Source organism: Ascaphus truei, chromosome 3 (assembly GCF_040206685.1).
Source record: "Ascaphus truei isolate aAscTru1 chromosome 3, aAscTru1.hap1, whole genome shotgun sequence".
Classification (NCBI taxonomy): Eukaryota; Metazoa; Chordata; class Amphibia; order Anura; family Ascaphidae; genus Ascaphus; species Ascaphus truei.
In genome coordinates this window covers 63109810-63369032 of record NC_134485.1, presented here as the reverse complement: position 1 = coordinate 63369032, position 259223 = coordinate 63109810, and the positions used below count along the sequence as shown (strand labels likewise).

Here is a 259223-nt window from a genome sequence, read left to right as displayed (position 1 = left end):
GCCCCCCCCACCACCCCGTTTGCCCCCCCCCACCACCCCGTTTGCCCCCCCACCACCCCGTTTGCCCCCCACCACCCCGTTTGCTCCACCCCATTTGCCCCCCCCTCCACCCCATTTGCCCCCACCACCACCCCGTCAGCCTCCCCCCCACCAACCCGTTTGCCCCCCACCACCCCGTTTGCCCCCCTCCACCCCGTTTGCCCCCCCACCACCCCATTTGCCCCCCCTCACCACCCCGTTTGCCCCCCCACCACCCCGTTTGCCCCCCCACCACCCCGTTTGCCCCCCCACCACCCCGTTTGCCCCCCCACCACCCCGTTTGCCCCCCCACCACCCCGTTTGCCCCCCTACCACCCCGTTGGCCCCCCCACCACCACCACTTTGTTTTACCCCCCCTCACACCACCACTTCGTTTTACCCCCCTCACACCACCACTTCGTTTTACCCCCCTCACACCACCACTTCGTTTTACCCCCCTCACACCACCACTTCGTTTTACCCCCCCACCTCACACCACCACTTAGTTCCCCCCCTCACATCACCACTTCGTTTTACCCCCCCCCCCCCCCGTTCACATCTCTCCGTTTTCAGTTTTGTGTCCCCCCCGTTTTGTGTCCCCCCCGTTTTGTGTCCCCCCCCGTTTTGTGTTCCCCCCCCCCCGTTTTGTGTTCCCCCCCCTGTTTTGTGTTCCCCCCCCCGTTTTGTGTTCCCGCCCCCCGTTTTGTGTCCCCCCCCGTTTTGTGTCCCCCCCCCGTTTTGTGTCCCCCCCCCGTTTTGTGTCCCCCCCCGTTTTGTGTCCCCCCCCTTTTGTGTCGTCCCCCCGTTTTGTGTCGTCCCCCCGTTTTGTGTCGTCCCCCCGTTTTGTGTCGTCCCCCCGTTTTGTGTCGTCCCCCCGTTTTGTGTCGTCCCCCCGTTTTGTGTCGTCCCCCCGTTTTGTCGTCCCCCCGTTTTGTGTCGTCCCCCCCCGTTTTGTGTCGTCCCCCCCGTTTTGTGTCGTCCCCCCCGTTTTGTGTCGTCCCCCCCGTTTTGTGTCGTCCCCCCCCGTTTTGTGTCGTCCCCCCCCCCGTTTTGTGTGGTCCCCCCCCCGTTTTGTGTGGTCCCCCCCCCGTTTTGTGTCGTCGTCCCCCCCCCTGTTTTGTGTCGTCCCCCCCGTTTTGTGTCGTCCCCCCGTTTTGTGTCGTCCCCCCCCCGTTTTGTGTCGTCCCCCCCCCGTTTTGTGTCGTCCCCCCCCCGTTTTGTGTCGTCCCCCCCCCGTTTTGTGTCGTCCCCCCCCCCCCCGTTTTGTGTCGTCCCCCCCCCCCCCGTTTTGTGTCGTCTCCCCCGTTTTGTGTCGTCTCCCCCGTTTTGTGTCGTCTCCCCCGTTTTGTGTCGTCTCCCCCGTTTTGTGTCGTCCCCCCGTTTTGTGTCGTCCCCCCGTTTTGTGTCGTCCCCCTGTTTTGTGTCGTCCCCCTGTTTTGTGTCGTCCCCCCCGTTTTGTGTCGTCCCCCCCGTTTTGTGTCGTCCCCCCCGTTTTGTGTCGTCCCCCCCGTTTTGTGTCGTCCCCCCGTTTTGTGTCGTCCCCCCCGTTTTGTGTCGTCCCCCCCGTTTTGTGTCGTCCCCCCCGTTTTGTGTCGTCCCCCCCGTTTTGTCGTCCCCCCCGTTTTGTCGTCCCCCCCGTTTTGTCGTCCCCCCCGTTTTGTGTCGTCCCCCCCCCCCCGTTTTGTGTCGTCTCCCCCGTTTTGTGTCGTCTCCCCCGTTTTGTGTCGTCTCCCCCGTTTTGTGTCGTCTCCCCCGTTTTGTGTCGTCCCCCCCCCCAGTTTTGTGTCCTCCCCCCCGTTTTGTGTCGCCCCCCCCCCCTGTTTTGTGTCATCCCCCCCAGTTTTGTGTGTCCCCCCCCCGTTTTGTGTCGTCGTCCCCCCGTTTTGTGTCGTCTCCCCGTTTTGTGTCGTCCCCCCCGTTTTGTGTCGTCCCCCCCGTTTTGTGTCGTCCCCCCCCGTTTTGTGTCCCCCCCCCCCCCCCGTTTTGTGTCGTCCCCCCCCCCCGTTTTGTGTCGTCTCCCCCGTTTTGTGTCGTCTCCCCCGTTTTGTGTCGTCTCCCCCGTTTTGTGTCGTCTCCCCCGTTTTGTGTCGTCCCCCCGTTTTGTGTCGTCCCCCCGTTTTGTGTCGTCCCCCTGTTTTGTGTCGTCCCCCCCGTTTTGTGTCGTCCCCCCCGTTTTGTGTCGTCCCCCCCGTTTTGTGTCGTCCCCCCCGTTTTGTGTCGTCCCCCCCGTTTTGTGTCGTCCCCCCCGTTTTGTGTCGTCCCCCCCGTTTTGTGTCCCCCCCCCCGTTTTGTCGTCCCCCCCGTTTTGTCGTCCCCCCCGTTTTGTGTCGTCACCCCCCCCGTTTTGTGTCGTCCCCCCCCCGTTTTGTCCCCCCTCCACCCCGTTTGCCCCCCTCCACCCCGTTTGCCCCCCCTCCACCCCGTTTACCCCCCCCACCACCCCGTCACCACCCCGTTTGCCTCCCCCCCACCACACCGTCACCACCCCGTTTGCCCCCCACCACCCCGTTTGCCCCCCACCACCCCGTTTGCCCCCGTCACCACCCCGTTTGCCTCCCCCCCACCACATCGTCACCACCCCGTTTGTCCCCCCACCACCCCGTTTGCCCCCCACCACCCCGTTTTCCCCCCCACCACCCCGTTTTCCCCCCACCACCCCGTTTGCCCCCACCACCCCGTTTGCCCCCCACCACCCCGTTTGCCCCCCCTCCACCCCGTTTGCCCCCCCTCCACCCCGTTTGCCCCCCCTCCACCCCGTTTACCCCCCCCACCACCCCGTCACCACCCCGTTTGCCTCCCCCCCACCACACCATCACCACCCCGTTTGCCCCCCACCACCCCGTTTGCCCCCCACCACCCCGTTTGCCTCCCCCCCACCACACCGTCACCACCCCGTTTGCCCCCCCACCACCCCGTTTGCCCCCCCCACCACCCCGTTTGCCCCCCCACCACCCCGTTTGCCCCCCCACCACCCCGTTTGCCCCCCCACCACCCCGTTTGCCCCCCCACCACCCCGTTTGCCCCCCCCCACCACCCCGTTTGCCCCCTCCCACCACCCCGTTTGCCCCCCACCACCCCGTTTGCCCCCCACCACCCCGTTTGCCCCCCACCACCCCGTTTGCCCCCCACCACCCCGTTTGCCCCCCACCACCCCGTTTGCCCCCCCACCACCCCGTTTGCCCCCCCACCACCCCGTTTGCCCCCCCACCACCCCGTTTGCCCCCCCACCACCCCGTTTGCCCCCCCACCACCCCGTTTGCCCCCCCACCACCCCGTTTGCCCCCCACCACCCCGTTTGCCCCCCACCACCCGTTTGCCCGCCCTCCACCCCGTTTGCCCCCCCCACCACCCCGTCACCACCCCTTTTGCCCCCCCCCACCACCCCGTTTGGCCCCCCCACCACTCCGTTTGCCCCGTCACCACCCCGTTTGCCCCCCCACCACCTCGTCACCACCCCATTTGCCCCCCATTCACCCCGTTTGCCCACCACCCCGTTTGCCCCCCCCACCTCCCCGTTTGCCCCCCCCACCACCCCGTTTGCCCCCCCCACCACCCCGTTTGCCCCCCCACCACCCCGTTTGCCCCCCACCACCCCGTTTGCTCCACCCCATTTGCCCCCCCCTCCACCCCATTTGCCCCCACCACCACCCCGTCAGCCTCCCCCCACCACCCCGTTTGCCCCCCACCACCCCGTTTGCCCCCCTCCACCCCGTTTGCCCCCCCACCACCCCATTTGCCCCCCCTCACCACCCCGTTTGCCCCCCCACCACCCCGTTTGCCCCCCCACCACCCCGTTTGCCCCCCCACCACCCCGTTTGCCCCCCCACCACCCCGTTTGCCCCCCCACCACCCCGTTTGCCCCCCTACCACCCCGTTGGCCCCCCCACCACCACCACTTTGTTTTACCCCCCCTCACACCACCACTTCGTTTTACCCCCCTCACACCACCACTTCGTTTTACCCCCCTCACACCACCACTTCGTTTTACCCCCCTCACACCACCACTTCGTTTTACCCCCCCACCTCACACCACCACTTAGTTCCCCCCCTCACATCACCACTTCGTTTTACCCCCCCCCCCCCCGTTCACATCTCTCCGTTTTCAGTTTTGTGTCCCCCCCGTTTTGTGTCCCCCCCGTTTTGTGTCCCCCCCCGTTTTGTGTTCCCCCCCCCGTTTTGTGTTCCCCCCCCTGTTTTGTGTTCCCCCCCCCGTTTTGTGTTCCCCCCCCCGTTTTGTGTTCCCGCCCCCCGTTTTGTGTCCCCCCCCGTTTTGTGTCCCCCCCCCCGTTTTGTGTCCCCCCCCCGTTTTGTGTCCCCCCCCGTTTTGTGTCCCCCCCCTTTTGTGTCGTCCCCCCGTTTTGTGTCGTCCCCCCGTTTTGTGTCGTCCCCCCGTTTTGTGTCGTCCCCCCGTTTTGTGTCGTCCCCCCGTTTTGTGTCGTCCCCCCGTTTTGTCGTCCCCCCGTTTTGTCGTCCCCCCGTTTTGTCGTCCCCCCGTTTTGTGTCGTCCCCCCCCGTTTTGTGTCGTCCCCCCCGTTTTGTGTCGTCCCCCCCGTTTTGTGTCGTCCCCCCCGTTTTGTGTCGTCCCCCCCCGTTTTGTGTCGTCCCCCCCCCCGTTTTGTGTCGTCCCCCCCCCGTTTTGTGTCGTCGTCCCCCCCCCTGTTTTGTGTCGTCCCCCCCGTTTTGTGTCGTCCCCCCGTTTTGTGTCGTCCCCCCCCCCGTTTTGTGTCGTCGTCCCCCGTTTTGTGTCGTCCCCCCCCGTTTTGTGTCGTCCCCCCCCCGTTTTGTGTCGTCCCCCCCCCCCCCGTTTTGTGTCGTCTCCCCCGTTTTGTGTCGTCTCCCCCGTTTTGTGTCGTCTCCCCCGTTTTGTGTCGTCTCCCCCGTTTTGTGTCGTCCCCCCGTTTTGTGTCGTCCCCCTGTTTTGTGTCGTCCCCCTGTTTTGTGTCGTCCCCCTGTTTTGTGTCGTCCCCCCCGTTTTGTGTCGTCCCCCCCGTTTTGTGTCGTCCCCCCCGTTTTGTGTCGTCCCCCCGTTTTGTGTCGTCCCCCCCGTTTTGTGTCGTCCCCCCCGTTTTGTGTCGTCCCCCCCGTTTTGTGTCGTCCCCCCCGTTTTGTCGTCCCCCCCGTTTTGTGTCGTCCCCCCCCCCCGTTTTGTGTCGTCTCCCCCGTTTTGTGTCGTCTCCCCCGTTTTGTGTCGTCTCCCCCGTTTTGTGTCGTCTCCCCCGTTTTGTGTCGTCTCCCCCGTTTTGTGTCGTCTCCCCCGTTTTGTGTCGTCTCCCCCGTTTTGTGTCGTCCCCCCCCCCAGTTTTGTGTCGTCCCCCCCGTTTTGTGTCGCCCCCCCCCCTGTTTTGTGTCATCCCCCCCAGTTTTGTGTGTCCCCCCCCCGTTTTGTGTCGTCGTCCCCCCGTTTTGTGTCGTCTCCCCGTTTTGTGTCGTCCCCCCCGTTTTGTGTCGTCCCCCCCGTTTTGTGTCGTCCCCCCCCGTTTTGTGTCGTCCCCCCCCCCCGTTTTGTGTCGTCCCCCCCCCCGTTTTGTGTCGTCTCCCCCGTTTTGTGTCGTCTCCCCCGTTTTGTGTCGTCTCCCCCGTTTTGTGTCGTCTCCCCCGTTTTGTGTCGTCCCCCCGTTTTGTGTCGTCCCCCTGTTTTGTGTCGTCCCCCTGTTTTGTGTCGTCCCCCCGTTTTGTGTCGTCCCCCCCGTTTTGTGTCGTCCCCCCCGTTTTGTGTCGTCCCCCCCGTTTTGTGTCGTCCCCCCCGTTTTGTGTCGTCCCCCCCGTTTTGTGTCGTCCCCCCCGTTTTGTGTCGTCCCCCCCGTTTTGTGTCGTCCCCCCCGTTTTGTGTCGTCCCCCCCGTTTTGTGTCGTCCCCCCCGTTTTGTGTCGTCCCCCCCGTTTTGTGTCCCCCCCCCGTTTTGTCGTCCCCCCCGTTTTGTCGTCCCCCCCCCGTTTTGTGTCGTCCCCCCCCCGTTTTGTGTCGTCCCCCCCCCGTTTTGTGTCCCCCCCCCCCCCCGTTTTGTGTCGTCCCCCCCCCCGTTTTGTGTCGTCCCCCCCCCCCGTTTTGTGTCGTCTCCCCCGTTTTGTGTCGTCCCCCCCCCCTGTTTTGTGTCATCCCCCCCAGTTTTGTGTGTCCCCCCCCCCCCGTTTTGTGTCGTCGTCCCCCCGTTTTGTGTCGTCTCCCCCCCGTTTTGTGTCGTCGTCGTCCCGTTTTGTGTCGTCCCCCCCCGTTTTGTGTCGTCGTCCCCCCGTTTTGTGTCGTTCCCCCCCCCCCCCCCCCCGTTTTGTGTCGTCCGCCTGTCACGAGAGCTTGCGACAGGCTGTAATTTACTTGTAAAATTACAAGTAATCTGGGGGTGGTCTAACTTTGCCACTACCCCTGAAATCTGGGGGTGGTCTAACTTTGCCACAACCCCTGATACCTCCGGCCCATAGCAAGGCTGCAACAGTGGGGCTCTTAACTGAGAGTCCTCTTGCTGCTCCACCAAGGTAATGGGGAAATCTGGCTGGCTCACTTGCTGCCTTCCCTCCCCGGTTCCCACTGGCCCACCCAACCCTCTCCCAGGCAATCCTACCCTAGAGCTGGGTGCTAACGGGGCTAGCCCCTCTCCCTGAAGCTGTGCCCCCATTACCGGAGGTGAGCTCAGGGTGGCTGGTGCAGATGCACCCACCTTAGCTTCTGGCCGGCAGGTAATCTGGGGGTGGTCTAACTTTGCCACTACCCCTGAAATCTGGGGGTGGTCTAACTTTGCCACAACCCCTGATACCTCCGGCCCATAGCCAGGCTGCAACAGTGGGGCTCTTAACTGAGAGTCCCCTTGCTGCTCCACCAGGGTAATGGGGAATCCTGACTGCCCTACAAGCTGCCCTTCCTTCCCCTCCCCTGGTGCCCTTATCTCCTGCCAACCCCCCCGTCACCCATAGAGTGAAACAACAGGGTACAGTCATAGGGAAAAATAAGTCAGGGTCAGTCTGCGACTTGGTCTGGCTTACCTCGCTGGTCCCCGCAGAGACCGCCGCCTTCGTTGGTCCCAATTGCAGGGGGACTGGAGTGGCTGCCGCCGGCAACATCTGGGCCGGTAAGCAACGGGTCGCCGCCGCAGCAGCGTCCGGGTTTGGCACAGGGGAAACGATGCAGGACCGGGGTCCCAGGTCTTTGTGGAGAAACACAGCTCCATGTAAACCAGGTAACAAAACCCCCTCCCGGAATCCCTGTCCCTCCCCCCACTCAGAAAGGGCTCCGGCACTTTGCCGGAATCGCGGCTCTTCTGCCGCCGGGATCCGGTGGATGGCCGCTGCTCTCCGCCGCTGTTGCTGATGCAGCCCGTCCAGGTTCTCCAGGAGACGTCCCGAGGAGGGTTGTCGCCCCGGCTGGGCGGGAGCCATCAGAGGATGCCGCTAACTGGGTCATCTTTTCCGCAGCTCGTGAGCGTTGGCCCTGAGGGGCTTCTTCGCCTGACCACGCACGGTCAGGGCACTGGGCATTATTGTGGCCCATTTGTTGGCAGTGCTGCAGCAGCTGCCGGTGCTTCTCCGCCACCGGTGGACTAACCCCAGCAAGGGGCAACAGAGTCCAGAGCGGAGTTGCCTGAGCGCCGGGCTCAGGGAGGGGATAAGCGGGTCGGTGCTGTACCGACGCCAGGGACTGGGTCCACTTCGCCGGGAACCACATCTTGCCCAACGCACACATCAGTGCTAGCTCTTTCAGGGAAAATGGACGGGCCACTGCAACGGCCGTTACCTCCCCTGGTGCAAGACTTCAGTGGTTTCCAAGACCACCCGCTCCCTCCACATGTCTGATGGTTACAGCAGCTGCAGCTGTGGATCTTTGCTCAGCCTGCCGGGTTTCATGCTCACCGATTGCTGTCTCTCTCTCAGCCTTGCTGGCTGCTGCTCCCCGCGCCGACTTGATGCACTCCTCTGGTCTCAGTGCCCGGCTCCAGTCAGACGGATGGCCGGCACTTTGGTTCTGGAGGAAATGCTTCTCACAAGTAGGGGAACAGTGAGGAGGTGCCATATCTTGTGTTATATGTTGTACACTGTGTGTTCAATATCTTTAGTCCCAGGAACTTGCAATTACCATCAAGTTCCCACTGGATCACAGTACCCCGCAGAATACTGTAATCCAGGTCCCGCCAGCTGCCACCAGTTAATTACAAGCCTGTCACGAGAGCTTGCGACAGGCTGTAATTTACACCAAAACTATATATAAATATATATATATACCTGGGTTTGAACTGGGACGAGACTTAAGATATAATAAAGTGATTTTATTCCTTGATAAAGGTGAACACAGCAAATATGTACAAATAACAGGCAAAATATAGACACTTACTTAAAAGATGAAAATAATGAAAACAGTCCCAGCTGGACTGGCAGTTTCATGCAGCAATCAGCCCAAGACATTGCATGGCATTTCTTCTCAGCAATCAGGAAACCATTCAGGTGGTATCAGGTAACCATATCAGCAAACGAAGACAAAAGATATATGGGTGGACAGCAGTTTATAAACCATTCTCCTTCTATTCTTAACCTTAAGCACAGGGGATTGGTTTACAATTACCTCCAGCCACTCACTAACGTGGGAAAGCATTCTGACCCATGCCCCCCTGCTAGTTGGCACATGCGCAGTAGAACTCTGGGGGTCTCATTTCTGAAGCCCCACATTTACATCAGGAATGCCAGCCAGTCTACCATTTGGAGTTCTGGCAGGAATACCTTTGTTGAAAGGTGTTAACTGGAACACTTAAGACCTGCCCTGGTTTGGGCTTCGGATAAACAGTGAGGGTGATAAAACTCTTTGAACAGCACTAAAATCCTAGACATAGCGGCGTCCCCAGGGCCATCTGCTACCTTATGGCCCAAAAGAATTTCCTCTGGGTCTTTGTCCATACCTTAAGATACACTATTAAGCATAAAATATAAACGTATTAAAATATCCGGTTCCGTTAGGTTTAGCAGGTCCAAACTTTCCAGTTCTCCTTGCCAGAACTGGGACACCATATGGTCCAAAAAGCGACTTGCTACGACCCAAGAAACCGGAGTTACACAAATGCACATTAAATCATTTTAATACAAAAATCTCCATTGAAAAAGAAATCTCAGCTTTTCACTAAATCCCCATTGAAAACAACGGGCCGCTCCGCCATAGACTTTCAATGGTAAATCGCCGCCATTGAAGTCAATGGGGGTTTTCTGCCATTGAAGTCTATGGGAAAAGTCCCGAACTTCAAGGGGGTCCATACTCCGTCTGAGGGGGCTGGAAATGGGCATGCATTAAAGCCGGAATCTTGGCTACATGTCACCCAAATCCCATCCCTCTGGGCATTCCAGAACCGGAGATATGGACTTACACATTTCAACATTTTACACTTAGTCATTTTTCTGAGCTGTTTCTGCCGCCGCCATTGAAGCCTATGGCGCGACCCGCTCTATCTGGTTCGACCCTTATCGGGGGTCCAGGATTCGGGGACCCGGTGGTGGTCGTCGAGTGGGGGGACGCCTAGGAACTAGGGGCAAAAAGAATTTTATCCCTAGGTGCCCTAGAACTGTTTATTCCCCCGCTAATTGACGTTGAACTTGACCCAGTGATTTTAGCTCTTTTGAAGGACATTGTATCCGCTTTGCGGTTTGCGGTCTGGACGGCAGCCAACTAGGTTACCTCGAGGCATCTCCATTGAAGTCAATGAGCCCATTGACTTTCAATGGGAAACCGCCGCTCTCCCTCTCGGGCGCCACCTGCTGGTCACTACAGGAAACAGGACTAAAACAGCACAAATTCCTATTGAAATGCATTGAGCCCTAATGGCGGCCAATGGGGACCTGCAAAATGGTGCCTGAAAAGGCGGGAAAATTACACAAAGAGCTATAATCATTAAAGAACTATTAACCCTTGTGCTCCCGGATGGATTCTAGTGTGTGTGTGATGCAAACACTGAGTAACCAGACATTACAATGGAACAGGGGAACATGCATTTACATGTCATAACAAGGGTTACATCACATTTCTGGACCTCAGCCCAGTTAACCCCTTGTCTCCCGGTGCGGTCAGGGGTGGCCAAATGGGGTGTAACCCCTTTAATCCCGGGCCAAATCCCCTCCATCGTCACCCCCCCCCGTTTTGTGTCGTCCCCCCCGTTTTGTGTCGTCCCCCCCCCGTTTTGTGTCGTCCCCCCCCCCCGTTTTGTGTCGTCCCCCCCGTTTTGTGTCGTCCCCCCCGTTTTGTGTCGTCCCCCCCGTTTTGTGTCGTCCCCCCCGTTTTGTGTCGTCCCCCCGTTTTGTGTCGCCCCTTACCGTTTTGTGTCGTCCCCCCCCCCCCGTTTCGTGTCTCCCCCCCGTTTCGTGTCTCCCCCCCCCCGTTTCGTGTCTTCCCCCTATTTCGTGTCACCCCCCCCTGTTTCGTGTCTCCCCCCCCGTTTCGTGTGTCCCCCCCTATTTCGTGTCACCCCCCCCCCTGTTTCGTGTCTCCCCCCCCCGTTTCGTGTGTGTCCCCCCCCTATTTCGTGTCACCCCCCCCTGTTTCGTGTCAGAGGACAGCAAGCAATGCAATGCAATACAATACAAGCTCCCAATGCTTGTATTGCATTGGTTTTGCCTTGCTGTCCTCTGATTGGGTAAAGTAGGTCATGTGATCTGAAGTCGGAGCTGCAGATTCAAAATTTTGAAACTCTTGAAACTGAGCTCCGACTACAGCTCACGGGCACGCGCAGGAGGGAGCTCACGCACGCCACACACATTGTCTCAATGTGTCTCATCGTGGCGAGCGTGAGCGCCCTCCACCCTGGACGCAGCCTTAGACAGCCTTGGAAGTAAAAGAATTGGGTCTATGAGTTTTAATGTTGTCACAGCCCAGATATCTGCTGAGTTTGCACTGCAGTCTTGGGTGAACATTGTACATTCAAACTGCTTCTTTTGCTTGGCATTTTCATGGTTATTTTGAGATAACACATTGATTCTGTTGTCAGCACCATGTGTTAGTATAGAGGTGTACCAAAGAGGGCACAAGAAGATCCCTAATGCAGGCGCACTGCAGACCTTTATAAAATAATATGGTCTGGGGTGGAAAAATGTGTATAAAATATTTTATTAATAAATCTACTTAAAAACAATGTGTGTATTGTTTATTGGTAAACGTCTAGTAACTAATGTCACTTGGTATCGATGTATATAACATCAAAGTTCAGTAGAGGCTATAGAAGCAAAAAAAGGCTCTTAATGTAAACACGTGGTAAACTTATGAATATAATTTCAACCGTAATCTTAAAGCAGGATATTGAGGTGTAATATAACACTTAGGTGAAAAAATTCCTTCTGATGGATTTGTGAAATCAATATACTGCGTGGTAAATCTATATTTGGTAACAATGCTGAGTGAGACAACACCGTTAGTGTGTATAGATCAGTAGTGTGATAACCACTGCTGATATTGAGGCAGATCGGCTGCCTGATGCTGATGCTGTACAAATTTACAAGTAATCTGTGCAATGCGTTGTGTAATGCGCATGCTCCGCCGTTGGAGACAGATGTAATAAGGACCTAATTGCTGGAACACGGTAGGTGAAACTTGCTGAGGGGAGAAGTGCCCTCTTAAATGCAAATAGGCAAGTTAACCCCTTGTTGCTAGGGATGGTAGTGTGTCAAACAGTCACAAAGCATACAGGTTGCCGATGCATTGGGCAAACATCAGCCAATAACAGACGATCCTTATGAAGATACGTTAGAGTGAAACTAACTTTAAAATGAAAGTGCTACGTGTTGAGCTTGTTTGCGTCCGGTGGATGTGTAGGTGAAAAATCAGCAGGGTGATATCGTATGCCTATAATAGGGCTAGTTAGTCTCGAAAGATGGATACTGTAAGGTTACTAAATGTTTTATTGCGGTAGAGTATTCACTGCGCATGCTCCGTGGTAGCTGAAAATAAGATAATAATCAGTTACTATATGACAGTGAATGGAGCCTAGAGGGAGGATTGACTGTCCTCCTGTATAAGCACAGGTAAGTCTGATGTCGGTTATGGGCGTGACGGGTTATCAAGTGATTACATAAGCGTATCTCATACTGGTATATCATGTATATTTGAGGTATATTACATACGAGATCTTGAGGCCAGATCCTAAAACTGAGTGTGCCTAAAGGTAAAAGCACTGTGTAATCAGGTACAGTTTTCTATGCATGCTCCGCAGTGGAGATGCACAAAGTGAACATATTATTTATTTATTGGGATAGCACAGTGAATGCGCGCTACTCAAAAAATGTTGTATCCCGTGGCCTAGGTAAAGCAAGTATGCTGCTTAAACCGGATACCGTGATGCCTCAAAGGTCGCTATGATATCCAAATACGAGAACCAGACGTTAACACAAAGTAGTTAAAAGCCTCAGCAACGGTCTGAGACTATCTCATGAAAGGAGTGAACCAATTAAGCTAATAGATTTAAAGAACAAATATCGGCTAAGACTACTTTTTGAGTAGCGCGCATTCACTGTGCTATCCCAATAAATAAATAATATGTTCACTTTGTTCACATATGTTCAGTAGTCTTAGCCGATATTTGTTCTTTAAATCTATTAGCTTAACGAAACGCGTAGGAGTGGGCGCATTCCCTACTTATGCTCTGTATACCCATTGGGGTATTTTCTATCACACTATTTGCTGGGGAGCTGTTTTCCCTCTGTGCCTTTTCGCCGGTTTTGGCGCCATCTAACGAGAAGGAACTAAGACACTGAGACACTACCGGACGCCAGCTGATGACGTCAGACGCCACTGTGCACGTGCACGTGTCAGGAAGCGAAGGAGCTCCGCCAAGTCTGCAGTGACATTGCCAGGTACTAGGAGGGATCCCCACCAGTAAGCTGATCCAGGCGTGCCTCTGCAACAGCTGAGTGATCCAGGCGTGCCTCTGCAACAGCTGAGTGATCCAGGCGTGCCTCTGCAACAGCTGAGTGATCTGCAGCCAAGCTGAACCACGCGAACCTCTACCACCGCTGTGAGAGGAAAAGACCTGCAAGTTCTGCATTGCGAGAGTGATCGGCTGTCTACAGATGGGTAACATGTCCCAAACATGTCATGCTGTGTGATTTTATATTTGATGTACGTGCAATACTCACCCTTTAATTATAAATTGATTTTTTGAATTTAATACACTATGAGATTTTTCTTTGCGCTGTTCCCTTCTTTTTTACTGTCATATAGTAACTGATTATTATCTTATTTTCAGCTACCACGGAGCATGCGCAGTGAATACTCTACCGCAATAAAACATTTAGTAACCTTACAGTATCCATCTTTCGAGACTAACTAGCCCTATTATAGGCATACGATATCACCCTGCTGATTTTTCAGCTACACATCCACCGGACGCAAACAAGCTCAACACGTAGCACTTTCATTTTAAAGTTAGTTTCACTGTAACGTATCTTCATAAGGATCGTCTGTTATTGGCTGATGTTTGCCCAATGCATCGGCAACCTGTATTCTTTGTGACTGTTTGACACACTACCATCCCTAGCAACAAGGGGTTAACTTGCCTATCTGCATTTAAGAGGGCCTTCTCCCCTCAGCAAGTTTCACCTACCGTGTTCCAGCAATTAGGTCCTTATTACATCTGTCTCCAACGGCGGAGCATGCGCATTACACAACGCATTGCACAGATTACTTGTAAATTTGTACAGCATCAGCATCAGGCAGCCGATCTGCCTCAATATCAGCAGTGGTTATCACACTACTGATCTATACACACTAACGGTGTTGTCTCACTCAGCATTGTTACCAAATATAGATTTACCACGCAGTATATTGATTTCACAAATCCATCAGGAGAAGGAATTTTTTCACCTAAGTGTTATATTACACCTCAATATCCTGCTTTAAGATTACGGTTGAAATTATATTCATAAGTTTACCACGTGTTTACATTAAGAGACTTTTTTTGTTTCTATAGTCTCTACTGAACTTTGATGTTATATACATCGATACCAAGTGACATTAGCTACTAGACGTTTACCAATAAACACTACACACATTGTTTTTAAGTACATTTATTAATAAAATATTTTATACACATTTTTTCACCCCTGACCATATTATTTTATAAAGGTCTGCAGTGTGCCTGCATTAGGGATCTTGTTGTGCCCTCTTTGGTACACCTCTATGCTTATATTGCCACACTCCCTAGGCAGCACGCGTTCACCATCAAGGGGTTAGAGTGAGGTTCTCTCTATAGTAATCAGCACCATGTGTTACAATGAATATCTTCCTCCCTGATTTACTGACATCTGCACGACTAAAAATACTGTATTTTGCAACTTCTTAGATCACTACGCATGGGCTGTACTACACCGCCACTGATATGTAGTTGGTAAGAAAACAGTACTAACACAAGCACACCATGCATCCACATACCCTAGGCCTAGGGAGTGGGGAATGTACTGATCAGCGATGCTCTGTTTTACCCACATCATCTGCTCATTTTCTATACTTACTACAAAATCATAGATTTTACTTGAGCCAAGACTTTATTTTCTTTAAATTCAGTGCTAAGTTCCCACTACTGGTGTTCCCATGTATTGTATGTCTTTATTTATATAGCGCCATTAATGTACATAGCGCTTCACAGTAGTAATACGTGACAATCAGTGCCTATTCTTGGCATTCTTGAATTCATGTTTTTGACTCACCACTTTTTGCAGGAAGGCTGCGCTAGCGGGGACGCAGCCTTAGATGCAATGGGAACTTGGAATGAGTAAATGAGCCCTACTTGCCCAACTTTGTATTGACTTTTAAACCACATTTTGCAGCCACAAAGTACATTGCACTACAACATAATTGTAGTTTTCAAATCTATTTTTCTCGAATTTTGAGGTTGTCATAAACCCAGAGAACATATGTAGCCTGCTGGCTAATGAAAATGAGAGAACGCATTTAGATACTGTACTGTAAGTGCAGGCTTCTCTCAAGACATCTGTCATTTCCTGAAGTCATTAGCTGATGTATTGAGAAAACAATAAGTGAACTTTCTATTCTATCTTTTTGCCGGGTGAAAAGCATTCCTGTGGGTTCCAGCACATCTGTGCTTTAAAGAATCTAAGACCATTAATTGGTGTTTGTGCAGTTTAAAAGGTTGTTGTTTTTGTGTACTTTACACTATATTTTTAAATATTTAAAGTGTTATGTCTAATTATCATTTGATACTTTTCGGTTGGCAGTTATACAGATTCAAGGACTGTATTTTTAGTCCTTAATGGGCCGCAAATGTGACAAATTAAATCCAAATGTTTGTTACTATTAACCTTGTATGCTTTCTTGTTATTTTAATAATGTTTGTGCCGTTTTTCACTGTTTGGATGCTTGAGCCTTCTAAATCTAGAGTTGTTGATTCTAAATTCAAAGGTACAAGCCATAGGTGTTAACATAGAGCATGGATGTTTTTGCGCTTATAATGGTGCAGGCTGCCTCGAAAACCCAAATCAAACATGGATAGGAGCACGTGTCCAGAAACACTACTGTACTTGTAGGAATGTGATCTTTCATGCCAGATATCTCAAGACCCTAAAAGGGAACTTAATCTAATTTTGGTGAGTTTAGTTAAGTGTGTTCAGACCGTTATTTCTCTAAAAGAGTGCGTTCTTATAAGAAGCACTGTTTAGGGCTATTAAATCGATTGTCACTGAGATGTTTGAGTGAACCATAGTGACACTACACATGTAATGTCATTGTAATTGTGCCACCATGCTAAGTGACATTCCACAAAATACAGATCACTTAAAAAAAAAAAAAAAAATCATCATAATTTAAAAAAAAATGTGATTGGTTTTACTGAATGCTTCCTGATGAACGTATACCTCTGTTTTTTAAGATAAGCAAATAAATACTTAATAAGGTACCAAATATTTAATATTTCCGTTCTGCGCTTTTTTTAATTGACAAAACATTTTGTCCATTTTTAATTATGCAGTTTAAAATACCAAAGTTGCCAAACCGTGAAGTGTATCTTTGTTTTTTATTTAATACAAACAAATTATTCTATAACGGTGGGCCCACTGGTGTAATCATATTTCAGCGTAGAGATCATCAGTATAAACTGTAAAACGCTTCAATATAGTCACTTACTCAGATGCAGATCGGGCATGAATATATATATTTAACAAAAATAAAGGTCAAAGGTACTTAATCAATACATGTGACACAGTCTCTTTAGAACCATTCCTAAGGTACTGTTTTTTAATGTCACTAAGGCTGAACTCTTAAGTATCAAGTTAAAATGAATTATTATTTTACAAGAATTTCTAATATGCGTATTTTTGTAATGTGTTCACATTGAAATGCGTCATGGTTTTGGGACTGACATGCCGATTTATTCTGAGTTACAAAAAAAATTTGTTTATTCATAGTTTTCATTAGTCATTAGGGATTATTCAATAAAGTGTGATATCGTTGATTCGGTGCTACTGCACAAAATGTTCCATTCAAGTCAATGAGACAATCCGTGTGGTAACACAAAATCAGTGTTATCACACTTGATTGAATAAGCCCTATTTATTTCATAATACAGTAATGAGGTAAATAAATAGAAGATTAAACAAGTACATTCCTTGTATCTTGGACATCCTGCTTCCAGAAATGTGTTGCTCAACTGGTCTTATCTACTAAAGCCTGTCATCCTACACTTAACATCTATTTTATTTTTTTTGCAGGTGTTACCAATTCTGATTGCGATATATATGCCCAGGTGATTAAAGCTGCTTTGTCGCAAAATGATACCCATATTAGAGTTTGTCCCATGCTGTTTGGAGAGAGACATGCACCTGATAGCCTGGCTTCTGTGTCCAACATCTCAGAAGCTGACCTCTCGTTGGGTCACGTGACCCGAGCACTGTGTCGCGGGATCATTGAGAACATGCATTCCATGTTGCCTTCCGATCGGCTTGAGAAATCTGGTGTTAAGAGGATCATTGGAAGTGGGAGCGCGTTAGCCAGGAATGCCGTATTGAAGCAAGAAGTGGAGAGAACGTTCCCATTTCCCGTGATCTATGGAAGGGATGTAGATTCAGCTGTGGGTGCTGCTTTGGTAATGGTGAAACTGAGGTAGTTCAAAATATATAAAGGTATACATGCACTCAAAATGTACAGATACTTGCGGTGCTGAAACTCTCGTAAAATCCAATAGAAACAAAGCAAAAAGGATGGTGAGTGTTCACTGTTAACCTTGAGAAAGGTCTGATGTGTTATACTGAAACGTTGGCTGAATAAATACTCACCAATTCACCAGTATGTTGGAGGGAAACAGAGGTACAGTAATATCATTTCTATAAAACCAATCATTTCTTTACATTCAAATCACATTTCCATGTAAACTTGACTGTTTTGGAGGTTGCTGGGTAGAGGGCTGGAATTCCTCAATTCTCATAACATCAATGTGTATCGTAAACGCAATTCACCTTGGAACATGATCAATATATATCTATATTTTTATATCATACAGAGTACACAATTGACTATTAATAATTATAACCCTTTAATAAAAAAAATACCATGCATTTTTACTGTATTATGGACTTACTTTAAGGCAGGGTCACAATCTTCGTCCTAAACTGGCGCAACACAGCACTGCTGCTTTAATAAATAAATGTCAATATGTTTCTTATAGCCGAGTGTACATCAGCTTGATTCAAGTTATATGAACATTGCTGACATTGTTCAATATAGCAGAGAAAATAAGGATTTTTTTTTTTTTAAACCATTTGACTTACAATTATGGTTATTGTATAATAATCTTACTTTTGTTAATATAGAATCAGCTGCTTCGCATAGCACACTTTTATTAGAGAGCACTTAAAAGCTTCAATCAAATAAATATCCCTTTTAACCAAAGTTTGGTGTGTTCTTATTTTACAAATATTGCCATGATCTGTGTTTTATGTGCAGGTCAGTTTAAGTGGTGATTAATAAAGTTATTTTATATTTGTTCACATTATGACATCTGTTAACATCATCTCTCTAGTATCCATATACAACATATGTCAAGCTATCGCTCCAGAAGCCTATATGAGTTTAACTCGTATAAATAGTATCTTGGCCCATGAGCATGTTTTGCTTTTTATTTTATTTTTTGCGTTAATTTTTTTAATGATTTGCTTAATCTATAGCATCTGACGTTACCCCGGTAACCGTTAAACAGCGCTGGGCTCTGGGGAGAGTGCCGTTTAAAAACAAAAACAGCACTGGGTAAGGAGCAAGATGGGATATCTTAAAGTAAATCAATAACATGCACATTGAAATCATACCCCCCCCCCCACCCCACCCCCCCAAATGTACCTTTTATAAAACATGTGGAGAGGCACCTGTGCACTAAAAGGATCACATCTGAGATACCTGGTAAGACATTTAAACATACTTTGCATATCCAAATTTACCTATATCCCAGGTATCTTAGGTGTACTTATTTTTGTGCTCGTGTCTCTCCACGTGTGCTTTCTCTTGATGTAATTAACACCAAAGCTGCAAGGTTTTTTTTAAGTTCATTAACGCATAGTGGATTCAGGCAGAATTCCAATGGTTTCGTCAAGGTTTTTAATTAACAAATGTCGAACAAATTTTTGCAGGTTTGCAAGAAAATATAAAAGTTTGTCCAAAACTTTTACACATTCACCCATCACTATTAAAAAAAAAAAAGACATACTGCTGAATAAGAAATCATCTGTTTGTTAACGCACTACAACACAAGAGTTAGTGGTTTGCAGAAGTATTCACCCTCTACCAGTAATGTCACATGTTGTTCAATTACAAATAATGTATGCACGTTTTTTTCAAACATACTTTTTTATTCTAAGCTCCAAAGCTGCAGTGGTTAAACCGAATACTTTATATGAGGTGGTGGTTAAATGTCAGCACAGGAAATGTACAAAAGGAAATGCACTGATTACATAAGTATTCAGCCCCATACTGTAAGTCAGTACTTGGTAGAACCACCTTTTGCAGCAATTACAGCAATGAGTCTTTATGGATAAGTCTCTACTACCTTTGCACAGTAGGATGGTAAAAATGTTGTCCATTCTTCACTGCAAAATTGATCCTGTTCTTATAAGCTTTTTGGGGATTGACGATGAACTGCAATCTTCAAGTCTTTCCATAAATATTTGATTGTATTCAAGTCAGTACATTGACTGGGCTACTCGAGCATTAATTAGCTTCTTATTCAACCATTCCTGTGTTGCTTCGGGTCATTGTCCTGCTTAAATGAGAATTTCCGCCCCGTCTTGGCTGACTCAAACAAGTTTTCTTCAAGGATTCACTTGTACATTGCACCATTCATTCTCCGCTCGTGAGGATTTGTGTTTCCAACATGGATGCCTCCTTATCACAGCCTTTACCAAGATGGCCACCTATTTGGGAAGCCAAACTCAGCTTGAATGGCCGTGCCCTTTAAAAGACCATTCCCACTCAGTCCTTGCCTGGGCAAATTCCTCTTTACCTTTGCTCCTGCGCTGAATCCTGTCTGCTGTTTTGCCTGCCTTTGGACTCCCTTGCCTCTCACCACTTAATTTGAGGACTTTATTAAAAATGAGGATATTGTGATGACCTCTATTCTGATTAATAACAACTACGTATTTGGGAACACACATTTCTTTATCTATACACTTTTCTATGTAGAGTCAAATGATGAATTTGTATGCATATTTTCATTATTTGCAGATTGAATAATGTATAGAATAGATGCCTCTCCTGTACTCCGACTCCCTGGGTCCAGTCTTGATTGCCAGGAGACCTGGTTATCTCACTCTTCTCGGGTGCCTCTTTAGCAGCCAGACATGGCAGATACTTCCGGTCTGATTGTCATTGGGTGGATCTGGTGATTGGAGCAGGGGGTATATAAACTGCACAGCCGCTCAATTGTTTGTCACACTTACCTGATGAAAGGCCATGTATGGGCCTGAAACGTTGCTTGCTGTGTGGTATGTTCCTTTGAATAAAGGTAAATCTTTTGCAAGACCAATGCCATGTGTACTGCTTCATGCCTATTTGGATCTACTACTTCTGTATGAGTGATGTGCTTATCATGGGATTGTGTGCTGCCCCTTTTTTGTTTGTTCCTGTATACTGCTGAGTGCGGACACACACTATGGGGTTAAGAACCTTTCTTGCTGAAGAAAACAATTACTTGTCACTACATGTCGTGGTATTTTGGGCACACTGTTCCCTTGCTTTTAAAGGGCATGGACAGGCGCAATCCATTGCCCTTTCAAGCTGAGGCTAGCTACCTGCATAGGTGGCTGTAATAAAAATGGCAGGGGATGTTAAGTATTTTGATCAATCTGGTACTTCGGGGGTTAACATTGAATGAAAAATATGAGAAATTGTGTTTGACAGGTCAAGACCCTTCCTAGGTCTACTGATCTGCAAAGAGGACTTAATTTGGGGGACTATCCCTAATGGCCCACTAAAAGTGAAATGTGTGCAGTTTGGAAGGCTGGGGATGATAGCCAGATCCTGGGCTGTCAGCCTCAAATAAATCATTACATTCTTTCAATATCCTCAGTGCATCACAGAGAGAGGTGACAAACAGGTCACCACTTAGTTGGAGGACTTTATAAAAAATGAGGATATCATATGATGACATCCATTCTGAATAATAACAGATACATAATTTTCACAGTTGTATGAAGAAAAATAAAATTATACCACACTCTTCATGATTAAGGAGTGCCAAAGACAGATAACTGTCTCTCCTGCGAAAATAAAGGTTAGGCTGTCAAATTTTAGTTGCATGCATGTGGAGAGAACTCCAGTGACCTCTCTGGGACAGGACCCAATATATGGTAACGTACTGTATAGGGATATCTGTTTTATCCTTATATTTGAAGAAACTGGTCTGATCGGGCTCGTGTGCTGTTCGTGATAGATTGTATGTTGGAATAGATTTAGGGGAGATATTACTCATTTGAGGGACCTTTTGCGGAAGGTGAAAAGTGCATCAGCGAGGTAGCTGTGTATTAAGGCAGGTCACGTGCTCACTTGTGTGCCATATGTGACAAATTGTGGCAGTGATGGGATAACAATTTTTTATTTTTGTTAATATCAGACCTTTTTAGTAGTTTGTGGGACAAAATAAACACTAAAAAGCCACTGACCTATGTTCATATTGCGAGAGATCACAGCTCAGTACCCCAAAGCTATTGCTCAGTGCTATATTTTTATAAAACATACAGACAAACCATTTCGTACCCTTCCCCGCTTGTTTTCCTTTTGCTATCTTTTTATTTTGAGTAAGTGTAGTGATCATGGCTGCTGTATACCGATGCCAGACAAAAGGGGCGCTGATGACTCCGTGCGAAGAGCGTGATCTCCAAAGTCTGGGTAAAAATAAAGAGGAGCCGATGGAAAATGATAGAGAGCAAGACGCTACAATGGGCCAGGACAATCAAAGCAGTGGAACTGAGGCTTGCTTAGCCCTGGAGATTGCCCACGGGTCACTGTCATATCTTGAGGAACGCCTTACCCCGTTTCAGCAAGAAGAGAGGCAAGCAGCAAGATATGCTGCAGAATGTGCAGCAGAAAGAAAGACAAGCTTCAGAACGCGAAGCAGCAAGATATGCTGCAGATTGTGCAGCAGAAAAAAAAGACAAGCTTCAGAACGCGAAGCAGCAAGATATGCTGCAGAACTGCATTTTTGCTGCCACACTTTTTGTTGTGCGTCAATAAATCTATTTTTTAACCATCAAGTTACCTTTTGGACCCTGTTTTTTCTTCGAGGCGCTGTGCTTTCTTCTTACCTGCGGTGCAGTTGGATTCTCTTCGCTTACTTGATCAGAGAAGCATGCTCACAGAGTTCTGACGGGACGGGTGTTGTGAGTAATATCTACTCTACTATCGCAGGAACTACTTTTTCAGGACATTCTACATTTTGGATATCCTTGGATATATTTGTATACATATTACTTGAAGAATCGATTACGGGAGGGCTTACAGAGGAGTTAGGTGGTGTTTGTTCCATCTCGGTTCCCGCGTGAGAGTACCCTAACCCCCCACCCCCCCCTTGATTTCATTTGAATCATTTGAACTGTTATAACTCTTTTGCACATACGTTCAGCTTGGGGCATTTATGCATATGTCATCATTCATCTAAAGAGAAGGATATCCAATATATACGTGAATTACTTATTCATATCCCACTCAAGTCCCATACATTAGTACTCCATGTGAATACAGCTTTATATACAAGAACAAAGTACTTTGTTGGGGATACATTCCACTGTCTCCCGTTTAAACTTTGCAGCACTGATTAGGAACGGGTTGTTCTACCTTACAAATTTCCCTGTTATAGAAGTAATCGACCCGTTACTAGAGGGAATGATCCGAATAATGAAAATGATAGTTTATGTGGATTGGAGAGAGCTGAAATATAAGATTTTTCGTAGGGCTTGCTACGCCTTCGGTATCAACTATTGAGATATAGAAATCTAAAAACAAGGGTCTGAAGTGTTCCCAAGAAGGGGCTGACTTAAAACACTGTCTGTGAGACTGTTCGGATATCTCTGAGTTTTGAATCTAGCCATGCAATACATTAACAAAATCACTGGGGCAAGTACAGTAAAAGAGCCCTTTTCCCTATTATTTGGAAATATGGAAAGGTAGGAGATAAATGTGGAAAAAAGCATGCCAAGGTTAGCAGAGATTATTCTGCTTGCAGCGAGAAAATCGGTGGTGGTAAAGTGGATTAAACCTGTCTCCATCACTGGCCACTTTAAAAGACTATTTGGCCTAATTAATGATGTTAGACAAATTGGAAGCGAAGACAAATAAAGAACTTTAAAAAGTGGGAAAAGTGTATTCATTCAATGCCACAACAATATAGAGATTCAATTAAACAGGCATTTGAGCGCACATCCTCGAGCCTCCTGAGACAAATCTCAGAAGGTCATAGATAGCGGTACCTGTGGAAACATAATGGAATTTAGAGATTAAAATAAGTGTGTGAAGCAGTAAGATAGGGAAACTATTAAAATGGGATATGGAACTAGAGAATTCTGAATATATTAGTAGGGCCGGTGGAGATTTAAGGTTAGGATGAGCCGCCTGTAAATGTAATTTGAAGAAATACTGTAATATGTATTTGGTTTAATATTATTTATGTAAAAGTGGTATGATTTTTAATCTTTAAAGTTTGATACTTGGCTTTAATGCTTATATTTTTGTATAGTATGTCTGTATCTTTTTTTTGTAAAAAAATGAAATGAACCTGCACTCACCCGGTCATGCATTATGTAGCTAGAGGTGCTAGGATCTTGCATCCATACTGCTGGATGCATACTACAAAAAAACATATTGAATCAGCAATATAAAAATGTAAATAAGAAAATGATAAACTCGTGTTCCTTTTCGTCTCGCCAAATTTCTTCTTTAATGTATCAAACATCTGGCCCCTTCGTCAGGCTTGAAGGCCTTGAATCGTTGCTCTAGTTTGCACATTTAACAGTGCGTGTGTGGTGACTTACCTTCCCTTGTGTGTTCTTATATATTTTTTATATTGCTGCTGATTTTTGATATTAAAGAACAAATATTTTTTTTCGGTGCTTATCCAATTTGATTTTTTGTCTATTTTTTGTACTGTTTTAATATAAAAAGTATGGAAACCCCAATTAAAAAGACCAATGAAAAAAGTAATGTATTTGTGTTCTGCTGTTCTGTTATTCCCACTTTGAGAGCTCAAACAACAATGACAGAAATATTTTACGAGTTTAGAGATTCTCTGACTTGTATTTGAGAAGCGTTTAAGGAGCAGAATCATTAATATCCCTTTCGGGATGCGGATGAATGAATAAGTAATCTAATTATGTTTTCACTGGTCTGGGACATGCTTGGATCACGGTTAAAAGTGTTTTGGAAAAAATGTGAAGCCCAATAATAAGATGTTTATACTACATTCACTGTTTTAAAGTTATAATTTATGTGGCAGGGGGTAATCTATAATGTACATACTAAAGCTATGGGGATAATTAATGTAGTGTTCAAAAAGAGAATGGGATCTTTATATATGAAGAGTAACTAGCAAAACAATTTATGGGAATGTAACCCTTATTCTTCCCCCCCCCCCCCCCCCATCTTACATAGGGTCTCCTAGGGAATATACTGCTCTGGCTACATGTCTTAGAGTGGTGCAATAGGGGGCCCTGAGTCTCCCACGATGGCATGTGGGATAATAGGACAGGCTTCTGGGGTTGTGCCCCAATCTTACTTACTGGTGCAGCGCCTCCGTCTCGTGCATCCCCCAGCTGTATGTGGTGAAGTATCTGCAAGAGAACTCGTTCCCCTCCTCCCAATATACTTCAATCTCAGGCAGGAGGTATCGGTAATAGAGAAAGTCCCATAGAGAAGAAACCGGAGCACAGCTTCCCAAATGAACGGGTAGAGACAGGACTTAAAGAACAACATTTATTGGTTTAAAAACAAGTACATGGGTAGTCCTGGCAGGTACTCTATTCAGCAGCACAGGTCACACAGCAGGCTGTCTCCTTTAGCATGTCCCTGAACTCACTCCCAGCCAAGTGCACCGAGAGGGGTTCCAGCTCTTCCCCTATCCTCTGGTAGGATAGGAGATATTGGTATACCCACAATGTAGGGAGGCCTCAAGCCTGCCAGCTTGCTCTGGGTAACCTTGCCCCTCTCACGGTGGGGACAGACTGACTAAATAGGAAGTGCTATGCAGTAAGTAACTCCAGCAGGCACCACCCCTGTGTCTCTAATTTAACACATAGCCTGATGACACTGCCTTCACTGACTCCCTGCACTGCATGAAGTGGGGAAAACCCATGATTGCTCCTGGCAAACCTATAGCCCAAACCACACAGGGCTACAGGAATAATCTCTTGGAATGTAAAAGGGTTAAATAACAGAAAAAGGTATTATGCTAGTTGAAAAAAATGAAAACTGATATTGCTTATTTGAAAGAAACACCCCTAGATTCTAAAAAATATATATAAAATTATGAAGAGACTGGGCCAGAAGGAAAAAAGTCTGGAGTTGCAATACTAATCAACAAACACTTACCTGGAAAGATTATCTAATCTTCAGGGGATGATTCATTAAGGCTGAAATAAAAATATTAGATAAATAATAGATATGGGTTGAATGATCATAATACAGGATTTTTCCAGAACTTGGTAACAAAAACACTGAACAGCAAGGGCTGAAATTTGATAATGGGAGGTGACGAATTCAATACAAGACAAGACTTTTTTTTTTTTTAAAGACTGAATAGGAGTCAAAATCACTTTCAAGTCTGATGTATAAATGCAAAATAGGCAGCTTATAAAAGAGACAATAGACGTAATAGATTGCTGAAGAAATCTGAATCCAACCAAGAGTACACACTTTATTTCAATGTCCATAACACTTTCTCTAGAATAGTTTGCATACTAGTGAGCACACAATTATTTGGGAAAATAGCTGATGTACAAATAGGAGATAGTATATTATCAGGCCATACATTGGTAAGGTTAGGGTGTTGCACCATGGACATTTATTAAAGAACACATTATCTGCCTGGCAAAAAGATTTTCCGGAAATCCAACACATTGGTGATTTATTAAATGGATTTGCAAAGGTCCATAAAATAATACTGACAGAAACATGGAGAGAAATGCAATATAAAATAATGCATAAGCTTATGTCGCCTTTAACAGACAATTTCAAAGTAGAGATGGGAATACTAATAAATGTCCCAAATGTCAGGGACCTAAAGCGAACCTTAAGCATTGTCTTTGGTTGTGCAAATATATTTCCGAATTTTGGGATAAATTAATGGAATAAATAACAAAAACGACTAAATTAGCAAAACCCCAAGATCCATTGGTTTTATTGTATGCTAATCTAGATGCCGTGACACTTACAGAAGAAAACAAAAACAAAAAAATGGCACAGAGGCAATTGAGTTAATATTATTGGCAGCTAGAAAACCAGTCATGTTAAACTGGCTATCGCCTGCCTCACCACCAATTGGTTTAATAAAGTCTTACGTGTTTTGGTTAATGAATATAGACAAACTTGAAGCTAGTGTAGCCCCCTTTCCCTATGCCTAAGGGAACTACGCATGCTGCTGTACCTGTTTGCTCACAGAAGGCCTAAGCCTCCGCCTCTGGGAGCCTGGGGTGAGCTCTATCTCCTTGTGTGCAGCGCCTCCACCTATGAGGGATCCCTGCGTTGGCGGGATAACCACTCACAGGAACCAATACAAAGTAAAGAATAATACACCACACAAAGTATATAACTAAGGTTTACTATATACACCTACTAAACATATAACATATCACAACGGTACCCACAGTATAACCCCAGTGACCCAACAGTTGGTGGTTCCCCCAAAGTACTGAGGGTGCAGTGGCACCAATACCCCTTGTGTCCTGTCCCAGCAAGTCCCACCCAAATGTCAGGTAGCGCTAACCCCTGTGGATGAAGGTGCACGTTGGGTACCTGCCTCGAGTACCCAGGTGCTGCTTGGCATGATGAGTCAGAGCGGATCCCACATAGCAGGGCCTACAACACAAATCCCCTCCTAAGTGTCCTGATCCGCCTCATGGAGTGAGCTCCAGCCGGAGGGTCTCACACACAGTCTCTCAACCCTGCAGTCTATAACATAAGGGGTGATCCCTGTAGTATGGCAGTCCTTGCAATATTCAACTAGAGAGACAGGGGCTATCTGGGGCCTAAGGGGCAAGATCTGGCCTAGTCCCGGAAGCTACTGCTCCCTGGACACAACCTTCTCTTCCTCCAGCTCCCTCGCGACTAACCGTCGCCTCTCTGGTCCCGCGGAGGAGTCCTCAGTCCAAAATGGCCGCTCACGCCTTTTCCCCGCAATGCCTTATGGGGCTTGCAGTTCCTAATGCCTTTTTGAGACATTCAAAAATGGCCGTCGCTATGTCCGCAGCAGCCGCCGCTACCCCCTCCCCCCCCCACTCGCGCGGAGCTCCGGCATATCCGGATCAGCCAGGCAGTTCCCCCTCACCAGAGGTAAGGAGGGGGACTCGGCTACACTAGTTTTAACAAAGAAAAAGAAAAACATCCTTTAAAAAATGGAATAACAAAGACCGAATAGGAACGAACAAGAACAATGGACAGTGTATAATAAAGTAAAAAAAAAATAATAGATGACACAGGAGAAAGGGTCAATATAAATCTCCTAATTCTTTCCCTGCAGCCCTGAGGCGATGATATTCTCACCAAGAGCATCGTGAAAAAGAACATCGTGCCGAGCACAAAAGAAAAATCCCTATGGAGCAAAAAGAAAGATTAACATAGTGCATTCTGTTGAAAATAAATGTGTTCCACTCAAAATCAAGCGTGATTGCACTCATTCAAGTTTGAAGAAAAAAATTATAGTTCTTTAATATTAAATGAGGCGTATAAAAAAAACAAGAAAGATAAAGGGGCCCCTTCAATAAAAAGAATGAGAAGAAGAATATCCAATCACGTTAATAACACAATACAGGCATACCCCGGTTTAAGTACACTCACTTTAAGTACACTCGCGAGTAAGTACATATCGCCCAATAGGCAAACTGCATCTCACGCATGCGCCTGTCAGCACGTCCTGAACAGCAATGCCGGCTCCCTACCTGTACCGAAGCTGTGCGCAAGCAGGGAGACTATAGAGCCTGTTACACATGCGTTATTTACATCAGTTATGCACGTATATGACGATTGCAGTACAGTACATGCACCGATAAGTGGGGAAAATGTAGTGCTTCACTTTAAGTACATTTTCGCTTTACATACATGCTCCGGTCCCATTGCGTACGTTAGTGCGGGGTATGCCTGTATAGCAATCAAGCACAAAAATGAGAGAGATCTTTAATAGACATTGGAATATTTTATTCAAAAATCCAATATTGAAAGAAATGTTGCCAGATAATCCCCATTATTATCTTTTAAAAAGTTACATTTCCAACAAGAAGAAAAATGTTTGATGGCTGGAAAATAGACCGAAAATATAAATATTTAAATACAAATGTTGTAGACATAATGGGATCAAACTAAATGGTATCAAGGAATTCAGATCAAATGTAGATAACAACAAGTATAACATAAAACATTTCATATCTCATGATTCAGATCATGTTATTTATTTGTTATCATGTCCCTGCAAGCAGTGACGGATTTAGCATTTTGACGCCCGTAGGTTATAAACTTATTACACCCCCTTATAATTAAAAAATCAGCATTGCGAAACTACAAAAAAAATCACATTTACATTATTTGTTTATTAAATTATGAACTTACTTTGAAATTTGTAAAACACAACGCCTCGCCTTTCTTTCGTCAAACGTCTAAGGATGTCGTAAGATATTGATGACAGTATCTCGGATTCAACTAACAGAATTGCCAAGGCGCACCCACGGGAAATGTACAAATGCGTGCATACAAATGCCAGCAGAGTGGTGGCTGGGGAGATATGCCCTGCGGCTGAGTTGTGGCCGGTAGCTGGAGAGATCCTCCCAAGTCTAAGGTCTAAGGACATTTAAAAATGGCGGAAGGCAGGTAGGCGAATGGAGGTGAGTTGTTCTGGTGGCGGAGTGCCGGTGGTGATTTGGTCGCAGCCAAATATCCTAAACCACTGCACAAGTTCCTAGTACATTTAATACCTGGGCAGCACATGGAACATATTCAGCCAGAGGATTTAGTTGTTTGATTCGTGCCTGAAGCCCTGAAGAGGCACCAGGCATATTACTTACCTACGGCCCGAAACGCGTAGGTGAGCGTTTTCTGGGTGATCCAGGGGTGATGTTTGATCCCTTCATTTAATAAAAGGATTTTTTTGCTACCAATAGCCTCCTCCACCATTTGTAGGCAGTGCACTGCCTTTGTTCACCCATTTTCTACTTGTCCTGCTTGGTGGATTGCTGTGACAACTCAGGAGATTCCTTCCTCTCCTTGTCCCTCTCTCCCATCTCCTGTTACCCTTTCTACTCCTTCCCACTCCTCTCCTTCACCTTCTACTTCTCTCCCCTTGCCGCAGCACGTTCCCCACAGGTCCCGCATACCCACGCGCTCCCTTAGCCCCTGCTTTGATCCTCCCCGCTCCCTCTCCCCCGCGGTAGCTTCTTTACCTTCCCCTGGTGTGCCATCCGTCCCGTTGCCTCCTCCTCGCGTTCCGTGCGTCTGGTGCCGCGTCCGGTGCGTGCACCCCCTCAGCCCACGGAGGACGCGCGTGCATGCTCCTCGCTGCCTTTGCTGGCCATTGCACGGGCACAGGCCTCGCGCACGTTCCCCTCCTCTTGGCTCCGTCCCCCTCCTGCGGTCTTCCCCTGCTCCGTGCGGGCCGCACCTGTGTTGCAACCTGTGCGTGCGCATCCCCAGCTTACAGGGGGCGTGCGCACAGACTCTTCTTATCTGGTGCCCCCTGTCTCCGCCTCCCAAACTGTACAGGCCATTCCCCTGACTGCCCCTCCTGTCTCCTCCTCTTCTTCCCCTGACCTATCTCTGGCTTCTCCCACTTCTATCTCTACTCCTCCCCTCTCTGTCATTGGTGCACCTTCCTTTATAATCCCTGTCTGTCCACCTCTTCCCCGCTCTGCATAGTTCCTGTTTCCCTATGTATACCTGACCTATGCTGTGCTCCCTCTGTGCTCCTGTGATTACCTGCTCCTGTGTTACTTTGGATTTCCCTGGCTTTGACCCCTGCTTACCCTGGACTACTCTGCTCTCTGGTATCCCTTTGAACCCTGCTACGCATACGACTCAGCTGACCTCTGGCTCCCTAGGACCTGGCTTGCCCTCTGACGACTCTACCCTCTGGATCCCTGGACATTGGCAAACGGACACGACTATTCTCACGGACATTCCCCAAGCGTTGCAAGTATATAATAACAACTCTTCCAACAGGCCCAGCAACGCTATACCACACTCCGGGCTTGCTCCCACTGCTGTGGGTGTGTGGTATCATACCGTTCCCACCTCAGTACTGGGGTCTAGCTTGGTCTGCGGGCATACAGGCGTGACAATTGCACGCTGCTCAGGATACCTGATGGGACTGCTCCTCTGACGGAATTGGAACCAAAAGTGAGTTTTCTCTTACATACTATAATTATGTTATTATGGTTGGGACAATTTCTGTACTGTTCATTGTGCTAGCTAGCACTAGGTACTAGACCCTTGCCCTATTAGGGTATGTTATTATTGCTCACCATCATATTGGAGTGTTCCCAACGGAAGAATTATTATTTAGTATTGGGACTCATATATTCTGATGCACCGGTTACCCACATTTTATCTTAGGACTGGCCTCGACAATTAGATATGTAAATTCCCAAAGAAATGTATCTTAGTGACGGCTTCTGCCAGCTCCTGTGATTTGTGTCCTGTATTCGGAATGAACATGATAAACTGATCTACTGGTGAACCAATTTCTTGAACATATTGTATAACAAAAGTTAATTGATCTACATGTGATAGATAGGACTTTGAATTGACTGTGATAGAATAATATTTAGCTTTTTTTTTTATTTTGGAAACAATTGTATGTCTTGAGTCTTGTTGCCCATTAACTATACAAATTCTTCATAAATTGTTGAAGTTAAGTAATTTGTGCATCCACTACTGGATTGCCATGTCTTTTAATGTGTTCACCCAAAAAAGGGTCCAATTGTGAAATTAATTCCAATGCCATGAGATAGTTTCCATTCCTGGATAGTCCAAACTTTTCTTCATGACCTCTCGGTGGAAATACATTGGACATAAGTGACTTCACAACATCTGCCACACGATTTAAGATGATCTGCCAATAAGAAATATCTTCATCTAACTGCGCTTTAACAAGTCCTACTTTATTTCCTCTTACTATTCAAGTTAATACAGTATAGATGATTTATGAGCACTGGAATTTTCGTGTGTGTATACGCTTCTTTAAGTTTTTCCAGTCGTTAAAACCGTAATTTCCTAAATGGGTGTATGTACAGTATTGAATAATTGACATGCCCCCAAAACACACTAGAGCCGTGTCGCAGAAAGAAATTCTTTGAATACACCGACTTAAGAGTCTATAACTCTTAGGACTTAATATATATTTTTATTGATCTGGCTTCCTTTTTACATTAGAAATGTTGTTAATCTATTTCCAGCACATGCCTACCATCCAACATTGATCTTCATTAATATATATAACTATGTAGCTTCTTATAAGTTTTAAGATGTTCCACTGTCTTGATATATACAGTATTTTTTATGAGTCATTACTGACAGTAGTGAACTCTCGTCCCATAAGCGCTAAAGGCCATGTCTGTACATACTGTGCTATATGTATGCACACACAGCTGTCTCTCACACATACTAATACTCCTTGTTTTTCCATCCCTATACACCAATAGGGACCACTAAGTATCCACACACACTTTTAGTTGTGCTACTAACTCTCACATTTCCACACCCACCCACACCATTTATATCCACTCCCACTCCACACACACCTTGTGTAAAGCACTGTATATACTGTGGGCTCTCCATTCATTTTTATTCACACTGATACACATACACACTCTTTCTTCACTTGCTTTCAGTAACCATTTAACACCTCTAGCCATAAAACACATCCACATCGGGGGAAGGACCAGCACAGATAACATTCCAAGAGACACTGTTTTTAAGTTTACCTTTTGCTTCATTCATTGTAACATCGCCGGAAGAAGAGATCAGTGTATCTCGAAAGCTCGCACAAATAAAAGCATTTCGTTAGCCACAGAACGGTATAATCTATTTTTTTTTTTTTTTTTGATTATTGAAGCTCCGCTAACACGGTACTGATACCTCTACATGTATATATATAGATAGATAGATATGTAACCATGTTTCCACCCCCTTTCCCTGCAGGGATGGCACCCCGTAAGCAGAGCCCTGCTCACTAGTTTGGATAGACTACACCTCTATCACGGTAGAGGCACAACTGGCTAAATAGAGGAAGTGCAGCTCCTTAAGTCAGTTTCAGTAAGAACCATCCCCTTGTCCCTGATTGGACAACAGGCCTAATTGCACTACCTTATCTGACTCACTGAGCTGCAAGGTGTGGTGAAAACCCATGATTACTCCTGGCAACCTACCCTTACTAGGGATTACTGCCAGGAGGAGGGCAGACACAGCCTAAAACCAACCAGGGCTACAGAGCGATAGATAGATAGTAAACAAAGTCAGTCGGCACTCCATTAGCAGAGATATGTAGGTAGGTGCATGTCCCATAAAAAAATTGTAAGTTAACGATACCATGTTGGTTCCACGAAATCAGGAGACAGCATTCAACATTGAAGCAGGTAAACAAAATATTAGTAACAAATATCCAACGTTTCGGTCCCCAAAAATGGAACCTTCCCCAGGGTGTTGCTCAGCATTACCCTGAGGCAGGTCCCGTTTTTGGGGACAGAAACATTGGATAGTTGTGCCTTGTTACTAATATATTTTTTACCTGCTTCAAGATTGAGTGCTCTCTCCTGATTTCGTGGAACCAACACGGTATCGTTAATATATAAATATATATATATCCCTTTGGGATTACCATATGGGTTAAAGGGTTTGAAGGAGTTGGATATTGAGCACCTGACCACTTAGTATGTTGCAATGTGAAGAGACAGGGGCCTGGTCACACCCTGCTTCTGGAATATGCTGGATGGGTCATCTGATCCACGGTGACTCAGCAGATGCCTAGCTCCACCCCTTTTCTGTCTAAAGATTGGGAGTGGAAGAGAAGTTATAAATAAGAGGGGGAGAAGGACTGCATCCTCATATCCCTGGAGGAGAGAGTGAAGCAGGGCTTGCCTGTATATAGCAAATGTAAATAAGTAGCATAGGGTAGGCATTCCCTTCTTTGTTTTACAGATAGGGAAGTGCCCTATGAATTAAGGCTCCCTAGAATGAGAGAAGTAGAGATGTACAGGCTCCCAGATCAGAGGCCTGTCTCCCCCAGTGGTTACCCAAATAGTAGCCCTGGGAACAATCTTGAGAAGTAGTAACTTGCAGTGCTAAGAGCATCCCCAGGGAATAATTAGTATGGCACACTTAAAAGGATCTACAATTGCCACCACCACTGAAGCATGCATATGGGATGTGAAGGGCACAGAGCAGAGATAAAGTCCTTCTAAATAAAGAGAGGAGAGAATACTAACTTGTGCCCGTAGACTCCCTCCCGATGTGAGCTTCCCAGGGGAATATAAGGTAGGGTCCAAGAGAAAGTGACCCCCTCTGCCTTCCTAGCACTGAAGCGCTACTTCCAGAATGGCCAGAGTAAGTTATAGAACGAAGGTCTTGTTGACCAAAGAGTTACAGGGGTTGCCCAAGCAGGGACCCAATATCCGGATGTATTACCACGGGGGAAAGTAGAGTAGTGCACAGCTGAAGAAAGAGGATGGAGGCTGGATCACATGAAAAAAGTTTTATTCCATCATAACAGCACAATTAAAAGGCATCATCCTCAGGGCGGGGTAGAGGATACTCTAACATGTTTCGCGCTGTCGGCGCTTTGTCAAAGGTCTCTTTAACAAAGATCCGGATAATGCTTCTACTTTGCTGTGTGAATGCTGACGCCGGAGACTAACTGCAGGACAAATCATGTGGAGGTCGTGAGTACTTAATGCTTCATTTATACCTTATACAATTTTTACTGCAGTGTACTCCAGGTGACACCGGCCCCTAGTCTGATGGGTATCTGTCCTTGTGTCACGGCCGTGACCACATCGACAGCCCCCAAAGGCAACATCGTGGGACCTGTGTTATTTACCTAATTGGAGTCATCTACACTGTAGGTTTTTTGCTGACCATACTACAAGTCTCTGGTATTTTATTTTACTATTTCATGCAGTCATGTCTGCCTGGGTTTAACTGCCAATCTATCTGTGAACCCATTATTGTTGAAGATTTCTTCTGATGCACTGACACAGGACTCTGTTCTGGGGATTCCCCAAGCAGGGACCCAGAAGGTATCATGAGGAGAAGTACCAAGATAAAGAAGCCATCTTGTATGTCTAGGTCAATAGTTTAAATGTTCAAGGAATGTGCCTCTCCAGGAATGCAGTAATGCATCTGGAGAAGAAATTGTACTACTATGTGATGTAAATAAAGACCACCTTTTTCATAACTATAAAGTTCCTGGTGCCCATCTTTTCTCCATCACCACACAGCAGCACGGACCCAGCACCCTGATATGGTAACCCTGAGGAAGCCAAACATATAGACTATTTGATAAAAACTTCCTATTGAGCCAGACAGGGAAGGTTACATATGCTCAAATAATTGGGGGCCTCATTCTCTGCCCCATCTGCTTTCTCATATGGAAATTACAGGTGTGGCAGAGGCAGAAGTATCACCTGTAAACATCTTAATTTAGGGAATCATTTTTGCTCATTTGTGAATAAAGATACCTTAAAGGTCAAGGGTAGAATCAATTGTCTCAGTACCCACCCATGGCCCTCAGTATGTGAGACGTCCTATAAGCACCTTAGGTACAAGATTTTTAGAATACAGGTGAAATGTTATCAAGGGTCTTAGTACACATAGTGCATCAAGACACTTTGCCTATAAACACAACAAGGACAGACAACATGGGTCACTTAAAGTGATGGGTCTAGAACACATTTAAATCCTTGTGTAGAAATGAATCCTACTGGATCTATCGTTTAGTCAGTCTAGTTCCAGGAGGATTCAACGAGTGCCTCCATGCCAGCACCTTGGTTTAATATCTTGCTACTGGTTTGCTCTTTGCCTCCATTTAGTTTGATGTTGATTCCCGCATTTTCATGATTCATTATTAATTGTTACAATTTTGTATCATCTATTATTCATTACTTGTTGTTTTCTGTACATTTGTTGTCTTCATTTTTTTCTGTCTGTGTCTTCTTTATGGCCCCTTTTTATTTATAATGTTTTCGTTTAACCTTTAATATGCATAATTGACTTACACGTATAGGTTCATTAGTCTATTTTTTGGTTTTGTTCTTTGACATCATTATAGTTTCACTAATCATATACATGATACATTGATTCGGTTAGGGATCTTGGATGTCCACTCCCGCACTTCGGGTATTAGCTTGTACCCTCTCTGAGCATCTTCCTCCGGCGTGCTTTCCAAGGAGAAAAGGTGATCAGCTTCGTCCCGGTCGGGATAGCAACACCAGCCTGCCATACGCTGCACTCCCGCTGAGGAATTTCGGTCAGTCCGGGGCGCCGGTTAAAGAGGTCCCCGTGATGATCTAAGGCAGAGAATTTACAGCATTTGTCTAGCAAGAGGGGATGGAGGTTGAGGCTACTCTAAGGCAGTTCTCCAACTTCTTGCAGGAAGGCCCGGATCAGAGTTCATACTAGATCCGTATTAGTTCCCAAGATGATCGGATACTTAGGCTGCTCTTGCGGCTCAGGACACACTAAGGCCTCCACATCCATAGGGTGTGACTTACCTGTATTCAACTGAATAATTTCCAGACGGACCTTCACAATCCCGTCAATGGGGTAGTCCTCATTAATCAGCCACCTCAACTTCATATGCTCCGCCGACTGCAAAGGATGCTGCTGGAGGTGTTGATTATAGAACCCCCGGTATATGATGGTCACTTGAGACCCCATGTCCAGCAGGGTTGATGAATAGACACCATCCACAACAACACGTTTAATGGAGACGGGCCCTACCCTGCTACAAGAGTCCAATGGGGGTTTTCCATCGTCAGGGCTTGACTCGGAAGGTTCGTCTGAGGGTGGGAAAGTGTGTTCTTCCGATGGATCCGTCTGTTCAGCTTCAGCAGTGCAAACCCCGCAGACCATTGCGTTAGGGTTAAAGTTCTTAGTGGAGGGTTTGTCTTCTGTGCTTTCCTCCTCTGGGCAATCATAGGAGAGATGACCCTTCTGACCACACTTATAGCAGATGACTTCCCCGGGTTTGGTGCGGGAGCGGTGTGTAGGAGATACCCTCCCAAGGGGTTTAGGCTTGATCACCGTTGGCTTAGCGGCCGAGTCCCCCTTCTTATTATAGGAGTCTTTACTTTTTGGGGCAGATGTTCCCTTGGGTTTCTGGGGAAAGTGTAACAGATTATGTGCTTAGTGCACTTTCACTTGCCGCAATAATCCCGTAAACGTGGGAGGACTCCCTTGCATGAGACTGCAGCGAATCATATTGGCGATGGGGTGATTCGCGCTGGACTCCCGCAAATACTGCTTACAGCGTGCTTTGTCCATCTCGGAGGCGGGAATCAACTTGCGGTTGAGTAGTGTCCCTAGGACCAACTGTATACGGTGAATGAACGCCGACAACTCTTCTCCCTCTTTCTGGTAGAGGGCGTAGTACCTAGTCCAGATCGCTCATTCATCTTCCTCAAACCCGTAGGCTTCTATCAGGAAATCCACTAACATTCGAAGCATAAGGTCTGGGTGTTGCTCCGGGTGGATGCCTACAATTGCAGAAACTGCTGGCCTAAGGCATTCCATGATGCGCTGCCTTTTTAATGCCTCAGTGCAAGTTCATTCGTCCAGGACCTTCAGCGTATGCTATTTCCAGGAGTCTATCCCTTCTTCTCCGAGGGACATGGGAAGGACCCCGGAGAAGGCTTTGAGCTTCCGGTAATTTTGTGACTGGGATGACATGGTCAGTGCCTCCACTAATTGCGACAGGGTCACACCCATTGCGGAGCCGCCACTTGATAAGCGACTGTCACTGATAGGTCTTGGACTTGGCCCAGAGATGGGGGTACGTGTAGAGGGTGGACTTTCAGTCCAGCTGTTAGCCCCTTCACGAGTACTCGGGGTAAAGGTTGCTCGGGGTAGAAGTGGGTCTACTCTGTTAGGAGTATGTGACACCGGAGCAGTAGTTTGCTAGTTACTGGCGGAAGGCTCGTCGGGGGCGGTTCGGTCTGGGGAGTGTCCACTGAGGTAAACATCTCTCAGATTTCGGGTAAGTCTATGTATATAAGGGGATAGCCTTTTGGTGGGGCCTCTGGGGATTGTAAAGTCAGAGGGGCAGTTTCCAGGCATATGTCCTGACTCACTGTCAATAGTATGGTACTCAAATGAAAGGTGGTGTCAAACTCTCGTCCCCTCACCCACACTCTGTCTAAGCCCAGGAATTTCTTTAGAGAGTCCCGGATATTCCTCTCCTCCACTAGAGCTGGGACATTCCCTACTGCTACTATGTGACTGGGCAGTTCTCTAACTTTGAAGGCCAAGGCATGGACCTCATGACTTGAGGGGGTTAACATGATTCTGGTGTACTTACAGCTATTCGGCACCTCAGGTCTGAGATCTCAGCAGCGCCTCCAAATGTAGCCCTCTTTCCCCCTAGTGTAAAGAGTCTACTGGTGCTGGTATTACCTGTTGGCTCACGGAGGTCCCAAGCCTCCGCCACGGGGAGCCCTGGGTGATATAGCAACACGATCTCAGTGCATCGCCTCCACCTGGGAGGGATCCCAACGTAGTGGGAGAAGCCCCTCACAGGAACCAGAATACTGATACACGCACACAGTATACAATAACCTTTACTTAGGAACATATATACAGTTAGGTCCGGAAATAATTGGACACTGACACAATTTTCATAATTTTGGCTCTCTATGCCACCACAATGGATTTGAAATGAAACAACCGAGATGCAATAGAAGTGCAGACCTTCAGCTTTAATTCAAGGTGTTGAACAAAAATATCGTATGAAACGTTTAGGAATTGCAACCATTTTCCTACACAGTCCACTTATTTCAGTGGCTCAAATGTAATTGGACAAATTAACACAATCATAAATAAAATGTTCATTTTTAATACTTTGTCGAGAATCCTTTGCAGGCAATGACTGCTTGAAGTCTGGAACGCATGGACATCACCAAACGCTGTGTTTCCTCCTTTGTGATGCTTTGCCAGGCCTTGACTGCAGTTGTCTTCAGTTGTTGTTTGTTCGTGGGTTTTTCTGCCTTAAGTTTTGTTTTCAGCAAGTGAAATGCATGCTCGATTGGGTTGAGATCAGGTGATTGATTTGGCCATTGCAGAATATTTCACTTCTTTGCCTTAAAAAACTCCTGGGTTGCTTTCGCAGTATGTTTTGGGTCATTATCCTTCTGTAATGTGAAGCGCCGTCCAAACAACTTCGCTGAATTTGGCTGAATCTGAGCAGACAATATATCCCTATTGTAAATTTGTCCTCTACTTCAGCATAAGTAGGAACCGTCCCCTTCAACTCGGAAGACCCTCTCGAGAGGCCTTTACCACTCCTAAGGTGCTGTACTGGAAAAGAATACGAGCGCTCGGAGGAGAAAGTAATTGAGTCAGACAACACGAGTGTTCATTGTCAAAAACCTCTCCTAGTTTATTCTTGGTTACATCAGGGGTTATATAGCTAAGCAAGCGAGCGAGTATACGTGCAGAAAACTTACTTCCCATATTCTGACATTAAGTCCTTATCTAAAAGTCACAACAGTCTGTCTTTGAATGAAGTCATAAATTGTGGCTTGAGACTTGAGAAACTGAATGCTGAGATAGTACAATGTGAAATTGCGTATGTGTCCAGACTTCCTGCTTTTACAGGAACTGCCATCTGAACACTTACTTGGCATACATCCAACATAGATGGGGCATATATGGGGCAAAGGTGAACAACAGAAAAACAACTTAACTTTATAAATCGATATGGAGTAACCCCTATAAAATACACATTATCACCTAAACACTTCAGAATTAATTCGGCTGCTTCTGTCTTCTGTCACATCATCAATAAACACTAGTGACCCAGTGCCATTGTAAGCCATGCATGCCATCACACTGCCTCCACCGTGTTTTACAGATGATGTGGTATGCTTCGGATCATGAGCCATTCCAAGCCTTCTCCATACTTTTTTCTTCCCATCATTCTGGTACAGGTTGGTCTTAGTTTCATCTGTCCAAAGAATGCTGTTCCAGAACTGGGCTGGCTTTTTTAGATATTGTTTGGCAAAGTCTAATCTGGCCTTTCTATTCTTGAGGCTTATGAATGGTTGTACCTTGTGGTGAACCCTCTGTATTTGCTCTCGTGAAGCCTTCTCTTCATGGTAGACATGGATAATGATATGCCAATCTCCTGGAGAGTGTTCTTCACTTGGCTGGATGTTGTGAAGGGTTTTTTCTTTACCATGGAAAGGATCCTATGATCATCCACCACTATTGTCTTCTGTGGACGTCCAGGCCTTTTTGTGTTGCAGAGCTCACCAGTGCGTTCTTTTTTTCTCAGAATGTACCAAACTGTTGATTTGGCCACTCATAATGTTCCTGCTATCTCTCTGATGGATTTTCTTTTTTTTTGCAGCCTAAGGAGGCCCTGCTTCACTTGCATTGAGAACTCCTTTGACCGCATGTTGTTGGTTTACAGCAACAGCATTCCAAATGCGAATGCCACACCTGGAATCAACTCCAGACCTTTTACCTGCTTAATTGATGATGAAATAACAAAGGAATCGCCCACACCTGTCCATGAAACAGCTTTTGAGTCAATTGTCCAATTACTTTTGGTCCCTTGAAAGAGGGGACTACATATTAAAGAGATGTAATTCCTAAACCCTTCCTCCAATTTGGATGTGAATACCCTCAAATTAAAGCTCATAGACTGCACTTTAAGCCCATATGAATTATTTAACTGTAACTTGAATTTATTTTGGTACACAGCCGAAATAACAAAATTGTATCAGTGTCCAATTATTTCCGGACCTAACTGTATATACAATGATAATGAGGATAGTAATGCTACTGGTTACAGCTACCCCCCCCCCCCCCAGCCTCATGCGGCCTTACCCACCACCAGGTTACCCTACATCGTGCGCACAGTACATGAAGGGGCCCTCGGGCACCCGACCACCAGTGTCCACAAAAGTCTAACCCCCACCCCTATATGTGGTCAGCGCTGCCACTATGTTGTGTGTACTTGGTTGGTGCACTTAACGATGTAGGTACCGACTGATAGCTGTACAGGATCCGCTGATCCAGCGATGGTGTCTGCCTCTGTGATGGGTGCTCCTCCGCGTGGGTGGTATCCAGATGGAGGGTCCCACATACAGATAGTCTCTATATATCTTGCAGAGAGATCTGGTCCCAGATCACAATCTTTAGGGTTGCGCAGCATTGCAACTGTGTCCCTAATCTCAAACAGCTAATGGGGCAGTGTCCTTACCTAAGGGCCTGCCCCTGTAGCAGCCACAATCTAAGTTGCGACATGTGATGTCCTGCCCCTATGCATTATGGGGCTTGTAGTCCCTGCGGAGCCTATTCCTATCAGCCGCCGCGTGCGCCTAGTGTACTGCGCTTGTGCAAACTGTCAGGGACACCGCAACTTATTCTGTGTGTGTGCGAACTTCCGAGCGTGCGTGCACGCAACAAACATGGCGGCGCCCTGCACAGGGAGCCTCCGGCAAGCCCACAGCCACCTGCAACATCCCCCTACTCCACAGAGGTAGAAGGGGGGGGGGGAAACAACAAACCGGGGGACCGGTTATATATAGCGGCTTGGATTGCCTCTTACAATACTCTATGGTAAACGGCAACATGGAGAAACAAGTTGTAATAGGGTCTGCCTCAAATTTTAGCCTAGTTACAGAAAGCATATTTTAAAAAGCAGTGGCACATAACACAATAATTCATAACAATGACTACCAATCAAACATACAAAATAGATAAATGCAAGAATGACCAAACTCTAATGCTTAGATAAGTAGAAAATAACTAATTACAGTACCAAATTAAAAAAATTACAGGGACTGTTTCCCCTATATAGGAATTAAATCTATATTATACATAGCACCTCATCAGTAGTTCGAATCGGGACCAAAAACAACAAAATATTGATGGAAAACATCTTTATTATTGATATGTGGAATAAATATATGTAATAAAAAAATAAATAAAATGACAACATAATAATAATTGGACCTTGTAACAGGGCCATAACTTCTGTCTAAATGAGGCTTCAATAGAAAGCCTGTATTGGTCTGACGAATCCAGCAGGCAGCTGGTTAATTGCAGCTAGAGACAATTAGCCAGTCTCCATCTGGCTCATCAGACAGGTAGAAAAGCCTTCTGCTAGAACTGCAGGAGATCTCTTAAGCACAGGGAACTTTGTTGAAAGAAAGATACTTTGTCCTGAGCGCAGGACATCCCCTGACGAAGTGTAGTGAACTCGAAATGCGTAGAAGTGATACTGGTTACTTTGGTGCCACATGGGACTCTGTGATGTCAGACGCCAGTTCCCTGCTTTGCCTGTTTGTGTTTGGAGGTTGTTTGGAGCTCGGCTGCCACCATACCTATACTCTGCACAGCAGTTCCTTCTGTGGTCTCAGCGTGCCGGGACATTTATCATCCAGCGGGACTGCATGTTTTTTCATCAGACGGGTTGCGGGCAGGGATATCGTGGACAGCGTGGTACCATCTTATTATTTGTAATGTAAGTGAATGTATTGTTCGTAATTTACATAATGTGGTATTTTAAAAATGACAACCCCCCTTTTTCTGCGCTCTCTTTTATGTATGTATGTCTGTTCTGCTAGCAAGACACCAGGACCCTGGAACCCACCAGAGGCTGGCCCCTCAATGGACACCAACCCAGACCAGGGACTGGCATAAAGGATCCCCTACTTATAGTACCTCTTTGGACTTTGGAGTTATAGGTTGGAAAGAGGCTTATCCTCCCAGCCATGCAGATAGGGACTGGGAGAGTGAGTTAGCCCTTACGCAGGGATAGGATGTTTATTTATTTTGTGTTTCCTGCATTGTTTAAAATGACGGGCTGAATAAAAGTCATGGTTTAATTTCCCCAATTCATGGTTGTACCTCTGTACATGTCCCTTACAGACCTGTTGATGATACAAAAAGAAAGAAAAACATTTATAAAGACACAAGTGACCATCAGGAGAGAGAGAATAAATGGATCACATCAGACTGTAGATTACATAGATTTTAGTACACATATTTCATCCCACATATCAATAATATTGATGTTTTCCATCAATAGTTTTGTTGTTTTTGGTCATGACTACTTATCAATTGGTCTATGGGGTGCTAGAGACTTGATTTGTTTTTTTTTTTTACGAAAAGGGACTTAAGCAAATCCCCCAATTGCTTTCATCTTTAATTACTCTGGCAAATAGCCATTATGTGTAAATGGATAAATACATCTCTCATGTTGATTTCAGAGGAGAAAGGGAATCTGTGTTTTTAAATAATATATAAACAAATAGACAGCACTCTAAATAAAGAAAAAAACTCATAAAGTACAGGGTGCGAGCGGAAGAAGTGGGCCCAAACAACCCCACTGAAGATCATAGAAAACCCAAAAAAGCTCCAGCACACACTGATTGATAGAGAAAACGAAAAGAGTCTCGGAATAAGTCAAAGTTTAATAGCGATAATAATAGAACAATAGGTATATTGGAAGAGAGGAAGAGAGAACAGCAGCCTGATAATCATATAGAAAAAGGACGGTTTGAGTTTGACATATACTCTTGCTTATACTACAGATGTTTGATCAGGACTTTATTCTAAGCTTATTCTGAGTTGGCTATTTTGTGTCTTGTAGGGGGGTTAAGGGTTAAGGGAAGTACCTTGTGGTTCAGTTGGACCCAAGGGAACGGGCCCGAGGAAAGGGTCGTTACCCTGAAACGTTGCCCCTCTTACCCTCCCCCATTGTCTTTATCTGTTTATTTGTTGGCAGTTTCCCCCCCCCCCTTTTTTTTTCCCCTTCCCTGTTTTTTCTCCCCCCCTACTCTTGTGCTTTTTTAGTACCATTTTTCTGCTATTATAGTCGTTAAGCATTCCCATTTGTAATAACAAAGAATCGATATCTATGGCGCCAAGCATTAATTAACAAGAAAAAAGGATATATATAACCCGGACTGGTAGATGAGCAGATCTCAGGATATCTCCAAATGGTGAAATAGGTGCTTAAAGAAAACAAATGAAATACATAGCATAATACTGTAAGGTGAACATGACACACAAAACATATAACAAACAGCTGATACCTATTGTTCTATTATTATCGCTATTAAACTTTGGCTTATTCCGAGACTCTTTTCGTTTTCTCTATCAATTAGTGTGTGCTGGAGATTTTTTTGGGGTTTCTGTGTTTTTAAATGTTTTAGACAAAAGATGGATTGGAACCTAATGGGTAAACAAGCCAACGCTGATCATTTTCTATTACAATGCGATAGTTTTCTTAAATACCCAGAAACATCGCTTAAAGTTTTTTCATTTGTCAGATGGATATAAGTGGTCCTTGGGTAATCCACATTTTACTATTCATAAAGTCTGATGCCATATTTTTTGACTGTTGATTTGTATGTAACCCCTCCTTACTTGGCTCTAAATGAGTGCCACATCAAAGTGTCTGATTTATATACAGGTGGTGCTCAGGGTCTTTCGTTACCTTTCCCAGGGTGTTGGCATCCGTGCAGGCTTGTATTGGAAGCTGTGATGAAAATGAAGGGCGCCAGGAACTTTTCTTTATTTAAGTAATAATCTCTGAAGAGCAGGGCATTACTGGCCAATAAGGAACTTTTCTTTATTTAAGTAATAATCTCTGAAGGACAGGGCATTACTGGCCAATAATGCCCTGGCTGGAAGAGTTGAAGGCCCGAGGCGAAGCCGAGGGACTTTAACCCAGCCAGGGCATTATTGGCCAGTAATGCCCTGTTCTGAGGGGATTATTACTATTATAGGCTAAATGTAGGCTTATTTCCTAAATAATAGACACTTTTGTATAGTTAAATAGATTTTTTTATTCAAATAAAATGGTAAATACATTAAACCACCTCTATATACTCTTTCACTGCAGATATCTATATCCAAACACTGCCGCCCCCTCTGTGTGTACACACACACACACACTGGAGCTCTAGACATACAACACAGCACCTCCTCTACACTCACTACACAGCACCTCTACACACACAGCAGCAGCTCTACACACACAGCAGCAGCTCTACACACACACAAACTCTGCTGCTACACACACATGCTACACCCATAAACACTGCTACTGACACACACACACAAACACACACTGGAGCTCTATATACACACACACACACACACATATCAGCTCTACACTCACACAAACTGCTGCTACACATACAACAGCACAACACACACACACACACTGCAGCCACAATCAAAAATGCAGCCACTTACTAAACTTTGCACTCTCCCCCCCAGCTCTACACACAACACAGCACAACACAACACAGCACCTCTACATCCCTCCCTCCCCCCCCCACACACACACAACACTGCACCTCTATACACAACACACTTACTTCTTTGCAGTCTCCCCCCCCCCCCAAATTCAACTGAATCTGCTCAGAAAATCTCAGTCAGCTCGGGAGGGGGAGGAGTCAAACCGTGGCTGATACTTTTTGACCAATCCCCTGCCATGTCTCAGAGCTTTTACTTAATTCAAACCAATCCCCTGCCCTGTCTCAGCTGTTCTGAAAGCTGATTTTCCGGAAATAAACAGATTGAAAACTGCATTTTGCAAGCTGCTGAAATTCCGGGCATGACTGTGGATAATGCCCGGAATTTTAACCAATCAGAGAGCAGGGTTTTCAATAATGCCCTGAATTTTACTGCTTTAGCCTATAATCATATATAACAGCATACACACTTCATCGCTGGGTGCTCATGCAGCTGCCATGGATGCTCACTACAACATGGACCCTGACAGCAGCATCCTAGCGAAGCTCATGGCTTGTCACCTTTTAACATCATGGATATCGGTAATCCCTTGCATTACAATTGGGGCTTTCCTACATCCTACATTTCTGTAAAACACTTTATTCCCTGTGTAGCAATTCCCCCAGTTTAGAGAACCAGCATTGTTATGTGCTGAGATTAAAATGTCAGCCCTGCAAAATGTAAATTATGTTATGTGACTGTCAGTATCATTTCTATGGAAGGAGACTCAGCAATTCACATAGCTGAAGCTGTTCCATGGAAAGGATGTGATAAGGACAAAGGTGGGAAATGGCTGGGGTGTCAGGGCGTGTGGTGAAAGGCAGCCGATCACATCAGGGAATAGGCCTCTCAGCGGAGTAGAGCCCATTGTATTCCCCCAGACTCTGAAGCGCCTACGCAGAGGGAGGTAGATGGCTGGCTAACAGAACCAGTTACCGGGTCTGAGCCCCGCAGGCGCTGTGTCTGTGTGCCAAATTGAATTTGCCTCTCTCCAGGCAGCCTTGTACCTTAAGCCAGCCCCCCTACTCTGATAGGCTCAGCCGGACGAGCCTCCAGTGAGCCCTCTACCAGTTGGCGCTGTGATTGGCTGGCGCTCCTGCTCAGTGTTAAAGATAGCTCAGGGGAGCTATGTAAGGAGCCAGCACTCACAGCAAAACTAGTTCAGAGTTCCGATCGGAGCTGTGTGTTAGTGGGTTTCTGAGAGTGATCCCACGGAGCTGACAGAGTGAAGCTGGCGGCAGATTCAAAGTTGCTATTGCGCAAATAGCACTTTGGATTCCTGGAGAAGAACCGGACAGGGTAAACCTACTGAAGCAGGTCTCTGCACCTAGTCGAGGCTAGAGACTTCCCCCAGGTCCCCAGTGTGGTGAGTGTGACGATAGCTTATGACAGGCTGTAAGTTACACCAAAATATATATAATATATAATAATATAATATATATATATAACTGGGTTGAACTGGGACGAGACTTAGATATGATAAAATATAATTTTTCCTTGATAAAGGTGAACACAACAGATTATACAAATAACAGGCAAAATATAGACACTTACTTAAGGATGGAAATGATGAAACAGTCACATCTGGACTGGCAGTTCATACAGAAATCTTCATCATCTCAAGACATTGCATAGCATGTCTCTCAGCAATCAAGATGGTATAGAAGAACGAACGACTAACCCAGGACAAAGGGTTGACCACAGGGTATATACCTTTTGTAACCCTATCCTTAACATTAAGTACAGGTGATTGGTTTTCAATTACCTGTAGCCACTCACTAAAATGGGAACACATTTTGATACTCGCCCCCCTGCTAGTTGGCACATGCTCATTAGCACTCTGGGGTCTCATTCCTGTAATCCCACATTTGCATCAGGAATGCCAGATAGTCTACCAAACGGAATATCTGGCAGGAAACCCTTTGTTGTAAGGTGTGAAATGGGACACTTATAGCCTGCTCTGGTTTGAGTCATCTCCGCCCTCCTGTAAACAGTGTAGGTGATAAACTCCTTTGAACAGCACTTACATTCTAGACATTGGGACGCTTCTCTGACCATCTGCTACCTGATCGCCAAGGGAATTTCCTCTGGTTTTTATCCATACCTTGGGACACAGTATTAAAGATAAAATACAAACATAATAAAATATCCGGTTCCGTTGGGTCCAGCGGGTCCAAACTTCCCAGTTCTCAATGCCGGAACTGGGACATCCTATGGTCCAATTTGCGACTTGCTACGACCTTCGGAACCGGAGTTACACAAATACACCTTAAACCGTTTCCTATTTTAATACTGCTGTGTGTATTATATAGTATATGCAAGTGATCCAATGCTAGGTAAAATCCATCTCTAAATCCTCTGCTGTGTGTATTATATAGTATATGCAAGTGATCCAATGCTAGGTAAAATCCATCTCTAAATCCTCTGCTGTGTGTATTATATAGTATATGCAAGTGATCCAATGCTAGGTAAAATCCATCTCTAAATCCTCTGCTGTGTGTATTATATAGTATATGCAAGTGATCCAATGCTAGGTAAAATCCATATTTGAATGCTGTTTTCTGTCTACCCCTAATCAAATTAAGTGTTGCCACCTAGGCAGGGAACACCCTGTGTAGAAAACCATTTGTTTGAATGTGCCTCAGATGTGCTAATTAAGCAGACAGAACAACATTGTCAGGTGACTTTTTAGGCCTATATAAACCCAGTCAGAACAGCTAGTCTGCTTGCAGCCCATATCCAAGTAGCCCATTATAAGTGGCATGACTATTGAACAACTGAAGTTTAAAAGGAAGTTCAAAAGAAGTGAGAAAGAAGTGGACACCCCCATCTGCCCCTGATTCCTGCATTTGAACTGCGCTGGAAAGGAGGATATCATCAATACCAGACTGCATCATTACTGCTGTGATGCTGCGTTTACCATTTATATTTGCTGTGACTTCACTTCTTCTCAAATTATGCATTTCTTTTTACCAGCCTCAGTATGTCTCAAACTCTATTCATATATCTCCATCTCTCCTTTCTTCACCACTTCTCAGTTCACATGAACTCCTTTCTTACCTGCGTCCTCTGACACCACACAGCTATATCCCCTGCACTAAAAAACACCCCTACAAATCCTCCTCACACATCCTCTTTCTATCCATGCTTCTCCTCCTTGCTTCTGGGGATATCTCTCCCAATCCTGGTCCCTGTCTTATTTCAACTTGCTCTTGTCCTCGCCTCCCACATACAACTTCTACTCCTTCTGGTGTCAACCCCTCTAACCTCATACCCATCCCCTGCCACCCTCCCTCCTCTCTCCCTTTCTCCTGTGCCCTTTGGAATGCTCGCTCCCTCTCTAACAAGTTCCTCTCTGTACATGACTTCTTTCTCTCTCACTCCCTGCTTCTCTTTGCTATAACTGAGACCTGGCTCACTCAGTCTGACTCTGCTCTGGAAGCTGCCCTCTCCTATGGTGGCCTTTCCTTTTCCCACACTCCGCGCCCTGATGGCAGGGGTGGAGGCGCGGGGCTCCTGCTCTCCTCTGTCTGCCGTTACCGAACCCTTCCTATTCCCCCCTCTCTTGCTTTTCCCTCCTTTGAGGCTCACACTGTCCAGATCTTCTCTCCTCTCCCTGTTCATGTGGCGGTCATCTATCGCCCACCTACCTCTACTCATCCCCCTTCTGCCTTTCTCTCTCACTTTGAATCCTGGCTCTCTTTCTTTCTCTCCTCAGACTCCCCTGTTCTTCTCCTTGGGGACTTCAATTGCCACATTGATGACCCCTCTCTCTCTTGGGCTTCCCGCTTTCTTTCTCTTACCTCTTCTTTTGGCCTTCAACAGTGGACTGCAGCCAGCACCCACAAGGATGGCCACTACTTAGACCTGGTTTTCACTAAAAACTTCTCTCTCTCTGATTTCTCCATTTCCCCTTTTCCTCTCTCTGACCATCATCTCATCTCATTCTCTTTATCTCACTTCTCCCCTTCTCCACCTCCATCTACACCCCGGTTCTGCAGAAACCTGCGCTCTATTCACTTACCTGACTTTGAGTCCACTTTACACTCCTCCCTCTCCTCTCTCAGCTCTGCTACAGACCCTGACAACCTGGTCAGAAAGTACAACTCTGTCTTGTCCTCGTCTCTTGATCTACATGCCCCACTTTCTCTCTGCCGCCCTCGCCCTTCTAACCCTAGACCCTGGCTAAATTCCCACACGCGCATGCTGCGTTCCTCCACTCGTTCCTCTGAACGCCTCTGGAGGAAGTCTCACACTCTCGCAGACTTCCTTCACTACAAATTTATGCTATCCTGTTTCAACTCTGCCCTCTCGCAAGCTAAACAAGCCTACTTTTCTGCACTAATCAACATGCACAAGTCTAACCCACGCCGACTGTTCTCTGTCTTTGATACTCTACTCAAACCACCCTCAGCTGCCTCTCCTTCCTCCATCTCCACTCAGGACTTTGCTGACTATTTTAAGGAAAAGGTGGAATCCATACGGCAGAACATCCCCTCTGTTTCTTCCCCCCATCCTACACCTCTTCCTAACTCTCCTCCTGCCTTCCTTGAGTCTTTTTCCACTGTCTCAGAGGAGGATGTGTCGCTGTTGATCTCCTCTTCTCCCTCTACCACTTGCCCTCTTGACCCCATTCCCTCCCATCTCCTAAAACCTCTAGCTCCTACTATAATCCCTACGCTTACACACATTTTTAACTCCTCCCTCTGCTCTGGAACCTTTCCATCCTCCTTCAAACATGCAACAGTCATACCATTACTCAAAAACAGCAAGCTTGACCCTACCTGTCTTTCTAACTATCGACCTGTCTCCCTCCTGCCTTTTGCCTCTAAACTACTTGAACGTCTTGTATTCTCTCGCTTGCTCCATTTTCTCAACACCTATTCTCTCCTAGACCCTCTACAATCTGGCTTCCGCACTGCTCACTCCACCGAAACAGCCCTCACCAAAATAACTGACGACCTCCATGCTGCCAAAGACAGAGGTCATTACACTCTGCTCATATTACTCGACCTCTCTGCAGCATTTGACACCGTGGACCACCCTCTTTTCCTCCACATTCTCCATACTCTAGGTATTCGGAACAAAGCTCTATCCTGGATCTCATCCTACCTCTCCCATCGTACTTTTAGTGTCTCTTCTGCTAACACCTCCTCCTCCTCTATTGATCTCTCTGTGGGGGTACCCCAGGGCTCTGTCCTGGGACCTCTTCTCTTATCTCTGTACACACTCTCTCTAGGTGACCTAATAACATCTTTTGGGTTTAATTATCACCTCTATGCCGACGACACACAAATATACTTTTCAACACCTGACCTTATACCTGCTGTACAAACCAAAGTTTCTGAATGTCTCTCTGCTATATCATCCTGGATGGCCCTCCGACGCCTTAAACTCAACATGGCTAAAACAGAGCTCCTCATACTTCCTCCCAAACCTGGCCCTACTACCTCCTTCCACATTACTGTTGGAACTACAATCATTAACCCAGTAGCCCAAGCACGCTGCCTAGGGATCACGTTCGACTCCTCTCTCACATTCGACCCTCACATTCAAAACATTTCTAAAACTTGTCGCTTTTTCCTCCGCAATATAACTAAGATACGCCCTTTCCTCTGTTGTTCGACTGCTAAAACTCTGACTCAGGCCCTCATTCTCTCCCGTCTTGATTACTGTAACCTCCTGCTGTCCGGCCTTCCTACCTCTCACCTGTCTCCCCTACAATCTATCCTAAATGCTGCTGCCAGAATCACTCTACACTTTCCTAGATCTGTCTCAGCATCTCCCCTCATTAAATCCCTCTCCTGGCTTCCGATCAAATCCCGCATCTCACACTCCATTCTTCTCCTCACTTTTAAAGCTTTACATTCTTCTGCCCCTCCTTACATCTCATCCCTAATTTCTCGGTATGCACCATCCAGACTCTTGCGTTCTTCTCAAGGATGTCTTCTTTCTACCCCCTTTGTATCTAAAGCCCTCTCCCGCCTTAAACCTTTTTCACTGACTGCCCCACACCTCTGGAATGCCCTTCCCCTCAGTACCCGACTAGCACCCTCTCTATCCACCTTTAAGAACCACCTTAAGACACACTTGCTTAAAGAAGCATATGAATAGCACTGTGGATATTCTGAACACGATACATAATGCTTGGCCCCCTGCAGACGCACTTACCAGAACTCCCTCCTCCTGTCTCTGTACGTTCTCCCTACCTACCAATTAGACTGTAAGCTCCTCGGGGCAGGGACTCCTCTTCCGAAATGTTACTTTTATGTCTAAAGCACTTATTCCCATGATCTGTTATTTATATTATCTGTTATTTATTTGATTACCACATGTATTACTACTGTGAAGCGCTATGTACACTAATGGCGCTATATAAATAAAGACATACATACATACATACATACAAAAAACTCCGCTGTAAATTAAATCACGGTTTTTCACTAAATCCCCATTGAAAACAACGGGCTCCGCTGCCATAGACTTTCAATGGCAAACCGCCGCCGTTGGCGGCTATGGGAATCCGCCGCCATAGACTTTCAACGGGGCGACGCCGCCGTTGAAGTCAATGGGGGTTTTCCGCCATAGCCGGTCAATGGAGATTGGCCGCCATTGGAGTCTATGGGAAAAGTCCCGAACTTTCAAGGGGGTCCATACTCCGTCAGGTTGGTCCAAGAGGGTCAAGAATGGTTCTGCAGCGATGCCGGAGCAGTGACTACAGGTACCCCAAACCCTGATCCTCTGGACCCTCCGGAACCGGAGCTATGGATTCCTAAATTTCAGCTTTTCACACTTAGCCGTTTTCTTGAGCTGTTTCTGCCGCCGCCATTGGAACCTATGGCGCGACCCGCTCTTCTCGGTTCGACCCTTATCAGGGGTCCAGGATTCAGGGACCCGGTTGTGGTCGAGTGGGGGAGGTCTAGGAACTAGGGGCAAAAAGAATTTTATTTCTATGTGCTCTAGAACTGTTTATTCCCACGCCACTTGTCGTTGAACTTGAGTGCTAAGTGATCAAAGCTCTCTTATTGTGGTTTTGCGATTTGGACAGCAGCCAACTCGTTCCTGGAAAGCTCCTTCGAGGATTCTCCATTGAAGTCAATGGGCCCATTGACTTACAATGGGAAACCGCCGCTCCTCCTCTCGGACGCTATCTGCTGGTCTTCACAGGAAACAGGACCCAAACAGCAAGATTCGCCATTGAAACACATGGAGCCCCAATGGCGGCCTATGGGACCCTGCAAAATGGTGCCTGAAAGGGCGGGAAAATTACACAAAGGGCTATAATCATTAAAGAACTATTAACCCTTGTACTCCCGGATGAATCCTAGTGTGTGTGATGCAGACACTGATATAACAATAAAACATGGGAACAGGGGAATACACATTTTCAGGTTATAACAAGGGTTAAATCACATTTCTGGACCTCAGCCCAGTTAACCCCTTGTCTCCCAGGTGAGGTCAGGGGCTGGCCAAATGGGGTGTAACCCCTTTAATCCCGGGCCAAATCCTCCCCATCGTCACAGTGAGTGTATGTGATATTGTGTATTTTGTGTAGTTGCTGGTTATGCCAGAATAAACCCCCGTTTATTCAATTACTTTGTCCTGTGCTTGGTGATCATGTTCCCTGAAGGTTTTGGTGTTAAAAGTACTGGTCTCCCGTGACATATATGATCTGTGTGTGGTTGTGTATACATACAGTATGTGTGTTTATATGATATGTGTGTATGTACAGGTGTACAGTATATATGGTGTGTGTGTTTGTACACACACATACCGTACACAGTATGAATGGTGTGTATATATGTATAGAGTACATAGTTTGTGGCACGCACAGTCAGAATAGCTTGCCTGAGTGCACCTGAACGGCTTATATGTTTTTTTGAGAAAGGCTTATCTTGAAGCCGAAAAGTTGATTCAATAGATTACTATTTAAAAAAATGTTTAAGTTTTGTGTGACTGTATCTTTACTATACACACACACACACACACACACACACACACACACACCGTGTGTGTGTGTATATATGTGTATGTATTGTAGAAAGACCCGAGTGCAGATAGGGAAATCAAATGCCGGTAGTATAAAGTGTAATCTGTCAAAGTGATAGAAAACAGTAATGTTCTAAAGAGATGGTTGATATACAAACATATCCTTCTGTATATACATATACTCTGATGGAGAGTGGGGGGTGAGCTTGTGAATCGTGCCTTAAATCACTGAATCTTCCGATGAAAACAGTTCTGAAAAATTAATTCAGAGACAGAACATAGTGATGTACTGTTTAAAGCTGTACTCCGCAAATAATAAAAAGCCACTTACAATTTGGCAGTTAATAAAGGCATATTGGGACACACCTCGGTACAGAGGTATAGAGAGAGATGGTAAACACCACATTGCTTCCGTAATGTGCTCTCTACCGCATGTGTATCTTTTCCTCCTCGTCTCCATTTGATGATGTCAGGGGGTAAGACGACGCTCGCACACTGACACGGCTGTAGCAATGTTCTCAGCTGTTTGTTCAATGCTTCCAGCGATCCGTGGGAAGTTTAACCCTACGCGTTTCACTTTGCATAGCTTCTTCAGGGGTGATATTCAGTGTCCCTACCTCTACCTACCTATATATAGTCCATCAATATCATTTGATTAGTTAATTAAGTGGGAGGATAATTAGGATTGTAGCTACACTATATTCTAGAAATCCATGTTTACATATATATTTATTACATATAATATAAAGCATGAAAGCAGTTGCTTGCATAATACACTATAAATATGAACAGTGAACAGCAAATATAATACAAAATCAACATGGTAATTGTAATGCAAGTGTAACAGTGTTTCCCCCACCTGGTGGGAGATTTGGCCATTACCATGGTCTATGGTGTATATACCTGCTGGTAACAGGAGGGCTGAGTTGTCCGCCGATGGTAGTGGGGACACAGGAACAGGCTTCTGGAGTTCATAACCTACATATCTCTTTAGCTGTGCAGCGCCTCCATATGCCGTAGGCTCCAGGAACTAAAGGTAATCTCCCACAGTAGAACAATTACCTCTCCCCCCCCAGTAAGGTCACACATCAGGCAGGAGATATAACAACAGGAACGGTTTATTATCTCTTCTGTACAGCACAGTAACAAGGCAGGGTTCTGCCCAATGCAGTCTCTCTCAGCTACCCAGGAAGGATGGTCTCTGGACAGTCACTACAGGTCAAGGGCACCTGCAGCCGTCCTAGCTCTTCCCTACCTCCCTAGCAGAGGCAGAGTTATGGTCCACACTCACTCTCCCCCGGAGGGAAGAGGACCAGAGAAGGCCCAATAGTCAGGCTCTTGGCTGTGTGACCTGCCCCTCTCAAGTGGGTAGAGGCACTGCTAAATTTGGGCAGTACATGCCCTTAAGTACATCCAGGAGGAGGGCACCAGGTCTAACTCATGATTGGTCATGCCCAGGCCTGATGTCACCGCCTCCTGCTGACACACCTGTGCAGTACCAAGGAGGGGGAAAACCCCATATCAACTACTGGCAGCTTGATTGTACCAGGGCTTACTGCCAGGAGGGAAGCAGACTAGTAGCCACAGATGGCATGGCTACACGAGAATAAACATATATTCTCAGTGTGTGTTGTATATAGAAAATAATCATTCATATTACTTGGGGATTAGATATGTATGTAATTCAAAAATATTATTCGCTCTGAGATACCATTGTCAAAATAGAGTTTGCGACTATACATTACTGTATCAAATATGAATGGACTATAATGTAATATATAGAACATAGTTCTTATTTGGTATTTGATTTTGATCGATTCAGAGCGAGAAATAGAACCCACATATGAATGTATCATAATCATACATATGAATGTATGTATTTATCTCTCTGAATCTATCAAAATCAAATAACAAATAAGAAAGAACTATCTAAAACCCCAGTAATATGTTCTATAAATTACATTATAGTCATTTGGATTTCTCTCACTATAAAGACTGGGTCCGTTTGGACCACATGTATGCCATTCCTTGATGAAGGCTGCCTAGACGGCCAAAACATTGGATTATCTTTTGGCTAATAAATTCATTTTTGCAAACACTGTAGAGCCTCAACACTTCTTTACTTTTGGATGTGTGTGTGATTGAGACATATATAGTGTTTGTTCATGCTGCATGCATCTGGTGTGTGTATCTGGTCTATGCATGTGTGGTATGTGTGTACATATGATATGGTGTGCGTGTTTATTGTGTGCTTGCATGAGTATGGGGCGTGGATCTGGTGTGTGTATGGGGGGTGTATCTGGTATGTCTGTGTTAGGGAGATTGGTTTCATTTTTTTTGTGGATAGAGTTTTTCTGCACCTTGGCAACCACCATCAAAATGTTTTATTTACAAGAGTAATGGTTTGCCAATTTCTTACCATGTGGCCGTCACCGACGAAATACATTTTGTTACTTTTTCCAAAGATACAGGGTTTCTTTCCTTCTGCGCTGTAGAATTCTGTAACAGTGTGTGTTGTCTGCACTGAATTAAATGTTCACTTTACATTTTTATAGTAATTAATTTGTACTAAATTGCTAGATGCTGCACCTCTAAAATTACCTCTCTATAAACGTAAATGTCTTGGTATTGATTACAGGTGCATTTACTTTAAGGGTTATATTCAATATGTGTGTGTGTGTGTGTGTCTGTGTCTGTGTCTGTGTGTGTGTGTGTCCTGTTTCCTTAATCTGGGGGTTCCCTGGAGCCGATCCACGGTTCCCCCGACCTACATATTTTCGTTGTCACCAATATAAAGACCCTCCCTTTTTTAATGTTTCAGTTCCTTATTGACATGGATTTCAGCTGCACCAAAACCATTTGCTTCAAAGACCCTTGTTGGATAAACATTATTGTGTTTCAGAGGGAGGAAAACATTACCATTCAATCTCCCCCACATTGATTACAAGAACTTAAAAGGCACTTAGCAACCACAATGACTTTGTGGTCACATGATTTGATGCTAAGTATTAGATGGTTTTTGCTGTGGCCAACAATGTTGTCAGCTTTCTCATATTTGTTATTTTTTATCAGCAGAAATATTGTGGGCCTGTTTGAAAATCAGCTATAGTTGATTGGATCAATAATGTGGCATACGTTATAAAACACTTTTGGCTATATTCACTATCTGGGCCAACTTCTTTCAAAGTAAATGTGCTTGCATCAGATAGCGTACATTCCTGTGGCTAAATTCACGATCTTATTTCACAGGAGCAGAACCGTAGTATTTGGAGCCCTGGGATCCCATTATGACAAAACAAGAACCAAGTAGGTTCCACAGAGGCCAATCAGTAGAAAGCAACAAAGTTATGGTCCCAATGACACTGTGGATTTCTATTTGCTCGTCAGAACAATGCTGACTAGACAGCTATATTGTTCTTCTGGACATATATCCCCTTAGTTACTATAAAGGACATCAACACATTGTAATGCGTTCCTGGCCCCTCTGATTGTGAATGAGTTAATAACACATGTAAAGAAACCTTTACGTTTCTTGAGAACCTGGGGGATTGGGATTGTAGAATCCACAATAGTGGGACTCAGCTGTGGGGGACTAGCAGGGAACACTAGTTCACATTGTGGTCTAAAAGTGTGTTGCTTTGACGTTAATACTGTATTTGTAGTATTTTGTCACCATTTTAGTTTATGCAACTTGCTGTTCTATTGCAGGAGACGAGTCCAATAATATTTTATTTTTCTTTCATTTCATGACTCAGTTGTGAACCCCAGTGGGCATACTATTTTCCTAATTTGCGTGAAATCAGCAGAGATATTCCCATGCTTTCAACAGCATAGCTCTTTGTTGTCATCATCTAAATGGACATTGGTCATAAAGTCTTAACAGAGGCATCTGTTATTAAATGTAGTCTTTGCATGTGCAGAGCTCCTGGTTAAAAGCTTTGATAGCTCCTGGGAATAGCAGCCTCTCTACAGGATCTTCCTCAATGGTTATATTATTAGTTTACTGAGCATATCTGATTTTCCAAACATCAAAATGCTAAGAAGTCCTATAGAGAAGACTTGACCCTGCCTCTCTTAGCTTTCTGTGTACTAGAAGTCCATTTACTACAGCTGTAACCCTATCACAGAAACCTTAGTAAACCACAGAAAATGTAGGGAATTGTTCTGGAGAAGAATCATATCTGAGGAAGAGACTTGTGGTTTGAGAAGCTGTATCGATAATATCTTCAAGTAATTTTCATATTGATCAAATAGAAGATTTTACTATCTGCAAAGGAATTTACAGGAGGATCAAACACTATACAAGGTAATAGCCTTCTTTTGTAATTCTTGTAATTACGAAGTGTTTAATGCTTGGGTATCTTTCTAATGTTGTCTCGTCATTGTATGTAAACTAATTATGTTAATCACTGAATTTCAATGCATATATATTGCATATTTAACGCAGTACAATGTCCCATAAATTATACTTTCAATGAGCGATGATAAAGTCAATGTGATATTAGGTGTGGGATGTGAATCTGAATGCATCTTACAGCCATATATATTTTATATCTTGCGATAAAGCTGAAATCACACAAGTACAAGAAGGAAAAAAGGTCCAGTTTTGAATTTGAACAGTTGTATTTCTCTTTTTATTCTCAACGTTGCTAATACTGTTTTGACATAAAAGTTAATAATATAGTTTGCAATATATCATTGTATACTGTATATCACGATGCATCATCCTATTTATCATTACGAAATGCTTGCATACAGTATGATTGTGCAAACCAACCCATAATTCTAGAATTACACGAGCATCCTGTTCATATTTCTTTTAATAGTTAGTTAAGGTGCTTCCTTCTTAGATTTCAGTGCCACATGCACTATAACTGTAATTGAATGTTAAAAAAAAGCTGAAAAACACATTGCAAATAATATTAATAATACAATAAAACATATATTAAGACGCACTAATTTCACAGTATATATAGCTTGACATAGGCTCCACTGGGAAACTGAAATCTTTCGGTTAGTAAAGACACACATATTGTACAATTTGGTGCCTGCTTTTTTTTTTTTTTTTACCATTCTATGTACACACACATAGAGTAAAAAAAAAAATAGTGCCTAATGTTTATAGCAGCTCGAAAAATTTCTGGGATCTTGAATTGATACATTAACAGTACATTTTACTAAATAAATAGCTAGATGAAAGTCAGGTGGAATCCATATCTGTAGGGGAAGTCGTGATGGGTGGTTGGAGAATATTATGTTTTGTTCATTACAAAGAATTGGCCCGAGGAAGGAAAGATTAAGCATCCTAAATACATTTTATCTCAATTTACTTCAATAAAAAGCTCACATACAGTGTGAATAATTATGTATATTGATATGTTTTTCATTATTTGTTTAAACGTTTTCCCTTTTTCAGACTAAAATCCCATATTTATCAATGCTGTGCGATAATTAGATAGAACTCTTTTTTTTTTTTTAAACAAATAATAGAGCATAGATAAAAAGTTAAAATATTGAACATCTTCAAATTTGCTTCAGCTTTGTCATAAAGCTCGGGAAAAAGACAGCAGGATTGACAAAAATACACATATTTTCAACGGGGTAAACCAATACAAAAGAGTTTCTTTACATTTTTAGAAAATGCACTTAAATGTTCAATAAATGACATTTAGATGAGATAACGTTTCAAAGAATATATTGTACAGGTATTTCCTATGTGATACTAAAAGGCAATGCAAGCATGTTAAAATATGTTTCCCATTTTTGTGAACCTACTGTGGTAACCTATAACATTAAACAAATGCAGTAATTTGCAATAATGAGCATTTAAGTTCTTCTTGTCACTTGAAGCTCGGGAACATGTCTCATATTAAAGGTTTAAGTGTTTGATTCACTAAAGGTTGTTAAACTAAAACATTGGCATTATCAGTATTTTATTTATTGTTCTATTCACTAAAGCTATATCACAAGCATTAAAGCAGCTACAAGCAGCTTTTTACCGTGAATAATTACTTATTTACATGCTATTTACTAAACTCCTATACCTGCAAACTATCACCCAAAAATAGTGCCTTTTTATCACCTGTATGTCAGGCTGACATTAGGACTACCTTGTCTATGTGTATATGATAGTCACTACTGTATATACATAGACAAATAAAGACTAGCCAACCTAAAATAGATGATACAAATGCATACTGTAATATTAACAATGTTGAACTTATTAATACAGCATATTAACTTTTTTAGTGGCCAGCTTGTCAAGTTCCACTTATGGCTTGCTGGCTCGTAAAGGCTCAATTGTTACACATATGGATGTTCTGCTTTTTGTGTTTTATTTGTAGGGTGTTTATGGTGTATGCTGTTAAACCCTCTGGTGACCAAACGCATTTCTTTGCAATGTGTTGGTAGCCTCCGATATCAAAGGCATTAAATCATTTTCTGACATAGAAACCCTATTACATAGCCCTATGGTAGAAAAGTGGGATATCCCCTCTCCCCAATTGCATGGCTAGTCCGGATTAACAAAGGTTTAACACCTTTTTGTATATCTAGCGTTATTTAACACGGTTAACACAATTTTCAGGCATGCACATGAGACGGAATATCAGATCCCATTTCTGAATAAAGAATTCTTAGTGAATACTGAGGTCATTCTAAAAGTTATCGCTGCAATTCCTTTCTATTTTAAAAACACATTTTAACGTAGTAATATTGACTTTTGGGGAATCTAGCCCGTAATATTTTAAAGCAGCAATAAACGCTGGTCAATATGTTTTGAGGGAAGAAGGGTTCTTACATGAACCAGTGGGTCCTCAGGAACTGTAATGGGGTCAAGAAATATATTCTTACATCAGATATGGACTGTTAGCCAGAAAGTATGATGTCGCTGGCTGTTTTTATGTAGCAGTCAAAAAAGGCGGACAAAGGATGCACGAGGCACGGAATTCGATATGTCCCATTACAATGTGGGCACCCAGTAGCTCATCTTCCTGTTGACTGTCCTGGAAACGGAAACCGGGACAAGGTATATTAATACATTGTCCACATATGGACTATGGGAAGTACTTAAGTGTTCTCCGGGAAAGCTTGACCTCAGAGTTGGCGAGCCACTCCCCCCCAAACCCCATAAATAAAACTCACACACACAACAGTCTGGAGATTAAACGGCCACAGCTTTTATTAAATGTCAATACCAGACAACAGTAAGTTCTAACCGTGCCAGAATGCTCACCAAACCCAATACAGGCGAATAGCAGCCATGGCTCGCAAACCCCCAAGCCAAGACCTGCATAGCCCCGGCCACCCACATGGCTCATCAACAGCGAGAATGAGCCCCAGGTACCCAAAGCACAATGAGCCCCCTGCCCACTTGTCACTAATTGCTGCCACTAAGCATTATAGTCCCATAAAGCCATGTCTGTCAAGGTTACCCAGCACTTGCCTCCCCCCCCACACCCCAATCAGCCACCAACAATGGGGCTATTTAACGCCCTTAAACTTCAATACTTGCCAGGACCTGTTATAACCCACCCAGGATGGTGTAACTTTCCCTGCCCAGCTCCTAGGGAGTTTACATCAGTGTCTCCATTATTGGTATCAGAAGGCATTATCTTATTCAGGGTGCTGGATTCGTCTGGCTTGGAGATGAGGTTGCAAAGTTGGAAATGATGGGTACCAGGAACTTTGTAGTACAAACAACACTTTATTTGTGCCCCCCTTTAACTAGGGCTCTTCTCACTTACCCAGAACTAATAAAGTTTGTCCATTTCATTTTGCTTGCCTATACTTTTAACAGGTGCATCCCTAGTTTCCCTCACATAACACACTGGGGAGGTGCAGATACTTGACTGGATTCTCCTTAATAGACCTGTCCTCGTTTTGCATAACGTCCATTACGCTCTTTCACTATCGGCCCCTTCTTGGGCCCTGGTCAACTCACTACAGATAGGGGATATACACTCCATTGCTGTCTCTGAACTGCCACTTCTAGACAGACTAGGATTGAGGCATGTGGGGATTTACCTATAGAGCTGATCCAGTGGCACCCAGGGCCCTTCCTCATGGGGACCTCTGTGACGTGCCTACCTACTCTTCTGTACTCTTCTGAATTAAGTCCATCAATGGACTGCCACAAGGTCCCATATGTTGAAAGGGCAGCTCTGCCCATCTCGATCTGCTTCCGGGGCCCATTTTCTGAACTGCGCCAGCTGCATATAGAACAAAGAATCAGCGACCCGGTTAGCAACCCCCAGAAAATGCTTCACCCTGAATGCAATGTTCACTCTTAAGCATGACAAAACAAAATAACGCAACAGTGCTAAAACCAGAGGGGACCACCCCCCAAAAATATTTACGGCCTCAACAATCACCATGTTGTCAGTACAGAAACTTAAACTCCCTATTGGAGAGCCAATCGTCCCATAACCTTAAAGCGACAACTAGGGGAAAAAACTCCCAAAAAGTCAGACTTCTAACTAAGGGAGACCCCACCAAATCCTCCGCCAAAACTCAGTGCACCAGGCCCCTTCAAAGTAGGCTTTGAAACTTAACAGCCCGGCTGGATCCGTAAAAAGGTGTAGCTCTTTAGTGGATGTCAGCCAACCTCTCCAGAAGGTCTTCCCATTGTAATCCCACCAGAACCATAGCCACACTTCCAGGTCATCTCAAATGCCGGCCATTATCCGGACAAAATGGTGCAGGCACCTCACATCCGCCGTAGGAGCCACTAGGCGTTTTGAGAATACCCTACCCATAGGCATAATTCTAGCCGCGAAAGCCAGATGGCCCAACAACAATTGAAACTGCCACGAAGAAGCCTTCTTACTTGACAGCAAAACTTCTAGGGACCCTACAAGGGCTCAAAGCATGTCCTCGGGGAGCCTGTACTCCATCTTGAAAGTATCAATCTCGATCCGCAGAAAACTGAGTACCATTGCTGGGTCCTCCATCTTCCAGGCCACCACCCGGACCCCAAATTCCCTTGCGATTGCTGAAAATTCACCAAGCCACCTTGCACAAAGGTCAGCCCCACATGGACCCATGAACAAGAAGTCATAGAGGTAGTGAATTATGTTGGCAACGTGCACTCTCTTTCGAACCACCCAATCGAAGAAGGTGCTGAATGTTTTAAAATAAAAACATGATAGCGCACAACCCATAGGAAGGCAATTATTGATAAAATAATGTTCCTTTAATGTACACCCCAGCAGGTGAAACCCCCCATGGTGCACTGGGGGAAACAGGAACACGTACTGGATGTCAGCCTTTGCTAACAGTGCACCGTCGCCGAAATGTCCCACAAAAGCCACTGCCTGGTCGAAAGAAGCTTCCTGTCGATACCCTCATTCACTGACAATCCCTCAGGAAGTGACAAGTGCTGGATATTCTGGAAAGCCCCTTTTTCATTCTTAGGAACAATGCCCAACAGAGATACTCGAAGGACAGGTAACGGATGGGATGGGAACTGCCCCACCATCCTCCCCAATGCAAACTCCTTAATATTTTCTCCCTAGCAATGTCCCCATGCTCCCCTACAGACTTCAAATTCCTAGCCTCCAGATACCCTGTTTTTTCGACAAAAGGAATCCAGAAACCCACCTGAGATTATTCCACAGTTGTCTACTAAAACGTGGGAGTGGGTCCTAAAGTGGCAGAATGGATGAGATAGTGAGGGAGAGGATACAGAGAGTTGCTGCACATGAAATTTTGAGGATGACCATTAGATTTCCTCTGGCATCAGTACTGTGGCAGGTCAACTTTTATATCAGTGATGTTAGTGGAACAGCAAGTTTGCCTTTTTACTATGCCGGAGCACTATACAAATGATTAATAATTTAGTTAAACTAGAGCAGTGGTCAAAGTGCCTTATACTGCAGGTAGTGGTACTGTCCTTGACTTCAAGAAATGATAGATCTTATTTTAGGAAGATTTATACCAAATGAATGCCCTTGAGACGGAAAGGGGGAGAGTTTTTCTTTAAAAAAAATGAACTTCTTAATTTAAACAAGCACAGAACAGTAGTTGTACTCCAAACATCTTGTACAACAGCACCTCTACTGTATAAACAAACTAGAGAAATGGCCAAGTATGGTAAACTTAAAGCTAGAATACATGAAGCTAGAAAACTTAAAGCTAGAATACAGTACTGTCAACCAAAACAGAGGAAAGAACGTGGACCTCATAATGTATGATTCCTTTAAATAAGGCAAACAAAGTACGAGATCTGCAGGGTGCTTGGTTGTAAGATCTCAACATAAACCCCCTGACGCAATGAGGGATACAGGAGATATAAGAAACACTTTCAAATACTTCACGACTATAAAAAATGTGTGGGATGGAAGCATTTTTCCAAACAGGAATAAGAGGCTATGATCTGAAGGTAATGGGCTTAATAGAAATGCAAGGAATAATGTATCCACTGAGATGGTGCATTAATAATGATAATCAAAGCGGTTTCCAGCACTCAAAAATAGAAAGGTACAGTGTACACGGGCCTATGCATGGGTCCCCAAGAAGACAGATATCCAAAACAAACATCACATTTAATAGAACAAGCCGTATACAATATCACAGTGGATCAGACGAGAAAGAAAAACAAGGAACAGGACAAGATAAATCTGAAAAAACTGCAGTATATGAGACAAAAAGAAACAAGAAAAAAATACTTATCCAAACAATCTTATAACCATGAAGCAAGGGCCAATGCGCAGAAAAAAATGGGACATGGAACCCCTAAAAATGGAAAAAGTTAAGTACCAAAAAGAGGCTTTATACTAACACTCACTGGGGGAACAAGGGTAAGGCCGAGTCCATAGAAGGACAGGCCGTGCTGAGCCGTGCGGACGCTCAGCGCTGAGCCCCTGCATCCTCAATGAGGATGCCTTGAGAGGGGCTCACGCGAGCGTCCGTAAGCGTGCAGAGGCTTTGGAGTTTTCAGCCGAGCGCCAAGCTGTTTTTCAGCGCTCTGTCGGCTGAAAACATCCAATCAGCCTGAAGCAGCGTCAATGTCACGGCGCTGTGACGTCAGCGCCGTGACGTTGACGTCAGTGCGTCGCGGGCGATTTGCCCAGCGACGTCACTGCCCCGCCTCCAACCACCTCCCCCCCGGCTCCCTTCGCGCACGCTGGCTCACCTGCAAGTCCGTGGAATTGCGTTGACTTAAGCAGGCGAGCCTCAGCGTTAGCGCGCCTCCGCTCTCCTTAAGCCTCTATGGCCCCGGCCTTAGTCAAAAACAAGGGTAACTAAGCAAATGCTATACAAAGGAAAAATAAGGGGGGCCACGCTTCAGAAAATCTGTTTAATTAGCCGTTCCCACCAATCCCAAATGGTACTTCCCTTAAAAGTCCTTCAGAGAAAGAAAGCTGCTGCACAGATCCGTCACACCTCCCACCGGTCAATAAGAGCCAGTCTGGGTCTCCAGCAGATTGTTTCCTCTGAAGGACTTTCTCCAGGGAACATGGTCGGCCAAGCGGTCCTTATCTGCCGACAATGTCCGTGCTTTTGCCGTATATATCTAACCAGGTAATTTCATTTGTTTTCATGTACTATTGTAATATTTCCTATGCCTGCCGATGAAGCTTCCTGAAGAAATTAAATCAATTAGGAGTACAGTAAGTGCCGGCAAATGATCAATATACTCTAGAAACAAATATAGGATTAGTATATTTTGTCTGCATTTAACATAGGTTGAACTCGATGGATATGTCTTTTTTCAACCTCATCTACTATGTAACTATATATCTGTACATGAACTGTCAATACATATTGCATTGTCTTCTATTAATAACACATGGATTGGCTTTCCCTCTTTCCTATTTTCCAATAGCACATGAAAGGGTATAATTAGATTGTAAGCTCTCCGGAGCAGTAATTTCCTTTCCAATTGTCTGATCTTTTGTTACACTTATTGTACTATAATCCTCTGTACTGTATTTGTTTCTCTGGTAAAGCATTAAGTACAGCAGCGGGCGCTATATAAATAAAGATATGCAGTACTGTACATACATGCATATGTCACAGGAAGTACCTTTTAGACCAAAAATCATATGTTACTAAGTACAGTAAGTAAGGCATATTTAATTACCCACACGAATACTATTTCACATTTTGCCCTCTTCAAAATAGAAATAATTAACAATTAATTATGAAATTTCAAGGAAAATAGAAAAGTGTTTCGAATATACCCAAACATATGAAATTGGAAAAGGTATTGCGATATATTAAAACTCAAATTATATATAAATATAAAATAAGAGAGTACCTGCAGCACTCATAAACAGCTGTGACACTAATAGTGGCCAAACACAACGCAATTTAATGTAAAGAGAGCAAACAAGCCTCATAAGCAAAGCATATTGCACAGTGCCGTATCAAGATGCAGCTACCCAAACAAATACTCCCCCCGAGAGGGGTAAACCCAGGAGAAAGGGGGGCAAGGAAGACACACACACTGATCTACACACTACAAATATCGCAATAAAGTTCAAAAAAGGTGCTACACACTGCCAAAAAGGCAACAACACAAAAAAGAAAAAAGGAACACAATACAAAAGTCAAGGGGGGCGGCTACGTCTCGGGCACTTAGCCCTTCTTGGCCCGTTCCCACACAAGAGTGGTACTTCTCTTCAAGAGGAAAAAAGGAGTCCCGTAGCTACAATGTAACCTGGGAATACTGAGTTTGTAGGAAGGTGATGTAGAAAAGATCTAAAGATCATCTTATCTGCTGCTCTGCAACTCATCACCCCACCATCCAGCATGCAAGAGGAGTGTGTCAAATTATATATCTTTTTACACATTTTGGAGTAGCGTCTTATGTTTATGTCAAAGGTACTGTATGAGTGTATACAAGTGTAACAGTGTTCCCCCCCAATCGCATATCGGGCCCATTACTGGGTGTTTGTGGTGCATACCTGCTGGTAACAAGAGGGCTGAGCCGTCCGCGGTAACTTTGGGACACAGGAACAGGCTTCTGGGGTCCATACCCCACATAATACTTAGCAGTGCAACGCCTCCATCTGCCGTAGGTTCCAGGGATATGTAGGTGATCTCCCACGGTAGAACTGTAGCTCTCCCCTCAATTAGATCACACACCAGGCAGGCAGTATACTGCAAAACAGGAACTGGTTTATTACTACTCTTATTGCAGTAATACAGGTACTCAGCAGTCACCTGCCGGATCACAGTCTCTTCACTCAGATATCATCGGAGATAGTCCCTGGACAGTCACTAAGGGCCTAGGGCACCCCTAGCCATCCTAGCTCTTTCCCACCTCCCTAGCAGAGGCAGAGGTATAGTCACACTACTCCTCCCCGGAGGGAAGAGCACATGGGAAGGCCCCAATCTCAGGCTCCTAGTCGTGACCTGCCTTCCTCATGGGGAAGGACAACCCCTAACTTTAGGGCGGTCCTGCCCTTAAGTACAGCCAGAGGGCGGGCATCCCTTCGGCCCAGCCACAACAGGATGTGCCACCCCCTGCTGTCACTCAAGCACAGCACCAAGGGATGAAGGGGGAAAACCCCATGATAACTACTGGCAGACCTGTGAATACCAGGGTTTACTGCCAGCCCATTGGGTAGATTTAGTAACCAGGGGGTACCCCGCTACACTAGCTAGCTGTGATGAGAAGCTGACTGGTACAGAAAGGCATGATATCTGATCTGTGCCTAAAATCACAATTCCAAATGCTTACATCATCATACATCATTGCAAAAGCTGCTTTCCTATCAACTCTTTCTTTCAAATGGTTTATACTAGTAATTGTAACTATTGCAATTAGAGTCACATGAAGGCAAATATTGTACAGAATCGGACATTTGGTTGCGGCCGTCGCACCGCAATGAAGTCTCTGCGCCTTCGCGTTGGGCCACAGAGGGACCCTACGCTGCAGATGCCCCACCGCTGGACGCTCAGCCACCGGCCGCTTCCCCAATAAGGTAAGTTACCTTAAGAGGTTTCAGCAGTTAGGGTAGGGGGTTGAAGATAGGGGTTTAGTTTTTAGGGTAGGGGGTTAGGGTAGGGATTTGGTTATTAGGGTAGGGGGTTAGGGTAGGGGTTTGGTTATTAGGGTAGGGGGTTAGGGTAGGGGTTTGATTATTAGGGTAGGGGGTGAGGGTAGGGGTTTGGTTATTAGGGTAGGGGGTTAGGGTAGGGGTTTGGTTTTTAGGGTAAGGGGTTAGGGTAGGGATTTGGTAATTAGGTTAGCGGTTAGGGTAGGGATTTGGTTATTAGGGTAGGGCGTTACAGTAGGGGTTTGTTTTTTTGGGGGAAGGGGATTAAGGTAAGGGGTTTGGATTTTTGGGGTAGGGGTTAGGTTAGGAATTTGGTTATTAGGATGGGGGATTAAGATAAGGGGTTTGGGTTTTAGGGTAGAATTTTGGTTTTTAGGGTAGGGGATTAAAGTAAGGGGTTTGGGTTTTAGAGTAGGGGGTTAGGGTAGGGGTTTGGTTTTTAGGGTAGGGGATTAAGGTAAGGGGTTTGGTTATTAGGGAAGGGGGTTAAGGTAAGGGGTTTGGTTTTTAGGGTTGGGGGTTAAGGATAGGGGTTTGGTTTTTAGGGTAGAGATTAAGGTAAGGGATTTAGGATGACAGGTAAAGGTAAAGGGCTTAAGGGTTGGGGCTTAAGGTTTTAGGGTAGGGGGCAGCGTTAGTATTAGGCGTTAAGATTAGTGTTTTTTTAGGGTAAGGGGTAAAGTTAAGGAATTACCTTTGCGGCAAAGTGGTCGGCACAGAAATGTCTCGGGGGCAAGGTAAGTGGCAGCTAAACGTCAGCGTCGATTTGATGGCAGCAAAATGGCCAATACTAAATGTCCTAGACCGCGTATTGTGTTCACAATTTATGGTAGAACCTGGAGGCATCATTGGCCTTATGGGTTAACATTGCAACATAAGAACCAGTAGCCATTTCTTGACCACGTAAATTCAGGTTTCACTGTCTGTATTTGGTTTGCATCCATTTTGTTTTTTGTTTCCCAGTTCAGAGACCATGAAGAAAATGGGAAGCTCCTCTGAAATTGATGAATCTGAGCATACGGACGAGGCAAACGCTACTGCGGAAACAGATGAATCCCACAGTGATGAGACCAATCCATGTGCGCCAGAAGTCAGCTCTGCCTCAAAGCTACGGCATGCCAAATATGCTATATTCAACTCACCAAAACTCAAGTGCCGCCGCTTTGGCAAAGGAGATACAGAACGCGATATGGCTCCTATGGATTCAGTGTACCAGATAGAAAGCAAAGTAATGTCTCCCGCCATTAAGTTCCATCAAAATTGTGATAAAGGAAAATATTGCAATTCGTTAGTCAGGTATGTATTGAGTAAATACTTGGCAATTAATATGGAGGTATATTTGTGTTCCTTTGTTGGAAAGGACCAAAATGTTTTTTTTGTAAGAATAAAGATTACTATGTGTAAAATGTAACTATATAAAGATATCCATAAAAACTTCTCAGGTTGGACTTAATTCAAGTGACTAGCGTGATATTGAACAATACCCTTACCACAGATAAGAATGGCATATCCTGAATGCTGAGATCCATTCCCACGTCCCTCCTTTTCTCCCTCTCTTTTACTTTCTTTTTCCTAACATTGGACATATAGATTTATCTTTCAGTTAACATTTGGTGTAAGCATTGTTAGCATCAATGGACTTCACATTTTTTCTATGCGCAGGCTATATGACTTTATATATCTATACATTATCTATCTATTGTAGATTGTAAGTTCCTCGGAGCAGGGACTCCTCTTCCTTAATGTTACTTTTATGTCTGAAGCACTTATTCCCATGACCAGCTATTTATATTATCTGTTATTTATTTGATTACCCCGTGTATTACTACTGTGAAGCGCTGTGTACATTAATGGCGCTATATAAATAAAGACATACAATACACTCTATCTATCTATCTATCTATCTATCTATCTATCTATCTATCTATCTATCTATCTATCTATCTATCTATCTATCTATCTATCTATCGTAGATATATATATATATATATATACAGTATATATATATATATATATATATATATATATATATATATATATATATATATATAGGGCCTCATGCAGTAAGCGACGATTATGTGAAATCGGCAAGCTTATCGATTAGTCATGTTATTGGCGTTTTTCCCTCTCCGTATGCAGTAAGTGCCGAATACATTCAAAATCAACCAGAAAACAAATCCGCCCACTCTCACGATGATGAGCCGATCACACACAGGTGTATCGGCGTGCGTGGCGGGGTGCTGTTAGGTTGCACAATCACAAATCTTGCTGAATCAGGCGAAACAAGCATGTTTTTGATTGCGCGCCATATTTAAAGGCAACGTGTACTGCTAATCATTCTCTGTGTTGTTGGGAGTGAGAGAGAGAGAGAGACGCACAGAGCTGGACGATTGAAGATTTGCATATTGACTGAGAGACTTGTTGTGTATTGGGTGAGCTTTGTCCTTTGTTGTTTTGTTTACATCTTTGTCTTGTTTTATATGTGGAAGTGGGTCGTGTGATTGCCTGTACATTTCTTGTCTGTTTTTTGTGAGTGCTGGAAGTATGCCCGCAAAGCGTGGGAAGAGTGATGCTGGTGGGAGTGGGAGTGCTACTCGTGGGAGTACGCGTCGGAGTGAACGTACTGTTCAAGGGAGTGATGTTGCTGGTGCACCGAGTGGTGTTGCTGGGAGTGGGAGTGCTGTTGCTGGGAGTGGGAGTGCTGTTGCTGGGAGTGGGAGTGCTGTTGCTGGGAGTGGGAGTGCTGTTGCTGGGAGTGGGAGTGCTGTTGCTGGGAGTGTGAGTGCTGGTGCTAGGAGTGGGAGTGCTGGTGCTAGGAGTGGGAGTGCTGGTGCTGGGAGTGCTGCTGGTGGCGCAGTTGCTGATGGGGTGTCTGGTGGTGGCGTGCTTGCTGGTGGCCAGCTTTTGGAGGCTCTTCCATTGGAAGAAGGAGAGTCCAGTCAGCACCAGCCAAGCTCTGACCCTAAACCTGCTCGGAAAAAACGTGTGGAGAAGCCACGTAATCCTCGCTTCAATGACCAGGAAAATAGGGCTCTTGTCACTGGCATTCTGGAGCACTATGACAGTCTCTATGGACATTTAGTAGGTAAGTGTAACTTTACATTTATTATTCAAATACATGTGATCCTAGGTCATCTGAGTTTTGTTCATATGCAAATATGGGTTCAGAATATCTTTCTATGTTAATTAGTCTGGAAACACAGCTTTTTATCATGCCTTACAAGGACAACTAAACACAGGCGGTCAATTTGCCAGAACTGCATACAATATGAATGCAACCTTGCTTACATGTATAGGTTTAGTAGTGAATGCTCATGTGCTGCACATATTACACATAAAACAGCATGTTTGCTATCTCTTGGAACAGCTAGCAGTGTAGGAAACTGGTGCTTATATTATTATTAATTTACCTCATATCTTTTATATGTTTTTCAAGGGCGGACAAGTGCAGCAAGCAAAAAAGAAATGTGGGACACAATAGTCATTGGTGTCAATGCCTGTGGGAATAGTGTCAGGGACAAGTATCATTGTCGGAAAAGATTTGATGATATTAGGTCCAAATTGAAAAAGAAAATACAAGACCAACGCGTGCATGCTACTGGCACTGGAGGTGGGCCCACACCACAACGTCTCATATTGACTCCATTGGAGGAGCTGCTTCGGCCAAAATTACTTACCGTCGTCGTGGAAGGCTTGGCTGGTGACCGTGACATTGGAATTTATCCGTCACAATTTCCAGCAGGTGATAAATATTACTGTACTAGGCGTGTCGTTGCTTACAGTTATTTTGCATATTTACACTGCTTTTTATACTGTCTTCACAATATAAGCATACCTGCATCTATATATGTATATGTCTGATTCTGTATATATATATCTCAAAATAGACATATATGTAGTAGTCCTACTAAAAGCAGTAACTAATATAGCACGTGCCATTGCGTGCTCATTTACATGTGAATTCCCAAAATGCATAGCTGCAGTGGAAGCAATTGATGGTGGGCGAAGATGGGGAACAACAGGGTAGTACACATGTGTAACACATGTTCATGAGAAATTATTAGTAGCTACAGGTACAGAACAGAAATATGTATCATATTATTGTGTATTTTATTGATTTTACTCCGACAAACATGACATTACTGCCTATTTTAAGCATGCATCAAAGAAATTGCATGTAACGGCCTACAAACATCACTGGCACTAACACATCTATAGTTGCTTATGAAAAGGTCCATTTTTGCTTTATGTCATATACAGACAGCATAATGAGGCACACGTATCATATGTTATGTCATTGTTTTCATAACTTAAACACTGCAGATGACTACTTAGCTCATCTACCATTGTGTTAAAGCAGCTGCAATTAATATCTCATCACAGCATACACTTCAACAGAGGGGGTGGGGTTCAGCACACACACTAATTACAGCCTCATTTCACGGTCAACTTAGTTCACACCATTTGCACCTGTTTCAAGTCATTGAAAGGTGTGGCTGATTAGGCTTTTTGGGGAAGGGAATACCTTTCTTACAACCTGAATAGCACAACTGAAGTTAATCACACTCATTTGAAAGCTTAACTCTAGCTACTAAATGCCCCAACAACTCATTACTTATCAAACCGTACGTCACACATTAGTTCACTCATATCTATAGTTGAACTACTATGAAAGACACATTATCACACACTGCATGTGTTGTCTTGTTGAGTCACAGCCACATTCAGGTGTGCCACATCTTCGATTAATGTACCACACATATCCTCTACCAAAAACAACACTTTTTGCAATATGACCACCTTCATGATAACCATTGTGAATGGTCATCTCATGATAGTTATGTACATTATGATACTGATATCACTACACAACATATGATTTTTATGTACTCATTTAATCTATTTATCCTCACGCATTACTGCAGAAACATAGTATGTTGTATGTTAGGGAACTCAAAAATTCTAAGTACACAGGCATGTACAGTGTTATTACAACTATTTATGTTCACTTTCACACACATTTTCGGTTAAGGAACTGATGTTGTTAGTTAATCATAAATACAGAACATACAATAAGTGTTTGTTCAATATTTACACATGTAAATGTAAAACTAATGTTATTGTTATATATAGTTGCCCCTGGAGGACATGTGTCACCTGAGATGGAACAAGTGTCTTCACCTGGGTCAGCCAGCTCAACACTACTAGAAGGTGAGTGTATCATTTGCTGGCCATATAATATGTGCTCTTCTATATGTTATGTTGTCATGTGCATTATTTGTTTTGCACATCTTCTTTAAATAGGATTACTTAGTGTCAGTGAAAATTAAGTGTAAGGCAACATGTATTGTGTTAGTGATGTTAATTATCATGTAGGACTTCTGAGTTTAGAGCAACTTTTCATTCATTCATATTTCATACTGAGTCCAAACATTATTCGTAAGTCAAGGTAGTTTTTAATGAGGTTATAAAACGTATGCTAACATGTTAGGTGTTACTTAGGACACAGTACAATTACATAGTAACACAGCATACATTAACATGCCATTTAATAATGTGTACATTTCTTTTTAGAACATCATGGTGATGAGGATGATGAGTATGATGAGGATGACGCCACAGAAGAGACTGAAATACAATCATGTGACCATGAAGAGGTGCCAATAGAAACTGTTGTACCGCCAAATCGTCCATCAACTTCCACATACGATGCAATTGTAGCTTCAGAGGGAAAAATAGTGGACGCAGAAAATCGTCGCCATTCAGACATGATGACAGTGCTGGAAAGGATGATTGGACTGCAGGAAGAAACAGTATCACAATTGGCACATCTCCACAGAGTCTTCATTGAAGTGCCTAAACAGTTGCAAAAAATCAACACCTCATTCGAAGCATTAGTTGTTCAGCAAACACAAGCTAATTACTGGAGAATGACTAATGTACCACAATTCAACACCTCCCAGCCAGGATCTGTTCATGCAGGTCAGTTTTCACCACATTCATCTGATATTCATTCACCAGGCCCAAATGTTACCGGTCAAGTAGCAGACATTGCTGTGCAGGTTCCTGATGACATCCTACCGCTGCCATCTGTACAAATTCAGCAGCAGACACCTACAAAGGAGGCGACAAAAACAAAACAAGACACACATGAAACAGACCAACCATCACTTGTGCAGTGTCTACCAACTTGCTCACATGTGTCACTGGGCACAAGCCCTGTCCGTGAACAGTCACTACCCAAAAGCCCTGTAGGTGAATCGCTGCCCAAAAGCCCTGTAGGTGAGTCGCTGCCCAAAAGCCCTGTAGGTGAATCGCTGCCCAAAAGCCCTGTAGGTGAATCGCTGCCCAAAAGCCCTGTAGGTGAATCACTGCCCAAAAGCCCTGTAGGTGAGTCACTGGCCACAAGCCCTGTAGGTGAGTCACTGGCCACAAGCCCCGTAGGTGAACAGTCACTGGCCACAAGCCCTGCCCGTGAAGTGCCAGAGGCCACTCAAAGTGGCTCTGTTGTGCCTAAAGTTGGTGGCAAAAGAAAAAGGAAAATTCAAGAGACAACAAGCAGGCCTGTTACTCGCTCGCAAAAGGAACAAAAAAAATAAATGTTATAATTCAGAAAATATGTCTTTGGCCTTGTTTTGTTGACTTCAGATTATCTAATTACTATTGTATGTATGCTGAAGACTGTGTTGTTTCCAAACTTTCAACTATGTTCTTGTACACGTGAAGTTTTGGAAATGTTAACACTCATAATTAATTGTGTTATAAATATTTATGTTGTAATCGTCTGTTCAGTAATGGTCCACCAGGAGCCAGTTGCTAAGTTTAGAGAAGCTGCCATTGACTTTGCAGCAAAACATTGCATTTGGGTGTGTTAATTGATGTAAGAATTGCATATGCATATTAGTCACATGCAATTATTAAAACACCTAAGTAAGTGCAAACATCTTTCTTGTACGTGTACAGCAGGATTATGTGTAAATTATTACTTACCTTTGCCTTGCTTGGCCATTGTAATTTTGTCCTTTAATCAGTTGTGTGTTCGTTTCTATAACATCTCAGAATGTATAATAATATATATACACACACACACACACACACACACACACACACACACACTGAGTGAGTGTGAGTGTGAGTGTGTGAGTGTGTATATATATATATGTATATGTGTATATATATATGTATATATGTGTATATATATATGTATATATGTGTATATATATATGTATATATGTGTATATATATATGTATATATGTGTATATGTGTATATATATATGTATATATGTGTATATATATATGTATATATGTGTATATATATATGTATATATGTGTGTATATATATATGTATATATGTGTGTATATATATATATATATATATATATATATATATATATATATATATATATATATAGTACTATATAAACTGGTATACACAAACTAATACACTTCATGCTTCCTTGTGAAAGCACACTATTTTAATAATACAGGCCTAATGTTTGAGAAATATCCTAAGTATGAGACTCTAACAGTATTGTGCTTAAACAAATGTTTATTACTTCATTCAATCATGTTTCTCACCATTTAAATAGGTTTCATACAAGGTATACTTAATGCCATCAATGTTGTGTGTACTCCTGCAATATAAAAAAAAAAAAAATATTATATATAAATATATATATATTTTTATAAGAGATATATTTATATATATATATATATATATATATATATATATATATATATATATATATATATATATATACACACGTATTTAAACTCATGCAGACAGGGAGTTAACCAGACTTTCACATACACACAGAAATGTAAGCGGGGAAAAAACATTTCTTTTTGCAGGTGTGTTTTTACTGATATGCCTGGCTAAGAAATATTTTCACACACTGGTCTTTGTTAGTTTTCAAAAAAACACTATGTGAACGCATTCACAGTCTAGGGATGTTTTTCACAAACGAGATAAAAGAAGGAGAAATGTTTCTCCCACAGTCCCATATCACGAACCACAACTGTTAACCCAATTAGACAAACAAATCCAATTGGCGTTTGAAATAAGGAGTCAAAGTAGTTACTTTTGTTGACCTTGACAAGGAAAAACAGGAGTTTGTTAGCCATTCAGCACATTCATTTTGATGAGCAAATAACACAGACCTGCACACAGCTTTTGTGCTACTCAGACATGGCTGATGAATTCGTTAACAATATTAATCCCCTTTTAGGGTATAAGTACATGATCTGTGAAGCCATCTTGAACAGTCGCGGACAGAAAGCAAGCACACGCCAAATCGATGATTTCATTCGAGCAAAATATCCTTATTACCAAGACCGTAAGCATGCACGGAATTTTAATTCCTCAATAAGATTCACTTTATCAAGTAATGACTTTTTTGAACGTGACCAGGATAAGCTACAACACACCTATGGTTTCTGGAAGATTGCCCCGGAAAAACAATTTATCCTGAAAGACGGCACTTATATTGTCGTGAAAGGCATATTTATTCCTAATGGCAATAGCAATGTATCCGCTACTACTGATCCGTTTGAATCGATACGTGCTGCAATATCTGCAGCCTCCATTCCTGAAACCCACATTGTACAAGAACAAAAGTACTATGATTATGTACCAAGCCTTTCAGCTGAAATTGCATTGGAATGGGAACCGGAAGAAATGAACCTACCTCCCGACCAATTATTTGAAGAAAGCAGTGGCGATTCCTATGAGCGCATCCTGGAGGAGATATGTGCCATACTGGATTCAGCGGTTGGGTTAAGCGTGGATGAAAATGGCTTGCATTTCTGGAGCGACCAGTTGCAGCCAGGCGAAGAGTTAATTCTAGAAGAATGGTAAATATAACAATCGTTATGCGTTGACTCTGCGTTTAAATTTTTTTTTTTTTTGTAACCACCATTTTCACTTTCAATGCGTGGATACAGCGTAACATTGCAGACTGCATAACATGTAGCGATCACAAACAAATTGTTTCCTAATACAATATAGTAGGACCTGAAAGAGTAGTACACATTGCTGACGGAATAAATATACGTACTTTCCTATCCCTTTAAACATATTAGCAACATTTTACCATTACTCTAACACATACCTGTTTTGTTATCATGCAACATCTACAACATTGAAAACCGGGTCCACCACGTATGACGTGGGACCCTTGTCATGGGCCAAGGCGTCCTTAAAAAGGATTAGTGATGTAAGTCCCGCCCCCAAGCGACGTGCGCGCCTCAAAGCCTATTGGCTGTCATGTTTTGTTATAGTAACGGTAACTGCAGTGTGTGATGCGTGCGGCTCAGTGTTTGTAGGCGTACCCTGGGCGTTAGCCGAATGTTAATTGAGTGGGAGGAGTGTTAGCGTGCGTTTCACGCTGGCTTAACATGACGTCACACGTATTGCATTTGCGCATTGTGTTATCGGCCGTGCTTTCTGTTCAAACACGTCTGTTTAAAAAGAATACAGATGTACTCGTTTAGAACGAATGTAGTTTCGTCTTCATTGTATTTGAAATAAAGATGTTATGTTTACTGGTATTTTCAACATGTATTGAACGCACAACGTACGCTTTGTTTTGCGCATGCGCTAACAGTTAGTGGAGCCAAGCGTGAAGTGCGTGCGCACACAAAGATGTGCGCGCACATCTTTCAGTATACAGGCAACGTTCACTTCTTATACATAGTTATGCCTGCTACAAATTTAAAGAAACATTACATACTGATGAACAGTTTTACTTCTAACATATAAGTGAGTGACGTGTGTATCTACACAATCATATAGAGCTGCGTAACGCGTTGTCACGGATGCATATCTAGTAAGGTGCCATCTTTGACCATCATGTGTTTGCTGTATTTCAGAGATGTCGGGGAAGATACAATCGGATCAATGTATGATTTCAGAAGAGTCTACCTTTATATGAGATGATTGTGAGGAGGAGCCACCGACTACTATACTACATATGGAACTAATTTTATATTGCTTGCAGCGCTTATTAACAAACAATTAAAAATGTGATACCCTTATGCCTATATTGCATAAGCACTTAATTAACATAATGATGTTGCAAAAGAGTGCCTCATGAATTTTTATTGAGTGTTCTTTAATGACTACTAACATTTTATGACATGGTGTGTTTTATATATAACAACCATTCCCACTCTGCTAACACATTTGTGTATTCTAATATGTAATGGAACGTATGACTGTCGAAACTATGTAACAATAATAATAATAATATGAGCATGTTCATGTATAGGGCTGCTAGTTGTACGCAGCGATTTACAGACACATGTTTCAGCCTGAGGTCCCTGGCCCGTGGAACGTACAAATGTTTTTTTGCCGCATGAGGCACAGGGAGATAAAGTGACTTGGCCAAGGTCACAAGGAGCCCACACCGGGAATTGAACCAGACTCCCCTGCTTCAAACTATCAGTGCCAGTGTGTGTCTTTACTCAGTGAGCCACTCCTTCTCCCAATGTAAAGGACACTTACAACCAAGTAGCCATTTATTTTTAAAATCTCTTGTTACATGGGTATGTAGATAAAATGGTTTGGGACTGTAGCAAATAATGTTACTGGCCAGATGTTATGGTCCCCTCCAATGCATGATGTTCTGAATATGACATCACCATCATGTTATGAAGTACGTTTCTGTGTATATTTCATTAACCTAACTAACTATAGTTTACTGTGTTTATTAATCGTTTAGAAATACATAGTATAGTCAATATGATGATATAAGCTACCATAATAAAGCTGGTGTTATCATTTGTCGGTGTTATACATGGATCCTACACCAATTGATAGAGACACAAACAGTTGTCTTAAAAAGTGTGTCTATGCTAGTGATGAATGTGCTCCCGTAAGTAAACAAATAAGTACAGTTATCCCCTTTTCTCCAACCACCTCTATATTACATTAATGGAAATTATAAGGAAACATACATAAAATGTGATGAAATGTGAGTAATCATTTTGTAATACAATGCACATGAAAGCTCAAGAGTAGCTAAATGCATATACATGATACAGAAAGTACATATATGTAACATTTGTGTTTAAACCAATATGTTGGGTTTTTAGTTCCAATAATTATAGGAAGATTGAGGTAGCCACATCTTATGAGAGATGTCAGCAAATATACATACCATGATCAGTCATACTGGAGATATACCTATAATGCAAAGGAACAATATATAAATTGCAAACATTGACATGCCATCTTCAGTACCGTAAACAACACAGCAAAGTGTGTATTTGGTGTTAAATGTACAACACCATGTATATTTCATGACATTCAAAATGTAAATCAGCCTGGTGTACACATCATATGGATGTACATGTTACACTGCACCAATAACATTGTATGTAAGCATACTAGAAGCATGAATGATTATGGGCATAATATGTGTTTTGTCTTAGCATAAGGAATAACACAATGCTAAAATATTATTGCTTTGTTACCCAAGTTGTATTCACATACACACAACTAAAGTACAATTGAAGAGGGATTATATAACCTGTGCAACAATAACATACACTGGCGACACACTTTATTCGAGCTCGGCTAGTCCCACGAATTCGGGTATACCCGGGTGTATTGAGGTTTGTGACTGTTTTCTGCCCGAGTGCATTGGGTTATTTTCCATGCAGGGATTGAAGCATTTTATTCCCGCTGGCTGCAATACTGCACAGTATATATATATATACTGCATTACAATTCATGAATTTATGCCATCTGGTAGACACGCGAAGCATTGCAGCCTATTAAATCCTAATCATTATCATTTAACAGATCAGCCGCCCGTCAGCCAGGCATGAACCCAGGCTGGGAAGGCAAACGCAACGGGGCTTGTCAGAGGTGAGGAGCGGCGCATTCCAGGTATCTGCCAGGTACATACTGGGTATTTGCTCGAATAAAGTGTGTCGGTGCAGTACCGGTGCCACATCCCTTTGTGCACACAGCAGAGAAAAGAAAGGTGTGCAACCCATATTCATCTGTGTCCTAACAGAAGGTTATATAAAGAAACATTATTGTTAATATAACATAATTAAACTATAAAAGTAGTACTAGGAACATATGAGTTTGTACTTACAAGAAAAAAATGAATTGATGAGATTCTGTCGTGTCTGGCCACCACTGGCTGTTTGTTCATTTTCAGCAGCTACATGGGTGGGATGCTCGTCTACCAAAGCCTCAGCTAGGTCTGACTGTACATTGTGCCTGAGTGCAACATTGTGCAAAATGCAACAGGCAAGGATAATATCAGACACTTTTTGAGGCTTGTATAGAAGAGCCCCACCAGTTCTGTCCAGACACCTAAACCTGGTCTTGAGTAGGCCAAATGTCCTCTCTATAACAGATCTTGTAGATATATGGGCTGCATTGTACCTGTCCTCTGCTTCAGTTTGAGGGTTTAGCACCGGAGTCAAGAGCCACGGCCTAATTCCGTATCCTGAGTCACCTATAATGAATGGAGCACACATAAGCTGACATTAGTGATCAAATTGTACAATGCCAACATTCCTAAATCAACATGTGTTTTGTGTTAGAACATGTAAATATGTACTCACCCAGCAGCCAACCAGGTTCAAAATGTCCCTCTTCGAACGCATGGAAGACTGAAGAGTTCCTCAGGATAGAGGAATCGTGACTGGAACCAGGGAACTTGGGTACCACATGCATTATCCTCATCGTGGCATCACATACCACCTGTACATTGAGTGAATGGTAGTGCTTCCGATTGCGGTACACATGCTCACTCTGACTAGGTGCAATCAAAGCAACATGTGTGCAATCGATTGCACCCAGCACACATGGTATCCCTGCTATATTATAAAAGCCAGTCCTGACTTCCAGCCACTCTGTCGCCTCTGTAGGAAAATGAATATAATTCCTAGCGCGTCTATTGAGTGCATAGAGAAACTGGGTCAAGGCCCGCGAGAATGTAGATTGCGAGACCCCGCCCACTATGCCCACAGTTGTCTGGTATGACGCGGAAGCAAGATAATGTAATGAGCACAGCATTTTAACAAGCCCAGGGACTGCACGACCTCTGGCTGTGAAAAAATCTAAATCCCCCCTTATCTCCTCATAAAGAGCTAAGATTGCTGCTGAACTCAAACGATAGCGACTTACAATCTCCTCCTCACTCATCCCATCTAACAGGGTTCTCTCCCTGTACAGACGCGGACGAGGCACAAGTTGTCTCCTCTGTCTTCTCCTCTGATCTCCTGTCCCTCTACCTGTCCCTCGGCCTGTCCCTCTCCCTGTCCCTGTCGTATCCGCGTCACTGTCACTGTCCCTCGGTGTGTCCCTACCTTGCCCTATATCATTCTCTTGATCAGCAAGCATGTCATAGAAAAGAATGTTCCTGCGTCTCCTAAACATTCGCAACATTTTGAAATGAGTAGCTGTGAATGAGCAGGTAATGTGCGTCCTTTAAATAGGTATGTGATGATGTCAGGTGACATAGTAAAATGCAAGGTGTTACATTAACATAATAAAGTACTTCTGTGGCAAGCTGTGTGCACTTGTTGTTCTAAGTATTTGTTGTGTGTATTCTGCAGGGAATGATGATATTTGGCAATGATGTGACGTGAAGCTTTGTACAAAGATTGTTTGCAAATAAATAGTTGCATGTGCAATGCATGTAACACTTGTGAACGCAAGAGTCAGTCATGTAATGAGACAAAAAGGCTGAGATTGACGTGGGAAAAGTTTTGTGTAACATGTGTAATTATCCATGTTATTGTGACATGTTGGCAACAATGAATAGTCGTGTGCATATGCATGCATTTGTGTAAGGAGGATAGTTGGTATAGAATGAGTTTACAAGGTGTCCCAATGATGAATTACTGTACATGTGTGTATAAGTTAGGTTGAAGTGCTTGTAATGCAACGGTTACAATGTAAACATGCAATGTGATTGAGCGTCCAATAAGTGACGTCATGAAAATAGGGAGGACCCAAAAGTATATGTAAACATGAGAAGACAGATGTACATGAACGTTTAAAGATGCGTGTCACATTACAAGCATTGTGTAATGTAAAGGAAGATGAATATACTGTGTATGAGTGACATGTGTGACATGTGTGACATCATGTAAATAATTGTCGCTGAGTTGAGTAAAATGTGTGATATGATGTGAGGTTCTCCTTTAAGAGTGTAGTATAGTATTTTCCCTTGCCACATCATCACATGATGAGTAATGTGACCCGCAAATGCTGAAAACATGTAAAAGTCGAATGTTATGCAAATAAGACACATCAGCTGTGACACAATGCAGGGAATGCCCCCACACTGTAATGCAAATGACGTTTGTATTGTGAGCAATGAAACGTAAACAGTACTATACTGTTATACGTCCCCGCTCCATTGACTTCCATTGATGTACAGAAGATGTTTTTTTTCTAAGTGCCGTTCCGGCAGCCTTAGCGATCGTTCTCCCGTCCAAACTGCCAACTTTAGTTGGCGGGAGAAATCGGCCATAACATCTCAATTTCGTAGTGCCGATCAGCCCCGATAAGCTGTTTTTTTTTGTTGAATCCAGCCGATTTAAAAAAGTGGCGATCAGTGTCGAAAACAGGCTTATCGGCAGGCGACTGGCCATAACCAAATTATCGGCTCCGAAACCTGGCGATATGAAGCACTTATCGGCGCTTACTGAATCTCAAACCCAATTTTGGCTATAACATGGCCATATTTCCCTTATCAACGCTTACTGCATGAGGCCCATAGTCTTTTAAAGCTTTTGGTCTTGTTGAGGTTCATATGGACATTATCTTACTTGCTTTGTTTATCTCTCTGAATTTGTGCTGACATATTTCGCAGTGCAATGGACTATGAGAAAACACAATAAAATAGGACATTATCACACTGTTACAGTAGGTGCAGAGGGCCATGCAATAAGGAACTTACAATATACATTGAAGGGAAAGTGGAAACATATTTTATCTTTTTAATGTCCTTAAGTAGGATGAGCTGTAGATGAAATCTAATTATTTTTCATACAGTAGTTGCTTTTTTATTAACCTTAAACAGAGTTGTATTTGCTGCAAAATCCAATGGGGTTCCCTGCTTCAGCACAGTCAAAGGTCTGTTTGAAGCGCTAGGTCTTATTAGTCTATTTTCCCAAGAATGATAACATATACTGTATGTTCCTTTTCTGGCATAAACGAGATTATTATTTTTTGTTATTACGTAATAATCCCCTCAGAACAGGGCTTTACTGGCCAATAATGCCCTGGCTGGAAGAGTTGAAGGCCCGAGGTGAAGCCAAGGGACTTTAACCCAGCCAGGGTATTATTGGCCAGTAATGCCCTGTTCTGAGGGGATTATTACTATTATAGGCTAAATGTAGTTTTTTTTTGTTTTTTTAATTTTTCATAAAAAAGATACATTTTTGTAGTCATTGATTTTTATCAGTGTATATACCTGTGTAGGAAAAAGAAGTAAAGTCGAAGATGAGAGGGCTGAGGGGCGGGAGAGAGAGGTTTAGCGGGGGAAGAGATGTGTAGGGGGGGAGAGAGGTGAAGGAGGGGGGGGAGAGAGGTGAAGAAGGGGGGGAGAGAGAGAGGTGAAGGAGGGGGGGGAGAGAGGTGAAGGAGGGGGGGGAGAGAGGTGAAGTAGGGGGGAGAGAGGTGAAGGAGGGGGGGAGAGAGGTGAAGAAGGGGGGGAGAGAGAGAGGTGAAGGAAGGGGGAAAGAGAGAAGTGAAGGAGGGGGGGAGAGAGGTGAAGAAGGGGGGGAGAGAGAGGTGAAGGAAGGGGGAAAGAGAGAAGTGACGGAGGGGGAAGAGAGAAGTGGTGGGGGGGAGAGAGGTGAGGGGGGAAGAGGGAGGTGAGGGGGGAAGAGGGAGGTGAGGGGGGAAAGAGAGATGTGAGGGGGAGAAAGAGGGAGGTGAGGGGGGTAAGAGGGAGGTGAGGGGGGTAAGAGGGAGGTGAGGGGGGTAAGTGGGAGGTGAGGGGGGAAGAGGGAGGGTGAGGGGGGAAGAGGGGGGTGAGGGGGGGGAAGAGGGAGGTGAGGGGGGAGAAGAGGGACGTGAGGGGGGAGAGAGAGAGGTAGGGGGAGAGAGAGAGGTAGGGGGGAGAGAGAGAGCTGAGGGGGGAAGAGAGAGGTGAGGGGGGGAAGAGAGGGGATGAGGGAAGAGAGAGGTGAGGGGGGAGAGAGAGAGGTGAGGGGGGGAGAGTGGTGAGGGGGGAGAGAGGTGAGGGGAGAAAAGAGAGAGGTGAGGGGATAAGTGGGGGGAATGGAGGGGGAGAGGTGGGTGGAGGGGGGATGTGGGATAGAAGGGGGAGAGAAGTGGGGGGACTGTGATATTAAGTACAACTAAATAAAAAGAAATATAAATTACCTTACAGTAGCACAGGCAATAGATGTGGTGAGAAATATTACTTTGTTGCAAGCAACAAAGGTACCAGTTGGGACACAGCAGCTTCTGGCAGCACTAGCGGCTGTGAGAGAGGGAGAGAGGCTGCTTGTGCTGCAGTGTTCAGTGTGCTCAGTGAGGAGAGGAGCGGAGGTGCTGCAGTCAAGTTTTAAACTTGCCGGGTTTTTTTCTCAGCGCGAGTCCCTGCATCTCTGCTTTGATGTGAGTTGGCAAGTTGTCAAAAATTCTGACCAATCAGAGAGCAGGGATTTCAGTAATGCCCGGAATTTTACTGCTTTAGCCTATAATCCATCATATTGTGATGTTTATTCATTTTTCACGAAATTACCGCATATTACTTCTTTTAGATGCACACATGGAACATCCTTAGTGATTTATTACTGCTGTTCATCTGCAACTCTGCATGGCCATGATCTATAACCCATGTATTTTGAGTGCATTGTCTTTGATATTTTTGTTGACGTTTTCTCTCATAAGGGCATGGTGCCTTATGCATAAATCATTTTGCCATATTCAGGGATACTCAATTTCTAGGAAAGATAGGTCAAAGAGAGGAGGAGGGGTGTTATTTTATATTGAAGACACCTTACAATTTACGCTACTCAATTTCCTCCCAGGCCCATCACGTTTGAAATCCTAGTTGGCAAAATCTGCCTCCCCTTTTCTAAGCCTGTTCTTATTGCTGGCATCTGCTGCCCCCCTAAAGCCCCACTATAATCACTGACTGATATCACCCAGTTTCCTGACTCAATTTCCTCTCTGAACGAGAAGTGTGAGCTGGTAGTTCCTGGGGATTTCTACTACAATTGGCTTGACTCTAAAAAGAACAAAATCTAGATACAACTCAAGTCACTTAAGCTAACCCAACTAATTTCCCAACCCACAAGGACAATGCTGAAATCTCACAACCATTCCTTGCTAGAATGGACTCCCTCCTCTAGTCCCAGCAGAATCCAATCCTCTGGCATTCTTCCTGACATTTTCAGTGACCATGCAATAATGTACTGTGTAAGGAAAATCAGATCACCCCAATCAAGTCCTAAAGTTCTACTCACTAGAACATTTGGAAACTTTAACCCACAACAGTTTCTAGCCGATCTTACCAACTGCCCTTGGTACAGAATCGACTTAATACCTGACCTCGATTTTGCACTCAATTATTTCCAATCAGAGTTCTTAAAACTCTATGATACCTATGCTCGACTTCGCAGAATAAGAGTATGGGGGGCTCTCCTTCCATGGGTTACATCTGACCTTATAGCACTCTACAACTTTAGGGATGCCTTGTGGAAAAGCTACAAAGTAACTTGCACTATCAAGGATCTTAATAACTACAGATGCCTGCGAAGCATGTGCACAAGGCAAACAAGGCACGCGAAAGCCTAATATTACTCTGACAATCTTCACCAGAACACATAAAATCAGCAACTTCTGGAAAGTCATTAACAATATATTCCAGCTTTCTATCCATCAACAACCATGTAATATCATTAAGGATGAAATTACTCTGACAAATGCCACTGACATTGCAAATGCATTCAATGAATACTTTGTGGGGTGTGCTACTAACTTATTAGCAAAATGCAACCCAAACTACAAACACGAAGCCTAATCTGGATGTACACCTATAGACCCACCCTCTCCGAACACTGCCCACAATTTTCAATTTGTTCCAGTTTCTGAAGAGGAGATTACACAAGTGCTCCTCAAATTTAAACTGAGCAGCCAATGTGGACCTGACTTACTGCAATCAAAGTTCCTACGACTTGGTGCCCCAGCTATTTCCAAACCGCTTGCTTCCCTAGTCCACTCTATCCTGACTGCAGGCCGTATCCCTAAGACCTGGAAAACTGCCAGAGTTGTCCCAATCTTCAAAAATGGGGACAAAAACACTGTCTCAAACTACAGGCCAATCTCTCATCTCCCAATCCTATCCAAAGTCATGGAAAAATGTGTTCACTCCCAGTTAAGCGATTACTATACCAAGACAAATTTTCCTAGCCAATTCCAATCTGGCTTTCGCCCCAAACACTCCACAGTAACTACCCTCCTAAAAGTTTGAAATGAAATCCAGTGTGGAATGGAACTGGAACAACTTATTGGTGCAATATTCCTAGATTTTGCAAAGGCTTTTGATACTGTTGTTCACGCTATCTTGCTAAACAAACTTCAGTTCTCTAGAATAGGGAAACATGCTTTAAACTGGTTTCATTCCTACCCATCAGGCAGATCTCATGTGTCTATGTCGAGCACTAGCTCTAACCCCTCTAACCTACTGTGTCCCGCAAGGCTCTGTCCTAGGGCACGTACTCTTCTCAGTCTTCATCAATGATCTACTTACAGCTTGTAAGGCAGCTTCAATACACATGTATGCGGATGACACAATCCTATATGCACATTGCCCTAGCCTCACTGGCCTTGAACATGTACTTCAATCTGATTATTTGAGATGTCATGGCAACGAGATGCCGTGTGACATCGGTTGCGACGTCCGCGGCATCATTTAACACTTGATTTTGAAGGAGGAGCAGGGCGGCAGAATGGAGGCAGCCGGCACAGGTAAATAAGTCCCTTCCCATTAGGTCTGATAGGCCCGAGACCACGGCAAATGCAAACAGGGGCGGATATGTTTGCTGCCCCAAAATGTTGACGCCTTAGGCCCAGGACTAACAGGCCTAATGAGAAATTTGACATTGGCTGGGGGCCAATTTAGAAGCATAAATTGTAAGCAGTCTTCAATACAAAATAACACCCATCTTCCTCCTCCTCTCTTTGACCTATCTTTTCTGAGTATCCCTGAATGGCAATAGTTGAAACCAGGTTTTTAGAAGTTAGCCATCTTTCAGTGAGGCTTTAGGCTCGTGCAAAAGGCACCATGCCCTTAGTTCATCCAATTGGGGCAGCAGACTTTGAATATTTATATGAGCAAGAGAGACCCTGTGACAGGGTGAATGAACGTCACCAGCTATATGCCTGGCAGACGTATGTGTAGGTATGCAGTGCAGCAGTGACGAGGTTCATTTTCAGCTGGGAAGCTCCTGACAATTAGAGTTGTCCCAGTTGCATAATCAAGGTGTTTTAAAATCACCCCAGGCTGTACAAACATGCAGGCTAGCTGGTCAGGAGACAGGAGTGAAATGCTGAAGTCAGATTACTGCTACAAGGTCTGTTTTCAAAGTACATATTTGATGAACTGTCTGTGTTCTCAATACTAAAAAGAAGCTGTCTTGTTTTTCTATGCCGAAGAAAGCTATTTTGTTTTTGTATGCTGACAAGAAGCTGTTTTGTTTTTGTGTGCTGTAATTTTTAAGGCTCAATAAATAAGCCTTACCAAGAAAACCCATGTGTGGTTGCATGTACCCTGCAACATATGGTCTCAGAAGTGCCGGGATGTTGAGAGGCCCCTGCAGTTGAAGGGCCACACACACAAAAATGAAAAAAAAAATGGAATTTTTTTAAAAAGAGTTTCTGTGCGTGCAGGCCCAACTACAGGCAGAGAGAGATGAAAGACTATTGCAGCAACCCAGCTCCTAATCCAGCAGCAGGCAGCATAGGATGAGTGGATGGCCAGGCTGCTGACCCAATTCCAGGGTTCTGTCAATCCAGAACTTGCGAACAAACCCCCGGTCCTCCTGAGGAAAATGGCTCCGAACAAGGATCCAGAGGCTTTTCTACTGACTTTTGAAAGGGTTGCCGAAGCCCAGGGCTGGTCTGCAGACCGCTGGACAATCACTTTGACCCCACTCCTTAAAGGAGAAGCCCAGGCCGCATATCAGGGCCTCCCAGCAGACTAGGCAATGGATTACAAACAAGTAAAAGCCGCCATACTGGATCGCTTAGGTCTGACCCCAGAGACCTACCGGCAGCAGTTCCAGAACCTGAAGTACACCTCTAAGATGAGACCCTGGGTCCTAGCTCAGTGGTTATTGGACTTGTGTAACCGCTGGATACAACCTGAGCAACACACTTAGGAGACTGTTCTTGAACAAGTTGTGTTGGAACAATTCCTACAAGTAATAACCCCTTCCGCACGCTCTTGGGTAAAACACCATGCTGCTGATACCCTAGCTTTGGCGGTCCGACTCGTTGAGAACGTCCTTGGGGCTGAGGACCAGGCGAGTGTCTTGGACCCGACGGATCCGGCTTTACCGGCGCTTGCAGACACCCAAAGAGGGAGACCGGACCAACGGGGAAACTACGGCCCCTCCATATGCAACTGCCAAGTGCCACAAAAAGAGCACTCCTTCCAACAAGGGACAGGTCCAAATGCCGGGCACCGCCGAGACCCTCATCCACTTCCTGATGTTGGCTTGTCACCAAATGAGAGGAACTTCCAAGGACGTCGCCCACAGGACCCACCAGATGCCTGGTCTCCAGTATCCGGTCCAGCAGAGCACTTTCCGCGGCATCCTCCTGCAAGGGAACCCTCTCCATGTTCCACCTGCGGAGAACATGGCCAACGGCATGTGGACTGTCCACAGGTGGATTGTTCCTTCAGCAGGACCGTCGCCTCGGCCTTTACTAGAGAAAATTACAAGTCCTGGCTACTTCCAGCCCAGATTGGGGGTAAAACCGTCCAGGCCCTTGTAGATTCAGGCTCTGGGAAAACTTTGGTCTTCCAGGAACTGTTACCGCCTAACGTGTGTTCCATTGACTCCCATTGGAGTATAGAATGTATACACGGCAATGTAAAACGGTATCCGACGGTCAAAATCTGGCTACAGGTAAAAGGTCAGGAGGCCTACCTCGAAGTAGGAGTCGCTCCTTGGCTCCCTGCCCCCATTGTGCTCGGTCGGGACTGGACTTTCTTTTCAGATCTAATGGCTCCAGTCTCTCATGAGGAGCCATATTCTATGGCTCAGGAGAACCCTGGTAAACTGTTCCCCTTCTCGGCAGACCTTTTCCCCAATAGACACCGGGTTCAAAAGACTCGGAAGCAAAGACGCTCTGACAAACAGGACTGGTTGCAGAAATCTGGGTCTCAAGGTGATCATTCTAGTATCCAGAAGTCACAAGTGATGGCTGGGGATGGCCAGAGGGAGGGGGATATGGGCCCTGGAGATTTACCAGACCTATACCTCCCTGATTTTCGCCAGAGGCAAAGGGAAGACCCAGTCCTTGCTAGACAGTATGATAAAGTGGTAAAAATTGATGAGCAGATATTGAATGCACAGGGGGTGATAGTATTCCCCCATTTTGAATTATCAAATGATATCCAGTGTAGCCCTGGTAAGAATTTGGGCTATATATCTTTCTCCTAAGGGCAGGCTGCCAGTAGTTATCATGGGTTTCCCCCGCTTCAAGCCCTGCCTTGATTGGTGGAGGTGGGGCTGTCTAAATTTAGTTGCCTGATCCTGTCAGTGGTAGTAGTGATTAGAGTGAGTTCTGTCTTGGGAGTGAGAGGAGAGAGTTCTGTCCTGGGATCAGGAGGAATGAGTTCCAGGAGAGACAGGCCCTACATGTGGAGGAGCTCAGGCCAGACTGAGTAGAGTTGATAGAACAATGGTGGACCAATGCCCCTCACCCAGCCGATAGGGTGAGGGAGAGCTAGCCCCACCCTGAGTGTCTGCACCTTGGGGTGGTGGCAGGGAGAGTGAGAGCCCCAGACAGCCCATCCTGAAGGGGTACAGTCTGGGGGAGAAGGGGAAGGAGGAAGAGACCATTGTGTATGATCTGCTGCTGCTGCTGCTACTGTGAGCTGTTGTACAATAAAGAGACTTGATACTTTTTACCAAGAGACTGAGACTGAAATCTCTCGCCCTATTGCCGGGGCTTCTCTGGGAGGATTTCACCCTACCCCTATAGGGCTCGCCAGAGATGGAGGCGCTGCACCGTTGCTAGAAGATGAAGGCACTAACCCCAGAAGCCTGTCCCTGTTGTCCCCCATACCATCGCAGGAGACTCAGGCCCTCCTGTTATCAGCAGGTATGCACCACTCACAGACATGTAGCCAGCCCTCATTACACCCTAGGGGTCCGATCTGCGACCGGGGGCGTGGGGGGGGGGGGGAAGATGGGTTACACCTGTATAGGGTGAATAGGCAGACACAAACAGGGGAGGTCACCAGACAGATATTGGTCCCCAAGGCGTTTGTTAAATCTGTGTTCACTCTAGCCCATGCTGTCCCTTGGGGTGGTCACCTTGGTAGGGATAAAACATTGGACCGTATTTCGTCCCGATTCTATTGGCCAGGGATGCATAGTTATATTGCTAAGTTATGTGCGGCATGTCCGGAGTGCCAGCTAACTAGTCCGAAGGGACAAAAACCAGCCCCTTTGGTTCCTCTACCCTTGGTGTCAGTTCCCTTTGAGAGGATTGGGGTAGACTTGGTAGGACCTCTAGAACCTTCTGCGAAAGGACACAGGTTTATTCTTGTAATAGTTGACTATACAACAAGATATCCTGAGGCGTTCCCCCTAAGAACAGCAACGGCAAAGCAAGTAGCCAACAAGTTGTTGGAGCTGTTCTCACGGGTTGGACTTCCTCAGGTTAGTTGACAGACCAAGGTACAAATTTTATGGCTAAACTGATGCAGGATGTCTTAAAATTACTAGAGGTCAAGTCTGTTCGGACATCGGTCTACCATCCACAGACTGACGGATTGGTGGAAAGATTTAACCGAACTCTAAAAGGGATGCTGAGAAAATTTGTAGATTCAGAGAAGAGAGTCTGGGATGAACTTCTCCCTTTTCTGCTGTTTGCAGTGCGGGAAGTTCCCCAGGCCTCCACGGGATTCTCTCCATTTGAACTGCTGTATGGCCGCCAACCCCGGGGTATCCTAGACTCCTAAAGGAGTCCTGGGAGGAACAGCGGTCCCCTTCTAAGAATACCCTGCAATATGTATTGGACCTTAGGAAGCGCCTAGATGTGGTCGGCCATTTTGCTAGGGAGAATCTTAGATCAGCCCAGGACAGTTAGGAGAGACATTACATCAAAATGCTCGTATGAGAGTCACCCAGGAGATCAGGTGATGTTGTTGTTATTTAAAACCAGAGACATAACATAAAACACAGACAAAGCTCAGTGCACATCCAGAAAAACTTATATACGGTACAGTGCCTAAATATACATGTATAAATAACTAATAAATAAAATGGTCTTTTAGTTTAACATTTTGGCCAAATTGTTGTAAGCCCTTGAGCCAAACTTCACGGCAGACCACGTTCAAGGGTCCCTACACTAATATAAATTCTTAATAACCTGTGCATTGCCAGGAAGAATGATTTATAATAAATCTGTCAATATAAGTTGCAAAAGTTCTAAGTCTGATTGAAGCTTTTATTAACCTGTACATTACCAGGAAAAGCACTCTGTAATAGATTTGTCACAATCACACTGCATGCAGGCAAGTTCCCCTGATAGTGGGAGATGCCATGGAGTGAGCTTTAAACCATTTAAATGTGGGAGGGAGTGAGCTTCAATTGGATAGGAGGTTGCCACCCTCCAACACAGCCAAGACTAGCTGCACAAGAATTATAAAACATACAGAACACCTACAAGCTCAAATTGAACCCCCAAAATACCCACAACATATATATAAGCATATAAGTTTCACAGAGGAGTGCTACTGAGCATGGCAATTTATATTTAAAACCAGAGACATACAGTAACATAAAACACAGACAAAGCTCAGTGCACATCCAGAAAAACTTATATACGGTACAGTGCCTAAATATACATGTATAAATAACTAATAAATAAAATGGTCTTTTAGTTTAACATTTTGGCCAAATTGTTGTAAGCCCTTGAGCCAAACTTCACGGCAGACCACGTTCAAGGGTCCCTACACTAATATAAATTCTTAATAACCTGTGCATTGCCAGGAAGAATGATTTATAATAAATCTGTCAATATAAGTTGCAAAAGTTCTAAGTCTGATTGAAGCTTTTATTAACCTGTACATTACCAGGAAAAGCACTCTGTAATAGATTTGTCACAATCACACTGCATGCAGGCAAGTTCCCCTGATAGTGGGAGATGCCATGGAGTGAGCTTTAAACCATTTAAATGTGGGAGGGAGTGAGCTTCAATTGGATAGGAGGTTGCCACCCTCCAACACAGCCAAGACTAGCTGCACAAGAATTATAAAACATACAGAACACCTACAAGCTCAAATTGAACCCCCAAAATACCCACAACATATATATAAGCATATAAGTTTCACAGAGGAGTGCTACTGAGCATGGCAATTTATATTTAAAACCAGAGACATAACATAAAACACAGACAAAGCTCAGTGCACATCCAGAAAAACTTATATACGGTACAGTGCCTAAATATACATGTATAAATAACTAATAAATAAAATGGTCTTTTAGTTTAACATTTTGGCCAAATTGTTGTAAGCCCTTGAGCCAAACTTCACGGCAGACCACGTTCAAGGGTCCCTACACTAATATAAATTCTTAATAACCTGTGCATTGCCAGGAAGAATGATTTATAATAAATCTGTCAATATAAGTTGCAAAAGTTCTAAGTCTGATTGAAGCTTTTATTAACCTGTACATTACCAGGAAAAGCACTCTGTAATAGATTTGTCACAATCACACTGCATGCAGGCAAGTTCCCCTGATAGTGATAGATGCCATGGAGTGAGCTTTAAACCATTTAAATGTGGGAGGGAGTGAGCTTCAATTGGATAGGAGGTTGCCACCTCTGTGAAACTTATATGCTTATATATATGTTGTGGGTATTTTGGGGGTTCAATTTGAGCTTGTAGGTGTTCTGTATGTTTTATAATTCTTGTGCAGCTAGTCTTGGCTGTGTTGGAGGGTGGCAACCTCCTATCCAATTGAAGCTCACTCCCTCCCACATTTAAATGGTTTAAAGCTCACTCCATGGCATCTCCCACTATCAGGGGAACTTGCCTGCATGCAGTGTGATTGTGACAAATCTATTACAGAGTGCTTTTCCTGGTAATGTACAGGTTAATAAAAGCTTCAATCAGACTTAGAACTTTTGCAACTTATATTGACAGATTTATTATAAATCATTCTTCCTGGCAATGCACAGGTTATTAAGAATTTATATTAGTGTAGGGACCCTTGAACGTGGTCTGCCGTGAAGTTTGGCTCAAGGGCTTACAACAATTTGGCCAAAATGTTAAACTAAAAGACCATTTTATTTATTAGTTATTTATACATGTATATTTAGGCACTGTACCGTATATAAGTTTTTCTGGATGTGCACTGAGCTTTGTCTGTGTTTTATGTTACTGTATGTCTCTGGTTTTAAATATAAATTGCCATGCTCAGTAGCACTCCTCTGTGAAACTTATATGCTTATATATATGTTGTGGGTATTTTGGGGGTTCAATTTGAGCTTGTAGGTGTTCTGTATGTTTTATAATTCTTGTGCAGCTGATGTTGTTGTTACCCAGTTGTGAGAGCAAAATCCTAGCCAAATGACAGGGCCCATTCGAAGTCCTACACCGCACACGTGATGTGGATTACGAGATCGCTCAACCAGGGTCCAGGAAGGGTAAACAAATTTACCATGTGAACTTGCTGAAACCCTGGAAGGTGCAGCGGTCTCTATTCATCCACCCGGTGGAGGACGAAACGGACCTGGGTCCTCAGCCCCCACGGGAGAACATCGTGGGTGACGATAAAATCCCAATGGGTAGACAGTTGTCCTCTGAACAAAAAGGGGACTTCTTAGAAATGGTTACACAATTCAATGATGTTTTTTCTGATTTACCAGGGCAAACTAATTTAGTTTCCCATGTGATAGAGACAGCACCTGGGGTAAAAGTACGTTCTCGTCCTTACAGGTTTTTATTTTTTATTTTTTTTATTTATAAAAATATTTTACCAGGAAGTAATACATTGAGAGTTACCTCTCATTTTCAAGTATGTCCTGGGCACAGAGTTAAGACAAATAATACATGTTTACAAATACAGTTACATAATGAGCAGGGTATACATTATATACAAGACATTGCATGCACAGTTAAAGATAATTTGTATTATGGGCGTATGAAACAGTTACAGACCAGATTAAAATGTGTGACAAACTTAGATTTGAAAGAATTTAGACTGGTGGTGGATGTAAGAGTCTCTGGTAGGTTGTTCCAGTTTTGGGGTGCACGGTAAGAGAAGGAGGATACTTTGTTGAGCCTTGGGACCATGAACAGTCTTTTGGAGTCTGATCTCAGGTTATAGGTGCTGCATGTGGTAGGGTTGCCTGAAAGCCGCAAGGCCCTGGTAGAAAAGGAGGAACAAAAAAATGTTACATTTAGGCGTGATTGAGGAATCATACAGTGAGTGGTGTAGTCCACTAATTATGGTCCCTAAACCCGATGGGAAGGTAAGATTTTGTGTGGACCTCCGAAAGGTCAATGCGGTATCCAAGTTTGACGCATATCCGATGCCAAGGGTGGACGAGTTAATTGACGCCCTTGGTAACGCGGAATATATATCCACGCTGGACTTAACAAAAGGATACTGGCAAATACCTTTAGAGGAAAAGTCCAAGTGCAAAACAGTCTTTGCCACTCCCATGGGTTTATACCAGTTTGTGACAATGCCATTTGGACTGCATGGAGCCCCAGCCACATTTCAGAGGCTCATGGATAAAGTACTGAGACCTCATAGGGCTTATGCCGGGGCCTATCTAAATGACATTGTTATTTATAGTAAACACTGGCGGACCCATCTAAATAGGCTGAAAGCGGTCCTCAAGTCGCTAAGAGAGGCAGGGCGCACAGCCAACCCTAAGAAATGTGCCTTAGGTAAGGCGGAAACCAAATACCTGGGGTATGCAGTGGGTGGTGGAAAAGTAAGTCCACTAGCCGATAAGGTAGCTGCCCTGAAAGAAGTTCCGACCCCCTGAACAAAAACACAGGTACGCTCCGTGTTGGGTTTAGCAGGGTACTATTGGAGGTTCATCCCCAACTACTCGGAAGTTACAGCGCCACTAACAGACCTCACAAAAAAGTGTGCCCCTACACAAGAGGTATGGTCAAGGGAGTGGTATAGGTGTAGGTCATCAGGAAGCGCAAAAATACGCGGTTTCATCAGTAGGTAGGTGAAACGCGTAGAGTGACGTTTACTACACTGGCCGGAACCCTGGGAGCGGATGACGTCACTTCCGGTCTTCGGTGAGACGCATCCGTGACACGCACGCTACACCAGAGGGATACTAGAGACATCACTCATCCGGCTGCTGAGATCCACTGCGTGTGATCTGAATGCTTTTTTAAACCTTGAATCATGTGAGTGCATTGTATTTCACTTAACTTTTATAAATTTGTATACAGTCTGCACTATGTCCGGTTTTATTTACACCAAGGTCCTTTGAAGCCTGTAGCCATATGGTGAAGATTGACTTCCTGATAGCTCTGTGGCTATATAGCACCCAAAGATACCATTACGTGCTCCACATCTTCTCACGTTTGTGAGTGCTTTGCAGATAGACCTGACACTACATTTTTGTCACTGTTGTTTTACAATATTGCACCATCATTCTATTGTTCTGTTTCCACATATTTTTGCGCTTCCTGATGACCTACACCTATACCACTTACCACGAGGATTGGAAGAGCAATCCTGCACCGGGTTATAGCAGCATTTCCACATATGTGTTTGTATAAGTATCACTATTTACTATTATCACTGCATAATTAAGCATTTGTACACTTTGGTATATTTTAGAGCGCCACTCCTTGAAAAGTTTCCTTTTCACATGGTCAAGGGAGTGCCAGAGAGCCTTTGAGAATGTTAAAAGGTGTCTATCAAGGGGTCCCGCCCTTAGAAGCCCAGACTTCGATAAGCCTTTTATTGTACAAACCGATGCCTCAGAGATAGAGCTAGGGGCAGTGCTCTCGCAACAGTTTCAGGGAGTGGAACATCCGATTCTTTTTCTGAGTAGGAAATTGTTCCCAAGGGAAAAAAACTACTCAGTAATTGAGAAGGAGTGTCTCGCAGTAAACTGGGCAATCGAGGCCTTGATGCACTACCTGGCGGGAGTCCATTTTACATTTGTAACAGACCATGCTCCAATAAAATGGTTAAATACCATGAAAGACGCCAATGCTAGGCTGACCAGGTGGTATATGGCCCTCCAACCCTTCTCGTTTGAGATTCAGCACAGGCCTGGAAAAGAAAATGCCAATGCTGATTTCTTTTCTAGAGAAGGGGTGGATGGTCGGGCTTCAGCCATGCGTTGCCCCAGCCACACACTAACAGGGGAGGAATGTGACAGGGTGAATGAACGTCACCAGCTATATGCCTGGCAGACGTATGTGTAGGTATGCAGTGCAGCAGTGACGAAGTTAATTTTCAGCTGGGAAGCTCCTGACAATTAGAGTGGTCCCAGCTGCATAATCAAGGTGTTTTAAAACCCTCAGGCTGTACACACATGCAGCCTAGCTGGTCAGGAGACAGGAGTGAAATGCTGAAGTCAGATTACTTCTACAAGGTCTGTTTTCAAAGTACATATTTGATGAACTGTCTGTGTCCTGCATGCTAAAAAGAAGCTGTCTTGTTTTTCTATGCTGAAGAGAAGCTATTTTGTTTTTGTATGCTGACAAGAAGCTGTTTTGTTTTTGTGTGCTGTAATTTTGAAGGCTCAATAAATAAGCCTTATCAAGAAAACCCGCGTGTGGTTGCATGTACCCTGCAACAGACCCCTTTTTGGAATTTGAAAGGGGCATTATCCAGGGTATGGGGCAGAGATGAAGAAAGGGTTCCTGGGTTGAGTTCAATATGTAACAAATGTAACAGTGATTAAGTAAGGAAAAAGAAAAAAGGATGTGGGCAATATTTTGAGCTTTCCATCGATGTATGACATGACCAGGTAGCAAAAAGTCGGTTTAATCACCATTATTTGTACACGTGTGACAGGCAAAGTACATCAGTAGAATCCACAACCAGTTGCAAGGACAGAAATTTTAAGCTTTATGACCAGAGGAGGATCTTTGATGCTGCTGCTTATGGTGACTGTGACGAGCTGGATGATCTTCTGGTGTATCTACTCAAAACTCAGAAGCGTCTCACCAACCATGAATTCAAAGGTAATCAGCTATTTTTTTACCTTGTGAGAAAATAATGTTTCATTGTCATGTTAATTTAATTATTTCTTCAGTCATATGTAGCACTGATAGTGTTCTCATTTATTGGATACAACCGTAGTTAATACAGCGGTACTTCAAGTGTATAAAGATATAGTGCAGAAAGCATAAACGCAAACATTGCAAGAAGTTCCACCAAAACAGTGGTACAATAGTAGCACGTGCATATCAGAAAGAGAGGAAAAAGGTGTAGGAATAAGTAGAATAGGTTTGCTAATACAGAGTTGTATTGGAGTTAATGTCTGTCCCATACACAGCAATGTGACAGGCAAATGAATCCTGTCCCTCTGCCATAGAGACAGAACACGTCTAAAAAAAGTCTGAATTTCCTTAGTCTGCAGGCTCACTGCTCAGAATCAAGTGTGCTGGCTTCCCTAATAAGTGCACGCCCTGGAGCCCTACATAAAGCAGTATATCAGCATGATGTTACTGCTTTCAGACGGCTATGAAGTGACACTCGAGTACTATGCTTTGTGTTGCATGCTGAATCAAACTTGTTTAATTTGCCAGAGATTCTACCACTGCCTCTTTGCACCATAGTACACATATAGCTTGATGTTTCGCTGATACACTCAGCTTCCTCAGGAGGCCTCAGTGGTTACTACCAGATCCCCATGCATGAAGGAACAAGGAGAAGATGGCCTTCATATGCCCTTTGGTATTCTATTTGAACGTATACCTGAAGAAGTGTCAGGAGGACCTGCCACATTTCAGAGGCTGATGGAATAGGTGGGTGGGGACATGAACCTGCTGGAAGTACTACTGTATCTAGATCAGCTCATAGTCACCTAATAGTCCTCGGAAAGACATTAGAGGAACAGGAGGCGTGTCTGATGATGGTTCTGGATTGACTGAGTGAGAGTAGCTTGAAACTGTCCCTGGACAAGTGTCAATTCTGAAGAACCTCAGTTACCTATTTGGGAAATATCATCTCTAAGAATGGAGTTTCCACTGACCCGTCTAAACTGGAGGCCATTGCATTCTGACCAAGACCCAAGCAATTGTTTGTATGTATGTCTTTATTTACATAGTGCTTCTCATATGCTTCTCTAAGCAAGTGTGTCTTAAGGTGGATAGAGAGGGTGCTAGTCGGGTATTGAGGGTAGGGGCATTCCAGAGGTGTGGGGCAGTCAGTGGGAAAGGTTTAAGGCGGGAGAGGGCTTTTGATACAAAGGGGGTAGAAAGAAGACATCTTTGAGCAGAACGTAAGAGTCGGGATGGAGCATAGTGAGAAATTAAGGAGGAGCAGAAGAGTGTAAAGCTTTAAAAGTGAGGAGGAGAATTGAGTGTGAGATGCGGGATTCGATGGGAAGCCAGGAGAGTGATTTGAGCAGGGGAGACGCTTTGACAGTTTTATGAAAGAGTAGAGTGATTCTGGCAGCAGCGTTTAGGATAGATTGTAAAGGAGACAGGTGAGAGGCAGGAAGGCCAGACATCAGGAGGTTGCAGTAATCGAAACGGGAGAGAATGAAGGCCTGAGTCGAGCAACAGAGGAAAGGGCATATCTTTGTAATATTGTTGAGGAAAAAGCGACAGGTTTTACAAACGTTTTGAATGTGAGAGAGGAGTCGAGTGTGGTCCCTAGGCAGCATGCTTGGGCTATTGGGTGAATGGTAGTACTACCAACAGTAATGTGGAAGGAGATAGTAAAGCCAGGTTTGGGAGAAAGTATGCGGAGCACGGTTTTTGTAACGTTAAGTTTAAATCAGCGTAGGGCCATCCAGGATGATATTGAAGAGAGACATTCAGAAACTTTGGTCTGTACAGCAGGTGTAAGGTCATGGGTTGAAAAGTAAATGTGATTGTCGTTAGCATAGAGGGGATATTTAAACCCAAGAGTTGTGATTAGGTCACCTAGAGAGAGTGTGTACAGAAAAAGAGAAGAGGTCCCAGAACAGAGCTCTGCGGTACCCCCACAGAGAGAACAATAGAGGAGGAGGACGTGTTAGCAGAAGAGATACTGAAATTTACTGAGTTAAAATTCTTCCTGGGGTTCTGCGGGTCCTATCGACGGCTTGTGGATAATTTTGCAGCCATAGTACAGTCTGTGACCCACCTAACAAAAGGCTACCCCCAAGATAGTGGATACAGCTTTGTCCAGGGCACCAGAAGCCCGGACTATTATAAAGTCAGTGAGCAATTTGGGAGCAGGTGGACTTCCAAATGTTAAGAGGCCTTAAAAGCCATTAAGGCCCATCTCACAAATGCCTGGATGTCTGCCTAGGATTAGGAACAGTATCATATAAGGAGCATTCTGGCCAACTAAGGTTGCAAACTGCATGATTACCTCTATAGAGCATTGTTGGCGCACACCAACAACAACATGTTTATGTATATTCTTTTTCCCCCCAAGTTGGATGCCATTGGCCACCGTTGGTTAGCTGCGTTCGCCGAATTATTTGAGACCCCAGAATAGGGACTTCAGCTAACATTGAAGAAGTGGTCAACATCCTGAAGATATCCGACATCACCATACCCACAGCATATAGTTATCCAGTTGTATTAGCTATGACTGGACTGCCCAGGTTGAATCAACAAGACATTAAGGAAGCACAAAGGCTTTACCTTGGGATAGGAGAAGTGTGGGTAGCAATGAATAAGAACAAATGTGTCTCTTCCGTATGGAAGGTGAACCTTGATGTCAATCTGCTAGTTAAGCAATGGCATAACCTTGTGATAAAGAGCAGAGAATTGTTCAGGGTTGTTATGAAGCCCCAGTATTTGGTCATGAAGTAGCTAGTATGCAAATACCGCTGAGTGGTGTTGCACTCTCTCCATGATGACCATGGTCATCTGGGAGCCGATAAAACACTGGGGTTAGAACAGAACCATTTCTATTGGCCACATATGTCATGAGAGTATTGCAAGAACTGTGGCCGGTGCAGGCCAAGAAAAAAACTTCCCAGGAGAGCTGCTCCTCTGGTAAATATTACCACCAGTTGGCCACCAGATGCATGAAAAGTAGTGACCCTGAGGATGAAGGAATGTTATCGTAGGGTATTTATCCAATATTATGGACTCCAGTCTCCGTATGTAAGATGAGACCTTGAAAGACAAACACGCAACGACACACAATTGTATATGCTGTGTTATGTGAAAAGTAGATGATCCTCACTATTGAGGATCCCATAGGTTTTTCTTAGAGTATCTATAAATACACACGTCTGTTATTCCAAGACGTGTTGTGTCATTGTCTGATCTGCGCCAAGCTCTCCGCCAGCAGCCTAGAACATTGTTCACATAGTGGAGTAGGACTTGGACCCCCGCCCTAGCATATGTACAACCAGTCTGGGGGAAATAAAAGAGGGGTTACATATTGGAGACACTGCCTTAGTATACTCTACCCCTTAGTAAAAGTGGATTTAGCTTATATCAATATTAAGAATTGATAAAGTTTGTGAATAACAACACAAGTCTGAGGTTATATTTTGCAGAATAGACAAATAAGTTTATTGCTTGTGTGGTGCACACGCAGAGGAGAGTTTCAAAATAAAACCCTCCCAAAGACATGTTGCATACAGGGCTTATTTATACACAAAATACTAAACCCACGCCCCCTATACAAGGTTGCGTGTCTTCACTACGTAAGCGTAAAAGGTAAACAAATTATGCACACGAATACATTGAGTTAATGACATTATGGGATGTCTAAATGAGATGATTCAGCAATAATACTTTATTAAGCTGGTGACCTTTTCTCTACATACAGAACCTCAAAAGCCCCCACCTCTCGGACAGTGCCTATCTCGTATTTTCATAACATTGGCACTTAGCCCTCATTTTCAAGGTTTTGTCAGTTAGCTGCTTGGTTTATTCGCACTTGAAAGTTGAAAGCAAAAACCTCATTCAAAAACGTCCATCTCATAACCCGTTCACTCAGACAAAACCTAAGATGGATGCTGACTTAAAATGGTTGCATAGATCCCAGTGCTGTTATGTCAGACCCCACCCCTTACGTCATATTCTCATTTTGTCACTCCCTCCTTTTTTATTCTTAAAACATAGCTTTTGAGAATTAAGTTCATGATGATAGTCCAGGGATAACTCAGAGGACAAGGGCGCGTGCCCTTCACTGTCATAGTCTCGTAAGGCACTGCGGCCCATATGTCTTTTGATGAATTGAATAACTGTGGTCGGCATCTTCTTTCTTCAAGGGACTGCTGTTTTCTGGCATCTGTAAAGAGTGGCATCCGAATGGGGGAGGGGGTCGCACACCTGTGGATCATACCTTTGCAACATGTGACACCCACATATATGACAACAAGTAACACTCCCAAACACATCCAAGCATTCAAAAGTGTTTGCTCCAAGTGATCTAAGCCATTCAGCTAACCCCAAGGGTGATAATCTGTCACTTCCCTTTGTAAACCTCTTTTGAATCTCCTGTATTTCATCTAGTTCATGCTGCACATTGCTACACTGATCTGGAATAAAAACACAACATTGTTCCTCAATTAGGACACATACCCCTCCTTTTGAAGCTAAAACATAGTCTAAAGCAATTCTGTTTTGTAAGGCCATAAGCCTAATCTGAACCTGTTCTTGGTTTAATGATGAAATTAAAAACTGCAAAATTAAGGCCACATCCTTCCTGTAAATTGTTATCTAACTAAACATACATTTTTTTACACAGGTTTCATTGGTTGGTGGAGACACTTGACCCATAAATTGATTCTTGTTCCTAGTGTCTGATACACCCTTTAAAGAGGTTCCCTTAAAAAATTGGAAAAATACAGAAATTATACACATAATACTAAAAACTTATTTTATGCAAGCAACCATTCTTTGGATATGCAGTTGCTAGATAAAAGAAATTGCATCTATCTCTATCATCATATTTTCAGAATCATCACACCCTTCTATTACTGAGAATTGAGAAGGTTTGGTATCTGTGGGAGCTAAATGCATGATCCTCACCCTGCACGCATTGTATACATCATTCACTCAGAATATCAGAACAGACGATGTCTGCGATGGTCAACATGGCTGACTTATGATCCTTTCCTTGTGGCTGACACACGCTCCTGGGTGACCCCCTCCTTTCGGTGGAGGTGCAACACACTTCTGGATCAATGTTTTGCTGCACACGACACATACATAGAGAGTGAAGAGTACTGCCAAAACACATACAAGAGCTTTCACAAGCCACGCCTCCAGGAAACCAATCCTCCCATCAAGGCTCAATTGTACATACACCTTAAATTTCTAACTTAACACACTCTAAAGAATAAAAATATTGAGTCTCTGAAAAAATGAAATGTTCTGATAAAACCTGGCCTTAGCCTGGTGTCTTAGTTTCCTCGTTGGTTAACGGTTAGAGTTTTGACTCGGCAAGACGTTAACTTGCTGCGACTGTGCTTTAGGTGACTTTGGTCTTTGGTGGCGCTGGAACGTTTGGTGGAGCTGGAACGAGCTTTATGTGCTTTGGGTCCAGGACTCTGCCGCTTTAATTGCTGTATTGGTGATTACTTTAGGCTTTTTCACCTGGGATGAAGAGCATGCTTGCGCAGGGAATATGTGACTATTAACCCCATCTCGAGTAGGTGCACTTTCAACTTTGCCTAGAGAGACTCAAAAAATGTATTAGTTGCATACAACTTATTGTTTTATTACCACTAACATGGTCCTTAATTCTTTCCTTTGGACTGTTGATAGTCACAAGTCATCCCATATGTGTCTCATAGGGAGATAATTTATACCTAGGAATAAATTCTTATATCAATGTGTTTACTCCTGTCTTAGCCTCCGCATATAGACAGAGGTATTCCCTATTAATCAGTTTCGGGATATTGTTACCCAAACGCCACAGGAGACCGGAACAGATGTCCTCGCATGGATTTGGACACTGGTGCCTCTGGTACACAGTCCTGTTGGGGTAAGTAGGGAGCCTTTGAAAGTTCTACTCCAAGACACGGATCACACGTGTGCTGCTGTCCCATGCAGTGCTCTTGGGCAAAGCGGAGCTCCACGCCAGCTAGATTCTCTCTCTCCCCTCCGTGCAGAACACTTCCGGGTTGGTGACGTCACCGCGGGAGAAAACGCCGAGTTTGGCGCCGTTTTTGCTGGGGCTGCTCGCGTGATGGGGTAGTAGTTAGAGATAAGACTCTGCCAAGAGTCTTATCTCTAACTATTACCCCATCACGCGAGCAGCCCCAGCAAAAACGGCGCCAAACTCGGCGTTTTCTCCCGCGGTGACGTCACCAACCCGGAAGTGTTCTGCACGGAGGGGAGAGAGAGAATCTAGCTGGCGTGGAGCTCCGCTTTGCCCAAGAGCACTGCATGGGACAGCAGCACACGTGTGATCCGTGTCTTGGAGTAGAACTTTCAAAGGCTCCCTACTTACCCCAACAGGACTGTGTACCAGAGGCACCAGTGTCCAAATCCATGCGAGGACATCTGTTCCGGTCTCCTGTGGCGTTTGGGTAACAATATCCCGAAACTGATTGTTTTACACTTTATTGATGTACGCTTAATACTCACCTTTTGTTGTTTATTTCAATATATTTTTTATCACACTATGAGCGATTTGCGCTGTGTCTTTTCTGTTTTTCTCTATTAGTTCTAGGGGGTTCCTGAGCCCCCCCCTCATCGCAGCTGCATACGCTCTGTTCAAGGTCACGTAATTTAATATTATTCATCACGTCACTTTATATAACTTTGGTTGCGCACTTTTTTCTTTTTTCATTCCCTATTAATGTTCCTCAAATTAAAACTAAGTAGCCAATGTGAACCTGACTTTGATACAATCTAAGTTCCTGAAACTTTAGGGCCTCATCCCTTGCCATACCACTTGCTTCCATAATTAATTCTATCCTGACTGCAGGCCATATCCCTAAGACCTGGGAAACTACCAGAGTTTGTCCCAATCTTCAAAAGTGGGGACAAAAAAACACTGTCTCAAACTACAGGCCAATATCTCTTTTCCCAATACTATCCACTGTTATGGAAAAATATTCCCTCCCAATTAAGCCATTATTTTACCCATACAAATTTCCTAGCCAATCCCTATCTGGCTTTTACCCCAAACACTCCACTGTAATTATTCTGTTAAAAAATTGAAATGCCTTCTACATAATGCATACCTTATTCACTTATGTAACTGCTTTTGCAATTATGTATCCCCTGTATTTAACCCTATATACAAGACACACCCACAAATGAGAGGTGACTCCCAAATCACCCCTTCCTGGTAAACCCATTCTAGATTACACAGCAATCTTTTACAATAACCACTGCTTACGGACACCTTTGGAAAAAATAAATGGTTAATTCGTTATAACATACATCACATTCAGTTAATAGACAAATGATTTTGTATAAGACTTCACACTAATGTCTTGCTGTATATACTCTCTTTGCACAGTGCTGAGCACACGGTCAGCTTTATCATTTTAAAGACACTCTGCATATTCATCTGACTAAAGAAAAAATATTTTCTATAAGACTTGTTTCCGGGCAAAGAGCCATTTTGTTTCTGGGCGTTTCGCCAATTGACCCTGAAAAGATAAGATAACGGTACACCACGGCTTCTTCCTGAAAAATAATAATTATTGGATTGGAACTTTCGCTTAAAGTTTAAATACATGGAGCTTTATCCAGAGCCCTAAGAACTACATTTTTTATGGCCTCTTAAAAATGAACCCACAGGCTTTTATATAGCTAAGGTTTATATAACTTCTTAACACACAAATAACTCCACACGCTCATGCTATTTCCCTACACTCAGTTCTTTTTAATGCCTTCTGTTTTGAACTTTCATAGTTTCACTGACTTCATTCACTACAAATTTATGCTATCCTGTTGCAATTCTGTCCTTTCTCAAGCTACACAAACCTATTTCTCTCCATTAGTCAACACTCACAAGTCTAACCCTCACTAACTCTTCCTTCATCTCACCTCAGGACTTTTCTGACTATTTTAAGCAAGAGGTTGAATCCATACACCAGAATATTCCCTCTGTTTCCTCCTATCCTACTTTGCTTCCTACTCTCTTCCTGCTTTCCTTGACTCTTTTTCCACTGTCTCAAAAGAGTGTCACCATCACTGTTGATCTCTTCTTCTCCCTCTAATCTGCTACATTTCCATTCTCCTTAAAACATGTATTAGTTATACCATGACTCAAAAATAGCAAGCTTGACCCTACCTCTCTTTCTAACTACTGAACTTGTCTACTAACTCTTGCTTGCTCCATTTTCTCAACACCCATTCTCTCCTTAACCCTCTACAATCTGACTTCTGCACTGCTCCCTCCACGGAGACAATTCTCATTAAAATAACTGATGACATATATGCTGCCCCAGACAGAGGTCATTACACTCTGCTCCTATTACTCTCTGCAGCATTTGCCTCTGTGGACCACACTTTTCTCTTTTCTCTGTACACCCTCTCTCTAGGTGACCTAATAACATCTCTTAGGTTTAAATATCCCCTCTATGCTGACAACACCCTCATTTACTTTTCAACCCCTGACCTTACACCTGCCATACAAACCTAAGTTTCTGAATGTCCTTCTGTTATCTCATCCTGGAAGACCCTCTTTTGCCTTAAACTTAACATGGCAAAAACAGAGTTCCTCATTTTCAAGGTTTTGTCAGTTAGCTGCTTGGTTTATTCTCACTTGAAAGTTGAAAGCAAAAACCTCATTCAAAAACGTCCATCTCATAACCCGTTCACTCAGACAAAACCTAAGATGGATGCTGACTTAAAATGGTTGCATAGATCCCAGTGCTGTTATGTCAGACCCCACCCCTTACGTCATATTCTCATTTTGTCAGAATCATCCTCTTGGATGGAAGTCAGAAGTTTGGGATTGGATTTCTGCCAGGTGAGGTCCAGAGAGGGCTATAATAACTTACATAGTGCTACTTCATCATAAGACACATTCCAACACGGCTGAGTAAATATGGCTCTTTATGACCCATTTAAGTGAATGTGCTGTCAATTGTCTTCCAGCCTGGTAGGTGTTTTGTGGAGTAACATGGATTAGTAAAATATAGTTATTTGCGGGCCATTCACTCAAATATGGCTGTAAGGTGACTTCCAGCATATATAGGGTGACCAGATTTTGAAAATGAAAAACCGGGACACATTTTTTTTTTATATGAACAGTTTATTTATTATATTACGCTTATACTTTACTACCATTAGTCCTTGTTACATAGTTACGTGTGTGTGTGTGTGTGTGTGGGTGTGTGTGTGTGGGTGTGTGTGGGTGTGTGTCGGATGGCCTCACTAATCGAACAAAAAAAAGCCAGATATGAATGATTTCTGTACCATTAACCATTGTCGGGATGCCCCCTCTTCACAATTTCTAAAGCAGCAATCCCGCCTGGGATGTTACCTGATCCGCAGTCGCTCAAGGTACTATACTGGAGGGGAGGTGTTCCCTACCTGTCTTCCGATGTCTCCCGCGTGAAACTTGAGTCAGATCTGGAAGAAAGCAGGGTAGGTTACTTCGGTGTAGGTATACGGCAGTTAAGATGAGACAGAGAGGGAGACAGAGAGGGAGACACAGAGAGACAGGGGGAGACACAAAGAGACAGGGCGAGAGGGAGACACAGAGAGACAGGGGGAGAGGGAGACACAGAGAGACAGGGGGAGAGGGAGACAGGGGGAGAGGGAGACAGGGGGAGAGGGAGACAGGGGGAGAGGGAGACAGGGGAGAGGAAGTGGGAGTGGGAGAAAGGGAGATGGAGAGGGAGTGGGAGACAGGGAGGGAGTGGGAGAGGGAGACAGGGAGGGAGTGGGAGAGGGAGACAGGGAGGGAGTGGGAGATGGAGACAGGGAGGGAGTGGGAGAGGGAGACAGGGAAGGAGTGGGAGAGGGAGACAGGGAGGGAGTGGGTGAGGGAGACAGGGAAGGAGTGGGAGAGGGAGACAGGGAGGGAGAGGGAGACAGGGGGGGAGAGGGAGACAGGGAGGGAGTGGGAGACAGGGAGGGAGAGGGAGACAGGGAGGGAGTGGGAGACAGGGAGGGAGTGGGAGACAGGGAGGGAGTGGGAGTGGGAGACAGGGAGACGGAGAGGGAGTGGGAGACAGGGAGGGAGTGGGAGACAGGGAGGGAGAGGGAGACAGGGATGGAGTGGGAGACGGAGACAGGGAGGGAGTGGGAGAGGGAGACAGGGAAGGAGTGGGAGAGGGAGACAGGGAGGGAGTGGCTGAGGGAGACAGGGAGGGAGTGGGTGAGGGAGACAGGGAGGGAATGGGTGAGGGAGACAGGGAGGGAGTGGGAGAGGGAGACGGAGGAAGACGGAGACAGGGAAGGAGTGGGAGAGGGAGACGGAGAGAGTGGGAGACTGAGAGGGAGTGGGAGAGGGAGACGGAGAGGGAGAGAGTGGGAGACGGAGAGGGAGTGGGAGACACAGAGAGAGAGAGAGGGTGACACAGAAAGAGAGAGAGTGTGACACTGATACACACACACACTGATACACACACATACACTGATACACACTGATACACACACACTGATACACACACACTCACACCGATATATATACACACACACACACAGATACACACACACAGAAACACACACACACAAAGTGGAGCAAGAGATGCAGCGCCGGATGTAAGTGACTGGGGGCGGAGGGGGGGGGGAAAGCCGGCGATCCGACCAGCCAGCAGTGTATCATCACTACCCGCCCCTGCGCCTTTCCTCCAACACCAAGGGGTTGGGGGAAGGGAGCGCCAGGACAGGAGGCAGAGGCAGGAGGCAACCCCCTCCCCCCCTGTCGGCTGCACCCCCGCACCTACCTACTATCACCCCGGGTGGGCGGATAGCCACGGGGACCCGGGGCAGAAGGGGGGACACTGCACAGCCACCAGTAGAGGAGCGGGATGTCTGTAGCACGCGCTCACTAGCAGCAGGCACAGGAAGTGCCACGAGCGGTTGTGAGCGGGCTCGGGGGGAAGGGGGCAGGTGGGGGGGAAAGCAGGGAAGAGCCAAAGCCCCGCCCCCCGCATCCTCCACCAATCCCCAGCGGCCCGACATATTCACATAAGAAACCCAACCCCCTGGCATCTGAAAATACTCACCGGCTGGGCTGCCGTATCCTCGCGTCCTCCTCACTGCCTCCGCTGCCGCTGCCGCCCCGCGCACTGCAAACACAACTAAAAAATGGGGCCAATGAGAAAATCCGGGACAGGACTGAAAAAAATGGGACAGGACCGAAATAACTGGGACTGTCCCGCCAAAACCGGGACATATGGTCACCCTAAGCATATAAGTTGTCTTATGGAGTAGCAACTCTTTGTAAATAAGGTCCATTTTGTCTTATTATCTTTATCAATGTTAATTGTATTTAATTTAGATGAAAGGCTATGCTAAAAATGAAAGAAAGGCAAGGATCAAATAGGGTGAAGCTTTAATAGCAGATAGGAAAATGGGCAGACACTGCGAGCCAAGTGGTCCTTATTTTCAGTTGAATACTACGTTTCTACGTTATTTTATGGTTATATTAATAGGCGGAGGGGGAAAGAAATAGTTGTTGTGCTAAGAGTGTGCAGAGAGCTTTGTGCGCTGTCAACACAATATAAACATTAAGTAAATTACTATGGTGTTGTTGGGTATTGTGTGGAGAGTGTGCTTTGCTTGGTCAAGAAACCGTCTCTTTATTCAGCTGCAGCAACAGCAGCCAAACACTTCGGTACACATGTAAGGCCTTGGACATAGTAAGCGCTTTGGTGCTGCTGCTCGCTCTCGCTTGCTGCCGCTCGCTCTACCAGGAGCTTTTTGCTGTCCTTGCAGAGGAGACAGCAAGCGCTTGGGAGGCGGGTATCACTGTGTGTGTGTGTCACTTGGTAGCTGTCAGTGTGTGTGTATGTGTCACTTTGAAGTGGTCTGTGTGTTTGTGTGTCACTGGGGAACCTGTGTGTGTGTGTGTGTGTGTGTGTGTGTGTGTGTGTGTGTGTGTGTGTGTGTGTGTGTGTGTGTGTGTGTGTGTGTGTGTGTATGTGTGTGTGTGTGTGTGTGTGTGTGTGTGTGTGTGTGTGTGTGTATATATTATATAATATTTTAAAAATTAAAAAAAAGACATGTGAGAATAAATTATTTATTATCATTGTGCAACTTTGATAAATATATTCGCACACACATCGCACACCACACAGACACATACACACTGGTACACACACATACACAATTTTCTCAAACATCCAGGGGGAGCATATGGGGGGAAAAAAAACAACAAGGTACACAAATATAAGTGCAGACGTTTCTGGAATGTGGAATGATTATGTCTTGGCTCGTATAGATGTACTACTCACAAGAATTTAGAGTAAATCAGGCAGCTGGCAAATAGGGTTGCCACCCATGTAGATGGCTAAGATCTGGACCCCCCTTGTTGGAGATACTCCGTCAGCAAGATGATGTATGCAAAATAGAGAGAGAGCTACATAGTGCGATCAAAAGGTAAACTTTATATTTTAAAAAACGGGTCTGTAAAATACGCACTTACAATGTGCCAGTAAAAATCAAGCATGTATCTCACAAATGGAGAAAGTAGAAGCTCCCCGAACTGCTCACCGCCTCCCTCAGGTGTCTGGCTTTCTTCCACGGATCTGTGTGCCGATTCAGAGCCTCCGTCAAAGCGCCCGTCCATGATGATGACGTCACGGCTGCAGAGTTGGTCAGCTACGGGTCGTGTCTGAGCCCAAAATTGGTCCACTCAACGCGTTTCGCCCAGCTTGCTGTAGCTGTTGTCGGCTTCGTCACACACACATACACACGCACACATACACACGCACACATACACACGCACACACACACACACATGCACACACATACACACGCACACATACACACACACACACACACACATACACACACACACACACATACACACACACACACACGCACACATACACACACACACATACACACACACACACCACCTTGCTGCCACCCCTGCTCCGGGACACAAACCCCTCCCCATGGCCGCGCAACCCCCCTCAAACCCCCGCGCAGGCAGGGAGGCAGCTACGGTGATCGGGGCAGAAGGGGACACATCACCCGCTCCCCCCCGGCGGCGCAAGCCCCCTCCATCTCCCGCAGGCTGACAGCAATAAGGATCGGGCAGAAGGAGGCACATCACCCGCTCCCCCCCCCCCGGCAGCGCAAGCCCCCTCCATCTCCCGCAGGCTGACAGCCACAGGGATCGGGCAGAAGGAGGCACATCAACCGCTCCCCCCCCCCCCGGCAGCGCAAGCCCCCTCCATCTCCCGCAGGCTGACAGCCACAGGGATCGGGCAGAAAGTACACTCACTCACTCCGCTGGCTCCAGACCCCGTTCACATTTCCCTGCTCTCCTTCCATTGGTTGCTGAGGCGTCACGTGAGCGGAGTCAGCGCGTGAATTTAAAATTTCACTGGTAGCTGTTCAAGCGCGCCTCAGCAAGCAAGGGAAAGTATGCGCGAGCCCCTACTAAAGCCGCTTTAATTGCGGCTGTAGGGGCTCAGTGGCAAGCAGCAGCAAGCGGGAGACAGCAAGCAGTAACCATGCCCTGGGCCTAAGAGACGTGTGCAGAGGTATAACCAGGGCGACGTCGTTAACGGAAAATAAGCTTTGGCTTTTATTTAGCATGATGTTTTAAACAGTACAGCTTCCTGTCAGCATGCAAAAACAAATTAAACAGGCTTAACCCTTTGTAAGCAGAGGGCTCTTTATATCGGCGTTACAGGTTTTGGATGGTGTCCGCTGGGTGCACCCTCTGGCAGGTTCCAGGGTCTGCTGTATCCTGGAATAGAGGGTCTGGTTCCCTGGGAACTCTCTCTGGCAGCACAGTCCCTCTGTGCTAGAGATACCTCTCTGCTAGAGAACCCCTTGCAGTTTGTGCAACACACTTTTAAAGCTGTCTGATGAGCCAACGGGAGACTGGCTAATTGACTCCAGCTGAAATCAACCAGCTCTCTGCTGGACTCCTCAGCTACAGACAAGCTTTATGTACTACCCTTTTAAACTGGGGAAAGGCCCTGTCTCAACACATAACAGGAACCAACATTCAAATGCACACAGAAAAATAAACAAGGGAAAGCAAAACAGCTTCTAAGAAGACACACATTTGCTCATGAGATGGGTGCAAATAAATGTCCCATCTTTCAATATATATCAAATAGTCCACAGTCCGGTTCTTTTCTCAGTTTATTCAGACAATAGAAAACATCTTTCATAGCATTATTTCAGTCGGTTACATCATTCAGTAATATAGAATTTAGTTATAGAGTGGAGAATCTTTAGCTTAGTTGTTCTTAGCTTGGATGGTAAATGATTCTGAATTCTATATATCCAGATACACTCTCTATAGATTTCAACAATACATGTTTCTCTCACTATCAGCCCAAATATTCTTAGTCAATCATCATCCTTAGAACACTGTTTCTTTCTTTAGCAATATATACCCTGATTCAGAAACCCCTCTGTTCTGTAACTAAGTAACTATAGTTAATCCTATGTTCCTTATCTTTCAAGACCCATCTCTATTATATTGTCTTTTGACACTATTTAACCTTTGATTCCAAACTCTTGATCATATACTATTGAACTCAGCAGACAAACCTTTCTATACCTGGCTGTGTTTAGCTTAAGGGCTGGAGCACACACCGCGCTACACGACGTGAGCGCGCTTTCATGCACGCGTGTTCGTCACCGACCCCTGGCGGCCAATGGTAGTGTTCATTGTTGAAACTACCATTGGCTGCGAAGGACGGCGTCGTCGCCGCTGCTGTAGCTGGAGTCTTTCAAAACTGTGATTCCGGGCTGCAGCAGCGCGACGTCAGTTTCAGCAGCCAATCAATGTCCAGATGTTTTCATTGATTGGCTGCTGAAATTGAGACGGGGGACTCTCTGTGCGCAATATGAGCTGGGGCAGAATTCCCCCACCGGTCCCCACTGCACACACCCCCCCCCCCCCCGATCCCTGCTGCACACACCCAGCCCGGTCCCCGCTGCATCCCGCCCCCCCCCCCCGGTCCCCGCTGCGGCTATTGTAAGGCAGCTGTCAATCTTTCTCCTCCCTCCCCTCCCCCCCCCCTCTATGCACCAAGGCGAACACCTCAGTGTGAGGGAAGGAGGGGATGCGGGAGGACGTGTCACTCCCGCCATGTAACTTTATTAATCCCCGCCAGCAGAATGTGCATCGAGCTGTGCGTTATGGCTGCAGGCGCGCCTTGTGCAGTGTGCTTCTCTCTCCCGCCGGTTATCTGGATGTCGCTACTTGTAGGATCACTCCGTCTTCTGGGGATGTTCACGCGAAGCGCCATGTGTGCTCTTGCCCTAACTTTGCAGAGTCAGCTAATTATGTTCCAATATAATTTCTAACTTAATACTAAATTACTTATTTTAACCAATTACTTGCTGACTATATATGTATATATAGACAATACAGCATCATTAATATTTAGGCTTGAAATCAACCTATATTCACTCTGCATGTTACAGCTCTCTCTAATGATACACAACAGGTTATCTTGCTATTGACTGCTGTACACAAAATTATACAGGACTTTTTTTAATTCCTCAGATTCAGAAACAGGGAAAACCTGCTTGCTAAAAGCTATGTTGAATTTGAGTAATGGTAAAAATAATACCATCCCCTTGTTGCTGGACATTGCAGAGAAGACAGATGATCTGAAAGAATTTATCAATGCAGCTTATACAGACAGCTACTACAGAGGTAAGACGCTGCAATGCACCTGGAACACCAGGATATGAAACGCATGTATTTCAACTTTAATTTTTACTGGTTATTTAAATAAATGTGGGAACAGAAAATAAAAGGAGTGGAAAAGTCAGGTACGATATATTACAATCTTCTACATACTGGCGTGGCAGATTTCCCATTAGGCACGGGCCTATAGAGGCAAAATTTGGTGTCAAATTACGTCATGACGTTGCGTTACCATGTCAACGCGACGCCTTGTGACGTCACGTTGGTGACGTCCACGGCATCATTTGAAGCTGCGGTTCAGAAGGAGGAGGGCGGCAGGTAAGTAGGCGCGTGCCACATCTATGTGCCAAGGGGCGGCGGATTTTCAAAGACACCATTGCATACTGCGTTATATTACAAAGTATTTTTTGCTCCATTTTTGATCTCTTGTACTATATTGAAGGGTATGACTGAAAAAGCGCCGTAGAGGCGGGAAACGCATCAGAAGACTCTTGTCCGTTTGTATGTAGTTTGGGCTATTATGCCTAATAAATAATTGATTTTTATACCTGCCTCCAGCCCAGTTTGTTGTATAAGGGAATAAACCCAAAATATCCGGTGCTCGCAATATCCACAACAGGACTGGTATTAATGGTGAGTAAAGAGTCTCTGGTACATGTATAACAGAAAGTGAACAGCTACTGGGCAGGCTTAAAGATCCTGTGTGAAGGAGAACCACAGCCAGGCTCTGGCAGATAACGGTATGTAGTACAACCTGGGTGGGGGGCTAGTGCACAGGGGAAATCCGAGACAAGAAAAGAGGCAACCAAAGGGCCACCCCTCTCGTGTGCTCACACTGGAAAAGCCTGCTGCCCTTACCCGACCCAGTCTCTTCAATGCCTGTGCCTGGTCTCGTCTCCTCGGGTGTCGCGCTGGCGTGTGACGTCATCCCCGAGGGCCGGCAGCTATGCTGCGGATGGTGGTAGAGAGCGCCCTGGGTCTCAGCGATCCTGAATCTCTTTGAGCGGGCGTAGTAAATAATTTCTATGTACTCATCAGGAGGGGAATCATGAAGGTCAGCTCCCAGCTCTGCTTCGTAGCTTGCGTGCTCCACACCGGTAGTCGCAGTAACATGAATTGTAGTTGGTGGGTGGTCACAGCAACAGGAACTCAGCCGGATACATGAATGAATAAAAACAGCTTTATTGCACTATAGTGCTGCGCATCACAAAACGGAGAACACCTCTGACGCGTTTCGTTCCGTGAAGGAACTTTATCAAAGAGTACAAAGATCTCTCACACTGAAGTGTTATATACATAGTCCCTTGTCCTGATAGGTCAATATATAATTGCATGCAGATGATAACAATTAGCAATCAGTACTTATCATTACTGGGAGGGTCATGTGGACACTGCAGTGTATGAAATAGAACAAACATCAATACCAAATGGTAACATGTAAACATTACAAATTTAAACATATAATTTAAAATCAAGATCTGTGAATAGCAGCATATGTGATACCAAATAGTATCATCCCTGGAATTTTATTATGAAAACACAAGGATAGAACATATATATGGGGATATAGTCCAATGGACAAATGTCAAGAAGAATTAATGAAGCATATTAAACCTAATTCATAGATAGATTTATAATGACTAGTGTGCGTAGAGCAATAAATGATGCATATTGATAATGTATATCACAATTCATACCTTAGTATACAATGAGTATTGTGCATAGAACTTGTATTTCATGCCTGCAGATAATACAAATAATGCAATAGTTAAATCTAGAAAAGTGAAAGGGTAATGCGTCCCTAATGAACAGAAATTAACCCCTTAGGGTATATGTGAGGTGCATTAGTATACACACTCCCAAGACTCCCCACTTAGTCAACCCTGTAGGAAGTGTTTCAACTCCCATTCAACATTGATCCCATGGGGATGGAGAGTGTTGAGAGTGTGTATCCAATACATCTCCCTTTGGTTTAATGTATTTTCCCTGTTTCCACCTCTGGGATGGCATGGTACATGTTCTATAGCTTTAAACGAAAAATTATTAATACTACCTACAGGGCATGAAGAGAAATGTCTGGGCACAGGATGATTAACATCTCTCCATCCCCATGGGATCAATGTTGAATGGGAGTTGAAACACTTCCTACAGGGTTGACTAAGTGGGGAGTCTTGGGAGTGTGTATACTAATGCACCTCACATATACCCTAAGGGGTTAATTTCTGTTCATTAGGGACGCATTACCCTTTCACTTTTCTAGATTTAACTATTGCATTATTTGTATTATCTGCAGGCATGAAATACAAGTTCTATGCACAATACTCATTGTATACTAAGGTATGAATTGTGATATACATTATCAATATGCATCATTTGTTGCTCTACGCACATTAGTCATTATAAATCTATCTATGAATTAGGTTTAATATGCTTCATTAATTCTTCTTGACATTTGTCCATTGGACTATATCCCCATATATATGTTCTATCCTTGTGTTTTCACAATAAAATTCCAGGGATGATACTATTTGGTATCACATATGCTGCTATTCACAGATCTTGATTTTAAATTATATGTTTAAATTTGTAATGTTTACATGTTACCATTTGGTATTGATGTTTGTTCTATTTCATACACTGCAGTGTCCACATGACCCTCCCAGTAATGATAAGTACTGATTGCTAATTGTTATCATCTGTATGCAATTATATATTGACCTATCAGGACAAGGGACTATGTATATAACACTTCAGTGTGAGAGATCTTTGTACTCTTTGATAAAGTTCCTTCACGGAACGAAACGCGTCAGAGGTGTTCTCCGTTTTGTGATGCGCAGCACTATAGTGCAATAAAGCTGTTTTTATTCATTCATGTATCCGGCTGAGTTCCTGTTGCTGTGACCACCCACCAACTACAATTCATGTTACTGCCTCCAGCCCAGCCTATCTTTGCAGTGCTCAAGACTTCTTTCACATTTTGCATGCAAATAAGCGAAGCTTATAGTCCTCTTTGCCGACCCTAACTCCTGCAATTTCTTGGTTGTTGCGAATTGTCGCTGTTAGCGGTTCTGTTGTGAGGGCAAATAGTTGTGGGTAAACGCATGTGTTTAAAGAGGCAATCTAAACCATTTTTTTTAAATACAACTTTGAAGCAAGGGGTCTCTGGAACTGAACCCCCTTAATTTCAACTCAGGGGACCCCCTGCTGCCAGAGGTATTTACCTCTGAAGGGGGTGCTGGTGTCTCCTGCAGTTTTCTGCAGTTTTCAGCTTCCTCGTCACATGGGCCAATAGGAAGCCACAGCTGATGACATCACTGCTTTAAATTGGCCAACAGAACCCGGCAGCTTTGAAAAGCAGAAATATACTCTGGAGTGGCTACCGGCACCCACTGTGGAGGTACGTACCTCCGGAAGCAGGGAGTCCCTGGAGCTGAAATGAATGGGGTTCAGCTCCAGAAATCACCTGCTTCAATTATGTATTATAAAAATGAAGGGGGAAAAAATGGCTTGGATTGCGTCTTTAGTGTAAACATTATATACACATTTATAGTGGAAAAAAGAAAACAGCAGGGCATCCAAATAACCTGTACATTACATAAACCCGGGCCACCGACATGGGGGTAAGGGGACAGTCACGGTAAGACCAGGACTTTTAACACCATTTATATTTAAGGGATCAATCACAGGGCAAAACAAGACAGTGAAATCAAATGAGGTTTATTTTGGATAAATCCTCGGAAACACACAGAAATACAAAATACAAAAATATACACACTTACGGAGGTCTGGGGGAATGAGATCTACCTTTCCTAGGTGCAGGGACCCACTTCAAAAGGGTTTCCCCTGTCCGCTTCTCTGCTTCAGGATATCAGAGTGCTGCACACAGCAGCCATAATGACATGTACCTCCAGCTGGTCATAGTCCAACTTCACACTCCTTCCCAGAGTGTCTCTCCCTCTGATAGTCTCCACACTCCTTCACAGAGATGGACTTCTGATGGTCTCCACACTCCTTCCCAGAGATGGACATCAGATGAACATTGTTGATTCACTAAACTGGGGGAAGGATTGTTCCAGGGAAGACAGAATACTGTACATGCTTTGAAATACATTCTTACAGACATGGTGCATTATACATTCCTTGTTCTTCCCTAGATATTAAAGACATTTGGCTGGATGAAATATTACTAGGACAGCCAAGTTACACTTTTTTGGGGGGTAAATAGCTGGGATTTCTCTTTATTAGGTCCCCCAGCTACCCCTACCGTCACAGGGACCAGGTCAAAATTGTAGTCCTAGGCCCCGTGAAATTTGTTTGTGGCCCTGTATGGATAATACTGGAAGCATCAGTAAGGCTGAAGCAGATCTGTAAAGTCTTATAGATATTCAGAAATCGCACTGATTTTCAGTCTGATTATTATTAGCATTAGAAATGTCATTAACCTCAATGGAGTCTTACTCAACAAAGACCCCAACTACTGTACAGTATATCTCAACTTGATTGGCTTCTCCTTACAATCTTGCCAAATAAGCGGTATGATTCTCACGGTGAGTCGAGAACCTAAAAGCGCCATACAAAATGTGGTTCATACTGTATATTCACTCAATCTTTTTCATGCTCGGGTTAATAATACTTAAACCTTTTGAATAAACACAACACTACCAGATGGCAGCTTTGAGAGGGGAAAGGACACTGCAGTTGCCCTAATTGGTACTGAGACATCTCTCTCTACTCTAATTTCTACATACTGTATTTATTTGCAATATCCCTATGATGGGACAAAGTGACTGTCACAGATATATGTTCTATCGGTTGTACTGTTCTATGTTTGTTATTTTAATTATTTCATTTGCCTTTCTTCATGATACCATTATTGTTTGTTTCCTGTTATTGCTGCAAGTTTAACGAAGATGACTCCTTCTGAGATATGCTGATATCCACTGGCTTGCACTATGATGCGACAACAATCGTCTTCTCGCTCATGAGACCTAATGTGCCGGCATCATTACTATATTGTTGCTTTTCCGATCTCTGTAATTATCATTGCAGTAGAACTGTACCTTTTATCTTTAATTCTTTTATTGCATTACATGTGAAAAATCCACAATAGCAAATGGAGTTGATGAGATCAACAACTACATACTGTACATTACAAAAACAAATAATGCCTTTTGAGGCTATGAGCTCTAAGTAGAAGAAGCTTCTAAATAAATATAACCATCATTCCGTTTAGTGCAGCATGATTATTTTCAATAATTGATGCTTAAATTAGATCCCAGTGCTTTTATAGTAAGTGGATCTTGATTGGATGTGTTGGAATGTTTTCCTAAGGCCAGACTGCACTGCACATTGCCATTGAAAGGAGGAATATGGATCTGGTTGTGCTTTTGGTGCAACATGGAGCAGATGTCCATGCAAAGGCAGATGGAGAATTCTTCAGGAAGGCGAAAGGAAGACCAGGCTTTTATTTTGGTGAGAGAATTGGAGAAGCTGCCATTGGGGCCTTCATGTTAAGCGTCGCACATTATTTTTGTTTTAATGCAAAGTTGGTGCACAGAAATCTTATTTTAAATGACACTTGTGTTCACGTATGTATACTAACCGGCAATTTCTCACGTTAGCCAGCAGCTTAAAAAAATGAGTTTAACATTTTTATTTTGGTGCACAGAAATACTCTGTGCTGGGGCTACAGATGTTAATGGTATGTACTCCAAAATAATGTTCCCAAAAAGTGGAAAATGCGTAAAAATCGTTTGCTAAGTTTAACTTGGTGCAAACCCTAAATAAATCAGTTTAGAATGTTAGCACATAACTAAGCTGCTATTTACCAGACAGAAATGTATCTGAGGCAGCACAGGTGTTTTATTATATTAGGTCACCACAATATATTGTTGTCACAATATTGCTATTCTAAAAAAATGAATAATTTATATTTACTAACATTAATTATAAATATAAAATACACATAGTTCTTGTTTTAATAATTTTTCATTTAAATTGTATTAAGTAGGGGTACAACATGATGCAGTGTGTCAAGAATGATTTAAAAGAACAAATGTTGCATTATATGTATGAAGTCTTCATACATAAGACACATGGGGGTTTGAAGTACTTTTTAGCACTGGAATTATAATGGACACATTTTTTCTTTAAATACAATCTTAGAACAGAGGCCCTTTAATGTAATTACAAAAGTGGCAAAATAATAATAATACAGTAATAGCATGTTCTTGTATAGCGCTGCTAGTTTTTATGTAGTGCTTTAGAGAGATGTTAGAGATGTTTCTCAGGTCAGCGATCCTGAAAACTCCTGTTTAATGTCAAAAACAGAGGGAATAGTTTATATGCTGAAGTGGTTGATTGGAGATTTTGTTCTGCTTATGCATTTTAACATTTTCAACCCTATGTGCTTTTAATAAACCTAGAGCAGACATAATCAGCCCCCTTTTTTTTTTTTTACCTGAGGAGCCTACAACTGTAACTGCAGGCCCTCTGGCATTAAAGAGGGTAATGCCTGGGTAAAGTCATCAGTCTTTTGGTACAGTCCTTGGTACAGTCCTCAGTCATACTGTCTTTTATTGAATATGTTTGCTTATTTCCCATCACGTGTAAGGCCGCAGGAAGAAATAACACCATGGGCACCATGCAGTCTGTATTATAGGTAGATTTTAATTAGGGACCTTGACACTTATTGTGTTCACTGCCGTAGTATTTTTGTCATTCTCTAACTACCAACAGGGGAGCTGCCTTTGTCCCTAGCAGCCTGCACCAATCAGATAGAGATAGTCCGATTTCTCCTGCAGAACCAGAAGTCTCCAGCCAATATTGCTGCCCGGGACTCCATTGGAAACACACTACTACATGCTCTGGTAGACATCGCTGACAACACTCAAGAGAACACAAAGTTTGTGACCAAGATGTACAGTGAGGTGTTGGTGCTGGGAGCACACATTAACCCCTCACTGAAGCTGGAAGAGATCTTGAACAAGAAAGGCCTTACCCCTCTGACCTTGGCAGCAAAAACAGGCAAGATCGGGGTAAGCATATTCTGAGGAAAGAAATAATTACTATGAAATTGGTTGCGATGTACTAGAGCACTGGTTTCCCATCTGTTTTTTTTACATTGTTCACCCCCTGCTAGAGAATATATGTTCTGCGAACCCCTATTTAATATATCTCATCGCCTACTCAGACTATTGCTACAAAAACTGCTTGACCAATCACAGGCTATATAGTGTCCTTAGCTTGTGGGAGGAAGACATGCTTAATAAGGCCCCAAACTGCACCTCAGTGTGTGAAGACGGCATTGGTGGTATAGCTGTCAAGCACGGCGGGATCTTCCAAATTCACACCCCACAATGCCTTGCTGCTGTTGATGAAAAGCACTGTGGGGAGCGACTTTGTAAGCTCCTGCATTAATTGACAGCTATACCACCCACGCTAAGGTGCAGTTTTGGGTCTTACTAAGTGCACAGCACAGTTCCCCCACCGGCTCAGGAACCCATCATTCTGCCTGGGATCTGCAATACATTTTTGGGGGGAGAACCACTGTGAGCTACCTTACAAAACCCCAGGGGTCCCCCCCCCCCCCTGCTGGGAATCACTGCACTAAAGGACTACATATATTTTTGGACATACTTCAAGATGTCTAATTTACCATTTTGGTGCTAAATTAAATGAGGGACTTTGTCTATACTCACTCCAGTAATTTACATACATTTCACCCACCTGCTTCTGCTAATATACACAAAGTTGTTATACTGTATGTAGAAATAGAAGCGATTAAGGTAGGAGTTACTAGACACAATTCTGATAGTAATATGTGTGTTTATATATATATCACATCACCTTGATAAAGGTCCCGTTTGTGGACTGAAACGTTGGAATGATGTCTTGTTGATTCAATACAATATTATGATGACCATTTGGAGTGCTGCCTCTGATATTTCATCTTGATGCAGTATCGTATTGCATATATATATATATATATATATATATATATATATATATATATATATATATATATATATATATATATATATACAGTATATATATCAAGGTTATATAGACATGCAGATAGGATCAAAAAGTAATGGACCAATTTCTTTTTTATGAAGGATATAGTAGATATCTTTACCATGTGCCCTGTGGAATGTAAATAGTCCATCTACTGTGCAGGGGTAATTTTTGTTTTGTTATTAAAAATACTGCACAAGCTATCACGACTAAAAAAAAGAACAAAAAAAAAAAAAAGCACAAACTAATGTACAGAAAAATGAAACACTCAATATTTTATTTTTTGTACTTGGAGATTTTTGCCTATATTCTCCGGAGAGAGATCACGAATTCCGATTGCCGGCATCTCTCTCGAAAGTTTACTGAATGGGCATATGGACCGGTGCACTCCTCTCTTTATGACCTTTCTGGTGTGGACACCTATGAAAATAACTCCGTGCTTGAGATCCTCGCTTACAGCAGTGAGACACCGGTGAGTGCGAAGTCTTTATAAAGTACCACTTTCTATAACTAGGTGGCCTGGAAAGTTAATCTTCATGAAGATTGGTGGCTATGGATGGAAATTTCCCAGCTGCAAAACTGGCACAAGAAATAGAGCCAGATTTAGCAAAGTTACGATTATAATGAACACAATGGTGTTTTTTTTTCTGTAATTTACTTGATTCTAGTTTTTCTTTTAAAAAAAAAAATGAATAATTGTATAGCTGAAAGACTTTGATAAATATACATTACTGTCATGTTTATACCAACTGTATTCTTCTATTTGAAAGAAATAACTGGTTGTTTTTTTTTTTTTTGCTGCTTGCAGAGAAAAAAAAGCACTATTGGATGCATACTGTGTAACATTTCTTCTGTGTTAGGCCCCTTTACTCCAAGCGCTCCTCTTTCTATCTTAATTGCCACAATGCACTATATAACGCCCTAACTCCCCCCCACACCCATCCCATGAGCAACTTGCTAAAACCCTATATATTGATGTTAGAAGACATATGCTCCAAATTACTTTTTTAGCAACACCAAAATAATAAAACTGCCCATCTCATTGCTTGATACTTAGACCCCAAATATAATAAATAAATGCAAGCAAATAAATCTGTAGGTTTGACTTATTTAATTTAGATTGTATGCTTATTGGAACAGGCACCTCACTATCTATCTATAGTATGTGTTTATTTTGTAGTACTGTATATTGTTATTGTTTTGATAATGTCAATAGTACTGTAAAATATGTTGGCACCTGATGCATAGGCCCAGATGCACTAAGCTCTGTTCGGCAGGGCCGCCAACAGGGGGGGTCTGCAGGGGTTGGAGTCCCGGGCCCCCTGTCTCACCCGTGCCTGTGTCATTAAAAAAAACGCAGTATGGCTGCGGGGCACTTGATGGCAGGTCTCTCTGACGTCAGCATTGGAAGTCAGCTGGCTAAGCTTCCGGCGCGTGTCAGCATCAGACACCTCGTGGGACAGACTGAGCCTGCAGCGGGGGAGAGCTGTTTTTGCCCCAGCGGCAACTGCTGTGACCTGCTGCAACCCCCCCCCCCCCCACCAACATCATACAGCCACCGGTTTACGGCCCATCCCGCCCACATAGCATCCACTGGCTCCCCTGTAGCAGCCACCTGCTCTCCCGCAGCAACCCCCCCCCATAGCAAAGGTCCCCCATTCGCACCGGCCTTCCCTAAGCCACCGGCCCACCGGCCCTCCCGCAGCCACCGCCCCCCCCATACATATAAAAATATACCCCTACCCCACCCCCCCATACATATAAAAATATACCTCTACCCCCAATACATATAAAAATATACCCCCAATACATATTCTATTGTATGTCTTTATCTATATAGCTCCAAAAGTGTACTCAGCGCTTCACAAAGAATACAGTACAGGGAATTATAATAATACAATAAGTGCAGCAAAATCAGACAATAGGAAAGGAAATCCCTGCCCCGAAGAGGTTACAATCTAAGAGGTTTGATGGGGAACTTACAGAGACAGCAGATGAGGGGATAAGTGCTGTAGATGGCAGTGCTTGGCCACTATGGGTGGTAGGAATGACTGAGTGTGGGACAGTAACCATGAGTGCAGACTATTATATAAAATATACACCCCCCCAAACACATATATAAATATACCTCCCACCCCCAATACAGTATATGTATTGAGGGGGTGGAGGTGTATTTCTATATGTTTTGGGGGGGTGGGTGTATTTTTATATATATTAGTGGAGGTGGGAGTGTAATAAACAGATTGCATTGTAATTTTTTTTCCGTATTACAATAAGAAAGAAAACAGTCAAGTAAAAGTTGCGCGGTAAAACATTTTTTTTCGTAGTAGGTGCGCTATGGGTTGGGGAGGGGGGCGCTGCTCCTTTTATTTGTCCTGAGCCCCATGGTTTCTGTTGGCGGCCCTGCTGTTAGGTTAACTAGCCCAACATTAACCTAAGGCAACATTTGGTTAATCGGAACAACTATCAACTAAAGAGAATAATTTTATGTTAACCTAGTGTTACTCTGTGACAAAAAACGTACGCCTACATTTTTCTGGCCATTAGTGCTAATAATATGCAAAAGTGGCATTTCCCCTACTGTTGCCTATTCACTAAAGGTTGTTCAGGTTACCACAGGAAATTACCCTTTAGATAACTTAGGTCATACTTACAGTACGGTGGGTTATTGCCATACAGATGGGGGAAGAGAGAGAGAGTCTTATTTCCAAGTAAGATTGGTATGCAGGAACAAGTTCTGAATATCGATGCTCAGTGAATCAGGGACACACATATTGTAATTAAGTCCTTAGTAATAAACATATTGAAAAATCGGACAAACTCTGATAATTATCCAGTGAGACTCTTAGACCAAGTATATAGAATGCTCCTAGTAGGGGTTCATGAGATAACAGTTCATGTGATAATAGCAGACAATAGGTGAATATATATTGTTGTCAAAGTATGTCACTAGAACACTCACCCTAGAGCAGCACTAATATGGTGGTCACAATGTCCTTATCTTGATGAAGGAGAAGGAGAATACTCACATAATTGGCAGTTCATCCTTTTTGGTGTGCATCACGCCAGTCAAGTAGCAGAGAGAGAAATCCAAAGGATCACAGCAGAGCACGACTATTGAAAAAATGGGGGCTAAACACCAGCAATGGAGATAAAAATAGTCTTTAATCCATGGATTGCGAAGACATGCAGTCAAGCACCCTGACGCGTTTTGGGCAGAATGCCCTTTGTCAAAGAGACTCTTTGACAAAGGGCGTTCTGCCCGAAACGCGTCAGAGTGCTTGACTGCGTGTCCTCGCATACCATGGGTTAAAGACTATTTTTAACTTCATTGCTGGTGTTTAGCCCCCATTTTTTCTATAGTTGTGCTCCGCTGTGATCCTTTGGATTTCTCTCTCTGTTATTTCCAAGTGACGTATAACTCCCCAAACACATCTTTCTACTGTACGTGGAGAGATACCTATGCACAAAGAGGAACACAACTGAGATACCTGGGATATATGATAGTTTAAGTCATTTAAATAAACAAAATATCCAAATTAGCATAATTGGCCCCTATTTATTTTCCTTTAGACTAACTTCTATTCGCTAAGGTGGGGGCCCAAGTCCTGCTCCCCATTATAACAGTGTTAGCCCGTGTACTGGGCACGTGTCCTAAAGTCAGGAAATAGGAAACTACACCTGGCCTTGAATAACAAACATATTTATATATACCTCTTATTACTACAGATATGCGAATATGAATTGTGAATATGCCTTAAACTCATGGAAAATAACAGGTAACCTACTAATTAATAACAGGTAACCTACTACTTTAGGTAACCTAACTTTACTTGCCCTGATTTCACGGAGCTTAGTGTATCTGACCCACAGAGTGATTCGAACATAACATTGTAAGAGTCAGTTCAAGTTTAAGTTGTAACGTTTGCAATGCCTCTCAATCCACATAACCCATACGTTGTGAGAATGACACGTATCTTCTTGTTCTGCAGAACCGCCATGACATGCTAATGGTGGAGCCTCTAAACAGACTGTTGCAAGATAAATGGGATCGTTTTGTTAAACGTATATTCTACTTCAACTTCTTGGCTTACATCGCATATGTTATCATCTTTACTGTAGCTGCCTACTACAGACCCGTGGAAGGAAAAGTAGGTTGTTTCAACTTCCTAGAATAGCTCTGAAACCTTTGAAATGCCAGTATTTCTCTGTCGCTTGAAGTAGAAAGCATCATAGGAAGAATGTTGGAGCCTGACCAGTCCATCCATGTTTGTCTTTCATAGGAAGGATTTCAGACCCTTTTTCTGACACATGGGAATTTACAAAATATGTATTTCTTGAAACAATATAACAGCAACTGGGTAATAATAATATTATTTCATATAGCGCTTTTCTCCCAATGGGACTCAAAGCGCTTCACAATTACAGTATTAGTGCGCAGTGCAAAGCACACAGGAATTTTTACAGCCATGGTTCCTGCCCAGAGGAGTGACTCGCCCATGGTCATAAGGAGCTGACACTGGTAGTTGAACCAGGGTCGAACTGATTCAAACCTAGTGTTGTTGTTTAGAGAATCACTGAGACACTCCTTCTCCCTACACTGCATGAGTCCTACAGTATGTATTGTTTGCATGCAAAGTCCCACAGATTTGACTTTTGAGGGCGGGTAGCTATCCTATAAATATTGCTCTTGGTCTCTCAATATCCGTACACAGTTGTAAATGTGACTCAATGAAAGGGAATTCTTTGTGTACTTTTTGTTTGAACAGTAGTAAGGAGAAATAACACCTAATGAAGCATAGACACTGTCATCCGGATAAGTCCCTCGGTAATGCACTCAGTGTCTGTAGGGAGAAAGTAACCTTATTAAGTAGCTAGTGTGCAGTGAGAAACAATACGCTGGTCCTATAATTGTTTGTATTACACAGCCTCCGTTTGCCGTACTGCCCAACGCCTACCTTCGAAGCACTGGAGAGATAATCACTGCTTTTGGAGGAATCTATTTCTTTTTTAGAGGGGTAAGTGTAGCTGAAAGTACCATTTTTAACTAGCATGTTATGTATTTATGTACAGTATATCTTCATTTGTATGTACATACACCGCACCGCAGTAAGACACGTGACTAAGTAATAGGAGACATAATGTGAATAAGTGCTACAGACACTAGAGACATATAGTATGTGGGTAATTTATAGGTTCTCTGCATTTATGCCCTGTCTATTTTATCTTTCAAGGAAGACGTTCCATTTTATTAAAAAAAAATATTTGTCCAAAATATTCCGAGAGCCGCAACACATGCATGAATATTATACCCCCACAAACACATACATATACTGTACACACACTAATAGGTATATACTGTATAAGCATTAACATACGACAATTTTATTTTTTTCCTTTCCCCAATTCTGATTCGAGTATGTGGGGAATCAAATGCATCTCATAAGTCCCCTTATTTTGTTTTTTTCCCCATTGTTTTTCTGTTCAAAACAGTTTGTACAAAACACACACACACACAAACACACACACACACACAAACACACACACACACACACACACACACACACACACACACACACACACAACCACACACACACACACACACACACACACACACACACACACACACACACACACACACACACACACACACACACACACACACACACACACACACACACACACACACACACACACACACACACACACACGTTATAGCGCGATTAAACTTTTTTCTAGGAGAAGGAGCAGCTCAGTGAGTAAAGACACTGACTGTCACGGAGTTTCAACCTGGTTCAATTCCCAGTGTCAGCTCTTTGTGACCTTGGGCAAGTCACTTCATCTCCCTGTGCCTAAAAACATAGATTGAAAGCTTTACAGGGCATAGACTGTGTCTGCAAAATGTCTCTGTAAAGTTCTACATAAAACTAGCAGTGCTACTGCTGCAGCCGAGTTTATTCGAGCATTTGCCCGTTCTCGGCCGCAGCAGTTACCTGGCGCGCACCGGAGGGTGCCGGGCGCGCGCCGAAGCAGCGGAGGAGAGGCCCGCCAATCGCGGCTTCCCCCTCTCCTCTCCGGGTCCGCCGGGTCCCCCGGAACCCCCTGCCGCCGTCCCCCACATCGCGGGACACCAGGGCTCCCTCGGGGAGCCCTGGACGCGCGTGCAGGGGGCGCAGGCACCCGATGACGCATGACCGCGCATCGGAGACGCGCGGCACGCTGAGGGGCTGCCACTTGCAAGCCACTTCAGCTTCACAGCATATTAAATGGACACAATAGCCCTCATTTAAGCTCTCATGATAGTACCAGGTTCAATATTCCACAGCAACCGTACAGTAGCTAAACACGCAGATTTTTTTTTTTTTTACTTATTTGTTAAATAATCTAATACCATTTTTTTTATAGTGACTACTGTTTAAAATATTCAGTTATGTTGGGAGACCACCTTCTAGTGCTTTGAACATTAACAAATGCCAATCTGTTTTCCAGACTCAGGGCACATGTTGGTGTTAACGTGATTGTTTCTAATAGTAGGTTAGTTATCTAATAGGAACCCTTTTCTGTGACTCCTTGCCTCTCTAGATCCAGTACTTCATGCAGAGACGCCCGTCACTGACGACTCTGCTCATTGACAGCTACAGTGAGGTTCTGTTGTAAGTTCCGCATTTTACTTCATTCTTATGTTTATTTTCTAATCATTTACAGGATATATGGTCACCGCACTGCGCAGCACTAGGCATCTTAGGCTGCGCTTATAGTGCCGGCGTCAGTGACAGCGACGCGATGTCGCATCAAAACAAATGTTTTGTTGCCGGCGCTTATAGTGGACGCGACGGCGACGGCGCTACCAAAATTCTGGTAGTCAGTGGAATTTGATTTTTGGAGAGACGTCTCCACATGTGACTGGCTATAAGCCAATCAGGGAGCTTCTCCGCCCATCTGCCTTCCCCGTTGTCGCCTTGCAGCCAGCGACGTCTCCAGAATCTGATATACAACTTTCGCAATGGCGATGGCGACGGGTGAGGTCATCGCTAGCGTCGCCGTCGCCGGCTGTATAAGCGCAGCCTTGGGCATTACAATGGTATTAGCATGCAATCTAATGACAAAGTTCCAAAAGCAAAGTTTAGATAGAAGGGTTCACCGCTAAAACTTACAGTGTGGCATCATTTGAGTCTTCTGAATGTTGCATTATAACACAATGCACAAATATTGTCAGGTATATATTTTAGAAAAGAATATCTATAATGCCTTACTATCCTTATTTTCAAATAATAAGTAAATGACAGTGAAGAAAATGCTCATTCATTTAGGGTATATAAAAAAAGACATATACGCATGGTGGGGTTTCCAACGCATTTTTAATGGTGTCACCTCACTGCTTTACCCATTTGTGGTTCCTCCAGACGATGGTGACAAAAGAGATGGCTGCGTGGTTACCTGAGAAAGAGATATAGGATATCTCTTTAGATATTGGCAAGACATTTGGGAGTCTGCTTCTCAGAGCTCAACATGCATAACCAGCAAAGATAACCTGTAGAAAATGATGGTGTTTTAACCTGGTTAAGCTTCACTCTATCAATGCTGAGGTGTCTTCGACCTGTTGTCGGGATTGTAATCACTGAGGTGCCATTATGCTAGGTGTAATCTCCTAAAATGAAAACCCTCTAAAAAAAAAGTTTTTTACACTAATTAAACAACTAATGAATTTTGAAGTCCCCACTAACCTGCTTTTTCTCTCATTGGGTAGCCCATCCCTAACAAATAAATATAGAGGGAGAAAGGGGGTGGCCCGGTATTAAAGGGGTTGCACCCCATTTGGCCATCCCCTGACCTCACCAGGGAGGCAAGGGGTTGACTGGGCTGAGGTCCAGAACTGTGATTTAACCCTTGTTATAACATGTAAATGTATTTTCCCCTGTTCCCCTGTTCAATTGTAATGTCTGATTTAATTAGTGTCTGCATCACACACACTAGAATCCATCCGGGAGCACAAGGGTTAATAGTCCTTTAATGATTATAGCTCTTTGTGTAGTTTTCCCGCCATTTCAGGCAACATTTTGCAGGTCCCCATTGGCCGCCATTAGGGCTCAGTGCATTTCAATGGAGAATTGTGCTGTTTTAGTCCTGTTTCCTGTAAAGACCAGCAGGTGGAGTCCGAGAGGGAGAGCGGCAGTTTCCCATTGAAAGTCAATGGGCCCATTGACTTCAATGAAGATTCCTCGAGGTACCCTTTCGAAGAACGAGTTGGCTGCCGTCCAGACCACAAACCGCAAAGCGGATACAATGTCCTTTAAAAGAGTTAAAATCACTTGAGTCAAGTTCAACGTCAATTGGCGTGGGAATAAACAGTTCTAGGGCACCTAGAAATAAAATTATTTTTGCCCCTAGTTCCTAGGCTTCCCAACCAATCGACCACCACCGGGTCCCCGAATCCTTGACCCCCGATAAGGGTCAAACCAGATAGAGCGGGTCGCGCCATAGGCTTTGCCGGCGGCGGCAGAAACGGCTCCGAAAAATGACTAAGTGTGAAATGCTGTATTTTGGTATTCCATAGCTCCGGTTCCGGAGGGCCCAGCGGATCAGGGTTTGGGGTATCTGTAGCCACTGCTCCGGCATCGCTGCAGAACCATCCTTGACCCGCTTGGACCAACCCGACGGAGTATGGACCCCCTTGAAGGTTCGGGACTTTTCCCATAGACTTCAATGGCGGAGAAACCCCATTGACTTCAATGGCGGCGATTTACCATTGAAAATCTATGGCGGAGAAGCCCGTTGTTTTCAATGGGGATTTAGTGAAAAGCTGAGATTTCTTTTAGCGGAGATTTTTGTATTAAAATGAAAAATGATTTAAGGTGCATTTGTGTAACTCCGGTTCCGAAGGTTGTAGCACGTCGCTTTTTGGACCATATGGTGTCCCAGTTCCGGCCTTGAGAACTGGGAAGTTTGGACCTGCTGAGCCCAACGGAACTGGATATTTTAATACGTTTATGTTTTATGTTTGATACTGTGTCCCAAGGTATGGAAAAGACCCAGAGGAAATTCCTTTGCCTGCCAGGATAGCAGATGGCCCTAGAGGCGACCCAATGTCTAGGACTTAAGTGTTGTTCAAAGGGTTTTGTCACCCCCACTGTTTACCTGTGGGCGGAGAAGGCTCAGACCAGAGCAGTTTTTAAGTGTTCCATTTAACACCTGCCAACAAAGGTTTTCCTGCCAGAACTCCAAATGGGTAGACTGGCTGGCATTCCATTTGCATATGTGGGGCTACAGAAATGAGACCCCAGAGTTCTACTGCGCCTGTGCCAGCTAGCAGGGGGGCATGTGTTGAAATGTGTTCCCATGTTAAAGATTGGCTGGAGGTAATTGAAAACCAATCACAGGTACTTAATGTTACAGATAGAGGGACAAAAGGTTTATAAACTAGCTGTCCACCCTCTATCCTTTGTCTTCGTTTGCTGATATGGTTACCTGATATCACCTGAATGATTACCTGATTGCTGAGAGAAATGCTACATCATACTTCTCCTTTCCCAACCCCTAAGTAAGTGTACTTCTTGTTTGTTACTGTATTACCTCGTGTGTTCACCTATCCTAAGGAATAAAATCACTTTATTATATCTTAAGCCTCGTTCAGTTCAAACCCAGTTATTTGTGTGTAAAATTAATAAGCCTGTGGAAGCTATCTTCACAGGCGTATTAATAAAACTGGTGGCAGCGGCGGGACTGAACTGGACCTGGATTACAGTATTCTGCGGGGTACTGTGATCGAGTGGGAACTTGATGGTAAGTTCCTGGGACTAAAGATATTGAACACACAGTAGTGCAACAAGTAACGCAAGTTGTCACACCAACTCACTGCTGCGACCCAGAACCATGAGTGACGAGGAGAGCATCTATTACCTGAGAACTAGAACTCAGCTAAAAGAAAAGTGCCGTGCCTATGGACTGGAATATGCAGACCAGGAGGTTGAGGACATGGTTGCCGCAATCACAGCCTATGAAGCCGAGCATCCAGAGGTTCTGGTGACAGCTCAGCTTGCCCTTATACCACCGCCCGGAGATCAGGGACTAAACCCAGTGCCGGGCCGGCAGGATCCCGGGGAGGGACCAAGTGCACCCCCCAGGACGAGTGCGACAGGAGGGGCGCTGATGGCTGCGGCTACCAGCCCGTTTACCCCTGAGATGTTGGCACTGATTACAACGTGGGGAGACAGAGGGACAGCAGAGGAGCGGCTAAAGTTTATCTCTATGGCAGTAAACAGACCCGCTTATTGCCCCCCGGTCCGACCCCCCAAAGATGAACTCCAACTGGACAAGCACAGTCTAACCAAGTATGTGGAGGGTACTGATCGGATTGACATGTTTTTAAGGAATTTTGAAACGCAGTGCCGGCGGTACGGGGTGCTTCCCCAGCATAGGGTTGCACGCCTGGACCCGCTACTCTCCGGCTTGGCTAAACAGACTTTGATGGCCCTTACAGATGAGTTCGCTGATGACTATGACCACCTGAAAGAACTTTTGCTGTTTCAGCACGGTTTTACCCCTGAAGCTTACCGGGTAAGTTCCGGTTGGAGGAGAAGCACCCTCAGGAGACCTATGTCACTTATGTGACCCGCATGGCTTTGTACGGGTTACACTGGGTGGAGGGCTCTGAGGCCAGGACTTACCAACGCCTGCTGGACCTCATCTTTCAGGAGCAGCTCATGCAGCAGGGCCCGCCGGCGGTGAGGGCTTTTGTGTATGATAAAAGCCCAAAACCTACACCGAGGCGGCGAGGATGGCCGATGACTATGTGGTCAGCTGGTCCCAGATGACCGCTAGGTACCAGCCAAAGCGGTAACCCCACCGGTGCCGGCCAAGAAAGCTGTGAGTACCCCCCAGTGGACCCAAAAGCCGCCTGCGGGCAGCGGGTCACAGAAGGCGGGAGAGCTCCGGCATGAGCGCCGGTGCTACTGCACCGACACACTTTATTCGAGCAAATACCCAGTATGTACCTGGCAGATACCTGGAATGCGCCGCTCCTCACCTCTGACAAGCCCCGTTGCGTTTGCCTTCCCAGCCTGGGTTCATGCCTGGCTAACGGGCGGCTGATCTGTTAAATTATAATGATTAGGATTTAATAGGCTGCAATGCTTCGCGTGTCTACCAGATGGCATAAATTCATGAATTGTAATGCAGTATATATATATATACTGTGCAGTATTGCAGCCAGTGGGAATAAAATGCTTCAATCCCTGCCTCTAAAATACCTCAATGCACTCGGGCAGAAAACAGTCACAAACCTCAATACACCCGGGTATACCCGAATTCGTGGGACTAGCCGAGCTCGAATAAAGTGTGTCGCCAGTGTACAATTGCAACAGCACTGGTCACCTCAGACCAGATTGCCCGGAACCCCTGCGTTCCAACGGACCCTATCGAGGGCAACGCACCCCAGCTGCGAAGCCGGTAGCCCGCGTGCGGGTGCCTTCCACCAAAGAACCAGGACCGGTCATGGAAACAACTCCCAGCGAGACGTCCCATGTCACCCCTATCCGGTTTCATCGGTGCCTACAGCCAGGAGTGGAGGACATCTCAGCGCAGACCTGCAGCAGACGGACGGCAGTAGCAAGCATCTCACCCCGGTTACAGTCGGTGACCGGCAAGCAGTCGGCTTGCTTGATTCAGGAGCTGCAGTGACCCTGGTCCAACCTGATATGGTCCGGCCAGAGGAATTGCTCCCAGGCCCTGGGATGCAGATCACTGTGGCCGACGGAGAGCCACGTTTCCTGCAGGTGGCCTGCATCTTTTTGGATTGGGGGGTGGGCAAGGGTGTGCGTGAGGTGGGGGTTTTACCAGGTTTGGATGCTGAAATTCTTTTGGGCAACGACCTGGGACCGATGACCTGCACCTACGACCGTGGGCCCCAGCCCGCTGCAGTGGCGGCGGTTACCCAGAGCCAGACCGCGGCAATGTCGGCGGCGGCCGCTCCAGTCCCCCAGCCTTTGGGACCAATGTTAGCGGAGGGCACAGAGGAGCCTGGGGAGGTAAGCCAGGATCAGTTGCAAGCACCGACTGACTTACTGTTCCCCCTCACCTTGTCCCCTTCCCCTAACAATGACATGACTGGGGGGTGGCCAGATTTAGGAGCCCAGTTTAGGGAGGCAGTGAAAACAGACCCTACCCTGGCCGGCGTGAGACTTCGGGCGTCCAAATCTCAGGCAGGGGAGGGCACTGAGCGCTGCCTATGGTATAAGGGACTCCTGTACAGAGAAGAAGGGAACCCGGGGATAGAGAAGGGATTGACCAGTAAGCAACAGCTAGTAGTGCCCCAGGGGTACCGACAGCAACTGTTACGGGTAGCTCACTCTATTTCGTTAGCGGGACATCAGGGGATCACCAGGACGCGAGCCCGGTTATTGCAGCGTTACTACTGGCCGGGGGCATCTCGGGATGCGAGCAATTTCTGCCGCTCTTGTGATGCCTGCCAGCGAGTAGGTAAGGCGGGCGACCGTGTGAAGGCACCCCTGAAACCCCTACCGATAATAGGGGAACCCTTCCAGAAGGTAGCGATGGACCTGATAGGACCCCTCATGATTCCTAGCAGGTCAGGGAAGCGCTACATCCTCACGGTGGTGGATTTTGCCACCCGGTACCCTGAGGCGGTAGCGCTGGGCACCATAAGTGCCAAGACAGTGGCAGCAGCTTTGCTGAACATTTTTGCTAGGGTAGGTTTCCCTAGTGAGATCCTAACCGATCAGGGGTCGCAGTTCATGAGTGAACTGTTACATTGTCTCTGGGATGCCTGCGGTGTACAGCACCGGCGCACTACCCCTTACCATCCCCAAACAAACGGATTATGTGAGAGGTTTAACGGTACCCTGAAGCAGATGCTTCGGACCTTTATAGAGGCGGAGGGGAAAGACTGGGTTATTCAGCTGCAGCACTTGCTGTTTGCATACCGAGAGGTACCGCAAGAATCTACAGGCTTCTCCCCCTTCGAGCTACTATATGGCCGCAGGGTACGTGGACCTCTGGAACTCTTCCATGAGGGATGGGAAGGGGAGACTACTGCTACTGATGCTTCAGTGATCCAGTAGGTAGTAGATCTCAGAGACCAGTTAGAGATGCTTATGGGGGTGGCCCAGGACCACCTCAGGGCTGATCAGACCAAGCAGAAGCAATGGTATGACCAGCAGGCCCGTAGCAGAGAATTCATCCCAGGACAGCAGGTGCTTGTTCTCAAACCCACTCGGGAGAACAAGCTGATGGCTGCCTGGTTGGGACCGTACCCAGTTATCCGAAAGGTGAATGAGTGCAACTATGTTGTACAGGTAGCGCCTGAGAGGCACAAGACATATCACATTAATATGTTAAAGGAATACAGAGCACCGAGTATGGGAGCAGTAATGGCCATTTGTAGCCCACTGCTGGAGGATCCGGCGAGCAATGCTCTGCCTGATCTCCTAGGGGAGGCAAAGCAAGGAAACACTGTTGAGCAGGTAGAGATAGGGGCACAGTTGAGTGCTAGGCAGAAGGGAGAAGCCAGGGACATGCTAGCTCAGTATAGCGTCCTCTTCACTGACATGCCAGGGACCACACATCTCACCAAACACCCAGTACACACAGGGGACCTGCAGCCTCTGCATAAGCACGCTTATAGAGTGTCAGCAGAGGTCAAGACCAGTATGGAGAGAGAGATTGAGGAGATGCTGACCCTAGGGGTAATTACTCCATCCCAGAGCCCTTGGGCAAGTCCAGTAGTCCTGGTGCCTAAGAAGGACAAAACCACCAGGTTTTGTGTGGACTACCGGTTGCTCAACGCCGGGACGGTGTCAGATGCTTACCCCATGCCCCGCATGAGTTACTAGATGAACTCGCGGGGGCAAAGTATCTGACCACCATGGATTCGAGTAAAGGTTATTGGCAAATCCCCCTGACCCTGGAGGCTAGGGAGAAGTCAGCATTCATCACTCCAAGTGGCCTCTATGAGTTTTTGGTGATGCCATTTGGGATGAGGAATTCCCCGGCTACCTTCCAACGCCTGGTCAATAGGTTACTGGAAGGGATGCAGAGCTATGCCAGGGCTTACTTAGATGACATTGCTGTCTTTAGTAATTCCTGGGAATCCCACATAGGACATGTAGCTGCGGTGCTGGACAGGATCAGGGAGGCTGGGCTTACCTTAAAACCCACTAAGTGTATGGTAGGGATGGCAGAAGTCCTGTACTTAGGGCACAGGGTGGGTGGAGGGCATCTCAAACCAGAGCCAGCCAAGGTAGAAGCCATAGTTGAATGGCCTGTTCCAAAAACCAAGAAACAGGTCATGGCATTTTTGGGCACCGCAGGGTACTATAGTAAATTTGTCCCACAGTACAGCGCCCTGGCCAAACCCCTGACTGATCTGACCAAGAAGCAACTGCCTATGCTTATTACCTGGACTCCTGCCTGTGAAACTGCTTTCCAGGCCCTGAAAACCGCGCTTGCTGGAGCCCCTATACTGGCTGCTCCAGACTATACCAAGCATTTTCTTATACAAACTGATGCCTCAGACTTTGGTGTGGGGGCTGTGTTGAGCCAGGTGGGGGATGACGGCAAAGAGCACCCTGTGGTGTATCTAAGTCGCAAACTGCTCCCCAGGGAAGTGGCATATGCCACCATTGAGAAGGAGTGCTTGGCCATTGTGTGGGCACTCAAAAAGCTCCAGCCCTATGTCTATGGGAGGGCTTTCACGTTCATCACAGACCACAATCCCCTGAGTTGGCTACAGAGGGTATCAGGGGAAAATGCCAAACTGCTGAGATGGAGCTTGGCTTTGCAAGAGTTTGAATTCACCATTCAGCACAAAAAGAGCAGTGAAAACAGCAATGCTGATGGACTTTCACGCCAGGACTATCCCTCTGAGACTGAATTCATTAATGGTGCCAGCAGTACCCCACTCCCCGTTAGGGCCAGTGGGCCACAGGACACGCATTAAGAAGGGGAGGTGTAGAGGGAGAAAGGGGGTAGCCCGGTATTAAAGGAGTTGCACCCCATTTGGCCATCCCCTGACCTCACCAGGGAGGCAAGGGGTTAACTGGGCTGAGGTCCAGAACTGTGATTTAACCCTTGTTATAACATGTAAATGTATTTTCCCCTGTTCCCCTGTTCAATTGTAATGTCTGATTTAATTAGTGTCTACATCACACAAACACTAGAATCCCTCAGGGAGCACAAGGGTTAATAGTCCTTTAATGATTATAGCTCTTTGTGTAGTTTTCCCGCCTTTTCAGGCACCATTTTGCAGGTCCCCATTGGCCGCCATTAGGGCTCAATGCATTTCAATGGAGAATTGTGCTGTTTTAGTCCTGTTTCCTGTAAAGACCAGCAGGTGGCGTCCGAGAGGGAGAGCGGCGGTTTCCCATTGAAAGTCAATGGGCCCATTGACTTCAATGAAGATTCCTCGAGGTACCCTTTCGAAGAACGAGTTGGCTGCCGTCAAGACCGCAAACCGCAAAGTGTATACAATGTCCTTTAAAAGAGTTAAAATCACTTGAGTCAAGTTCAACGTCAATTGGCGTGGGAATAAACAGTTCTAGGGCACCTAGAAATAAAATTATTTTTGTCCCTAGTTCCTAGGCTTCCCCCCACTCGACCACACCGGGTCCCCGAATCCTGGACCCCCAATAAGGGTCGAACCAGATAGAGCGGGTCGCGGCATAGGCTTTGCCGGCGGCGGCAGAACCGGCTCCGAAAAATGACTAAGTGTGAAATGCTGTATTTTGGTATTCCATAGCTCCGGTTCCGGAGGGCCCAGCAGATCAGGGTTTGGGGTATCTGTAGCCACTGCTCCGGCATCGTTGCAGAACCATCCTTGACCCGCTTGGACCAACCCGACGGAGTATGGACCCTCTTGAAGGTTCGGGACTTTTCCCATAGACTGCAATGGCGGAGAAACCCCATTGACTTCAATGGCGGCGATTTACCATTGAAAATCTATGGCGGAGAAGCCCGTTGTTTTCAATGGGGATTTAGTGAAAAGCTGAGATTTCTTTTAGCGGAGATTTTTGTATTAAAATGAAAAAGGATTTAAGGTGCATTTGTGTAACTCCGGTTCCGAAGGTTGTAGCACGTCGCTTTTTGGACCATATGGTGTCCCAGTTCCGGCCTTGAGAACTGGGAAGTTTGAACCTGCTGAGCCCAATGGAACTGGATATTTTAATACGTTTATTTTTTATGTTTGATACTGTGTCCCAAGGTATGGAAAAGACCCAGAGGAAATTCCTTTGCCTACCAGGATAGCAGATGGCCCTAGAGGTGACCCAATGTCTAGGACTTAAGTGTTGTTCAAAGAGTTTTGTCACCCCCACTGTTTACCTGTGGGCGGAGAAGGCTCAGACCAGAGCAGTTTTTAAGTGTTCCATTTCACACCTGCCAACAAAGGTTTTCCTGCCAGAACTCCAAATGGGTAGACTGGCTGGCATTCCATTTGCATATGTGGGGCTACAGAAATGAGACCCCAGAGTTCTACTGCGCCTGTGCCAGCTAGCAGGGGGGCATGTGTTGAAATGTGTTCCCATGTTAAAGATTGGCTGGAGGTAATTGAAAACCAATCACAGGTACTTAATGTTACAGATAGAGGGACAAAAGGTTTATAAACTAGCTGTCCACCCTCTATCCTTTGTCTTCGTTTGCTGATATTAATGAGGTCGTGAATCTCACTATATCAGGGTCTCTCTCTTCAGTCACTTGCTCCGAATTCAGTCATGCATGCGCTAGCTCACTAAGAAAGACTCTGACACAAAGTTCAGCTTCAATCTCAGTACATGCGTCATCCCAGGGGTAACACAGGAACTGCCGAGTTTTTGTATTACAATCTATTTATATCAAAGTAGGCTAACACTAGCCAATCATTCAATGCCACACCTATTATGCGGCAAAGCTTATCCAATTATTACATTAGTTAGTAGAAAAAAGGCACAATGGGGGCGGGGGTCTTGTCGGCTGATGCAAGTTTCACAGGAATGCCGTGTGTCCTTGCTTTCTGAAGTTATGTTTCGTTTTCTCTGTAATCAGTCGGCTTTAGGTCACTTTGCTACTTCCTTATTGCGTGGGCGTGGGCGAGAGTCTGTGCAAGCGGAATTTCACAGTCACCTCGGATAGAAAACAGTATTAGTAAAAAAACACAGCAAACAGATATAAAAATGGAGACGAGTGGTTTCTTCAGAATATAGAGATATGACACCCATATTCTATCCTTCACAGTCCCCCCTAGAAACCACGAGACAAACATAATCTTATAAAAGTATTAAAAAACTAAACCAAAAAGGATATACTTTCCCTATGACTAATCTTAACCTTAGAAAAACTACCTGAGGGTGTTGGTCGGCTATTCATGAGCTTCTCTCATCCCCGACAACTGCTTGCTCGCTAAACTCGAAGACCTACAGAACATACACAAGGAGTCCCTTCCCTACCGAAAAACAAACTAGGGTTTGGGAACTTGATTGGTCACCCCTGTCACTCCAGAGTACTATAATGGACTGGTCTTATGTTCTCTCGTTTTTGTAATGGCATATTTTCATAACATTGGCACATTGCTCTTGTTCTCAAGGTTTTTGGCTTAGCTGAACCGCTCAATATCAATTGGAACTTCAGAAGAAAAAATGTATTTTAAACTAACATTCATTCCAACTTTCATACAGACAATAGACAATATCAGGCACCTAAGATGGATGCTGACTCAAAATGGTTGCTTAGATCCCAGTGCTCTTATGTCAGACCCCCCTCCCTTACGTCATATTCTCACTTTGTCACTCCCTCCCTTTTTATTCTTAAAACATAGCTTTTGAGAATAAAGTTCATGATGATAGTCCAGGGATAACTCAGAGGACAAGGGCGCGTGCCCTTCACTGTCATAGTCTCGTAAGGCGCTGCGGCCAATATGTCTTTTGATGAATTGAATAACTGTGGTCGGCATCTTCTTTCTTCACGGTACTGCTGTTTTCTGGCATCTGTAAAGAGTGGCATCCGAATGGGGGAGGGGGTCGCACACCTGTGGATCATACCTTTGCAACACGTGACACACACATATATGACAACAAGTAACACCCCCAAACACATCAAAACATTCAAAAAAAAATTGCTCCAAGTGATCTAAGCCATTCACCTAACCCCAAGGGTGATAATCTGTCACTTCCCTTTGTAAACCTCTTTTGAATCTCTTGTATTTAATCTAGTTCATGCTGCACATTGCTACACTGATCTGAAATATAAACACAACATTGTCTTTAATCAAACACATACCCCTCCTTTTTAAGCTAAAACATAGTCTAAAGCAATTCTGTTTTGTAAGGCCATAAGCCTAATCTGAACCTGTTCTTGGATTTTCAGAATCATCACAACATTCTATTACTGAGAATTGAGGGGGTTTGGTATCTGTGGAAGCTAATGCATGATCCTCACCCCTGCACGCATTATATACATCATTCACTCAGAATATCAGAACAGACGATGTCTGCGATGGGTCAACATGGCTGACTTATGATCCTTTCCTTGTGGCTGACACACGCCCCTGGGTGACCCCCTCCTTTCGGTGGAGGTGCAACACACTTCTGGATCAAAGTTTTGCTGCACATGACACATACATAGAGAGTGAAGAGTACTGCCAAAACACATACAAGAGCTTTCACAAGCCACGCTTCCAGGAAACCAATCCTCCCATCAAGGCTCAATTCTACATACACCTTAAATTTCTAACTTAACACACTCTAAAGAATAAAAATATTGAGTCTCTGAAAAAATGAAATGTTCTGATAAAACCTGGCCTTAGCCTGGTGTCTTATTTTCCTCGTTGGTTAACGGTTAGAGTTTTGACTCGGCAAGACGTTAACTTGCTGCGACTGTGCTTTAGGTGACTTTGGTCTTTGGTGGAGCTGGAACGAGCTTTACTGTACTTTGGGTCCAGGAAAATGACTCTGCCGCTTTGACTTTGCTGTATTGGTGGTTACTTTAGGCCTTTTCACCTGAGATGAAAAGCATGCTTGCGCAGGAAATATGTGACTATTAACCCCATCTCGAGTAGGTGCACTTTCAACGTTGCCTAGAGAGACTCAAAAAATGTATTAGTTGAATACAACTTATTGTTTTATTACCAATAACATGGTCCTTAATTCGTTCCTTTGGACTGCTGATAGTCATAAGTCATCCCATATGTGTCTCATAGGGAGATAATTTATACCTAGGACTAAATTCTTGTATCAATGTGTTTACTCCTGTCTTAGCATCCACATATAGACAGAGGTATTCCCTATTAATGTTCCTAATTCATTCCTCAAATTAAAACTAAGTAGCCAATGTGAACCTGACTTTGATACAATCTAAGTTCCTGAAACTTTAGGGCCTCATCCCTTGCTAACCACTTGTTTCCATAATTAATTCTATCCTGTCTGCAGGCCATATCCCTAAGACCTGGGAAACTGCCAGAGTTTGTCCCAATCTTAAAAAGTGGGGACAAAAAACACTGTCTCAAACTACAGGCCAATATCCCTTTTCCCAATACTATCCACTGTTATGGACAAATATTCCCTCCCAATTAAGCAATTATTTTACCCATACAAATTTCCCTAGCCACTCCCTATCTGGCTTTTACCCCAAACACTCCACTGTAACGATTCTGTTAAAAAAATTGAAATGCCTTCTACATAATGCATACCTTATTCACTTATGTAACTGCTTTTGCAATTATGTATCCCCTGTATTTAACCCTATACACAAGACACACCCACAAATGAGAGGTGACTCCCAAATTCACCCCTTTCTGGCAAACCCATTCTAGATTACACAGCAATTTTTACAATAACCACTGCTTACGGACACCTTTGGAAAAAATAAATGGTTAATTCGTTATAACATACATCACATATTCAGTTAATAGACAAATGATTTTGTATAAGACTTCACACTAATGACTTGCTTTATATAATCTCTTTGCACAGTGCTGAGCACATGGTCAGCTTTATAATTTTAAAGACACTCTGCATATTCATCTGACTAAAGAAAAAATATTTCTATAAGACTTGTTTCCGGGCAAAGAGCCATTTCGTTTCTGGGCGTTTCGCCAATTGACCCTGAAAAGATAAGATAAAGGTACACCACAGCTTCTTCCTGAAAATAATAATTATTGGATTGGAACTTTTGCTTAAAGTTTAAATACATGGAGCTTTATCCAGAGCCCTAAGAACTACATTTTTTATGACCTTTCAAAAATTAACCAACAGGCTTTTATATAGCTGAGGTTTATATAACTTCTTAACACACAAATAACGCCACACGCTCATGCTATTTCCCTCCACTCAGTTTTTTTTAATGCTTTCTGTTTGAACTTTTATAGTTTCACTGACTTCATTCACTACAAATTTATGCTATCCTGTCCTTTCTCGAGCTACACACACCTGTTTCTCTCCATTAATCAACACTCACAAGTCTAACCCTCACTAACTCTTCCTTCATCTCACCTCAGGACTTTTCTGACTATTTTGAGGATATGGCGGGGGAGGGTTAACTTTAGGGGTAGAAGGTGTAGTTTTGTCACTTTCGGGTACTTTCATATAACAGTAACTTTTCTTATCTTTCCCTCCACATTCTATTTCAGTGAAACCTTCCTTTTGAAGCTCAATAGCCACACTCAAAAATTTCTCAGCATTCTCCCACAATCCTCCATCTTTCAACATTCCTTTACATGCCTGGATTCTATCTTTCAACATTTTTGGTTGCAACCTTCCCGTAGAGGGTAAATCCAATATTTTAAACAACAATTTACATTTCTAGGAGACTCTTGTCTTCCAGCGTTCCCCGGGATTCAGTTATTATTTTAGACCATAGACTGGGTTGCAATCTCCCCGAGGACGGGACTCCAGCCAGTTTATATAGCTTAGTAGCATGTTTGGTATATTTCTTTCCTTCTCGAGTGCGGACTAAATCTAGTGCTGTCTGTGCCCCTTTGGGTAACACATGTTTTTTCTTAAATAAGTGCAACATCTCTGAATTCTCTGTTCGTCCCACCAATATATCGTGGCCGGTCCTGTGTCACCGTCTCGAGGGAACCACTATTAGGTTACCGCCCTCAGACGCTGGGTCCCGGACCCCAGACACCCGGTACCGGAGACAGAGTACTATTTCTACGTCTCGAGGGAACCACTTTTCCAGGTTACCGCCCTCAGAGCATCAGTGCCTGTCCTGTTCCCCTTTACTGGGCTGACAGCCTGCACTTCTCGGTGCCTGTCCTGTTCCCCTTTACTGGGCTGACAGCCTGCACTCTCATTCAGGGATTTTGCAATTACTTATCAGAAAATCAATCAGACAACCCGCAGTCTATTTCCCATTAATACCCACTCGGTCTCTTAAGTTCCCAACACTAATGCACTAATACACCTACATATACGAACTCCAGTCAGTCGACAAAAATCCCACTCCACTTCGGGCTCCCACTTGCGGCACTGACTAGCATATATAAGATGTAAACATTCGTACAACTTAGCAACTTATAGGTGACCACAAGCAACTGAAGAGTATGATATTTTTAACAGTTCTAAACAGAGCGCGACTCTAAAGATCACACCGTTGTATCACATCAACGTGAGTGAAAGACCTAAACAGATTATACTACCTAGGCAGCAACCCACCGACTTGTCATAGGCAAGATAACACACAAATTGTATGCAAGAGCTTACCTTGACAATGAGGGTGATCAGTCCTCGGTTCGGTGTGTCACGGTCTCTGCAGCAAAATCAGCGACAGGTCAGTCTCTCGTGGTGAGCCGGAGTCACGCTCCCCCCCTTTCACGTTGGGCGCCAAATAATGAGGTCGTGAATCTCACTATATCAGGGTCTCTCTCTTCAGTCACTTGCTCCGAATTCAGTCATGCATGCGCTAGCTCACTAAGAAAGACTCTGACACAAAGTTCAGCTTCAATCTCAGTACATGCGTCATCCCAGGGGTAACACAGGAACTGCCGAGTTTTTGTATTACAATCTATTTATATCAAAGTAGGCTAACACTAGCCAATCATTCAATGCCACACCTATTATGCGGCAAAGCTTATCCAATTATTACATTAGTTAGTAGAAAAAAGGCACAATGGGGGCGGGGGTCTTGTCGGCTGATGCAAGTTTCACAGGAATGCCGTGTGTCCTTGCTTTCTGAAGTTATGTTTCGTTTTCTCTGTAATCAGTCGGCTTTAGGTCACTTTGCTACTTCCTTATTGCGTGGGCGTGGGCGAGAGTCTGTGCAAGCGGAATTTCACAGTCACCTCGGATAGAAAACAGTATTAGTAAAAAAACACAGCAAACAGATATAAAAATGGAGACGAGTGGTTTCTTCAGAATATAGAGATATGACACCCATATTCTATCCTTCACAATATGGTTACCTGATATCACCTGAATGATTACCTGATTGCTGAGAGAAATGCTACATCATACTTCTCCTTTCCCAACCCCTAAGTAAGTGTACTTCTTGTTTGTTACTGTATTACCTCGTGTGTTCACCTATCCTAAGGAATAAAATCACTTTATTATATCTTAAGCCTCGTTCAGTTCAAACCCAGTTATTTGTGTGAAATATTAATAAGCCTGTGGAAGCTATCGTCACAATAAACACAAGTCAAAATGAATGTCATGCATCTTTAATGTTGTGTGATGATCTATAGCAAAGGCCTAAACACAGCCTTCCCATACTTCTTATTTACAGGGTTCTAATAGGATTTGGGATGTAATTTACTTGGAGAAAATTACTGTATTCTTAAATGACTCTATGAATAAGTTTGAAAGAACCTGTGAACCTTGATTATTGCTCCTTGGAAAGGGCTTACATGATTTCTAATTAAATGACCTTTTCTCCTCTTTTCATGTCACTTAGCTATGTTGAATATATAGTAATATTGTCTCTTTACAATTTTTTTTACAAGAGATTCAATTATTTAAAAAATAATTGTAATATTTTATATTGCTGTCAACTTAATCGCTCCCTTTCCCACTCCCCCTACCCTATGCCATATTCTCACTCATTGTATAATTGTTAAATGTTACCATTTAAACTTTTGCTCAATTAAAAAACAACAACCTGATAAATAAAGTGTAACAAAAAAAGGCATATTGACGAGAGAAAATAACTCAAGTGCAAAGTGATAGTGTGCCACTGATTGAGCCACCTATTCTAAAGCAGGGATCTCCATAAAACCTGGCCTGTTGGTGACCCTTGAGGACTGAGTTTGACACCCCTGCTTTAGAGTAAGAGAAGAGAGATGCAGCCCTCACCCTGCTCTTCCACTAAAGGGTCAATTCTATATTCTACTAAGGGACTAATCAGTCCATTTTTTGGATTAAATGAAATTCCCCGTAGACTGCAATAGGGAATTCCATCCGAAAATTGCCTTGTCAGCCCCTTCTGTGAATATATATAATAAGCCCCTAGGACACATAAAACATAACAGGGAATATATTTTAGAAATCCATCTACATAATTATGGTACAGTTTAGAAAAACACTTCATCATCAAGAGATCAATACCTTGCATCTATTTAGTGGGATATCCTATAGCAAGACAGATTATTTTTATTTATTTCAAAAATGTATATTTTATTGAAATTTGCAACAGTGAAATGGGAAGCGATAAGGTACAAAATCAACAAAAAAAGAAGAAGAAGAGGGGGAGGGGGGGAACAACCATATTGTTCAGAATTTTTAGAAACATCAACAATCACATTTCATATCATACAACATTATATAGATGACACATTCTACCCTCTTCACTCCGGAACCATGCTCTCCTGGAGTCGTTCCCTTGAATTATCCTTCCTGTCGCTGTGGGTGGCTACCCATCTCAGTCCCCTCCAACCTAGAGAGTTTTTAAAGAAAAACACCCCTTTGTAAGTATAGATGGGCCCATTGGTTCAGACACCTGCGAAATGCAGCTTGTAGAGCCTGGGTCCACGAAAAAAACTGAGCCAAATATTTTCATTAAGGCTTTGCCGAGAAACACTGGGAAATATCATAGCTTCCCTGTACACTGTGAAGGTCCCTCCCACACTGCATACACCAGCACAGGCAGAGAGAGGGTGGGAAGGGATTTTTTTCAAATATATTAATATGTACTGTTAATATGCATATAAAGATACAGTGTATTTAATAATTAAAGACCCTGGTGAAATGCTATGTAATTAATATTGATGTATTACTCTTTAGATTCATTTATTACACATATATATATATATATATATATATATATATATATATATATATATATATATTGTTGTATTATGTTTTTATTTATTAGATGGTAAAATTAATACAATAATAAATTGATAAAGAACCCAACACCCTAACTATTTGCGATATAGACAGTAATACATGTACATTAACAACTAATTTGTTTTGCATTACTATATATATATATATATATATATATAGTACCAGAACAAGGGCACATCTTCATTTATAATCCTATATAATGTTATTACGGATTGAAAAGAGGAAAGTTATTGTACTCAGGCTGGTCAGTCAGAGTGTATAAACTCTTCTAATCTCATTGTCAGGAGTTACCAGGGATCTCCCCTTTTTTTCCAGCTTTATCCAGTCTCTCTTCCTGCTGGTGGCTGTTGGTCTGTATTTCTTCGGCATGCATGAATATGTGGCTTTTTTGGTGATATGTTTAGCAATGAGTTGGGCCAATGTGCTGTACTACACACGTGGCTTTCAGCAGATGGGGATATATGCTGTAATGATTGAGAAGGTCAGTAATACTTTTGTCATTCTAATGTTTGCCAACGTAAGTTAAATGATTTGGATTGAGCATGCGCTCCGGTTATTCAATGTACGGTACCTCAATAAATGTGGTGCAGCAAATGCTGCCCAGGGTATTTTCCTGTGGTAGATCCCAAATGGGAAAATATCCAAAAGAGAGAGAGGCAGCGGGCACTCAAACAAATACTTGAAAATAGTTTACTTTATTGGATTATATATCCAACGCATTTCGGTCCCAGCAGGGACTGGCATCAGGGTTTGTGGGAAACAAAACCCTTTGGCGTTCCTTAAACAGCCTTAGGCAATACCCTCACCCTTATCGGCAAAAAGGCACATCAGCTGAATCCTGCGTCAACTCAATCCCATGTTAATGTCATCACATTGATGTCATGGTGCATGCAACGTCTCGACGTTGTGACGTTAATCCAGGAAGAGAAAAGAAATACAGCCATCTGTCATCGCTTGCCATGGTATCTGACAAACAAAACCAAATGACGAAAGACAAAATTAACAGATCTTTATTTTTTTTCAATGATATTAATACTGTATATTGCAAACTATTGAGGTCAAGGGGAAGGAAGGAATATATCATAAATAGTAATAAGGATGAGATTCTACTTATATACAATGGACCATATCTATGTGTATACACATGTGTATATGTGTACAGAGAGCATTTATAATGAAGAATTTCTTTTGGGCAGGTATAAGCAATCTGGTGACATCCCTGTAAAAAATGGAGAAGATATATAAAAAATAAAAGACCTTGTTTTATCCTCAGACTGACGCTAAGGTGGTGGCCCAAGTCATACTCCCCTATATTGACCCGTACTATATCTCTTACCAAGCACGTGGCCATAGGTCAAACAACATAAACACAACACAGTGAGGTTGTAAGGGACTGAAGTGGTTAACTCCCTTTGCAAGGAAAAGGAGACTACACTGGTGTCGGATTCCATACCTGAGCTGGGAGGCATGTAGAATGCAATTCTGTTTAGCCAAGAGATTTAAAAGGCAGGAAGTTACCTGCACAAGGAGAGACTGCTTTTCCCCAGAGAAGGGGGAGAGTTTTCCCAAGCCAGCAAGAGGCTGGCACAGTCCCCTAGGCTCGCTGGACGGTGGTCGCGGATCCTGTTGGGACTGTCTGTAGTGTATCCCCATGAAGCTGCGGGATACAGCCTGCTCCCCGGAACTGGCATTCCTAGTTGCTGTAGGAGCTACACAGAGACCCTGGATAGGAATCCCCTGCAATAACAGATAATAGCTAGATAAGCTTCTGCAATGTTTAAAGACTGTTTGTTTGCATAGGATAGTATATGTTTTGGGCTGATAACCAGCTTAGCTGGCGGCCCCATTAGAAAGGGCTACGGCAAAGTTTAGATAGTTTCCCTATAGGGAACAGGTGTTTATTTTATGATTTGGTTTTCTTAAAGGAACAGTGTACCTATAGTTAGTTGTCTTGTGAATAATAAACCAATGCAATTAAGCTTTACCTTCTGTCTTAGCATCTTACTGACCTAGCCTACAGGACACTTCATCACAGAGATAAATAACACAGAGGTATTTATAGCATAACTCTTAATAAACAAGATATACATATGATCGCCAAACAGGAGGATCATACATCAACATGCACAATGTATTAATCACACAAGACTCTGCGCAGGTGTATGCCAATGTCTCTCCCCACTACCACCAAACACTGTATTTAGGGACCATTGGAGCGCTAGTGTTTTAATGTAGCAGGCCTGGGTCTCCGCAAATAATTTGGTACCCCTTTACTTGTCAGTGATAAGGAGCCTCTCAGTGGTTACTCATGCCTCCCGGTATCAAGCAGACCACTGCTCAGTGCTAGCTGCCCATATGGTCGATCTTTAATCTGGTCACCCAGCATCTGCTGAGTGGTATCGCTCATGAACTGGTTCCTTCATAACCTCGAATCACCTCGAGATCCCTCAGGGTCACAGCAGCTCTCCCCACTCATGCTCTGCCAGGGATTCGTAAAACTCTCCTCTTGTAACCCCTCCTCTCCAGAGCCCAATGTCATTGGCTGAGGCCATTTCCATCAACAAATCACATCTTGAACACAGCATAGAGAAGAGCCAGGCTGTGGGCAGTGTGCATTTCAGCTGCATACACTCACATGGGGGTTTACATCATTAAAGTGAATCTAGAAAGTAATTTAAACTCAATAAATCATTTAAACCATGTGGTGTTACAGTATTATGTTTGAAGATCCATTTTGCCTCCCATCGTAATAATAAAGTAACTCTATCCATTCCTCCTGTGGATTTAACAAGTTGTTCTATTTCCATTACTCCTAATTGAGACACCGTGCGTGTTTTTAAGTGTTGAATAAATACTGTTGGTTCTGTGCCTTTTCTAATTGAACTTTTGTGTTCTATAAAGTGCGTTCTTAATTCTCTCGTAGTTTTGCCTACATAGATGAGTCTACAAGGGCATTTAATTAAGTAAACCATATATGTAGAAGTACAGATTATGAGTTGTTTGATGTTTATTTTATTGCCCTGATGCGGATGAGCGAAAAAAAACAAATTGTAATGTTACAGATATGGTCATTTCTTAGTCTTTAACAATGTAACAATTGGACAATGTTTCACTCATTTGCATCGGGGCAATAAAATAAACATCAAACATAAACAAATAATCTGTACTTCTACATATATAGTTTACTTAATTAAACACCCTTGTGGACTCATCTACAGTATGTAGGCAAAACTACTAGATAATTAGGAACTCGCTTTATAGAACACAAAAGTACCATTAGAAAAAGGTACATAACCAACACTACTTATTCAACACTAAAACACACGCACACACAGTGTCTCAATTGAGAGTAATGGGAATAGAACAAATTCTTAAATTCACCGGATGAATAGATAGAGGTACAGTACTTTATTATTAAGATGCGAGGCAAAATGGATCTTCAAATTTAATACTGTAATACAACATGATTAAAACGATTTGTGGAGTTTAAATTACTTTCTAGATTCACAATAATTTTTTCATTTCTTAATTTTTTTTTCCTTCCAATTTCTTTTTTATGTTTGACTATCTTTCATTTTTTTTCTATTTTACGCAATATTTACAGGGATGTCATCAGATTCTGAATTCTTCATTATAAATGCTCTCTGCACCAATGATATGTATACACACGTTTTTCAGAGAAAATAAAACGGGTTTTTATTAATCACAACTGTCAGAACATACATAGCTATACAGCAGCAAAGACAGGGTTAAAGGAAAAACAAAAACAGACCTAACTGGGGAGCACTGAGTAGATCAGTAAACACCCTATCTATGGGCCCTTTCTAAGAACAAAATTCACAAGTTCAAGGTGTAGGTCAGTTACCTTCGGGCCCACAGCTAGCCACGGCGGAAGCCCATTCCTCCACTCTCTCTCAAGACACAGCTGCGGCTCGACAGTAAATGGCTGGAGGGAAAGAACCCCCAGTTAAGATGGGATTGGAGCATTTTCCCCAGGCTATTTTCCCTTCTACCAATAATCTTGCTTTTCGTATTTGGGGCAGTTATCTGGTACTCAGGAGATGACGCACTGAGGCTTGCTACCTCTCCATTAGTTCATGGTCAAGACGTGGTCATGATTGAAGAAAACTTTGATGACAAAGTCCTTGTAGCCTGTGCATACAACCAGTGTCTATTCAAGTAGATGCTTGAATTCAGCAAGCTTTAGTCGCTCCTGGATGACTTTTCCAAAACACAGCTTTTCCACAGTGTGCTTGGCTTCCTCAACCCTGTGGAGGACTTCTCACTCAAGCTCATTTTTCCATTTTGCCAACAAATCTTTTTTACTCGCTTGGCAACAAGTTTTTTCATGCGTCAGGTGATCTTTTCTTTCCCCTCACTAGGGTGACTACATGAGTCTAGCAGCTTGCAGTGCATCTTCAGGGCTGGTCAAAGGATCGTCATTTATTTGTTCTGGCTCCGCTTCCCTGGTACTGCTTGTTGAGGGTTTCTCACTATCAGAACCGGATAGATACTTCTTCGGGGGACATAACTTCTCATCTTTGGGCCTCTGGAGTTTCCGTCATTCCCAGGACGAATCCGCCAGTCACTCTAGACTGCATGTCCTCTCAGCCCCCTTCTGATGTTGCAGGGTCATCTGCGGACATATCTGCAACTTTTACGGTAAGCTGCAAATCTCTTTTCTTTTTCTTCTTTCTTTTCTTTGTTTTTGTAGGCCCTAAGGCATCAACAGTACTGCGATTATACTTATTGCTTGAAACGTCTGCCATTTTGCCAATAAGGGGATACGGTATTCCCTAAGGGTATTTAAGGAACGCCAAAGGGTTTTGTTTCCTCCAGCCCTGATGACAGTCCCAGGTGGGACTGAAACGCGCTGGATATGTAATCCAATAAAGTAACCTTTTTTCAAGTATTTGTTTGCTTGCCCATTGCCTCTCTCTCTCTTGCAACATAAGTTAACATTTACTTGTGCTTTTCTTCTAACGGCTAATGGATATTGTAGGCCAAACTGTAAAATAAATTCAGGACATTATTGAAATCCCTGTTCTCTGATTAATGGTCAGTAATGCCCAGAATTTATGGTACATTGCCAAATCAGAGAGTAGGGATTCCTTAACATAACTTCCAGGAAGATCTGTCGTCAGTCTGGGGGAGCAAGTGAGAGTGGGGGGAGTGGGGTGGGTTGTGGAAAGGGAAAAAAATTATCGGGGGCTCAGGAGGGTTGCAGGGGGGCAAAGATTATCCAGGGGTGTTTTTTTTTTGGAGGGCTGATAATGATATGGGCTAGTAATGGTAGAGGCTGGTGGAAGGAAGTGCTGATGTTCTGGGGGACAGGGGGCCTGATACTCTGGGGGGTGAGTATGTTCCGGGACAGGGGCTGATGCACAAGGGGGTAGAGGGGAATGTTCTGGTACAATTAGGAGGGATATCTGATGCTCTGGGGAGTGGGCATGTTCCGAAGGGCTAGTGGGAGGGAGGTCTGATGTTCTCGTTAGTGTGTATGCTCTGAGAGGGGCAGGAATGCTCTGGGGGTGGGAATATTATGGAGGGCAGGTGGGAGGCAAGGCTGGTGCTCTGGGAGGGTTGGTATGGTCCAGGGAGGGAGTCTCGTTGGAGGAAGGTCTGATGATCTGGAGGGAGGGGAGCGGAAGCAGGCTGAAGGAGCGGAGGGGGGTGGGGGGGAGCATCCGTTAGTACTTTTTGTTCCATTTTAATAATCAAAATCTTGCCTATAACTGTAATAATCCCCTAAGGATAAATCGCCTCTGGTCTTCACCCTGGGCATTAATGGCCAGATAATGCTCTGTCCTTCAGGTATTATTACATTAATATAGCTCTAGAACAGCTTTTCATATCCGTGTCACAATTTCTCATTATCTGAAAACAAACATCTTGCAAGCTAAAGCTAAATAGAGAACACAGTTGGACAATAACTACTGATAAAATGGGCCGTATTAAAAAAAAAAACATTACCCCCCCCTCTCTTACAAAACAAGATTTGTATTTATTTATTCCCACATAGTTTTACAAAACCCTGTTGTTTTCACGGTATCCTGCATGCAAAGTGCACTTTTTGGTGTACCTCGACCAGTGTGCAGGATGCCTTTTCTAGCAAGCCACTGCTGAGGGGTTTAAAGACCATTTAATATGTCAAATGAAAGAGCGGAGGCATCCAGCGTAAGTATCAAAGGTATGTGGCAAAACATATGAGTGCAATAAAACCACTTACACATAAGACAAGCAAGTAAAGGGACCATACGAGGTTAGGGTAAGATTCGATAATTGTGCAGTCCGTCGTGCATCCAAAGTTACAAATGCTGTTTTAATGCCTTTTTGTGGTTGCTCCTGTTTTCAGCCTCTCCATTAAGATTATATTTTAAAGATGCAATCCCACTAAGGGCCCAATTAAACTATTCCCCTTCTTCTACTGCCCGCGGCATTCCTTTTAGATGTTTCTCCGATCCAATTTTTCCCTAGCTGGGATTTTCGCGAATGTATGAGTGACGTCAACCCATTTGGACTGCCATACGTCCGAGCGCCACAGCCGACCTCCACACGTGTCGCAAAATGTCTTGCTTTCTCAGGGGCTCAATTTCCCAGTGCTAGGACATCCCTTATATACTCCCTCCCATTTACCCATTGTTTTACAATGAATTAATGACCTCTTTCTGTAAGAGTAAGAGTACATTCATAGGCAACCTCACATATGCACATATCATACAGCTGTACATATGGTAATAATTTCAAGTGGTATACATACCAAAAAGATAATAGAAGAAATATGTATATACAGTATAGTGATTGTTCATTTCTGTAAATTATATATACATTGATATCTACATAAATCACTTTGTACCATAAATGGAATACCGCCTCAAAGATTGGATTTATATTGTATATGCTATTAAACAATTGAAATTATCATATTTGCATTCTTTGTTATGACCATGTACAATATACAATTTTAATAATTTGCAGTTATGCCACACCTAAACATTCAATTACTCTAGGAAAATCAGTGCAGTAAATGACCACTTGATTGTGAACATCTAACACAGAGTGCAGTGTATCAATCTCGAAACAGAAACATACATATGTGCACATATGCACGTAAAGATATTTTTAAATATTGCTCATTTCAAAATGAAATTATTTTTAATCATATTTACAATACAGCCCAATTACGGAAATATTCAGAGAAAGAAGAAATGGCCTGAAAGATTTGGTTGATCTTTTTGGGGACAATGAAGTAGATTATGAATTTGTTCATACCCCTTTTAGACCCGAATCTGTTTTTTTACCTACATGAATCAAAAGGACCACAGTGCAAATGATTTAATACATTAAATAATAATATTATTATATTACGTAACTCCCTTATCAGCACACTTAAGTACAGTATATTGATGGACATGGCCTCTGGCTAATGAGTGTGAACCAAGGAACGTACTGACATGATAGGATAACAAGAAGGATGACCTCACCGAAGGAGGGGTTAGGAGAGATACCGTAGGTAGAGAGGAGTTGTGAGCAAGGGAGAAACCCACGAAGAGAGAGAGCACCTGTCCCGAGGAGTGATACAGCGCAGTGGCACAGCCTTGCTAGTCTAGCAGAACAGCATGTACGGAGGTAGCGGGTGCTGGAGAGTGCACAATCTGAGAAAAGGGGACCTGTGCAAGCTGGGGTCATGAAGCTGTGAGTAGACCAAGTGTAACCACCTCCAGGGAATCGGCCCTACGACACTTCAGTATCCTTTGCAATGTACACAGCTACTCCCATTCTTTGCGAAGCAACATGCCTGCATATATAAACACATCCATACTTCCACATAAGCTCCAACACTGTGCTGGCACCAACAGTGACCCATTAGTGAGCACCTGGGCCACCGGGACTGAGTAAGAGACACTGTGGGACCACTGCACAGCGAAGTGCATACTATTCTGTTTTATAATAATAATAATTTTATAACAATAATAATTATTGTTCATGGTCCTCCGGGTATGTGGGCCATGATATGTAATTTCGGTGTTCATCATATATAAAGTGCTGCTACTCAAAGATATGTGTCCCGCTATGTTGTCTGATCCCAGCCTGATTCCTTTCTGGCTGAACAGTTTCTCTTGGGGTACAGGGGTGATGGACTCAGGCCCCTATCCTAGCGATGTGTGGTAAATTTGAATGATTGGTGTACCAGGGAAGGCCAAGATTGTGATAAAACCTTTTTAGTAACGGGGAATCCCTGACACAGATGGTCATTAACGAGGTACTTGAAACAGTTCAAGTGTGGGGAAGAGAACAAATAAAGGGGAAAGTGTTACACTATGATACCAAAAATGCATTTGTACTGCATGTGTGTACTGAAAATATTGATCCTGCCGGGTACCCGACAGTATAGTAGGGAAGAAAGAGAATGTTGTGTGGAATATCAATATATGGCATAGTTCCCCTGTTAGCCTTAGCGACTTTGCTAATGTCAGTACAGTAGATATGATCAAAGAGTTTCTAGCCAAAGTGCGGAAAACAATGGAAGAGTTTCAAAGTGAAATGTGCCCCAACTGTCCCCACATCCTCTATGGATAATCCCCCAACGTCTCGCGAGGCACTCATGACAGACATTGGGAAGCTAGTGGTGAAGTTCATGCAATCTCAAAAGGGGGACAATTACTATCAGCGGCTATGAACTTTCTCAGGAGTTGAGGCCCACCCCAGGCTCAGAGGATTATTTTGAGAGCTGGATAGAACAGGCCACCCAAATGGTGCAAGAATGGGGGATCAGAGCAGTTAGAGAAGGGTTAGAAGCCGTCACCCCTGTTGATTACCTGCAGGATCTAGAGAGTATGTTCAGAGTCACAGAGAGCAGGGAAGACCTCTACTTACAGTTTAAGGGAATGTATTAACAAGATGAGAGAAATTGTTGGAATTCCTATGGAGGTTAGAAGTGGTCCTCCAGAGGGTTATTCGAAAAAATGGTGTCTCAGGGGCAAGGTTGATTGCACCCAAATAGAACAGCTGATACGAGGAACCTCTACTGGCGATATGATGACTTAATACATTGCCCATTGAGATTGGATCCGACTAACCTCTATTTAGAACCCCCCCCCGAAAAAAAAGGCTGAGCGTCCATATGGGAAAGAATCTTTCATTAGAACAGAAAGTACAGGCACAAAATATGGTTTCTTAATGTGTTCTCTATTTTGCTAGGTAAAATACTTCTGATTGCACATCAAGTTGAAACTGAACCGAAGCAAAGACCTTACCGAATTCCTAAAAAATGAAAGGGAATAGTAGAAACAAAACTGGAAAACATGGTCAAATTGGGTGTCGTAGAGAGGTCATGGAGTGAATGGTGTTGCCCCATCATGTTAGTTCCGAAACCTGATGGGTCTACAAGATTTTGTATTAATTTTAGAAAAGTAAATGCAATTGCTAAATTTGACGCGTACCCCATGCCCAGAGTTAATAAATTGCTGGGGAGGCCAATTATATCACATCGTTATATCTGACTAAGGCTACGGCCCCGGTGCTGGCGCTACACATGCGCCTGCCAAGCTGGCGCCACATGCAGCTCTGTTCCCCGGTCTGTGCAGAGCTACAGGGGGAAAGGGTGTGTGATGGGGGCATGGCAGGGGGCATGGTCATGACATCACCCGGAAGGTTCGTCCTCATTGGCTGAACCACCATGGGGCATGGCCAGCGCTCCGTCGCAAGTCCTGAGCACAGTTTTCCTGTCTTCAGAAAAATCTGGCCGCACAGCGCGCCGGCCAAGGTAGGTAGCGGGCCCGGCCCCATTGAGGGTTGGTTCTTGTCCCTGCAGCGGACGCCATAGCACGAACTGTAGCAGGCAGCTGGGACCTAGCCTAGGGATATTGCCGGATAACTTTAGCAGAAAAAATGCAGGAAAAGATTACTTTGACTACTGAGTCAAGATCTTTGACTATTGAGTAATGAAGACTACTATCATTCACCCAGTAGCCCAAGCACGCTGCCTAGGGGTCACACTCAACTCCTCTCTCACATTCTCCTCTCACATTCAAAAGGTAGCAAAAACCTGTTGTTTTTTCCTCCACAGTATTACAAAGATACACCCTTTCCTCTGTTGCTCGACTGCAAAAACTCTGACACAGACCCTCATTCTCTCCCGTCTCATCTACTGTAACCTCCTGCTGTCCGGCCTTACTGCCTCTCACCTTTCTCCCCTATATTCTATCTAAATGCTGCTGCCACAATCACTCTACTCTTTCCTAAATCTGTCTCCGCGTCTCCCCTCCTGAAATCCCTCTCCTGGCTTTTGATAAAATCCCGTATCTCACACTCATTTCTCCTACTTACTTTTAATGCTTTATACTCTTCTTCTCATCCTTATATCTCAGCCCTAATTTTTCGCTATACACCATCCGACTCTTGCGTTCTGCTCAAGGATGTCTTCTCTCTACCCCTTTTGTATCTAAAGCCCACTCCCACCTTAAGCCTTTCTCATTTACTGCCCCACACCTCTAGAATGCCATTTCTCTCAATATCCGACAAGCACCCTCTATATGAACCTTTAAGACCCAACTCAAAACACACTTGCTTAATGAAGTATATATGTAGCTCTATGAGTGATAGTTTTGCACCACATACATAAACCTTGGCCCCTTGCAGACGCACTTACCAGAATGCCTTCCTACTGTCTCTGTACATCCTTCCTACCAACCAATTAGATAGTAAGCTCTTCGAAGTAAATGTTACTTTTATGTCTGAAGCACTTCTCCCCTTTATGTGTTACTTATATTATTTGTTATCTATATGATTGTCACGTGTATTACTGCTGTGAAGCGCTATGTACATTAATGGCGCTACATAAATAAAGACATAATACATACTTTTACCACTCCCTTTGGTCTGTTCCACTTTCAGACCATTCGTGTTAGATTTCCTGGTGCTGCCACTACCTTGCAGAGACTTATTGATCAGATAATGTTACCCTATAACAAATACAGCTCAACCCCGTTATAGCGCGATCTGCTACAACGCGGCCTGAGCGTGGCTCCTGTTTTTTAAAAGCATCTCCTACTATTTTTTTTAAATATCCAATGCTTTATTACACACACACACACACACATGCACACATGCACGCACGCACACACACACATACTATGACTGTAAAACCTTGAAAACCCCATAACCTTTTGACGTGACCCTAAGAATACCTTATTTGCCGCGGGAGCAGAATGACTGTCTATCTCCTTCCGGACAGAATGAGATTCTCTGCCCAGTTTTTCAAAGTCGCTGCCCTCGCCAGTCCCCTGCTCACTGCCCCCGCCAGTCGGTCCCCTGCTCACTGCCCCCACCAGTCGTCGCCTGCTCGCTGCCTTCTCCGGTCCCCTGCTCACTGCCTCCTCTGTTCTCCTGCTCACGACCCCCGCCGGTCCCCTGCTCACGGCTTCCTCTGGTCCCCTGCTCACTGCCCCTGCCAGTCGTTCCCCTGCTCGCTGCCTCCGCCGGTCCCCTGCTCACTGCTCCCGCCGGTCGGTCCCCTGCTCGCTGCCTCATGCCTCCCTCCATCTGGCCTCATCCCTGCTCGAGTTCCCGCTAAGTTACATCGCCTTCACACACGGAGACAGTCACACACACGGAGACACACACACACACAGAGACAGACATACACACGGAGACAGACATAGACACACTCCCCCTCTGTGGACACGGAACTCCTGATTGTGACGGCCATTTTTTATTTTTTCGCGAACCCGGTTATAACGTGGTCTCATTATGTGGACCCCGAGCACTGTGTTATAACGGGGTTCACCTGTACATGGCAGCCTACCTTCATGGTGTAATCATCTATTCCACAGATTAGGAAACACATTTGGCTACAGTGTCGGCAGTGTTAAGATTCCTTACAAAGTAAGGTCTAACTGCCAATCCAGCAAAATGCTCAATCGGGAGAAGTAAAAATAATTACTTAGGCTATATACATAGCAATGGACAAATAAAGCCTGGATGTACAGTAGCAAGGTGCAGGTGCTGATGGATTGTCCAGTGACAGTGACAAAAAATTAGGTGAGAGAGCATTCTTGGGCTTAGCAGGGTATTATAGGAAATGTGTACCAAACCTCAAACCACCAAGAGGAGAACAAACATTTTGAATACATTTTTTACAAACCAAAATACCAAAAGGTTTTAATGATCTTATATAATTAATTCAGTTTTTTTTGTTTCAAATATTTTTATTGTGTACGCATAAAATAACCAACATCAAGACTTTGACATCAAAGAAGAAAAATACAATATAGCAATATTTTTCAAAGAGTATAGGAAAATAGAGAAAACAGTGAATATTACTTAGTAACACCTGATCATTATCCTATATTTATTGACAGGAGGGAGGAGGGAAGGGAAATGACCCTCCATTATTCGCCAAATGCAATTACAAATCTCTTGTTAAGTCCATTCACCGACCCAACCATGGGTCCCATGTTTTATAAAATTCGTCAGTTGACTGCTTCAAGAAAGCTGTCAGTTTTTCCATCAGCACCACCTCGTTTATTCTTTTCTCTACAGTTTGTCTTGAGGTTGGAGCTATCTTCTTTCAAGAGGCTGCCACGGCACATCTAGCTGCTGTCAGAATAAATGATATCAGTCGTCTCAAAGGGCGACCAATATCCTCCACTGGCTTTGCTAACCAAAAAATCAGGGGGTCCAAAGGAATGGACACATCCGTTATCTCTAATAGTTTGAATAGTGATCCAATATTTCTGTATTGCACGACATGTCCACCAGATATGGACAATATCACCTCTTTGCCCGCAGCCCCTCCAGCACAGATCAGACACCAGAGGGTAGATTTGTCTCAATCGACTTGGAGTGAGGTACCAATAGAATAGAATTTTATATATATTTTCTTTAATGGTTGTGCATATGGAAGTTTTTCCAGCAAACTCCCATAAATCCTCCCAATCTTCCCTGTCAATTTGTATATTTAAGTCAGCCGCCCATTTGAGCATATAATCATGATCAGACAAGTCGACCGAAGCCTCCATTCCAGCATATATTCTGGTAATCAAACCTTTTTGATAACTCTCTCTCCTATATAATAGTTCAAAGCTTATAAGAGAAGCGAATTCTAATTTTGGAGTTTTTTTTGTAAGAAATTTAAACATACTCAAGTATGGTGCCTCATACCTGGTTCTAAGCTCTTGGAAACGAGAACATTTCCCATTGTATTATAGGTCAGCAATTGGTCTAATATTTTTAGCTTTAAATTGATCAAATTGTTTGTAGTCGCATCCTGGAGGGATATTTGGGTTATTGAAAAGCAGGGTGAGTTGTGAAACGGAGGACACAAGATTCAATTTACCATTTGTCTTGCTTCAGATCTCCCATGTAAATCTTATCGACCCTAGCTCAAACATTCTTGCCTGCACATCTTTCTTGTCCGGTGCCTAGAGGGACATTAGCAGTGAAGGCGTTTTAGTGTATTGGGATTCTATTGCTAACCAGCATTTTTGCGCTGGATCAGTGTTCCATACCACCACCTGCCATAGTTGGACTGCTTGGTAATTACTCAGTTTTTTTAAATTATCAATTTCTCTTTTAGTATTTGTTATAAGTATCTACATTGATAGTATCTATTTTGAGATTGTGAACATCTAAGACAAAGTATATAAATCAAGCGGTAATTAACTTTACGTGTTTCGTCTTTTACTTATGGCACGTCTGTAAATTATTATTATCTTATCCAGTACATGGTTATAACAAAGAACACAAATATGATCATTTAAATTGGTTTAATAGTATATGCAATATAAAACCAATTTTTAGGATACATTCTATTTATGGTACAAAGTAACACTGGCAAATTCAACCCCTGAAGAAGAAGAAATTTGCGAAACGCGTATAGGTCAGCTATGGTGCTTGGAGGCGTGCCAGTCAAGCGTGTTGATGTACATCAGAAGCCCAGCTAGGGCAAAATTCCATCAGTGAAACACATAGAGGTATATAAAAGAGGGGGACTAAAAGCACAACAAACGGTGGGTTTGTCGAATCGTCCCCTAACCTCGTCCAGCGCAATCACATGTTGGGCATCGGTGTATTGAATACAGCTGACAAATGCATGCCTTATATGTAAGTGTTTTTATTACACTTGTATGTGTCACAATCTACTTTTGATACTTACCTTGGATGCCTGCACTCTCTTTTGATACATTTATCCCTTAATGAAGCAAGCCCAAGTGATTGTGGGAGTCTAAGCAGTGGTGGGAATCGGAGGGAGAACGGAGACGGAGAAATAATACGGCACACTGGACCATTGGGACTATTTAAATGATGATTCTAAAATAATGTGTTTTACCAGTAGGTCCAGGTTTACTTCTTTAAGGCCCCTACTTAGAAATTATGTGAAGCTGCTTTCCAGTGCTACAGAAGAGATTAACTCCTTTCAAATGAACTCACATTTTCTCTAGCATTGGGAAGGGACTTCACAGAATGAGGCTCGGTAGATGTAAAATGCTGATGTTTTCTGTTTTACAGATGATTATAAGAGACTTGCTCCGCTTCATGTTTGTCTACATGCTATTTCTTTTTGGATTTGCAGCAGGTAAACTTCCTACTGATTTCGTTTCTTTATTCACATTTCATGCCCCTAGAAAACATTATTCCCGGGCTCGGGATAACTCTTAGCTCTCCTATGTTAGAACAGGAGTTGCCCGGCTGCAAAAATGGAGCAAAAAGCAGCACCAGATTTATCAAAGACAACGGGGTATATGTATCCAGGCAAAAGTGGGGCAATTCTGGAGCAAAAAATCTGCTCCGTATGCATCAAGGCAAAAAATCCCGGGGACCCCAGCTCGATAGGGGGGAACAAGGAATTCTCCCAAGCAGTAACAGAGGCCCAGCACTCTTCCCCACAGCAATGAAACTGATTGCTGGGGGAGAGAGCGTGACCTCTGTAACAGAGCAGCCTCCTTCATTGATGTCATGGCATCATTAGACGCTGCGTCGTCATGGCGATGCGATGGCACATGATGCCGCAACGTCATTATGCCGCGACGTTGGCCGGGGGCCCTTTACGGCATAATTATGCCACTGAGACTACACAAGGGTCCATTTATTAAAGTCTCTCAACTGCAAAACTGGGGTAAAATTAGCAAAATAAACAACACCATTATAATAAAAAAATATCCTTTTGAAAGAAATTGGAGTTCTTTTTTTGATAAATGTTCAGCAAAAGTTTTTTCATTCAGGAGACTTTAGGGCATTACCCCCATAGAGACTTATTTGATAATAAACAAAAATTCAAATGAAACTCAATACCATTTTTTAATTAACAGTAAACCTTTTTCTTTTCCGTAAGGATTTGGAAAAGAAAAACCTATTTTATCCCTGTGCAAAAAAAAATTACTTGTGAAATCTACGTCATGCTACAAAAATCTCACAGGCAGGCAATATGGCTAGCTTGACTATGTATATAATGGCCACAAAATAGAGACTATATATCCTGTACATAGAGAAGCTGAGCTTAATGCCAGCCTTAAATACATCAGCATGCATAATAACTATACTATACCTATTTAGCAGCCAAAGTGGCCAGCCAGGTGTGTCTAACAGGCCTCCAAGGTGTTAATATGGGGCATGTCCTAACATTACCATGAAACCTTTTTGGTGCCGTACGACTGGTGGCACTCTGAGTTTTGTGACCATGTGATGGCTTTGGTAGCAAACACTTGGCTGTGGCCAGCCCCCTGATGACGAATAATGAAAGTGGAGTTCCCTCCAATTTCGTTTTAATCGCAGAATGCAATCTCCAGGAGAGAACGGGCAAAATAGGCATAACATACCTGGTAGGTTGCAAGGGCCCCATGCGTGCTAGCACCCGTGACGTACAGTACCAGGTATGTCTATAGGATACTGTAAAAGTTAACTCTAAACTGCTGTACACTGACACCTCCTGTATGCCATGGGGTCCTATTGGTCATTGTCCTATTGGTTCGGGAAACATGGTTTACCGATAGACCAATAAATAAAACATAAGTTGCCTTTAATCACAAAGCTTCCCAGCTGGTATTTGATTTTAGTATTACGGAGAGGGACAGGGCAGAAGCAGCGGAGACTGGTATCTCAATCCCCGTTGGGGAACCAGGCCTGGCTGACCCCATCTCTCTGGGCGTGCTGGATTTTGCAACACACTATAAGCTAATGCGGTGCATGTCTCTTTCAAAAAGTTTGATATGCTCTAAATACTCATTCTTTATTCCTGGCCTTGTTATATTTGCATTGTTAAATATAAACATTGACTAGAATTCGAGAGTTGTACATATGTGAAATGTGATCAATTGTTTTCATCTTAGAAGACGAGGATCAGAAAATGGCATGGATTGCTACTCTGAGACTAGAATACTTTTTAAGCTTGACCTTAATAAATTATCCATATCACTCCCTCTTCTAACCCAAGCACACACACACACACACACACACACACACACACACACACACACACACACACACACACACACACACACACACACACACACACACACACACACACACACACACACACACACACACACACACACACACACACACACACAGTATTCAAGATTCGTATGCATTGCAATCTATCTTCTGATACTTCTTCATTCCTCCAAAGCTCTGGTGACTCTCATTGAAGACGGAGAAATTAAAACTGAAACTGAGAGTACGTCAAAACGCTGCTGCAAACCTGGGCCTTCTTCTTACAACAACCTGTATTACACCTGCCAAGAACTGTTCAAGTTTGCCATTGGGATGGGAGACCTGGAGTTCACAGAGAACTACAAATTTAAGCCCGTATTTGTGTTTTTGCTTGTTATATATGTCATTTTAACGTACATCCTCCTGCTTAACATGCTTATAGCATTGATGGGAGAAACCGTGAGCAAGATCGCTCAAGAAAGTAAAGGCATCTGGAAGCTGCAGGTAATGTAGAGCCTATGATACATAGATAAGGAAATTCCATATAACATATATACGTAGAATGGTTGTATATTTTTTACACACCGTAGTTCAAAGATCCTGTAGTGTTTCTGGAAAAGTACCGTATATATAAAATGTATTGTATATTATATAAACATGATATATAGTTTTATATTTCAGAAGCTTTGAATGTGATTTCCTTTTCATTGATTTATTAATATTTATTTATAAAAATGTTTACCAGGAAGTAATACATTGAGAGTTACCTCTTGTTTTCAGGTATGTCCTGGGCACAGAGTTATAACAATACATGGTTACATTAAAAGCAGAGGTTATATAGTCAATCCATAGACATTTCATGGACAGAGAGTTGGAAATGGGATGCAGGGGATAAAAGGGCTGGTGAGTTTCAGATTGAAATAGAGAAGCTTTAACATCGCAAAATATTGATAAATGTGGTCCTGCTTTTTACTCTAAGAAAATAGTTCCACATAGATCGAATGATAGTGTATAGTGCTTCAAGTATACTATGAAAGACAAGAGAGGCCAATGAGGTTTCCCTACACTGTGATTCTATGTATGGCAAGCTCTGTTTGTCCATTATAAGACATAACAGCCAGTGACAAATGTGCAAGACTTTAGAATCGGAGCAATATGATGTGTATATTCACATTATCCCACAGAGAGCCATCACCATACTGGACATAGAGAAAAGCTTTTTGAACTCCTTCAGAAACACGTTCAGATCGGGGAAATCGGTCTTAGTGGGAATAACACCAGATGGCAAGGAAGATTACAGATGGTGCTTCAGGTATAGTAAATCCACATTGTCTGCATCCTGCAGCAAACATTATCACAAACACGAGCTGAAGAAATCATGAACGCCTTTTTAATTTGGAGGGCAAAATGCCAAGAAAAGGCAAACGTAAATACATAAGGTATAGGTAATATATCCACTTCAACCAGGGGCATAGCTATTGCCTGGGCAGCCCCGGGCCATGTTCTTGGGAGGCTCGCTAAGGGGTGCTGAAAGGGGGAGAGCAGGGACATTTGGCCCAGCCGTCTAGCCAATGACCACAGAAGTCAGGGCCCCCTTCCTCTTCCGCCCCTTAATAACCGCTTGCCGGCAGGCCCACTCCTGACGGTGAGTTGGGATCACAGCACAACATCAAAGCTGGATCTGGAGCTGTGAGCGGAAAGGATGGTAGGAGTAAGGGTGGGGAGGAATTGCAGAGAGAGCAGGCAGCAGAGGCTGGGGGCAGAACTGAGTTAGAGAGCTGCAGAGCTCTGTCCGCCCCTGCTCTCCATGTCACCAGGGGGGTGAGTTACTATGTGCTGCTGTTGGAAGGTATGCGGTGTGAATTTGTGTCAGTTTGCTGTGTTTGTCAATTTGCTGTGTTTGTGTGTCAGTTTGCTGTGTGTGTGTTGTGCGTGTGTGTGTCAATTTTGCTGTGTGTGTTTCAGTCAGTCTGAGTCAGTGTGCCAGTATGCTGTGTGTGTTTGTGTGTAAATGTGTCAGTTACAGTTTGCTATGTCAGTGTGCTATTTGTGATTCAGTGTCTGTTAGTGTGTTGTGTGTCCATCAGTGTGCCGTGTGCCTCAGTGCAAGCAATAAAGGTAACAATCTTTATATTAGAGCACTTTTAAAATACAGTAGTTTGTGTCATTCTTTAAACAGTTGATTATAGTTAACTGTATTAAAAGAAGAAGTTACTGTGCAATAAACATAGGGAGACCAGATTTTCAAAATTAAAAACCGGGACACATAAAAAAAAATATTTACAGTATACATCAAATGACATCACTAAAAAATGTATATTATAATGATTGTCTAATTGCGTCACCATTGATGCTGTATTATTCACTCTCCCTTCCCTCATTCTCTCTCCCCGACACTCCCATTCTCTCACTCCCTTCTCCCCCCTCCCCAGGGGCTGGCTGGTTAATTTGTACTTGGGGGGCAGGTGCACCCTCAGTCCTGATAGGGGGCAGGTGCACCCTCAGACCACTGGCCCCCACACATACATCTGTAGCTAACATTATTACACCAGTTACCACACAGTAATGGATGCAATAGTGTCGCCTATATCTGTATGTAGGCACGATAAACACAAGCACACACACCTGATACATCCCCCATAGAAATAAACAACCCCACAATTTCCACGTACACACAATGCGTTAACTAGAACTAAAAAAACAAAGACAGAGACACACCCTGACCTGCACAACACTCTCTCACACAGCCACTGACCTGCACAGACACACAACCACTGTTCTGCATAAACACACACAGACTGACCTACACACACTGTCCCACATGAAGCAGCTCTATGAGGAGCAGCCATGCAGCGCCCCCTGTGGCTGTAACTGCAGCTGCATGTTTCTCTCTTCAGATTTCTAGCACAGCAGCTCATGTCCTGCAAATCCTGACCCCGCCCCCTGGTGATCCGGGCCCCGGCATTTGATGATCCTGGCCCCGCCCTCTGATGATCCTGGCCCCGCCCCCTGATGATCCTGGCCCCTCCTCCTCTTATGCAGCCAAAACCGGGACATTTGTAACATTTTCCAATAATTGTCAGGACACCGGGACATGTGCAGTAAATCCGGGAATGTCCGGCCACCCGATGTTGTGTGTCCTTTTGTAAAGCAATGGGTTACTGACCCCACTGGCATTTAGAGAGTTAACCTGAAACGTAGCAGTGCAAAGAAAGTATTTTATAACCGAGCGCCTTGTTTTTGTTCCAGCTGCAATGAACCTTGAACTGTGCATGTGATGTAACAGAAACAGACGATAAATACAGTTTTAGTGCCAGAGTACTTCAAGTTGGGGTTGTAGCACAGTGGTGTGGTGACTAAACATGTAAAGTGGGCAGTCACCTCATTCCATGTGTTCGATCCCATTCATCTTGTTATTTTTTTGTTTGTTTTTTTATTATTTTATTCTCTTTTATTACACCTTCTGCAGCTGCTCCGCTCATTTTAACCCATTTGCTGCCAGAGGGGGCAAACAATGCTTTGCAAAGGTGCTAAAGTTGCAGTCAGCGCTGATAGCCCTTTTGTTTATACTTCCTGGAAGATTTCTCTTCTTGCCCTTTCCGATGATATTTTATTTTGAAGTGGCAAGCTCCTCAAAAGCTGATATGAGTTTGATGTTAGTATCACGCTGTCTGAGCAATGGGTTTTTAGTGGTAAAAATCCTGTGTTTCTCAAGTTCTAGGATCTGAGGTTTAGACTGCGATAGTCTGCGGGGAGAGCTCAGTTTTAAACATCCCTGACATCTAATATTTCAAACACTAATATCTCCTGAACAGAGCTTTGGATTTAAAAAATAAAAACTGCATTGGAAAGGGTAAGACCAATATGGATTGCTGCTTTAAAATCCGATGCTCCTCTCCATATAACCGCTCCTATCACTCCATATAACCACTCTAATCGCGCCATATAACCCCTCCATATAACCGCTCCAATCACTCCATATAACCGGTCCTATCCCTCCATATAACCGCTCCCATCACTCCATATAACCGCTCCTATCCCTCCATATAACCGCTCCTATCCCTCCATATAACCGCTCCTATCCCTCCATATAACCGCTCCAATCAATCCATATAATCCCTCCATATAACCGCTCCAATCTCTCCATATAACCGATCCAATCTCTCCATATAACCGCTCCTACCGCTCCTATCCCTCCATATAACCGCTCCATATAACCGCTCCAATCACTCCATATAACCGGTCCTATCCCTCCATATAACCGCTCCCATCACTCCATATAACCGCTCCCATCACTCCATATAACTGCTCCTATCCCTCCATATAACCGCTCCTATCCCTCCATATAACCGCTCCTATCCCTCCATATAACCGCTCCTATCCCTCCATATAACCGCTCCAATCAATCCATATAATCCCTCCATATAACCGCTCCAATCTCTCCATATAACCACTCCAATCTCTCCATATAACCGCTCCTACCGCTCCTATCCCTCCATATAACCGCTCCAATCAATCCATATAACCCCTCCATATAACCGCTCCAATCAATCCATATAACCGCTCCTATCACTCCATATAACCGCTCCTATCACTCCATATAACCGCTCCTATCCCTCCATATAACCGCTCCTATCACTCCATATAACTGCTCCTATCACTCCATATAACTGCTCCTATCACTCCATATAACCGCTCCCGATAACTCCTCCTATTATTGAATATAACCTCTCCCTATAACTCCTCCATATAACCGCTCCTTATAATTGCTCCATGTAAGTGCTGAATATTATTTTTATTATTGGCTGTTGTGCTAGGGTGACCAGATGTTCAAAATTAAAAACCGGGACACATAAAAAAAATATTTCTACATCAAATGACATCACTAAAAAATGTGTATTATAATGATTGTCTAATAGCGTCACCATTGATGCTGTGATGCTGTATTATTCACTCTCCCTTCCCTCATTCTCTCTCCCCGACACTCCCATTCTCTCACTCCCTTCTCCCCCCTCCCCAGGGGCTGGCTGGTTAATTTGTACTTGGGGGGCAGGTGCACCCTCAGTCCTGATATTAAGGGACCACTGGCCCCCACACATACATCTGTAGCTAACATTATTACACCAGTTACCACACAGTAATGGATGCAATAGTGTCGCCTATATCTGTATGTAGGCACGATAAACACAAGCACACACGCCTGATACATCCACCATAGAAATAAACAACCCCACACTTTCCACGTACACACAATGCATTAACTAGAACTAAAAAAACAAACACACAGACAGAGACACACCCTGACCTGCACAACAATCTCTCACACAGCCACTGACCTGCACAGACACACAACCACTGTTCTGCATAAACACACACAGACTGACCTACACACACTGTCCCACATGAAGCAGCTCTATGAGGAGCAGCCATGCAGCGCCCCCTGTGGCTGTAACTGCAGCTGCATGTTTCTCTCTTCAGATTTCTAGCACAGCAGCTCATGTCCTGCAGATCCTGACCCCGCGCCTGGTGATCCTGGCCCCGCCCTCTGATGATCCTGGCCCCGCCCCCTGATGATCCTGGCCCCTCCTCCTCTTATGCAGCCAAAACCGGGACATTTGTAACATTTTCCAATAATTGTCAGGACACGGGACATGTGCAGTAAATCCGGGACTGTCCGGCCACCCGATGTTGTGTGTCCTTTTGTAAAGCAATGGGTTACTGACCCCACTGGCATTAAGAGAATTAACCTGAAACGTAGCAGTGCAAAGAAAGTATTTTATAACCGAGCGCCTTGTTTTTGTTCCAGCTGCAATGAACCCTGAACTGAGCATGTGATGTAACAGAAACAGACGATAAATACAGTTTTAGTGCCAGAGCACTTCAAGTTGGGGTTGTAGCACAGTGGTGTGGTGACTAAACATGTAAAGTGGGCAGTCACCTCATTCCATGTGTTCGATCCCATTCATCTTGTTATTTTTTTCTTTGTTTTTTTATTATTTTATTCTCTTTTATTACACCTTCTGCAGCTGCTCCGCTCATTTTAACCCATTTGCTGCCAGAGGGGGCAAACAATGCTTTGCAAAGGTGCTAAAGTTGCAGTCAGCGCTGATAGCCCTTTTGTTTATACTTCCTGGAAGATTTCTCTTTTTGCCCTTTCCGATGATATTTTATTTTGAAGTGGCAAGGTCCTCAAAAGCTGATATGAGTTTGATGTTAGTATCACGCTGTCTGAGCAATGGGTTTTTAGTGGTAAAAATCCTGTGTTTCTCAAGTTCTAGGATCTGAGGTTTAGACTGCGATAGTCTGCGGGGAGAGCTCAGTTTTAAACATCCCTGACATCTAATATTTCAAACACTAATATCTCCTGAACAGAGCTTTGGATTTAAAAAATAAAAACTGCATTGGAAAGGGTAAGACCAATATGGATTGCTGCTTTAAAATCCGATGCTCCTCTCCATATAACCGCTCCCATCACTCCATATAACCACTCTAATCGCGCCATATAACCCCTCCATATAACCGCTCCAATCACTCCATATAACCGGTCCTATCCCTCCATATAACCGCTCCCATCACTCCATATAACCGCTCCTATCCCTCCATATAACCGCTCCTATCCCTCCATATAACCGCTCCTATCCCTCCATATAACCGCTCCAATCAATCCATATAATCCCTCCATATAACCGCTCCAATCTCTCCATATAACCGCTCCAATCTCTCCATATAACCGCTCCTACCGCTCCTACCCCTCCATATAACCGCTCCATATAACCGCTCCAATCACTCCATATAACCGGTCCTATCCCTCCATATAACCGCTCCCATCACTCCATATAACCGCTCCTATCCCTCCATATAACCGCTCCTATCCCTCCATATAACCGCTCCTATCCCTCCATATAACCGCTCCAATCAATCCATATAATCCCTCCATATAACCGCTCCAATCTCTCCATATAACCGCTCCAATCTCTCCATATAACCGCTCCTACCGCTCCTATCCCTCCATATAACCGCTCCAATCAATCCATATAACCCCTCCATATAACCGCTCCAATCAATCCATATAACCGCTCCTATCACTCCATATAACCGCTCCTATCCCTCCATATAACCGCTCCTATCCCTCCATATAACCGCTCCTATCACTCCATATAACTGCTCCTATCACTCCATATAACTGCTCCTATCACTCCATATAACCGCTCCCGATAACTCCTCCTATTATTGAATATAACCTCTCCCTATAACTCCTCCATATAACCGCTCCTTATAATTGCTCCATGTAAGTGCTGAATATTATTTTTATTATTGGCTGTTGTGCTAGGGTGACCAGATGTTCAAAATTAAAAACCGGGACACATAAAAAAAATATTTCTACATCAAATGACATCACTAAAAAATGTATATTATAATGATTGTCTAATAGCGTCACCATTGATGCTGTGATGCTGTATTATTCACTCTCCCTTCCCTCATTCTCTCTCCCCGACACTCCCATTCTCTCACTCCCTTCTCCCCCATCCCCAGGGGCTGGCTGGTTAATTTGTACTTGGGGGGCAGGTGCACCCTCAGTCCTGATATTAAGGGACCACTGGCCCCCACACATACATCTGTAGCTAACATTATTACACCAGTTACCACACAGTAATGGATGCAATAGTGTCGCCTATATCTGTATGTAGGCACGATAAACACAAGCACACACGCCTGATACATCCACCATAGAAATAAACAACCCCACACTTTCCACGTACACACAATGCATTAACTAGAACTAAAAAAACAAACACACAGACAGAGACACACCCTGACCTGCACAACAATCTCTCACACAGCCACTGACCTGCACAGACACACAACCACTGTTCTGCATAAACACACACAGACTGACCTACACACACTGTCCCACATGAAGCAGCTCTATGAGGAGCAGCCATGCAGCGCCCCCTGTGGCTGTAACTGCAGCTGCATGTTTCTCTCTTCAGATTTCTAGCACAGCAGCTCATGTCCTGCAGATCCTGACCCCGCCCCTGGTGATCCTGGCCCCGCCCTCTGATGATCCTGGCCCCGCCCCCTGATGATCCTGGCCCCTCCTCCTCTTATGCAGCCAAAACCGGGACATTTGTAACATTTTCCAATAATTGTCAGGACACGGGACATGTGCAGTAAATCCGGGACTGTCCGGCCACCCGATGTTGTGTGTCCTTTTGTAAAGCAATGGGTTACTGACCCCTCTGGCATTAAGAGAATTAACCTGAAACGTAGCAGTGCAAAGAAAGTATTTTATAACCGAGCGCCTTGTTTTTGTTCCAGCTGCAATGAACCCTGAACTGTGCATGTGATGTAACAGAAACAGACGATAAATACAGTTTTAGTGCCAGAGCACTTCAAGTTGGGGTTGTAGCACAGTGGTGTGGTGACTAAACATGTAAAGTGGGCAGTCACCTCATTCCATGTGTTCGATCCCATTCATCTTGTTATTTTTTTCTTTGTTTTTTTATTATTTTATTCTCTTTTATTACACCTTCTGCAGCTGCTCCGCTCATTTTAACCCATTTGCTGCCAGAGGGGGCAAACAATGCTTTGCAAAGGTGCTAAAGTTGCAGTCAGCGCTGATAGCCCTTTTGTTTATACTTCCTGGAAGATTTCTCTTTTTGCCCTTTCCGATGATATTTTATTTTGAAGTGGCAAGGTCCTCAAAAGCTGATATGAGTTTGATGTTAGTATCACGCTGTCTGAGCAATGGGTTTTTAGTGGTAAAAATCCTGTGTTTCTCAAGTTCTAGGATCTGAGGTTTAGACTGCGATAGTCTGCGGGGAGAGCTCAGTTTTAAACATCCCTGACATCTAATATTTCAAACACTAATATCTCCTGAACAGAGCTTTGGATTTAAAAAATAAAAACTGCATTGGAAAGGGTAAGACCAATATGGATTGCTGCTTTAAAATCCGATGCTCCTCTCCATATAACCGCTCCCATCACTCCATATAACCACTCTAATCGCGCCATATAACCCCTCCATATAACCGCTCCAATCACTCCATATAACCGGTCCTATCCCTCCATATAACCGCTCCCATCACTCCATATAACCGCTCCTATCCCTCCATATAACCGCTCCTATCCCTCCATATAACCGCTCCTATCCCTCCATATAACCGCTCCAATCAATCCATATAATCCCTCCATATAACCGCTCCAATCTCTCCATATAACCGCTCCAATCTCTCCATATAACCGCTCCTACCGCTCCTACCCCTCCATATAACCGCTCCATATAACCGCTCCAATCACTCCATATAACCGGTCCTATCCCTCCATATAACCGCTCCCATCACTCCATATAACCGCTCCTATCCCTCCATATAACCGCTCCTATCCCTCCATATAACCGCTCCTATCCCTCCATATAACCGCTCCAATCAATCCATATAATCCCTCCATATAACCGCTCCAATCTCTCCATATAACCGCTCCAATCTCTCCATATAACCGCTCCTACCGCTCCTATCCCTCCATATAACCGCTCCAATCAATCCATATAACCCCTCCATATAACCGCTCCAATCAATCCATATAACCGCTCCTATCACTCCATATAACCGCTCCTATCCCTCCATATAACCGCTCCTATCCCTCCATATAACCGCTCCTATCACTCCATATAACTGCTCCTATCACTCCATATAACTGCTCCTATCACTCCATATAACCGCTCCCGATAACTCCTCCTATTATTGAATATAACCTCTCCCTATAACTCCTCCATATAACCGCTCCTTATAATTGCTCCATGTAAGTGCTGAATATTATTTTTATTATTGGCTGTTGTGCTAGGGTGACCAGATGTTCAAAATTAAAAACCGGGACACATAAAAAAAATATTTCTACATCAAATGACATCACTAAAAAATGTATATTATAATGATTGTCTAATAGCGTCACCATTGATGCTGTGATGCTGTATTATTCACTCTCCCTTCCCTCATTCTCTCTCCCCGACACTCCCATTCTCTCACTTCCTTCTCCCCCATCCCCAGGGGCTGGCTGGTTAATTTGTACTTGGGGGGCAGGTGCACCCTCAGTCCTGATATTAAGGGACCACTGGCCCCCACACATACATCTGTAGCTAACATTATTACACCAGTTACCACACAGTAATGGATGCAATAGTGTCGCCTATATCTGTATGTAGGCACGATAAACACAAGCACACACACCTGATACATCCCCCATAGAAATAAACAACCACAAACTTTCCACGTACACACAATGCATTAACTAGAACTAAAAAAACAAACACACAGACAGAGACACACCCTGACCTGCACAACACTCTCTCACACAGCCACTGACCTGCACAGACACACAACCACTGTTCTGCATAAACACACACAGACTGACCTACACACACTGTCCCACATGAAGCAGCTCTATGAGGAGCAGCCATGCAGCGCCCCCTGTGGCTGTAACTGCAGCTGCATGTTTCTCTCTTCAGATTTCTTGCACAGCAGCTCAGGTCCTGCAGATCCTGACCCCGCCCCTGGTGATCCTGGCCCCGCCCTCTGATGATCCTGGCCCCGCCCCCTGATGATCCTGGCCCCTCCTCCTCTTATGCAGCCAAAACCGGGACATTTGTAACATTTTCCAATAATTGTCAGGACACCGGGACATGTGCAGTAAATCCGGGACTGTCCGGCCACCCGATGTTGTGTGTCTTTTTGTAAAGCAATGGGTTACTGACCCCTCTGGCATTAAGAGAGTTAACCTGAAACGTAGCAGTGCAAAGAAAGTATTTTATAACCGAGCGCCTTGTTTTTGTTGCAGCTGCAATGAACCCTGAACTGTGCATGTGATGTAACAGAAACAGACGATAAATACAGTTTTAGTGCCAAAGTACTTCAAGTTGGGGTTGTAGCACAGTGGTGTGGTGACTAAACATGTAAAGTGGGCAGTCACCTCATTCCATGTGTTCGATCCCATTCATCTTGTTATTTTTTTCTTTGTTTTTTTATTATTTTATTCTCTTTTATTACACCTTCTGCAGCTGCTCCGCTCATTTTAACCCATTTGCTGCCAGAGGGGGCAAACAATGCTTTGCAAAGGTGCTAAAGTTGCAGTCAGCGCTGATAGCCCTTTTGTTTATACTTCCTGGAAGATTTCTCTTCTTGCCCTTTCCGATAATATTTTATTTTGAAGTGGCAAGCTCCTCAAAAGCTGATATGAGTTTGATGTTAGTATCACGCTGTCTGAGCAATGGGTTTTTAGTGGTAAAAATCCTGTGTTTCTCAAGTTCTAGGTTCTGAGGTTTAGACTGCGATAGTCTGCGGGGAGAGCTCAGTTTTAAACATCCCTGACATCTAATATTTCAAACACTAATATCTCCTGAACAGAGCTTTGGATTTAAAAAATAAAAACTGCATTGGAAAGGGTAAGACCAATATGGATTGCTGCTTTAAAATCCGATGCTCCTCTCCATATAACCGCTCCTATCACTCCATATAACCACTCTAATCGCGCCATATAACCCCTCCATATAACCGCTCCAATCACTCCATATAACCGGTACTATCCCTCCATATAACCGCTCCCATCACTCCATATAACCGCTCCTATCCCTCCATATAACCGCTCCAATCAATCCATATAATCCCTCCATATAACCGCTCCAATCTCTCCATATAACCGCTCCAATCTCTCCATATAACCGCTCCTACCGCTCCTATCCCTCCATATAACCGCTCCATATAACCGCTCCAATCACTCCATATAACCGGTCCTATCCCTCCATATAACCGCTCCCATCACTCCATATAACCGCTCCCATCACTCCATATAACTGCTCCTATCCCTCCATATAACCGCTCCTATCCCTCCATATAACCGCTCCTATCCCTCCATATAACCGCTCCTATCCCTCCATATAACCGCTCCAATCAATCCATATAATCCCTCCATATAACCGCTCCAATCTCTCCATATAACCGCTCCAATCTCTCCATATAACCGCTCCTACCGCTCCTATCCCTCCATATAACCGCTCCAATCAATCCATATAACCCCTCCATATAACCGCTCCAATCAATCCATATAACCGCTCCTATCACTCCATATAACCGCTCCTATCACTCCATATAACCGCTCCTATCCCTCCATATAACCGCTCCTATCACTCCATATAACTGCTCCTATCACTCCATATAACTGCTCCTATCACTCCATATAACCGCTCCCGATAACTCCTCCTATTATTGAATATAACCTCTCCCTATAACTCTTCCATATAACCGCTCCTTATAATTGCTCCATGTAAGTGCTGAATATTATTTTTATTATTGGCTGTTGTGCTAGGGTGACCAGATGTTCAAAATTAAAAACCGGGACACATAAAAAAAATATTTCTACATCAAATGACATCACTAAAAAATGTATATTATAATGATTGTCTAATAGCGTCACCATTGATGCTGTGATGCTGTGATGCTGTATTATTCACTCTCCCTTCCCTCATTCTCTCTCCCCGACACTCCCATTCTCTCACTCCCTTCTCCCCCCTCCCCAGGGGCTGGCTGGTTAATTTGTACTTGGGGGGCAGGTGCACCCTCAGTCCTGATATTAAGGGACCACTGGCCCCCACACATACATCTGTAGCTAACATTATTACACCAGTTACCACACAGTAATGGATGCAATAGTGTCGCCTATATCTGTATGTAGGCACGATAAACACAAGCACACACACCTGATACATCCCCCATAGAAATAAACAACCCCACACTTTCCACGTACACACAATGCATTAACTAGAACTAAAAAAACAAACACACAGACAGAGACACACCCTGACCTGCACAACACTCTCTCACACAGCCACTGACCTGCACAGACACACAACCACTGTTCTGCATAAACACACACAGACTGACCTACACACACTGTCCCACATGAAGCAGCTCTATGAGGAGCAGCCATGCAGCGCCCCCTGTGGCTGTAACTGCAGCTGCATGTTTCTCTCTTCAGATTTCTTGCACAGCAGCTCAGGTCCTGCAGATCCTGACCCCGCCCCTGGTGATCCTGGCCCCGCCCTCTGATGATCCTGGCCCCGCCCCCTGATGATCCTGGCCCCTCCTCCTCTTATGCAGCCAAAACCGGGACATTTGTAACATTTTCCAATAATTGTCAGGACACCGGGACATGTGCAGTAAATCCGGGACTGTCCGGCCACCCGATGTTGTGTGTCCTTTTGTAAAGCAATGGGTTACTGACCCCACTGGCATTAAGAGAATTAACCTGAAACGTAGCAGTGCAAAGAAAGTATTTTATAACCGAGCGCCTTGTTTTTGTTCCAGCTGCAATGAACCCTGAACTGTGCATGTGATGTAACAGAAACAGACGATAAATACAGTTTTAGTGCCAGATTACTTCAAGTTGGGGTTGTAGCACAGTGGTGTGGTGACTAAACATGTAAAGTGGGCAGTCACCTCATTCCATGTGTTCGATCCCATTCATCTTGTTATTTTTTTCTTTGTTTTTTTATTATTTTATTCTCTTTTATTACACCTTCTGCAGCTGCTCCGCTCATTTTAACCCATTTGCTGCCAGAGGGGGCAAACAATGCTTTGCAAAGGTGCTAAAGTTGCAGTCAGCGCTGATAGCCCTTTTGTTTATACTTCCTGGAAGATTTCTCTTTTTGCCCTTTCCGATGATATTTTATTTTGAAGTGGCAAGGTCCTCAAAAGCTGATATGAGTTTGATGTTAGTATCACGCTGTCTGAGCAATGGGTTTTTAGTGGTAAAAATCCTGTGTTTCTCAAGTTCTAGGATCTGAGGTTTAGACTGCGATAGTCTGCGGGGAGAGCTCAGTTTTAAACATCCCTGACACCTAATATTTCAAACACTAATATCTCCTGAACAGAGCTTTGGATTTAAAAAATAAAAACTGCATTGGAAAGGGTAAGACCAATATGGATTGCTGCTTTAAAATCCGATGCTCCTCTCCATATAACCGCTCCCATCACTCCATATAACCACTCTAATCGCGCCATATAACCCCTCCATATAACCGCTCCAATCACTCCATATAACCGGTCCTATCCCTCCATATAACCGCTCCCATCACTCCATATAACCGCTCCTATCCCTCCATATAACCGCTCCTATCCCTCCATATAACCGCTCCTATCCCTCCATATAACCGCTCCAATCAATCCATATAATCCCTCCATATAACCGCTCCAATCTCTCCATATAACCGCTCCAATCTCTCCATATAACCGCTCCTACCGCTCCTACCCCTCCATATAACCGCTCCATATAACCGCTCCAATCACTCCATATAACCGGTCCTATCCCTCCATATAACCGCTCCCATCACTCCATATAACCGCTCCTATCCCTCCATATAACCGCTCCTATCCCTCCATATAACCGCTCCTATCCCTCCATATAACCGCTCCAATCAATCCATATAATCCCTCCATATAACCGCTCCAATCTCTCCATATAACCGCTCCAATCTCTCCATATAACCGCTCCTACCGCTCCTATCCCTCCATATAACCGCTCCAATCAATCCATATAACCCCTCCATATAACCGCTCCAATCAATCCATATAACCGCTCCTATCACTCCATATAACCGCTCCTATCCCTCCATATAACCGCTCCTATCCCTCCATATAACCGCTCCTATCACTCCATATAACTGCTCCTATCACTCCATATAACTGCTCCTATCACTCCATATAACCGCTCCCGATAACTCCTCCTATTATTGAATATAACCTCTCCCTATAACTCCTCCATATAACCGCTCCTTATAATTGCTCCATGTAAGTGCTGAATATTATTTTTATTATTGGCTGTTGTGCTAGGGTGACCAGATGTTCAAAATTAAAAACCGGGACACATAAAAAAAATATTTCTACATCAAATGACATCACTAAAAAATGTATATTATAATGATTGTCTAATAGCGTCACCATTGATGCTGTGATGCTGTATTATTCACTCTCCCTTCCCTCATTCTCTCTCCCCGACACTCCCATTCTCTCACTTCCTTCTCCCCCATCCCCAGGGGCTGGCTGGTTAATTTGTACTTGGGGGGCAGGTGCACCCTCAGTCCTGATATTAAGGGACCACTGGCCCCCACACATACATCTGTAGCTAACATTATTACACCAGTTACCACACAGTAATGGATGCAATAGTGTCGCCTATATCTGTATGTAGGCACGATAAACACAAGCACACACACCTGATACATCCCCCATAGAAATAAACAACCACAAACTTTCCACGTACACACAATGCATTAACTAGAACTAAAAAAACAAACACACAGACAGAGACACACCCTGACCTGCACAACACTCTCTCACACAGCCACTGACCTGCACAGACACACAACCACTGTTCTGCATAAACACACACAGACTGACCTACACACACTGTCCCACATGAAGCAGCTCTATGAGGAGCAGCCATGCAGCGCCCCCTGTGGCTGTAACTGCAGCTGCATGTTTCTCTCTTCAGATTTCTTGCACAGCAGCTCAGGTCCTGCAGATCCTGACCCCGCCCCTGGTGATCCTGGCCCCGCCCTCTGATGATCCTGGCCCCGCCCCCTGATGATCCTGGCCCCTCCTCCTCTTATGCAGCCAAAACCGGGACATTTGTAACATTTTCCAATAATTGTCAGGACACCGGGACATGTGCAGTAAATCCGGGACTGTCCGGCCACCCGATGTTGTGTGTCTTTTTGTAAAGCAATGGGTTACTGACCCCTCTGGCATTAAGAGAGTTAACCTGAAACGTAGCAGTGCAAAGAAAGTATTTTATAACCGAGCGCCTTGTTTTTGTTGCAGCTGCAATGAACCCTGAACTGTGCATGTGATGTAACAGAAACAGACGATAAATACAGTTTTAGTGCCAAAGTACTTCAAGTTGGGGTTGTAGCACAGTGGTGTGGTGACTAAACATGTAAAGTGGGCAGTCACCTCATTCCATGTGTTCGATCCCATTCATCTTGTTATTTTTTTCTTTGTTTTTTTATTATTTTATTCTCTTTTATTACACCTTCTGCAGCTGCTCCGCTCATTTTAACCCATTTGCTGCCAGAGGGGGCAAACAATGCTTTGCAAAGGTGCTAAAGTTGCAGTCAGCGCTGATAGCCCTTTTGTTTATACTTCCTGGAAGATTTCTCTTCTTGCCCTTTCCGATAATATTTTATTTTGAAGTGGCAAGCTCCTCAAAAGCTGATATGAGTTTGATGTTAGTATCACGCTGTCTGAGCAATGGGTTTTTAGTGGTAAAAATCCTGTGTTTCTCAAGTTCTAGGTTCTGAGGTTTAGACTGCGATAGTCTGCGGGGAGAGCTCAGTTTTAAACATCCCTGACATCTAATATTTCAAACACTAATATCTCCTGAACAGAGCTTTGGATTTAAAAAATAAAAACTGCATTGGAAAGGGTAAGACCAATATGGATTGCTGCTTTAAAATCCGATGCTCCTCTCCATATAACCGCTCCTATCACTCCATATAACCACTCTAATCGCGCCATATAACCCCTCCATATAACCGCTCCAATCACTCCATATAACCGGTACTATCCCTCCATATAACCGCTCCCATCACTCCATATAACCGCTCCTATCCCTCCATATAACCGCTCCAATCAATCCATATAATCCCTCCATATAACCGCTCCAATCTCTCCATATAACCGCTCCAATCTCTCCATATAACCGCTCCTACCGCTCCTATCCCTCCATATAACCGCTCCATATAACCGCTCCAATCACTCCATATAACCGGTCCTATCCCTCCATATAACCGCTCCCATCACTCCATATAACCGCTCCCATCACTCCATATAACTGCTCCTATCCCTCCATATAACCGCTCCTATCCCTCCATATAACCGCTCCTATCCCTCCATATAACCGCTCCTATCCCTCCATATAACCGCTCCAATCAATCCATATAATCCCTCCATATAACCGCTCCAATCTCTCCATATAACCGCTCCAATCTCTCCATATAACCGCTCCTACCGCTCCTATCCCTCCATATAACCGCTCCAATCAATCCATATAACCCCTCCATATAACCGCTCCAATCAATCCATATAACCGCTCCTATCACTCCATATAACCGCTCCTATCACTCCATATAACCGCTCCTATCCCTCCATATAACCGCTCCTATCACTCCATATAACTGCTCCTATCACTCCATATAACTGCTCCTATCACTCCATATAACCGCTCCCGATAACTCCTCCTATTATTGAATATAACCTCTCCCTATAACTCTTCCATATAACCGCTCCTTATAATTGCTCCATGTAAGTGCTGAATATTATTTTTATTATTGGCTGTTGTGCTAGGGTGACCAGATGTTCAAAATTAAAAACCGGGACACATAAAAAAAATATTTCTACATCAAATGACATCACTAAAAAATGTATATTATAATGATTGTCTAATAGCGTCACCATTGATGCTGTGATGCTGTGATGCTGTATTATTCACTCTCCCTTCCCTCATTCTCTCTCCCCGACACTCCCATTCTCTCACTCCCTTCTCCCCCCTCCCCAGGGGCTGGCTGGTTAATTTGTACTTGGGGGGCAGGTGCACCCTCAGTCCTGATATTAAGGGACCACTGGCCCCCACACATACATCTGTAGCTAACATTATTACACCAGTTACCACACAGTAATGGATGCAATAGTGTCGCCTATATCTGTATGTAGGCACGATAAACACAAGCACACACACCTGATACATCCCCCATAGAAATAAACAACCCCACACTTTCCACGTACACACAATGCATTAACTAGAACTAAAAAAACAAACACACAGACAGAGACACACCCTGACCTGCACAACACTCTCTCACACAGCCACTGACCTGCACAGACACACAACCACTGTTCTGCATAAACACACACAGACTGACCTACACACACTGTCCCACATGAAGCAGCTCTATGAGGAGCAGCCATGCAGCGCCCCCTGTGGCTGTAACTGCAGCTGCATGTTTCTCTCTTCAGATTTCTTGCACAGCAGCTCAGGTCCTGCAGATCCTGACCCCGCCCCTGGTGATCCTGGCCCCGCCCTCTGATGATCCTGGCCCCGCCCCCTGATGATCCTGGCCCCTCCTCCTCTTATGCAGCCAAAACCGGGACATTTGTAACATTTTCCAATAATTGTCAGGACACCGGGACATGTGCAGTAAATCCGGGACTGTCCGGCCACCCGATGTTGTGTGTCCTTTTGTAAAGCAATGGGTTACTGACCCCACTGGCATTAAGAGAATTAACCTGAAACGTAGCAGTGCAAAGAAAGTATTTTATAACCGAGCGCCTTGTTTTTGTTCCAGCTGCAATGAACCCTGAACTGTGCATGTGATGTAACAGAAACAGACGATAAATACAGTTTTAGTGCCAGATTACTTCAAGTTGGGGTTGTAGCACAGTGGTGTGGTGACTAAACATGTAAAGTGGGCAGTCACCTCATTCCATGTGTTCGATCCCATTCATCTTGTTATTTTTTTCTTTGTTTTTTTATTATTTTATTCTCTTTTATTACACCTTCTGCAGCTGCTCCGCTCATTTTAACCCATTTGCTGCCAGAGGGGGCAAACAATGCTTTGCAAAGGTGCTAAAGTTGCAGTCAGCGCTGATAGCCCTTTTGTTTATACTTCCTGGAAGATTTCTCTTTTTGCCCTTTCCGATGATATTTTATTTTGAAGTGGCAAGGTCCTCAAAAGCTGATATGAGTTTGATGTTAGTATCACGCTGTCTGAGCAATGGGTTTTTAGTGGTAAAAATCCTGTGTTTCTCAAGTTCTAGGATCTGAGGTTTAGACTGCGATAGTCTGCGGGGAGAGCTCAGTTTTAAACATCCCTGACACCTAATATTTCAAACACTAATATCTCCTGAACAGAGCTTTGGATTTAAAAAATAAAAACTGCATTGGAAAGGGTAAGACCAATATGGATTGCTGCTTTAAAATCCGATGCTCCTCTCCATATAACCGCTCCCATCACTCCATATAACCACTCTAATCGCGCCATATAACCCCTCCATATAACCGCTCCAATCACTCCATATAACCGGTCCTATCCCTCCATATAACCGCTCCCATCACTCCATATAACCGCTCCTATCCCTCCATATAACCGCTCCTATCCCTCCATATAACCGCTCCTATCCCTCCATATAACCGCTCCAATCAATCCATATAATCCCTCCATATAACCGCTCCAATCTCTCCATATAACCGCTCCAATCTCTCCATATAACCGCTCCTACCGCTCCTACCCCTCCATATAACCGCTCCATATAACCGCTCCAATCACTCCATATAACCGGTCCTATCCCTCCATATAACCGCTCCTATCCCTCCATATAACCGCTCCTATCCCTCCATATAACCGCTCCTATCCCTCCATATAACCGCTCCAATCAATCCATATAATCCCTCCATATAACCGCTCCAATCTCTCCATATAACCGCTCCAATCTCTCCATATAACCGCTCCTACCGCTCCTATCCCTCCATATAACCGCTCCAATCAATCCATATAACCCCTCCATATAACCGCTCCAATCAATCCATATAACCGCTCCTATCACTCCATATAACCGCTCCTATCCCTCCATATAACCGCTCCTATCCCTCCATATAACCGCTCCTATCACTCCATATAACTGCTCCTATCACTCCATATAACTGCTCCTATCACTCCATATAACCGCTCCCGATAACTCCTCCTATTATTGAATATAACCTCTCCCTATAACTCCTCCATATAACCGCTCCTTATAATTGCTCCATGTAAGTGCTGAATATTATTTTTATTATTGGCTGTTGTGCTAGGGTGACCAGATGTTCAAAATTAAAAACCGGGACACATAAAAAAAATATTTCTACATCAAATGACATCACTAAAAAATGTATATTATAATGATTGTCTAATAGCGTCACCATTGATGCTGTGATGCTGTATTATTCACTCTCCCTTCCCTCATTCTCTCTCCCCGACACTCCCATTCTCTCACTCCCTTCTCCCCCATCCCCAGGGGCTGGCTGGTTAATTTGTACTTGGGGGGCAGGTGCACCCTCAGTCCTGATATTAAGGGACCACTGGCCCCCACACATACATCTGTAGCTAACATTATTACACCAGTTACCACACAGTAATGGATGCAATAGTGTCGCCTATATCTGTATGTAGGCACGATAAACACAAGCACACACACCTGATACATCCCCCATAGAAATAAACAACCACAAACTTTCCACGTACACACAATGCATTAACTAGAACTAAAAAAACAAACACACAGACAGAGACACACCCTGACCTGCACAACACTCTCTCACACAGCCACTGACCTGCACAGACACACAACCACTGTTCTGCATAAACACACACAGACTGACCTACACACACTGTCCCACATGAAGCAGCTCTATGAGGAGCAGCCATGCAGCGCCCCCTGTGGCTGTAAAAGCAGCGGCATGTTTCTCTCTTCAGATTTCTTGCACAGCAGCTCAGGTCCTGCAGATCCTGACCCCGCCCCTGGTGATCCTGGCCCCGCCCTCTGATGATCCTGGCCCCGCCCCCTGATGATCCTGGCCCCTCCTCCTCTTATGCAGCCAAAACCGGGACATTTGTAACATTTTCCAATAATTGTCAGGACACCGGGACATGTGCAGTAAATCCGGGACTGTCCGGCCACCCGATGTTGTGTGTCTTTTTGTAAAGCAATGGGTTACTGACCCCTCTGGCATTAAGAGAGTTAACCTGAAACGTAGCAGTGCAAAGAAAGTATTTTATAACCGAGCGCCTTGTTTTTGTTGCAGCTGCAATGAACCCTGAACTGTGCATGTGATGTAACAGAAACAGACGATAAATACAGTTTTAGTGCCAAAGTACTTCAAGTTGGGGTTGTAGCACAGTGGTGTGGTGACTAAACATGTAAAGTGGGCAGTCACCTCATTCCATGTGTTCGATCCCATTCATCTTGTTATTTTTTTCTTTGTTTTTTTATTATTTTATTCTCTTTTATTACACCTTCTGCAGCTGCTCCGCTCATTTTAACCCATTTGCTGCCAGAGGGGGCAAACAATGCTTTGCAAAGGTGCTAAAGTTGCAGTCAGCGCTGATAGCCCTTTTGTTTATACTTCCTGGAAGATTTCTCTTCTTGCCCTTTCCGATGATATTTTATTTTGAAGTGGCAGCTCCTCAAAAGCTGATATGAGTTTGATGTTAGTATCACGCTGTCTGAGCAATGGGTTTTTAGTGGTAAAAATCCTGTGTTTCTCAAGTTCTAGGATCTGAGGTTTAGACTGCGATAGTCTGCGGGGAGAGCTCAGTTTTAAACATCCCTGACACCTAATATTTCAAACACTAATATCTCCTGAACAGAGCTTTGGATTTAAAAAATAAAAACTGCATTGGAAAGGGTAAGACCAATATGGATTGCTGCTTTAAAATCCGATGCTCCTCTCCATATAACCGCTCCAATCACTCCATATAACCGCTCTAATCGCGCCATATAACCTCTCCATATGACCAAGGAGGCGCGAGCTTCCCCCCCCCCTCTCATAAAAACCCTCTACATAAAGACATACAAATAACAAGAGGACACATATATGGAGGTAAAAGGCCACGGCTTATTTATTAATACAAATGGGGATAGCGTACCACCTGTCCGCGCCAGAATGCTCAGGGCTGGGCAACGCAAAGGGGCACCCGGAAGTACGTCCCGGTGACCTGCCCCCTTGCTTCAAACCCCCCGATAACCAGCCCCGAGCCACTTCTGGGGAACAAGCACCTATCCCCCCCCCCCCAACTTCCGCCACCAACGGGCCTGTTTAACCCCCTTAAATCAGACCCGTACCGCCATACCCCTTATGACCTCTTCCAAACCTTCCTGTAAATCATTATTAAACATATCCACACCCACATCCAACAACTGTACCCCATCTTCCCTAAACCATCCACCCAATTTAAAACTAAACTGCGGGTGACGAATGACCCAACCCCCACATTGAACCAAGAAATTCCTCTTGTTAACTCTCCCCGGGATACGCGCACCTTTCCAAACCAACCTGCATATTATCTCGGACCAAACTAATTGCACCCTTGGCCAAAACGCTAACATGCGCGCCAAATCTTGCTTAATCTGCTGGAATAAATCAATCGACCGCAATTTTGCCACATCATTACCCCCAACATGAATAATGATGATGTCCGGTGCCCTCCTACCCCTGGCCCTAGAAATTAGCAGCGGAAAAAGACGTCCCCACCGCATCCCTCTCATCCCCCACCACGTTACCTCCACCTGCTCCATACTCAAACCTAAATTCTTTCCGTAGGGGCGCGAATTCGCCCTCTTCCCCGCCGAGTGTACCATTGAATCTCCCACGATCCAAATTACCACGAAATCTGAGGAGGCAAAAACATGGTGGGAAAACAGAAAAACAACAGCAGAGTGATTACTCTATCGCAACATTCTCCCCTACCAAATCCGGCCTGATGTATGTCCGGTAACTATCTGACTTCCAGCGCCCAATCCTCTGTATCTTTGCTACCGCGAGCCCAACGCGTGCTGCTTCCGTCGCTGCCCCAATGCGAAAAGAATGCGTTCCATACTGCCCCCCTTCTAACCCTTGCTGCTTGAGACACATCCGAAAGACCCGCAAATATTGAAACCTTGACAATGCCCCCCCGTTCTTGTGCACTAACAGTGGACCCCCTTGTTCTGGCCTAATGGCCAAATAATCTTCCAATGCTTTTACTGGGCACACCACACTTCCAGGCAAGCCCTTCAACAAGATCCACGCTCCCTTTCCTTTCTGATCCGTTTTAGACCTCCGTACCAGCAACCTCACCAAACCTTCTCCTAAACTTACGTCAGCCCGCTGCAAGCCACCCCCTCCTTTCTTGGATACACAAACCAATTCACCTGCTCGCAGAGCTGCAAAAAATGCTATGATGAATGTGACCTTAAAAAGTACTGCCTCAAAACTGGAAGAGCATACCACGTCTGTGGCCCGCAACAAACCTTCCAAAATTACCGGCGTCACTGGTCTTCTGCCATCCCTGCTAGTTATCCCTTTAACCATGCCTGCTAGCACCTTCCTTACCACAAAACACTTGGACACATCAACCCTACCATTCAGCCTAAGGAAGAACGATATACCCGCCATCTTTCTCCCTATGGATCCACCAGCTAAACCCTTGTCCTTCAAACTCATCATGTGACCCAGCAAAATGTCTACCTCCGAGATCTTTCCTCCCGCCAACCTTTCCGCCTCCCGAAATTCTCGCCAAGCAGCCACATAAGCACCCCACGTACCCGGGGCGAGTGAAGCCTTGATTAAATCAATCACACCTCCGTTACCAGATCCCACAAGACTGCTGGGCACCGTTCACACTGGGTCTCCAACCTCCGAAACAGCTCCATCTGCAAACGTGATAATGCATCAGCAATGTTGTTCTCCACCCCAGGAACATGCCTAGCCTTGAAACCTATATTAAGCTGTAAACACCGTAACACAAAATGCCTCAACAGAACCAACACTGGTGGGGACCGTGAACCAAAATTATTCACAGCCTCCACCACACCCAAGTTGTCGGACCAAAACGTCACCTCCCTGTTAGCAAACTTGTCCCCCCAAAGATGTACAGCCACTAGTAAAGGGAAAAGTTCCAAAAATGTCAGATTCCTGATAAGCTGAGTCCCTCGCCAATCCTCTGGCCATTCCTCCGCACACCAAGCTCCATTAAAATATGCACCAAACCCTACTGACCCAGCCGCATCCGTAAAAAGCTGCAGCTCATCGTTCCGCGCTGGACGCCCCCTCCACAACGTCCTTCCGTTGTAACTCTGTAAGAATTCTTGCCACACCGCCAAATCCTTCCGAATATCTGTTGTGACCCGAGTGAAGTGGTTGGGACGCCTTACCCCCGCTGTAGCTGCTGACAAGCGCCTGGAAAACACCCTTCCCACAGGCATAATGCGAGCTGCAAACATCAAATGGCCCATCAAAACCTGAAACTGTCTTAATGTACTGTAGCCTTCCTAAGAAGCATGAAATCCTTTATCATACTCTCCAAAACAACTAACTTCTCAGGAGGTAACCTATATTCCCTGTTCACTGAATCAATTACTATGCCCAGAAAACTGAGAGTGGTCGTGGGTGCCACTGTTTTTTCATTCGCCAAAGGAACCCCAAATTCGCGCGCCATGGTTGAAAAATGAAAAAACCACCTTGCGCACAAATCAGACCCCTGCGGACCAACAAAAAGGAAATCATCCAAATAATGTATGATCCCTGCTGCCTGCACCCTTTTGCGGACCACCCACTCCAAAAATGTGCTGAATGTTTCAAAATAAAAACAAGACAATGCACAACCCATAGGTAAACAAAGGTCAACAAAATAACGCCCTTCCAACATACAGCCCAATAAATGAAAACAATCTGGATGTACCGGCAAGAGTCTGAAAGCTGACTTAACGTCAGCCTTCGCCATCAATGCCCCCTGCCCCATCCTTCCCACCAAAGCCGCCGCTTGATCAAAAGTGGCGTAGCTTACGGAGCATAAGTCCCTATCTATCCCGTCATTAACTGACGACCCTTTCGGGTAAGACAGATGTTGAATTAACCTGAAAGCCACCGCCTCCTTTTTCGGAACCACTCCCAACAGTGACACCCTAAGATTTTTCAGGGGCGGGGAAAGGAAAGGACCCGCCATTCTGCCCAACTCAATCTCTTTATCAATTTTTTCTTTTGCCACATCCCCATTCAACCTGACCGACTTCAAATTCCTCTCGCCCCCCGATCCCTCCTGATACTCAAAGGGGATCCTGAATCCTTCCTTAAACCCCTCTCGTAATAAGCTAGCTGCCCGTCTAGTGGGGTATTTTTCCAGCCAAGGCGCCATTGCCTCTGCTGAAACTGGCGTTCCCGCCTTCCTGAACAGCCTGCTGTCCTGCTCCCTTGAAACCCTTACTATCTGTAACGGGTATTCCCCCCCACCCAATCGCATATATATAGTGTGGGTGAGTAGAACATGCGGTGTTACCGGTGTGGTGCGTATACCTGCAGGCTCACAGGAAGTCTGAGCCTCCGCTAGTGAGAGCCTGGGGTGAATCCTCTGGAACGAATCTTCTTTCAGCGCCTCCACCTGTGTAGGATTCTATGGAAGTGTAGAATGACCCTACATAGGAACCCAATCAGAAACCACACACACAGTGATTATATAACTAAGAACTTTACTAACGAATAATAATGATAACCTGTGTCTCTCTCACGGTGAGACACTAACAGTGACGTCTCGCAGGACGATTCCCAAACACTAGGTGATCCCACCCAGTGTCCCAAGAACCCCACCCAATGTCCCGTACTCCTACAGAGATAGTCAATGGGTGACTGCGCAGTCACTAAGAACCTCTAGGCCTGTTGGTGCACATGTGATGGTATAATACCTGCCGAGCACTCCGGTGCTCGGGTCAGCAATAAACTTCTCAAAGGGTCAGACGTGTGATGAGTCCGTCTGATCCTCCAACCGAACTCCTTGCACGTGCGGACCGCTAGGGCGGTCCCACTCTGGAATCGTCTCTGTGTACCCCAACGTGGGTCCAACCGCTTCCACAGGAACAGCAGCAGCCGCTGTGTCCCTATCTATATAAATGGTACTAACGTGACAGGAACCCTAACCTAGGGCCTGTCCGTGTAGTACAGCAACCTGTAGTGGCTTGGGGAACTCCTAGGGCCTGCAGGGGTAATGACCTGTCCCACTCCCCCAACTACCCAAGTCCCTTCGGTAAGTGATCTGGAATGGACTAGAGTACTCTTCCATGCAGTACTTGGGCGTCTACCTACTGTTGGCTAGCCTAGTGCAGATCCTCTCCAGAATTCCTGACCTCGTTAACAGGCTATCCCTTCAGGCATCCTACCCCTAGCGCTACCTCAAGGTGACTAGAACAGCTATAGCCCTTCTCCAGACCCACTACTCTCTGACTAGTCCCAGCGCCTACCGCAGCAAGCTGTAACTCACTGGAGGCTGCAGCCAACGTGCTGCGCAACAAGGTGCCTGCCTATCAGACCTCACAGCACTGCTCGCTGTGACCCTGACAATGCAGCACTCTAACAACACTAAGGGCAGCGTCCCTATCTTGGGCCTCCCTCAGTACTTAACCCACTACACTAGTGGGGGGGTTGGGGCCTACCTGGGGTGTGGGTACCTATGGGGTGCAGAAGCTGCTCTCACTCCCCGCACCCTTCTTCCCTCACAGCTCCCTAGCTCCAACTCTCTATTACCTTCCTCAACAGTTACCCACCCAACTAGTGGGGAGTTGGGGTCTACCTGGAGTGTAGGTACCTATATGGGGCAGAAGCTGCACTCGCTCCCTACACCCTACTTCCCTAACAGCTCCCTGACTCCAACTCTATAACTGCAGACTTCCTTCTCCCAGCTCCCACTAATGTAAGTGGCAGGGTCCCTAACCTGAGGGCTGCCCCTGGCAACACTCACCTTACTGGGGAGCTGAGCTATCCTGGACCAAGGGGGTGCTGGCCTAATACAGGGGAGTCCCTCTCTCCTGTACCCTACCTACTTCCTTCATAGGGTCCCTCCGCTGACTGACTAGCGTGGTGCAAGCCCGCGAAATGTATCCTTTCCTCCAGGGCAGTCCTGCAGCCTTATTGGCTCCTATGAGGCACCTGGTGCCTCCCTTGCTATGCTCCATGGGAGTTGTAGTCCCATAGAGCCTATCCTGGCATTGGGGCCGCGTGCGCGCCTTTCCTGCGCAGGCGCGAGCTATCTGGGGCTTCCTCAACCTTTCCCTACTCTGTTCTGGCCCTCGCGCGACTTTCCCTGCCTCTGGCGGCTGTACTGCGCATGCGCGACTCTGTCGGCTTACTCCTACACTCGCGCGATCACTGCGCATGCGCGAGTGGTTGCGTAATGGCGGCGCTCTCCTCGCCGGCCGCCGGGACCTTAGAGACGCGACCGCGGCCTTAGCAACGGCCCGATCGCGTCCCCGGCAACCGGCCTGCTCGCGGAGACAGCGCACCGCTCCCTGCAACGGCCCCCACCCTTGGGATGGCCGTCGGGTCTGCCGCTGGCCTCCGGCAGTACCCAGCATCGCTTGTGCCCACGGAGGCTCCCGAGGGGGTCGCAGGGGGCAAAGGGTGACCTGGCTACATATCTTTCTTAAAGCACTTTGATTTGGGATGCTGACCCCCGCACCCAGCGCAAGTATGTTGGAATCTACAATTCTCAAATTTGCATCTTGACTCGTTGTAACGCCAACATACCCCCGACTGCTTCCCACCTGCACGCCCTCTCCCTGATGTGCGCACCTGAAAATGCTCCCGCCAAACCCTTTGAGGCTATTTGACCCACGAAAGGACGACCCCCCTCCCCCTGAAATGTGCTCCAAGTACAAATCCACATCCTTACAATTCCACGTAACCACACCCTTATTAGCTTCCATACTCTGCCTAAACTCCACATCATAGGCCCACCATCCCATACCCTCGTGTTTCTGAAACGCTTTTCTAATCGTATCCTGATACTTAAAAAGCGCCGAGCATAAATGCGGATCCTTTTCCCCCGCAACGCCCGCCAAAATCCCAAATGCCTGCGACCAATTACTGAACGTGCGAGGAAAAAGACGCTTTTCCACATCCTCCTTTTTAGCCTCCCCCTTTTTTTCGGATTTAGCTACCGCTTCATTGTAACCCGGAAGCAATGACAAAATCTCAACGTAATCACCCGCCCAAATCTTTTCCTTTACTTCCTTTGACAAATGCACGCCTAAGGAACGTGATATGGTCGTACATGAGTCCCCATAGGCCGCATCCGGCAGCCTTTTTGAACCTGCCAATGGCCTTTCAAGCCCTGTCCCCTGCCCAGCACCGGAATTCACCACCGGATGCTCGCCTAACAAACTAACAACTGCTGTTAAATCAGCTCCTTGTCCCGCCACCTGCACCGGCAATGCTGTGGCCGATGCCAACGCATCTTGAATAACTTTCGGCACTGTGCTAAGGGTACAACCTGCTGTACTCTCCACACCCAAAGACACCTGAGCCAACTCTCCACCCACTGTTCCACGGTTGCTCCCCCCGTCAAGCACTGAATCTGACCCCCCCTGCCGCTCACTTGACTTGCATGCCTCCACTGCTTGCTTAATGGATAATAACGTTGTCATCGGCAATAAAGCTAACTGAACGCCCTTAACCACCGCACTAATCATTCTTGCCTCGGCATCGCCCGCTAACCCCAACTCCAACACCTGTGGCCCAGGGGAGCTAACAATGCCCGGCAAGGTAACGCCCTTATTTCCCAAACAAGCAACTCTTTTTCGCTTACCCTTCGATGCCCCAGTCCCCGGCGGTGTTTTGAACCGCCTGTCGGGACCTGCCCCAAGACCCTTGTCCTCCAAGCCTCTGACAGCAAGCTCAACCCGAGGCCCGGACCGCTTGCGAGCCGTGGACGACGTACCAGCGCCACGAAGCGAGGTCGACCGCGTCCCGGCCGTTCCAGATTTACCTGTAAATGAGGAAGCAAATATTAAACCCCCAATTAGGCTAACCTTTATTCCTGAATAAACTCTTATTTTTTTTTTTTTTTTTAAAAAGGACCAATCCTTTACCTACGTTCTCTTCTAGGCTGGGACCAAACCCCCCAACCTCTTTTTTTTTTTTTTTTTTATTACCAACCATCCTTTTCCAGCCTTCCTTTCACCAGTAACCGGCAATAGCGAGCATGTCGGCCCCCTCCCAAAATCCCCCTCTTTTTTTTTTTTTTTTTTTTTTTTTTTTTTTTTTTTTTAGGGGAGAAAGGGAACACTTAGCCACCTACTGCTCGCCTCCATCCATGCTCTTGTTTTTTTTTTTTTTTTTTTTATATAAGGTTGGGACTGTTTTTCCAGGGACCCATGTCCCACCCTTGTTTTTTTTATTCTATTTTTTTTATTTCAGGGACCCATGTCCCACCCTTGTTTTTTCCAGGGACCCATGTCCCACCCTTGCTTTTTCCAGGGACCCATGTCCCACACCTGTTTTTGTGGGGACCCATGTCCAACACTTGTTTTTGTGGGGACCCATGTCCCACACCTGTTTTTGTGGAGACCCATGTCCCACCCCTGTTTTTCCAGGGACCCAATGTCCCACACCTGTTCATGTGGGAACCCATCTCCCAGGCTCCTCCCAAAAGTCACCCAGCCTTCAACCAAATAGGCTGTGATTTCCAAAAACTCCGCCATGACATACCCTTCTGCACCACCAAAGCTTCCCGTGCTCCGTAACTAGGACCCCCTTCATCACTTGATGATGGCCACGCCTCAGCGCAGGTAGCATGGGAACCGCCCTGTCCTCTCGCGTTTTCACGACTGCCCAAACTTCCTTGCTTTCAGCACTAGTGCACACATCTGCTTCTGAAACCATCCTTCCTCATGGTTGTGCGCCTCCGCCAAAAGCTGCATGGATTTTAATTCCACCACCTAAATCCTGCCAGCAAACTACTCTTGAACTCTTGCCTGGCCGATCTTTCCACGAAAACCAGTTCACTTGAATAGACTTAGAACCGCTCTAAAGCTGTAATAACATAAAAAATCCCGCATTAATGCTTGTATCTTTATTTTTTTTTTTTTTAAGTAAGGTGTCACCCACGACACGAAAAACCTTAGAATTGGCTTCCATTAACCACAACCAAGACCAACCTCAAAAGGCGTTTTTTTTTTTTTTTTAAACCTTTTTTTTTTTTTTAATATATATTTTTATTTATTTATTTAATTATTTTTTTTTTAAATGGACAGCCCCACCTGACCGCCTCCCACTGTTTAAAAGAGTGGAAAAGAAAAAAGGGGGGGAAGGAAGAGGGCCAATATCTCCCCAAGGAGGAGGGAGGAGGGGGGGCAAAACCCCACCATTCCAGCCAAACCACCAACAGCCCCCTCCCCCAGCCGTAACAACAGCCTTGCCCCCAGCCCCCCCAAAAACCCCACACCCCCTGATCATCGTCAGGAGGCGGAACCACATGACACTCATGTTTGCAAAGACCTTCCCTTGCCATTAGCCCAACCGCACGGCTAAGCGAGCCTCTCTTCCCCCCCCCCCCCCTGCCACACAAGCGGCTACAATAGGAGGACAGGAACAGGGCTCGCAAATGGCGCCAAGCAAAACGCCAAGGAACAAGTGACAGTTGCTTGTTCCTTGGCTCTATTTAAAAACTAACCGCCCCAACTGCCTTCCCTGATCGCGCACGCGACCAACAGCCTAGCTGGGGGGTGGGGGGGCGCACCCCCCGGTCAATAGCTGTAGCCACCCATGCGGGTTAGGCCAGCTCTATAACCGCTCCAATCACTCCATATAACCGGTCCTATCCCTCCATATAACCGCTCCCATCACTCCATATAACCGCTCCTATCCCTCCATATAATCGCTCCTATCCCTCCATATAAACGCTCCTATCCCTCCATATAACCGCTCCTATCCCTCCATATAACCGCTCCTATCCCTCCATATAACCGCTCCTATCCCTCCATATAACCGCTCCAATCAATCCATATAATCCCTCCATATAACCGCTCCAATCTCTCCATATAACCACTCCAATCTCTCCATATAACCGCTCCAATCACTCCATATAACCGCTCCAATCAATCCATATAACCCCTCCATATAACCGCTCCAATCAATCCATATAACCGCTCCAATCAATCCATATAACCGCTCCTATCAATCCATATAAACGCTCCTATCCCTCCATATAACCGCTCCTATCCCTCCATATAACCGCTCCAATCAATCCATATAATCCCTCCATATAACCGCTCCAATCTCTCCATATAACCGCTCCAATCTCTCCATATAACCGCTCCTACCGCTCCTATCCCTCCATATAACCGCTCCAATCAATCCATATAACCCCTCCATATAACCGCTCCTATCCCTCCATATAACCGCTCCAATCAATCCATATAACCGCTCCTATCAATCCATATAACCGCTCCAATCAATCCATATAACCGCTCCTATCACTCCATATAACCGCTCCTATCACTCCATATAACCGCTCCTATCCCTCCATATAACCGCTCCTATCACTCCATATAACTGCTCCTATCACTCCATATAACTGCTCCTATCACTCCATATAACCGCTCCCGATAACTCCTCCTATTATTGAATATAACCTCTCCCTATAACTCCTCCATATAACCGCTCCTTATAATTGCTCCATGTAAGTGCTGAATATTATTTTTATTATTGGCTGTTGTGCTAGGGTGACCAGATGTTCAAAATTAAAAACCAGGACACATAAAAAAAATATTTCTACATCAAATGACATCACTAAAAAATGTATATTATAATGATTGTCTAATAGCGTCACCATTGATGCTGTGATGCTGTATTATTCACTCTCCCTTCTCTCCCCGACACTCCCATTCTCTCACTCCCTTCTCCCCCCTCCCCAGGGGCTGGCTGGTTAATTTGTACTTGGGGGGCAGGTGCACCCTCAGTCCTGATATTAAGGGACCACTGGCCCCCACACATACATCTGTAGCTAACATTATTACACCAGTTACCACACAGTAATGGATGCAATAGTGTCGACTGCACAACACTCTCTCACACAGCCACTGACCTGCACAGACACACAACCACTGTTCTGCATAAACACACACAGACTGACCTACACACACTGTCCCACATGAAGCAGCTCTATGAGGAGCAGCCATGCAGCGCCCCCTGTGGCTGTAACTGCAGCTGCATGTTTCTCTCTTCAGATTTCTAGCACAGCAGCTCATGTCCTGCAGATCCTGACCCCGCCCCTGGTGATCCTGGCCCCGCCCTCTGATGATCCTGGCCCCGCCCCCTGATGATCCTGGCCCCTCCTCCTCTTATGCAGCCAAAACCGGGACATTTGTAACATTTTCCAATAATTGTCAGGACACCGGGACATGTGCAGTAAATCCGGGACTGTCCGGCCACCCGATGTTGTGTGTCCTTTTGTAAAGCAATGGGTTACTGACCCCACTGGCATTAAGAGAGTTAACCTGAAACGTAGCAGTGCAAAAAAAGTATTTTATAACCGAGCGCCTTGTTTTAGTTCCAGCTGCAATGAACCCTGAACTGTGCATGTGATGTAACAGAAACAGACGATAAATACAGTTTTAGTGCCAGAGCACTTCAAGTTGGGGTTGTAGCACAGTGGTGTGGTGACTAAACATGTAAAGTGGGCAGTCACCTCATTCCATGTGTTCGATCCCATTCATCTTGTTATTTTTTTCTTTGTTTTTTTATTATTTTATTCTCTTTTATTACACCTTCTGCAGCTGCTCCGCTCATTTTAACCCATTTGCTGCCAGAGGGGGCAAACAATGCTTTGCAAAGGTGCTAAAGTTGCAGTCAGCGCTGATAGCCCTTTTGTTTATACTTCCTGGAAGATTTCTCTTCTTGCCCTTTCCGATGATATTTTATTTTGAAGTGGCAAGCTCCTCAAAAGCTGATATGAGTTTGATGTTAGTATCACGCTGTCTGAGCAATGGGTTTTAAGTGGTAAAAATCCTGTGTTTCTCAAGTTCTAGGATCTGAGGTTTAGACTGCGATAGTCTCCATATAACCGCTCCCATCACTCCATATAACCGCTCCTATCACTCCATATAACCGCTCCTATCACTCCATATAACCGCTCCTATCACTCCATATAACCGCTCCTATCCCTCCATATAACCGCTCCTATCACTCCATATAACTGCTCCTATCACTCCATATAACTGCTCCTATCACTCCATATAACCGCTCCCGATAACTCCTCCTATTATTGAATATAACCTCTCCCTATAACTCCTCCATATAACCGCTCCTTATAATTGCTCCATGTAAGTGCTGAATATTATTTTTATTATTGGCTGTTGTGCTAGGGTGACCAGATGTTCAAAATTAAAAACCGGGACACATAAAAAAAATATTTCTACATCAAATGACATCACTAAAAAATGTATATTATAATGATTGTCTAATAGCGTCACCATTGATGCTGTGATGCTGTATTATTCACTCTCCCTTCCCTCATTCTCTCTCCCCGACACTCCCATTCTCTCACTCCCTTCTCCCCCCTCCCCAGGGGCTGGCTGGTTAATTTGTACTTGGGGGGCAGGTGCACCCTCAGTCCTGATATTAAGGGACCACTGGCCCCCACACATACATCTGTAGCTAACATTATTACACCAGTTACCACACAGTAATGGATGCAATAGTGTCGCCTATATCTGTATGTAGGCACGATAAACACAAGCACACACGCCTGATACATCCACCATAGAAATAAACAACCCCACACTTTCCACGTACAAACAATGCATTAACTAGAACTAAAAAAACAAACACACAGACAGAGACACACCCTGACCTGCACAACACTCTCTCACACAGCCACTGACCTGCACAGACACACAACCACTGTTCTGCATAAACACACACAGACTGACCTACACACACTGTCCCACATGAAGCAGCTCTATGAGGAGCAGCCATGCAGCGCCCCCTGTGGCTGTAACTGCAGCTGCATGTTTCTCTCTTCAGATTTCTAGCACAGCAGCTCATATCCTGCAGATCCTGACCCCGCCCCTGGTAATCCTGGCCCCGCCCTCTGATGATCCTGGCCCCGCCCCCTGATGATCCTGGCCCCTCCTCCTCTTATGCAGCCCAAACCGGGACATTTGTAACATTTTCCAATAATTGTCAGGACACCGGGACATGTGCAGTAAATCCGGGACTGTCCGGCCACCCGATGTTGTGTGTCCTTTTGTAAAGCAATGGGTTACTGACCCCTCTGGCATTAAGAGAGTTAACCTGAAACGTAGCAGTGCAAAGAAAGTATTTTATAACCGAGCGCCTTGTTTTTGTTCCAGCTGCAATGAACCCTGAACTGTGAATGTGATGTAACAGAAACAGAAGATAAATACAGTTTTAGTGCCACACTATTTCAAGTTGTGGTTGTAGCACAGTGGTGTGGTGACTAAACATGTAAAGTGGGCAGTCACCTAACTCTACGTGTTCAATCCCATTCATCTTGTTATTTTTTTGTTTGTTTTTTTATTATTTTATTCTCTATTATTACACCTTCTGCAGCTGCTCCGCTCATTTTAACCCATTTGCTGCCAGAGGGGGCAAACAATGCTTTGCAAAGGTGCTAAAGTTGCAGTCAGCACTAATAGCCCTTTTGTTTATACTTCCTGCAAGATTTCTCTTCTTGCCCTTTCCGATGATATTTTATTTTGAAGTGGCAGCTCCTCAAAAGCTGATATGAGTTTGATGTTAGTATCACACTGTCTGAGCAATGGGTTTTTAGTGTTAAAAATCCTGTGTTTCTCAAGTTCTAGGATCTGAGGTTTAGACTGCGATAGTCTGCGGGGAGAGCTCAGTTTTAAACATGTCTGACATCTAATATTTCAAACACTAATATCTCCTGAACAGAGCTTTGGATTTAAAAAATAAAAACTGCATTGGAAAGGGTAAGACCAATATGGATTGCTGCTTTAAAATCCGTTGCTCCTCTCCATATAACCGCTCCTATCCCTCCATATAACCGCTCCAATCACTCCATATAACCCCTCCATATAACCGCTCCAATCACTCCATATAACCGCTCCTATCACGCCATATAACGCTCCTATCACTCCATATAACCGCTCCTATTCCTCCATATAACCGCTCCTATCACTCCATATAACCGCTCCTATCACTCCATATAACCGCTCCTGATAACTCCTCCTATTATTGAATATAACTTCTCCCTATAACTCCTCCATATAACCGCTCCTTATAATTGCTACATGTAAGTGCTGAATATTATTTTTATTATTGGCTGTAGTGTTAGGGTGACCAGATTTTCAAAATTAAAAACCGGGACACATAAAAAAAATATTTTTACATCAAATGACATCACTAAAAAATGTATATTATAATGATTGTCTAATAGCGTCACCATTGATGCTGTGATGCTGTATTATTCACTCTCCCTTCCCTCATTCTCTCTCCCCGACACTCCCATTCTCTCACTCCCTTCTCCGCCCTCCCCAGGGGCTGGCTGGTTAATTTGTACTTGGGGGGCAGGTGCACCCTCAGTCCTGATATTAAGGGACCACTGGCCCCCACACATACATCTGTAGCTAACATTATTACACCAGTTACCACACAGTAATGGATGCAATAGTGTCGCCTATATCTGTATGAAGGCACGATAAACACAAGCACACACACCTGATACATCCCCCATAGAAATAAACAACCACAAACTTTCCACGTACACACAATGCATTAACTAGAACTAAAAAAACAAACACACAGACAGAGACACACCCTGACCTGCACAACACTCTCTCACACAGCCACTGACCTGCACAGACACACAACCACTGTTCTGCATAAACACACACAGACTGACCTACACACACTGTCCCACATGAAGCAGCTCTATGAGGAGCAGCCATGCAGCGCCCCCTGTGGCTGTAACTGCAGCTGCATGTTTCTCTCTTCAGATTTCTAGCACAGCAGCTCATGTCCTGCAGATCCTGACCCCGCCCCTGGTGATCCTGGCCCCGCCCTCTGATGATCCTGGCCCCGCCCCCTGATGATCCTGGCCCCTCCTCCTCCTATGCAGCCAAAACCGGGACATTTGTAACATTTTCCAATAATTGTCGGGACACCGGGACATGTGCAGTAAATCCGGGACTGTCTGGTCACCCGATGTTGTGTGTCTTTTTGTAAAGCAATGGGTTACTGACCCCACTGGCATTAAGAGATTTAACCTGAAATGTAGCAGTGCAAAGAAAGTATATCCTTACTGCGCATGCGCGACAATGTAATGGCCGCTGCTAACTCCGCATGCGCAACTTCCGAGAGTCCCAGCACTAAGTGTAAAGGCCGCTGCGACTCCAAACACGTACTGGGCATGCGCGAGCACTTCCTAGATGGCGGCGCACTATCATTGCTGCCGCGGGGAGCCCCCGGCGACGCTATCGCCCCCGCAGCAGCTCCCACCAGAGTGAGGGTTAAGGGAGGGAGAAAGGGGAAACCTGGGAGCCAGGGTGGACCTGGCTACATAACATTTTCCAATAATTGTCAGGACACCGGGACATGTGCAGTAAATCCGGGACTGTCCGGCCACCCGATGTTGTGTGTCCTTTTGTAAAGCAATGGGTTACTGACCCCACTGGCATTAAGAGAGTTAACCTGAAACGTAAAAATCCTGAGTTTCTCAAGTTCTAGGATCTGAGGTTTAGACTGCGATAGTCTGCGGGGAGAGCTCAGTTTTAAACATCCCAGACACCTAATATTTCAAACACTAATATCTCCTGAACATAGGGTGATCATATTTACAAAAGTTAAAACCAGGACACATTAAAAATATATATTTATAAAACAAATGACATCACCAACTGCGCCCCTTCTCCTTTATGTCTCTCCACCCCCTCTCTCTCAGACACACACACACCATTCTTTCTCTCTCCTCTATCCCTCAATTCTTTCCCTCCCCCACATCTCTCCATTCTCTCTCTTCCCCCCATCCCTCCATTCTTTCTCTCCCCATCCATCCATTCTCTCTCCCGCCTAATCCCTCCATTCTCTCTCTCCCCATCCCTCCATTTTCTCCCTCCCCCCGTATCCCTCCATTCTCTCCCTCCCCCCTATATCCCTCCATTCCTTTCCTCCCCCATATCACTCCATTCTCTCCCCCCGTATCCCTCCATTCTCTCTCTCCACCCATATCCCTCCATTCTCTCCCTCCCCCATCCCTCCATTCTCTCTCTCCCTCCATCCCTCCATTCTCTCTCTCTCCTCATCCCTCCATTCTCTCTCCCCAAATCCCTCCTTTATCTCCCCCCCCATTCCTTCATTCTCTCCCCCCCCATCCCTCCATTCTCTCTCTCCCATTCTCTGTGTGTCTCTCTCTCCCCATGCTGTCTCTCTCTCTCACCCCATGCTGTGTGTCTCTCTCTCATCCCATGCTGTCTCTCCCTCTCTCTCTCTCCCCATGCTGTGTGTCTCTCTCTCACTCCCCCGTGCTCTCTCTTTCTCTCCCACATGCTGTCTCTCTCTCTCCCCCATGCTGTGTCTCTGTCTCCCCATGCTGTCTCTATCTTACTCTCTCTCTCTCCCTATGCTGTGTGTGTCTCTCTCTCACCCCCCGTGCTCTCTCTCCCCCGTATGCTGTCTCTCTCCCCATTCTGTGTCTCTCCCTCCCCATGCTGTCTCTCTCTCCCAATGTTGTCTCTCTCCCCTCATGCTGTCTCTCTGTGTCTCTCTCTCTCCCCAATCTGTGTGTCTCTCTCTCCCCCCATACTGTGTGTGTGTGTGTGTGTGTGTCTCTCTCCCCCCCATGCTGTGTGTGTCTCTCTCTCCCCCCCATGCTGTGCTCTCTCTCTCCCCATGCTGTGTGTGACTCTCCCTGTCTCTTTCCCCATGCTGTGTCTTTCTCTCTCCCCATGCTGTGTGTGTCTCTCTCTCCCCCCATGCTGTGTCTCCCCCCCATGCTGTCTCTCTCTCTCCCCTCCATGCTGTGTCTCTCTCCCCCCCATGTTGTGTCTCTCTCTCCCCATGCTATGTCTCTCTCCCCATGATGGTATGTGTACCCTACCTTTCACTGTGTGTGACGACTCAGGAGATTCCTTCCCCTTCTTGTCCCTCTCTCCCATCTCCTGTTGCCCCTTCCACTCCTTCCCACTCCTCTCCTTTGTCTTCCACCTCTCTCCCTTTGCCGCAGCGCGTTCCCCGCAGGTCTCGCATACCCACGTGGTCCCGGAGTCCCTGCTATGATCCTCCCCGCTCCCTATCTCCCGCGGTGCCCGCATTGTACCCTCTGGACTCCTGAACATTGGCACACGGACACGACTATTCTTACGGATATCCCCAAGCGTTGCAAGTATAAACTAACAACTCTTCCTACAGGCCCAGCAACGCTATACCACACTCCGGGCTTGCTCCCACTGCTGTGGGTGTGTGGTATCATACCGTTCCCACCTCAGTACTGGGGTCTAGCCAGGTCTGCGGGCATACAGGCGTGACACTGTGGAGCATGGGTGGGGGGGAAGCCATCTTGAGCCCTTGCAGCAGACACCTCACTTCCGGCTCTCACTGCTGGGGCTCCTTGCTATGATCCTCCCCGCTCCCTATCTCCCACGGTGCCCGCATTACCTTCCCCTGTGGTGGCGTCCATCCCGTTGCCTCCTCCCTGCGTGGTGCCCGCGGCGCGGCGCTCCACGTGCCTGGTGACGCGTCCGGTGCGTGCGCTCCCTCAGCCCACGGAGGGTGCGCGCACACGCTCCTCCGCTGGTCTCCCTGAACTGCCTACTCGCTCCTCTCTGCCTCTGCATGCCGTCTCGCGGTCGCAGGTCACACACGCGTTCCCCTCCTCTGGGCTCCGTGCCCCTCCTGCGTCCTTCCCCTGCTCTGTGCGGTCCGCCTTTATGTTGCAACCTGTGCGCGCGCATCTCCAGCTTACAGAGGGCGCGCGCACATGCTCTTCTTATCCTGTTCCCCATGTCTCCGCCTCCCAAGCCCTACAGGCCATTCCCCTGACTGCCCCTTCTGTCTCCTCCTCTTCTCTCCCTGTCCTATCCCTGTCATCTCCCACTTCTCTCTCTACTCCTCCCCTCTCTTCTATTGGTATGCCCTCCTTTATAACCCCTGTCTGTTCACTACTTCCCCGCTCTGCATAGTTCCTGTTTCCCTGTGTGTACCTGACCTATGCTGTGCTCCCTCTCTGTTCCTGTGTTTACCTGCTCCTGTGTTATCTTGGATTTCCCTGGCTTTGACCCCTGCTTGTCCTGGACTACTCTGCTCTCTGGTACCCCTCTGAACACTGCTACGCATACCAGTACGCTTACCTCTGGCTTTCTAGGACCTGGCTTGTACTCTGACGATTCTACCCTCTGGACTCCTGAACATTGGCACACGGACACGACTATTGTTACGGACATCCCCAAGCGTTGCAAGTATAAACTAACAACTCTTCCTACAGGCCCAGCAACGCTATACCACACTACGGGTTTGCTCCCACTGCTGTGGATGTGTGGTATCATACCGTTCCCACCTCAGTACTGGGGTGTAGCCAGGTCTGCGGGCATACAGGCGTGACATTATGGAGAGCCCAACAAACGCAGACCCCCCTGAGGTGGGTACAAGTATTACCATAGAGGCCTTACACTTTGTTAGCGATCAGCTGTCCCCTGTCTCCCAGCAATTGGCCACCTTTGCCCGTCAGGAGGGTTCCACGGCTTCTGCCCCATCTATGGCGACTACCTACGCCAGCCCTGGTCCACGGATTCCCTCTCCGAATCGCTATGATGGGACCCCCTCACCTGCCGCGGTTTCTTAAACCAATGTGAGGTGCAGTTTGAAATGTCTCCCTCCCTGTTTCCTACTGGTCGTGCTAAAATTGCTTATATATACGCTCTGCTCACCGGAGACGCTCTTGCCTGGGCCTCCCCCCTATGGGAGCGTAAAGGCGAAATAATGCAAGATTATCCATTATTCAGACGTGAATTTCAACTTGTGTTTGATACCCCGCACGGCGCGAGACAGCCGCCTTCTCCCTGTTTCATATTTCTCAGGGCGGAAGATCAGCTGCCAAATACGCCATCGTGTTCTGTACACTGGCCGCCGAAGTACAATGGAATGATGAGGCCCTCACCGCTGCGTACTGGCACGGACTCTCAGATACGTTGAAAGACGATCTGGCTACCCATGCCCGGCCGACGTCCCTGGAGGAACTAATCACCCTGAGCATACGTATGGATCAGCGTACGCAGGAGCGACGACCTGAGAGACACTGTTCCCGTTCCTCTCCCTCTGTTGTTTCTCACAGGTCGCTCGCTGCTCCTCTCCTGGCCTTGGAGGCACTGGAACCTATGCAGGTCGGCAGTCAACAACTCCAGGAAACCGAGAGAGCGCGGCGGCACCAGAACAGGCTGTGTTTCTACTGTGCTTCCTCGGAACATCGTCCCAAGAATTGTCCCTTGAAGCCGGGAAACGGGCACACCCAGTAAAGGTAGAGGGTCTTCTACTGGGTACTGTCTCTCCTAACCCCTCTCCTTCCGAAGCTCTCCCAAAGAAGTTTATGCTACCAGCCACGTTGGAGGGTCCCAACCTTGTCGTAAAGGTTGAAGCGTTAATCGATTCTGGATCGGGCGGTAATTTCCTGGACCAACAGTTCGCATTGGAGAATCAAATTCCCATGGTCAGAAGGAAGAGCCCTATTGGCCTTCAGGCCATCGACGGACGAGCTCTCCAGCCGGCCTTCATCATTTGGGAGTCTATTCTTCTTACCTTAACCCTGGCTGATGGTCACAAAGAGGTAATTGTCTTTGACGCTTTCCAATCCCCTTCCGTACAAATTATTTTAGGATTACTATTAGATTAACACTATTTTGATCGTGGTTGACAGGTTTTCGAAGCAGGCACACTTTATTCCCCTCAAGGGTCTTCCCAACTATGCCACCTTGGCGGACGTCTTCTCCAAAGAGATCTTCAGGTTGCATGGCGTCCCCATTTCTATTGTCTCGGATCGTGGGTCTCAGTTCATCTCAAAATTCTGGCGGGCCTTCTCCCAAAGATTGGGTATCTCTCTCTTGTTTTCCTCTGGATACCATCCACAAACCAAAGGTCAAACTGAAAAGATGAACCAAACTCTTGAACAGTATCTAAGATGCTTCATTTCAGACTCACAAGACAACTGGGTGGATCTTTTACCATGGGCCGAATTTGCCATAAATTTCTTGAGGAACGAGTCTACTCAGGAGTCTCCTTTCTTTATCAACTATGGCTTCCACCCCAGTAGTCTCCCTCTCTCACCTTCTCCTTCTGGGGTTCCTGCAGCCGACTCTCATATCACCAACTTACAAGAATCCTGGAAAAAAATCCTCAAGTCCTTACAGTCTGCGGTTGCCAAACAAAAAACCAAGGCAGATCGCCACCGTCAAAGGGGTCCTTCCTTCAAACCTGGTGATCGGGTGTGGCTGTCTTCCAAAAATATTAGGCTCCAAACCCCTTCACCCAAACTGTCCCCTAGATTCTTGGGACCATTCAAAATCTTAGAGAAGGTTAATCCTGTAGCCTATCGTCTCGATCTTCCCCCCACAATGAAGGTTCCGTCTGTGTTCCATGTTTCCCTCCTTAAAGAATTTAGTCCCAGTCCTCATTTCCCAGATCCCTCTCGGAAACCCAATCCAGTGTACACCCTGGGCCAACAGGAGTACGAAATACAGTCTTTCATCGACTCTCGTTTGTCTAATAATAGACTTCAGTTTTTGGTACACTGGAAGGGCTGCGGGCCTGAGGAACTTTCCTGGGTACCTGCACATCACATCCACGCCCCAAGGCTACTTTCTCAGTTTCACCAGAAATTCCCCCTCAAGCCGTGGTTGGATCACTCGGAGATTGATCCTCAAGGGGGGGATACTGTGACGACTCAGGAGATTCCTTCCCCTCCTTGTCCCTCTCTCCCATCTCCTGATGCCCCTTACACTCCTTCCCACTCCTCTCCTTTGCCTTCCACCTCTCTCCCTTTGCCGCAGCGCGTTCCCCGCAGGTCTCTCATACCCACGCGGTCCCGGAGTCCCTGCTATGATCCTCCCCGTTCCCTATCTCCCGCGGTGCCCGCATTGTACCCTCTGGACTCCTGAACATTGGCACACGGACACGACTATTCTTACGGACATCCCCAAGTGTTGCAAGTATAAACTAACAACTCTTCCTACAGGCCCAGCAATGCTATACCATACTCTGGGCTTGCTGCCACTGCTGTGGGTGTGTGGTATCATACCGTTCCCACCTCAGTACTGGGGTCTAGCCAGGTCTGTGGGCATACAGGCGTGACACTGTGGAGCATGGGTGGGGGGGAAGCCATCTTGAGCCCTTGCAGCAGACACCTCACTTCCGGCTCTCACTGCTGGGGCTCCGCTGAACCTAACCCCGCCCCCACCCTCTGCAGCTAACCCCGCCCCCACCCACTGCAGCTCAGACCCAGCCTCTGCTCTCTTCCCTGCCAGCATTCTCTGCTCTCTGCTGCCCCCCTGCTCTGATGGTCAAAACCGGGAAACTCACAAAAAAACAGTACATTTTAAAGAATGTCGGCAACTGGGACACACCTTAAAAAACTGAGACTGTCCCGGCTAGACCGGGACATCTGGTCACCATAAGTATACAGTACACCAGTGTTTTCTAACCACTTGTGTGAGGGGTGGGGGGGAGGTTATTGCAGTGTGCGTGTAGCTGGTTATTCTAATTTGTGTATTGCGGTGGTGGGGCGGAGGGTACTGTATTGTAGGGGGGAATTGTATGTGTGTGTGGGGAAATTACGTATGTGTGTGAGTGTGGCCAGGGGGTGGAGGGGGAAATTAATGTGGAGGGGAGGATTGAGGGAGCTGGATTAAGTGTTGGGGGGAGGGGGTGTTACTAAGTGATAGCTAAGGTGGGGGGGGAGAAGAGTGTGAGAGGGAAAAGGGGGTAGTAAGGGAGGGGGTATAAGAGGGGGGAGAGAAATATATGAGGAGAGAGGGGTGAATAGAGGAGAGTGAGGAGGTGTAAAAGAATGGGGGGGGGAGGAATCTACGGAATATGTTCACTCATAATAGGGCCCTTAAATTTTTTTTGCCCTTGGGCCCGCACATGTCTAGCTACGCCACTGACTTCAACCAATAATTGCTTGAAAATGATACAAATGTGATGGCTACATGTTATGCAGTGAAGCTATTTGATAAAGGATTTTCCTAATAGTTGCTGTGTTGAGGATTATACTACTGTAATTTCTTGCCAGGCAATCTTTATTTTACCACAATTACTGGTACCAGTTCGTTTGCGTTAGGTAGGCAGTGCAGCGATTCATTACACATGTATTCAAATATGTGAGGTGCTGATACATTCATAGCACTAATACATAATGCAGGAGTTCTCAACTCAGTCCTCAAGACCACCCAACAGCTCAGGTTATCAGGATATCTCTGCTTGAGCTCAGGTGGCTCAATCAGTGGCTCAGTCAACACCTGATTGAGTTGAAGCAGGGATATCCTTAAAACCTGTTCTATTGGTCACCCGTGAGGACTGGAGTTGGCCACCCCTGACCTAGAGTATATGAATTCTTCTTCTTTTTTTGTTTGTTTGTGTGTGTGCACCAAATAACCAGTATGTTCATTAATAATACAAAGGTATATAACTGGTCTTCACTACGCATGGCTTGCTCATGATAAAACGGTGACATCTTGTTACCTTATGAATGCACATTCATTTTCAATGCTTTCTCTGCAGAGTTGATGAGGTGAACTGGACCAAGTGGAACACAAATTTAGGGATAATCAATGAAGATCCTGGGAACTGTGAAGGAATTAAACGTGTCCTCAGCGCTTCATTCCGCCCAAGCAGAGGTGAGGAACTGGCATAGGTCAGTCACATTTAATTGCACATATTTAAAGGTGGGACCTGTCACTTGGGTTTTGGTTCTAAACATTTTTCCTGTTTTCGTTTTGACAAAACTCAATTTGTTTTGGTTTGAATAAAATCCAAGTAAGCAGGATAAGATAATACATTTTTTTTTTAAAATGCTTAAAATAAGTATTAAATCATAAAAAAGAATTACAAAACTTTTTTCTTTGCTATTTCGATGAGGAGTATGACTAGAGAGTTCATAAACCAGGCAAAATGTGGCCTTTTTTACATTTATTCACCAAGTCTAACCCCTCTTCATTTCCCTAGATATGTAACTACTAAGGTGGGGGCCCGAGTCCACCTCCCCTAGATATGAATGAGACTATTCAGCCAGCAATGAGACTAGCTGAGGTCAGACAATACAAGGTGGAACGTATCTTTTGGGGATAATAGCACTTTATATTGTAACCCCTCCTTATTCTGCCCCCAGACTGAAACCTGTTGCTGAGGTTGGGGCCTGAGTCCTCTAGTTCTGGTGATATGCCACACATGGCGTTAAGTAAGACAATGGGCGACAGACTACAATAATGTTTATAATATAACTGAATTTATAAAGTAGATATGGATGAATACTCCGGTACCTTGTGAACCTTAACAAAGGATCACTACATTCAATATATAACAAATCAACATCACATGCCTCTGTAGCCTTGCCTGTCTGACTTCTAGGGAGATTATATCGGTGTTCAGTGTTTGGCTACTCAGCATGGGTTACCTTGTCTCAGGGTGCTGGACTCGGGCAGCTGGGCGATGAGATAGCAAGGATGGAAAATAATGGGTGTCAGGAACCTGTGTAGAACAACATACATCTTATCAGGGTCTTCTAGACATCCGGCTCCCAGCCACAGTTCCTTTCTCTGTCCACTGGGTGTGCTGCTTTTTCTGTCTTCTCTGGGGTTCCTCTGTCTGTCTGTCTCCTCTTGTTGCTCCTGTCCTCTGTCCTTATAGTTTCCTGTTTCCTGTACCTCCCTTGCCTTTGTTTTGTGTCCACACTCCTTATGCCCATGCTTCTGCTTCTGTTTCGTGGGGAGTCCTGTACTTATTAAAGGCCCTTGCTAGTAATCTGGCTTGTCCCCGTTTGTTTCCTGCTCCTGCTCCCTAGTCTCAGTTCCTGCTCCCCTGCCCTACTCCTGCCTTCCTGTTGCCGAACCCTGCCTGTGACCCCGATGATCCTGCTTGTCGCCTGCCACTGACCTCAGCCCATGACCCCAACTATCCACGCTCCCTGTTGTTCCGGCCACCGAGGTCCTACCCGCTCCAGGAGTCTCCCCCGTGACAGAAAAACAAAGGCCACTTCTGGACCTCGCTGGAACAGATTAATCACCTGTCTGCATCAGCAGCCCCCTCCCGCTTGCGTTGGGTTGAAGATAAGTACTCTTGGTGTTTGGAAATTGTGGATTCCTAAAAGTGTTTGCTTCAAGTTTTTCTGCAGGGTTTGTTAAATCCTGAGAAGAGTTCCCTTTTTTTGTGGGAATTCCAGTTGAAAAGATTTTTTTTAGTTTCCTATAGCAAATCCTCCACTGCACCCCCTATACAGATAAGGAAGACTTATTGCATTCAAAAACATTTTTTTGCAAAGAATAGAACTGTTGCTGCAGAGACCAGTGCACTTTTCTTTGAGACTTTTTTAGTGGCTGGTTTAACCCCTGCTGATCCTCATATTCCCTTTTCCAAAGATCAGCTTGCAGTACCTGGGGTCACCACTTCAGACTCTCAGACTTTCATTTCTAAAAACAGACTTGCGTTACTTTGATTTCTTTGCTTGCTATATACTGCTGTTTCACAGGGTTCCATTTCAAAAGACAAGAGACTCCCCATTGTTTTTTTATTTTTTTGCTAAACGCTGTGTTTTTCCTGCAATCTGTGATCTTCCTATGCTTAATTCTAAAAGTTTCAGAACTGCAAGTTTCTATATCCCTGGTTTCCCCTGCAATTATGATATTTCTATCACTTATGCTAAGGTATCAAATATAAAATTCAGCTCTCCAATCTTTTTGTCTCCCTGTTTATGTCTATTTCTGTTGTTCATTCCTATGCTTTTGTTTTAAAGACACATTTCCTCTTTACTGGTTTTCTTGCGGAGTTTGATTTTCCCCATGTCTGAAGCTATGGCTCCCACTTTGAAAACAGTCTTGAGCAATAAATGTGAACAAAGTACCACTGATTCTTCAGAGTTTATCAAGGCAAAGAGAAAGAAAAAGAAGAAGGGTGGCTGTTCAATTATAGTGGAAACTGCAGAAGGAATTAAGGATGACTCTTTAACGTCAGGAAAACCTGCATTAGTAGGGAACAGAGATATATGCTGCAGCCTAAGGCAACTCACAGAACCGTCCCAGGGCTAGTGGAACAGTAAAAGGATGCCTTTAACTAAGGTAAAGATGCCTTAACTCAGGCACTTCAATCTGCATGGAATGAGATTGATTGCCTCTATGTACAACTTGATAAAGAGCAAGCGGCCAAGGCTGCACTACAGAAGAGTCTGTCCACAGCAATTGCTAATTGTGTACTCCAGGAGAAAGAAAAGGATCAGTTGGAGAGTGACGGGGTGATGTTGTCAAGTAAGCTGGAGAAGGCATATGCTGATTCTGCCAGGACCAGAGTGTAGAGGGAGAGGGGGGTTGGCCCGGTATTAAAGGGGTTACACCCCATATGGCCACCCCCTGACCTCACCATGGAGGCAAGGGGTTAACTGGACTGCGGTCCAGGAATGTGGTTTACATCTTGTCATGTCATGAAAATGTATGTTCCCCTGTTCCCATGTTTCATTATAATCCTGTATTTTAAAGATGTTTTAAAGTGCATTTCTGTATCTCTAGTTCTGGAGGTCGCAGAGAGTTGATATTTGGCCAATATGTGGAGTCACTGTAGGCATTAAAAACTGGCAAATTTCGACCCACTGAGCCCACCAGAATGGAACTTATTAATATGTGTAGATATTAAAGTGTATATGTATGGTATTTTGGATCTGCTCTGAAAATGCAGACCATCTGCTATGCTAATAAGTCATGAAGGGCAGCCGGCTGATTGAGCCTAAGCACTGTGATCAAAAGTTAACTGCCCTGATTGTTTACACTAAGTACTAATCAACAGACTCTGCCACTCTAATTGTTACCTGAGGGTGGAGAATCATCAAACTGGAGTGGTTTGTAAGTGTTATGTCTACACCTACAAACAATGCAGATACTTCATTTGGTAGACTGGTCGTCGCCCCTGATTTAATTATGGGGCTACCCATAGAGTCCCAGTACACATGGGCTAATTAGCTGGGGGGCATGGGTTAATCTGTGTCTCCACGTTAGGGATTGGCTACAGATAATTGTTCACCAATGGTCTGTATTCAATGTTAAGAATAGGGTTACACAGGTATATAAACTGTGTCAACCCTACAGTTTTTAGTTGTGCTTCTGATTCCACCATGAATGTCACCGGATTGCTGGAGAATTGCTAGCTGATACTTCTCCATTCCCCAACCCTAAGTAAGTGTTACCTTCTTGTCTGTTAAGTCTGTTAATTGTACTATATTGCTGTGTTCACCTTTTTAAGGAATAAATTATATTTTATTATATCTAAGCCTCGTTCAGTTCAACCCAGATATTTGGTGTTCATTATATCTTGTCATAAGCTACCGTGACAAGCTCTATAATTAACTGGTGGCAGCGGTGGGATTGAACTGAACCTATATTACAGTGTTCTGCGGGACACTGTCATATAGTGGGAACTCGAGAGTAATTGCGAATTCCTGGGACTAAAGATATTGAACACACAGTAGTGCAACAGTTAAGAAAAGTTGTAACACCACCTCACTGCTGCGACCGTGAACCATGAGCGAGGTTGGAGGCTCATCCAACATGAGGACCCGAGCTCAGCTGAAAGACAAGTGCTGTGAATATGGACTGCCCTATGAGAACCAGGAGGTCGCAGACATGGTTGACGCAATCGGTGACTATGAAGCCCGGCTTGCAGAGCCTCAGGATACGGCTCAGCTTGACCTTTTACAGCCACCCGGAGATCAGGGAAGGAACACAGTGCCGGGGCGGCGGAATCTTGGGGAGGGAACAAGTGCACCTCCCGGGAGCAGTGCAACAGGAGGGGTATTGGTTGCTGCGGCTACCAGTCCGTTCACCCCTGAAATGTTGGCACTGATTACTGCGTGGGGAGACAGATGGACACCGGACCGGACTATGGCAGTGAACAGACCCGCTTATTGCCCCCCTGTCCAACCCAACAAAGATGAACTCAAACTGGATCAGCACAGTCTCACCAAGTTCATGGAAGGCACTGATCAGATCGACAGTTTTCTAAAGAACTTTGAAACACAGTGTCGGCGGTACAAAGTGCTTCCCCAGCATAGGGTTGCAAGTTTGGACCCCTTACTGTCCGGCTTGGCTAAGCAGATGATGATGGCGCTTCCAGATGAGTATGCTGATGACTATGACCACCTGAAAGAACTGTTATTGTTTCAGTACGGTTTTACCCCTGAAGCCTACCGGGGTAAATTCCGGCAGGAAGTGAGGCAGCCCTAGGAGTCCTATGTTACCTACGTGACCCGCATGGCTTTGTACGGGATACGCTGGGTGGAGGGCTATGAGGCACGGACTTACCAACGCCTGCTGGACCTCATCTTTTAGGAGCAGCTCATGCAGCCGTGCCCGCCGGCAGTGAGGGCTTGGGTGTACGACAAGAAGCCTAAGACTTACCAGGAGGTGGCGAGGCTTGCAGACGACTATGTGGCCAGCCGAGCCCTGATGACAGCCAAAGCAGTAGCCAAGGCGGCGGTGGCGGCGGCACAGGCCAGAAAGTCTGCCAATACCCCCCAATAGACTCAGAGGCCGCCTGCGGGCAGCAGTCCACCGAAGGCGGGGGAGATCCGGCACGAGCGCCGGTGCTACAACTGCAACCGCCCTGGTCACATCAGACCAGATTGCCCGGATACCCTGCGTTCCAGCGGACCCCATCAGGGGCAACGCACCCCAGCTGCGAAGCCAGTAGCCTGCGTGCGGGTGGCTTCACCAAAGACTCCGGACCGGTCATGGAACCAACTCCCAGCGAGATGTCCCATGCCACACCTGTCCCGGTTTCATCGGTGCCTACAGCCAGGAGCGGAGGACATCTCAGCGTGGACCTGCAGCAGACGGACGGCCGGAGCAGACATCTCACCCCGGTCACAGTCGGTGACTGGCAAGCAGTCGGCTTGCTGGATTCAGGAGCTGCAGTGACCCTGGTCCGACCTGATATGGTCCGGCCAGAGGAATTACTCCCAGGCCCTGGGATACAGATCACTGTGGCCAACGGAGAGCCACGTTTCCCGCAAGTGGCCAGAATCTTTTTGGATTGGGGGAGGGCCAGGGTGTGCAGGAGGTGGGGGTTTTACCCGGTTTGGATGCTGAAGTTCTTCTTGGCAACGATCTGGGTCCGATGACCTGCACCTACGACCGAGTGCCCAAACCCGCTGCAGTGGCGGCGGTTACCCAGAGCCAGACAGCGGCAATGGTGGCGGTGCCAGTCCCCCAGCCTTTGGGACCAATGTTAGCGGAAGGCGCAGAGGAGCCCGGGGAGGTAAGCCAGGATCAGTTGCAACCACAGACTGACTTACTGTTTCCCTTCACCCTTCCCCATTCTCCGGACAATGACATGACTGGGGGGTGGCCAGAATTAGGAGCCCAGTTTAGGGAGGCAGTGAAGACAGACCCTACCCTGGCCGGCGTGAGACTTCGGGCGTCCGAATCTCAGGCAGGGGAAGGCACTGAGCACTGCCTATGGTATAAGGGACTCCTGTATAGAGAAGAAGGGAACCCAGGGATAGATGAGGGATTGACCGATAAGCGACAGCTAGTAGTGCCCCAGGGGTACAGACAGCAACTGTTATGGGTAGCTCACTCTATTCCGTTAGCAGGACATCAGGGGGTCAACAGAACGCGAGCCCAGTTATTACAGCGTTACTACTGGCCGGGGGCATCTCGAGATGTGGGCAATTTCTGCCGCTCTTGTGATGCCTGCCAGCGAGTGGGTAAGGCGGGCGACCGTGTGAAGGCACCCCTGAAACCCCTACCGATAATAGGGGAACCCTTCCAGAAAGTAGCGATGGATCTTGTAGGACCCCTTCGATTCCTAGCAGGTCAGGGAAGCGCTACCTCCTCACGGGGGGGGGGGGGGGTTTGCCACCCGGTACCCTGAGGCAGTAGCGCTTGGCACCATAGATGCCAAGACAGTGGCAGCAGCTTTGCTGAACATTTTTTCTAGGGTAGGTTTCCCTAGTGAGATCCTAACCGATCAGGGGTCGCAGTTCATGAGTGAACTGTTACATTGTCTCTGGGATGCATGCGGTGTACAGCACCGGCGCACTACCCCTTACCATCCCCAGACAAACGGATTATGTGAGAGGTTTAACGGTACCCTAAAGCAGATGCTTCAGACCTTTATAGAGGCGGAGGGGAAAGACTGGGAGATTCATTTACAGCACTTGCTGTTTGCCTACCGAGAGGTACCGCAGGAATCTACAGGCTTCTCCCCCTTCGAGCTACTATATGGCCGCAGGGTACGTGGACCTCTGGACCTATTTCGTGAGGGATGGGAAGGGGAGGCTACTGCTACTTCAGTGATCCAGTATGTAGTAGATCTCCGAGACCAGTTAGAGATGCTCATGGGGGTGGCCCAGGACCACCTCAGGGCCGCTCAGACCAAGCAAAAGCAATGGTATGACCGGAATGCCCGTAGCAGAGAATTCATCCCAGGACAGCAGGTGCTTGTTTTCAAACCCACTCGGGAGAACAAGTTGATGGCTGCCTGGTCGGGACCGTACCCGGTCATCCGAAAGGTGAATGAGTACAACTACGTTGTACAGGTAGAGCCTGAGAGGCATAAGACATATCACGTCAATATGCTGAAAGAATACAGAGCAACGAGTATGGGAGCAGTAATGGCCATTTGTAGCCCACTACTGGAGGATCCGGCGAGCAATGCTCTGCCTGATCTCCTAGGGGAGGCTAGGCAGGGAAACACTGTGGAGCAGGTAGAGATAGGGGCACAGTTGAGTGATAGGCAGCAGGTAGAAGCCAGGGACATGCTAGCTAAGTTTAGGGCCCTCTTCACTGACATGCCAGGGACCACACATCTCACAAAACACCCAGTGCACACAGGGGATCTGCAGCCTCTGCATAAGCACGCTTATAGAGTGTCAGCAGAGGTCAAGACCAGTATGGAAAGGGAGATAGAGGAGATGCTGACCCTAGGGGTAATTACTCCGTCCCAGAGTCCTTGGGCAAGCCCGGTAGTTCTAGTCCCTAAGAAGGACAAGACCACCCGGTTTTGTGTGGACTACTGGTTGCTCAACGCTGGGACGGTGTCAGATGCCTACCCCATGCCCCGCATGGATGAGTTACTGGATGAACTCGCGGGGGCAAAGTATCTGACCACTATGGATTTGAGCAAAGGCTATTGGCAAATCCCCCTGACCCTGAAGGCTAGGGAGAAGTCAGCATTCATCACTCCAAGTGGCCTCTATGAGTTTTTGGTGATGCCATTTGGGATGAAGAATGCCCCAGCTACCTTCCAACACCTGGTCAATAGGTTACTGGAAGGGATGCAGAGCTATGCCAGGGCTTACTTAGATGACATTGCTGTCTTTAGTAATTCCTGGGACTCCCACTTAGGACATGTAGCTGCGGTGCTGGATAGGATCAGGGAGGCTGGGCTTACCTTGAAACCCACTAAGTGTATGGTAGGGATGGCAGAGGTCCTGTACTTAGGGCACAGGGTGGGTGGAGGGCACCTCAAACCAGAACCAGCCAAGGTAGAAGCCATAGTTCAGTGGCCTGTTCCAAAAACCAAGAAACAGGTCATGGCATTTTTGGGCACCGCAGGGTACTATAGGAAATTTGTCCCACAGTACAGCGCCGTGGCCAAACCCCTGACTGATCTGACTAAGAAGCAACTGCCTGTGCTTATTACCTGGACTCCTGCCTGTGAAACTGCTTTCCAGGCACTGAAAACTGCGCTTGCAGAGGCCCCTATACTGGCTGCCCCAGACTATACCAAACATTTCGTCATACAGACTGATGCCTCGGACTATGGCATTGGGGCTGTGTTGAGCCAAGTGAGGGACAACGGTAGAGAGCACCCTGTGGTGTACCTCAGCCGAAAACTACTCCCCAGAGAGGTGGCCTATGCCACCATTGAGAAAGAGTGTTTGGCCATTGTGTGGGCACTCAAAAAACTCCAGCCCTATGTGTATGGAAGGGCTTTCATGGTCCTCACAGACCACAACCCCCTGAGTTGGCTGCAGAGGGCATCAGGGGAGAATGCCAAGTTGCTAAGGTGGAGCTTGGCCTTGCAAGAGTTTGAATTTACCATTCAGCACAAAAAGGGTAGTGAAAACAGCAATGCTGATGGACTTTCACGTCAGGACTATCCCTCTGAGACTGAGTTCATTAATGGTGCCAGCAGTGCCCAACTCCCCGTTAGGGCCAGTGGGCCACAGGTCACCCATTAAGAAAGGGAGGTGTAGAGGGAGAGGGGGGTTGGCCTGGTATTAAAGGGGTTGCACCCCATATGGTCACCCCCTGACCTCACCAGGGAGGCAAGGGGTTAACTGGACTGCGGTCCAGGAATGTGGTTTACACCTTGTCATGTCATGAAAATGTATGTTCCCCTGTTCCCATGTTTCATTATAATCCTGTATTTTAAAGATGTTTTAAAGTGCATTTCTGTATCTCCAGTTCTGGAGGTCGCAGAGAGTTGATTTTTGGCCAAAATGTGGAGTCACTGTATGCATTAAAAACTGGCAAATTTCGACCCACTGAGCCCACCAGAATGGAACTTATTAATATGTGTAGATATTAAAGTGTATATGTATGGTATTTTGGATCTGCTCTGAAAATGCAGACCATCTGCTATGCTAATAGGTCATGAAGGGCAGCCGGCTGATTGAGCCTAAGCACTGTGATCAAAAGTTAACTTCCCTGATTGTTTACACTAAGTACTAATCAACAGACCAAGTACTAATCAACAGACTCTGCCACTCTAATTGTTACCTGAGGGTGGAGAATCATCAAACTGGAGTGGTTTGTAAGTGTTATGTCTACACCTACAAACAATGCAGATACTTCATTTGGTAGACTGGTCGTCGCCCCTGATTTAATTATGGGGCTACCCATAGAGTCCCAGTACACATGGGCTAATTAGCTGGGGGGCATGGGTTAATCTGTGTCTCCACGTTAGGGATTGGCTACAGATAATTGTTCACCAATGGTCTGTATTCAATGTTAAGAATAGGGTTACACAGGTATATAAACTGTGTCAACCCTACAGTTTTTAGTTGTGCTTCTGATTCCACCTGGAATGTCACCGGATTGCTGGAGAATTGTTAGCTGATACTTCTCCATTCCCCAACCCTAAGTAAGTGTTACCTTCTTGTCTGTTAATTGTACTATATTGCTGTGTTCACCTTTTTAAGGAATAAATTATATTTTATTATATCTAAGACTCGTTCAGTTCAACCCAGATATTTGGTGTTTATTATATCTTGTCATAAGCTACCGTGACACAGAGTTTCATTGATCAAGTTGGCACAGCGCTGGAAACCTCTCAGAAGGAAATTCACAGGCTTAGTACAGAGCTGGAAGCCTCTAAGGAGAGGAGTTGCCACTTCAACACAGAACTATGTTCAATGAGAGAGATCTTCAAAGGGTTAAATAGTGGTTGTGAAACTGTAACCCGAGTGCAAGAATCTCTGTCCGAGTCAGTGAAGGAGATAAAAGACTCCATGAATTAGAAGAGGAGAAGAAACAATTGGCTCAGGAAAAGTTAGACAAACAGGCAGCACTGCAGAATGCCATGAGAGTGTTGCAAGAAGAACGTGTCTCCCTGGAGCAGCACACATAAGCAGAAAACATGGTGCAGAGACAGCTGCAAGAACTGCGTGCGAGTCAGCACGACTCCAAGGAAAAACAGGTGAATGCTGAGGAGAAGCAGCGAGTTCTACAGAAAGAAAGTATCCAGACTGCTAACGAAGTAAAAATGCTGCAGAAGCATTTGAGTACCCAGTGTGTCCCCAGAGAGCAGCATGAAGAGCTGAAGGCCACACTGAGCATACCCAGAGCCTTGCTGAAGGAGGAGCTTAGATGCCAGGCAACTCTGTATGAGAGGGAGCATGAGGCGGTCCAAAAATGGATGGAATCTGAGATGTGGAATCGCAACTCGACGCCAAAGAAGCTTAACTGGCAACTGCATTGAGTGGGAAAAGAAATGCAGAAGGACAGCTTCAAGAGCTGAAAATTCAAATAGCTGGTCTTAAATGCTCTTTAAGTGATACCATGAAAAGGCAGGAGACTGGGACAGTAGAAACAGATTCCGGACATCAGACAGAATTCAAAAGCATGTTGGCAGAGGCTTTGCAAGACCTGAGCAAGGGTTACAAGGTACAGACATTTAGTGCTAAATTGGAGTCTGAAAAGATGAAGTTGGAGAAAGAGATTTCAAAGCTAAAAGAGATATGTTGGTCACAAAAGGAAACCACGGAAAGAGAACTCAATGCCCCCAGTGACTCGTGTGAAGAGCCTGATGTACCCATTCCTCATGCCCCTGCGATGAAGAAAGACGCACCACTCTTAAATTTTCCTGGAACACTCGATGAGCCGGTTACTGGTTCCTGCCCCGTCGCTGTGGGGACAAGTACTTTGCTCGTTAACAAACCACCAGAGGTGGGTCATCCCGAGTCTGCCTTTTATCAAGGTCTCTGGAAAGAGCCTGGAGGATCGCCCAGAGAATGCTCTTTAGAGGGGGGAGTAATGTCAGGGTCTCCTAGACATCCTTCTCCCAGTCCCAGTTCCTTTCTCTGTCCACTGGGTGTGCTGCTGTTGTCTGTTCTGGGGTTCTTCTGTCTGTCTCCTCTTGTTGCTCCTGTCCTTATAGTTTCCTGTTCCTCCCTTGCCTTAGTTTTGTGACCAGACTCCTTAGGCCCATGCTTCTGTTCCTGTTTCTGTTCCGTGTGGAGTCTTGTACTTATTAAAGGCCCTTGCTAGTAATCTGGCTTGTCCCCGTTTGTTTCCTGCTTCCTGCTCCCTAGTCTAAATTCCTTTTCCCTAGTCTCAGTTCCTGCACCCCTGCCCTGCTGCTGCCTTCCTGTTGCCGAACCCTGCCTATGACCTTGAAGATCCTGCTTGCCACCTGCCACCGACCTTAGCCGTGACCCCAACTATCCGTGACACATCTTTATTCATGTCGCCAGGCACAGGGACACATCATTCACATCTGACAACGTTATACTGCATTACAGTCTTGATTCACAAATCTTGTACTTCCGTAAGTCCCCTTTCTTAACACTCAGATGGAGGTTTGTCTACTTAGTTGCTCTACTGTTATGGGACCCGGCCCCACTTTGTTGCTTCGGAATACCCATCTATAATAACCTGTTTAAGCTGGGCCCATTACGGAATCCTAGCTGGTCCTCTGTAATGGACAACGATAACTTTGATCAGTATGGGAACTGCCACTTCCATACAGACTGAGACAAATACTAGTGTGAATCTGCGGGTAGAGACGTTTCGCTGAAACCCGAGAGCTCTGTTTCCAAAGGCCCTTTGTGCCGTGCCGCTTTCCAACCTTTTGGGACATGTTGGACTCCATTAGCCATCTTCTAGGATCCTAGCTTAAAAGACACAGTCCCTAAATGTAACATAACAAAGGGGATTGGCTTGGTCTGTTCTATTACTTTATGAATACATTCCTCTACCTTCTCCCTGAGGCTCCTCTCCTCTTGTTCTCCCAGAACCTAACCTTTCTCAAACCTTCCTCCTATTCTAAATATTCCCCTGTGACATCAGAATCCCTGTGGTAACACAGGGTGGGTCCCAGTATACACTAACCTCTTGGTAAGGAGGTAGGAGGAGGTTAACACTCCATAAAAGCTGCATGGGTGTATGTCAGTGTTTGGTGCTGCGGCCACCCAATCCTGGGTATCAAGGCCTGTATTATGGTGCCGGTACACTGCTGGAGCTCGTTAAAGTGGATACATGTAGCAGGTCTCTACTTAGTAAAATGCTTTGGTACCACTTTAGCTGAACACCGTTGAGGGTCCCGTCCAATGGTGCTCATATCTCTGTGCTGATTTAACTCTGGTGATCTGTTGGGCTTCCCTGCACAATTTGCTGTTCTGCCTCCAGTCAGTACCCACTCTCTCCAGCGGAACGTAGACTTGCCCCGGGTCATCGGCAATCAGTCCTGAGATCTCTCTGGCTCATGCAGATCTCCCCTCATCAGCTTTTCCAACCTCTATTAAAGGCTCCTCTCTCCTTAATCCTACCTCTTCCACATCCTCTGCTATTGGCTGATCCTATGTCCTTCATCAGTCACATGTCCATGGCACACTGGAGAGGGGGCAGTGTGAGTGTTCTGCCTATATTGTACAGAGGGAACACAATAAACTCAGTAGTGGCACTCTAATTGGAGGACCCCAGACAAACCCGATGATAACGTGTATACATTAGGAACTTGACACATAAACCTATCGCTGCACTAGTGTCCCACAAGGTCATTAATTAGTCCCAGTGTGTCACAGCGTTGGAGCTCGATGACTGTATATGGAGGGTTAGAGATGCAGGTGTGTACTTCGCAAAGGTAAAGATGGTGTGTGTGTATTTTCAAAAGCAGAGTAGAAGGGCAATTCCCTGGACGCCTTTCCTTGTAGACTACTCATGGATATCAGACCTGCTGCTTGGCGGACTAGTGTTGCCTCACTCTCTGAGGGGCACTCCTTTCTTCCCTCATGAGGGCATGGCATTGATCTACCACCCATCGACTCTGCTTCCTCTTCAGCTCCGCTAGGGACAGGGACTCCTCACAGCTCTCCCCCTGCTGCAGCTCTGACCTCTCAACTCACCTCCTGCCCCCTGTCTCTCTCTTGGCTCCTCCTCCTGTGCATCATCCTTCCTGATACCCAATCACATGAATCCATTCCTGAGTTCAGTCATTGGCTGGGGGGCCTGTCATTACCTTATATATCCCTCAAAGTGGGGTTGCATGAGCATTAAATGTTGGTGTGCATTGCAATTTCTTATTTTCTCTAAATGTCTTATTTGTTTCTTAATTTGTCTTAAGTTTTTGCAGCAGAGGCTATAAATAGGGTACACTGCTTTTGCAGTTGGGATGAGAGTGCTAATACAGATTGTTCTGACAAGTAGACTAGTCGAGAGCCTGGGGTCAGGGGCGAGGGACTCATGATGACGAGGAGGATGATGATAAATATTAACCCTGTGTGTCTACCTCAGAATGTGGTTTTCTAAGATCAGTTCTCTTGCCTCAGTGAGGCTCTCACTCCCACTAACCATTTTTCCACAGGATAGGCACTGGATCTTAAATTATGCACAAAGTTATGCTTTTAATGGCACAAACTGTGAAATAAAACTTACTTATCTATTATCCCTCTGTGGGGAAGCTAAGCGACAGTAACACTAAGTCACACCCACAATTATATTGGTAAAATAAGCTGAGAAACACCTCAAGTTTTTAATTCCACTGGTCAGCAACAAGGAGTGTCTACTCCTTTTAGATATCAAAGTCATTTTCCTGATCATCCATCCTGGTCATCATCATCATCACTTGAATGATAAGCTCATCCCCACTGAAATTGGAATCCACTTGTTTTGTTGTTTTGCTAATTCTTTCCGTTTCCTGACAAATCTAACCTCATCCATTTCACCTAAGGGACACCCACTCTCAGGGTGTATAGGAATCCCAAATTTACTTAACTCCTGAGCCACAGGTATAAAGGAACCAGTTACCCATTCTGGCAAAATCACATGGACACCCCCCCCCCCCTTCACTGCCTTTTCCCAAACCCAATACCAATTAGATTATCCACATGCACTCGGGATGACAATCCTGCTGGCTACGCCAAATGTACTGACAGGGGTTGTTTATCCTGCTGACTACGCCAAATGTTCTGCTGACAGGGAATACTTATTTAAAATATAAGGATAGAAATGCTTGTTCGGATTGTCGATATCACCCACGAGTACACACATGGACACACGCACACAAATTGTTAGTTAAAAATTGTTTATTGAAATACTTAGCTTCGAGTCACAGCAGTTTGCCAGGTGAACACCCGCACCTCTGCTCAGATGCCTGCCAGTCAGAGTTACTTTTCCTGCGATCCCGTATTCCCGGACAGCAGCGGCATCACTGTTTGCCTTGTTTGGGGATGATGTTCTGCCCCCCTGCTCCCAAGACAAAGCTTAAATACCCTTATCTCAGAGAATGGGGGGGAGTCTCCCACAGTGACACCACTGGAATGTTAACTATTTTAGTGCCAGCCACAAAACTAAGACAGTCACTGAAAACAGGATGCGTCTTCCAAGCTGAAGCAGAAAGAGGAACTAAACTATTCTGAACTTGGAGAAAGAGGAACTAAACTTCCAACTACTAAAGTTCCAATTACAGCACATTAAGCATTATTAGTTAACTCATTACACGCCTAAAGTTAACCCCTTAGATACCTAGGGTTAACCCCTCACATGCCTAGGCCATAAGAAACAAAACAAACTTCATTGGCAGCAGTCAGTTTGTTGACTAGCCTGATAAATCTTATAGATTCCTGCTGGAAATGCTCTTTCTGATTCGCTTGCTTTTTTTCAGTAGCTGGATGAGGGGTATGTCTTGACTCAGGGTAGCATTTTCATAACTGACTTCCTGTGTGGGTACTTCAAATGTTTGTAACACTAAACACACACGGGTCACGAGTTTCCATTGTGATGGAGTGAGAAAAGCCATTCACTGTGTATCTTCATCATAAGATTTCAAGTAGCTGGATATTGCTGGTTTTAAATGACCAGGAAGGAAGGATCCAACGCTCCACGGTTTTTTAAATAAAGTACATTTATTGTGCCACAAAACGTTTCGACCAATAGGTCTTTCTCAAGTGACTAGGCATTGAACCAGCAGCACCGGTAAACTGTATGCATTTATTTATTAATTGTGGAGTGCAGCATAACCCTTTTAGGTTTTAAATGACCAGCAGATCAATAGCAGATATTGGATACATCTCTAATGCTACCATAACAGCTATAGTCTTTGTTATATTCTGCAGAATAGGGTACCTGTGGTTATACATCATTTTTATTTCAAAGGACTACCTGACCGTTCACTGTTGACTTTTTTTTTTAAACAATTTTTAATGGGCGTCCTTGGAAAGAATCAATCACCCTTAATGTAACATTTGGAATATTTGCTCCTGTGCACAATTAATTGTTTTTTTTCCTAAGTTCTTTTATGATTTGAATTTAATCTGGCACTAACTTCAGCTTTACCTGTGTGGCAATAATTAATTTACAAAAAAATGACAAAAGAAAATAATAATTTATAGATTTTTCTGCATAAATGAGTAGAAAGATCAAAGCATTCTGGTACTATGAGGACATTCAAAGTTTTCAACTATTTAAAATTGCTTATACAATTAGATATTTAGTAAAAAATATTTGCTTCTGTATTGGCCAATGTACTGTTAAACTCCTCCAGGACCGCTGAGGTGTGTTTACTCTGTATGCCACTAGAGGGCTCACGTCACCATTCCTGTCGCTGTGGCCTGTTTTTAATTGACAGCTTTTGCTAATTTCAATTTACATTACACAATTATGGAGTATCTGCAGTACCACTTGTTCTAGACATACCAGATTTCCCTTCTCCAAACCCTTACTTTACCATTTTCTTGGTGTCAGGACTCGGATCTCCTTGGCTGGGAACTTGCTTTTTCTCAGCATCACATGGCATAGGATCACTTGATAAAGTAAATATCAGCTTTTCAACACACAACATGCTTCAGACATGCACTCATTTTTTCTGTCCAATGAATAAGGAGTTCCCGATGCTAGTTTCTTTTATGGTGTTTTTCAGATTGATCATAGTTTATGCAAAAATGATTATTACAACTTGCAATTAGTGCGGTGCACTTGTGACCTCTGGATTTCAAAATTAGAATACAGACTAGATTATTAGGGGCTTAGTTACACTACCGACACACTTTATTGAAGTGTGGTCGGTACCGCAAGCCGGGAAATCTCCCGGCTTGCTAGTGGCCGCCCCTCGGCGTGCCGCGCGTCATAGACGCGCGGTCACGCGTCATCGGGAGCGTGCGCCCCCTGCACGCGTGTCCAGGGGCTCCCCGAGGGAGCCCTGGTGTCCCGCGATCGCGGGACAGCGGCAGGGGGTTCCGGGGGACCCGGCGGACCCGGCAGCGGTAGGGAGAGCGCCCCGATCGGAGGGCGCTCTTCCGCTGCTTCGGCGTGCGCCCGTCACACTCGGGCGCGCGCCAGGCTACTGCTGCGGCACAGAATGGGCAAATGCTCGAATAAACTGTGCCGCAGCAGTATTCTATGTCCGCCGAAGTGACTGATCTGGCCGTTTGGGGATGAAATTCCCCTATTGCCTATAGATGTAGCTGGTACATCCTAATCTTACTGGTTGTATTTGTAAAGAGCACAGAACGCAATATATCCGGAAGTGGAACAGAAGAGAACTCCTCCTCTTCCATTCTGTCATCAGTGACCGAGTGATCACGAGCCCCGGGGGTGGGGCCGTGACACCCGGGTACCATTGTCCCTCCAGCACTCAAAGAGTTAATAGTATGTAGCCCTGGCTGGTTTTGGGCTATCAGTCTGTCCTCTTCCTGGCAGTAATCCCTGGTAAGGGCAGGTTTGCCAGGAGTAATCATGGGTTTTCCCCACACCCCTGCAGCTCAGTCACAGAGAAGGTAGTGTAGCCAGGCCTGGTGTCCAATCAGGGGCAAGGGGCTGGTTCCTGCTGGATTTGTACTTAAAGGGTTGCACTTCCTCAATCTAGTGAGTCTGCCTCTACCTTGAGAGAGGCAAAGTCTACCCTTGATCAGTGTACAGGGCTCTGCCTACTGTGTGCCCTCCCTTAGGTGAGCAGTAGGAGACTGTTCCCCTTACTCTATTAGGGAGTAAGGGAAGAGCTAGGACTGCTCCTGGTGCCCACTGGCTGGGAATGTAGGTCCAGGGACATCCTACGGGAGCAGGCCCTATATGCTGCTGATTGACTGCTGTGCCGTGTGCATAAAGAAAAAAGTGTTCCTGTTTAATATACTTCTTGCCTGAGACTGAAATCTATCAGGAAGAAGAAGAAAGAGACTCTCAAGCAGGGATTTCTCCCCTTATCCTGGGGACTGCAAGAGATGGAGGCGCAGTCACCGTGAGTACGAGTCAGATTATACCCCAGAAGCCTGTCCTGACATCCCCTAACATTATGCGGGAGACTCAGGGCTACTGTTTATCAGCAAGTATGCACCACACCACTCCAAGTAACCAGCATAGCTTTCCCAGTACTAGACCACATCTGCGATTGGGGGGGGGGGGGACATGGTAACAAGTAATTTAAATATATTTTGCTTACCCTGTAAAAGAGGTCTATTATATTTACCTCATAGACACAGGGAGAGCAAAACAAAAAAAACAGCAGAGATGTACTGTAGATAAGGTGGGGTAAAAAAGTGTTTGAAGCCATGGAAGGGTGACAAAGCTTGTCCTATGACATAAATTGTTAGTCCAAATAAAAAAGGTATCACCTAATACTGAAGAACTCATTAATTCTGCAGTATCGCAACTGGACTAACACGGCTATTTCTGTTGTATATGTGTGTGCATATATATGTGTGTGTGTTAAGCGTTGCCAAATGTATACAACAAAAGACAAAGATACCCAATGCTACATCCAATGTGACAAAATACATAGTTAAATACTTAAATGTTAGTATCTCCTGAGTAAGGGTCATTTAGGTAAACCCTTTGGCCAAAGCGTTATACGCCTGCAGCCACTTCACGGCATGACCAGTATGCAGGTCCTAACACTACCAGTGAGAATTCGCATTTACCTCTGCAGTGGAGGGAGAGTGGCCTCAGGGGACCTGTCCTGCACAGGTACATGGAAAAACCTGCTACTTAAAAAGTGGGGTGGGGTGAGCTTAAACCCTGGGAGAAGGGGCCACGAACCTCCAAGCAACTGATACCAGTTGAAAATTAATAAACACACAATTCTAGCAAGCTCTAACAGCAGAACCCACCACATATACTGTATATATATATATATATATATATATACTGTCCCGGCTAAGCCCATTCTAAAGCTTGCTGGGAGCATAGCGGGCTAGCCACGGGTCTGTTCTCCGTTTAAAAACGGAGTTTCCCGCGCGGCGGCCGCTTCAATAGATAAGCGCTAATGGCGCTTACTATTGAAAGCTCCCAAGGCGCGTGAAAACCGTCCGGGTTTCGGCCGAAAACAGCCCGCGCTATTTGTAAACTGCGGGGGCAGCCGCATTAGAGTCAGCCCGGCCGCTACTGTATACTGTATATATATATTTTTTTTTGTGGTTGTCAAAAGGAGTGCTGAGCATGCCCAAATGTACACAATAAAAGACAAAAATACCCAATGCTTCATCCAATGTGACAAAACACATAGTTAAATACTTCAGTGTTAGTATTCGTATTTATCTCATAAGCTAAATTTCTGATTACTTAGAATTAAATTTGAGTAATTTAGCCAATTCAATTTCTTCAGATATTCATACTGAACAAATAAGCCTCCCGCTACAGTTTAGTTAGGACTAGAAATGTACCAAATGTTCGCAAAAGTTAAACAATTTGGTACAACATTCAGTTTTTATGCCTCGCAAAAATTGTAAAACAATGGCAAACGTTCTGTTAAAGGTGTGCAGGGTCAAATGTGCAAAATCACATGACCAATATACAGGTCAGGGCCACCAACAGGGGGGGACAGTCGGCATAAGTGTACCGGGCCCGGCGGCTGCTCTCCCCAGCTGCTGCGGTCCCCCTCTGCCTTGCCGGGCCTTTCTCCCGCCAGAAGCTGAGCTTGACTTCTGGTTAGGCCTAGCTTCCGGCGTGCACCGGTGGGAGAGAGGCAAGGCCTAGCAGAGAAGGAGGCCTAGGAGAGAGGCCTAGCAGCAGCAGGGGAGAGTCAGGGCACCAGAGGCCTCAAACTACCACAAAGGTAGGTGTGTGTTGTATTTTGTATTGTGTGTGTGTTTATGTGGTATTGTATTTTGTGTGTGGGGGGGGAGGGGGGTATTGTTTTGTATTTTGGGGATGGGTATTGTATTTTGGTTGGGGGGTAGTATTGTATTTTGTGTGGGAGGGGGGTATTGTATGGGTATCGGGGGAAGTGTGTGTGTGTGTGGAGGGGGGAATGAGTGTGAGGGGGGGCATAATTGAGTGATAGCAGAGGGGGGAGAGTGTGAGATGAGAGAGGGGGTGGAAGAGGGATGTGGGGGAGTGAGTGAAGAAGAGAGGGGGTAAGAGTGAGAGACACAGGGGGAAGATAAATACATGGGAGAGGGGATAGAGGAAGGGGCCTGCAAGGAGGTGTGAGAGGGGGAGGGGTCGAGAGCGCGCATGAGGTGTGAAAGGGGGGGGCTTACAAGGCCACCAACATGGCGGGGGTCCCCCGGTCAAAACTCTAGTCCTGGGCCCCGGGAAATCTGTCTGTGACCCCAGAAATTCTTAATTTGTGTGAGATTTAGAAAAATAGGACAAAAGGCTATATTTTGCCAACTTAAATGTGACCAGTTTGCATATCTCTAGTCAGTAAAACTCTAGAAACAAAGCAAAAGCATGTGCTAGAAAGAAAGCACAACTTCTTTTAGAGTGGTGAAATTGGCAATCAGTAGCTTCTCAGAATACTCAGAATACTCCAAAGCATTCAGCTCATGTTTTCTAAGCGCTGCAAGGCACCATGATAAGGCTGCGGCCCCGCTAGCGCTGACCGCGCTCATGCTTGAGAGTGGTGACGTCACCAGCTCTCCAAGCATGAGCACCGGGTGTCCTTGCTATTTCGCAAGCTTGAGTGAGCGTGCGTGCACGAGCGCTCGCACACCGCATGAGCGGGGACTTGCCCATATACATTTATGTAACTAAAAGCAGCAAGCACCGCACGCTCAGCGCCAGCGGGGCAGCAGCCTAAAAATCATAAAGCAACTTGCATCCCATTCAAATTAAATGGGCCCTACCCGGCTTAGCATTGCTCAGTGTTGCTCAGTATTTTTGTCTCTTTCAGCTCTGAAAGGGTAAGCAATACATTGCATTCAATCACTATTCCTTTACACTAAAAGCTTACCTATAACCTATAAGCATACCCGTCTTCTAAACTCTATTTATTTACAGCAGGCATAAGCTTATAAGGGTCCATGTTAAAATGGACAAGAAGCAAAAGGTGACACTGTGTGCTCATTTGAATGTCCTTACCCAGAGTCCCTGGCTACAGTGGCAGCACTGTATGCTAACAGATAATGGGGAAAGGTAGGGTTGCAGACCTGTCTGAGATATGTCAATGTGCTCACAAGTGGTATTTCTATTTGATAAACTCTATCAAACTCTTCCAGCTGACAAACCAAATGATGCAAAAACATGCTTGGTTTTCCATGCACCGTCTCTGTCCCTTGCATCCATTACAGCCCTGTCTGTTTATTTACCTTTTTTTCTGCCCCTGTGTTATTTCTTCTGACTCTCCAGACGTGGCCAGATAGCTCTTACCTTCTCTGAAGCCGCTGTGGCTCAGGGGAAGGTACATCTGGCCACATCTCTACCTCATCTTTTATTATATTGTTATCTTGTTTTTCTCATCTGCCAGTTCCTCAGGTCCAACCTCCTCCATTCTTAGATGGTGTAGCAGTGTTTCCCCCACCCTCTGGGAGATTTCCCCGGCTATCAGGTGTGTACAGTGGTGCTAAGTACCTGTTGGCTCACAGTAGATCTGAGATACCGCCGATGTTGTTGTGGAAACAGGACAGCCTTTAGGGGTGACAGCTGGTTCTTTCTCACATTGGTGTCAGCGCCTCCATCTACCGCAGGTTCCAGTAGTTCTGGAAGCAGTCCCTGCGGAAGAACTCTCTCTCTTCCTCCCCCAGACAGACTGCAAGCCCAGGCAGAAGTATATTGTCATAAACCAGAACACTTTATTCTCTGCAGCATACAGCATACACTGGATACACAGCTTACTCTCTAACACTGGTCTCCAGCCTCCGGATGGTCATTGGACTCACACCCCCAGCCATGGGCACCAAGGGCGGTCCTAACTCTTCCTCTACTCCCTAGTGGAGAAGAGGGTAAGGTTCTCACTCCCCCTCCCCAAGGGGAGGGGATAGTAGGTGCCAGAGCCCTGCACACCTCTCTTGTGAGACCAGTCTCTCTCAGGGGAGAGACACAACAGAAACAATTTAGGTGTGCAGCCCCTTAAGTACCGAGGGGGAGGGTCCACGGTCTGAGCCCCTTATGGGGCAGAACACAGGCCTTAGCCCGCCTCCCCCCTTGTCACTCAAGGGAGCTGCTAGCTGGTGGGGAAAACCCTGGATTGGGCTTAACACTGCCTGCACTGTACCAGGATTTACATGTCAGGCAGTGTAGATTAGTAGCCAAGCCAGGCATGGCTACACTGTTTATCTCTGTGGTTTTTTTCCATTTGTGTGGAACTTAGAGAAATGTTTGTCAATCAGCATTGCATGACGTGATGAAGAGAGAACCCGCGAAAGCTCGTCCGATAATATAAATTCTTAGTTCAAATTAAAAAATGTATCACTTACTGTAATACCAAAGTTCTCATTTGTGGAGGTGCAAATATAGTTACAAGTCCTTCCCTTATATTCCAGGAAGGAGATGGAAGACTTTGGTCCCTCATCTAAGAGACTTCAAAACTGAAGGACAAAAACTGCCAGAGGAAGTGCTTTCGCAGCTGCAATCAATATCTGAAAGTACAATTGAGCAGGAGAAAAGCACAGATCAGACAGACAAGGCACTGTAGAGCTGTTGTATTCGGATTACTGCGTCTTTTAGTATTATATGATATAGTGTGTTTCCTTACTTTGGTTTATGGTTAGCCTGCACTTCCAATCACTGTGCAGCTAATCCTTTATAAGAGGACACCGCAAGATACGAATGCATATCTTTAGTGTAATACAGCATTATAAACAGAGATTGAAGTATGATGGGAGGGCATGTACGTGTATATAATGGGCAGGGCCGCCAACAGATTTTCGGGGCCCAGGACTAGAGTTTCTCCCCTTCTCCATGCCACCTCTTTTATTCCCCCCTCTCATGTTTTCCCCTCACTCTTCCCCCCTCTCTTCCTCATTCACTCTCCACCCCACCACTCTCACTCCCCCACACAAAATACAATGCCACCCTCCCCACACAAATAAATACAATATCCCCTGACCACACTAAATAAATACAATATCGCCCCAACACAAAATAAATACAATATCCCCTGCCCACACAAAATAAATACAATATCCCCTCCTGACACAAAATAAATACAATATCGCCCCAACACAAAATAAATACAATATTCCCTGCCCACACAAAATAAATACAATATTCCCTACCCACACAAAATAAATACAATATCCCCTGCCCACACAAAATAAATACAATATTCCCTGCCCACACAAAATAAATACAATATCCCCTGCCCACACAAAATAAATACAATATCCCCTGCCCACACAAAATAAATACAATATCCCCTCCTGACACAAAATAAATATAGTACTCCCCCACACAAAATAAATACAGTACAATATCCCCTGCCCACACAAAATAAATACAATATTCCCTGCCCACACAAAATAAATACAATATCCCCTGCCCACACAAAATAAATACAATATCCCCTGCCCACACAAAATAAATACAATATCCCCTCCTGACACAAAATAAATACAATATCGCCCCAACACAAAATAAATACAATATTCTCTGCCCACACAAAATAAATACAATATTCCCTACCCACACAAAATAAATACAATATCCCCTGCCCACACAAAATAAATACAATATTCCCTGCCCACACAAAATAAATACAATATCCCCTGCCCACACAAAATAAATACAATATCCCCTCCTGACACAAAATAAATATAATACTCCCCCACACAAAATAAATACAGTACAATATCCCCTGCCCACACAAAATAAATACAATATTCCCTGCCCACACAAAATAAATACAATATCCCCTGCCCACACAAAATAAATACAATATCCCCTGCCCACACAAAATAAATACAATATCCCCTCCTGACACAAAATAAATATAATACTCCCCCACACAAAATAAATACAGTACAATATCCCCTGCCCACACAAAATAAATACAATATCCCCTCCCCGCACAAAATAAATACAACATACCCTCCTGACACAAAATAAATATAATACTCCCCCACACAAAATAAATACAGTACAATATCCCCTGCCCACACAAAATAAATACAATATCCCCTCTCCACACACAATAAATACAATATCCCCTCCCCACACAAAATAAATACAATACCCACCTCCCTCCACAAAATAAACACAATACCCCCGCCCGACACAAAATATACAACACCCCCTCTCCACACAAAATAAATACAATATCCCCTCCCCACACAAAATAAATACAATATCCCCGCCCACACAAAATACATATAATACCCCCCAACACAAAATACATATAATACCCCTCTCCCCACACAAAATAAATGCGAAACCCCCGCCCGACACAAAATATACAACATCCCCTCCCCACACAAAATATACAACATCCCCTCCCCACATAAAATAAATACAATATCCCCCCCCAACACACAAAATAAATACAATATCCCCGCCCAACACAATACTTATTTATTTATAAAATGTTTTAATAGGAAGTAATATAACAAGTGCACACCACAATAAATAAATAAATCAAAATACTTGCAAAGACCGGTGCTCCTGGTTCAGGGATATCTGCCTGAACAATCCAGTATTGAGGAAAGTAGACTGATCCAGGGCAACTTCGGATTTCTTTAGAAAAATGTATTCAGCACAAAAAACACAATGTTTCCTCCCTCCTAGGGGACTTTATCAAGTGACTGGCTTGCAGAGACTACAAAAATGTCCAGTATAAATAGTCAAAAACCCAGGTGAAAACACTTAAAACACCAACTACCCCCCACTAATCACATGATGGTCAGCATCTTGATACTCCATGCGGTATGCTCCATCCGGTCCAGAATGAATTCATTTTGAAAGAACTTAAACTGGTGGTGGCTGTGAGAGTCTCCGGTAGATTGTTACAGTTTTGGGGTGCACGGTAAGAGAAGGAGGAACGGCCGGATACTTTGTTGAACCTTGGGACCGCGAACAATTATTTGGAGTCTGATCTCAGATGATAAGTGCTGCATGTGGTAGGGGTGAGGAGCTTGTTCAGGTAGCTGGGTAGCTTGCCCAGAAAGTATTTGAAGGCAAGACAGGAGAGATGAACTTTGCACTTAGACGCAAGTGATGACCAATCTAGTTCTTTGAGCATTTTGCAGTGATGTGTGTTGTAGTTACATTGGAGGACAAAGCAGCATATTGAATTGTAGAGGGTGTCTAGTTTGCTAAGGTGGGTTAGGGGTGCCGAGCCATATACTATGTCCTCATAGTCAATGATCTGCATTAGCATCTGTTGTGCAATGCACTTTCTAACCATCAGACTTAGGCTGAGTCCAGTCTTGGTCCGGGGTGGGAAGGGAGCGGTAATCTCGGGAACACACCAAAAATAAAAAGATATACACTATAATGGTGCAGTATATTAACACAGCATGGGCAATGATGTACTCTTGGCTCTATAGAATTCCTACTTACAACAAGTGGAATAATCAAAGGCAATGGTCTGACTCTGTCAGTATATATAAGAGGCTGGGTCTTCAGCAGGATTGGGGATTCAGGATGAGTAGTGACTCCAAACAGAGATCGTACAGATGGTGTGGACTCAGATCCAAAGAGAATGTGGTGTTCAATAAGTACATAGAGTATGTACACATAAAGGTATCGTGAGACAGTAGAGGGGCTGGTCCCGTATGGAAAGGCTTGCTGTACTATCTTCCTTAGGCTCCCACCTCGTCGCCGGTGGATGGCGTCTGATGTCACTTCCGGTAAACGGGTGACGACATCCGGTTGGGAGCGGGGAAGGCAGATACCAGCAGATCAGCAGGGGCTCAGCAACACCTCAGACGTCTTCACTCAGGGGGCAGCTGCAGCAGACTGGTGAAAATAGCTCAACGCGTTTCGCTGTTCATTGACAGCTTCCTCAGGAGAGAATTAAAGACCCTTGTGTGTGTATACCAATTTATAGCATGGATAATTTAAATCAATTAAAAAACGTCAATTATTGACATATACAATTTGACAATTTGACATATAAAATTAACACACAGGTTGCCGAAAAACGGCACATAACTCTGTGGTCCAAAAAGGCTAATAAAATACAAAGAACAATTTATTAAAAATTACTGAACAATAAATATAAAAATAAGTACATTTTAAAAAATATTTATCATAGGACATATGAACTTATGAGAAAAACTCATCAGACACAAAAAAAGTCCATACAGACTTCAGCCGTGCAGAGGCGCGCAGAGGCTGAGGGAAAGCGGGTGTTTTCCCTGGCCTTAGACCGCGCGCTGTCCGGGTGCGTGTCGGGGGGGGGCTGTGACGTCACGGAGCTGGTACGCCCTCATTGGGCGTACCGCTCACGTGACCGGCTCTGCGCTCCGGCGAGCTCAGAAACGTAACATTTGTTAAGACACGCTTCCGCAAGCGTGCGGAAGCGTGCGCGAGCCCCTGCTAAAGCCGCTCTCATTGCGGCTGCAGGGGCTCACTGCCGAGCAGCAGCACGGCTCAGCACGGGGCGCTGACAATGCCCGAGGCCTTAGGGAGGATTTGTTCCTATAAAGTACACCTAGTTTGGCATAGGTTTTGAATGTCAGGGTATCAATGCGCAAACCAAATGTTAAATGGGAGTCAAACAATATGCCCAGATACTTAAAACTAGTAACAGGGGCTAATATAGTATTAGAGTTGGTTCTGATCTGAAGCTCAATCATTGGTAGCTTTAGAAATGTGGCCTCAGTCCCAAATACCACTGTTATAGTCTTGCCAGTGTTTAAAAACAGTTTGTTTTGGAAAATCCAATTTTCAAGTCTCAAAAAATCAGATTGAAGTTCAAGGTCAGAGAGGGTAGAGCTGTGTGCATAGAAGATTGTGTCATCTGCATACAGTACATGTGTATTGAGGCTCCCTTATAAGCTGTAGGTAGATCATTGATGAAACAGGCGACAGAGAAGCCCAAAGCTACATCCAACATGACAGAAATACACAGTAAAATACTTATATATTCTCTTGAAATAGGGTCATTTAGTTTAACCTTTTGGCCAAAGCGTTGTAAGCTTGCGAGCCACGACAAGGCAGACACCTGTTCGCAAGGCCTAACACTAGCAGATAAAATACTAATATACCTCTATTAGGATTCAAATTCTCATTTACCTCTATTAGGCCCGGGCCATAGATGTTTGGGGAGAGCAGAGGCGCGCTAACGCTGAGGCTCGCCTGCATCAGTTAGCGCGATTGCACGGACTGGCAGGCGAGCCAGCGTGTGCGAAGGTAGCCGGGGGGAGGTGGTTGGAGGTGGGGTCAGTGCGTCGCTGGGCCAATCGCCCGCGACGCACTGACGTCAATGTCACGACGCCGACGTCACGGCGCCGTGACGTTGACGCTGGTGTGCTGCGATTGGAGGGTTTAGGCCGACAGCGCGCTGAAAAACAGCTTGGCGCTCATCTGAAACCTCCAACTCCTGAGCACGCCTGCGGACGCTCGCGTGAGCCCCCTCTCAAGGCATCCTCATTGAGGATGCAGGGGCTCAGCGCGGAGCGTCCACACGCCTCAGCACGGCCTGTCCATCTATGGACACGGCCTTAGGAGGGAGAAAGACCATTGTCTTAGATCATTGATGAACACTGAGAAGAGTAGGTGCCCCATAACAGAGCCTTGCTGGACACCGCAGGTGATATCCAAAGGGTTGGAGTTGGTGCCCGAGATAGACACATGTTGCGATCTACCTGATAGGTAGGAATGAAACCAGTTTAAAGCATGTTTCCCAAATCCAGAGCACTGGAGTTTGTTTCAAAAGCCCTTGCAAAATCTAGGAATATTGCACCAGTGAGTTGTCCCAGTTCCATTCCACACTGGATCTTATTGCAAACTTGTAGGAGGGTAGTTACAATACAATATCCTCCTCCACACTTAAACAATACAAGACCCCTTAAACAAAATACAATTCTACGCACTCACACACACACAGCCCCCCCCCCCCCCCCCCCCACACACTAACTACAAACACACACACTTAGTGGTCTCAGGCCTCTGGTGCCCTGGCTCTCCCACACAGAAGTCAGGCCTGGCCTCTGGCCATCAGACCCAGGACACTTGTCCTAGCTCTCCCCTCCTGTCAGCAGCCCTGATAATGGGGTACACAGTTACACTTTTGCTCTTTTATTTGCACTTTTTTTTATATATATAAATTACCATGGGCTTGCTTTAAAAATATTTTTTTTTAAAAACCTAATACCTTCCAATTATTTTAAGATAAATATAACAAAACCCCTTTTTAAAGCTGCAGTTCAGTCTTTTTTTTTTTTTAATTTTTTTAATTCAATAGTTTTATGTGGGCAATCTCTAATTACCTAAAGAACTGTATAGCTGCAGGTCAATTCATTCTCCATGTATTGATCGGCGAAATTTGGCGACATCTTTAGATATGGCATATGTTTTTCATCTGCATCTGTCAGTCAGTGGAAGCTCATGAATATTCATGAGCACTCCTGCACTGACATGTGCTAGAGGGAGGACAGGGCTGACAAAGGGGTGTGCCAGGGCTTGTGACAGGACATGAAGGGGTTGTGCCTTAGCAAATGCTTGTTAAAATAGAATACAAGAACATTGGTCTTTCAATGTTGTTGTTTTTAAAACAGAAAATGCTAAAAGTATTTTTTCTTACTACAGAACTGATTTATTTAAAAAAAAACACACATGCAGGATATTGACTGAACTGCAGCTTTAAATTGAGGTTTGCCTTTTAGTTAAACAAAAATTACCACAGGAGTCGTTCTGTACCACTACTTGTTAAAGCAGCAATAGTACATTCCACTGCCTTTCTTTCTCTTGTTTTCTTATTTTTATATGTAAAGAATGTGACAATATATACTTCTACATTCTTACCTAAGCACGCAATCATTTGGTGTTCCTGTTATAAATCTGTAAAAATCCTGAGTGTGTGTCTAACATAATGGCCGCTTTTCAGTTTCACTCAATCTTTGAGTCAATGTAACTCAGCAGATACTGTGTATTCTTATATTACTGAGGTAACAGCTATCATTATAGTTTACATCTCAAACTGCTGGGAACATTGGCATCAAATGATCACAAACAGGACAGTGTTACAATGACCATGCACTGCATGGGAGGTGAGTTAAAACCTGAAATAAAAATCAAAGGATGCTTTGAAACTCATAAAAAATGGCAAAAGAGGTGAAAAAAAGAAAACAGTCAATATTATCTGATACTGCAGAACTGATTTTTTTTTTAAACATATAAGATTTCACATGTTTTGCTGCTTTAATGACACTTCCACATATTAAAAATCAGTCCATATAACATTTGAAGGTTTGTTAACAGACCATGAATTGGCTGTTTTGATTACTATTGTAGCCAAAAAAACTTTTGACTTTGTTGTGGTACTTACAATATAGCTGCTTCCTTAAAGTTGCAATCCTTAGTGCACTAGTGAATAAAGCAAACACTATCTATTTTATGTTACTATATCCCTGTGGTAAATGTAATCCTTTTTCTGCTGTGTTCTCCAGAGATATCTTCTTGAATTTTATTTTTGGCAATCTTAACTCTGTGCCCAGGACTTACTTGAAAACGAGAGGTAACTCTCAATGTATTACTTCCTGGTAAAACATTTTATAAATAAATACAATAAATAAATATACTACTTAAAAAGGCTGCCATTTTCTCGCAGAGGAAGTTACATTTTCCTTGTCTATTGATTAATCAATTCACAATTTTTCCGGGGTTCAGGACAAAGTGTTGGACCTGTGTCCCGGGCAGCTGTGCAGGGGGAGATGGTGCTGATTGTTACCTAGCTGGAGGCGGATATAGCAGGCCCCGCAGTGGGCAGATCGGGCCTCACGGCACACAGAACGGACATGAAAGATGAGCCTGACTTCGTGGGGCCCTAAACTTCCTTAAATCGGTTGGACCTAGCTGGGGAGGGGGTAACGGCAGTTAGGATGGGCCGAGCAGCTTGGGTCCTGTGGCACACGGAGGCCCCGGTGGCTAGGTACAGAAATTGGGCCGAACTTCAGGATGGCCATGATCATGGAGAAGTTACAAAGAAAGGGTTGGGGACTTTGCATATCTATTGCATTTTAGCACTAAATTACTTATTTGATTGGCATCTATGTTCTTCCATATAAAACAGTTCAGTTCTAACATGTGATGGCTTATTAATAATTGTAATTCTGTACAAATAAAATGTCTGCTTATTTTTCTTTTTCCAGTTTAGAGGATACAGTCACCTGGAAAGATAGCTTTGGAAAGTGGAATGTCCCGAAAATCTTTTTCGGGACATAACAGTATCTGATGTCCAAAAGTCTTTTTCTGGACATAACAATATATGATTTCCAAGAAAATCAGTGGACTTTATCGGCAGCTAATGGACTATGAATTACACAAATGTATTTATTATTACAGATGCAGCGGCCGTTATTCGAACACTTCATGCGGTGTATACCTCGGAATACACACGTCATGGCGCGGGATTTCTTCCAACCGTACCGCCTTAAGACGCGAGTGCAGGCGTGTGCAGAAAATGGCATTTTAGTGTTATGGCTTTTAATCACCTTAAATTGAGACAGAAGCACAGTAGCACAGTACTGTACACATTACAATTCATTTCATTGCACACAAAGAAACAGAATCCATGAAATTCAAACAAAGCAACCGCGATAAACACGTGTGCCTGGGGCGATTGGCCGCGTTAATGCGCGTGGAATACAGCAACGCACACGAAAACGGCGCCGTGATTTGTTCAAATAACGTCTGCTGCATCTGTACATGTTCACACTGTTTAAGAAACATCATTATCACAAGTCACAATTCAATTTTATTGCACATATTAATTTTTAAGTGTATAATCACTGAGAATAGTGCTAGGCACCACTTTAAGTGTGATTTGGAAGGTGGAATGAAAAATATTTATGTATTGTTCTTTTTCAAGAATTCCTTATATTATGTTCTTAAAAAAAAAAAAAGAAACAAAACTGGGAAATACATGTTAATAAGAGATAAGACAGTAAGGTGGTGAAAACGTAACATAATTTGAATAAAAATATACAGGGGCGCTCCCAATGACAAATGGAGTATAAAGAACCAATCTGGGTGCAAACTAGCCTATCGCTCCCTACATCCCTCTGCTCATATTATGCAGCAAAACTCAGCAACTTGTTGCATCAGTACTCGTGTGCTTCCATCCTTATTTTTTTGTTCACAACATAATTTGATGTGCCCGTTCATTGGCTCGTTATCTATCCAGTGTGTCCTTATGGTATCAGACCTTGAGGATGAATCCCTAGTTACATGTATCCACTTTTCCATTTCAATGGCATGCCATATTTTAGTTTACCAACATAATCTACAGGGACGAGGATTTGGCTTCTAGAGCAGATCCGTCAAACTCGTTGGAGGACAATTCTTAAATCTGACTGCAAGACTCAGGACGGAGAAAAGAAAGTAGCCTACGGCCTAACTGAGTAGGTGGCATTTTTACCCTGACTAAATCTAACCATCAGTAAAATGTTTACATTTACCACGGTAACAATATTGAGTCATTTATCGCGATAATTATATTTATTGCAATAAATACCCAATAGAAAATCCTAAAAATATGTCATTAAAAACTGTTCCCGGTCATTTATTGTGAAATACTTCTTATAAAAATGCATTTCATTCAGCATAAATGTAAAGAAAAAAAACAAATACATTTTAGTATATTTTAATTTTACGAAATGAAACATTTTTAAATTCAAATTATTTTACAATAAATAAATTACAACCTCACTACAGTCCCTTTTTTTTCTTCTTCCCTATGCACATCATTAGTCCCCCTCTCCTGCACACATTTAAGGGGCATGTGGGAGCTGAGGGTTAATGGGCAGGGGTGGTGGGGGTTAAAATCCATGGGAAGGATGGGGTTAAGAGGCGTGGAGGAGGTTAGGAAGCTTGGGGAGGACGAGGTCAAGGGGCATGATGGAGGAGGGGGTTAATGCGGGGGAGGGTTAAGAGGTTTGGAGGAAGAAGGGTTAAGGGGAGAAGGGTGTAAAGGAGCATTGGAGAGGAGGGATTTAATGGGGTGGTTGGTTTAAGAGCCTTGGGGAGGTGGGAGTTAAGGGGAATGAGGAGGAGGGGTTAGGGGGCATGTGGGTGGTAGGAGATAAGGGGGCGAGATTAACAGGAGGAGGATTGAAGCTGCAGCCTCTCAGTCGTGCAGCTTCCAGCTCCCCTCCTCTCTCTCTGCCAGCTCTTCCCCCATTCCTTTCTCTCTTGCCAGACCGAGAGCTGAACGGGCTGCATGACAAACAGGCCTGTTCTAGAAGCTTGTGTCTATCTAGTGACACATAGTAGGAATCAAGAGCATTTTTCTCACTGTAAACATCAGTAACTGGGTTACCAATGCTCACAAACCATAAGAGATCTTAATATCGGTTATCCTCTTGCAGTTGTAATCCCTCTCCTTTTAATATGTGAAAACACCACATTCCATAAATAGTTACTGATTGTTGGAGATTAATTATTACTAATAGGCAATCATTAATCAATTGCTAATCTGGATGCTGACACACCCACTCCACTAGGGGTTTAGTAAAAGTAGTCCACTGCAGTGTAGCTAAAGGTTAGACAATAAAAAAAACAAGTATGTTTTAGCCAGGTATAGAAAGCTTTATTACTGGACTAAAAAGCACAGGGTACTAGTAAGATAACAGATCCATTACAAAGAAATAAATGTATGAAAACAATTAAACTTATACGCCACTCCTTACTACGTGATTTGAGTCATATTTTTCATTTAGAGTGACCACACCCCCTAACATCAAGATTTTCGGTGATTTACTAAAGTGCACTCCTGGTACATGCTAAAAACTGGATTTTTCCTGTTCCAGAATAATTGGTCTGTTATTGTAACATGTCTCATGTACCATGTGTCCAGCCCTATCAGTTCTAACCAAAATATGCTACTAATCCCGATCTTGAGTCACCAGCAACCTATCTCGGTACAGTACCAGCTTTATCTTTGCTGTTTTCACACTCCACTGTTCTACTGAGCACAGCACCAGAAATTAGGAGACAGGCCAACAGAATTAGGAGATATATTGTCAGCTCTTTTGTCTCTATAAATATCTAATACTTAGATAATAACTATGACTACAATAGTAGAATGATGTGTATGTGTAAATATATATATATATATATATAAAAACACACACAAAAATTAGCACTACTAAGTGACGTGAATAAATGTGAAATGAAAATATAAACATAAATTGTGAATATGATAATCTAATTGTTAATAAAACCAAAAAATGCAATAAACATAACAATGTAAAGTCCAAAAAAGGATACAGTCCAAATGTCTCCACTTAGTGATGGTTCAGAGGAGGGAAACATCCCAACAACACAATGATCCCAGGAGCTCCTTGCTGCTTCAGAAAAAGTGGTGCAGCCACCCACTATAAACCTAGAAGAACAAAACACAAAAAAGCGCAAGCTCCATAGCGCGTAACTGTGTACAAATAGGGTGAATTTATTTAAAGGAAAGTGTCCCTAGGAGATACACTAACAGGATGCTAAAATAAAACAAACATTGGAGAGAATCTGTAAGGGGCGTCATCTACAGGAGCGTGGGGGGGGAGGGGGGTCCGACAATGATACTGTGCACCTGATGTGGCTGTTTGCAACTCCTGCCACGAGTGCTGCAGCGTTTCAGCGTCCCCAATGCTTAGAAAACTTCCATGTGTAGTACACTGCTGGAAGTGAAGGCGGATCAGCTGAAGAGAGTATCAGGGAACTCAGGACCTCCTCCCACACGTCCGTCTAAGATGACGTCACCACGTTTCTACGCGTTTCGTCACATTGCGTGACTTCCTCAGGAGAAAGGAGACTTCCTGAGGAAGTTACGCAATGTGACGAAACGCGTAAAGACGTGGTGACGTCATCTTAGACGGACATATATATATATATATTAAGAAAAAAGTAGTGTACATTAATAATAAATGTGAGTATGTGAAATGTGATACTATTATAATTTACCAAATAATGTAAATTTAAATCAGTAATAAAATATTAATGTGTCGAAAGTGATAACTAAATGATACAAACTCACCAAAGACAGTCAGCGTCAGTAAGTAGATTATAAATTGAATGTTCAAACCAGCCCCAAGGTGAATAAACAGTGAATGATGTGCATGGAAGTCCAGAACAGGTACTGATGATCTTATAGAGCTCCAATGCAGCTTCTGAAGGGATTTAGCCAATTCACAAAGGACCACCTAAATAGAGAAAAAGAAAAGAAGCGCCAGCTCCATAGCGTAACTCAGAAAAACAATTTAATAAAATTAAAAAGTTACAAGAACCTGCATCAGACGCCCCGCTGTGGACTGGATGGAGATCAGCACTGGCACACCAGACAGACAACTGACATCCACTAGAAGAAAGACTCCAGGGTAGCAAACCAGCCAGAGATGTGCAGTCCGTTTCAGGGATATCCATGGAGAATGTTATCCTGTCTGTTGTCCGCATACAGAGCCGCGATCAATCCTGCCTCTAGCAATGATCTCTACTTCCGCATCAGTTGGTACGCGGACGCCTCTGCACATCCCAATGCGCTTTGTCCCGTACGTGACTTCTTTAGGGCAATGATTGGATAGTCTGTGATAGAAGTTTAAGTACCCAATGTTGCTGAGCAACAGGATACACAGATTGAGCAATCAACTAGCAACATGTGAAAGAATTCAAGTACAAACTGGATACAACATAATAAAAATATACAATGATACTCTTATACAGTATGAATCCAGATTATAATGGATCCACATTTATATATGTATGTATATATATATATATATATATATATATATATATATATATATATATATAGAAAGAACAAGATACAACAGCGCAAACACCAAACACTTAGTTAGATGTAGAGTATATAAACTATACACCTTGCCAATCAATCAACTGAGAGGTGATAAACCCTTCAAACCACTAACCCTACAGATTGCTGCCAATCAGGTCCACGGCTCCACACCTGCCGCAATAGAGTATACAGAGAAGAAGTGACCTAGGCGCAAATTGCAGGGAGAGGAAGAGAAGAGGGGGGGGAGAAAAATATCATAGGGCAGTATGTCAAAACAATCAGGACTTAGGTGGTAAGATATGCAATTACCGTTTGTCAGCAATTTAAAGCCTTTAATCCACAGTGGGACTCAGGAACTCTGCTACTGATGAACTTCAATTTCGTCTTAGATTTCTTAGACTGCACACGATTATTCAAACAATTTTCACAGCTTCATCATCGTTCTGCTGCTGGAAGGTGTCTTGTCACGGAATGGATCTCGCAGGGGGGGAGGGGGCCGGGCGGGGGGAGAGGGAAGGAGAGTAATATAGGAGAAAAGGAATATAGTGTAAAACCTTTAATAAAATTCCTATCTAAAAACAACAGTTGGTATCCCACTCACATGTGTTGAATCGGATCAGAGCAGTTGAGAGTTTAAACTGAGTCTCTCACACTCATAACACAGAAACGCCGGTCCACTGCACGGCTGGTATGCCAGAGTCCTTCCGCATCACGTGTGTCGGCTCCAACTCTCGCGAGAGTTCGTCTTCCACAGTCCCTCTGTCACGGCTTCTGCTCTGGTGCCGGGGGTTTCTCTGCAGTGGGTCTCTGTCTGCTCCACCAATGCGCATACCCTACGCGTTTCTCCACTTGAGCTTCGTCAGGGGCTACTAACCTTAACCTCTCCCTACCTGGGTATTTATATCTACCTCTCATGATTGATTGGCTTATGTTAGAATTGGTTGAATGATACCCTAATCAGTCAATTTCGTCATGGCACCTAATATTCAAGGACACATTACATATACATTAAACATAGATTAGTACAACTTTAAACATTAGTATAGAGATTCCCAAAATTACATAGTTAATACATTCTGCCATAATGGACTTGTCCAATGAACGAATTGATGGTGATTTGTCCAATAATTTGCCCACTGTTATGGAATACTTATATTGGGTACTTAATAGTGTCTTTATTGCATAGAAAGGATATGATTATTATGAAAGCATAGATTATTTAGAGGAACATATAATATCTAATCCGGATTATCATATTGTATAATACAGATTTATTTATTTAAGTTGGAAAAAGGGGGGGGGAATAATAAATGTTCAAATGAGAACATTATAATAATAGGCTACCTATTGTGTTCAATTCAATTAATTGACAGATTAACGACAGATTGGGTTAAGGGTTACTCATACCTTAAATCACTAATACTTAGCATTATTCAGCATTATTCACAACTCTTATTAGAAGAGAATCAATAGACTCTATATAGGCAGTATATTATCTTATATAGCTCAGGGAACAACAGAAACTGGATATATAATACCTGATTTTATATTGGACGGTATATTACCACAAGAGAGGAATATATAATTACCAGCCATTCTATTAAATTTGCCATAATTATCTAACAGTGTTAATTAATAATAAAGAAAGAAGTGCAATGTTATACAGAAAAATAAAAAACTAATTACAATGTATTATCTTATTATAAAGACTATATAATTTGTGATAACATCCCAATTATAGAATTTATTAAATAGAATATTTAAGAAGACAACTCGTGATTTAAATTGAGTACAAATAAAGTGATAGATATATTAGTTGAGTGCCCAAAAATCAATAATACCTATTAATATTAGATCAACATTAGTAAATACTCTGATAACTCCACATGTTAGATTCACTAAACCACATGAGGAGACACAAATTCACATCTAATTCTATGATCACAGTACATATTAGATACTTAATAGAAACCCTTGTACAGTTAATAATTGCAGACATAGTATACACATGATTATTATTCACACTTAGCCAGAAATTACTTCAAATTTCATTACCTACACTACCGACACACTTTATTGAAGTGTGGTCGGTACCGCAAGCCGGGAAATCTCCCGGCTTGCTAGTGGCCGCCCCTCGGCGTGCCGCGCGTCATAGACGCGCGGTCACGCGTCATCGGGAGCGTGCGCCCCCTGCACGCGTGTCCAGGGGCTCCCCGAGGGAGCCCTGGTGTCCCGCGATCGCGGGACAGCGGCAGGGGGTTCCGGGGGACCCGGCGGACCCGGTAGCGGTAGGGAGAGCGCCCCGATCGGAGGGCGCTCTTCCGCTGCTTCGGCGTGCGCCCGTCACACTCGGGCGCGCGCCAGGCTACTGCTGCGGCACAGAACGGGCAAATGCTCGAATAAACTGTGCCGCAGCAGTACAAGTTACAATTGATTACATAGATTCCCTAACATCTCATTTCAGTTATCTTAACCGAGAGGGAGTAGATGAAAACGTAATGTAATCAAAGGAATATATAGAGAGGGAATTGTATTTTGTTATATTAATTTTATATACCCCTATTCTCATTCAATATCTCTATATACCTCTCAGTAATTACAGTATAGGACTACTTGGAACACTTTAAGTATAGGACTACATGGACGCCAATAGAGTTCTAAACACATATATCTTAGGATAGTGCCATTGTTAATCGTAGCAATATAATAATAATGATCGCGGTCACAGTTAATTTTACAGGAGTGGTGTTGGGACATATATTGGAATTCTATACGTTTTCAATCACTATTTACCTGTAGAGGATTTTGATGACAAAAATATATATATACAGTATGTAACAATGTTACTTTTATGTCTGAAGCACTTATTCCCATGATCTGTTATTTGTACTATTTGTTATGTATATGATTGTCACATGTATTACTGCTGTGAAGCGCTATGTACACTAATGGCGCTATATAAATAAAGACATACATACATACATACATCTATATATACATACAAACATACACACCCACAGATTTTGGAAAGTGACATTTCAAAGACATATAAATAGATAATAGAATTACCAAACTGGAATTAATGGATGACCATAGTCAATTTGAATGTAAATATATAATATATGTACAATATGATTCTGTACACATTTAGAGACTAGAAGACTATTAAAATCTACCAATGGACGGGTCAATGCATGCAGATAAAGTGTATACTGTAGATAGAGAGATGAGTTCAAAGGACGAAACTAAACTACATAGACCGACTAGAGCCTGCCAGCCAGGATACTAGACCAGAATACTTGTATCTATGCATTCGTTTGGACCAGATGGTGATAATGTGCACATATTATAAATCCAAAAGGATTCACAAAAGCAGAGCAGCGACTTAAACCTTTTTTGGGGGGATGATGGTGCAATGGGTATAGGGGAGGCAGGATATAGAATAAGAGTGGGAAGGTGGGTTTCAAGTGGAGTTAGGAGGGTCACTTACCAATGTTACTGCAGTACTACCTGAAGAGGGCCACTAATTCCTGGAGCTCTTCCCTTCCAGGGATGGCCCTGTGTCTGACCTATCCAGCATTGGATGCATGGCATGCAGATCTCTTTGGTGGCATACTGATCCTCATGCCAGCCTAGCAGAAAGAGGTTGAGTACTCCCCCCCCACCTCCTAATATACATCCCCCTAGACTTCCCCCCTTCTTCTGACCCACTCTCCTGCCTTACTACACTTTCGTTAAGGGCCTCAATCCTCTCCCACCCCCTCTACAATCATGCCCTTCCTAATTAGTACAGGGGATGGCTGAAATTTGAGTTGTGGGGTAATTGAATGTAGTGGGTTATTAGAATTTGAGTGATTGGATAACCTCCCCTGGGCTAACTGATGGAGGTCAGTGTCCTGAGCTTTTTGGCGTTTGAGAAAAGGATACTTGTTATGGTTTGATGCCTCCAGGGGAATTCTCCCTAACGTATAATGTTGATAAGTTTCCTGATCAATATACCTGAGAGTACCAGCTCTGTAACAGCGGGATTGGGGATTGAATAGGGCAGATAGTGGTTTTGGGCCTGGACAGCAAATGGGCAATGAGACCAGCACTGGTATATTCGTGGAACAACCTGTAACTTTAATACACATACAAAGGTGTCCCAGCACCCACTGTCTATGTAGAAAAAGGCTCAACTACAGGTATATGTCCAAAATGTTAAACAGAATTTAATATGAACACAAGAAACAATCACTTGGAGTAATGCATCACTTTAGTAGCAAAGATCTGAGGGAAGGGGAGTGGGAGAAGGGACACAGGGAAACAAAGTGAAAATACACAAAAATGAACAAAAAAAGGGGGGGGGAACACTAAAAGGAGGAGGGTATGCAAGGGGGGCAACGATCGTTTCGAGGTTCTCACCTCTTTCTCAAGCCTGTTCCCTCTGGTCCATAGGGAGCCAGAGGTACTTCCCTATATCCTCTCTCCCCTAAACAAAATGCAGCCCTGTCCTTCAATATATGTCCAAAATGTTAACTAGAACAGATAGAGCAGCCGAAGATAATTGTATAGCAGTAACTGGAGTCCCAAAATAAAGGCAACAAGAGTACAAATCAAAAGGCAAACCGTCCTTGTCTATGTAGATTCTCCTCTGGGCTCCTGCTTGTGGCAAGCGCTGTAATGTAAACCATAGGAAAACAAAAATATGGGGTAGAGGACCCCAATCACCCAGTGCTACAGAGCTTTATATTAACCCACAATGATTATATCTGACTGCATTTAAACCGGATCACTTGGTGTGATAATGCATGCTTGAGGCTGTATGCATAAAAACCCCTAGATGGCACAAGGTATAGCAGAGATATGCAGAGTTGTGAGTGGGGAGTCTTTAAACCCCCCCCCCCTGACCTCTCCAGTCTCTCTGAACTGAATTAACCTATATGCCTGGGGCAGCTCTCATGGGGCAGCAATTGTACTCACATATGTGTGACCGCCGGTTCTGTGTGCTCCAGGCTGATATAACAAGCAGAGGGAGTGTACCTGTTCCGGTGAGGAGAGGCAATTCAGCGGGCACCACGAGGCAGGAGAAAAAAGTTGCTGAAGCTGGACTGTGCTGTATAACAATTCCTTTATTGTAGCATGATTCCTTTATTGTAGACTCTAGAGGCGCAGGGGTATGCTTTCCCCCCTCTTTTTAATCATGCTACAATAAAGGAATTGTTATACAGCACAGTCCAGCTTCAGCAACTTTTTTCTCCTGCCTCGTGGTGCCCGCTGAATTGCCTCTCCTCACCGGAACAGGTACACTCCTAATGTAAACCATACACTGAGAACAATAACAGGTACTTTACTGGATAAAAAGGGTAAGGAACAAACAAACAAGTCGCACCCCACCTCCTCACAAAGTACCTTTTCCAGACACAGTCGTTCCGTTGAAGCTCTTGGTGCTGTAGAGTGTAGATGTTGCTTAATTGGTAACACGTTCAGAGGTCCACCTGACTATCCCTGACTAATAAGAACAGTGGTATTCATAATCTGTGTCCGGACCGGTCAGAATAGTACTGGCTGATGCACATGGGGAAGATGACCTCTGGGGAAGAAATCCAGACCTCTGTGTGGTGCAAGGCAATGGAGAACTGGTACCGATATCGCTGCAGGTTGACAGGTGCAACCCGTCAGAGGAAATAAAGTTTCTGTGAATGTCTTTCAATCTCTCTTACATCGGCTCCTGCGGTGCTCTAAACCGTATGTGGCAATTCTGAGCAGCTTGGCTGTCCCTCAACCACTGGCCAGGCATCAGCTGCACTGTCTCCTGAGCCCCACTGAGTACTGGTGGCCACACTCTGAGGGGGCCTTCTGGTGACCGGATAAAGCACCATTTGTTCCTCCTCATTTCTTATCTCTCACAGAAGCTCTAAATATTTAGGGGAAGCTAAATAGGGTGTAATCAAATCTCCTGTAGTTACCCCTCGTATTAACTGTTCCACTCGGGTGTGGTCAACCCTTTCAGGGGCAACACCCTTATTCCTTATGACCCTCTGCAGGGCCACCTCAGCCTACGTAGGTTTTATGACAGTTTCCCTCCTGCTGATACATGCCCATAAACTGGAAATGTAGTTCTTCTCCTTTTTCTGTGGTACCAAACGTGTTTTCTAAGGCACGCAGGTACTCACTAGGGGGTACTGACCTCTATTCCCTCTCTAACATCTCTCACTATCACCAGTGCAGGCCCCTTTAGTCTTTCCATGATTTGGACCATTTTATCCGGTCTAATCCCCCTATTTCTGTACATCTGCGTGGCCTGCTCTATCCAACTCTCTAAATCGTCCACACTCGAAGGGGTTGGTCTCACGCCTGAGAATATCCGTAATCTCTATAATAATTATCCCCCCTCTGTGATTGCAGGGATTTTTCTACTAGTTTCCCCAAGAGGACTGGGTGGAGTATGGGACTAACAATCGGTTTAAAAGGGTACATTATGTGGAGGTGTCTGATGGCAAGGGAGGAGTGCCAAGAAAGCCTGATCCTGCCCACTATTACTAAAATAGACCCCTCTGATGTAGAGATTAGTTACATGTCCCATGCCCCGAGCCCCTACCTTAGTATAAAAGTTATGTTATGTTACCCGGCCATGGCTGTCATTATCTACCGTTGACCCTACCATTGCACTGCCCCTGCATTTACCTGTATATTGGGTCTGAGAAAAGATGTGTTGTATTGATGTAAACATTATAAACTGTGTACTCAAAACTGTTTGTGGTTCAAGGGTTTCAATAGTGTATCTACTGATAGGTTTATTGCAAGAGTTATGCCATAGTTATGTCTCATATAATTGCTATGAGTATAGATACAAAAGAAAGTTAAAAATGTGTTATGTATCTATGATGTCTGCAACGGAGTATGCTAGTATTACTCACATTATGTATTATGTACTATACTGGTCTGTACCTGTATTGTTCCGGATTGTATTATGCTTCTTCAAGAATAACATTGTGTTAAATTGTAATTGTAGCTATGTATGCAGCTCCAGAGTGTGTACTAGTTATCCAGAAAGAGTATGGGTTGTATATTACTATTTTTTTAATCTGCTGTATAACAAAGAATATGTATGGTTTCAAAGTTTCAGTTGTATGTGTACGGAATGCCATAGTTCGTCTTATAGGATGTGCTATAAGTGGTCGGCACAAGAGATATGTGTCTGACTGTCACAGCATGTGTAGGCTGTGTGTGTGCCAAGTTTGCAAGTATACAGATGAGCGTTATATCCTGTTCAGTCTTATAGAATGCTATAAGTGGTCAGTACCAAAGATATGTATCTGACCATCACAGTGAGTTGTACTGTATACTCTGAGAACAGTGAGTAAAAGTACTGTGCCAGTGTCATGCTTTAATTAGTCTTATAACAATGCTATAAGTGATCAGTAGAACCACATATGTATCTAACTAAAAGCTTAAAGAAAGTGTGTGTTCTACCCAGTGAGGTATCTGCTAAATATCCAGAATGTATATAGCTCAGGTATTGGTTTAAATATTTACCAAATAATTATGTACAGTGTTCATTACTATATGTTAAGTACTATGCTAGAATGTTTATATGATGTATATTAAAAGCAATGTATAGTACTGTTGTGTTCTATTAGGTGTCTAGGATGTACAGTATACAGTTAAATATCCCAAATGTTATCTATTATTTATTTGTAGGCTGTTCGGGACAACATCATATATCATTGGAGGAGAGTGTAGCCCCCTGGTGGGACTACTATGGTAGTGTAAGGGTTAAGGGCCATAGAGGATTAACTGTGTGGGCTACCACAGGGTAACCCCCTCTCTGATCACATGATACAGGCTGACGTGGCAGAAAATAAGCCACTTCCAGTTTAGGTCTGGTGATAGTGACGTCACCACTAGAGTATACTGTATATACCCAGGTAGAATGTTCTAGGCTCAGGTTCCTCGGAAGTGGCAGATGTACAATAAATATGCTCAAATTTATAGTTATGTGTAGTAAGGATGTCCTGTGACCTTTGTTTTCAGTTAAGGAACATGTCATTTACAGATAAAGCCCATAGTAATGAACAGAGATTGTTCTCTGACCAGAAGAGGTGCAGGCAAGTGCTCAGTGGGGAGTTATCAGAGTTGAAACTCTGGAGCATAGTTGGATCGGGTTCACCAGAGGGTCCATAGGGAAGCCCCGATCCAATAGGTATGGATCAAGTAATCAGTGCTTAGAGTAACAGGGATCTCTGAAGATAGGGTGTACTCCCACCAACAGGTCCGTAGTAAACTCCCGATCTGATAAGTATAGATTCCTTTGTTGGAACTTCCTGATCTCAACTTTTACAATGGTGCTCGTTTCAGATCAGGAAGCAGACCCACAGGGCTAAAGTAGGTGTATACATTCACTGACCAGAATTAGGGGACAGGGTACTGTTTATAATAATCATAGTTGAGATGCAGGCAGAGGGTCAAGGCAGGTTGGCAAGGTGCAAGGAGAGGGTCACAGGCTGAGGTCAGGGCAGGTGGCAAGATGCAAGGTTGTGGTCACAGGCAGGGTTAGGTAACAGGGAGTCCACAGGGAAGAGGACAGGAGAATACAAAGTAGCATGGCTGGAACTGCAAACAAACAGGAACCTTTGCTCGCCAACTTCCTGAAGGAAGTGCAGCCTTAAATAGGAGGCTTTCAGGAACCAAGATGACCCCAACGGCCATATAAGGGCAAGATCCAGCAAAACCCCGGACCTTACAACATCAACATTCTTTTGGTGTCCCACATCGCTCTGTACTAAGACCTCTGCTCTTATCCCTGTATACCCTCTATCTTGGTAAAAAAAAAAAAGCTATTAATTTCTTTTCCATTATTATCTCTATGATAATCTACTCAAATCTATCAGTCCTCTCCAGACATCTCCCTGTCCCTCCAAAGCCGTGTTGCTAACTGTTGCTATGCCATCAGCTTTTGGGTGTCCTACTGATATCTCAAACGCACTATATCTAAAACACAACCTCTCATCTTCCCATCCACCAATTCCATTCCTACTGTACACCCAAATTCTTAGAAAACTTTAATAACTCCACCACCATCCCAATACCTCAAGCCTGGTGCCCTAGGAGTCATCTTTAATTCTTCCCCCTCCTTTATCTCACATTAACTGTACCTCACCAGATAATGCAGCTTCCACCTCCATAATATTGATCATATAATATTATAAAAAAATCTTAATGCATTCCTTCAAAATATCCAGCCTTGAGTACTGTAATCTCCCCATCGATGGGGATTTATGACGAAAAACGTCCGAAATGGCGGCTTCAGCGTACATTGAATAAAGCCCTTTTTTGTTAATTGTTATAAGATTTTGGGTTGCATGTTTGTGTATTTGCTAATTTACAGGAGTTATAAAGTCTTATAAAGTCGTATCACTGTCTGTTTTTAAACAGCATGCATACTACTGTATATATCCGAGAATACACAAGGGAAATGATGTGCATGTTAATCACAAATGATAAGAACTCTAATGAACGAGTTTAGAAGAAAACGTACTGTACATAGTTATTTAATTGCACTGTGCACAGATGTACTGTACAAGCAGAGGTAGGACAGCATGCTTATCACACATATATTCCAGAAGCCTTGTGCTAAGGGTGAATGTTGAACACATTCTTTTCATAATTATAGTATGTGCACAGTAATTTGCGGTGACTGATTAATGGAAAATTCCGCTGGGAAATTACACGGGAGCCTGAAATGTCCTTTTGGAAAGTATGGAACATAGCATGATGTGCCGATGTGAATACACAGATAAAGCGAACAAAAGCCCCTTCCCTAGCTTGAAAGATGTCCGACATATTTTAGGACACATTCAGAAAAGAATGAAAAGAAGAGTGTCAAACCACAATATCAGCAAGTTCTTAAACTCTTTGGGTACCACAAACACTACAAGAGAGACAAGGGGATTAGCAGGAAATATAAGGGGGGGTAGGAGATATAAGGAGGGGCAGGAGAGAAAAGGGGAACAGGAGGGACAAGGGAGGCAGGAGATATAAGGGGGGAACTGGAGAGAAAAGGAGGGACAAGGGGGGGCAGGAGAGACATAGTATAGAGAGGGATAGTAAATTTGACTTAAGAACATTTATTTCAACATTATTGATAAACTAGCAAAAAGAGTGAGGGGAATGGAGCACAGCACCAGACGAAAGCAGCCAGACTTGACTAAAATAAAAAAATATTCTTTATTCAGCCAATGCCATATGTAAAAGGACAAAGGAAACCTCGGACGCGTTTTCGCATAAGACACAGGTGCTTTGTCAATGAGTCATTGCCCCTTTACCTGCACTCTTTGTTGACTCTGCATTGCCCATTATTTGAGGTGTGGGGGACTTACCCGTACTCTGTGACGCCAAGTGATTGGTGTTAACCGTGTGGGGTTTTTCTGTCCTTATGCCCTCAGTAGGCTGTGCTATTGAGGTGCATTCTCTGATTATTGTCTTTTGTGGCTTTTCACTGATATATGGTTCATAGGTATTAGTATGGTTCATAGATAATGGTCACCTGAGACCCAGTGTCCATCAAAGCTGAGGCATAGACGCCTTCCATGACGACTCTTATTATAGCAGTGGGTCCTACCCTGCTGTAAGCATCTTGTGAGAGGGGCTCTCCTGTGGGGACCTCTGACTCTCCCTCATCCTCCTTGGGTATTGCTGATAAGGAAGAGAGTGATTTCTGTACTTGTACTGTGTAGAACTGGGCCTTGGGGATTTCCTGGGGTTCGGACAGACCCTTGCAACATGGCCCTTTTCGCCACAGTTGAAGCAGCGGAAGTCTGGGCGGGTTCCCGCGCGCACACACAACATGGCGGCGCACTGCGGAGGGAAAAGCCAGCGAACCCGTTGCCCTGCCTGAAACATCCCCACTGCAACAAGGGTAAGGGGTGGGGGAACGGGAGAGTGGGGGGACCGGAGGGGACCTGGATACATCTATGTGTGGGGTTATTATGTGTGGGAGCAGTGGGGAGTATTATGTGTGTGGGGGATATTATGTGTGTGGTGGGGTGAGGGGTATTATGTTGGGGGGATGGGTTATGTGTATGGGGAAAAAGGGGTGGGGGCATGAGGGAGAAAGGGGTGAGGGAGAGAGGGGTGAGGGTATATGAGAGAGAGAGAGAGAGAGAGAGGGGGGGGGTGGATAGGGGGCACGATGGAGAGAGGGGGGTAGGGGGTACAATGGAGAGAGGGGTGAAGGAGAGAGGAGTGGAAGAGGTGGGGTAGTGAGGGAGAGAGAGGCGTGAGCGTGGGAGAGAAAGGTGGGCACGTGGGAGAGGTAGCAATGAGATGGGGGGGGGGGGAGATAGAGGGAGGGTTTCCCAAGGCCGCTGTCACTTGGGGTGGGTGAAGTGTGGAGGGGGGGCCAAGTGGAAACTGTAGTCCTGGGCCCCAGGAAAGCTATATGTGGCCCTGAGCACATTCTTAGACATTGGATCACTGCAAAGATAGTATGCATGGAACTGAAAAGTTGAAGCATCCACAACAATACACAGGTTGTTAGGTGTAACCAGAATATTTGACATACACAAGGTTTAAATATTACTTAAACTATAACAATGAATTTAAATAGCCATCCACTGTTAAAAGGTGTGTGTATATTTCAGGCTGCATACACCCACCTCATATCTTTATTTTAATAGCTGATTTAGATTCTGTCTTTTCTCTATTCATTCATAACAATATAGGGGAGAATACAGCAGGGCCCCGCTTCTCGGCGCCCCGCTTTTCGGCGATCCGCTGATACGACGGCACCAAGAAGGGGGCCGCCATGTCTCCGCCTTGACTTTGCCGCTGGCGGGCATGCACAGAACGTAGCTTGCGCACGCACAACGTAGGTCCCGCGCGCACAAGGGGGGGAAATGCTGGGTTGCGCATGCGCACAAGGGGGGAAATGCCGGGGAAATGCCGGGTTGCGCATGCGAATAGCTGAAAATAGCCGGTTCCGCTTTCCGGCGATTTTCACTATACTGCGGGCCCTTAGAACGGAACCCGCCGTATGCCCGGGGCCCTGCTGTACAACTGTACAACCGATGATGTCACCCGTCGCCGTCGCCATTGCGAAAGTTATAATTAATGTTTTGGAGACGTCGCTGACTACAAGGCCAGTGACGTCAGCAACGGGGAAGTCAGAGGGGCGGAGAAGCTATCTGATGGGCTTATAGCTAGTCACATGTGGAGACGTCTCTCCAAAAATCAAATTCTACTGACTACCAGATTTTTGGTAGCGCTGAAGCTCCGCCGTGCTGTCGCCATCACGTCCACTATAAGTGCCGGCGACAATGCATTTGTTTTGATGCAACGTCGCATCGCTGTCGCCGGCACTATAAGCGCAGCCTTAGATGTCTCTTTTCTAATGTAAATAAATCTAATTTAGCTACCATTTCCTCATATCAGATTTTCCATCCCCTTTATTAATGTGGTGGGCTCTTCTGTGTACTTTTTCTAGTTCTATAATGACTCTAGTCCTGGGCTCGGGAAAACTGTCGGCGGCCATGGGCCCCAGTACCAAACCTTGAGGTACTTCACTTACAGATTAGCCCAACCTGATAAGGTTCCATTTACTGTATGACAACTCTCCGTTGTCTATGTTGTCTATCCTTCAACCAGTTTTCTATCCAGGTGCAAAATTCTTTACCCAGACCAATTTCCTTTATTTTATACACTAACCTCTTGCGTGTGTAGCCCTGTTTCCCCCTAAACAAGATGGCTACTGGTGCTGCCCTTTACCTGTTGGCTCACAGGGGCCTAAGCCTCTGCCACGGAGAGCCTGGGGCGATATACTTATAACTTTGGTGCAGCGCCTCCACCTGAGAGGGATCTCAACGTAGTGGGAGGAGCCCCTGGGCAAACAAGGGATTCGCCGATCCAACGATAGCCTCCGCAATGAGTCTGCCTCCGCGTGTTGTGGTATCCCGCTGGAGTGTCACACCTTATGATCTGGTCCCAGATCAACTTATCAGGTCTGCGCAGCTTGCAGCTGTGTCCCTGATCTATTTACTAGCTAGTGGAGCAGGGTCCCTTCCTAAGGGCCTGTCCCTGTAGTAGCCACAAACTAAATGATGGAGTCTGGTCTAGCTGGGGCCTAGGGGGAATCTGGCCTAGAGCAGAGGGTCACAAACCCCTGCTCACATACCTCCTACCCAACTGCCACTTCCTCTTCCAGCGCGCAAAATAGTATCTCCTCCTGCAGGAGACCTAGCCACACGATTGGCTTCCTGGCGTCATGTGGTACTCCTGTCCCTAAGCGCTATTGGGCTTGTAGTCCCCGCGGAACCTATGCCTATGGGCCGCCGCGAGCGCTCACTCCACTGCGCATGCACAACACTTCCATGGCCGCCACACACTCTCTGCGCAGGCGAGAGCCTCTGCGCATGCATATACACCAATCCAACATGGCGGCGCCCTGCAGAGGGGCCGCTGGTGAGCCCGCCACCACCCGCAAACCCACCCGCAACCACCTGGCAGCATCGGAGGTAAGAGGAGAGAGGGCGGGGAACCGGGGAGCCAGAGGGGACCTGGCTACACGTGGAACCATCTAAAAAAACTAAAATCTATGTAGACGACGTCTACTACATTACCCTGGTCTAGATTCCTACTTACCTGCTCAAATAAACTAATACGGTTAGTTTGGCAAGACCTGTCCTTCATAAATCTCTTTGATAAAGTCACGGAGAGGGACGAAACGCGTCAGAGTGCCCCTTCTGTGATGTACAGCATGTATCATTAAAGCTGATTTTAATTCTACCTCTTCCTGAGCTGGACTTTTGTTGCTGTGACCGCCTTCTACCTTCGTTTTTACCTTCATAAATCTATGCTGATTATTACGAATAATTTTGTTATCCATTAGATATTCCTGAATATTATCCAGTATTAAACCTTCAAGTAGCTTAACCACTATTGATGTCAGGCTTACAGGTCTGTAATTCTCTGGTTCTGATCAAGCCCCCTTTTTAAATTTATAGAGGTTATTGCTTCCTCCTGTTGCAATTTTTTTAAACTTGACTAATAACTGGTTAAAACAGATGCAAATTTTTTATTTAATATCTCTACCTATTCATTATCTCTTTACATTATCTCCAATAATTTGCTTGCCCATCTCACATTGAAATGGTCCTATATTGTCTTTTCTAAAGTTTTTTTGTTATTAATGTACTTATATAACTTTTTAAGGCTGATCTTACTTTCTATTGCAATCCTTTTTTAGTTTTCAATTTTTGTTAATGTGGTTGTCTTTTTGTAACTTTTGTAACATTCCTTATATTTCTGATATGATGCCTCCATCCCTTCTGACTTTATGGCCTCGTCCATGGTGGCCCTGAGCAGGCAGGCGCGCTCATGCTAGTGGGGATGAAACACATTGCAGCAATGTGTGTGGCCAGCGTGAGCAAGCGCCTGCACCCGCTCGGCGCTCAGAGCAAGCAAATTAGAATTTGCCGCTCGCAAGTGCGCCACGTGAGCGGTTCGCCCAATGAGGGCGAACCAGCTCCGTGATGTCGTGGCCACGCCCCCAGACGAGCACGCGCCTAGCCGGCCACGGATTGCCCGGCCGAGCAGGGCGCAACACACGAGCGCCAGCGCGCCCGTTCCCTGCCTGGCCGCAGCCTAAGGCTTCGTCCATAGTGCAGGAAACAAACACCATGACGGCAATGTAGTAGTGCATAGTGCACGCGCAGTAGCACATACACATGCGCTGCAGGGAGAGCGGTGCTTTGCAAATTCAAACAGGTTTGTTTTGCAAGCGCAACGCCGGGGAGGAGGAGGAGCGAGGAAGCTAGCGCGTTCTACTATGGACAAAGCATAAGGATCTAAATGCCTACCTCTACTTTTCCAATTCTTCCCTATCTGTTTATTTAGACAAATTGGTTTAGACTTGTTTCTTTTATATTTATTACCCAAGTGTATACACTGACAAGTGTACATATCTAACAATGTTTTAAAGACTGCCCATTTAACTTCCAAATTATTTCCTTCAAAAATGTAAGGTCTTTGTTGGACACGTATAATAGGATTATTGACAAATGTATTTCAAATGAGACGATGTTATGATCACTGTTTCCCAAATGTTCCCTGAATTGAATATTTGTTATTACTTCTACATTGTTTGTTATTACAAAATCCAGTAATGCCCCTCTTCTGGTTGGTTTCTCATAATTTGGGTCATGCCAATGTCTTTGAGCACACCCAAAAAACTGTTTCCTTTAGTTGCTCTAGTTTATATTTGGATAATTAAAAGCACCCATTATTACAACATGACCTAGTTTTGCTGCCTTCTCCATTCGCGAAAGTATTTTGACTTCAATACACATTTTAGGCTAAAGCAGTAAAATTCAGGGCATTATTGAAAACCCTGCTCTCTGATTGGTTAAAATTCCGGGCAGATTCCAATCAGTAATGCCCTGAATTTCAGCAGCTTGCAAAATGCAGTTTTCAATCTGTTTATTTCCCGCCAATCAGCTTTCCGAACCGCTGAGACAGGGCAGGGGATTGGTTTGAATTAAGTAAAAGCTCTGAGACATAGCAGGGGATTGGTCAAAAAGTATCAGCCACGGGTTGACTCCTCCCCCTCCTGAGCTGACTGAGATTTTCTGGGCAGATTCAGTTGAATTGGGGGGGAGAGTCTGCAAAGAAGTAAGTGTGTTGTGTATAGAGGTGCAGTGTTGTGTGTGTGTGGGGGGTGGGGGGGAGGAGAGGGTGTAGAGGTGTTGTGTTGTGCTGTGTTTTGTGTAGAGCTGGGGGGGGGACAGTGCAAAGTTTAGTAAGTGGCTGCATTTTTTATTGTGGCTGCAGTGTGTGTGTGTGTTGTGCTGTTGTATGTGTAGCAGCAGTTTGTGTGAGTGTAGAGCTGATGTGTGTGTGTATAGAGCTCCAGTGTGTGTGTGTGTGTGTGTCAGTAGAAGTGTTTATGGGTGTAGCATATGTGTGTAGCAGCAGTTTGTGTGTGTGTAGAGCTGCTGTGTGTGTAGAGCTGCTCCTATGTGTGTAGAGGTGCTGTGTAGTGAGTGTAGAGGAGGTGTTGCGTTGTGTGTCTGGAGCTCTAGTGTGTGTTTGTGTGTAGAGGCACTGTGTTGTGTGTGGTGTGCTGTTTTGTGTGTGTGTGTGTGTGTGTGTGTGTGTGTGTGTGTGTGTGTGTGTGTGTGTGTGTGTGTGTGTGTGTGTGTGTGTGTGTGTGTGGCAGCAGTTTGTGTGTGAGCTGCTGTGTGTGTGTGTGTGTGTGTGTGTGTGTGTGTGTGTGTGTGTGTGTGTGTGTGTGTGTGTGTGTGTGTGTGTACACACAGAGGGGGCGGCAGTGTGTGGATATAGATATCTGCAGTGTAAGAGTATATAGAGGTGGTTTCATGTATTTACCATTTTATTTGAATAAAAAAAATCTATTTAACTATACAAAAGTGTCTATTATTTATGAAATAAGCCTACATTTAGCCTATAATAATAATAATCCCCTCAGAACAGGGCATTATTGGCCAGTAATGCCCTGTTCTTCAGAGATTATTACTTAAATATGGCTTAACACTTCTTAGTAAATAGTAAATATGGTCCTTAGTATTCATGTTTTCCCTGCAATATCCAGTCAAAATAAACCTGAATAAAATTTAAGCTTGATTTTATTTTTCCTAACCACTGTGTTCTCTTTCGGTCAACCCCATATAAACAACAGTGAATGTTTTACGGAAGAGGAAGAGAGGGGTGGTAGAGGGAGCAGGGGAGGGAGGAGATAGGTAGGGAGATGGTTGGCAGAGGGGGGAGATAGGTAGGGAGAGGGGTGGGAAAGGGGGGGGAGGGAGATAGAAGGAAGTAGGGGCAAGAGAGGTAGAACAATAGAGAGGGGGGATAGCTAGAGAGTTGGTTCTTTAAATTGGGAGGAGGAGGATGCAGTTGGTGGAACTTGCCCCGGACACAAAAATACCTATTTCCGCCTTTGATTAGAGGTATAATTAATTGATGGTATCACCAATTTAAGTTATGAGCTCACATTATATACTGTATTTCAAATACCCATCTTCAGTAAGCCATACAGGTGAGTGCTGAATGACTTTCTGCGTTTCCGCATGGCGCGACAACACAAAACCTTTCACTTATAACTGTGTTTACTTTCAAACTTGTATGAAGTTGGAGCGAAGTCTTTCTGTGTAGCCAGCAAAGCAACGTGCAGGAAAGCTCTGAGCCACAAAACGAAATAACAAAGCTTTATTTGTTTCTGATTGAACAGACATTGTATTGTATTGTATTGTATGTCTTTATTTATATAGCGCCATTAATGTACATAGCGCTTCACAGTAGTAATACATGTGGTAATCAAATAAATAACAGATAATATAAATAACAGATCATGGGAATAAGTGCTTTAGACATAAACGTAACATTAAGGAAGAGGAGTCCCTGCTCCGAGGAGCTTACAGTCTAATTGGTAGGTAGGGAGAACGTACAGAGACAGTAGGAGGGAGTTCTGGTAAGTGCGTCTGCAGGGGGCCAAGCTTTATGTATCATGTGTTCAGTATTATCCACAGTGCTACTCATATGCTTCTTTAAGCAAGTGTGTCTTAAGGTGGGTCTTAAAGGTGCAATTAGAGGGTGCTAGTCGGGTACTGAGGGGAAGGGCTGATATGTTTGTTCAAATTATTCTGTGCAGGTAGTTTAGCGTGGAATGTTTTTTTTAATGAAACATCCCTTTGCAGATAAAGCAGTTAAACAATGGCTTGAATGGCAGATAATGCCAGATTGAGGGCGATGCCCTGTATTAAAGCTTGATCAATCTGATCTTTGGGACATACAGTACTGGAAAATAGCCAAACTAAATAACAAGGTACAATATAATACCTCTTAAATTGTAAAAATAAATAAAAAATGAACACAATAATGTTGTAGCCATGTACAGTAAGTCCAATGAAATACATAAAGGAGAAAATATCAACACTTCTATTGTCTGTGATACCCTTTCTAACAGGCTCATTCAATTTCATATTGACAAGCTTTTGGAGCTAATATCTGTATTTCCAACCTGATGATGAGAGTAGCATCAAGTAAGTCCACTTAAAAGGTATCACAAACAATAGATGTGTTGACAATTTTTTTTTAATACAATACAGTACATGCATATTTTAATTTGTATGATTTATCATACTGTGCTTGAATGTGTAATAAAGACTTACATGTCAAGGACAAGGAAAAAGGAAGGAGGTAAGGAGGAAAACATAATTCATTTCCAAAAGTAGGTCAACAAGTGTGGAGTAATTCAAAGTACCATGGCAGGTCAGGGTTTCTACAAATCACAACACTTTTAAATATCTCATAGAAAATACACTTTCCAAAATCAACCCCCCCCCCCCCTCACTGCGTTATCAGTGATTCTTCAAAATGAGTTTCTTTATTGTATAATATTTGTATTAGACCAATCTCATTATTGTAGTCCCTTAGGCCCAGATTTACTCAATTGTCTTAACCGCCGACAGGGGGGTAAGTTAGAGAGAGAAGGAGAAGGAGGGGGAGAGGTTGTGTGAGAGAAAGGTGGTGTGAGAGAGAGGGGGTTGTGAGAGTGACAATTTAATCAGTGGCTGTGGATAGCCAAAATAATACAGTATAATTTTTTTTAAATAATTCCACCCAGATTTCGTTTTTACGACAGTGATTATCGAAATCATTGAGAACTAACACCATATTCTGCATTGGACATCTGTAAGTATCGCAGAAGTAAAGAAGATGAGTGGAACGTGTCAAATGCACGTATTAGGCAACGTTCCCCATTTGTCTTGAAGATCCCCTGATATTTACATGAGATACTGTATGTTACCCTTGTTATTTTCTCACAGCCTGATCACTGTTTCTCTGCCCCTTTTTGTCAGTGAAAGACTATATTTCCCTCACGTTAAAAGAATGCAAAAGAGAATTGCTTTTTAATTTGGTGGGCAAAAAAAACGTTCTACTTTGTTGCTTTAAAAAAAGTCGCAAAACACTGAAAAAAATATATAGTTGTTGCAGCTCATTTTTGTTATTTTACAGCAGAGAGCGGATAAAGTTAATTGCCCGTTTTCACTTGTCCTCCAGCAAACCTCTTTAAAAAAAATACCATCAAATGATGGCACCTCTGACTGCATGGACAATAAGCTCCCGAAATAACTTACAAATCCAGTATTACCGCCTTCAAACACATTGTATGATCGCCTGTGTGTATGTTGGTTATTAGATAAATACATTCCATTATTACACAACAGAGAATGTTTTCAGTTAAGATGGATGATTTCATTGGTAAGAAATGTATTTTGGAATTATAACGCTTTCTTTTCATTCCATTATATATGTCAGGGGAATCATATTATGTTATTTTGTACATTGTATTAGCTATACTGTGCAGATGAGACATTTCCATGTTTATGGCATTTGTTTTAATATGATTGCTCAGTTTATTCTATGTAAAAACTACAACTACAGTATATACATGTAAATGTACGTGTGTGTATATATATATATATATTATATATATATCTATATAGATATATAAATATATATATATACAGTATATAGATCCAGATCCTCAAAGTTTTGTTAAGCTACTTAATGTTATGTTAACCTAACTTAATGCAATGTTAAGCCCAACGGTGTATCTTCAAAGGATAATAACGTTAAGTTATGTTTTCTCTTAGAAAGTGCATAGCGTTAACTATAATGGACTTTAGTGATACTGATATGCAAATGAGGCATGTTCATAACATTGCATAAAGAAGATATGCTTGCCCTTTACAAATATATTCAAGGTCACTACAAGTAACTTCCAAGGGATCCCACCAAAGTCCAGGGTTTTCACATTCTGTAGTTAGGCCATACCTAAACTTGGTGTTACTCACGCTCAGACCCTGAAATAGGGCTTTAACAGGCTCTGGATAGGTGTAACACCACAGTTACAGTAGACATTAATTTACTAACATAGCATTATGTCCAGAGTGTTGTCCCTCTTCTCTCTTTCTCAACTTGAGTTAAACACCTATTTCGTGTCTGGTATTGGAAGACAACGCAATATTATGCTACATTAACGTGATCTTAAGCCTATTCTAATGAGATGTGTTTCGGACGTTGTTTTTGCATATAATTGTTTTTTTGCCTATGCATTCCTGTATTAAGTACTATGATGTTATGGGCCCTGATGTCACGGAGCTCTGTGGATTTGGCCCATTGAGATCTACGTCTCATTTTCAATTATGTCCCAAAAGGCACGCGCAAAATAAGCGTTTGCCCAATATTATAAAGAGGCTCCTTTTCAACAGACTATGAAAGCATCTTCTTCAGACAAGAGATTAACTCGATTCATATAAATGGGACTAAAACTTTTAAAGCACAGAGAAGATGGCTTTACAGCATATTGAATAGGGGTCACTGCGTATGTACACAGGAATTAAAGCAACAAGCTTATTTATTCAACAACACTTCAATGTCCCGTTATTTATATTCAACAATATATATATATATATATATATATATATATATATATATATATACAAATGTAAATACAACTGTATGCTCATCTGCATGTCTTAGGCAGGTCTGCAACCCCGCCTTTCACCATTATCACCTAGCACACAGCACTTCCTCTGCAGCAAGGGATTCTGGGGAATGACATGCAAATGAGCACACAGTGCCACTTTTTGCTTCAAAAACCATTTTTAACATGGTTCCCTATAGGCTTATGCTTGCTGCATGGTCACAGCTTTGAGCACAGCCAGGGTTAAGGTGCACACTGATAAGACCCATAAAGGTCGAAACAGTTGTCTGTGGGTGGGTTTTCTGGGTATGCACCTTAACCCTGGCTGTGCTCAAACCTGTGACCATGCAGCAAGCTTAAGCCTATAGGGAACCATGTTAAAAATGGTTTTTGAAGCAAAAAGTGTGTGATCATTTGCATGTCATTCCCCAGAATCCCTTGCTGCAGTGGAAGTGCTGTGTGCTGGGTGATAATGGTGAAAGGCGGGGTTGCAGACCTGCCTAAGACATGCAGATGAGCATACAGTTGTATTTACATTTGCATATTTGCTTTGCTGTGGAGGGTTTTTGTCACTTTTTTACTCACCATAACTTAACTCAGTGTATATATATATATATATATATATATATATATATATATATATATATATATATATATATATATATATATATACAGTGTTCGACAAACCTATACATTTGCGAGTGGATTTAACATCGTGGCAAGCTCCTATTGGCCCAAGCAGCACACGTTTGGTACTAGGTGGCGAGTAGATTTTTTTGTGTGGCGAGTAGATTTTTTGGTGATTTGTCGACCACTGTGTGTATATATATATATATATATATACAGTGTTCGACAAACCTATACATTTGCGAGTGGATTTAACATCGTGGCAAGCTCCTATTGGCCCAAGCAGCACACGTTTGGTACTAGGTGGCGAGTAGATTTTTTTGTGTGGCGAGTAGATTTTTTGGTGATTTGTCGACCACTGTGTGTATATATATATATATATATATATATATATATATATATATATATATATATATATATGTTTTAATGTTATCAGGTTATAGATACATAGAATTCCTATTTTTTTTATTCAGTAATGCCTTCATTGTTAA

At 44.6% G+C, this 259223-nt stretch overlaps 3 protein-coding genes across 3 annotated transcripts in view; all 3 read left to right on the top strand.

Annotated features, from left to right (window-relative positions):
• SHPK (sedoheptulokinase) overlaps positions 1–17865 on the top strand; it is a 36541-nt gene extending 18676 nt beyond the window's left edge. Inside the window, exon 7 of the mRNA XM_075594145.1 lies at positions 16689–17865. Coding sequence (XP_075450260.1) covers positions 16689–17083 — 395 coding nt within the window. The 3' untranslated portion in view covers positions 17084–17865. The remainder of the gene's footprint in view (positions 1–16688) is intronic.
• Positions 17866–67149: 49284 nt separating this feature from the next.
• Positions 67150–232921, top strand: TRPV1 (transient receptor potential cation channel subfamily V member 1). The gene is made up of 15 exons (XM_075594144.1): positions 67150–67472; positions 95425–95594; positions 111166–111318; positions 116644–116784; positions 118051–118349; positions 119624–119800; positions 123321–123479; positions 124257–124346; positions 125911–125981; positions 143907–144072; positions 158103–158169; positions 160219–160526; positions 161207–161334; positions 203376–203491; positions 225214–232921. The coding sequence occupies exons 1-15, from the start codon at positions 67150–67152 to the stop codon at positions 225363–225365; spliced, it is 2520 nt and encodes an 839-aa protein (XP_075450259.1). The 3' UTR covers positions 225366–232921.
• Positions 71277–72775, top strand: LOC142490565 (uncharacterized). Its single transcript, XM_075592984.1, has 2 exons — positions 71277–71387; positions 71751–72775. Exons 1-2 carry the CDS (start codon positions 71291–71293, stop codon positions 72773–72775), a joined length of 1122 nt encoding a protein of 373 aa, XP_075449099.1. The 5' UTR covers positions 71277–71290.
• Positions 232922–259223: the final 26302 nt, after the last annotated feature.

What these genes read in the sequence shown, in the direction of transcription:
- LOC142490565 (XM_075592984.1), top strand. Translation starts at nt 71,291, where the DNA reads ATGTTATTGTTATATATAGTTGCCCCTGGAGGACATGTGTCACCTGAG. An exon ending in CAGCTCAACACTACTAGAAG is followed by an intron (nt 71,388 to 71,750) that starts GTGAGTGTATCA and finishes ATTTCTTTTTAG; the next exon opens with AACATCATGGTGATGAGGAT.
- TRPV1 (XM_075594144.1), top strand. Translation starts at nt 67,150, where the DNA reads ATGAAGAAAATGGGAAGCTCCTCTGAAATTGATGAATCTGAGCATACG. An exon ending in TATTGCAATTCGTTAGTCAG is followed by an intron (nt 67,473 to 95,424) that starts GTATGTATTGAG and finishes CACGTGTGACAG; the next exon opens with GCAAAGTACATCAGTAGAAT. An exon ending in TCTATTTCTTTTTTAGAGGG is followed by an intron (nt 124,347 to 125,910) that starts GTAAGTGTAGCT and finishes TTGCCTCTCTAG; the next exon opens with ATCCAGTACTTCATGCAGAG.